This window comes from Trachurus japonicus, chromosome 11 (assembly GCF_045865225.1).
Source record: "Trachurus japonicus isolate A0001 chromosome 11, Traja_1.0".
Lineage (NCBI taxonomy): Eukaryota > Metazoa > Chordata > Actinopteri > Carangiformes > Carangidae > Trachurus > Trachurus japonicus.
The window spans coordinates 27633670-27922027 of NC_140917.1; the positions used below are offsets into that span (position 1 = coordinate 27633670).

A 288358-nucleotide genomic window follows, 5' to 3' on the forward strand; every position below is an offset into this window, starting at 1 on the left:
TGTTATGTGCAATAAAAGAATAAAAAATCAGACAAACAGAAGCTGCCACTCAAGTGCGTAAAACGCGGGTGCAGATGTTTCATTTCCAGCCTATACATGTGTAATGTTCATGTAAAGTGTAAAAGGCGTGCTGCGGCTCATCTGCTTCTTTTGATAGCTTATATCAAAAACTGCCACGCAGCCAGTCTCAGCGCAAAGTTCACTGAAATAATAATAACAATAATCAGATCATTTCAATTTACACGTGCCCTTGTAAAACTGCCAAACTAAATGAGCTAGAGGTCCAAAATTAATTGTGATAGCCTACTGATATAGGTTCTTCAGTTTTATAATAGAATGACATATTTTAGGTTTTGTGCTGAGGCCCTAATGGTACAGGAAAAACCACTAATTTAAAAAAAAAAAAAAAAAAGAGAAAAATCACGGAAGGAGCGAACAACGGTGAAGTCGAAGGAAACAGTTCAAAAAAGCAACACTGAAAGACTCATGAAACGATATGAGGAGGGTGCGTCATCTCTGTTGAATTAAATGGAAGTAAATTGAATGTTTTTGACTGTTATTGAAAGTCATGTTATTAAAAGGAATGTGTCGCACTCAAGTCAAATAAAATAAAGTGTTTTTTAAAATAATTTTAATCATATACAATGTTTGACTAAATAATTATTTACAAAATAAACAAATACTGTTGTTTTTTAGCAACAGTCATGAAACTCGGGGCTATATTGTTCATTACTGTCACTTACTGAGAGAAGGAAACGATAACAATGCGAAAAGCCAGGATGAGAAAACGAAGTAGATCCTTGTTCGTCGTGTTGGGCTCATAATGAGTCCTTCTGCATTTGAATTACGCGGCCATACTCCTTCAGGGTCTCTATTTATCTAAGGCACATGATTTTTCATTCACCACACACTGGTTTACACTTGATCAGATCAACTGAGATTATAATTTATGCAAAATTCTTCAGAAAACGCAGTCGAGTTTCCGTTTTCACATCTTTATAGGGCAGAATCTATGAACTAAATGCAAAAAAGACTCCTGACAGAGAGGCTATGCAAAGTAGTTTGGATTTGACCTTATCACACAAGAGGTTAAGTAATTAAATCATTGGGTAACAACATGCAGCAACAACCATGAGTCATGGAGGAACTGTACAAGGCCTAGCCTGTTGAGCATCGCCCTGTGGCTATTTCTTCGATGTAGACATAAAGTATTGGAATAGGCTTAAATACCACCGCAGTTAATCAATAACCGCCCCACGTGTTGCAGCTGTCATGTTGTTCACAGATTTTACATCCGCAGTATTTTCATCACATCAGCACTTTATTTTGAATACGCTGCTGCTGCTGCAAGGTGTTTCTACCTAAGTCTTTGTCTAAGTACTGCAGTCAAAACAACAATGAGTCTAAGACAAGGTGGCCGCCGGCGTGCACATGTGGTCATTCCAGACAAGAGACATCCCAAAGTACAATGAACACACACACACACACACACACACACACACGCTACAGGAGGGGCGCACAAATTGTCCCGCCAAATAGACGCACATTCCCCCATCCATTGTACACTCACTGAAACACACTGTGTGAACAAACTCGTTGAAAACACTCACTTTACTTGATCAGTGGATTCTTATTATACCATCCATGATATAAAACTAAAGGAAATAGCAGTGATCAGGCGGAAGCATGATTTGAATACTGGGCCTACTTAAAGGAGCCTGTGTCCCCATGGAAATCACCAGGCAATCCTGAAATTATTCCTGATTTTCATATGTACCTCCCTTGATCCATCTGAGGGATCAGTGGAAGTTGCAGGGCTCCACTTTGAGACTTGGCAGCATGGCCTGGAGGCTTTTCTCTAAGGTCATTATCAAGGTTCAACCCCCCTGTTTGTATTGGCATCCAAATTACGCAGCCAGAGAAAGAAAGAGCACTTTATCCCGCGGCCTCAGCGCCTGAAGCCCGGGTAAAGTCAGGGAAGGTCTATATAAAGTTTTGCTCAGCTATAAATTTCTATCGTTAATAGGATAAAATGTGTTATTAAACCGACTGCTAAGACGAAGAACACGCAGTCAAATTTCATCCGTGTTGATGACACGTGTTTAAAGTGTATGGCTGTCAAAAAGTTGTCAAAACATAACAGCCAATATGTCTTTGTGGTCAGGGCAGTGAACCACAGGGCGGTCACACACTTGACTTTTCCATATTTTCTGGACGCAGGCCCGCGGTGTGATTATGAAGGACTGCATTAAAAAACAACAACTGTGCCACTTCATTTTCGGATACACACTAGAAACCACCTAAAGGTCTACATTTAACTGCAAGGCTTCGCTCCCAGCGTGTTTCCTCTGTGTGCTTTTGTTTGACTGACACGTTTGCTGCAAATTTTCGGTCTGTTTCAGTTTCTCCAGCAGAAGTCTTAAATGTTGCGTTAACAGCCTGCTAAAGCCATAGCCTGTAAGCTGCACGTGAAATCATTTACTGGCATAGAGGAATCTCAGTAAATATAAAGGTCTGCAGTTTGTTTCACTGAATGTTCCGCCGGTATTCAGTTCCACATATGTTGTATTTTGGCTTGTAGCAGCTGGGAGGTAGCAGTAATGGAGTAATGGAGCATCTCCTTATGATGGTGCATATAGGCTACGTTTTCAATGTCTCCAGTCACTGGCATGCCTGCAAAAGACTTTTGTGTTCACATCAACACTAAAACGTCATCTAAGCACATTCCCCCCATTTATTATCTGTAGAAAGTGGTTACATTTGCCTAATTATCACATCATAATAATTAATATCACAGTTATTGTCGCCTGTTTTATCGCCTGGTTTGTTTTACAGTTTTTTGTTTTGATAATTGCCCTTATCGCCAGTGCACAAAGGGCTTCTTGCAGGCACTTTTATTATAACAAGGCCGAAATGAAATAATATTTCTGAGCTTTATCAGTCGCGTGCTTCATGATCATAAGCTACAAATGAACTGCAATTGATTTCATCACTTTATGCATTAAAAAGCCAGAGAAAACAGACGCTTTGTGGCATTACAGATATTTTGTCGTTTCAATAGTTTGGAAAAAAAGGTGCGGATATAGTAAGGTGATGATGCGGCGCGCAATTCGATATAAATATTATAATTAGTTCTGTTTAGGCGTCTTATAGGCCAATGAAGGAATTTTCTAAAAACAAAACGAAAATAGCCGCAAAAGTTAATCAGCGTGTCTAACAATTAAAGATCAACCAATAATCAAATATGCACAGAAGGGGGAAAAAAACTGCTGATTAGTCGAAACACCTCAATTGGAAACATTTATTTTGCAGATGGATGTTGAAATGAAATAATGGAAGAATTAAGTAAATGACTATTTTTGCGTGTTTGATTCAGTTTAAAAAAAAATCAAACTAAACACCTTTGAATATGGATTCATACGTTTTTCTCAATTAAATGCATTTATGAATTTTTAATTTTTGCGATTCATAATTTTAATCTAAAATGAGTTTACTATGTTATAACTGTACATTAATTCATTTATAATGTAACGAATGCGCATACAGTGATGCGTTCAAGACTCAAAACCTTGAAGGATTCACAGGAAAGAAAAACTACTAAATCAAAATTAGTGCGCACGCAAAGAAAAGATCCGACTATTCGCTTATTTCACAGAAAAATTACACAATAACACATTTTCACAGCAGTTCTCTCCATTTCCCGCGGGCTGCGGTGTTTATAAAAGTCGGGTGAGGTGTGTAAAATGCTGCAACTTGTAGCTCTATGGATATGAAATGCCAAACGGCTATGATTCAGAAACACTAAGGCCCGTTCACTGTCGGGGCTTATCTGTAACACACCTTCAATCACAAGCAAATCAGCTGGAAGCCATCTGAATGCTGCCGTGCACCCACTCAACATCCGCACCCGAGCTGCACTCATGGCGAAACCCCCTTAAATTACAGGATAGTTCTAGAAATCCGTTATTAGCAGCTGAAAATTACTAGACAACATATAGAAAACAGTAAATGCATGGGGACGCGTACTTCCAGGGGAACTGATGACAACAACACTCTCTAAAAATAAAAACCCATTTGCAAGCAGGCAGACTTGTAAATATCACCTTCCCCAGAGATGCCAGGGACGCACAGACCAGTCTAAAGAATTGCATGCACTCTTGTGAAACGTCAGGGCTTTGCACCTGGTGTGTTGCCTTGCTACTGCTGAATTGGTGGTAAGCCATACCCCATGATGTGTTCCCCCCCTCTTAATGGGGTAATACAGGCCTGATCTCAGTGGCATGGTAAGCCCTTCGTGTAATAGCACAGGAGTTTCCAGAATGGAGCAGGGAAGAGCGATAAAAGCGGGTCTTACAGCACTTACAGCTGTATAGTCATCAGGACATGTTTCGCTCCCAAGGTCAGCGAGTTAACTCTCTGGTAGCTGCGTCATCCTGTTTCAAGGCCAAGTTGAAGCAACGGAGACGGGAGGGGCCACGGTAATGAAGGAGAGGCTGGATTTTAATTTTCTTCCAGGTTCTGACTCCCTCTGTGAAAAGCGGTGCGCTGCAGCCAGCGGCGGACTCTACATCCACCAGAACCCCATTCATGCGCCATTCTATCACACACTGAAACACTTTTTGTGTTAAAAGCAACTATTCTGGCAGGTCTGCTCTGCCAGGGCCATGGATTGGATTACATGCGTACTGCGCAGGCTCCATGGTCAAGTTCAAGTTGGGCTGGCTAGTAAAACTGAGGGGCGCATTCTGCAGTGTCTGCCGAGGGGGGCGCTCCCCCTCTTTGATCTCCCCTCGCAAAACTAGACACTGGAGCAGAGCCGTGACTGCAAGTCCACTTCTCTGTTCTTCTGCCTCCAAGAATGTGCAGGTTTTACACGTCTAAAAGATGAACCGTGCACGGTCAGTTCTCCGTGCGCACAAAGGAAAAACTGCTCCACAGTCAACAAACCCTCCAAACCCATCCGCTGGCCTTCGCTATCTAAAACACACACACAATATAAGTGACACTACTGTAAACCGGCAAGGTCACTCATCTGTTGCGCAAAAGTGTTATCTCTTGATGATCACAAGATCACATCTGCCCTGGCCACGACCCATTGCATAACTCCGTTTAAGTAGCAAAACAATGGGATCTTTGCAACCTTTGGGCGTTCCTCTAAAATACTGCATGGTAACCCATCCTTATGATTTGGAAAGTAGAAGTAGGCTAAACCAACCCCGTCCTTAAAACCAGGGGAAATTTTCACCCTGCCCATGCAGCTTTGTATGTGGTCAGATTAACACTAAGAGAATCCTCGAGCACTTTTTAACACAGATGCTAACTAGACTACGTGTTCAAGAAAATGTAAAAAATTTTAAAAAATTAAAAATGCAATAAATAATGTTTTGGAGGTTATAGCCTACATTATCTTGTGTCTGGATCACACAGAGCGAAATGAAACTCATCAAAGTTGCCTCTTCCTTCTGACTCAACAAGTTATTTATGGATCTGGTACATTTCCATTAATAACTCACTGAAACACATCAGCAGATAGGACTTTAATATGTCATAGAGAGAATAGATAATGTCAAAAGCAGGAACAAATAGAGGGGTGAGGGAGAGAGAGAAAGAGAGGGAGGGAGAGACAGAGAGAGGTTTACTTTTTTCCCTGGCAGGCCAGATGAAAGAGTCGGGGGAGAAAGCCAAAGGAATTTCCCTCACTCCTCAGCTGCCGGGCGGAGGGGGAGGGGGAGGCCGCCGCTCGGGGCCTTTTCCCTCTTTCAGACAGGCGAGGGCGCACAAGGACAGCGGAGGCTGCTGCAGCTCCGCAGTCTGCTGCTGCCTCCTCTCCTCTCAGTCAGACCACATGACTCCACCTCTCAACACCATATCAACGCAGTATCAAGTCTGTAGCGCCATGCCACCATGCCCTGCAGCGGCACACATCACACATTTGATATAAAAAAATGTTTTTTTTAAAACGGCTCGGGTCTTTCTGTCAGAATCAGGTGAGGCCACAGTCTTGCACCGCCATTTTCAGCAGACCATCAAACCATGATAACCCTGAATACATGTCTAAAGACTTGACATATTGCATCGGTGTAATCAGATCAGACCTTCAAATCGTATGAAGTGCAATGAAATATCTTAACTCCCAAACGCTACTCTAATATCTAGTCCTGATTATAATAATAGTGCATAGAATCTACAGTCACCTGGAGAGTGAACACCTGTCACAGTAAGCTGAGTAAGCATCCCCCAGTCCCAACCCCAACCCCACCTTCCCCAACACCACCACCTACTTTTGATATAGGTTGCTGCAGGTTAGAATAAAGACATTGGCATGATAACACATAAGAGTTGTAAGACTCAAAAAACATATAGTGCACAGTGTAAACTGCATCAGTCAATGAAGTATATGTGAAACTAAACTCTGTTAAATCCACACTGTTCCCTGGACGCAAATTAAATTCAAATGTGGTAATAATTTCATCATCCGTGCTCTTTTTCTTAAGGCAAAATACAAGCTCTTTATAGCCTGTATAGGCCTTCCTTTATCAGTCTTCATTGACTTTATACTTAAAAAGCTGCATAAAACTGCATCAAAGAACTAAAAAAAAAAAAAAGAAGCAGCCACCACCCGAAGCCACTGCAAAGCAGCACCAATCACTGCTTTCCCTGAAGCATTGTCACAGCATCAAACCATGTTTTAATTATTTTACTTTAAAATGTGAAAAACTGCATCATATTTGTTTATTGAAAATCAAATATTAAGTAAAAAATAAACCTCATAGACATCCATTATATAAATATCATAGCCTATACAATAACAGGCTTCATAATTTCTTTCAGGGCAGAGATAACAAATCTCTGCCTGGCTGCTCCTCAGGCCCATGGTCTGTTAACTTTTAAGACCTCACGTCAAATGGCTTTTTATCTCAACTCTGACCACTGGGCTTGACCTTTGAGGGCTAAACTTGATTCCACTTAGAGTGAGAATGAGAGGAGATGAGGGGGGAGAGGGAAGGAGAAGATCGCTAGATCTCTATGCACTTCATCACTATCATTATTATTAATTATAAAATTATTGTCAAAATTTACCATATCCCATTAAAAACACAGTAGTTATAAAAAAGTGTATTTAAAAATATGATATGGAAAATCGAGAATAGGATATTAGTCTATTGTTAATCATTTTTCCGCTCAGTTTCTGGTCCAATTTGTTTTCTTAAAAAAGATAATTGAATGTACTGATGCTGAACGCACATAGATAGATGATAGACAGATAGATGCTGGCTGTTGTACCCTCTGATACATCCCCCCTCCCCGACGCAATGCTCCCTCTGTTTACCCATATATCCAATCAATTCGTGTCGTCATCAGGGGGGGACCATCATGACGACTGGCCTATTAAGAATGACAGCTCTGGAGAAAGAAAGAGAGAGAGGGTAAATGGTGATCCCTCCCAGAGCTCCCTCTCCGCACTCTGGAGCGCTCTTCTCTCAGGGTCAGACCGGATTGCATCCCCTCTTTTCCAGAAGCCTCTCCTTCTCCTTGGGACTCAACCCCCCCACCCCCTACTCCCACTCCCACCACAACACACACATACACACACCCCTCCAACCTGAAAATCATCGCCTTGGTTTTGACGGCTTGCACTCTCCTGCGGAGCCGAGGTTTCTAAGTCGTGCTTGTGATGGAAAGCAGAGAGGAGATGGTGATGCTGACGGAGGGAGGTCAGCTTGGCAAGAGCGGCTCTAATTTGTCGGAAGCCGTCGGGAACCCCGTGCGAGAACCGCAGGGGAAGCCGAGTCACAGGAGCTGTCTGAGCCCCGGCGCTGCGCCTTATTCGCGGGACAGGACCGAGCTGGTGGTGGAGGAGAGCGCACGGAGGAATATGTGTGCCGACATGAGGCCAGTTGGCACATCCGCCTCCGGCGAGAGACACCGGACTGATCATCACCACAAAGACGGCAGCAGCTCAGACACCGAGTCGGACTTCTACGAGGAAATTGATGTCAGCTGCACGCCTGAAAGCATGGACTACCCAACAGCTAAAGGTAGGTGTATGGGCTATGCCTGGGGCTGCACGACACTGCAGGATTTCTGCGAATGCATGGTGGCGCTTAATGAAGTTGATTGAATGCCAACGTCTGAATTATGCCACGTGCAGCCTGGACCACGACAAAAAAATTGCATCTATCATGTATGAAAATGTACAGTGGAGTCGAAAATGTGAATGTGTGCTGAATGAAATGCAGTGTAGCCTCAGTGACAGACAGTATAACTGCAGTCAGTGCTGCGCAGCTGTTCTGTCAAGTGACCAATGTGGCTGGAAACACGCTGAGGTGACACCCACAGTCTAACCAGGCATTTTCCCCTCTGAGTTTGGCGAAGAGTCACCCATACAGCAAAATGTGCCTATACGTGTATTTAGTGCGCGGGGAAGAATGCAGGATTTTATGTAAACCACGAGCTAAAACGTTAAGAGAAAGGCCACTCACATGGGAATATTCTGGGATGTATTTCTGGCGTCTTCTAAGATGAGGAACTCGTCAGACTGTTTGCAGCAGATCTGTCACATCCTGGAAAGAAATCACATGGAAAAAAACATATTTAAGTTTTAATTGTATTTTTGTTGGTCTTGAAACAAAAGAATGGGAAAAGACTAACGATTTAAAACTATTTTAGTGAACAGAATTATGGTACATCATATGAATAGCCTAGATTTTAAAAAAAAAATTATAATAGAAACAAAATATTGGGTTACTGAAACTAAAAAAGACACGTTCCTTTTGAGCTAAATGTCACCTTTATATTTTCAGTATTTTTTGTAATAATTAAATGATCTATCTCGTTCTCTCATGCAAGATCTCAGGAAAATAGCTCATTGAATATGAAAAGTCTCAGTGTGTGTTTGCACTGTCTGATTCTGCTGCATGGTCAGTCCCTCTAACGAATTATTCTGCACACTGATTCAGGCAGAAATGGAGACTCTCCGGGTCATCCGAGTGATTCTGGTGCTGACCCGGGTAAGACTGTCCAAGGCCAGAGCTCTCTATCTTATTCAGCCGACCAGATTCGCCGGTACCGGACAGCGTTCACCCGGGAGCAGATCGCACGGCTGGAGAAGGAGTTTTACCGGGAGAACTATGTGTCCAGGCCGCGGAGATGCGAACTGGCGGCCGCCTTAAATCTACCTGAGACAACCATCAAGGTAAGACAAGATGCAACCAAGATGATGTCCAACGAGCAGAGCTGCATCAGGCCTCTGTGCCATGAAATACAAGCTCATAATATTATGCAAGCTTGTATTTATATACACATATATTTTTTAAAACGTGTTATGTGCTCCAATAAATGATTCTGAATGCTAATTTTACACAGAAAATGAAGGGGGAAGGAATGAAACATTGAATGAGTCAGGGTCTAAGAATAACCTAAAACCAAATGTTGAAAAGAGACTCTAACATCCAGGCTGACATTTACTAGGAGTCTCTTTTTTCTCATTTCTTCAATAAAAAATACAAATTGTTACTGCTTTAATTTTTTTGTCATGAGAATTTAGGAATTATTTATTGTAGCTAATGTGCAAAATATCATTGGAAGCCGAAACCAATGTGTGCGTAAAAGCGGAACTGGATCATGTGTGTATGTTTTTTTGTTTTTACTGTGGTCTGTCTGTCTATAAATTGGGTTTGTGGTTAATATTTGACCCGGTGTGTCTCTGTACCAGGTGTGGTTTCAGAACCGCAGGATGAAAGACAAGCGCCAGCGTCTGGCCATGACGTGGCCTCACCCAGCCGACCCGGCCTTCTACACCTACATGATGAGCCACGCGGCGGCCACGGGGAACCTGCCCTACCCCTTCCCATCCCACCTGCCTCTACCTTACTACTCCCACCTGGGGGTCGGGGCTGGCTCGGCTCCGGCCGCCACACCTTTCTCCAACCCCCTGCGCTCTCTCGACAGTTTCCGGATGCTGTCTCATCCCTACCAGAGGCCGGAGCTCCTGTGCGCCTTCAGACACCCCTCCCTCTACCCGGGTCCGACCCACGGCCTCGGTCCCGGAGGAAGCCCCTGCTCCTGTCTGGCCTGTCACTCCAGTCAATCCAACGGTATCTCAACCAGGCCCTCCGGCTCGGACTTCGCTTGCTCCCCAACTAGCAGGACTGACGCTTTTGTCACTTTCACGCCTTCGGTGCTCAGCAAATCCTCATCTGTGACATTAGACCAGAGGGAAGAAGTGCCTCTGACCAGATAAAACCAAAACAAACAACTCTTGTTCTATATAAAAGCCTTTCCCATAAGCTTTTTAACCTAACATATTATATGATCAGGACTGAACAGCATGAAGAGGTAGCATATAAGCAGAGAAAGCCAGCTTAAACTTGGGACACGATAATTAGCCAGATCTCCAGCTATGTGACGCACAACAGATCTTCCATTACTGAAAAATAATAATCCCCATTGCAGAGTCAGAACAGTGGGCTGAAACGTGACGCCATGGACACAAAACCATATTTGATTTCTAGAAGATTAATTTGATATGTGTGTGAGAGGAGGGGATCCAGTGAAACGTTTAAATCTCCGTGATGGATGGTGTTAATGTTTTTTTTTATCATTACTTGTCTGTTTACGCGTCCAAATCGACCTACATGTATTGTTAGTTACGCGAGAATGATGCTTTCCATCTCTCTTTTTAACAAGGGGATTTGTTAACATGCTGCGGCCGTCTCATTATAAGCAGCTCTCCACACCGGGGCCCTCCACGGCGGCCCGGGCCCAAATGTGCAGATGCTAGTAAAATTAGTAAGTGATGTATATGTACGACCGGGTGAATTTTGAGTGTTGAATTAATGACAATAGCAGGAAGGAAGGGATCGTTGCTGCCAAAAGGTAACAAGGCGCCAGGGGAACGGATTACTACAGCCCGCACGGTTTGAAGAGGGAGGGAGGAGGGAGGGAGGAAAGGATGGAGGGGGAGGATGGACCCAGAAGAGGATGGAGAGAGCCAGAGAGAGGACAATCAAAATGAAAAAAAATAAAAAAAAAATGTAAGGCCATCGACGACATGCTCCTGCAGCTTCTTCCCTAAATGACACAAGAGCCAGTTTTTTTTTTAAAAATCGGATGAAAATGTGATTAATTTCTGCCTATAGGCCTCTTTACATATTCCTCTCGCTTCTCACTGCTCCAGTGGCACCAGTTTAGAGGCATTTCGTGGAGAAAGCGGACTAACAAGTGACTGATTATGTTTCACTTCATTTTATTCTATTTTATTTTATTTTTATTTTATTTTATGGTCCTTTTTTGTCTGGGTTGTCCTCTACGTCTAATTTGCAATAAACACTGTCAAAGAATCAACAGAGCATTTGGAGTGTCTGTCTTCTAAACACCTTCAGGATTTGTTATTGTTTTTTTTTTAAATCGATACGGACTTATTTATTAATTGAATGGAAATGTGACTTTAATCCGACAAATAAAATAAAATAAAGAATCAGACTCAAACAAGGTCTGTTCCACTCTGATCATCTTATTTCGTTTCATTTCGTTCAGCACAAGCATGTTAAGGATTTTCTATATTGGACTGCATGATCTCAGACTCCACCACCACCATCCAATCATAACACTAATTTTGTTCTCAAGTGGCTGGTGTCAAAACAGCAGTGTGCGCCCCCATCCCTCCTCATGGGATCACTAGATTGACCGTGACAGTTAAGTGGTCCCCGGGCTCCGTTAACGCCACTCATATTTTTCTCTCCGACCACTTAATAGACACGGCGGAATTAGTTGTCTGGAGATATTAGAAATGCAAAGAGATCGATGATTCAGAGGGCTCCGCCAACCAATAAACGGTGATCTTAATTGGCCGCATTTGACCGCTGCGGAGCAAATTACAAGAGTTTTCCTGAGCGTAATAGGATAAAGGCGAGGCGCCGTGGCCCGCAGAGAGACGCACAAATCAACATGGGGTCGTAGATGGGGACAAATCAGAAGTTGTTGCTGTGACGTGCGGCGAACTGGCTGACATTTAGCATTTAACGCTGCCCCCCCCAAGTCTATAGTTGTGTAATTGTAGCTATAATCTAACGAGCCAGTCTGCAAAAATTAAAACAGCCCATTTTATCTAAAAATTCGAACGAATAATTTCGGGGGAAATGCAAATAAAAACATTAAAGCTCGCATCTCGCGCTCTGTGTCCAAAATGGAAAACCAGCAGACACCAAAAAAATGTCTCAGAAAGTCAGTAGATTTTCATTCTCCTCTGATACTCTGAGGTAAAAGATTCATCCTAATCAGACAGCGTTGCACCCAACCATGCACACACACACTCTCACAAACACACACACCAACCTCCCACCCCCTCCCGCACAGGAGTTTGATTGATGGCCTTATTAACTGGAGTTCTTGTAAGTGTGACCGAGCTGATTAAAATGCATATGTTTGGAATAATACACCGTTTAAGCCGCCCGGGTCGGGGCGAAACCACAAGGCAGATTTATGTAAACTATCAGGCGGTGTCTTTAAGCCTGATAGGGACACGGGTCATGCAGGAAAGTGGCTTTGGTTTGTGCATAATAAAACGGTGCCATAAAATAAAGATGAACGGATCAACGGGTAAGAGCTGAATAGGCCATTCAAAAGGCGCAGCCTCTCCAAAACTCAGTTTTCATAGCGGGTTATTTTTAAACAGGCTGGGAAAGGCTTGGAGTCGATTCTCATCTGGTTACACGGGAGCAGCAGCTCTGTACCATCATCTTCTAAACCAGCGCCACACTGTGCCAGAATGACACATTTAAGTGAGGCAAATTACAGCCACATTTACCCAGCCACGCATATGGATCTCCATCTCCCCTCAATCCTCAGAGGCCTAATCCAGCATCAACATCCCTTTTAACCGCTACAAGACTGCGTATGAGTGAGCTTTAAGATATGATGGGCTCATAGACAGCGCACATAACAGCAATTACATCAGCCTTGTACGATCCTATTAGTGCGAATTGGCTCAGGGCTCTCCAGCTCCCACATCTAGCACAAAGCGTTTTGATATGGGCGGTGCAGTGCAGCTGTCCACCGACAGCAAATTCAAAAAAACACACCAAATGGGTCTGTGGCTGCTGCTACCGCTGTTTAAATTGGATTACATCCTAATTTACAGGCCCTTGTCGTAACGCAAGGGGCTGGCGGAGGCGTGGACGGACCAATCACACAGTAATGATGATGAATGGGAGATTAATGCGCATACAAGAAAGACAATTTAAGCCTTCATCTGTTTAAATAGGCTTCCAATATCATTTGGAAACGGAGGTCACGTTAAATCAATCGGGGGACGCGTGAAAGTCGTTTTCGGCTGCGTCTTTATCAACATTATTTACGGTGCACCGGAGACAGCTCTATGCAGCAGGAAAATGGACCGGCTGCTTCGTGCGTATGTGACATACAAGTGCAACAAAAACACAGCAAGATGGGTTCAGGGGGGGGATACTCCCCCCAGAAATTCTCTCGTTTAGGCCTGGCTGTTCAAATCAAGCACAGCCGAACATGTTTCCACAAGTTTCTGTGCACAACCACGTTAGAAATTATCCATAAGGATTTGAAATGAGTGTGTTGAATTCAAATAAACTCACAATGTTGTGTTTTTTGTCATGAGATTCCGTTGAAGGAGGGGCAGGGTTTGAAAATGAAACACTGACACACACAAAAATACTTTTAGGCCTAGACTACATTGAGAATATAATGTATATGGTGCATATGTTTAAGGGGGTTTATTAAGGCTACTCACCAGACTTCATTCAGAGCAGATAGACTACAGTAGCCGAGCTTGTTACACCAGGTTCGCTGTAGGTTCAGGTAGGCCCACAACCGAAACCTCACCGGAGCCAAAACACTCCTTTTTTTTGGCGGCAACATGAAACAAACGCCACCTCCGGTAGAAAAGTAGCCCCCTTTTTCATTTCACCGTCGTCTCTCCGTGTAAGTTCAAAAGGAAAAGATCGTACTTTGCTTTGCTTACATGGATAAAGTTTGTTGGGTTGACCTCGGGTGGCAGCAGCTTCGCACGAACCTTCACTGACACAGTTTGTTTGCGACATGAATAACGACGTATGACACCTAAACATAATTAGAGTGATGCCTCTTTATAGGCCTACTTCCTGGTTGCAGGTAAGGACCCCGGAAATACTACTACGCATTCAGGTGTAATGAAAGATGCATAAAGAATGAATTACGAACACAGGTACCTACAAATTATTACATTTCGCATGGAAATAAACACAGCTGTAAACAACAACCCATACAAGTGTGCACCGTAACATATAGGCTACGCACACAAATCGATGTTATCTTGTCCAAGTAGCCCCTTTGTAATTAACATGGTCTGACCCTGAAGCTTTTAAGCACGTGTGAGCACCTGCGGAAGTCATTTGCAACGGTGGCTTGCACGTGAACAGGTGACCGTAGTATTTTTGTGGGCAACGCATATAGGCTAATTGTCTAAGGCGTTCACTGTTTTTCGCTAGTTGGCAGTTTTACATTCAGTTCTCACAATGAAAAATGGCTAAAACCTCGAACCTCAGGCAGTCAAAGGTCAATAGACCCACGTTGAATTTGGTGATTAAAAAATCAATAGCCTATCTTGCAATTAATCCATATATTGCTCACTCTAGCTCCTTGTTTGTTCTGTTGAATTAAGTGTTAATAGCCAAAGTCTTTTTAATATCTGCTTTTTCTCTTTGAGCTAATGTGTCAAATAATTACATATGCTAATTTTACATTCATTTTCAATGTGTAAATATTTGTGGTTTACTGTTGTCTGATTATCTTGTGTTATGAACATTATCATCCGACAGTTGAGGGAAATGGTCAGAAATACCTTGTGCATACCAGCCTGTTATTGTTGACACACTACTACTTGTCCTCACTGACATGAGACAAGATCATTTTGTTTCTTTCTGAACCATTTGCCTGGTGTCTGGTCAAAATATTTAGTCTTCATAACAGCTCTGGCTGAAATGTGTTTCTTCTCAGACTATGGTATGGTTTAGATTTTTGTGAAATGCTCTACCTTGGCTCAACATAGCAGCCCTTTATGGTTTTTCATTGCTGAGCTTCTCAATCTCACTTTACTTCCCCTCTGTATTTAAACAGAACCAGATCGTCATTGTGTCCAGTGGATGGATCACTGAGGTGATGTGCAATGAGATTTCTAATGTAAGTACAGAAAAATATCCCTCAAGTATCAAGCACAATTACAAGGCCTTGCACAGACAACTAAACCAGACAATTAATATGTTAGAGAAAGCAGTTTAATTATCTGTTGATTATACTGAAATTAAATGTTAAAGGTGTGGACAGGGCTGGTTAGAGTGTCACCTCTTGTTTAACAGCTGTTGGGGTGATGGCTGGTGAACCGGAACAGTCTCCTGGGGAACCTAATTTGAGCCGCAGTGTTTATACCACCTCAATTTTATCCTCTTTGCCATCATCACAGTTCTTGGACCTCAAGCTATTTCAGGCCAAGGGAAAGCCTTTGTTGCTTTAAAACAAGGTACAGAGTTGGAGATCCTATAGTACAAGGTTGTGATTTCAAAGGATTGAAATTGTGCTCATCCATCATGTGAGGCACAGCACTGCTCCTTTGTATGTCGGCTCATCCTGAATGCAAATGAGAGATAATGTGATTGTGTGTTGAGAATGATGCTGTGATGCTGCAACTGTTTTCAAGTTTAGTATTTGTGAGAGTAGAGTTTAGACCTTTCCTGTCATGGTATTTGTTTGCAAAATGCAGCCTCATTACATTACTTAAAGCCATTTAGTTTTCATTAGTAAACTAATTAGTGGCATATTTCTTCTGATCCTTCATACTTAAATCCACAAATGAGAAACTTGAATCATGCAAATTCCTAGTTTTCAGTTGTGGTAATGGAATAATAAAAAAAAGTCACTACTTGTGGCGACCAATGAGAAAGGTTCAATTTTTAAATTGCTATGTTGAGAAGTCAACGGACCAGAAACAAAAGTTTCACAGCAGGATTTAAATCTAGGATACCAGAATTAAATGACATGTGCTTCAGTCAGCTTAACCACCAACTTGTCTAACACAATTTTACTTTTGAAATTATCATGGAGGAGCGTACACTTTTTGGAATAATGAGCCTCGTACATCTTCCTTTAAATATACAATATATCCAACCACCCTATCTCCTCTGGGTTTTGTGTGCCTCATACTTCTGAAGTTTCCTTTTGTAGTAATCAAGTGAAACTAAAAAAGTGCATGTTAATGAGCAGCTAACGGAAATATTCACTTTATAGCAACTTAATTTAGTGTGATGGTTGAATTATTTATTTGAAAAAATAATTTATTCTTTATTCAGGTATAGTAAAGCGCTATATAAATACAGACCATTTACCATTTTACCATTTGTTTTTTGATGAAGGTGCAGAGTTGTTAATATGCAATACAGATATGCAAGAAATATTTTCATAGTGACCAGAGTAAAAGAGCATGAGTAAGCTGCACATGTTTCCTTTCACACAATTTAATGTGTGTTGTCCCATCATGAGCTAATTGCATGTGGTGGCCTGTAGCCGACTGTGCTGCTTTTCTGACAGCTCATATTGTCTTTTCCTGAACTGCACCACTCTACGTCCTCTCACTGCTGCTACCAGCGCTCAACAACTCCTGGAGAGTGACAATACTCGAGAGGTCTCACTCCTTTATCATCCCTCCATCGCACTGATAGTGGCAGAAATCAGTTCACTGCAGATCAATGCTGCCAGAGTTTTAGTTTACAAAAGGTGTGAAAGAATGACTGTAGATAGTAGTGGATACATTAGGACAGGGGTGTCAAACATGCAACTTGCTGGGCCAAAACTGGCCCGCCAGAGGGTCCAATCCGGCCCACAGGATGAATTTACCAAGTGTGAACATTGTATAGAAGACAGAAGTGGCATAATGTTGTTGAAATTGCATGACATTTCAGGTTGTTGATAATAAGGATAGTTCATTTACTGTAAACATCTTGATAATGTAGCCTACTTGTACTTCTTTGCGCTAAAACGAAGGGAAAAACGTAGAGTTCTCGTTATTATGCTATTCTTTTACTGGTCTGGCACAATTGAGATCAAATTGCGCTGTGCGTTGCCCCCTGAAGAGAAAAAGATTTTGACACCCCTGCATTAGGACGTGTGTGTTTGTGTCCATGTCCCATAGGGCAGCAGAAAAGTCTATCACATTAAATTGAACCTTCAGCTCAGTATTGCATTGCCTGTTTTGTACACAGAAATTGTATAAAACACCAGTCAGTTAAGAAATAGGCTGTAGTACTATATTGTCACTTAAAGCCCAAGTAATCACTTTGATAGTGGGGTAGGAGCTAAGCCTCCAAAGTCTCCCAAAAGTCTTACTCAGTGTGATGATGATCAACTTATTAAATGTCATTTGATTGTTCAGCTGCTTTCCCCATGAGATCTTCTCTGTTTTGGGGAACCGTTCACAGAGCAGGCCACATTGTGCTATATTGTTTAAAATGATTTAATAAGCACTTTGCTTTACGATGCAGCGTTATTATTTTATGACCCTCCCGGCAGCCAATGGCTTTGCAGATCAGTCCAATTCTCTCCACACCTCATTTTATTTTACTGCACGTTGGCCGCTTTACTGCTCGGCGATGGCGGTGGCTGACGGCGACAGGAAAAAAGTTGTGCCCTGTCTTTCCCCAGAGAATCAAACAGACTCTAGAGCAAAGTGTAAGAAAAAAGCCAGTTCCCACAGTCTCACTGGACTTGCATCACTCAAAATGCTGCATGTTGTCTTTTACAGTGGGAACAAGCTGCAGCCGAAGTTCATGTGACGTGTTCTTCCATTATTAGAGCAGAGGTTTGATGGTGGAGTGACGTCTGTGTGGGGGCGACTGGTGATATGACTACACTGTAGGAGTGTGTCTGCATGTGTATGACCGCCTGTTGGTGTGTATGTGTGTGTCTGTGATAGAGCATCTCATTGCTGCAGTGATGTATCCTCATTATGTCCCCATCCCATGACCGTCACACCCAGCCTACTGGTCCTCTCTTGGGGGACTGGGGCTTCCCCTTGTATCTCCCAACCCCCGGTCCATCTGACTCCAACCTCCTCCATCCCCCAACCTGCACTTGAGGTGAAGTGCTGAGTCGTCCTGCTGACCTCTGACTGTTACTGCTGACCAATAGCTGTGGTTTGGGGATGTTAAAGCAGAAGTAAGTGATCCGGTCATTGTGGCTAACTTTTTGTCAGCCGTTGGAGTTAGCAGTCCCCGTCCTCGTCATGGATCTATTGGTCCTCGTCCCTACGTCACCACATTCAGGCGCATCCCTTGGCTGCACACACAGCCCTTCATGCCGTTCTCTCTCCTCATTGGATAAAGGTTGTAGGATACAAGGAAGTATACAAGATGTTTTCTCCTCGACTTACAGCAGAGCAGAGTGACTGACAGACCCGTGTTTCAGACCAAACACTTTATGTAAGTGATTGCTGTCGGAAGATATAACGATTTAAGACTTATATTAACACAAACATTCCGCTTACTTCTGCTTTAAAGGACAATTCCGGGCAAATTCAACTCGGGGCTGTATTTTCCTAACATTTTAGGTCTAAAAGAAGGAATCTCCGTCCCCGCATCGCCACGGCAGCGATGAATGGGAGCGGATTGAAGTTCCGCTGCTTAGGCTGTTTACATCCCTCAAAGCCGCAATTTTTTTCCACAGACAGCATCAGATGGCTACTCAAACATGCACCGAGAAGTTTATTTACTTCAAGCAAGTCGACGTGTTTGTAAAACTAGATCTAATTCAAAGTCATTCAGAGTATCACACAAGACCCAAGTTGACGTGCTCGGTGTGTTCACATGCAGTCGGAAGCTCCCGTTTGTGTCATAAACACAGGAATATCAACTCTTGACTTGCTTGAAGTAAACTAACTTCTCGGTGCATGTTTGAGTAGCCACCTGACGCTGTCTATGGGAAAAAACGTTTACTTCAAGCAAGTCAAGAGTTGATATTCCTGTGTTTATGACACAAACGGGAGTTTCCGACTGCACGTGAACACACCGGGCGCATCAATTTGTGTCTCGCGCGAGACTTTGAATTATAGTTTTACAAACATGTTGGCTGGCTTGAAGTAAATAAACTTCTCGGTGCATGTTTGAGTAGCCATCTGACGCTGTCTGTGGAAAAAAAATGCGGCTTTGAGGGATGTAAACAGCCTAAGCAGTGGAACTTACATGCACTCCCATTCATCGCTGCCGTGGCGATGCGGGGACAGACGCAACTACCGCAAAACAGGAGCAGTTAAACTGAAAATCTTCAGATTCCTTCTTTTAGACCTAAAATGTTAGGAAAATACAGCCCGAGTTGAATTTTTCCAGAATTGTCCTTTAACATAAAAAGCCTAAATATCCGAAGCACTGTGGGTTGTATTGAAGGGCAGGAAGTGACTTCACAATAAAATTGCGGAACAAGAAGGAAGTCAGATGACACAAAGGTTTCAACTGACTGCTCATTAAACTCCGTCTCTGCAATACACAATTTATTTTACTGTAGTTCACCAATTGTATTTTGTAGGACCTGTTAACTTCAGCCCCAGTCTTTATACTCAGTGTAATGCATGTATGTATATAACTGATTTTTTCCTAAAACAAATGGAGACATTTAAAAGTTGCCAAACTAACTAGTAAACGCCTGTGTTTGTTCAATAGAGATGAGAGACCCAGCTAAAAATGGAGACAGCTCCTTTTATCATTGTCAACAACATCATACAAGAACAGGAAATGTAGTGGCAACAGTAACTCAGGGATCAGGGCTTACTAAATGGTCAATCCGCAATGAAGCAGCTCATACTAAAGACGTGTGTTGTGATACAAGTATCTACCGTTCAAGAATGCAGGATCAGTGTGTACGAGAGTGTGTGTGTGTGTGTGTCATGAGGCAGGATAAGTTTGGGAGGTAAGGTTACACCATGGGAAAGAGAGCAGAGGAGATGGTGGTACCAGATAGTGAGGGCATCAGAAGAAGCTAAGAGCCTGTGCTTAGTGCTTTAATGGATGATTTGAAAGAACACTCACACTGTTTGGCCGGGAGCAGGCCTCCACAAAACTATAAAAACTCTGGTGATTGAAAAGGTAAAGGTCAGTGGTGTGTGTGTGTGTTCGTAGTGCTCCACGTCTCCACAAAAGGTTTGCCAGGATTTTTTTTTTTTTTCACAGAAGTCAATTCCATGGAAATGAAACATTATCTGTATGGATAAAGTTAGGTTGATAGATGCCTGATGATGTGATGTATTATCATCACATTATATTGTATTGTATTGTATTGTATTTTATACAATACAATATAATATAATGTATATAATATAATTATGATCACATTATAATTGTATAAAATACAATACAATATAATGTGATCATAATACATCACATCATCACATTATACTGTCTGCTTTATGTCAGAATCTCGTACACAGTCCAGTGAGGGACTTCAACTAATAAAGTATTTTTTAAATGTTATATTCATATAAACTTTGGAAGAGTTAGACTGCCGCTGGATGATGTCATCTTGTAAACTAACCCAGAAGTAAGCACTGACTAACAAATGAACACCACTTCTATGATTTTTAAGTTTAAATACAATCCACTGGAATAAAAAGGTTTGGCTATTCTTTCTTTTAATCACCAATTTTTGGGATGTCGGCTAGATTTTAATAGCAACAGTAAAGATAGATTTAATTAGGAGTGAGAAAGGGAACGACATGCACTCTGCACAAATCTGGACTGCTGTAGCGTAGCGGGAACTCGGCCTCAGCACATGGTACATGCTCTACCAGGTGAGCTACCACGGCAACAAAAGCTTTCTCTTTCTTTCTTTCTTTCTTTCTTCTTACAAAGTATTTAAGTATTTTATTTGACAATAAAATGAGAATATCTAACAAAAACTCACCTTCTAAGCTTTCTGGACTAACTAACTAACTAACTAACTAACTAACTAACTAACTAACTAACTAACTAACTAACTAACTAACTAACTAATTTCCATGTTTTATTTCTGTTCTATTGGTCATTAAGGCTGTTCATATTTCCTACGGAGCAATCCCTTAATGCAATTCTCATGTAAGAGATGGGGCACAAAATGCACTGCTTTGTGAAGTTCAGCTGAAGCTAGGTGGCTCCATCAGTCTTGAAATACTCAAATCAGTATCTCCAAACATATGACATCCCATCTTCTTGACTTTAGACTTAAATTGTGAAATATTACATAATTTATAACATAATTTGAACAGCATTTAATTAGTAGTAATAATTGAATTAATTACATTTTAAGTCAAAGCCTGCAGCATCCTGATGTAACCATATGTTCATATTACTTTTGCCTATAACTGACTGATATAACACAATAATGTTGCAGCTCTTCAGAAAAACATCCACCTATCAAACGTCATTCTGCAAAAAAAGCCAGTGTTCCCCCGGTGGACAGGAAGTGGTGTGTTTTGTTTCAGGCAGAAGCCACAGTGGTTTGCTGGGAATCAATCAAAAAAGAGCTGCTTTGTCAGCATATTGCAACAACAGAGAGAAAGATACAGTGAACCCTGGGAAAGGCACAGATGAGTTTATTATCAGAGAAAAAACAATGCAATCTCAGATTACCAACATTAAATCTATGAAATCTCCTTAGTGGGTGTGTTTGTCTACACTGATTTTGCAGCTAATTAATCAAATTGTATCTTTTCAAACTGAGCACAAACGCTGCAAATGATTCTCTGTTAAGAGACTGGTTTAGGTTTCTCTTTAGATCCGCCCGAAAGCCGTTAGTGAAAAGACACGGATGAGTGACGAGCCAGTTTAATAAGACAGACAGACTGACGCTGGCAGATAGACCTGTGGCGTCTTCAGGTTGTGACTCACACACCAGGAACCCGGATTAAGGGGGGAGAGTGCGTAACGAGGGAGTCCTGTTTTGGTCAGCCAATGAGGGGGGGTTTAGAGAAAGAGAGGGAAAGAGAGAGTGTGTAAAAGGTTGAGGAGAAGAGGCAATTGGGAATCCTCGTTTTATAGATTCCTGTTTGTAATGTCGGCGCTGCAGAAGGAACACAAATACACGGTACTGAAAACGAGGAAAGGGAAGAAGAAAGGAAGACACGTGAACGATGAGGAAGAGCAAGGCAAAGAGACTGTGGGAGCGAAGGCTGTGGAGATCAAGAAGAAGGAGGAGAGGGTTTATGGTGATGCTCTGTTTGTGACGGCTGTCTGCTGGATGAAAACAGGGCCTCTTTAACTCCTCGCGGGTTAATGGAACTTTTATGAGTTTGTCCTGCAATCATGTAACCCCTGGCGTCTCCTTTCCTCTGTTTCTCTCTCTCTGTCCTTCTCTCCCGCTCTCTTCAAGTCTTTCCCCCCTCCTATCACAGGGCAGATCAGAGGTGAGCCGCTCCTGTGTTTTTGTAAACACTGCTCTCTCTCTCTCTGTGCATTGGGTTTTATTAGGAGAGGACCAGTTGTGAGGAGGTCTAAGACGGCGGCTGAGTCACTTGTCTGACTTGGTTTACATTGGGTAAAGACTTGTTTAGGTAGTGGTTAGTACAGGCAGGTGGAGAACATGGACAGCAGCAGGATAATGGCTTAATGGCTGTGGCGTTAACCAGGCGTGCAGGCTGCTCAGAGGTCTCTTTTGTCCATAGTCGTCCTGCTAGTGTGGGGAATAATTGGTCCCACTTTCCAGAGAGCGCTTCATTAAAAATAAAAAAAGTAGTAGCTCATTTGTTTTATTGCAATAACCACATTTGCAACCCCAGACACCAAGACTTCTTTGACACCACTTACCCAAACCCCACAACTACAAACTTTCCCACTGCTTGGTTAAAAGTGGTCAGATGTCTGACAACACAAGGTGCATTACAGAGGGAGAGGTGGGGGTGGATTGATGGAGATTGGCGCAGAAAGGCGATGAGAACCCGACTAGGTCTCCCATCATAAAGCACGGCTGAGCGATGAGCGGCTGCGGGCCAGACGCAACTTTTAAAGCCCGACCATGACTCACGCTGACTGTCAGTAATGAGTTTTATTCACTTCCATCATTTGAGTGTCGATTGCGATCATGGGGCTATCTGAGAGGCATGATTGACGGGATGGAGACAGAGGTGTGGGGCGAGAGAGTGGGATGAAGGAGGACAGGAGGGAGCTGGACACTGATACTGATATGTTATGTACCTTCCTTTGGAGTCGGCAGCGGCCAGCTTTCACTGTTCACAGATATGTGCAGGGAAAATATGTAAATGCAGTAATTGTGGATGAATTTGTCATTGGACGAACTAGACAACTGATGTAGAGGATAGAATATCAGGCCCTTTCCAACACCCTCCTGTTGTCCTTCTGGGTCAAATTGACCTAATCTGTTCCCTTCCTCCATCCATCCTTCTTTCCTTCCTTCCTTCCTTTCGTCCTTTTGTCCTCACTTCTTCTTCCTTCCTCTTTTGATCCAATTGACCTGATCTGTTTCCTCCCTACATCTTTCTTTCCTTCCCTTTTCCCTTCCTTCTTCCGTCCCTTCTTCCCTCCTTCAACGAATCTGCTCCCTCCCTCCCTCCTTCTTTCTTTCCACAATCCTTTTCCCCTTCCTTCCTTCTTTCCCTCCTTCCTTCCTTCTTCTTCCTTCCTTGAACGAATCTGTTTCCTCCCTCCATCTTTCTTTCATTCCTTTTTCCCTTCCTTCCTTCCTTCATTCCTTCTTTCCCTTCGTCCTTACTTCTTCCTTACTTTTTGACCCAATCTGTTCCCTCTCTCCTTCTATCTTTCCTTCCTTTTTCCCTTCCTTCTTTCTTCCCATCCTTCCCTTTGTCCTTCCTGCCTTCCTTCCTTCTTTCCCTTCGTCCTTCCTTCCTTGTCTCATTGGAATCACAAATGCCTCAAATGAAAAGCCACTCACAACTCACTGCAGCCTGTTTATGGTTTCTTCATATCCTCAAACCTCCATTCTTCCAACAACACCATCGGGGTGCATGAACTCCTGGAGTACATGGTCAAAGACAGGCAGTTTAGAGATGATAATCAATATTGATCCCAGTTACAGAGTAAGTGTGGGGGTATGGGGGGAAGGAGAGGTCGGGGGTGGGGGGAGGCGGGCCTTACTCCATCTGGATGTTGATGGGATCAATGAGCTTTAGAGGATCAAGAATGGATGGTTCCTTGTGTGTAGGCTCTGTTAGCAGTGACACGGCCAGAGAGATTACACAACCTAGGCTCCACATCTCCCCCATCATCTCTCTATTTCTACTCGTCTTTTTATCGTTGCCGGTGACTTGAGATGAAACATCAGCCCGATTTTTCACCCGCTCGAGGGTATTGATTTTGGAGGCAATAAGGTGGTAATCTGCTGGGCAGTTGCATTAGGAAGACATGACAGACACATACTTTATTGTTTTTTATGGACCAATCATTAGTAGTAGATTAAAAATGGGAAACATCACATACATTGATTTGATTGAGATTCTTTTGTAAATAAACTACTGTGATTTTTTTTAAAGTATATTTTTGGGCTTTTAATGCCTTTAAAGAGATAGTTCACCCAAAATTGAAATTTCACTCATTATCTACTCACCTTCATGTGGACTAAGGGCTGGGAGAAGTTTCAGAGTTATCCGTGGCTTCTCTGAGTTACAGGGGGTCTCGGCGTAGCAGTGCATGTCCATATAACGGTTGCAAATGGATACCAACTGTCTTCGTAACAAAAAGACACACCAAAAAACATCCAAATACCTCCATGCTGCTCGTATGTAATGTCTGTCTTGTATTGAAGCCCCGAAATGCGAAATTGTGCCGAAAAAATGTAATAAGTCTATATTTCAAGCTTGTTTGTAGCGGAAGCTCCTCTTCCCGGTTCGTCAAATTTGGACGAACCGGGAAGAGGACAGACCCTGGTTCGTCCCTATTTCCTGTCTTACATTATTGGACAAACTGATGAATCCAGGTGTGTCTGACTCTGACTTCAGTAGTCACAACAATGGTCAGACACACCTGGATTAATCAGTTTGTCCAATAATGTAAGGAAATAAAGGAGCTTGTTTAAGTTCAGGAAGTAGTGGAGCTGTGCATAAAGCCTATTGTGTTTAGATCTTTACAGATCTTTAGATTCTTCAGACTGAAGTTCAGAAGAAGATCTGTAAAGATCAAAACGTTGATCCTCCACTCTCATAAAATTTTGGGGAGTGTGCGAGTACTTTTTTCTTTTTGCATAAACTGAGAAGAACCACATCCACATGGTTTGTTAATAGTAGCAAAAAGAGGTGTGAAGGTTTCTCGGAATAGCCGAGGACGACTGCTGGACTTGGCATGGAGGTGAGGATCCATCCCAATCGGTCATGCTTACCTCTGACAGTAACAGAGCTTTTCTATTTTCTATTCTAATAAAGCCTGTCCTCGCTATATTTACCTGCTTAGCACAGTCCAGTGCTCTGGGGCCACTGTGACCTGCCTGCCCCGGTGTGTGTGTGTGCACGCGTGTGTGTCGGAGGGAGAAATAATGGTGACTTAGCACCTGGACACGTCAACAATATGTAGATTTAGCGATGTTGATACAGCATCAGAATTGGCAGTGAATGCAAATGTATTTGTGGCCCAGAGTGTGGGGAGATAGAGGGAGGAAGTTCACCTACTCTGTGTGTGTGTGTGTGTGAGTGTGTGTGTGTGAGTGTGTGCGTAGTGCACAGCATGAGAGAAAGGGATGAAGATTCAGCTGTGTGGGTGAGTGTGTTGGATTAGAGATGACAGCCAAGACCGAGGAATCCCATCATTCCACGTCCAGGGAGCGCTCCATTCAGTCGGTGACACAGGCCTCTGGGGTGGGGCAAGAGAGGGTGGTGGGGGGGGGGGGTGCCAGTTATGACCTGATGGATGTGGTGCTACGGGATGCAGGGAACACCCTGAATATCGCCTCTCTCTCTCACACACACACACACACACACACACACACACACTGTCATCCAAGAACAGAGTTGTGCTCACAGACATCAGTGCTGCAGGATGCTCAGGTCTTATTGCTCTCTCATTTTCACAGTCGTATCGCTTTGCTTTATATTCCTGCACATAACCCAACTGCACAAATGAGTACACACACACACACACACATCAGATCCCACTTGACAACGCTGCTGTACAGTCCTCCACGACTATCATTGAACTGAAAAGCCCCAAAGTTGCATCTTCTTTTATTAGAATGGCATAATAACTATCCATCAACTCAGCCAGCCAACCGTGTCTCTCCCTCCTGACGCCCACAGCCAATCGGCTACCTCCATATTTGAGAGCTAATTTGTCACAGTCAGCAGCGTCCCTCCCATTTCTTCCTCTCCCTGAAGTCAGTGTTATTGTCATCCCAAGTCTCTGAGGATGGTTTTATCATTCCTGCTTAGTACAGCACTGGGATATACGAGACAAACGCATCACACACACACACACATACACACACATGTTTGTATGGCTATCTTTGTGAGGACACACATTGACATAATGTATTTCCTAGCCCCTTACCCTAACCTTAACCATCCAAAACAAATGTCTAACCTTAACCATTACTCTTAACCTAACTTAAACCTAATTATAGTCATTATAAAGTCTTAACTCTCAAACAGCCCTTGGAAGGGGTCTGAGAAAGTGAGAACCAGCCAAAATGTCCTCACAGTCCCAAAATGTCCCCACTCTGATGGTTTAAAACTCAAACTGGTCCTCACATGTATAGCTGTACAAGTACATACTCACATGCAAACACAGACACACTCACAGGCATCTTTCCACCCACACCAACCACTCTGCAAGCTTGTGATACTTTTATGAGAATTTAATTTTGCTCCTCTTTTCTCTGTGTGTGTGTACTTCGCACACACAGACAATGACTCCCATGTTTGTGTGCGTGCGTGTGTGCGTGCTGTTTCCCTCCACTCTGTTCTAAACGAACCAATTATGGGTGTTTATGTAGCTTTAATGCGTGTAAGCGTCGGGAGAGAAACATTGCACCACTCACCACCTAATCAATGAGGCCTTGCATGCTACACCACCCCTCGCTTCTCTCCTCACTCTTGTCCTCTATCACATCACTCCTTCCTCCTCGGCCCCCCTTCATTTGCTTTCTCTCTCTCTCTCTCCCTCCCTCCCTCCCTCTCTCTCGTTCCCTCTCTGTTCAATTAGCAAGAGACAAGCGTGAGGTATCAGGTCAATTGGCCATGAAGAGAGCTTTAAACAGAGCAAGATGAGGCCATCACTGTGTTGCTATGCTCAGGGAAACTACTGTAAGTCTTACACACTGAAGTTTGGTACATTACAGACAGAACAGACCTAAATGGTGTTGCATTAATACCCCCATGCTCCCAAAGTGATTACACAGACTGTTAATTAGCTGCTCTCTAAACCCTGATTTTAAGAAGTCTTGTAGTACACTATCATTTTCAACAAATCCCATGAAAAAACCAAAGCCAACTATGAGCTGATGCTAACAAATAAACCTTGTACAGCCTATTCCCCCTGTGCCATCAGCCAGAACAATGAGCCACCATGAACATTGGTTCATTGGGCACTGTATTTAATTTCAATCCGACAGGCACTATTCTGGTGCCGCACATAAAATTCTCACTCACGCACCAAATCTGCAGCTAAAAACAGTCCCCTTATGCAAAATGTTCCTGTGTTTGAGTAATGTCTTCTGAAAACTACAGTGTCCTGATGCTTTAGTGTTTAACCTTTTTAAAAACTGATTGCGTGAGTCTTATTCATGATCTATGTTTAAGATTTAAAGTAAGAACAAATGCACTTGGATCGGAGAGCCACTGGAAAGCAGGAAAGTATTCGTAGACGCAATTGCGGTGTCGATGTTTTCATGAGGGTCAGTGGCAATAACAGAAAATAAATTCACCCGTGTGGTAGTAATCTGTAACCACACAGTGTTGATGTCAAAGATTTCACCCCTTTAGTTCAAAAAGATTTGTATTCAGTCTTTCCAGTAATTTAATTTCATCCAATTTCATTGTTTAGACTAGTTTCTATATAAAGAAGTGACAAAATAGCTGAGCATCCATCAAGACTCTGGTTTGACCTTAAATTCATTTTGTTTTTCTCCTCTTTACAGACGACACAATAACTGCTGAGTAAGTACAAGCCATCAAATGTCTGCCTACGTCCATAAATGCTTCAGTTCCAGTGTGAGTGCTTGGAGTCGGTTCAACAGCTCCAAAATGAGCCATTGTTTGACTCATCCAGTTACTTCATCCACATCATTATAACAGCCTGTACTTCAGCTGTATCATTTACATTTATTCAGTCATGGTCAGCTCCTGTTTAGTGCCACAGCAGTCCATGGCCTCATGTTACCTTGTGTAAATGGTTCTCATAAGCCGAGGCCAATGCACAGATTTATTTTTGACCCCTAAACGCGACTAAAATTGATGTAGGCAAACCGGAGTTACACCATGGCTAGACGGCGCTAGGGATAGCAACAACGCTAACCTATGGGGGCAATTTTTTCAACCACAACAAACACTCAAAAAACAATCAAATATCTATGGTACATGACTGGAATCCTTACGAGACACCACTGAACTCTTATAGTGTGCAGTATAAACAGTATAAACTTTGTGTTTTTGCATGTCCTCAGACAGCCGAACTCTGAAACGTCCTGGAAAGACATTACTATCCGATCACAGAGCGCCTGCTCTCCCCGCCACAGAAACAAACACTTTTTCCATGTTGTGATGATTTCTTTACAAAAATAGATATTTTGGACTTTACCAATGCACTGCTCAGTTTGACTGCATACATTTTAGTCGCGTTTTTTGCTCCCCCCAACACTGGGTGACCATCAGGACAACGATTTAGGGGTCAAAAATGACCGGAATTCTCCTTTAATGTTTCTGAATATGTATAATGAGAAAAAATTGAAAAGAAAGGAGGAAAAAAGTGGTTCATCCTCAGTTTTTCAGGTGTCCTGACTGTATTTTCTTAGCACCTGAGCTTCAAGATGACGGGTGTGAACTCCACCCTGTTGCCTCCCTCATGGTGCTGTATTAGTTTGTTACAGTTTCTAAACATTAACTGGGGCTTCAGATCTTGTTTTTTCATCGGTGGCTCATGAAGACTGATTCATAGTTCCTCATATCATATGCCACACAGGCGGTGTTATCACGTCCCTTCTGACTGAGAATGTATACCTTCATGCTGCTCTCACCCACTCCAGGTCTGAACCAGCAGCAGCAGCAGGCCTTTACAGCTACTGCTTCCCCCCGGCCGATGGCAGAGATGAATGTGGCTCAGCGGGAGCTGCACCCCTCCTGGATATTTAGGGCCCACCCTGGTGGGTCCGATGGGAATGGTGGGACCGGTGCCCTGTTACAGACACCGGTGATTATTTACCGGGCCTTGGTCTCTGTGGGAACCGGGTGGTGATGGATTCTGACGGGGGCTGATGATCACTCTTCCAATGAGAGTAATTAATATAATGAAGAGCTACTGAGCATGTGCAGCAGCTTGTGATGAATAGAGTGCGCGTGTTGTTGTTACTCACAGGTGACAGAGGGTGTGTGGGAGGTAGGCTACTGTGGGACAGAGGTGTACTGCAGAAGAGGAGTTGAGGGAGAGCTAGAGTAGGGAAGGAAGGTATGAATGAATCGATATATACTGTAGGAGGACAGAGGAGTGTGAACGCCTAAGAAGTCAGGTGGAAAATTGATTAAACTATTTACATCCTCTTGAACACCACGTCCTGCTGGGAGCAAGTAACACACGAGAAAAGAAAGGGCAGGAAATGTACAAGAAAAAGTGAGTGAAATCCAGACAAGCAGGGACAGAGTTTATGAGCTTCGTTTCCATTCATATTGTTGTGATGCACCCTTTAACCAGGTGGCGGGCCCATGTTTCACAACAACTCACCACACCCCCATAGATATTCTAATGAGGACTTCATAGTTATAATTAGCTGCTGTTCTGTGCCTTGCTGTCATTGTGACATGTTTCGTGCTGACCCGCTGTCTGCAGTGGAATTATCTTCACTAATGAACCTAAGCGGAGTCAGTGACTCAGGATGGGAGAATGTTGTCTACAAAACAGGAAGAAGCCTTGTGTGGGTGTTGCGCTGATGTGCAGACGCCATGGGTGTGGATGCGAGCTCTATGGCTAAACAAGCCCGACTATTATTGGTGGGTTCATGCAAAAGATATCAAGGCCACGTTACTACACGGTGAGACAGTGGCTCGTTACGCGCTGCCGAGCGAGCTATTATACCTGCTAGATTCCAGCCACTAATTTAGCCACATGCCACTTAGCGTGCGTTTGATATGAATCACAGGGTGCTTAGAGGAGCCTCGCTCCCCCCCACCCCCTCCTCCCGTCCCTGTGGTGTGACCCCACCGCTCTCACTTCCTTAAAGAGCGGGTCGTTAAAACAGGCGAGAGGATCCACCAGCAGTTATAATGGAGGAATAATGAACGCTGTTGCCTCAGGTATTTATCACAGCAGCAGCTCTCGGAGCCGAGGCCGTTTTATTCTCAAAATGGCAGAGAAAGGAGGGGTGGGGGTCAGTTAACTTCAAAGCCTATGAGCACACCAGCAGAGAAAGCCTTAATCATCTTGCGTATGATGCACTCATTTCATTTCAAGTCAGTTTGGTTGAGCTTCATGTAGGTGTTGTTGCACACCCACGATCAGAGGAAGGGATGCACATTGTTCAAAAAGGTTATGATGTCATGTGTCTTTCAGCTCAGTATGGACTGACTAAGACTGGACTTTTCTTCAAATCCCACAAGACAAACACAAGTCAGGCATCAAACAGTGAACTCCTGCTGACACATCAGCCTGGTGTTGTGTCCTGGTGTGGACACAGTCAGTGTGGTGTGTCTGGTGTCCCGCCGCTGGCTGCCTGGCTGAGAGGGTGAGGCCCTCCGGCTCAGACCGGCTGGCTCGGGACTCGGTCGGTCCCTCTGTCGTTCACGTCCCCTTCAGACGTCAGCACAGGCCGGTCTCACCACGGCTCCTTTACGGGCTGCTTTCATGTGTCCTTTAATGAGGAAACCGCCGGCTCAGCAGCCTGCTATAAAACACAGGCAAATTAAAACACCCAAATATGAATCAGCTACGTAGCCTAATTCAGCAGACCAGGCAAAAGGCGTAGCTACTTTTAAGGGAGACCTCAGGAAGACCAGAGTCTATTGTCTGCAATTGTCCACGATGGCATTGCAGGCTAAAATATGTCAAATCCTGCTATAAAAAAGTCTATTACATGGGAAGACATAGTGCATATGGGAACAATGGCTTCTTATTAAGATGTCTGATCAGATACTGGACCTATAAGTACTTCCCCTCTGTTATAATCAGATGAAGATAATCTTCAAAGCACACGACTGAGGCAAGTGCATAACTTCCTAAAGAACAATAATAGAGTGAGTCACAAGCCCACGACACAACCCCTGCCACCAATGGCTCGCCACAGTCTGCTACAACTGCGGCTGCCACTTAGACGACAGCAGCTCTATAAAATGTTACGAAGAAACACCAGGCCTCAGGAAAAAAGAGCGTAAAATAAAACAAAACCGCATTTGTTTTTTTCCTCTCATTTCATTGTAATGATGGAAATAAGGGCATCATTCTGAGATTAGTGCTGCTATTTCTCCCCGACTGACGTTAAATGTTACGAGTGCCTGCTGAAGAGCTTTGGAGAAACAATGGAACAACCACCCACTGAAGAGCAGGATGGTGGGATCATTGTTTGCACACTTCAAGCTGCTGTGACAGTCTCTGAAACATGGAACTAGCAGACCATGAAGACATGAGATATTGAGATAGCTGAACAGTAAATGACACTGTCTCACCCCCAACCTTTAATGAATTTTTCACCTCGTAGTTTCTCTCATATATTTATGTCCAACGACCAAGACACGAAACTCTTCCAATCTCCACACTGCCTTCTTTAGAACTGCTCTTGGGCAATTTCAATACGTTATCAAGGTCCACACCTCTGGAATCAGCTACCTGACTATCTGGAAAAAATATTCATTTAACATAATTTAAAAAGGCTCTCAAGAAGTACCTCATCAGTCAAACCATGTACTGTACTATCAAACATGATAAGTCATTTATTGTCATGTTTTTTCCCCTCTTTTTCTCATTATTACATAACATTCATTATTATTGTTTTGCATTATTCATTCATGTATGTATTTTTCCTTACTTCCCTATATTTACTGTATAATCACTTGTTTTAATTATTCCCTATCTTCTTGTTTTTACTTGTAACAAATTTGGTTTTTGAATATGTGGGTGAGGTTTTCATATAAGCCCTTTTGGGTTTCATACCTTCCCTTTGCACATCCCAGTCATGATGATTGTTCATGTTTTAAATGATATGGTCTTGCAAAATAAATAAATAAATAAATAAATAAATAAATAATACAAAAAAAAACCCTTCAGGTTAGTTCGGGACACACCTCGCGTATAAAACAAAAGAAAGAAATAGGAGAAACTTAAGACTAAATAATGAGGTGAAAGTTATGAAAGGAGTAGATAACAAATGCTGACTTTTCTGCAAAAACAAGTCCTGTTCATGGCTGTTGTGATTGCAAAAAATAAGAAATGGAGGCAAGTGTATGCGCAATGTATTGGCTAATCTATTAGATTTATCCCATAAAATTTCTGCAGTACTTGAGTTTATGATCATCAAATACCTGCAAAAGGTTTGATGTTCCAATCAGCCATGGCCAGACTGTGTAAACTAAGATGATGAAGGTGATAATCACTACTAGATATCAGCATGTTAGTGTGCTGTTAGTCTGAGAAGGAAGTGAACATGGTGGGTGCATCAATGGGTTTTGTCATCTGACTTCCAGCTATAATGTGCACCTTTGTAAATAAAACACAGAAGTAACTTGATGAGCTACCTTCATCTCTTTAAAAAATGACAAACACCGCATACACATAACATCTTTTATTTTAGGCTACAGCGTGACTGAGGATCTGTTTCACAGAGCAAAGACAAACTGTAGACACTATTCATGAATTTTACTAAAAAAAAAACACACACAGAGGAGTTTTTTAAGATCCCTCTTCAATTCTACACAACCATTATGAAATATACATTATGTACATTTGCTCATAGCAGGAGGAACTGTTCCTCACTGACACTTTACACAGGCATCATACAAGCTAGGGTGAGCTGACATGGTCAAGGATAGACTTGAAAGTAAAAATGGCCAAGAAAAAGTGCTAAACAAAGAGAACAATATTTTGTAGTGAACAGTATAAAATTTAAACAGTGTTGGTCACAAAATAATACTCCGATGGCTCAATAAGCAGATGTAGACAGCAGAGAAGAGAGGTAAGTTCAAGGAGATTCTGTAATTGTATCAAAATAGCCCGGTACATCGCACCGCAATGCACACAGTGCAAAAATAACCAGATATTTATCTCAAAGTATAGCAGAACAGAACTGGTTGATCCAGTGAGACTTGTACGTAGTACCACAGACCTGAAACTACTGTAACTAGTGTGTATCACATGCTCAACATAATAAGTGATTGAAATGAACAATGAATGAACAAGTGTGTGCACTGGCAGGAAGTCTACAGAGGCACTGACACCACCTTCCTGCCACAAACATGTAATGTAACAAAAAAGTAAACGTTGAGCCTATAGTCTTGCCAGTTTTGATTCCCTTACATATAATACTCAGAATGTTTTTTTTTTCCAGCATTGAAAGTATAACCCAAAGCCTTGCACTGCCTCTTCAAAAAAAAAAAAATCCATCACTGTGTGAGTCCTCACTGTATCCTATTTCTGGATTTGTTTTGTTTTTTTTGTCCTCTGTGATTTAATATCCACAGGTCCACATCATTTGGGTAATAGGCAAAAAGCACAAATCTGACAATAACATACCACTTTGAACATTTAGGCGATTATTACTCATTTATCATCCTGAAAAACGTAGCCACATGCAGAATTACATGTAAACCTGCAGCGTCTCATCCTACATCTCATTTTCTTCACTCTGGCCGATCAGCCCAGACTGGGAAGAGAGTTGCTTTGTCTCTAGATACGGAGCTAAGGTCAGTTTTAGCATTTTCGCGCATGCAGAGGGAGAGCCAGGAATTGAAAATATGATTCAGCTTATGCAATGAGGGGACACGTGTCGACATACAGTATGTTAATTGGACCGCAGGTCTGTGCCAGAGAGCAAGGCCGTAGTCTCTCCTGAGCATAGTGGGATAAGGGGCACTGGGGTGTGTGGTTGTGGTGTGTATGTGTGTGTGTCTGTGTATGGAAAAATCACAGTCAGCTGTGCTCCCCCTACATTCACTGTCCTTCCTCCTCGCGTAGGAATTGGAAGACAGATGAGAAGTCCTTGTTAGCGTATCCGCGGGAGGACATGACGCGGAAGATCTGGTGGGCGAGGGAGCCCAGAGGGATGGGTGTCTTAGTGTTGGTGGCGGTTGTTTGGGCCAGACCGAGATCCTGCACACAGAAGGAAAAAGAGTCATAGGTCGACCAACATGATAATAATCATTTTGGTAACACTTTATTTGATGCCTATCTCTATAACGCATTATAACCATACTTGATGGAATTATGTTATCATGCAGTTATAACACTGTATAACTATAGTTATAAACACTCATGAATGATCATAATGCTTTATAACAATAATCATAACACATTATAAAGCATTTTATCATGACTTATAAGGTCAGGTATTATAATACGTTATAATTGTTAGTAACTCGCTGACAATGCCCACATCGATAATGTATTATAAATATAGTTATAATTGTCTTATAAACGTGTATAACTATCATTATAAACACTCATAAATCATCATAAGACTTTATAACAATAAGCATAGAGCATTTTATAATGGCTTGTAAGGTCAAGTATTATAATAGAGTTATAATGCTCTATAATGTGTTACGCTCATTGTTATAAAGCCTTATGATAATTTATGAGTGTTTATAATGATAGTTATACACGTTTATAAGCCAATTATAGCATAATTACAACTATATTTATAATGCATTATTGATGTGGGCATTGTCAGCAAGTTTCTAACAATTATAACGTATTATAATACCTGACCTTATAAGTCATGATAAAACGCTTTATAATGTGTTATAAGTATTGTTATGAAGCATTATGATCATTTATTAGTATTTATAACTATCGTTATACAGTGCTATAACAGCATTATAACTCATTATAAGTATGGTTATAATGCGTTATGATGTAATACAGTATGAAGTGACATACATATTAGATTTCTTACGCTTTGATAGAGCTACACAGTCTGTGTATGCACAACAGACATTGTAAGTGATTTAACAGACATCCAGATGCACTAAATAATACACAGACTAACCATTACAGAAGAGCTAATGCAGTGACAGTAAAATCAAGAGGGACACAATGAGTCACAGATGGACTGGTGAAGGGAGAGCAGATAGTACAACACTGAGACAAAAGAACAGTTGAGTGAAGTGAAACAAAGCAAACGGCACCATGGAGAGAGGGACAGAAAAACACACTGGATCAAGGAGAAAGGGAAAAGGAGTTTGAGTAGAAGCTGAAACAATCATTTAGCTTTTCCATTTAGTCAATAGGAACTGAATTTCAGTCATTTCATTCAGGAAATGGTAAATATTTGCTGGTTGCAACTTCTTAACAGATGTTATAAGAATATTATTATATTTTAAATACTTGACATGAAATCATTTTGATGCAGCCCTGTCAAAGAGTTACTGGTGATGAAAAGACAGGGAGCAGCAGGTCTGGTACCTTTGCCATTAGTGTGGTTCCAAAGCCGCCCTGGTAGTTGTTGGCAGAGGGGACGCCGTCCATCACCCCGGGAACTGGGTTGTACGTGTCGCTGGACCAGCAACGACCAGAGGACATGTTGAGGATCTTTGCCAGCAGCTTCGGATCCAAACCCAGTCTGGACCAAGAAGAGGAAGAAGACAGGGGTCAGCATCTGGTCTGGTAAATGTTCTATTCAAAGTGCCGCTAGTGAAGCTCAGACTAGTGTCTGGAGACTTGACCACAACGGAAACTTTTTCAAATATTAGCTGGTGAACCCAGAGAATATTATCTTGTATGAAATGTAGTAGAAATGTCTCTTAAACAGAAGCTTACTGTGATATTACTGATTACTGTGAAAAGGGAAATTAAAAAAAGTGAATAACTAACTGATTAACAGATCAGTATGTTTCCATTTTACTTTTTAGGCCAAGTTGAGACATGGTAGAGGCAAAAAAAACACAAAGGAGAGAAGAATTATGCATGAAATAGTGAGGAAATGGGACAGACGGAGAGGGGAGGGACAGGAACGCCGATTATAGAATTCAATTCCACAACAGGGCGAATGTAACATGGAGAAAGATAGGTGTGGGGGGCGCCTGGTGATCGTAGTGACCCCCATTGAACCTTATGCCCGGCTGCGACCATTCCTCAGTGTTAATGGCTGAAGGCTTTGTAATGCTGGCTAATGCAGTATTGATGTTTACCAGCACATCTATCCTTCATCATCGCCTCTTTCACGAAAAAAGAAAGTGGAGGAGGAGGAGGAGGAGAAGTGGTTAAGCAGCACAGGGGAGCCATAAACCTCTCTGTCACGTATGGAGGAGCGCTCTTACTTCAGCTGCCCCATATTGCAGCAACCTACTTTCATATGCAAGAGAGAGGACAAGTCTCCAGGCCGCGGTGTGAGGAAGCAAAAAAAGCAAATGAGACAAAGAGAGTGCAGACGGAGAGAGAGAGAGAGAGCGAGGAGTGAAACAAAGTGCAGAGTATTACAGTAGGGAGGGTGCAACTATCTGCCTGTGTAGTGCAGCTTTTGTATATTAACGTTTTAAGGGCCAGTGTAAAGCTGACCACATCAAGCCCTGGCTGTCTCACTTCACTGTTACTTACAGGCCTGTAACTCTATTCTGCTCTCAATATGACTATTAAACCATCATAGGTCCTTAAGGCCAGCAGCCTCCCTCCCTCCCTCGCTCTCCCCCTCCCTCCACCTGGCTCTCATTCTGCCATTACTACCACACTTTTTATTAGCTGTCTACCGACTAATTAAGAATGGGAATTGCATTTACACTCTCTCCATGTCTCCTTCCTTATTTTTTTTCCCCCCTTGTCTCTTTTGTGTCCGACTCCCTAGCTTTTTTTTTCAAATTCTTTATTGGGAATGTCGCATAAGTGACACTGCATGCATGTATGTGTGTGTGTGTAAACATGTGTTTTTGCTTGCAGTTTTTTTTAATGGCAGTCTCGCTCATGATGGCTTTTTTAGTTTATGTCTATGAGCATCCCTCGCCATCCTGCTTCTCCTCTCCTCCTCCTCCCCCTCATCTTCCCTGCTGACACCTCCCTGTCTGAGGACTCTGGGGGACATATGTTTGACATCGCACACACACACACACCCCCATCTCTCCTCTCTCACACACACACACAGAGAGAGGCAGAGCCCCTCCCTGCGTTCTGGGTCAGCAGCTGAAAAGGTTACTGGCTGAGCTACAATAAAGCGCGTCCGAGCGCACAGATCGTTTGTTATAGCGACCAGAGACGCTGACGGGGAGCTGTTGTCCTCTGTTAACGATAAATCAATGAAGTTCCCCTCCTGCTCTCCATGCACACACACACACACACACTATCTCACACACATACACACGGCCGTGGTTATTAGCTGACGCAGTGGTGTTGTTCCTCGCCTGCGGTAATTTGCGTGGAGAAGAGGACATGTCACGCTTTAACAAGATTGACATGGATAAACACACACAGACACGAACGGTAAAACAAACGTGTTGCTGCGCGATGCCACTGTTGATTAAAGAAATGTGAGAGCGATGGAGGTGGGGATGAAAATACGAGGGGAGGGTAGTTATGTGTTTATGTGCTGGGGGTGGGGAGGGGGGGTCTAGCAGGTGGAGTTCATTTGCAGCGCTGATATTAAGTGGCTTTTCATTGCGATTAGCTCCTCGTCCTGGTCTGATGCCACGAGAGAAGCAGCCCAACCCGTTCCCCATTTATTATTACATTAAAGAGCTAACGAGCACATATACACACACGAGCGTTTACTATCCCATTTATAGAGGCAACAAGCACATTTATCACCCAACTTTAATCTTCATCGGAACATATGCTCACAATTCATTTGAGCTATGAAGAGAGGAGGAGGTGTTTGTGTTCCTGTGTGTTGTGGCAAACCTATTTCTGTCTCTCAACACAAAAGATTGTGTCTTGTTACACCCTTTGATTCACCCGCCGCTCTCCCTATAAAATGAATAAAGGAGAAAATGTGTGTGCATCAGTAACTGCGCGTTTGCATGCATGAGCGAGCGCAGGTACACAGGCGTGCAGTGTGAACGGTAAAGCCGTAAAAAAGCCTCATATCCCTTCCTGAGCCAGTCGTCTCTCTCCTTTCATCTTCACGTGCATCATTAAAATCAACCACTGCCCCGCTCTAGTCTGCTACTACGCCTCTCCTCTCCTCTCCTCAGCTCAGCCCCTTCCTTCTTCCTTCACTCGCCGGATGGCTGCGTGCAGAAATTACGGTGGACACAAAAGAAGAGAGGCAGATGAAGGGATTAAAAGAAAAGGGTGAAATGATGAGGTAAAGCAAATAACGACGAGGAAGGAATGGGCTGAAAGAGAGGGAAAGAGTAGAAGAAAGAAAGACAGGTTGTGTGTGTGTGTGTGTGTGTGTGCGCGTGTGTGTGTCCACATAATTGTCATGCGTGGCCATTCCTTGCACTAAGAGAACGTCACGCTCTGTTGGAGACGGCCCGAGCTTCCATCTGAGATCAACAAATTAGCTCCATGAACAGAACTGTGGGTGTGTGTGTATGTGTGTGAGAGAGACTATGTGTGTGTTTGTGTGTCTGTCTGCATATACAGGTAAGGACACACACGGACACACACACACACACACACACACACACACTTGAAGAAAAGGGCAGCTCTATCAGGCCCAAGTCCAGCATGATAAAATGTTATTGCTGTTTTCCTATAAATTGGCTGTGAGTACTTAGTCTCCTTTGTGCCGGACTGTATCGCGTGTGTGTGTCTGTGTGTGTGTGTGTGTGTGTACGTGTGAGTGTAGCAGCTCACATAACGCCTAAGAGAGTGTCTTCTCTGCATAAGAGGCAGCAATGCAGCATGGGAGATTTAAGGGTGTGGGCTCTCTCTAAACGATGACAGTCTTTGTCAAACCCTCTAATAAAGCCCTAGAGATTGGCTAGTAAGAAGACGGGGAATCACAGAAACACACACACATACACCATGCATGTGCATACACACTATGAAGACTGAATATGGGTCAGACAGACTTGTAAAGATATAAAAAAGATATTCACATTCCAAGTGAAGGGATGCTGTAGTTATTATTCTCATTTTATTTCATAGGTATACATTATAATTATGTGCACCGTGAGTAGAAGTTGTTGCAGTTTGGTAGAAAACTGCTGCCTTCACTGTCTCTGGATGTAAATCTGTGTGTCTGAGTGTGTGTGCGTGCATCAGAGACACTGTGGCAATGTGTAAATCTGTGTCGCTCCCTTAATGCCTCCATATTTCAGAAGCCTAGTGGGGGGATTTATGTGCAACTGCTCATGCCAATTTTCCTCCTCTGTCTCGGCGCAGATAAATCAGCCGCACTAACACAGCTGCACTGTGAGAGGGGTGGCGCACGTACGCGCACGCACCCCCCACACACACATGCACAAAATGGGAGCACACGCCATTTAAGTAGCAGAGCCCATAAAACATATATAGTAAGATGGTGAACAGAGGAAACGGTCTATTATTGACAAGGGATATGTATAAACAGGGCAGAGAATAAATTCACACTCTGAGGGTGAAAAAGTAATCTGACGACCCCGGTAATTTCATTCATGTAAGGAATAACTGATGTGTGGCCCCAATGTAGAAAAGCTGGCCCCTTTCAAAAAGGGTTATTCTGTAATATAAGGTCAATGGGAAAAAAATGCATCAATTTTCTAACTGATTGTTTAGTAGCGATCACCCTGATGTAGAACAAACTTTTAAATTTCTCTCATAATTTAAAACAATGGCTACTGAATAACCAAAGTTGCCAGCACGCTTAAAAGCAAAGCACTTGTTACTCAGTTAGTCTCTTAAAAAATGTATTTTTGTACCTCTTAACGCTTTCAATCTATGGAATTATCTTAAAATTTTGTGAAGTAGGAATTGGGATTTTAACATGTTTTATCGTATTTTGTATCATGTATGACTTAGCTTTTCTTTCCACTGATCATATAGGATAGGGTACACCTTTCTCAAATGTATTGCACTTGTCCTGGTCTTTTTAGATGTGGAAACTGTGTTTCTGTATTGTCTATGTGTTGTCTACTGTCTATTTGTGTCATTCTATGTATCAGCCTTGTAGAGTAGTTTGTGGTCTGTGTTTTCTGTGTATTTTTGCACGTTATATGTTGGGACTACAGATGGAAATTAGCTGTGAGCTAAATCTGGTGCAACCATCTCTTCATTTTCTGCAAATGATTAATGTCATTGCACTCTGTCCCTTAATAAACAAGAACAAAAAAACGCTAAACGCTTTTTTCCCTTAGAATCAACTAAAATTCCCTATCAGCGCTGGTTTAACTCGGGAGACTTCATATCCCATCATCCTTAGCCGTATGGCCGATGCGGCTTTGTGCAAGGATGAGGTATTATGAATGATGGGATTTCTAGGCGGTGTTCAGTGACAGGGGTGTGACAGCATACTAGTGAGAGCTCAATCAGCAGATGTAAATCAGACTCGGTGGCTCTGCCCCCTCATCCATCTCTTTCCAGCACAGGCGGCTCTGACTCTGGGCTGGACTGACCCCTTTGCACTTCCATAAACTGCACACACACACACATGCATCTCCAAACCTGTATTGAAGTAGTAAATTACTGCCACAGTTACAGCCGTATCACTGGTGTAGTAATTGCTTTTATAGTGATGGCTATATCTGAGGGCAACTTCATAGTTGTGATGATGCGTTGTACATGTGCTGCTCATGGTACATGTCATGATAGCTATTTTATATGTGTGCCCATGTAAGTGAAGTAAATGCATCCACTAAGAACATTGTTTCAGTCTTTTTCTTTTTTCTTTTAGCAGCAGAGGTAGGGCGCGCATTAGCGTAGCAGTGGCTGACAATACCTAATGCCAAGGTTCATGGTCTCTGCGGTCCCAATCATCCCGATGGCCAGCAGCATGTTGTTGCAGATCTTTGCAGCCTGGTGAGGATTTAACACAGAGAGGGAGGAGATTTTATGTGCAAATGAAAGAGGTCTGCAGGGCAACGTGTAATAGGCTACAGACAGTACTACAAAGAGCATGAATACATTTAAAGGTATATCAGATATAGATGTAAGATAATACAGCTTTGGAATGGACTAATTAATGAGCCTAAACAAATCTTTTACAGGGACATTTTTGCACAAACATCTCACGATTAGTATCTCCATTAAGGTTCATGATGCTCAGTACAAATTGTTCTGTAAGGAAAAGCAGTCCTTTATAAAAGCCTGATGTGAAGTATGTTTTGCTGCATTATGATGATCTATAGAAACAGGCAGGTTTAATGGTCTCCCTGAAGAGCAAATGCTTTATTTTTTATGTGATTCAAATGAGACTGAAGACAAGGTCCCCACTCCCTATACCTTTTAGTAGAGTTTATTGCAGATAAAGTCTTCTGTATGGATAATTATTAAATCCATAAATCCATATACTTGTGTGTGCATAACATGATAAAAAATATAGCCCATGAAATCTGTGTGCATGTTTAAAGGGATTCAACATTTTGGCAAATTGGCCCATTACCATAATCGCTATAGTCATAGCAGTAGTTTTGTAACCTTTATTTGTCGGTGCAAGCTATTTTTAGATCGGCGGAGCAGAGCGGCGAGCTGCTCAAAGCTACGCTACGCTATGGAAGCTCATGGGATTTCTTGGTTTCCCTCATAAAACTCATCAAATACACAATCCAACAACTCCAAAACGCTCTGGTGGACAAGTTGTGACCTGCACATTCACCACGATATGAGATAATAACAGAACGTTACGAGACGGAGCCGTTTTAGAGGTAAATGCAGAGACTGCTTGCTGAAAAACTGTCCCTGAAGGCAGCGCATCAGCAATTTTGCATGTATTTACCTCTAAAACGGCTCTGTCTTGTAACGTTCCATTATTATCTCATAGTGTGGTGAATGTGCAGGTCACAACTTGTCCACCAGAGCGTTTTGGAGTTGTTGGATTGTGTATTTGATGAGTTTGATGAGGGAAACCAAGAAATCCCATTAGCCTCCGCAGCGTAGTTCTGAGCAGCTCACGGCTCTGCTCCGCCTTTCTAAAAATAGCTTGCACCGACAATTAAAGGGAACAAACCTGCTGCTATGAGTATGGCAATGGGCCAATTTGCCAAAATTTCGAACTATCCCTTTAAATGAAAAAATAAACAGACAAACAAGTTATTCTAGATTTGCATGTGGGTGAGAGTATTTAAAAGTGTAGGTTTGTACTGAAGTGTGTGACATGAGTGAAACAGAGCTTAAAGAAAGAAGGCGTCATCTGTATTTGTGTGTGTGTGTGTGTGTGTGTGTGTGTCTTTACCTGTCCAGTGCCAACCTGTCCACAGTAGACAACATTGGCTCCCATGCAGGTGAGCAGCTCCTGAGCAGCGTTGTACTCCTCCTCTACTCCACCTACCATGAAGGTCAGTTTGGCCAAGCTGGCAGCTCCGACACCTACACACACACACACACACAAGAAAAAAAACACAGGTTTGAGGTGACATAGCACACACACATCTAACAGCCTGACCTATAGGCCTGTAGACCGAAAACACACAGCATCTTTATAACTGCAGATGAGTCATACTGTAACTGAGCAGTAGGTCTGTCATAGTAACGTATATGGATTTGCCACACAAAAGAACACAATATATCAACCACTTGACTGTTTCAACATTACCAACTGCATCTGAAAGGTCAGCTGTGTACTTTTCTCTGTGTGTGTGTGTGTGTGTGTGTGTGTGTCTCAAAGTGGGACAGGCGTGTTAAGTAGCGGTGCACCAGAGGGACAGAGGTATCTTTAAAAGCCGATTGTTGCCATCATCCACTACACAACTCTCGTGGGAGCCCTTGCCTTTTGTCCTGTCACCCTGACTCTCGCTGTCTCACACACACACACACACACACACACACATGCACACACACCAACAGCTGCGCCTGAGGCCTGGCCCTCTCATGGGGGTATCAGTGACAGGCGTGAGGGGTAATTAACTTTACACTTTATCATGTTCAATTAGGTGTCCCTCCCCATGCCTGATGGCTTAAGAACCGTGCCATGTTGTAGGAGGCAACCACACACACACACACTCCCCCTCACCCCACAGGGTCTTTAAAGGGACATTGTGTAACTTCTCCTGTTATCTATTCACGAAAATCGATTATTTCGTTCAAAAGTATGTTTTTCATTAATCAGTGATCCCCCCCATCAACAAACTGAAGTGTTCCTTTCAGCTCTGAATTAGCCGTTCATATCATTCATATCTACATGGAGCGGGTAAGCTCGGTGCTGCTGCCATGTGGTGTCGCCATGTTTTTACGTTCAGTGGCAGCGTGACGGTAGGAAACCACGGAAACTCAGCGGAGACACCGGAGCTGTCGGCTCAGGTCGAGGTGGCGTCTGTGAAGTCACCGCGGTAACGCAGTGAGGAGGAATGGAGCGTTACACTGATGCTGCATTCACCTGCAGTCAGGCAGACGGCCGTCAGTAACAAACCAGATGTCATTTTAGTCACAGAAGTCGAGAGAAAGGCGGTAAAACGTGGGTCAGGTAAACAATACCACATCGCCATGACAACATATTGTCACATGTATTGTTTTGCCTCGTGCTGACGTACCACTTGTTTATGCCGTTACGTGCAGCGGCTGTTGTCCGTCTGCCGTCTGCCCAATTTCAAGTGAATGCAGCATGAAAAATACGATTGAGTTGCTTGCGATATACAACCGCAACGCTAGATGGGAGGAATTCCTACACAATGTACCTTTAATGCAGAAATAACCTCTTTTCAGAGTGGAATCTACCCAGCAGGAAATAGCAGCATCACTTGAATACTTCCATAATGAGCCAAAACATCATTATATCTTTTTTTTTTTAACTGTATTTTAAAAAGTATTAGGGACTAAAAAGTTCAGCGAGTGGCAGACCAAAGGAAAAGAGAGAGAAATAGAAGAAGGCAAAGAGGAAAGGGAGAGTTCAAATCCCTCTTTAGGGTGTCGTCTAACCCTAATGAAAGGCCTCTTAATAGTGAAAGCCTAATAATGCCAGTGTTAATAATTAAAAGGGAATTACCAGGCACAAAACAGCTGAAACCACATTATCAGACTTCACTGGGGAGGGGAGGGGAGGGGAGGGGAGGGGAGGGGAGGAGGAGAGGAGGAGAGGATAAGGGGAGCTCGAGCTACTGTATATTTTAATGACTCATAAACATAAATGTACATCTTTTCCCCTCCCCCTTCTTTAATTGGCTTTACTGTTGTCAAGTATATGATGATGCCACTACACTGTATGTGCATGTTGTGTTGCGTGTGTGTGTGTGTGTGAGTCAGTGATGAGCTGTCAGCAGGTCATTAGGGCCACATAATGAAGCCTGAGGCCCACGCTGCGGCAGCTGCCTATGGACCACGGCGAACACACGCTTAACATAAGGCTGCCACACACACCAATCATACACACATATGGTCCACAGACCATAGACATGATAGATTTTTCTCATCGTCTTTTTAGGTCTTATTTATCTGCTGTCTTTATCTATTTGAGATTTGTTAAGTTGAATATAATAAAGTTTTTATCTGACCGAGAAGACTGTTGAGATTATTTGTATTGATTATTGATCTTGTCTGCATGACCAAATCATTTTAAACATCCATACGGTGACAAAGTACAGTGGTAACTCTTAACAAAAATTTCTTTATTCTTTGATATATTTATTCAGCTGGAGTTTTGTCTAACTACAGGTAGAAGTTCAGCCAATAATATCAGTTTTCTTCTGATTCTCCCCCCTCACTTTCTCTCATAACCCCCCCCCCCTCTCTCTCTCTCCCTGACTCATTCACTCTCTCTCTCTCTCATTCACACACACACACACACAGACACAGAAAGAGCAGTGTGACAACTGTGCTGGCTCATTAGTGGAGATCACTGTTCGCAGACGGCTAAAGAGGAGATTATTGATAACACAGTCAACATGCTGATCAATACATCTCACTAAGGAGAGAAGGAAGGAGAAATAAGAACAAGAGAAAGAGAAAGAGAAAGAGAGAGAGAGAGAGAGAGAGAGAGAGAGAGAGAGGTGTAGATTTGACAGCAGAGAAGGAAAACAATCTTTCTCTCTCTACCTCCCAGCATCCCTCCCAACTCTCCCTCCCTCAAATTAACTAATCACCCATAATAAGCTCTTATGATCTGTAGTGGATTTCTATAAGCAGTGACACCAGGATGATGGAAGATCCTCTGTGCTGGAAGAATAACACGTCATTAGCATAACAATATGTGTGTGTGTGTGTGTGTGTGTGTGCGTGTGTGTGTGTGTGTGTGTTGGCGTGAGTCTTCATTGTGCATAGACTAAAGTGCACTAAAGTGTTTGCATATATGACATTTGAGTCTGTGGTAGTGTCTACACCGCTACCATGTGTGTGTTTATATGAGTGTGTGTGTGTGTGTGTGTGTGTGTGTGTGTGTGTGTGTGTGTGTGTGTGTGTGTGAGAGTGTAAGAGAGAGAGAGAGAGAGAAAGAGAAGGGACGTCCCGTTCTCGGGCCGGTCCTGTCAGAGACGGATTAAAGAAGAATCCTAATGAGGCTTCCTGAGCATCGGGTCCGCCGGCTCATCCATCCCAGCGGGAGTGACAGTCCTGGATCGTTAGCACTGCACAACTACAGGACGCCCCCTAGGGGGGCAGACACGGTGTGTGTGTGAGTATATGTGCTGCGGTGGGGGTGGAGGGGCACCTATGATAGAAGATATAGGAAGGAGAGATGGAGAGGAGGGATGGAGGTACTGAGAAAATACCCACAAGAGAAAAAGTTCTATATTCTGTATCATGCCACACCAAAACCTCCTGAATACATTCAGCAAAGTATAATTATGACAGTGCACCAGAGGGGAAGGAGTGCACTGAGAATAAAGTGTCACGTTAATGTCTTGAAAGCAATAGTCTACATCCTCTGGATATAATCCCCCTGGGAAACAGTCACGCCTCTCCTCGGTCACTTTCTCCAGGGAACAAGTTCTGGTTAGTTCAGTAGTGAGTGCCACCTCCTCACCCCCAGCGACAAATCTTCTGTGCCCATGCTGAAGCTGGCTGAACTATTAATGAATTACTCTGTGGCTTTTTCTTTCCTGAGAGCAAGGGTGAGGAGGAAGAGAGTGAGAGCGGGTCCCACAGTGCGTCCTATGACGTATGGAAAGGCGCCACGCGGTGCGTTAATATCTGTGTGCGCATGCTTGTGTAGTTGTGTGTGGTCCCTGCCTCTGTCGACTTGCAGACACACACAGACAGCTCCTTGATGTGATCTACTCTATTAAACGCCATTAGGACAGATGCTTAACAGCAGGTTTCTTACAACAGGCATTAACCGTCCGCTTAAGAGGATGAAACCGGTCGTGTGAAGGCGAAGAAAGATCAGAGCGACAACTTTGGTTTGGCCTGTTTGTAGTGAACACTAAATTCATTAGCACTTCTTTCATTACACACGAAAGAATCAACCAAGGCATTTCATGACAGCCTTATGGCCATTTAAACTCGAGCTTCTTTTTGAAGTGGCATTTGTGCGCACAAAGTAGTGGGAATGTTAGTGTACATGTGCATGCAGTATCTGTGTGTCCCTGTGTGTGTGTGTGTATATGTGTGTGTACCAGGGTCAGGTGCAGATCCCAGAGCCGTTCCGCCAATAAGACGTCAGTTGGAGCTTCTGAGGCCGCGTTCTCGGAGTTACAAGCCGTATGTGAACCAGTAGGCACTTTTTTTATTGGCGGTGGGTTTAAATTAAACTACATTTGTGAATATGAGGCTACACAAACAACACACAGAGTCACGGATACATACACACAGAAGAGGGGATGTTCCCAGAGTTTGGTAATGGATGACGCATTTGACACCGTGCCACAACCCTGCTTTTTTTTTAGTATATGGAAAAACACTCACAGCAAAACAACACCTATAATATCATTAGTGCTCCTTCAAACACCTCATTTCCTCAAATGATAATATAACTGCTCTAAGTGTGAGAATGCCAGGACAGATTTGAAGGATATGCCAGATTTCACGTCACACCTTTTGAGTCCAAATGTAGTTGGTGTAAACAAACTCTGGCCTTGGCAATACATGAGCTCATTTGCTGCTAGGTTTTTAACTATATGCACATGTAAGGTTGTAGTTTTGGCTTCAGCCGCAGTCATGTATAATTCAGACTGAAAGAGCCTTCACACAAAATAGTGCTACAGCCTTGAGTCAATGGGGGTTGACTCCTTGCAGTGTAAAGCCAGTAGGGGTAGAATGTTTACAGGCCAACAACGCAGCCTCATGTGGTCCACCATTATAATTACACCCAAGGGCAGATCTTTTTCTCAAACAAATTAAAAACCCAAACAGGCCCTGTAAAAAGCACAACGGATATCGAGTAAATAAGTGAAACAGTAAGAGAGTACGAGTTAACCAAAATCGCTCACACATAACACAAATAAAAAAAACACACACACACACAAACACACAAAATCAGCACTTTCAATAGTTCATCTGCCAACTTTGCTAATGCTACTCTGTTATGTTAAAAACAGACTCTTTATCGGCTCCAGTTAACAAGCGCAGAGCCATGAGAACTGAATCCTGCACACAAACGCTCCATGAGAACCGGGAGCACGCGGGCGACCGGAGAAAGTTTGGGCTCTGGAAGAAGGGAAGAAAGAAAAAAAAGGAGGAAAGAGTCAAGATAGTTTCTACGGCCTTAAGGGTTTCGTTTGCTATGTCTTTTCATTGACCACTGGACCAGCCTCATCATCATCATCATCATTATCATCATCGTCATCATCACTGGTAAGTGCTCTATTCCGCAGGGGAGAGCGCTGGTCAATGGTAGGTGACAGAGGATGGAGGGAGCGAGAGAGAGAGCCACAATCAATCCTTTCCCCGGCCCAATGAGACTCATCTAGGATAGAGCAAGTTAATAATGATCCCCAATTAGGCTGTGAGCGGGCAGACACACAAACATTCACAGACACACACACACACACAAATACACACACTCACATGGTTAAGGTGAAAAAAAACTGTCCTTCATAAAGACAGAATGCTAATTCCCTTTTAGAGACGTGACATCCAGTTTGACAGTTAGGCTACATTTGATGGACAGGGACTTTTTCTATGACTCATACACCAGCTGACTATTTGTCTGCAAACACACACATAGACACACACATACACAACAGATGACATAGGGGCAGAGATGTAAGAGCCAGTCCCCAGCTGCTGTGGGTCTACCTCCATCTGGAGCATAGGCTAGACCCTAACCCCCTATCACCACCGTCCCTGGTCACTCACCCTCCACCCCCTCCACCCTCCGTCAGTGAAAGGCTTGTTATGCTAATCTAGTCTTTGGACCACTGACGCTCTCTAGCGCTGGTTAGCCATCAACATGACAGACTGCGACAGCACCAACCCCCGCTGCCCATCCAACCTGATTCCTTAACTCTGTGTCACTGAACGATCACTAACCTTCACTAAACTGCCCTCAGGCTCCACCACTCATCTTGTCAATTAATCCCATTCTCAGACTGGATTAGTGTTGGCCCGAGTGCTCTCCTGCTCCTTCCTCTGACCAGAAGTACCAGAAACAGCTTCCACAAAAACATCTTGGTCTTAAAAAGTGTCCAAAATGAATCCAAATCTACAACATGTTCCACCAAATTCAGTTTCTGCCATTTAAAGAGAAACTAAGCAGGATTTCTCCCATGCTACATTTCTACCTTAATTAAAAAGCTCTGGAGTAATTGTGGTCATTAACTACATGACTTGTGACTCTCGGCTGAAAACCAACCTTGCAACATCAGTGTAGTACCTGGCCACCGCGCCGGTGTCCCAGCTCTCGTCTCTGCACACCGCGACACAAACGCGCTCCGTAACCCCAAATCTTTTGTTCATGACGGTTAAGACTACACAAACACACGCACCGTAACATCGTATATATAACGTTATCCACCGCTCCATTTATTGATTTTTCGCCAGCTTCGTTGTAAACAGATGCACATGGCTGAGAGCAGCGTAACCGAAACAGCAGAAAAGTGAGCGGACTTGCATAGTTCCCCTTTAATTTCAGTGCGAATTTGGATTGAATTCCTACAATGCAATGAAAAGTAGTATTCACAACATGTAGACTGCTTTGTAGGGGTGTGCCAAAATATCGATTCACATAGGAATCGCAATTCTCATTTAATACGATTCAGAATAAAATGTCCCAAAATCGATCAATGATCAAAAATCTAAATGTGAAAAAGAGACTTTAGTCATTCTGTCTTGCAAAGCAGACTGGAGTAGATCATGAGGATCCGTTGCACACCGATAGACTAAAGCAGAAATCATATCAAATTGTTTTGAATCGAAAATCGATTTTGAATCGAATCGTAGCCCCAAAAATCAGAATCTAATCTAATCGTGAGATAGTAAAAGATTCCCACCCCTACTGCTTTGTAAAAGAATCAAACAAACTGCAAGTTGCAAATGTTTAATTTAAGGGCTGCAAGTAATGACCATTTTCATTATCAGTTAATAAGACTAGGTTGTTTATGCCCCCCCTCTAGCTATCAGTGGACCAATGATTGAAGTGCTAAACACAAACAGTAGATGATTTACCATGCTGAGGACAGCTGATAAGTGAAGAAAGCGAAAATCTCAGACACAAACCTGCTGACAAAAAGCACAACATGGTTCATAATTTGTAATTTAGGAAGCAAAGGTGCTTTTTAGAGCACACAACAACCAGGAAATTCTGCCATTGCCACAATAACTAAATTCTCCCCATCCAACGTCTGTTTCACAGTCCTATCACTACAGTTGGTCCTTCTTCAAAAATAATTAGAAAATAGTTAGAAAGGAAATTGCATTAAAACATTTGGTAAAACAATCCTGTAATGACAAACATTTCCTGCAACATTCAACTGTAGTGCAACGACTAAATCAACAGATGGAGCATGTTCAGTTGAAATCGTACTGACAGTGATTGATGTGGAAGCTCAGAAGCTGTCCTGTTTGATTTCATAACACTTTGAGTTGTCTTGGCTTCCACAACATTTAATTATTTCCCTTTGAAATAGTTAGTAATAAATCATGTCATTATGTCATGCAGTTGAAAATTCTGCGAGTTGGGACTGTTTACCAACAGTAAAGGACCTTTTTTTAATTTTTTTTTTTTTTATCTATGTCAGTTTGGACAGTTGGAACCAGAGTGAGAGCTCAAGCCAGAGATGATCTTTGTGGAAGGAGCTGCAGGTTCTTTAGGCCTGGAGGGAAAAGCAGAGTTTAGATCAGTCAGCAGAGGAGCAGACTGGCAGCGCTGATTGACGAACGAACCGTGCCAGCCTTGGCTTGAACAAGCACATGCAGGCTGAAGGATGACGTTCAAACTGTCAGCAAATGACACACTGCAACGCTCAGCCTCAGTTGATGTGGTATGGATATGATTAGAGTGGTGTTGAGCCTCAGCCTAAATAGGTAGTTAGCTGAGGATTATAAGGCCTCGCAAACAAGCAACATTAGCCCGAGTGCCCATGGTTCCACAACGCTGAGGCTGCTTCTTGCTTTCATTTGCACCAACAGCTACTTTTCCAGCGCTGGGAAAAACACAATGAAAGGTTTTTTAGGGCCTTTTTAAAGCCATCGTCCGTTAGCAATGTGGCAGCCCACCATGGGCACACAGACACAAACACAGGCATTCTGGGTAATTACTGCTAACGACCCCGTCGCTTGTTAGCCAGACCTCCTATTTTTGCCATCGCTGTGCCAACACCCTGGGCCTGTGACATCAGAGCTTGTTTTGTTGTGGGTCAACTTTGCATGCGGACGCGTTTAATGACACCAGACAGTGGTAGGAGTGTGTGTGTGCAAGCATATGTTAGCATGCCTGAAGAGCCAGTGTCTCAAGTTAATATAACTCGGTCTATTCAGGAAAGTGTTTGCATGAAGATTACAACCCTGTGTGTGTGTGTGTGTGTGTGTGTGTGTGTGTGTGTTTGTGTGCGTGTGTGAGCCACACAGCTGGGTCATGCAGGGCTACAGCCAGGACAATGGTCAATGTGCAGGAAAGAAAGCCAGTAGGATGCCTATGAGAAGAAAGTGAAGGTTTTTTTGATAGCTCTTTTTAAGCAGGGTTATGACTCTGCAATTCAGATCCCACGGGTCGCTGCCAAACCTCTAGTGACGCACACAACATAACACAAATACAACAAATACACATTTCTGTGTAAAATGCGCCACCTCACACCACACACACACACACAGACAGACACTGACACAGACAGAGACTCACTGACACAGACACTCACGAAAGGATCCATTTTATACAAACGAAAAAATCTATATTAAAATACAAAAAAATACAGAAACCACAAAAAGAATCGTCTGCTTCTGCAGACGTTTGAGAGCACAAGAGATCACAGCAAGTCTGTGCTGCGCTTAGTGAGTTATTATGTTATTATGGGCGAGACACTACAGGCAAAAACACAGTTTTTTCATGCACTGATCAATTTTGAGATTTTGGGATATTTTTCTTCTTGAACATGTATTCTTTCAGAAAAGTCAAAAGAAATGGTAGAAAATCCACATTAAGGTGGTTATTTTACTTCATTTTGTCTCTTTTGTTGGTAAATTTCTTCTAAATCCACCAAAAGTTAACATGCTACTGTGACATACTGTGCTGTGCTTGTTATCTGACCCATGTCATGGGCTCCAAAAAAGGTCACTTCCTTTGTATCCGCAACCAATCGTAAAAGTACGATTTACATTAACAATCTATGGAATTCTACAGTACAAGTCTTTAAAGGCCGTTTTCTCAAAATGAGTTTTTCCTCAGACTCTGAATCTGAAATTTCAACATCAGCAGCACTTCAGAGACACCAAACCTTCCAGTTTTATTCCTGTCTATATTCTGAAGGTTTTTACAGAGGGGATCGTTGATGTATCATTCAAAGCCTGATTTATACAACATTTTATTCCTAAAAACATGGCGAAATTAGATTTTTTTAGGGCTTGTGACAGTATTTTCTCATTTACAGAGTGATAAAAGGAGATATCCAAAATCCCCTCTGTAAAAGCTTCTGACTCTAATATGTCAACAAAATAAAACAAGAGTTTTGAAAGTGGCTTTATTATATTATTATATCCATTGTTCAGATTTCGGTTCTGGAAATGTATGCAAAATAGTGCATATTTCATTAGATATTGCCACATTTACATATTTAAACATAAAATTTGACAAAACTTGTAATACAAAAAATATTTGTCTTAATGTCAGTGATAAACTTGGGAAGTTTCATGGTGATATCTGTTAGTTAATTTTTTTCCCCTATTCACCTGTAGTGTCTCCCCTTATTTTTCAAACTGTCTCTTTCCTTATGTAAACACAATTAAATATATCCAAAGGAATAATTAAATGACATAAAAGAAATAATATAGACACAATCACATATTACTTAAGACATGTGTGACTCAAAGTAAATGTTCAAGTATTTCCATTTTACCTTAATGCTGTATCATATTACATTATGCCAACTATTATGATCACTATTGGTCATGGAAATGAGCAATTGTACACACACACACACACACACACACACTATATGAGTATGACAGTGCGCTATTTGGGTAGGGTGCCATCTCCTGGTGTAAACACAGCATGTAACCACACATCCCACCCAGAGGTGTGTGGAGTGGGGAGGGGGAGCCAAGAAAAGTTCAAGAAACCTTATTGATTTTCCATCTACAGCAATATAAACCTGTTACATTTCAACTATAGGTGCTGGTGAATTTTTTTTGGGTCATAAATAACTTAAAATGATTATCAACATTATAACTGCATTCACAATTGCTTTTAATTAAGTGTCTGCTATTGTGCACTAAACTAGCTTCATGATCAAATGGATATTACTTATGAATGCCTAGAGGTTACACTGCATGCAGCATGTGTGCACGTGAGAGAGAGAGAGAGAGAGAGAGAGAGAGAGAGAGAGAGAGAGAGAGAGAGAGAGAGCAGAGTGTCTGCAGAGAGGCCAGCAGCAGGTAAATCATTGGTCATCTCAGGCTAGTAAAAGAGGCTTAGTTAAGAGACAGGAGAGGAAGAACCGTCACAGAGGACTGCACACATGAACTGTGCACTGTCTATAGTATGTAAACAGCGTGTGTGTTAAAGGAGAGTAACAGGCTTAAGGCTCTGATCTCACTGACTGCAGTCGGTCTGTTCTGTTGACGCCAGCTGGTAAACATGCCCGTGTGGGCCGAGTCTATGTTTGCATGGGAGAGGGAGGGAGCTACAGTGTGTATTGTACATGGATGAAAAGACGGACGGTGCGATAGAAAGCAAACAGTCTCATACGCAACAGGAGTCTCAGGATGTAGAATACCTATAACTGAATACCTGTATCAAAAGAATTGTTTGTGTGTCTGAAAGAGAGAAAGACAGAGATAGAGAGGTGGACAGTTTTACTGCAGCGTGTCTCCTTCATGTCTTATCTCCCTCCTCTCCTCTCCTGCCCTCCCTGTAAGGGCAGTTTCTCTCCTCTTTATGACTCTTTATCTGACATGAAAGGCACTAACATGGGATACCCGCCATTACGGCTCCATCAACGTGAAAAAGCTCTGACATGGGATTCTCCTCCGCGGCTCAGCCCATTAAGGACGAGCGGTGATCCTGTGCTCTGTCAAGGAGCCGTCACCAGCAGACAGCACCGACATAATGAGGACTTGAAACCTTAACCTTGCCTTTAAGACCCCTGGTCAAAAGCGGCAGTAAAAATCTCCAGAGGGCACCCACTGACTGGTCCTGCTCAGTAATTACAACCCATGTCTTAGCACTAACCCAAAAGGTTCCATAGTTTAGATATACAAAAGAGTGTAAGACAGTTCAGAAGCAAGTCTGAGGGGTCATAGGCCCAGCACCATGATTGGTATTCTCAAATGAACAACCCGTCTGATCCTGCCACTGGCACTGTCTCCTTCCTCTCTCACATCCTGATCAGCTGCAGTGCTGTCAGAGAGAGATAAGATATCCTCTGCCAGACCATTTATCAAAATGTAGCATCTCCTTTTCACACACAGCTTGCATAAACATCATCTTCCTTTTTTGTTGAGACAGGTATCATGACAAGTTGCTGATCGCCGTTTGGCAGAGATCAAAAGCCGTGGCAGTGTTGGACTGAAATGTGAAACTTTGTTGGTGTAAGACAGCTGACCAAAAAGACACATTTGTTTACTAACACTGTTTCAGTGACACATTACCTCCTGACACCGGAGCGTCCATGAACACAGCACCCATCTTCTCTGCAGCGGCCGCCATCTCTCTTGAGACTGCAGGGTCGATGGTGGAGGAGTCGATCAACAGCGTTCCCTTCTTCACTTTTCTGAAGAAGGCGAAATAAAAGAACTTAGCACTTCATGCACACTGAAAACAAAAGGTTTTTGTCGTGCCAAGTATTTCTGTTTGCACAGTAATTTTTTTTTTAATAGAGGGCAGGGCGTGGTTATGAATGTCACAGTGTTTGCGTACTTTAGAATGCCGTTTGGGCCCGTGTAGACTTCGATGACGTTGGGACTTGATGGCAGCATGGTGAGGATGCGGTCTGCTTTTTCTGCCACTTCTGCTGGGGTGTCCATCACCTGAAGAAAACGAAAATAAACAGCTTCATTACAACATCCTGGCATCTCAGAAACATGTACTTTGTTCACTTAGCAACTGAATTACAGTGTATTTATAAATTGGTTAATACTTGAGTGTACTTTCAGTCGATTTGGTGCTAAATAAGAGTTACTGCATTACCTGAGCACCCAGGTCTTGCAGCTCCTTGCAGGACTCGGGGAAAACATCAGTGGCAATAACAGGATAACCGTTTTTTAACAAGTTTCTGGCCATGGGACTGCCCATGTTTCCCAGACCAATAAACCCCACTGGTGTTTTTGAGGCCATTGATCGCGTTGACACTGAAAAAGGAAAACAACAAGAAGTGTGAGAAAAGTGGTGAAGTGTTTTGTTCATCTTAAAGACAAGAACAAGGTAAATGATGTTCAAACTCAACCATTATTTATGCTATAATATACAAAAGTTGTATATAATCACACTGTGTTGTTGCAGAAGTTATAGTTTGATCAAAAAGCCATTTACAACTGCAGTTCAACTATGAAAACCTTGGGTCCTCTTGACAAATGACTTTCAGGTTAAATGGCAGTGAGTCAACTGTAAATGTTCTCTAATTATACTGGAAATGCTGTATTTACAACCAATAATAACAGAGCAAATCTTGCTGCCGTAACATACGATGGCCAAGCTATTAAACTGCTGGCTCAGCCAAGGTCCAGCCAGGTTAACAGATACTGAACAGAGTGGAAACACTGGCGCCGGGCCAACCAGACGACAACAATGGGATGAGGCCAAACACAAAGTCCCGTCTTAGATTAAGAAACCCTCTAACATACACTCACTGTAGATAAATGCCACAATCCCGGTACTTCTTTGATGATAAACATTTAGGAGAATTCAGTATCCTAATACTGGCCTGAACTGAACAAATATACAAACACCGGTGTCTACGACTGTGTAGCTTTAAAATTCTTATACAAGTAACAAAACTGATGTGTAGCTACTCTGGGCAGACAGGTGGCCTTAGCACAGGGATCCAGACTAACTGTTTTTACTAGGAGCACAGTGGCCCCAAACTTTTTTTTTTAGGAGTGCAAGCAGAAACTTTTGGGGTGCAAACTGTATATTGACTTGCAAAGCAAATATTCACATTTTTCTCATTATTCATCTTACATTCATTATCCTCAAACATTGGCCTGCCACTTGTAATGACAGATTCCAGATTCTGTGAGTGACCCCTTCTAAGTTTTACCAGTATTAAAAGAAAAATAGCAAATTTACTGGTTGCACATGTGCAAGTAGATGAAAAATGTAGCCTACTTGCACTGTTTTCTAAATTGTGTTAAGGAGAGTCACATCATCCCTTTGATAATTACTCTGACTCTAAATGCAAAAGAGAAAAAGGAGCCTTTGTTACAGCTGGATTTAGCCAGAAAAAACTAATTCGTTGTGCTTCTGCCTGTGAACTCTTGAAACTCTTGCCTTGCCTTGATGATCTGAATCACCAAGTTAACTACTGGTTTATTTTACCGCATCAGATGTGAACAAAGTGAAACTATAAGTATAAAGCGCATTCTTGGCCAGTCCTTACATTTGAACTGCGGCTTTAGATTTTCTTTTAACTGTGCAGTGAAACACAGAGGTGAACAAACAATGCAAAGCTCTTCCAAATTATACTCATATGACATACAGAACAGACAAAAGGGAAAACTCTTGTATTTAAGAGGCTGTAACTAGGAAACATTTTGCAGTGAGTGAGTATCTAATTTGTTTTCAGCTTTCTGTCTAGTAATGACGTTGCAGTATAAGTGACTCGAGCTTGTCATTTCAATACAAAATGAAAGAAAAAAAACTAAATAGAAAGAACTGTCACTTATTTACTGGAGGTAGGGAGACATTAACTTTTTTTTTAAATCACGCGACACCCACACAAACAAAACCAAAAAAGTCAAAGCACTGAATACAACTGCATGCTGTTGCTGAATATTTGAACATTTAAAAAACAATATATTTTAGAAATAATGTCTCCACCAGTCTTTCTCGCTTGACTTTAGCATTACTTACTGCTATCATATCTCAGAGTCATTTGTATTGTGTATGTTGAGCTGAAAAAACTAAATGTAATAATTTCTCCATACACAAACAACACAAGCTGACATCATCTTACAACGACCCATTAACATTACAAGCTGTAATTTGCAAATTTCCTGATCCCAATCAAAATCAGCCTCATCAGGTTGGTACCAGACAGAGAAAGGAAACCTTAAAGCAGAAGTAAGTCTTAAATAGTTATATCTTCCAACGGTAATCACTTATATAGAGTGTTTGGTCTGAAACACGGGTCTGTCAGTCACTCTGCTCTGCTGTAAGCCGAGGAGAAAACTTTCCTTGTATCCTACAACCTTTATCCAATGAGGAGAGAGAACGGCATAAAGGGGCGGTCCTCTCTGTGTGTGCAGCCAAGGGATGCGCGTGAATATGGTGACGTAGGGACGAGGGGGGGAGCTGCTAAATCCATCGGCTGACAAGAAGTTAGCCAAAACGACCGGATCGCTTACTTCTGCTTTAAAGTCAACCTATAGAACAGATATCTACCTGAAACAGCTGAATGTAATATTACAACTGATTTCCAAAAAAAGATTGAAACCATAAAGGATTTTCATACTTTCCTAAAAAAAGTGTGAAAATATACAGTCAGAAGAATATATTAAAAGAATAAATTAAAAAGTTGGGCTTTCACCTCCAAAGCTATATTTAACAATATCTGTGGCACTAAAAGTTCACACAATGGACTACATAACCATACAGATGAGACACAACTACATCATTACTACACATAATCAAAATTTGGTTGCAAGAAAATGAGAACTAGTTGAGATATGAGTTTGGGATTTAAATACTCTGTTTTTTATTACTTATTAACTGTGAAATATTCTGACACAACATGTTCCTGTAGCTGGCGACTATCCATGTGGTTTCAGTACAAATTTCAACCCAGTCCAGTGAAAAATAAACAGCTTGTGATGTTTTTTAAGAATAAGAGGATTCAAGTTAGCTCAAAGAGTCAAACTTGAAAAGCTAATTCAACTTGAAGCACATGCTGGCATTACTTCAAAGTGGACACTAGGGTGATAATGGGGGAAGCAATGTAATGGAGGCCAGGCTGTGGGGACTTTAGAGGAGGGATCTGCACTTATAATATAAAATACAATATGTATTAGGGTTAATGACAGACAGACATAAACACTATTGTTTCAACACCAGATGGTTATGGAGATGGTTACATGCAGGGAAACAGGGGCCAGTGTAGTTATAGCATGCCAGTGGTCCTTGAGTTTCAAGTAGCATTACTGAAATCAGAATGGTCCTGATTGAGAAACATGGTTGTGTGTTGCAGTGTGGGATGGGCTGCAGGGAGGAGTGGATTGAGCAGGCTTTGTGACAGTGTTGCAATCCAAGACTAATCCATGGTTTTGTGTAGTGTACAGAGCAAAGTACACAATTGTGACTGGTAACACCTGAATCTAACTAATATAATGTGAAAGCCTGTACAGAGAAAACGCATAGCTCTCAGTAAAATTAGCTGTTGCTGCTCATTGCTGTTCACCTATGTTCATGTCCGTTTAAGAACAATGTCCTATCTAACGGCATGACTGAGCACCACGCAGCAGGAGACCACCTCAGGGACATTGTGTCCACACTGAAACACTTCACTAATGGGCAGCAAATGTTCATACTTTTCTCAGAGGGCTAGCAGGCTAGCTAACAGGCTGTAGCCGTACATGTTCCGTGTGCATCCCCCCCTCAACCTACGCTCGTAAAAACGGCGATAAACGACATGGTGAAACTGACAACATAAGCGAATACGTTACCGTAGGGAAGGTTGACATGCTTATTCCACCTTAACAATAAATTTCGTGACCCTCTAAACAACGCAGCCATGCTTCTTTCCCCTTGACCTCGGCGTACGGTGACAGCTGTCAAGCCAGGAAAGCCAAACCGAACTGTTATGACTGAGCGGGATTTGCACCAATCACAGCGCTTGGTCAGCCTCAACAGCCAATGGGAATAAAGCAAAGGCGGGACATCCTGTGCTTTTATTAGTTAATGCCCTTTAGCCGCTACTGTCCGTACAGTATTCACTTCACACTGTCGTATTGTTGCAAAATCAATAGATTAAATAATCACAAAACTAACTTTGCAATGTGTTATTTGCTTTGCAGTGGTGAAAACAGATAACTTGAAAACAATACAACTACTTTTTACACTTACTTACACTTGTGGAATTGTTTTAAGCCATATGGAGAAAAATAAATATTTGATTTTTTTCATTTTTCATTTTTTCCTATATACTGATAGAGCCCTCTTCAGTGTTAGATACCACGTCTACCCTCGTCTCCTCCTGAGCATCCTCAGCATCCTCAGCGCTGCTCAGCATCCCGGAAGTTCAGCATCATCTGCTCTTTCAGGAGGAGACGCATCATCGTCAGAGCTTTGACAACAACGGGGACAGTGGCAAAAACATCGGCCTGTCCGGCAGACAGTCACTCTTCTTTGCAGGTGAAAGGGCTACTCTTTCAATTTCACGCGAAATTAACGTCTGTCACTCCGTCTGTTGTTTCTCTAAGACAGTGTTTAGCTTAGCTAGTGACTTGACACGACATGGCCTGTTCGCAAGCTAATGTTAGCTGCCTTAGCTGCCGTAAATAAGATTATCCTCCGGCTAACTGAGTCAGGATTTTACATGTCAGAGCTGTGTGCTGTGCATTTGCTAAGTGTTTTGTGGCTGTGTCTCAGTTGTGCAGACAGTGCCATGTGGGCTGGTTTTTGCTGAATCGAGCCTCAGTTATGACTTTCACATGCGTTTATATCTGAGTCAGGAGTCCACGGTGTGGGTCACATGTGGGGAAATGTAGGGTAGCAGGATCGTTTTGTTGTTTTCTTTAGCCCTGTTGTCATCCAGGACAGTGATGCAAAGCAGGCTTCATCACTTGCTAGCGGCTAGACACATTTAGCACTGGTGTTTCCCCCCCCTCCTCTGCTCACTATCATCAAAACAAAGGCGTAGTTTAAGCAGTCTCAAGTCAGCTGTCTTGCTGTAAGGTCCTGTGTGTGTGTGATGTGGTGGTGTCTCAGTTAAAGGGCACACTGTAGCTTCCACCCAGCTTAGCTACATCAGGTTGTTATACATCTTTGATAAGAAGAATAGAAGATTTTTTTGGTGATAATTTTACCTTCATGATATTTAGTGACTTTAAGAGACAAATTCAGAATGAAGGATGAAAATGACGACACAGAGACATCTTGACTTTCCATGTATCATGCTGCAGAAAACCTTAGACTGTCGCTTCCTGTTCAAAGCCCACGTTCTTTACTCACCATGACATCACTATCACTGGACAAAGCACACAACTGTTTTCGCAGGCTCACCATGACTAGTAAATTGTTTTTGACAAGAAAAGTAATGGAATTCCCCCTGAAGTAAAAAGTCTGCTACCCACACTATAATATAATACCCTTAATTCTCAGTGTTCAGCGTTGAAAATCATTAATCCACTCATCCATTTTGCTCTCCTCCAGACAACTTGTGGGTTACAGAAGGACAGTGGAGAAGAGTGTTTTGTTCCCTTAGAAGGACAGAGCCTCTCCCATCACTTGTTGCTGTTTTAAGGCCGAGCCTTGAAGGCTGAAGTCGGGCAACAAAAGTCTTCTGTGCTCATCTGTGCTAAGTAAATGCCACAAATTAAAAGAGAGATTATTGAGTACAAGTGGCTGCAGCTTTGCTCCACTAAATGAACGTTGATATGCATCTTATTCACCATATCTGTGTAGACACACATCAGAAGACCTCTGCTTAGCTGTTGACTTCGCCTGTGCATGTTCACTGAGCTGATTCAAGAACACAAACTTTATTTGTTTTTATTAAAATGAACAGCTTCTGACTTTGTGCATGACTCGGAGGAAAAGTTATGTACCGGTATGTGTTCCTTTGTTGAGTGTCTCTTTCCTCTGCTGCTCTTCCCCCCTGCAGACAAATGAAGTGACCAATAGGATACAATGTCGTCGTTCCAGGTGGTGGACTCGTCGCCGGGCAGCAGCGTCAGCGTCATGGAAACGTCCAACTTCGCCCACGTCATCTTCCAGAATGTGGGGAAGAGTTTCCTGCCCCAGGCGCCCCTGGAGTGTCGCTACACCCTGACCCCCTACATAACACCCCACCCCAAAGACTGGGTGGGCATCTTTAAGGTACAATACAAGCACGCACACACACACACACACACACACACAAACGTTGCAGCTGCTATTACTCAGATCATCCTTCAAAGACATAGCCAGGCATAATCAATTCAGGACTTTAATCTGAATCACTGAAATTACAAAGAGACACTCAGACATTGGAGCTTTTCCCAGCCCATTACATACGTGTTTTTGACATGGATTATGTGTTAGCGTTTTATTAATTGCCCATAGGTTTGAGTTTGGCACATTAACACATACATCCGCCTTGACACTAATGCCCCAGCTCTTCACTACATGCCTAAAACCTCACCGCAAGCTTTGGTGTGGTTGCTCCGCATGCAGAAAGAGGAAGAGTGTACATGGTGGGCTGGTTACAGTAGGTCTCGCTGGGGGGCAAACATTTGGTGCTCTTTATGAACCGCTCTGATTCTTATTAGGACCCACTTCACTTGTTCGTTCCCCTCTGACTTTCCATCAGTCTTTTTCTCTGCTTCCTGCAAACCCAACCTCCCCCTCAGCTGCACTCTTTTATCAAGGCCATCAAATCTCACACGTAATTAACAGGAAATGTGAACTAGGAAACTTAATGTCTCGTAAAGGCAAAAGACAAACATTTTATCGTTGTTTAAGAACTGACTTCAAATCCACCAGCTCAATTAAAAAAGAATAAAGATGCTGGGTTTATTTGGAAAAAGTCAATTGGAAAATTTAATTGTTGTAATCCGTGCTAATGAAACCTGTTTGATGGTTAGTGCTTCATGTCAGGGAACAAGCAGACTACACTTCCTTAATCCCTTTTACGTAGATGTCTGTCTTTGTAGGGCGATATTAGATCTTATTTAATTCTGTGAAAATATTGGCAGCGTCAGTGTGTGTGTTATGAGGATAAACAAATTATACTTGCGTGTTAATTGATCCTTTTTTTAATTAGGGCAGGTAAACGGTCGAGTTATTTATGTGTGTTTTTCTAGATGACAATCATTCGCATTAATCATAACAGGAAATGAGCTGACACTGCACATCGTTTTGTGAAGGTGTCAGAATCAACAGGTTGTTGCTGTATTATTATAAATGATTGATTAGCTTTGACTTTGTCACCGAGCACCGATGATCAGCATTGATGCAAATGTTTGTCTTTGATGACTCCTTTTTGTCTCCCAGAGGCAAAAACCTGTGTGGGAGGTGAGTCAGGGAGTGAGCATTTCCCCCCCCTCACTTACCTTCACATCTATAGGCGTTACCTGAGACACAGAGACACTGAGCAATCCAGCTGACTCTGGGTGAGGATGACTCAGGCTGCTCAGACAGACACTTTTGGTTTGAGTTGTGCACAGACACCACCTAGTGGCTGATACTGTTCATAGGACAATAATAAGGATCCCAGTAAAACCAACTTGCTCCTAGCTAGCGGTGCTCTCAAACGGCATTGTACATGCATTGTATACACAGTAAACACAAAGAGTGTACACTCAAATCAAGCTTGTCAGGTTTTCTTTTGTTTTCTAGTATGGTGACACATTTTTGTCCCACATAGAATTGAACACATTGTTACACACATACACATGTGCACACACAACTCCCTAAAAAAAAGAAAAGAAAAAGCCCTCTGGAGGTTTTTTCGGTTGTGGCATGTTTGTTGGGTCGACAGGGAGAAACCCGTTGTGTGAGGGTATAATTAAAGTGTCATCGTGCTGTTCCCTCACACCTTGACTGCGTGATTGATAGCTGCTTTGCCTGTGATTATTTTATAACATCACTCCCATGTTGGAATGCTACACCATACCTAACTGACTGTCAGTCATCTTCACTCTGCAATTAGAAAAATTATTTATGTCTCCTGTGTCTTAAGCAAATACACGTGAGCACACAAGCAAACTTGGCAGCAGTCCACAGCGAGCCAAGCCTCTCACTGAGATGCTGCTGGAGGTGGAAAGAATGTTCTTGGCCTGGTTTCCACACTGACTGTTACAATTTACTTGCATAGTATTATGCACAATGTAATGGGCTGATAAGGTAAACACTGCAATTATGTTTCATGCAACTGCATTATCTAACCTGAAGTTTTGACAAATGTTTTGAGTAGCACAGTTGATTTACTGTCACTGTGTGAAGCTTCCAATTGCTTTGTCACATATTGACCTCTTTTATTTTCTCCTGGATTGAAATTCATTAGATTGTTGGTTCGATTGTTGTTGTATCTACATATCTAACTGCATGAATGAATGAATGAATGAATGAATGAATTTATATTTATTTAAGTGTCATGCACCAATAAAGGTGTCCAGCCTATAAGGGCTTACAAGACACATTTCATACTTAGACAACAAACAAAATCATCAGAGTACAGACTAAACAATTCACTTTTTCTTTGTGTCAAGGCACTTTTTATGAAAGTAGCTATAGTAAAGACTTCTTTTCTGAAGAACCATTCCAACTTTACCTCATCATCAGCCCAAAACAGTAGTAGGTTCATAAGAACCTTTATTATTACATATCATTGAATGGTTATTGAGTAAAAAAAAAGTGTCTTATGCATCTATTTATCATTTTGCCTAAACTCATCGTACATCTGTCTGAATGACAAGGTTTCTCTCTCGTGCCACCTTTCCTTTCATTTTTTTAGATGCAAAAAAAAAAAAATCCCATAGTGCCACAGGTGGTTGAGTTATCCACAGCTGTAGTGCAGTTATGTAATGTCACAAACATGTGATGTGTGACTTGAAACGAGGTGTGTGTGTGTGTGTGTGTGTGTTTGTGTGTGTGTGCGCGCGTGTTTGTGTGTATGTACACGAGCGGCCCAAACAGGGGAGAGTGTGTGGTTGTGCGTGACAGATTTACGACGCAGGACATGAGTTATGATGTTCACAACTCACTTTCATCATCTGTCACCTAACAACACATGAAATTCATGGAATTACATCTCCCTTGCCATTTTGTGTAAAATTTTCACCTTTTCTTCCCCCGTCTCCCCCTCCCTCCCCCTCCCTCAACCTCAACCCCTTCCCTCATTACCACGTAGGACGTTCTCTGCCGTCTCACGAGTCTGCGCATGTGTGCTCTTCCACACAAAGCTATGTACACCCCAGCTTTTCCCGCCCCAATCTCACACCTACACTGCCCCTCTTTTTTTTTTTTTTTGTGAGCCCAAAAGGGGCAGGAAGCGAGGGGGAGGAGGAGGTGTGTGGAAGAATGAGGGGGCAGGCTTTTAAATGTTTCCATTCTTGCCTTGAACATTGTATGTAATCCTCTAGATTCCTTTATGTCTGTGTTGTCAAAAGAATGAGACGGTAACAAAAAGATGAAATGCTATTAACCTTCTAATCATATATGTTAAGGTAATTAGTTTGATACTTGTGATTTTACAACATAATAACCCGTTGCTTTACGCTGTCCAGGCAGGAACTATTTTTTCTGGTGGATCAACATGTTCAGTTTTGTTTATGATGTCCTTTCAGGTGGGTTGGAGCACAGCCAGGGATTATTACACCTTCCTTTGGTCTCCCATGCCTGAAAACTATGAACCAGGAAGTACTGTGCACAGGACTGTTGTGTTTCAAGGTACACACACACACACACACACACACACACACACATGCACATACAGACACACTATGTAAACCACTATACAGACTCAGTGTAGTCCAAAGTAACTCCTCCATTTTACAGCACATATAAAAACCAGCACTTTTATTTAATAAGGGAACACAGCCGCAAACGGCGGCCTGGGACCCGAGCACCTCTCAAACCACACACACACACATACACATTGAGGGCCTGCAAACTGGTTTTACTGGGCCTGGAATGGTCAGATATTACACAGTGAAAATATGAGAGCATGCTGTGGTGTGTCAGTAGTCAGTAAAACCAGTTGGCTGCCTGGCGGATGTTCTGTACTTACTCCTCCGGCCCGCAGAACCAGGCCTTACACGTCAGCACTGCTCTCCACTGAGCTCTCAGCGTAGCTTTGGCTATTTGAAATGTTAGCATATATAAATGATGTGCTACCTATCAGTGTTGTCTGGTGAATAATTTCCTCCTGCAGGGCTGTATGAAAGGGACAGTGCTGGCTGCTTTTCATCCAGTGTAGTATTTTCTCTCCATTTTAAATCAGAACAGCTGTAGATACTAAATTTAATTCTGAAACAGATACAAAGTCACAAATTTAACATTAAATCAAATTACAGACAAACACACAAGTGAATTTAACGCTCTGTCATGTCTTTGCAACCCCAGGGTATTACGTACCCAAATCTGACGGAGAGTTTTACCAGTTCTGTTACGTCACACATGCTGGTGACATCAGAGGAGCCAGCACGCCATTCCAGTTCAGGTCAGCAACGCCCACGGAGGAGCTGCTGACCGTCACCGAGGACGACAGTAACTCAGACATACTGGTCGTCACCACCAAGACAGGCTTGCTAGAGGTAGGCCACACAGGACCAACACTGCTTTCTCAGTTTTCCATCTTTCTGTGGTTTGATCCCCAATAAAAGATTTTATAGCAACGTGCTTGATCCCTATCAGATTCACAGGCGCTGGTCTAGACCATGACCATGACCTCTGACCTCAGAGAGCAGGGGGAAAAGCAGAGGACACATTTCTTCTTTTGGAATTAATAAACTATTACATTATTGTCCTTCAAAGCTTCCATGAAAATGAGACACAGTGTGTCATATAAAACAAAAAAAAAGATATATTCATTTTTTAAATCATTATCTCTTGACAGGACAAGATAATTACGAAAACCAGATCACTTGCACTAAAGTCTTTAATATGTAGGTACAATACTCATCAACTTCTCTCCTGCGTTGTAGCGAGTGGAGGAGGCGCAGCAGGAGCGCAGGGAGCTGCTGAAGGCCATGCGGCTCCTGCAGGAGGAGAAGCAGCAGCTGCAGGAGGAGCAGAAACGACTGGCCAGGGAGCGCGAGCAGGAGAGGGAGACATGCTGCCTGCTGCGGACACACAACCAGGTCAGAGGGAGGGAACCACATGACGAGAGGGAAGATAGGGATGCATGAGGAGAGACGGCATGCACACACACAGTCTTCAACACATAGGGTTACAAATTTCCAGAAACTTTCCATGGGAAGTTAAGTTGGGGAATTTTGGAAATATTCCAAATTAGAAACCTTCCATGGGAATTATGGGAATTTATGGGAATTAACTGGAAATTGGGGGTAATTTAAACAAACTGTATCATATCCAAACACAAATGTAAATATTTTTTTTTGTCATAAGCAGACATCAATGCAAAATAATACAATTAAAAAACTTGAGTAGAACTTTATCAAGTTTTAATTCTTGTATGAACAATCAATTATTTTACTGAACAACAAAAACATGAATGTTGAGTAAAATATTACTCCACTGCGTGCATGTGATTGAGGAATAGCATATAGATATTCAAGTGTACTTGCATTAAATCTGGTTGTTTTAGCCAAGATTATGCTACAATATATTTTCCCCAACTATATTTAAGTTCCCTGTTAAGGGCCAATCTTCAATTTTGTAAATTTCAGATTTATTCCCATTTATTCCCGTTTATTCCCATATATTCACGTTATTTCCTAGGGAAGTTTCTAACTTTGAAAATTCCTGGAATTTTGCAACCCCAGCAACACATAATCAGTGGTAACACAAGGAGCCAGGGTGGCTTGATTTAGTTAACATGCATCTAAAAAAAAAAAAAAGTTTTTGTTATCAGAAACAGTTTGCGCAACATTGAAATGAAAGGTGAGGTAGTTTGTGTGCGTGTGCAGGGTGAGGGTGTGCAGCGACGGTTAGCCTATTTACACATGTGTGGAGCCGGTTCCTCACCAGTGATCACAGGTCTGAAAACTTCAAAAGCCAGAATTTATGAATAATCTGTGTCCCTGTTTTTAGAGACGCACAAAGAGCCACAGCGAGTGTGTACGTGTGTGTGTATGTGTGTGTGTGTGTGTGTATGTGCATGCCAGTCTTTCTCTCCTTCTTTAACGACCTGACTCAGTGGGCCAGAACGGAATTGGGACGCAGTTTTCTCGGGCATCTGGCGTCAGGGACGGTGCCATCGCGACCACAGAGTGAACAAACATGACGTCAAACACACAAACACACACGCGCGCGCGCACACGCTCATACACATGCACAAACTGCCCCCACCACCTCCCCTCTCCCCCCCCCACCTCCTTCATTCTCACACTCAACTCTCACATTCGGGCTCCACACCACAGGGCCCCTCTAATGTGCATTCACACATGCACAAGCTCGCGCGCACACACACACACTCACACACACAAACACGCTCATTATGCCACCCGCTTGCAAACCCTTTTAGTCTGTGTGTGGAATGAGAGGAGGGTAGTCCGCAAAACCGCCTGCCTGAAAAAAAAAAAAGAGCCCTGCCCAGCCTCAGGGACAAACACCACTCAGTCACGCGATTCAGTGGCCACTGCTTTCTCACTGTCTGTCGTCTCCCCGTCCGTCTCTCCGTCCCCGTCTCGCTCTCTCTCAATGTTCACTGGTTTTGGTTCAGGGTTAGTTTATAGGCATGACGCGTGAATAATTTATTTTGTTCGAGCGAGGTGGATAAAATGATATTTAACAACCTCTGTCAAGATTCAATAAGGAGATTGAGTAATGCTCCATATTGATTTAATCTTCTTTTTCTCTCACCCGGTTCACTGGGATGAGTCAGATTTCAGATTTTAGTGTTTTACGAGTTGCTCATTTGATAAGCAGTAGCTTGGCACACACGCCTTAAACCCAATGAAAGCAGAGAAGTGTGTGTGTGTGTGTGTGGGGGGGGTGGCCGAGGAAGGGGAGAGGTGAACCACTGAAACTTGCCAAGAGTTGTGGGAGTTAGAATCCAGTCTCTTATCGCCCCCTAGTGCAGCTCTCAGGTCCGAGCTCAGAGCGACAGCAGGCTGCTTTGAGTTAGTCCTCTGCTGCTCTCTCTCTCTTTTTTTTTTTACGAAGGACAAAATCGCCATAAATTACGTGGCAATACACACACACACTGTTATTACCGTGCTGCTTTTCATTCAACAGGCATGTCCATCTGCAGATATACGACTTCAGTGAGTAGGTGTGTGTGTCTTTTGTAGAGCATTTATAGTAGGTGCGTTCGCTCATGCCACGCTGATGAAAATATCCTTTGAGTTTAACATGAAAACATAAGTACATATTTTGTGGCTGCTAATTTTACGACTACACTTTTTATAAGGTCTTTATGCACTGCTAAAGTGCTTCCCAAACGCCAGCCGTAAAAATCATACAGTAATCTACGCAGAGCCAAGCCCAGAGGGAGACAGGCCTGAGAATGCGTTGGTGTGTGCATGTGCACTTTTCTATCTGTTGCGGATTGATGGCTGCACTATGTGCTACCTGTCTGTCTCCATATGTCCTTGACTGTATGGCTACGTGTCCGCCCTCCTGAGTGTGCGGCAGCGAGTGCATGTGTGCGTGTGTAAGCTACAAATAGAGAGGACGATGTGTGCAGAGGTATGTTGTTCTGACACAACCAATATTAGTCGTGAGTGATTGAATGTCCTACTCTGCTGATTTGCATCAGGTTCAAACAACAAGGCATTTCCTAAGAAGACACACCTCGTTGGAGAAAACAGACCTCAGGATCTGTTGTGGGACAACAGGAATTTGTGTGGTTTTTTTTTTAACCCTCTATGGTACCATGTTGCCCTCAGGCAACATACCAATTTTTGGCCTGTCACATCTCCACAATTGATCCCTTTTAATGCAGTTATACTTTTAAAAGTTCCATGCAATTTATTTATGTGACTTTATTATGTGACTTTATTTTACAGGATAGCCCCTTGAGATGTGCCATCTCATTTTCGAGGGGGTCCATGTTATCAACGGAAATACAAACATACATAGTACATTGTAACATACAAAGAAAGTAAGCAGAACAAACAAACAGACAAAAAAACTAAAACAATGAACAAACAAACAAACAAAAAAAGAACAGACACATGATACAATATAAAGACACAGATGCCCATTCACACACACTCATACACTACAATGCTCTATCGATCCTGATTTGCTTATTAAATAATGGAAACTTGTTAAAATGCACCTGTTGCCTGAAGTGAACCATTATGGAATCAACACTGCAGCATGGGATTATGGTTGTGTGTGTTTAGGTGTAAATATAATGTTCAAAAACATATCATTCATCATAATTTTGTTTTGATCCTTACAATAAATTAGATTTTGGTTGCAGTAATGTAAACTTCAGGTTATCATGATGATGAGGAGGAAGTTTAGAGTGAGAATTGAGATGAGGATGAGGCCAGTGGAGGTGAAAGTTTACAGAGACTGGTATTTCTAGAACAGTATAAGATAGAATTTACTGTAAAATACAATTATAATTAATTATTCTTCAAAGAAATACGCTTAGACTCTTTGAGTCATTCATTTCAATGGGTTGTTTCACAATGGTACACGTTCACTTATGCACCTTTATGGTACAATGTTGCCTACAGGCAACAAATCCCCAAAACCTCCAAAAAATAATAATTTCTAAAAAGTTTCTTTAGATTATGTTTATTTAGTCTATTTTGAGACATAAAAACACTCCAAACATTTTCCCCCCAATGGCATCATAATGCGTACAGGGTTAAGAGTTGACTACTCGGCAGGCTGTTCCCACACGCATTCACCCTGCAGTGCAGCTGTGTGTTCGTCCAAGACCGCTTGACATTATACAGCAAATACAGACTGTGCATTTGGAAGCCATCAAAAGGTTCACAGATCATAATTTGAAATTGGTGATTTGTGATTGATGCGAAAAGACTTCCAAGATCCCCAGAGGGGAAACGGACAATTGATACCTAGTTAACTAGAAATACGCAGTACAGAAAAGGTGCAACTGAAAATGAAGTAAGAAAAAGTCAAGAAGACATTATGAATGAATTTTAGGAGCTGTAAATAATAAGCGCTTTATGCATTCATGACTGTTTATTATAATTTATAATTTAGTAGACTACAACAGAATATGGCTTCACCTAATAAAGTGGCGATTGTGTATATAGGTATCAATGGTCAATATGTTACACATGAAACATAAAAACATACTATGTTAGTGCAACATAAAGTATGTAAGTGTGGATGTGCAAGTTCTCATGCACATGTCATGCATCATATGAAATATTACCATCAGTGATGATGAATCATGACTCTTGCATAAGCTCCTGTTTACCTCCTCTGTCATCTTTGGGCATGCTTCAGCTCGCTCTGCAGTTGAGCTGCCGCCAACGGCTGCAGCAGCGGTCAGTGTGTGATCCACAGCTGTCTCCCCCCGTCCCGCAGGAGCTGCTGCGCTCGTCGCAGGGCCTGTCAGAAGAGAGGGAGGAGGTGAGGAGAAGGCTGACGGAGGCCACGGACCGGGTTCGCCAGCTGGAGGAGGACCTGCTGGGAGTCACCCAGAGAGGCCTGCAAAAGGAGACGGAGCTGGATTGGTGAGCGGAGAGCGCTCGGCCATCAATCATCCATCTCTGTGCGGACAGGGCTGTTTACATAACTGCTTTTGGAGAGGATTTCTCGCCGGCCTTCCGCTTCCTCCACATCTTCATCCTTCTACTTTTGTACATGCAGCAGGCTAAATAATAGAAAGCTCAAACCAGAGCCTCAAAAATAGCCATGGCACGGAATCAGCATCAGTCACACACTGGTTTCAGGAAAGAGTTTCACATGATAAAATATGTTATTTAAGCATTAAATTATAACAGCTTTCTCTTCACCCCCTCTGCTAATATTCTCATGTGCACACACAACCACACACGTACAAAATGTTGCCAAAGCACTTGCCCACTGGGGAACATTACATCTGGCATGGAGAAACAGATGTTACTGTCATTTTAGGTGGACATTCCTTGACATTCCATCTGTGGCTTGAAATCAAACTGTGATGATCCACAGGGAAAAGATTCTTAAAATTGTGTTTTCATTATTTCCCTCGCAGCCTGCGTGATCGTCTGAAGAAGCTGACAGCAGAGAGGGACAGTCTGGAGAGTCAGCTGAAGAACGAGAAGGATGAGAGAGATCTCTACAAGGTTTGGAGACAGCTCTTGATATAATATCTGAGAGGCTGGATGAATGGAGAAGATCATTTTTTGACCAACGAAGCCCTTTTCTTTTTGTCTCTTTTCCCCTTTTGCTGTCACGTGTTCAGGCTCACCTGCGCAGCACCGAGCTGGAGAACACTAAGCTGAGTGCCGAGCTGCAGATGTTGAAAGCAGTGGAGCTGAACAGGGAAGTGACCATTGCCCAGTTCCAGGAGGAGCTGGACCGGCTCAGAGCCTGTGTTGCCCAGCGGGACAGCCTGGAGAAAGAGCTGCTGGCGCATAAGGCCGACAAGGTAACGGTGGTTGTTGTGTGCATCACATACGTAGACTACCAAAGTACAAACACTAATAGCCTAATAAATCATTTCCCTATGTTACTGTGTGCACATCTACATTTATTTGTATGTATATAGTTGTAAAAATAAAAGTTGATATGATATAAAAAAAATGTTATTAAGACCTAGGAATTTACTAGGATGATGAGTAGATGGCTGGTCTTAGAAACTTAGATACTGTATTGTCATAATAACACAGTTATGAATAACAACGAGATATCATTTAGAGCAGCTTAATACTGACGCAAAACTAGTGCAAAAGTGCATATTACATTACATTAATGTCCAGAGGGGCCCAGCAGGGAAAGAAAAAAAGAAAGTGCATTTTGTGCATAATACAATACTGTCCCACACATATACACAATCATTACAGCAGCAGAAAAGACATTCGATCTGAAACAAAGTGCAGTGGTGCTGTCTTCATCTGCCATCCTCAGTATGAAACAGAACATGGAGGCAGTAGACAGTCTGGCAATGGTCTGCAGCCATTATTTTAATTAATTTTATTCTATTTTTTTCTTCTCCTTTTTTGCTTTGATACACATATTATCTAATTTGTGAAAGGATTTCTTGAAAAAAGCGTTAGACAACAAAAGTTGGCTTATTTCTGCCCCCTTTCATTCCGGAGTTGCATTGTTATTATTTTTTTGTATTGAACTGTTTTAAAATTCTTTTTTTCAGTAAATGAAACTAAGTTGCACCTATATCAATGCACCCTTTCAGCAAAATCAGTTCATCTTTACATACATTTGACTTTTTTTTACATGCCTTTAGGCAGAGCTGGCCCGTGTGCGTGAGCAGCTCCGTCAGGCCGAGGAGCAGCTGCAGGCGTCCCGGCAGCAGGCCTCCCTGCTGGCTTCAGAGCTCCGTGACTCAGCCAGCGCCCGTGACCACACCATGACTGAGCTGTACCGCGCCCGACTGGAGGCTGACAAGCTCCGCGCCAGTCTAGCCGACGCGCAGGCCGAGTGCCAACGCATGGAGAGCCAGTTAGACCGCATGAGGAGCACTGCACAGAAGGAAGTGGTCAGTGTCCAGACCCCTAACCTCGTTAGCTGAAGAACTTTTACTTTTTCAATTGTTATTCAAGGAGCAGTGAGAACGAAGGAGAGACAGCCAGAGAGCACCTCTTTTTAAATTTGGTGTTTAACTTTATAAAGAAGTGTAGAAGAGGAGGAATCCTATTGCATTTCATCAATTCATGCATCTTGTCACACTTCCTTCTCTATTTCAGGGTGTTGGGACCAGTGGGGAGGTGACACCCAGCATGATGGTGGTGTCCGAGGCGGAGGCTGAGCTGCAGAGGGAGGTGGAGGAGCTGAAGCTGCGTCTTCACATGGCGGCCGAGCACTACAAGGAGAAGTACCGTGAGTGTCAGCGCCTCCGCAGGCAGGTTGCTAAGCTCAACACAACTGAATCACAGGGGGTGAGTAATAGTGAGTTGATTAACACCTCAACGACTGGAAATTCTATTATGTTGATGTGTTGTCGTTGCTGCGTGTCTGTGTGCAGGAGCCAAAGAGAAATGCATCCACTGAGACCACACAGGAGCCACTGACCCCCAGCCCAGAGTCACCCACAGCAGGTATGTATGTATACAACAGGCTCCAATACTGTAGTAGCACCTCCACCCCCAGTTGATCATAATGCTTTGCAGTTACAAGACATAATTTCACTGTAAGGGATATGGCTCACTTTGACATGACTGAACAAAACTCTGGGCCATCGCTGTTGCTCCTTTCACCTCAACAAAAAAAAACTCACTCTACATACTGCACTGTTCCCTCATACTTCCTTACCTAACATTGTGTTGAGGTATGGGGAAACACATACTGTATACAACAATTACCAATCCTATCTTCATACTGCAAAAGAAAGCCATTTGAATTATACACCATAAGTATTACCTACCAACCAATCCACTCTTCATCAGTACCAATACATTGAAATTTGAAGAAGTGGTCAATTTAAACACTGCGGTAATAACTTATAAGGCATTAAACAACCTACTTCCACCCTGCATACAGGAGCTGTTCTCAACTAGAGAGTCCCAGTATGACCAAAAAACAAAACAAACCAAAAGCAAGGACAAATACTAAAGGCAAATGCATATCTGTTATTGGAGTAAATCTATGGAATAGCCATGACAATGAATTAAAATCATGTTCAACTAGTACCCAATTTAAAAGGATGTTTAAAATCAATGTATTGAATAAATATTTAAAACTAGAATAAAGTAAGTTAATTATTATTATTAAAACGATGGTTCTGCTTGTTTTATTTTGATACTATTTTACTTTACTTACTCTACTTTTCGGGTGTAATCTTCTCACAGGGTTGTTTTGTTTTTGTAATCTTTCTTCCTGTAAACAGGGTAGGCATTAATAAGCTTTGCTTCTGCCTACGCCCTTTCGCTCATATTGATCATGAATTATTGATTTGTTTGTGTATATGTTTTATGTTTTGTCAAATGGACGAATTAATCAATCAATCAAACATATCAACATGCACATCTTAAAACAAGCTGCTGCAGATTCTTGGAAATAGGGAATAAATTAAAGCAGAGAGTGGATGAGTGACGTCAATGGCCTAATGTAACATCCAAAAAGTTAATGCCAAAGCTTTGATGAGATAACTGTGCTTTCCCACTGTTTCCAACGCTAAGATGATTATACTGAAATATCCATAATTAGGACTTTTTAGAGAATATTATTACTGTAATCAAAGCAGGGGATATCATTTGATTGTGTGTTTCTGCTGTGTTTCTCTTCAGGGAACATAGTGGCTGCAGTCCTACAAGAAGCAGCTGAGATGACAATCACCCCAGATCTCCAAAACAGGGAGTCAATGTACATTGACACACACATCAGCACAGACACTGAGGACATGCAGAGACAGACCATGCAGGAGGAGAGGGTCGAGGCAGAGGGCGAGGCAGAGGCCAACCAGAAGGACGAGGATGAAGATGAAGAGAAAGAAAAAGAGGAGAAGAAGGAGAGCCTGCCGGAGGAGAGCCTGAGGATGACCAGCTGGGTGGAGGTGGAGAACGAGAGGCCGAGCGCGGAGAGCGAGGAGAGTGAGGAGAGCGAGGACAGCGAGGAGATCACCGAGGCGGAAAGTGAACCCAAGGCGGAGGAGGAGAGGGATGATCTAGAAGAGAGGGATGATCTGGAGGAGGAGAGGGATGATCTGGAGGAGCAGGTGCTGCTGGAGGCGGCGGCGAGGAACATGGGGGAGGCGGAGAAGGAACAGACACGCTCGGTGGAGGAAGAGCTGGCGATGATGGAGGAGAAGTGGAGGGAGCAGTGCGCCATCAACGAAACGCTCAAACAGCGGCTGGCCAATGAGGAGGAGCGGTTCAGAGTGAGGCACACACCTACACACAGACACATACAGTACACAATATACCTCAAAAGCCCAGAGAGATGTGACTGTGTTGATGTTGGCTGAACTCCCGTAAGAGTTGTTGGCCAGAAATATGAGGTAACACTCTCTCAGTGATCAGCAGGTGGGTGTGAGCCCAGGAGCAAGCCAGCTACTGCCCCCCCCCCCCCCCCACCCTGCACACACTCAGCAAATAATTTCCTGTGTAAATATAGGTTAAAGCAACACACATGCTCCAGTGTGGGTATAGGTGTTTATGAGCACCGTGCTGTAATTGGGCAAAGTTAGGGCCTTAACTTATTATCACTTTCACTATTGATTAGCCTGAATGGTTGATTTGTAGCTATGTTCTGATTTGTTCCTTGATTGGCAGCTGCATTTTGATTGGTTGGTTTTTAAGCTTGTATCCTGACTGGTCGGTTTGTAGCTGTGTTCTGGTTGATACATAATTGCTATAAAATGAGGAACTTTAACTTTGACTGGAGGATGAATTAGTTTGATTTAGATCATCAGAGGTCAAAGGTCAAGATCAACGTTTTTCAGGCCAAGGACCCCCAAATTGTTGTAGAGATGAAGCAGGGACCCCCAAATATTTATAAAATTGTGTATTATATTAAACTAGGCCTAGTAGCCTACCATGTACAAACATACCCTGGATTCAATACTCAGCTATTCAATTAATACACAGGTTTGTATATTCATGGTTGTGCCACCATGTCTTTCATGTCTTTCAATTGAATGATAATCATGCATACAAGCTATTCAAATTGACATTGTTTGTTTGTTTTTTTGTTTCCACATTTATGCTTAGAATAAAAAACAAAATTGTATAATCAACCAAAGGTTTCATGACCCCTCTGCAGCACCTCTGCAGACCCCCGAGGGGTCACGGACCCCCTGTTGAAGACCTCTGGTCAAGATTATTATGATGGAACATTTTCACCTATAACTCACACAGGAATTATGACAACATTTTAAACATCGTTAATATTTCATATGACAAGGATGTAACCTGGAACTGGGAGTGGAGGCAGACAACCATGGGGTGGCAATTTTAGTTTTTGGATGAATTTTGCTTCAGTGGAGTCATTTTCTACTTCATATAGGGCACCTCAAGCTACAAATGTGTTTTACTATTCATGGAGAGTATATGAGTAGCCACTAGCAACGTAACCCACAATAACACTTGGCCTAAGACTGTCAAATATCCATAACAGTTTACCTTAGGGTGCATTTAACCAGAAGAACCAGGTCACTGCATGCATGAACACATAGCTGCTGTGTCAATGCCACACATGAGTCACTGTGTGTGGTATGTGTGTGTGTGTGTGTGTGATGCAATACAAGCACTTGCGCTGCTGCTTGCGTTTTGCGTGCGAACGTCGGCCAAAGTACCTACCAGCGTTTAATCTCCACCAGTGAGTGTGTGTTTATCAGAGCTGTAAATAAGCCTCTCCCCCCTGTCTTTGATAGAGTCTCCTGTCTGAGGCGAGTGGCCCGGGCCCCGAGCCGCTCTTAATGGCCCCGGAGACTGACAAGAGAGGCATCCGCAGAGCGCCATGCTTTACGGCTGTTTACATCACCCGCGCAGTGGATGGAGCGAGGGAGAGGAGAATAAGACGAGGAGAGAGAGAGCAAGCGGGGAGGGGGGCAGCACAGAAATTCACTGTTGCCGACTCCCTTCACCTGAACTTAACCCTCTAATGCTGCGCCGTAAATTTATGAAAGAGGGGGAGAGCGAGAGAGGACAAAGGAGATGAAAGAGAATGGTGGGGGGGCGGGCGAAAGAAGCTAACAGAATTTAAGAGTGAAAAAAGAGGGATAGACAGACAGACATGAAGCAGAAAGAGAAGCCGCGGGAGAGGAGGGAGTCGGGACCCTTTGTAATGAGATGAAATAAGAGACCAGCAGGCAACTAGTCATGTAAACTATCCCACAGGGTCAGTCCTGTTAGAGAGAAAGAGATTTACTACGATCCCCTGGTCTGCTCCGGTCTGCCCTGCACACAGTCCGTGGTTCTGTCTGTGTTTCTGTGGCTTGGGCTGTGTGTTTTACAGTAAACACCACACATTTGACACAGCTCCAGCAGCTTAAATAAAACCCAATGACACCCATTAATTCATTCACTTACTTGCCTGTGCGTATGTTTGGCGACATTCATCTTCATCAGGTGACACCAGCGGAGTGGAAACACAAACCTGGGAGCAAGAAAAAAGGGAAAGAGGCTCGTATCAGCGCCAGGAAAGATAAAATGTTTCCTGAATGAATCTGCCACTAATTATTTTAGTTCCCCAAATTAATCACTACTTTGATTATTGATTCAGTGTTACATTTACAGATTGGCAAACATTCCCCAGTAACAGCTTTTCAGTGAGGAGAATTTTTCCTGATATTTGATCGAATAAACAACTTTAATCAATAATGAAAATAATTCAGTAATTCAATCATTTCAAGTCCACATATTTTATTATTCACACTCTGCATTTTGCCTTGCTAATAATGTGGAGCACTGGGACGTTAAAAGGATTTCCTATGCACTTTCCTGTAATATGCACATCAAACAGCTTGAGCTAATATCTTATTACATCACAGTCCTCTTGAGATTGTCTTTCATTATCACTAATCAGTCAGCAAGCAATTTAGTTTGTTTTTTTTTCCTTTTGCATTTTTTATGTCTTTATTAGACGTCTGACTGAGCAGTGATGAGAGATAATGAGGGGGAAAGAGATGTGAAATGACATCCAACAAACCAGATCCTCAGCCTCCGCCACCAGACCCCCAGGGCGCCGCAGTTTAGCACTTTTAATGTTCAAGCATTTGTTGCTCAATAAATATACCAGACATCACAGAGGGGGAAAGAAAAACTCACTGTGTCCTGATAGACTGATGGTAAAAGTACAAGGAAATGTCACAACACTAAGAAACTTAATGGACTGATGTTAAGAGAAAAGCTTACTGATTGGTTATTGAAATAGATACAATAACTTGATTGCACATTCAATGATGTTTGTGTTTTATTTCCATTGTGTTGTGTGTGTTTTTTTAGGTGCAGATGGCGGAGCGAGCCAGTGAGGTGACGGAGCTGAAACGCAACCTTGCCCAGGCTCTGAGAGACAAGGAGCAGCTACAGGAGGTAAAGCACGAGACGCGTTCCTACCACAACATGATGGCAGCAGATATTAGCTGTGTATAAATAAGTTAGCACTGGATCGTGTCTTCAGAGTTCAAACAGTGCATTTTTGTGTTTTTTTTAAATAATAAATTAAGGTTAGTTTGACTTTTAAAAAGCTCCAAATTAAAAAATGTCCTTCTGTGACTGTAGAAATCACACACCGTATGTGGATAATGTCGGCCCAATTGAATTCCACAAAAAATATCATCACATTTCAGTGCAGTGTCTGAGCGCTCTCCTTCTCCAGACTCCCCACTACCCACTAATTAAAACATCTATACTTGCTTCTTTCGCCCAGCGGTACAGTGCCATTAGACAGTGCAAATGCCACGCGATGTGTCTGTTTCACCTTCCCAACCCTGGTTTAAATGTTAAACCTGATAGCAGCGCACTAATGAAGTCATCAAGAGAGGGGGCCAGGGGGGAATAGTGAAGAGGGAGGTAAGAGAGGGAGAGGGAGGGAGGGGGGGGGTCCCTCTATCAGCAACACCAGAGCGGAGGGAGCCAGAGTCTGACACCCATTACAGTAATGAGTAGGGTACTAATGCTCTTGCTTCAGATATAATCACAAAGGGCAGTAACAGTGTAGAGGGAAACTTAACTCTGAGTTTAAAGTACTCGCTCCCTGTGTGGTCCAAACAATGAAAATGTGCCATGGAAACTGAATTTCTTTCACACAGCTCCTCTCTTCAATCCCTCACTCTTCAGACAGATAATCATGGTGAAATACCCAAGGAAATGAAACAAAAGCAAATTTTCAATTTAAACATAACTGGAAAAGAAAAACACCGAAAACAGTGGGTCAGATGAGAAAAAAAAAGCCATGAAGAAATGAATGAAAACTTAGGAGGGACATCCCAGGACAGTTTCAAAACCGTGGACAATATGCAGTGTACACTCCATCCACCATTCAGCCATCCATGCACTTCATATTTTCATAGGTTTCTTTTTAAAGGTACATTGTGTAGGAATTACTCCCATCTAGCGTTGTGGTTGTATATCGCAAGCAACTCAGTCGTATTTTTCATGCTGCATTCACGTGAAATTGGGCAGACGGCAGACGGACGACAGCCGCTGCACGTAACGGCATAAACAAGCCTCTATGTAAACAAGTGGTCCGTCAGCACGAGGCAAAACAATACACGTGACAATATGTTGTCATGGCGATGTGGTATTGTTTACCTGACCCACGTTTTACCGGCTTTCTCTCGACTTCTGTGACTAAAATGACATCTGGTTTGTTACCGACGGCCGTCTGCCCGACTGCAGGTGAATGCAGCATCAGTGTAACGCTCCATTCCTCCTCACTGCGTTACCGCGGTGACTTTTCACAGACGCCACCTCGACCTGAGCCGACAGCTCCGGTGTCTCCGCTGAGTTTCCGTGGTTTCCTACCGTCACGCTGCCACTGAACGTAAAAACATGGCGACACCACATGGCAGCCAGCACCGAGCTTACCCGCTCCATGGAGATATGAATGATATGAACGGCTAATTCAGAGCTGAAAGGAACACTTCAGTTTGTTGATGGGGGGAATTACTGATTGATGAAAAACAGACTTTTGAACCAAATAATCGATTTTCGTGAATAGATAACAGGAGAAGTTACACAATGTCCCTTTAAAGACTTGATATTTGGTTCAGCCTGTGGAGGTCCCATGATGCTCAGGGATGGTGCTCTCTCCTCCAGGAGCTGCAGCGCTACGTGTGCAGGCAGAGGGAGCAGGAGGCCGGTGTTCAGGGTGCGGAGGTCAGGCAGCCGATGGTGCTCCGCTACCCTCTGCCCTACCCCCAGGACCCCTCCCCTCCGCCTCTGGTGCCCCAGAGGCCCGCTGAGCTGCAGTACGGCAATCCCTACTCCACCGACACCACAAGAGGTAGGAGAGGATTTCTAAGCTTGACCTCTCTCTCTCTGAGTAACATTTTGCTGTTTGCTCAGGATAATACCAGTCACTGTTTTTCTAGACCGGGTGGACGTTGCTCTGTCTCCTGAGCATATGACCCGTCCGCCGCCCGAGGCGCCACCCTGCGCCCCTCCGTGCGCACCCCCGATCTCACCTCATAGCCCTGAAGCCGGGGCACCGGGCTGGGACCAGGAGGTGGTCTGCATCCAGCCCACTCGCAGCACGAGCCCCCCGGAGAGCCTGGAGCACCCACCAGAGGAGCCACGGAGTGTATGTGCAGATAAACACACACACACACTAAAACACAGGGTGGTAGCTGGCAGGTATTCTTAATTGGAGTATTTGTATTAATATGGGTTTTACACATGCTGATAATACTGTTTCGTTTTCATGTTTCCTGTATGTCTTCTTGAAAGGATTTCTTCAATAAGTTGCAAGACCATAATTGATCTCAGCCCTAACCCTATCTCAGTACAGCAATACATCTGGATTTTTTTTTAAAGCGGCATAAATTTTGATCACAGCTTTTCTCTCCTAACCTTCCTTCTGTTTTGCAGCCAATGAATCCTGTCATGGTAATCCCCCTGCTTATTTCGCCTCTGTCTCTGGAGTGCTCCTCCTCAATGAGTAAAGGGAAATGCAGCTTGCCCTTAAAAGATGGAGCTTTGAACTCATTTGCATAAAGCTCTAATTAACGTCACTCCTTCAGAGCTCAAGAGAGGCGAAGATAACAAGGGCCAGGAGAGAGTAATTAGGGGAGATTTTGCATAGGGACAGACCTAAGATCAGTTAGTGGCGGATTATATCTTTGGTTGTTTGGGAGTAAACCTAACAGGGACTGGTGTGGTAATCTTTAAATAGAAACCCAGCTGCACATGCATACACACACACACTAATCTTCACTGGCTCACATCATTCTGTCAGCACGTCTCCTTTTTTGTTTTGCTGGCGTACGTACATAACACAGCTCTGGAGATAATGACCTTCCTTCTCACAATGTGCTTGCTGTGCATCGTAGGTTGCGGATGGAGCTCAGCCGTCCTGTGATCATCAGTCCAGCAGGCGCGGCGAAGCCAGGGGCAGCTTTTGCTTCGACTCCAGGTAGCATGCCCTCTCACTGACATAAAAAATAATGTTAGAATAACTTCACTTTTACAATCGGGACATTTAAAGAAGGGAAGAAATTACACACAAGCATTGATTAAAAACAGACGGCGGTATGGTGGGGGTGGGATTCCTTCCATGCATCTTGTGTGCTGGTGGTGAGCCAAACCAGGCTGATCTGAAAAGACCTGCAGAGCCGCTAAGTGACTCCAGAGAGCGGGTAGTTGTCTATTTATATAACTGTAATGCTGCAGCTAATGATTATGTACATTATTGATTGGTGTGGCAATGACTTAATTGATTAATCTGTTAATAATTTAGTCTGTAAATCAATCAATCAACCTCTTTAAAACCTCTTTTCTAAGAGTGACCTGGCCAAGACGGATGGTTACACCAAACACGCAAGACACAAATAAAATACGATCACACACTACAGGAAAAGAAGAGTGGGAAACATGATTACACAGTGCAATCACAAGATCCAACTGAGCTTATTTCTTTGTCTTTTATAATTGCCTTGAATTCCCCCAGAGTTACAAGATGTGTCAATTTCAAGTCCTTCTGCACACGTTCCAGGTACAAATTGAAAAGCCTTTTTGCCCAGTTCAGTTCTGACTTTCTGATGCCCTGAGATCGGCTGAGGTCCGTCACATGTGTAAATACAAATCTGTAGGCAGAAGTCCAAGAATAGATTTATAAATAAAAGTCAGCCAGTGAGAGAGTCTACGGACATACAATGATGGACTATGTGCGACAGCATATAGGAACAGTGATGTACGCGATAGCTGCAACCAGTAATAAAACGCAAAGCGCAGTGGTATACAGTATCCAATTTCTTTAAAAACTATCAGGAGCGTTCATAAAAAGCAGGTCTCCATAGTCCAACAAGGGTTAAAAATGTTCTGGTGATCAAATGTTTTCTGACTTGCAATGAAAAACATGATTTATTTCTTTAAAAAAAGAAACCCAGTTTCAATTTCAGCTTAGAAACGAGTTTATCGATGTGCAGTTTAAAGGACAGGTTCTCATCAATAAAACCAAAACAATACATCATATAGTGGTAATGCAACATTTCTGGGTATCACACAATAAGCTTATTATGAATAAATGTATGAACAGTTTAACAAGAGAGCATGTGTGTAAACACACCGGCATATTTCAATGAAAATAATTATGTAGAAATGATTGTGTGCTTCATGTTACATCATCAATCAATTCAGTTTATTGTCACTTCCATGAAAACCTTGTTATACATGAGAGACAACAATTATAAAATGGACAGCGGTAATTTTGATACGGAAATAAAAAATAAGTAAAAATGAATAGATAAAGAACATTAAAGCAGATATCAGTGGCACGGCCGTTTCGGCTAATGCTGTGTTCAAGGCAGGCTTTTGAAACTGTAAGTTACAGCTTCAAGTCACAACTACGACTTGGTAGCGTTCCAGGTAACCCGTAGCTCGTGTTTTTACCGTCCTGTTGTCTGTGAAAGTTCCCTATAACGGCCACTCGTAACTTCCGACCCGTGAACTCGTACCAGATCGAACTGGTATGACTTCACAGGAAGGACAAACACAAAGTACGAGTTTCCTTGAACGCACCATGAGTTAGCAGCCCCCGCCCTTGTCAGGCATCAATTGGTCCTCGTGCTACGTCACCACATTCACGCGCATCCCTTGGCTGCACACACAGCCCTTCATGCCGTTCTCTCCCCTCATTGGATAACACTTGTATCCCACAAGGAAAATTTTCTCCTCGGGTTACAGCAGAGCAGAGTGACGGAGAGACTCGTGTTTAGGCTGAAATACTTCATGTAAGTGATTGCTGACGGAAAATAGGACTATTTAGGACTTATATTAACAAAAACATTCCACTGATATCTGCTTTAAAAATAAAGTGCGCCAGTTGCTTCTTGCAGATAGTTGGGGAAAGTGCATAATGTGTGTGAACAGTCAGTGTGTCATCATCCCATGGTGTTGTTTAAGACTGAGATGGAAACACAGAGAACAATGGACCACGATGAATGAACTTAAATTTGAATTTGAAATTTGAAATTTGAATGGACCACAGGAACCTTTTAGTTTATGAGCAAACGTACCTGGAATTAAAAGTTCCTGAACTGCATCATCACGTGGAGGTAACACTCATTGTCATAATAACCTCACTGTGGACAGTGGAGGAAGCCAAAAACACCACATTGTTGTCTGAAACCAAATTTGGGTCAGCCAATCACAGCCTGTCAGTATTGTATTGAATACTGACAGCTGGTTTAACAGTTAGGTATATCTGCATGGGTTTTTGCTGTGGCAGCCTCAATACATCAATACATCTGCTGTATGAGGGTCCACGTACGTTATCACTACACCTCATATCATGCACTGGATCTCTTCATCTCTTTTCATTCTGCCTCACCCTTGTCTTACTTCCTGTTCCCAGTAACGACGTTCACAAGCGCTGCCCACTGTGCGAGGTGATCTTCCCGCCCCACTTCGAGCAGCGCAGCTTCGAGCAGCACGTGGAGAGCCACTGGAAGGTCTGCCCCGTCTGCTCCGAGCAGTTCCCCCTCAACTGCCAGCAGCAGCTCTTCGAGAGGCACGTCCTCACGCACTTTGACGGCCACGTGCTCAACTTCGAGCAGATCGAGTGAAGGGTTTTTGTTGTTTTTTTTTGTTTTTTTTCCCCCCTCCCCGAGGGCAAAAACCTAGAATTCTGTCACACTGTATGGGTAAATGTGTCGTCAGCTATTAGTTCATTTTAACTGGGGTTCGGTTAAGTTGTCTTGTTAATATACAATCACTAGCACTTTTCGGGCAATCTTAAAGGTTAGAAAGAATGTAGTTCTTCTCTGGAAGGAAGAAGAGTCTGTGCTACTCCACTGAGGTGTTTATTTAGTAGAGTAGCTTTCACTTTAAATGCACAGTGGGTCAAAGGATCATTAACACTTTGGAACAGTCTCAAGCTCCTTTACTTTTCTGTCATGCTCATCTTTCTGCTAAAGCACCCTTGAAAGTGCATGCATTTATTCTGTGATCAAAACAACAACTACAAAACAACACACTACACAATTACAGTCGATAAAGCGAAAAGAGTGAAGAGTAGCAGGAGGGATTGGAAGAAAGAAGCATTTTACTGTCTTAATGTCCCTGTTCTTTCACCCTGAATATTTCTCTCACGGTGAGGCAGCCAAGAAAGTACTTCATCTTTTAATTCTGATTCAAATGGTGGGAGGACAGAGAAAAGATACGAAACATTTTTTTAATTGTAACTGCGATGAGAGCTCTGAATATGCGTGTGTGGGTGTATAATCGAAGAAGGATGTGGAGATTTTTTTCTTTTTTTTTTTCAACTTGGGAAGTGATCTTTGATTTCTCCCAAGCTGCTGAACGTATGATGGTGATTAACCAACACAAGACGTCAGATGGTTTCAACAACTACAACAACAAAAAAACAAACAGCACTATGTTTCCATGTATCTGCACTAAATAAGGCTTTATTCTGAATGTATTGTACATATGAAAATAAGTATAAGTTTGTGGAGAGATCTGTGAATTGCTGTCGTGACCCTGCTCCTCACTGTTACCTCCCTCATGTTTTAGTGATGAAAGGAATAATGGACCAATGATGATTTACTTCCTGGCGTGCACTTTTATTCGGTTCTTCGATGGCTCGGTTTAAGAAAAAAAAAAAAAGGGACACCGGCACCACGTTCGAAGGCAAACAGACTGCAGGACACTCGGGTTTCAGACACTTTTATTGTTCCGTACTTCCACGTTTTAAAAGTTAGAACTGTGAAACGTCATGGCTTCGTGCTCAGCCCTCATGAGTGAATGTCATTCCTACGTGTCCTCCCCCCACAGGGCTTCATACCACTACTTGTCTATTTTTCTGTCATCACAGAGTAACCCCCCCCCCGACAGTGTTGTGTTCAGGCTTTAAAAATTGCACATGCCCAGCAATCACAAGGCAAAATGTATGTGTGTGTGTGTATGTCCGACGCAGCCCTTTTCATGTGAGAATGTCTGGACGACGGTTTTAAGTGTGTACTGCAAAAATCTTTATGAATAAAGTAAGCTTGTCTAAATGCATTTAAGTAACTGTTGTGCTTCATTTTTGGAGAAGAAAGAAAAGAAAGAAGTCCACCATCAGTCTGAGCTACAGAGCTTTTTACTTTATTTTGCTGGTTTTTTTGTTGGTTTATTGTTTTTTTTTATTGTCATTTCATGTTTACACTTAAGCAGCTTCTCTTTTATATAGAAAGACAGTTTGACATCATTTACAAGTCACTCTGCTCACAACCTGTTGTTCCCCCGTACAAAAAGGAAACATTGGTCTCCACATTACATACGAAAATATAATTTAAAAGCACTTGACAACAGACACACGTTACAATACATTCACTGTACACGGTATATTGAAATCCCTCCCTCGCCCCACATCCCCCCCCTGCCTGCACACAGCCTCCCCTCCTCCTTTCCTGTTATGTGTAATACTGCAATTGGCCCACCGTGTGAAGATCTAACTATTGCCATGGTGACGGGGGTGTCCGTGAAGCAGGGATGGTTTTTACGAGTGTTTGACAGAGCTCAGATGGGGAGACTCTCGGCCTCCGTCCATCTTGACCTGGCTCTGCTCTGATCCTGGCCACAGACACACTAAACCCCCCTTAACACTGACAGGCAGGAATGAAGCTTTTCTATCGCACACAGCGTTATCTCAGACTTACTTTCAGGGGAGTAAGCTCTCAGATAGCAACATTTTCTTTCTTTTCTTTTCTTTTTTTTTTTAAACAGATCTTGGTTCACTGGTTGGTGCTTCAGTCAGACGTCTCTCAGGCAACATTTGTGCTTTTCAGTCGAGCAGCACACTACGTCAAGGCATTGCAAGCACAGATGTAACGGTGATTATTGTAAATGAATGGGGCTAAAAATCATTTAATGGACCAACTGTTTCTTTAATGACATTTTGTGGTACCTGCTGACAAGGTGAAAAATGAAGCATTTCAAAAAAAGAGAACAAAAAAAAACAAGAAGGTCCATTTTGCCATTTTAACCCAGGTGGTTTCCATGGCAACAGCAGCTTGGAGAACAGGGAAGGGGTGTGTGTGCGTGTCAAGAGGTCACGGTACCCATCGCAATGAAAAGAAGAGAAGAGAAGAGAGGAGGCTCGTGCTCTGAGCTCACAACTTTGTGCACAGAAGAGGGATATGATGTCATGTGTCTTGGCACGCGGCGGTGCGGCGCGGCACTGCACCACTCTTGTTTTTCTAGAGGCAATGAATGATGAAATCCCAGTCAGGGGGGCAAAAAACACCACATAACGCAACGCAACGCTACCAGCCGGCCAGCCAGCGAGCCAACCGTCCCGCTCCACAGGAGTCCAACCAGCGGCCTGGCACTGAAACACACTGAAAACACAGTAACTAACAGGAACTACGGGCTGATGACTTGGATACTGCTGAGAAAACACACATACATACACACATACAGCCGTTCGTACACACATCACACACATCCATGCATACAATGAACTGGAATGTTGTCGTCTACAACACACACAAATGACAGGTTGTAGGTGGTAATCTCTTTCAAATACAAATCCACCCTTTGCCTTCCACGCGCCGTTCTCTCGCGTTACAACACAACAAAGCATGCGGAGACATTCTGCTGACGTACATCCACCCATCCGCACTTTTTTTTTTTTTTTTGGAGGCTAAAACCCATTGCCACACGGTTTGGCGACCTCCTGGTTGAAACTGTTACAACTCCCTCCCGAAATCCCCCCTCCCCTCCCCACCCTCCCACCTCCCCCCCTCATCAGGCACATGGTATGGTCAATGTTTGGCAGTGGAGAGCTGTTGGCAACGATCATGGAAAAACCAAAAAAAAAAAAAAAACCCAACAACAAAGATATTGGCAACTTGAATACATTATGATGCTTAACCTGCTTTTTGGCGGCTAAGCCTCTGGATCACAGCTCTGGCACTCTGAACGAAGAAACACTGGAGATATGACGGACATGGATGGCTCTGTGTGGGGGTGGGGGTGAAATATTTAAGGTGTGGATCATTATTATTATTATTATTATTGGCCTGGCCCTTGTATGAATACGCTCTCTTCCTGATCAACAGTGAAACATCGCATTCAGAGTGTGTCATACTGAAAGGCATATTAGCTCCTAATCTCTAGGATGTGTGAGAGGAAACGTGAAGTCAGCCAGCTGTTTGACCTTTGACCCTCTGAGGTGACAAAACTGGCCATCGCAGCAAATAAGGAATGAAAGGAACACTTACTGATACATAGAAATAAAAAAAAAACACTATCTAAAACACTGACAAATATAAAATAAAGCTTGAAAATAAAGTGTAACTATTTATGTATATGCTCATGAATACTTATATATTTTTTATATACACATACATATCTGTCTATTGTTTATATATCAATATATCTATTTAAAGTATAACTTAACTCTCGCACTTGGACCCCCAGAAGTTGCTGCGAAGGCACGGGTCTGAGCTCAGCAAACTCTGCGTCTCACGGAGAGGGAGTGTAGGAACGACTGAGCCCAGATCAGCGCCAAAATCAACCTCATCCCACACAACGATGAGCTGGGACAGAAAGGGGGGGGGGGGGCAGGGCTTGGTTGCACTTCCTGGTTAACTTTCTCCTTTCTTTTTTCGTTTGTTTTTTTGTCTTTTCTTTCTGTTGTTTTTTACAGTTAGCACCTTATGTAAGTCAAACAATAGAAAAAGAATAACGTGATAGCATATACGAATGTGCAAATGTACAATAAAAATACTACAAAGATACATTTCTTTTCCAAAAATACAAGTGATATAACGTGGATAGAAAAAATAATGTAATGCAAACAAACAAAAAAAAAGATGAAAAAAAAAAAAAGTAATAAAAACAACTTAAAGCATGCACTTGATCCTTTAGTGTATGGGATGGGTATAAAAGGGTGGGGTGAGGAAAGTCAGGATAGAACAGGGCTATGTTTGGGGTCGTTGACTGGTGTGATGACGACAGGCTCTAGCCTTGGATCTTGCGCAGGATCTCGGTGGAGACGGGCGGGTGGAAGTTGATGGTGTGGTGTCTCAGGCCCTGCGAGGTTTTGTAGCTCTTGCCACAGCGACACTTGAACGGTTTCCTCACACGGATCTGTGTGCGGTGGCCGTTCTTGGCGTGGTACTTGATGCCATTCACATTCTGTTGAGAGGAGGCAGAGGAGAGACGGCGTTACAAAGGCTTAGATACCACTTTCTATTTAAATGTCAAACCCTCTATTTAACATGCAGTATTCAGGGTTCCCACTCTTTTCTTGTAATCATTTTCCAAGACTTTTCCAGGACATTTTCAGCTGCTACAGTCTGACAGACATGCTATTAGGCCTTACACATCGCCCCGTCCCATTCATGCTTTGGAGAAGTGGTAGTTTGACAGTTGTACTTTATTTTGTACATTCAACCACTTTGTTTCTATGTATTTAATTTCTCTCACCCCCAGAAGTTTGATTTAAAGATGTGCAGTCTATGGCTCTAACTTATCTATGAAATAATATCTTACATGCTCAGAAATTAAGACAAATTTATCATAGAACAACGCAAAAACATGTTGTTTTTGTTTTTAAACCACACCTAAAACAGCTCTCTTTTCTCGCTGGGCACATCTTTGGAAAAAAAAAATCCTTAGTGGGGTCTGAAGAAGTCAAATAGAGCTCTGGTAGCTGATGTCACCATGTGATAAATCATTTTCCAGGACAACTCAAGCTTTTCCAGGACATTTTACCCTTTTTCTCAATTTCCATGTGTTTTCCATGACTGGATAATTGCTCAACTATTTTCCAGGTTTTCCAGGACATGTGGGAACCCTGACTTTCTATTTAAATGTCAAACCCTCTATTTAACATGCAGTACTGAACATGGACGCAGCCTGGTGATGGTTGCAGCACCATACAAGTCGTATAGAACTGTTTGACAGTGAGGTTTCTTTACTTGGCTAACAAATTAATATAATAAATGATACTTGCAGAATCCAAACAAGATCAACCCATGATTTAATTTTGAGAGTGGCGTCATCCAGTCCTTCATTATGCCCATTAGGTCAGACCATTAACCTCGTGCAAAATCCACAGTTTGTTCTTAGATACGGCTCTGTTGCTCCTAGAGACCGACTCGCATTCTGTTCCATCATGTCAAAGCCCACGGCGCTGTCTCCAAGTGGTTTAATGGTTTAATGCAGATACAAAAAGTGGGACAGACACGAAATCCCAGTCCTGCAATTAAGTTCGGGATATTCCCACTCGCATATTTTCTTAACAAGAGCTCCCCACTTCATGAATGCATAAGAGAAATTATCGCTGCGGTGTGGAGAACTTTCTGTTGACTTTAGTTTTTTTTTTAAACAATAAATTACAAGAGTACGGTATAATTTTTTTGTTTGTTTTTGTATAGACATTGCATTTATAAGCATTCTGTCTGAGTTAACACAAAAACCTCTCTCATCCTTTTTTTTTTTTTTTTAGAATGTAGTTAATTCCACCACTTCAATCCAGAGTGAAATATCTCAAAATATCAAAATCTAATCTATTAATTGCCACAAAATATTCCACATTGTGTGTTGTTCCAGGACACTGTGTCCCACTGACGTCCTCCCGATAGCCTGACTTTTCCTCTGGCGCCACCATGAGGTTGGCATTTATGATCTGTGCCTAAAGTACGGGGTCCCGAAGCTGCTGCTGCCATCAGAGACTCTTGTTGTTGTGTCAAAGTTTTTACAACCTCAGTCCCTGAGAGAGAGACACGGTGGTGGAGGCAGGTTAGGGGACATATGAGGACCCGTTCAGATCAACCAACGTCACCGTCATTAGTTTTGGAAAGAGCATTAAGGGGTTACATTCCCACACTGTCCATTAGTTAAAGAGCAGGAATGACAAGCTGAAAGAGGTTTTTGTGAGCCGCTGTAAATAAATCCAACCAAAACAAATCTGCTGTGATATATTTATCACTGCTTCCAATCATCATTCTGGATTTATAATGCTTTTCCAAGCATTATGTCGGGACATGTGATACTTGGACAAAAGCTCCAGTGTGTCCTGTGGCTGTGGCTGTGTCTGTGGCTGCCCCCCCCGCCCCCTCTGTCCTCTGGTGGAGCCCTTACCTTGTATCTCTTCTTACAGCCGGGCACGGGGCAGGCGAAAGGCTTCTCCTCTCCCCCGTTCATGCACATGGAGCTGAGGATCGACTCGGAGCTGATGGCGCTTTCTGTGGTCCACGACTCGTCGCTGTCCGACTCCTCGTAGTCTACCTCCTCCTCATCATACTCACTGCCTGGAGACACAATGGAGGAAGCGGAACAAAACTATCTAGTCATCCCCCAGATGATATATGGATCAACTATTTACCCACAAGGGACTAATGCCCCTGGGACTTAAACCAAAACGGAAATGATATGTGACTGTTTATTAATACATTTCCCTGTATCCTGCTCCTACTTTGATGGATTAGCAGCCGGCATGCAAATGAAAGCACAGCTCAAACAAAACAGCAGTGGTTTGCATGTGTGTTTATCTGCTTCTGTGTGTGTGTGTGTGTGTGTGTGCCTGTGAGTCAAAACACTGGGATTGGCACTGAGAAAGAGATCATTAAGTGGGAGTGATCCCCATTGCTTAGCCTGGAAAAAGTGCTTTGCTAAGTGCAGAACATTTTCCACTCACATGCACACACACACACACACACATGACACATCACTGAAATGTTCAAACACACACACACAAATACACACATGCACACAAACACACATAAAGGCCTACTGACCCCCCACCATCTCACAGGAAATGCTGCACCTCAGCATGAGGAAATGGATGGCACCCTGGCACATGTTGAAAGCGGGTGTGTATGTGTGTGTGTGTGTGTGTGTGTGTGTGTGTGTGTGTGTGTGTGTGTGTAGCCATCCTGGTGTATAAGCCCAGACCTAACACTACGTTTGGAACCATTTGGGCTGGAATTGGACATCTGCTTCTGGGCTGTGCAACACACGGCCCCATGCGAACACACAGCGTGACAGCTGCTATGTAATTAGCAGAGTGTTGACTGGCCTGCTCACTGCAGGAGCCACCTAATCTAACACACAAAACAACACAACACACACACACACACACCCATTGAGCAGGAGACAGTTGGGAAGTTTCAGCCTCTTCCTCTCTTTCCACTCTGGAAGAAGAAGATTTTTCCTCATGATTTCATAAATGTGTGGAAACTCTGGCACGAGACGTTTCCAGCCGTTTACAAAACCTCTTTTTTATGGTTAAAAGTGAATAATTTGTGGTTTTCTATTTACAGGTTGCGGAATAAAAAGGTGAGCTGGCTCGTGCTCTCTTGGCAAATACGCTGAAGTTATGTAAAAAGAAAAAAGAAAAAAAAAGAAAAAAGGGAGCTGGCTGAAGCCAAAAAGGCAAAAGAAACAAACAATTTCTTTTGTATTTAAATATTAGAACTATTTCATAACAACACCTCCCAAATTCATGATTTTTCATTTTTAAAACACCATAGGTTTTTGTTATGTAAAGGTTTTCTGTCATGTAATGTGTAAATTTTATCATATTTTTCACTATTGTCCTTTTTCTTCTTTTTCTTTTTTGGTTTGTTTGCCATGTTGTGCGGTGTCTTGTGATCACATGATCACATGATCACGTGGGACTCTTTAAATAGGGACACCTGCGCTTCATTATTCTGAAGAAGACAATGTAAGTGTCGAAACGCGTTGGTCCATCCCTGTCAAATAAAGGATTTTTATTACGTTACATTCGGTGCCTCAGCCTTTTTGGCTTCAGCCAGCTCCTTTTTTAGTCTTGATGAGCACCTGATTTTTTACAAGCACCAGATTGCAGCACTACCTATTGCTTCGACACTGAAGTTATGTTTTGAATTTTCCAGCTCAGTGACCAGGTATGAAATCAGCTGCATTCCATTCAGGTGACAAACTCCTTCGATTGTTCATCGGCTACTGTCGGAGGAGAGTGATGGATAACCGTAAGCGTGACTCTAAGCTGTTTCTGTTACTGCCAGCAGGGTTCATTTGTATTAGTTTCAACACTGTCATCTCACTCAGCACCTACAGGTAATCCATCTTTCATCCTCTCGAACGCACATGTCGGCACACACACACGCACGCGCGCACACACACCTGTCGTACCTGTGGGTGTGCTGCTGCGGAAGGAGGAGGAAGGGGTGATGGGGGGCGTGACGGGAGGCGTCAGGTTACCGCTGGTGTGGCGAGGAGGCGTGGCCGTGCTGTTCCTGGACACGCCGCCCGTGATGGACAGGGACAGTTTGGGCGTGGCCTTCTTCTTCATGGTCTCCTGCTCCCGGCGCGCCGCATCCGTCATGAACCTGACGACACACAGGTGTGGTAGTGTTACACAGTTTATCTATCAATCAACTTGAGTCTACGTATTTATTTTCCAGTTTTGTCCATCCTTTCGATCAAACACTGTACTGTTTTTATTATTTATTACCTTGAATTTCTTTTATTCTTAATTATCCTTCTCTTCTCTATGCACTAATTTTATGAACTGATCTTTATTTATCTATCTGTCTATTTTTCTATCTATCTTGTACTGACAGTAATTGTTGAGAAGCTTGAACAATATCATTACAGATGCAGATTGCACAGCTATGGGAAGTACAGGACCCAAAACTGAATCCAAAAGTCATGAAACTGTTTGGGTAATAATATATTCTAGGGCTGCATGATATACGTATATATAAATATAATAATAATAATAATAATATATAAATAAAAATAAGAAATCATGCTGCCATTATATTAACTAATTTTGTGATTTGCCATATGTAATACATACGTTTTATATATATAAATATGTTGATGGGATTTCTCTGGCCATCTCTTGGGCATCCCATTGCTTGTGGTGCTATCAATGCACATTTACCATTATCAAATAAAAAAGGCAGCTCCTGCAATTTGGATATTACACATAGCCGATCTGTAATTCCAATTATAGTACAATTAACTGCGCAGCCCTAATCTATTCAACTACCTGTGTTTTCATTTCTAAATAGACTCTTAAACCTGTCCTTTCCTGCCCTGCCTAATCTCTTTTTAAGATGAAGTCAGCCATTACTTAGTGAGTAAAACAGTATAATGACCCAAGTTGTGATTAAGTATGATTATACCTTAATAAAGCCCAACTTTTTTTTTTCTCTTCACACTGCTTTTGCCAGCGTTTTCCTACTTTCTGCAGTGTCATTTGTTGCTATAATGGGAGCCTTTGCCTGTGTGTAATTATGGCTGCATATGTTGATTTGAGGGGGAGGTCTGAGCTTTACCAAAACATAACTGAGCTGCTGAACCAACTGTCCCCTGCCATATAACTCATCACAACTCTGTACAGTAAACAGACGACATTTACAACCGCCACTTCAACAATTACCACAGAAAACAAACCTCACTCTCTCTTTCTCTCTTGATGTTTTTTCCTGTTATCTTTCCCAGTGTTGCATCTTGGAGTGATTTAATGGGACATTAAGTGGGACGTGACGACACCACCACCACCACCACACAACAAAACACACACACACACACACACACACACACACACACACACACACAGGCTGTAATCCTGAAACGCTGCCTCTGGCTGAGCCGTTGTGCAGCGCGGGGAGTCAGGAGGAGCCACTGTCTTGTGTGGTTTTTGTGCGCCGGCCTGTTGATGACTCACTGCTCTGTCTATGGGAAGTAACATCAGGAACTGGGAGCTGTTCCCCGCAAGCCACATGGACATTCACATGCTCACACACACTCACGGGTGTTTCAGCAGTGGAGCAATGCTGCCCTCTATGGACGGACCTGTTTTTGATGAAGTGTGTGTGTGTGTGTGTGGGTGAATGTGTGTACCTGTTTATGTAGCTTAGGGCCAGATAAGTGGGCTGTTGTTGTTCCTGCTTCTCCAGAACTCGCGGATCTGTGTCTGACAGAGAGAGAGAGGGGGGAGAGGGGGAGAGGGAGAGGGAGACTCAGATTAATCACTGCTCTCTGTGAAGGGAAAAAGTTGTGTGAATACTCTTAGTATGTATCTGACTCATACATCTATTCTTCCTGCCAGACTGGCTGATAGATTACTGGATGTTTCCCACACTGCGTTCTCTGTATTAGTCCGTACCACACGGCAGCCTTCAGATGCATTTTAAATACTTTTAATTTAATTTATTGGTTTATTTGACAGGGGCAGTGCAACACTGATCAACAGAATAAAAAAAAACTGCAAGTGAGCCAGAGTTAGCTAGTAAGGCTAATTTTCATCCGTTGTACCTGGCCAGATGTTACAGGCAACATAAGAACCAAAAAAACAAGCAAGCAATGCATTAAAATACAGCTAGTACATATCAATTTACCTAAAAGCTGATTACATATAGTACAGATAATATGTATAGCTATGACATAAGCACAAACAGTAACAGACATTAAAAAGCAGGACATGCAATGACAAACATAGGGAAACAGGACATGGACATATAAGACAGTGACAGACATGACAAAGCATAATGTGGTTCACATGATTAGTGGGTATATGATTGATTATTGATTAACCACTGCCATAAGAAGAATAAGAAGCGCATTATTTGCACCGATGTCTTTCCCCTAAAGTGACCTGAGTCTGTTTAATCGAGGTCTGACTGCGGTGGAGAGGAAATTCGTCTGAGGCTGAAAAAAAAGAGCGACTTGATGATGAATGTACGCGGTTGTATTAGTTGAAACGCACGCGCGCGCTCGCTCGCTCACTCACGCTTTTTCCAGTTGACTTGCAAAGTCAGTAACACTACAGTAGGCCACTTCCACTGCCTGAGGGGAGCAGCGTTAACTTCAAAGCCCCACCTCTGGAAAACAGGAGCAAGTGTGCATGAAAACACAGCAGCTGGACACATCTGTGAAGTAGCGGTGCCATCAAGTGTTGGACGGGGGGAACCAACGTGCAGCAGGATACTAACCAATACAACCAGTCGTTTTTGTGCCATGGCCATGCACGTCCATGTCTGTGTGTGTGTGTATGTAGGCAGATGTAATGGCAAGCAGATGTTTTACAAACTCATCTCCACTTTTCTCTCTACTCTCTCTCTTCTTCTTTCTTTTCTCTTTCCCTCATCATAGAGCAGCACTTTAACTTTCTTTTCTTCCCCATCTCACATCCATCTATCTCTCTTTGCTCATGCTCTGTCTTGTTTACTACCTTCCACCATAACATCAATGCATATCCATATGTACAGCACTGTTTGCACATGTCCACGCATTTTTTTTTGTCTTCTCTAACCCTTCAATAAGTTGTTTTTTTGTTTTGTTTTGTTTTGTCTTTGTATGTTTTTCTTGTTCTCCACTTGTCTTGTATTGGCATCACTTAATAAAAAATAAAAAAAAGGAAAAAATATTTGGATAAATCAAAAAAAATGTAAATTCCTAAAAAAAAGAAAAAAAAAATTCAGATCCAAGAACTGGATCATCTCTGTGCAACAATTAACAACACTCCTCTGGACGCTCCTTCCAACTAATCCCCACTGTGTGTGTGTTTGCGTGCTGGCCTTCTCAGCCCTTTGGTTTTCAGGCTTTCACACCTCATAATTAAAAAAGAATGCAGACTTCCCACAGTGCAGAGGAACACCACGGAGAGCAGCAAACAAGAAAACAACCCGGGACAAAAATGCACAAGTACCACCACCACCACCACCGCTGCTGCTGCTGCTGCTGCTGCTGCTGCTGCTGCTGCTGCTGCTCCACGCCACAGTCCTGTGCATCTGAGTTTAGGTTTAAAAACTGCTAGGTAAGGAAGTGAGACAGCGGGGGCATGCACCCATCAACACACGCTGACACACACATACACACACATCTGAGGTGGTCCACAGAGGTGGTCTTTGACAGTCTTTTATAGCTGAGCCTTAATAATCCTACCTGCTGCTCAGATGTAGAGACCAGAGCTCTCTCTGCATACGCATGCACGTGTGCACACACACCTCGACCTACAGCATTGACAAGACAAAGTCACAGAACATGACAGTGTCCTGAAAAACACTTTTCGTAGCAGTTTTATTATTATTATCTGTTAAATTAGCGTTAAATATGAATGTACAGCCAAGAACATCACAGAGAGGCAGAATGATTAGTTAGGTAATAAGGAAAATGTTTTTCATTGGACAAAAGTTTTATGGTGTTACCTTCTCAAATGTGAGAATTTTCTGCTTTTCCTCATTTCACCAAATTAAAATTAAACTCAAATGTATCTTTTGGTTTTGAGCTGGTAAACGACTGATTAATCAACCACCAGAAATAAAAATGTAGAAATAGATCTGGCATGTTCTATGGAAAGGAGCAACAGCGTATAGGTAAATGTGAAAATAAACTCAGTCAGCGGTCAGTTAATGCGTTGTTTAGACTTCAATGAATAGATGAATTGTGTTGAGTTTTGTCTGACTGAACATACACATCCCAAAGATTTTCAGTTGTGTGTGTGTGTGTGTGTGTGTGTGTGTGTGTGTGTGTGTGTGTGTGTGTGTGTGTGTGTGTGTGTGTGTGTGTGTGTGTGTGTGTGTGTGTGTACAGAGGAAGGGGGGCAGGGTGTTGTGGAAATGGGGTAAGCCAGGTGCACAGAGAGAGCTGCAGTTAATGTTCACTGGTTTTATGACTTCCGCTCACCTAGCAGGACAGGAAGCTAACACACTGCTGATGTTGCACACACACACACACACACACACACGCACAAGTGCACAGAGACATAGAAAACCACATGGATTTGGACCTTTGCTGATTTCATGTGAAGGCTTTATATCATACTACTTCCTGCTTGTGTGTTATTTATCATTCAGCATGTTGGCTCGTTTCAGTGCATGTGTGCTGCAGGTCTGAGGTCTATAAATATCTCCCTAATTAGCATCCGTGCCATTAAAAGCAAGCACCAATCAACAGCCTCTCCCTGCATTTCAACACACACATCCATCTCTCACCAGCGGCACACTGCTGCCCCCTGCTGAACACACTGGGCCTACAAGTGTCCCTATGTACTGTATGTGAGCATGTGTATGGCTCTGTGTGTGTGTGTGTGTGTGTGTGTGTGTCTGTATGTGTGTGTATGTGTTGAAACCAGGCCAAGAATGCATGGCTTGTTTTTCAGGCTGCTAATTAAGCCACAGAGAGAATTTTAAAGTGTTTCTAGAGCAGCAGGCAACCGGATGGAGGGAGAGGAGATGAGGGGGTGGAGGGGCAGGGAGGAAGAGGAGGAGGAGGAGGAGAGGAGGGGAGGGGTATGGGTGGAGGAAAAGGCAAAACCTCTCTGTAATTACACTTCCCAGGGCTTGGTTGGTTGGCCGCTCGGGCCCTGTGACTTCCGAAAGGTGATCTGTGTGACTGTGACTGCGTGTTAGTGTGTGTGTGTGTGTGTGTGTGTGTGTGTGTGTGTGTGTGTGTAGTGTGAAAATAGAAGGGCTGCAGTTTCCAGTTTAGGATGCCAGTCCACTAATTGCTCCGCTACACCCTGACAGGTCATTTAGTAAAATATGGTGAACACACTCAGTCTCTCACACGCACAAACACACACGCCCCTTCCCCTGTCACACCTCTACGCAGCAGGATGAGAAGCCAGCTGACATCTGGAGCATTCACTGTTATGAAGCTGTAATCAGTATCATGATGACAAGCATTTGTTTATGTGTGTGTTTTACACTGTAGATCTGATTATATGAAAAAATGTAATGACATCATATTGGACTTAACCCTCCTGTTGACCTCCTGGGTCAAGGAAGGAAGGACGAAAGGAAGGAAGGAAGGAAGGAAGGAAGGAAGGAAGGAAGGAAGGAAGGATGGAGGGATAGAAGGAAGGAAGGAAGGAAGGAAGGAAGGAAGGAAGGAAGGAAGGAAGGAAGGAAGGAAGGAAGGAAGGAGGGACAAAGGGAAAGAAGGAAGGAGGGACAAAGGGAAAGAAGGAAGGCAGGCAGGACCATGGGAAAGATGGAAAGAAGGAAGGAAAGAAGGACGGAAGGAAGGAAGGATGAAGGGAAGGAAGGAAGGACAAAGGGAAAAATAGGAGGAAAGGAGGAAGGGAAAAAGGAAGGAAAGATAGATGGAGGGAGGGAACAGATTAGGTCAATTGGGTCAAAAAGTAAGGAAGAAGTAAGGAAGAAGGGAAGGGAGGGAGGAAGGGAGGGAGGGAGGGAGGGGAAAAGGATTATGGAAAGAAGGAAAGAAAGATGGAGGGAGGGAACAGACCAGGTGAATTGGATCAAAAGAGGAGGGAAGAAGAAGTAAGGACGAAGGGAAGGAAGGAAGGAAAGAAGGAAGGGAAAAAGGATTGTGCGAAGAAGGAAGGGAGAAAGGAAGGAAAGAAGGATGGAGGGAGGGAGGGAACAGATTGGGTCATTTTGACCCAGAAGGACAACAGGAGGGTTAAGGTAATAATGATAGATATTTAATAGATAAAATAACTAAAATTAAATCAAAACTTAATACTTATTTTCCATTATCTATAATCAATTCATGACATATTCCCATGATTCAAGGTGAAGTCTCCTAATGCCTTACTGTGTGACCAACTCAAAAGCACCAAGAGATGCTGAAACATGATATGATAAAACTTCTTTTTTTAATGAAGTCATCCATTATTAAAACTGTTGCCAAATGAGTTTTCTGTCTGCCAACTAAGTCACTGATTCATTGTTTGATCTCTGAACATCATATTGTCACAATATGATGAATTTGTGCTCTACTGGCCTCATCAAGGAGACTAATCTCACACAAAGACCATTTCTTGTAATTCACCTAATACCTCCTTAGTAATGCATTTATATCCTCATTAAAAAATCTAATAGCAGCTGGAGAGGGGTTTTCCACCCTGTTAATGTCAGATACTTAACACCTTCCTCACCATATTGTGTTTGAATTTGCCTTTTCTTTGAGCCAGAGCTGATAAAATGCTGCAGCCAAACCAACCCTGTGGGCTGAATGATTACGCCTTTAAAAAATTACTGCAGGTTCATTATCAGCATGCTGAGGCAGACCCTGTATTGTTACACATTATTACGACACAATACTGGCTCGACTCAAGTCACAGCTCAGATTCCAGCTGCAAAATCGAATCCAGATGAAAAAAAAAAACAAAAAACAAAAAAACTGCAAATTCTGGCCAAGCAAATCTGAGAAGTTTGGGAATTCCCTTTTCTCGCCCCCATAGTTTTCCCCCTTTCTCAAACTTCTCTTTCAAACCTATTCTCCACTTCACTTGTAATCTCCATCTACCCCCCCCCCTCCCTCCCCCGCCCTCCATGCACCACTTTGTTGAGGTAAGAGGCAGGTATGTGCTTGCGCAGGTGAGAACACAACACACGGCTGTGGCGCACGCAGGCAAACAAGGCTGACATCATCGCATTCCTCAGACCTTACCTAGAGTCACACACGGCACAAAGCCTTCGACAACAACCAAAACACCGTTCACCTAACCCACTTCCTTTTTTGCCTTCAGCGGTGACCTAACCAGTGCGGGATGGGTGTGTTATCTGGGGCAGTTGCTATCCTTCCGTCTGGGATGATGTCAGCACCGAGGACCTACACAGACATTACCCCCGTTTTCCCATGGAAAGTACAACGACGGGATAATCTTGTCCAATCGCTGCAGGGAATGGGTTCAAATAAGTACCAAGGTGAGATAAGTGAGACACGACCCCTAAAGTCTGAGCCAAAATCTGGCTCTTTTTTTTTTTTTCTCCCCACTCTTCGGCACATTGGATGTCCTGCCAGAAGAGGGCAGCACAGTCTATGGTATTGACCAAGTGTTTCCAGCACAGACCCACACTGATATCTACACCCTGACCTCAGACCCACTGACTCACTTTTTACTGCTATTTATGTCTGCCATCAGAAAGCCTGTTATCACCTCCAGATTATCTGATTTATGGTCATCTGTTCGCTTCCTGCAGGACGAGGCCACAAATCAAGAAGACGTGTTATCATCGAATCCTCAAGCATCTTATCAGACACCTCATGTGAAGGTGCTGGGAGGATTAGCTTATCTTTTGATTGATTATTGATCACACCTCATCGCACCACTTTAAAAACCAAAGAGGAGACTCCGAGCTAAACGCCGCTACCCCTCTCTCTCCCCGACTCTCCACACTACCACCTCAATCCCCTCCATCTGTCACACTTATCCCCGTGGTAACTGATCTGCGAGCGGTATTGATTAGGCCGTGTGTGATCTTGACACCGACGACGACCAGACGCAGTATAAAGCTATAGCAGGAGGGGCAACTCATTAATTCGAGCGCTGCGACGGGTAAACCGCCACACTGCTGAACCGACGGTTGGGGTCAAAGGTCAAGCTAAGAGCCAGATGGGAGCATATATCAGCGGATGTGCTGTTGGGGTTGTGTGGCTGTGAAAACAATGTGTATCCTCGCCTCTCTCTCGGTTTACATCCTTTAAAATGAGTTTACTGGTGAGTTATGGAAACAAACTGGGGTCTATAGGTGTTTATCAGTGTTTGTAGGATAAAGAATGAACTAATAACTAAATAAAATGGCAGACTCTCCTTCTTTAAAGAGGAACTATGCAAGATTTTTAGGTTAACTATGCTACATTTGTACCTTAACTAAACAGCTTTGGAGTAATTGTGATGGTTGAGCTCTGCCTTCCACCATGGTCGAAAACCAACGTCTCTGTGGCACTGCGACACAAAAAGGCCCTGCAAACTATTGTTTATAATGGATAAGACTACACAAATATACACATTGTAACACATGTATGATAAATAACATTATCTACTGCTCCATTGATTGTTTTCTCTCCAGCTTAGTTGAAAACAAATGCACATGGCCGTGAGGAGGGTTAGCAAAACAGCGGAGAAGCGAACGGACTTGCATAGTTCCCCTTTAAAGTAATGTGGAAGAGATCCCTGGAGCATATGGTAGCATGAAGCAGCACGGTCCACAACACCACCCACCCAGCTCCACTTTCCCCTACAAACACAGTATCACAAAACTTCTCTTCTCTTTAAAAAAAAAAAACATCAGCACATCAGTCCCGTCCCACATGTGATGTGACATCACACGCTGGGTGTCCTCACCACAGCTGGCTCGCTGCTCTTTGTTAGTGAGACAGCAGGTGTGCAATCGCTCAGCCAATATACTGCCCCCAACCCCTTCAGAGACTGCCAGTTGCCATGGAGACGGGCTCAATGAAGCATCCATTTTACCCCCCCTTCCTCGCCCCGCTGCTTCACCCCCTTTAAACAGCCCCCTGATGATGGATACACACCACAAATAATGATTAGCCCAGATCAACTTTGTTACAGATTTTTGAGTAATCTGGCGGTTTTCAACTCATAATCAGATAGTTAACCTTTCTACTATTGACTTTTACATGTTTGTGGGTATTTCAGCTGAGTGCTATATTATATTCAACAACATAGGTTACTAATTAGACTCTGTGAATGGTTTTATAATGGCATATTGAAGCAATATACAGGATCACTCCCTCATTAATAACTTAATGTTAATGAGGGAGGCATACACACTAGTAATAATTTTTCTAAGTATATCATATGTATAATCATATTTACTAATCCCTTTTCTAAGCAGCTATATTTGCTGACTATAACATTATTACAAGTTACTTTTTTCTTGATATGCCACATTATACGTCACATTCAGTGATGCTTGTAAATGAGCAGTTAATAGTCTACTAATTAAACTATCAACAGCAATGGATAGATAAATAAGAAGCTTGTAAAGCTTGTAAAGCTGTATTGATGGTATGCAATAAATCATTTGCATTAAGTTCATGTCCCCAACTACTGTGTTGATGATCTTGCAGTGTCAAATGGTGGACAGTGACTGCACCAGGTGATCACAGGGTTTCCTCATAGATACAAATCTAATAAGCAACAAGTTGAAGCTCGTGCATGTGGAAGAAAATCAAATCACCTAATGCTCTGCATGTCTGCTGCAGCCTGGTTTAATCTGACACAGTGTCAATGGTAATTGAATGACACCAACATAATCGGAAAGCATTGACAAAAAAGAGTGATGCCTCGACACATTGACAACACCTGAGGTGACAAACGCGACAGACTTTTTGAGGGGAGGGGGCAGCTCAATACACAAGCCCGTCCGGCTGCACCGCATCAGGCCCGGGGACGTCAACACAGTCCTGCGCCTCTGCAGCTGCTAGCTGGTAAACCGCTGCCTGCCTGGTCGGGATGCTAGTTACACCTATGAGACCTCCGCGGCCCTCGTAGTCGAGTTACCGCTGCAGAGGTAATTAACACCGCCACCGTGAGATAAAGCTAAAAGGGCGACCACTTTCCCCCCCCACAGAAACGCAGTGTTTTTCAGGAGAAATAAAGTCCCGCGGGGCTCGGTGCCTCCCACGCCGACGACGGGGCAGCGAGCAGCGGCAGCGGCAGCAGGAATAGCGGAATGTAACAGCCCAACCCGAGCCGCTCTGCGCCGGGCTAACTAGCTACACGCGAGCTAACAGCGGCTAGCCGCCTAGCTCCGTCTCCCCCTCTGGCCCGACTCACCGATGTGATTGTCCTCGATGTGGACGATGAGCTCGGCGAGGGACTCAAACTGGAGACCGCAGCCCCCGAACCTGCAGGAATTGGAGAAAAATGAAGCTGCGGCGATGCCCGTCATGTTTTCGGCGCTGGTGCATTCACCGGGTGGAGAGGGCAGGAGCAGGGAGAGGGGGGGTCCGGGGAGCCGGGGCGGTGAACGAGGAGGCAGAGGCTTCAGGTCCGGGGTGGGAGCGGGGCAGAGCGCCGAGCGGCGGAGCAGACACCGGGCGGACAGACAGACAGGACAGCGGCGGACCCAGCTGGGAGGCAGGCGGGACGGTGGGGGTGGAGATGGGGTGGGGGAGGGCTGGCTAGTGGCGGCCTACGTCACGACCTGCCTACCTGTTGGGATCTGACCTGACTGATGACATCAAACACCGACAAATCAAAGTTAAATCTTAATAGACACCAAAGAAACATCAAGCGGCATATTATGCAAATCACGGAGTGCTGCAGACTTTCATGTTTATCATTACGTTCACATGTTGTTTCCCTGCTCTTATCCATTGAACAGAGTTAAGGCAGTCCCTAATAAAGCTATACACAGTAGTTATTGCATTTATTTGGTTATAGCCTATTTGAAGCAATATGATACTAAATTAACTTTAAATTTTTCAATTAGCCTATCTATATGTAAGAAATAGATTTTAGTGAATTCAAAATTGTATGGTTATGGAAAATGTATGTGGTATGGTATTGTTGATATCAGGTAGGCTAATATAAAACAGTATGTAGGATATTGTTTTAGCATATAGCCTACCATTTGAAATGAAACATTTTTTAATATCAGACTTTGTAGTTAGGCCTGGAAATATAGAAAATTTTGGATGGTTGGTTGAACACTCACTGCAAAAATAAGCTGCCAAAAATTGTATAGAAAATTACTAACTCAATTAGCTATTGTGAAAGAGTCTGATACAATCAATTGCAGATGTACAAATGGACAATGCATTTGTTCTACAGATGTTGTTTAACTTGTGCACCAGCCTGTCATCAAAAGACTGCCAGCAAAAAAAACAAGAGACCCACTATGATTTAAGAGGCTTACCAATTACTCGGCCTGCGCAGTCATTGTCTGTGTCATCTATGTGAATAGAAATCTGGAGGAGGAACCAGGCTCTCGGTGACCGCACTCTCGGGAGTAGCAGCATCATAGTCCCAGAATAACAACTGGTTGTGAACATGACAGATGCTGACAATCTACATTCTTCTATTAATATTCATCGTGGTAAATAGCTGCTGGTTTACCTATTTTTTTCCCCTAATATAAATTTTTAGTAATGTGCTTAGCATAAATGTCTTCTGCTGTATTTCTTTGTTAATGTCTTTTTAGCCTTTGAATTGCCCATGTGTATGAAATGAATTATATAAATACATGCTTCGCTTTGGTTTTTTGGACCTTCTTGGACTGGAGTTGTTTATAAAACATGTCATGCAACGTCTTTAAAGGAGACCAATGTGAAATTATGAAAATATGAAAAACATTTGTTGTTTATTTTCCATCAGAGTTAACTCAGGATTGAAAATTAGGGAATGTTGTGTTACAACTCTACATGTATCTGTGCTGTGTGTATCGATAAATAAATGATAAGCTTTGCACAACTTATTGGCAACAGAAACTATTACATCCATAAAGTTTACTGATTAATGCTACCCTATAATGGCTCAGTGGGTGAGTGGAGAACTTTGTGGTGTGTGTGGCTCCCAGAGAGCGGAGAATGTCCTTAAATCACTGGGGTTGGCTAACCAGGGCCGGCTGGCCTGTGTTGGACCTGTTAATCGAGCGTTAAAATGGCCTGTCATAAACCACTGGCCAGGGACTTCAGCAAACAACCTCAAGACCTGAGAGCACATTCACTCTCTTTCTGACTGCTCTCTGTTTATCCAACCATATAAAACACTGCATCACACACACAGATTCACTGCTAAGTTGGAAACTTTCCATGGGAATTAACAGGAATATATGGGAATAAATCCGAAATTTACAAAATTGAAGGTTGGCCCTTAACAGGGAACTTAGTTGGGGAAAATATATTGTAGCATAATCTTGGCTAAAACACACTGCTTACTGAAGGGCTATTGAGACCATGCCCCCTATATGCACTGTGCATGGATGTCTACTTATGACAAAACAAAATATTTACATTTAGGTTTGGATATGATACAGTTTGTTTAAATTACCCCCAATTTCCAGTTAATTCCCATAAATTCCCAATAATTCCCATAAATTCCCATTATTCCCATGGAAAGTTTCCAATTTGGAATATTTCCCAAATTCCCCAGCTTAACTTCCCATGGAAAGTTTCTAGAAATTTACCAGAAATTTACTGGAAATTTACCACCGCTTTGCAACCCTAACTGCTAACAATAAGTATCACACACACTCACACAAGCAGCATGACATCACCAGCGTCTACCGTCTCTCACACATGTACAGTATAGAAATCCAGTGACTTCATCCACCTAAGACAGATGTTCTCTCTTACACACAAACATGGAGACACACACTCAACATAAACACGCTCATTACACACACATGGTGTATCAGACCTGTGACAGTGACGCAGTTACCAACACCATTACGTAAATGAGAAGTGCTAGCATGTGTTGTGAAATGCAAGAGAGAAAGGGAGAGACACAGAGAGAGTTTATGGTGCATGACATCATCTGATCTGAGGTCCGTGGGTGGCGCACAATACAGCAGTTTGGGATAGATTTCAGCCTAGCATGGATTTTCTGATTATCAAGCTCTTTTTCGCTGAAGCTAAACCGGCCAACCAAAACATAACTCCAATTTACACATGCTGTATGGTGTGCACCAAACACACCAGTGGGTCTGCATGTGAGGGCAGAGCTGGATGTAAATTTAACTCTAACTATTACATAATCTGATGACTGTAACTCGTATACTTGGATGCTGTTTAAAGTATCTGTTTCCATTTACTTTATAAGTCACACATTACTCTGCAATTCAAGGATAGAAATAGCAAGAAACCACAATACACTGTGTCAACAGCTGAGCCAGATAAATGATGTAGCCACAGTGAGCATAATGCTACATGGATGTTAAGGTCACTAGGTTTGTTTGACCTTTGACCTGAGGCACCGTATTTTTACAGACAAGGTGACATCAAGCTCCGAGCAGGCAGCTTTCTAAAAGCTCCCAGTCTGACTGTTAAAAGCCATGCTGAGGTGAAGATGCCAGATGGTAATGGCTGGTATTGCCACTGAGTTATGGAGGTAGTTGTAATCTCAGTGGCATTGTCTGCTCCAGGGCAGCAGCAGGAGACTTCCTGGCTGCCGTCATACACTTTTCAGTGTGACTGTGCACTGTTTAGAGACACACACACATACACACGCGCGTGCTGTAAAACATCCCCTATCTGCACTGAAAACAAAACTCAGTGATTCACATCCACATGGGGAAGAGCTCAAAACACAGAGTGACATCATCACAACTTCCTGTTTCTCCACGTTGCCATGGCTACCAGAATTTGCATACTTTCTGCGATTGGCTGATGATGAGTCAGAAGGGTTCGGTCCCATGTTGCACTTCAACCACAACAAAACCATATCCCTCTGTTCAGCCCCAGCCCAGCTGGTGCAACGGAAACCCTGACCAAACATGGCAGAGATATTACTCCATGGGTTAGCTCATTTAGAAGTGAATGACCGAGGACCTGGTGTTTTGAATTGCCAATGGGATTTCAGACATAACTGAAGAAATCCCCAAACAGCAGGCATTTGTATGCTCAAAGATGAAATCAGTGCAATTTCACAAAAAAACACTAAAGAGCATGTTAGAGACAGAATACTTCATATCTCTATCTGGCAAACTATATATCGTAGAATAAGAGCTCTTCTTTTAATATAAAACACAATGATGAACAACTATTTGAACTCTAGGAGTTTTCCTGTGAACAGTCTGTGTCCTCTACACAAACTTAGGGCTCTTTGCCCTGATCATGACTTATGACATCATAATAAACACACAATGGCCACCAGTGTGTGACTGTGGATCTACTGATGGTAACAATAAAGCCAGTCTATCACAGTGTGTTGCACTTTATCAATCAGCATTCAGTCCTCAGAGACTTTAAAGCTGTTAAATCCCTAATGTGTTTTATGATCACTGCAATATAGTAGATGAGCATAAATTGTAGGCTAAGTCTGTCTGATTGTTTGAGGTGTGGGTTCTTTCACATAGCCTGTGATATCTTATTAGTATTTTCATTGCATGGTTGTCTGATGAGTTTGAGCTAAAGAGTTGTGAGAGGCAGTAGACTACAATTATTTTAGGTCAATAGATAAAACAAAGGGTCAGTGAACAATTTATCACAGTGATGATGATGATTACTGTTATCATAATAATAGCTGTTTTTGTTGTCATGCTAACATTAGTAATCTTTTATTGGTGTTGGCATTAGGCTACTGTCTACCAGTCCTTTAATTACAGTTTCATAATGTCTTGCTGTCTTTTGTCGAGATAATTTCGAGACAAAGTTCGACCTAATTAGTCTTCAAACCCTGTCTGTGTTTGATAATAATTATTATATTTCGAGATAAATAAAGCGCCATCCATCAGGAAAGTTTCAAAACTCCTGGGGCTCGAGCTCATTTCGACGCATGAACTCGATACAGTCGCTGGGACGTCCCGTTCGCACAGACACCGAGAGTGAGGAGGGGGGAGAAAAAAAACTGGGTCTCGTCCACCCACCCGGTCTGCCCCGTGTCCCGTCACGTTGTCGCTGGTGTGTCTCATTTGGTTTTTGTGTCGGTCCAGGTCCAGCACCACGCTGCCTGTCCCCGTCCAGTCCCGTCCCGTCCCCCTACCGGCCGGCGTCGTAACCCCGCCCCCCCTCCTCAATCCCTCTCTCCGTACGGGACCGCAATGATTTAGAAGTTCAGGAATCCCACGTGACGTCACCGGGAGGGTGATGTAATGCTTCTGTAAATAGAACGTATTGTAATCTCGCTCCAGTCCAACGTGGTTCCTCTCTGGAGCGCCGCTTGTCCCGCTCTACTTGTAGGTAAGCCTCATCTACTTTCATTCACAAAACTTTAAACTCGCCAGCCGCCGCTCTCCTGACGCTAAACATCACTCTGCTGGAATTGCTTTTACACCTTAAAAACACATTTTTTCAACGGTGCCGGAGTTAAGTTAACGGGGCAAGTTCTTTTTGTTTTTTTGGCTAGCTGTCCCGGTGAAGTCTCATCACCAGGCGGACGTCGGGCTGAGCGCGAGCGTCTATTTGGGGGGTGTGACAGCACTCTGAATACAGCTGTGCCTGGCTTGTTTATGAGTTGAACAGGTTGTTTTAGCTTGAAGCAGCGGGGGAAGGAAACACACCGGGTCATGTTCTGGAGACATACACACCGGTACTGACCAACCGGCCGCCTGCCGGAGGGACCTGCTGGTCAGAACCGCTGCTTACTTTGAGCTGAATGGGTTCCAACCAAGCCGGTTCGATGTTAACACTCATCCACCAAACATGGCAACTTTAGAGAAGTAGTAAGTAGCCTAACTGAAGTTGGCTGATTTTTTTCTCTTTTTTCTTTTTTCTTTTTTTTCCAAAAAGCTGTGCGTTATGACTCATACAAGCACAGGGTGATTTTAAGAGTTGTGTGTGTGTTATGTCATTCAGCATCATTGCAGTGATGATCATATAGGGCAAAGACACGAGGAAGAGGCGGGAAAAAAGCCTTATAATTTCGTTGCCCCCAAAGACTTTTTTTTTTTTTCCAACGCAGACATTAATCCGTCTTAAATTGGCAACATGTTGTCTGGTCAGTTGTTGGATTTATGTATTAAGGATGACGTCATTGTGATTGATGTAACCACTCTGACAGAAGGTTTTGCTGGAAATGTGCTGAGTCTGCTCATCTTGTACAATCGCTGCTGAAAGGAGGAGGGGAGAGGTAATAGTGCCATAGTGAATGATAGTGAATGATGAATCACTTCAAGTTTATCAGTTTTCATGTATCTGTGAATGATGACGTGATATCACTGCAAAGAAGGACATGTGATAAACTGTAGTAAATGAAGAAACACCTTTTTCAACAGAGTTTATAAGTTATTTAAAGAAATTGTGGTGTTGTGAGCACTTAATCATTCTGTCTTGTAGCTGACACAAACATTGGCTCCACACGCGCACACACACACATACACACGCTTATGAAGTCACCTTGCCTGGGGTTGGAAAATGGGGGCTGAGGCAGGTTCAAACCTGTCAGGAGTAGTCCTCCCTCTACCGCCTCCCACTCTCATTCCTTCTCTCTTCCATTCATTGTGTCCTCCTCCTCCTTCTCTCCCGCTCTCTCTCTCTCTCTCTCTCTCTCACTGCCACTTGCCCTTTCCATTCCCCTCTCCATCACCCTAATGTCACCCCCCCCCTCTCTCTCACACACACACACACACTTTCCATTTCTTATGGAAGCATGTACTTTTGCCCCCTCTCTCCTCTCTTTAGCTCTCACTCTTTCCCATAACATCAGGACCCACTTTGCTGTCTTCTCAGCCTTCTCTCCCGCTCACGCAAACCTTGAAGTTTTTCAGAGCACGTGTTGTACCTATGAATATGTATCCAACACTTTTTCGCATAGCCATCACCTCCGCCCAAGCAGTCAGACACCTTTTCTTCCACCTCCTCCACACTGGAGCTAAGAGGATGAGAGGTGGAGGATGACCTAATGACCCTCTCTGTCCTACTACAAGTGTGTGAATCTTCGTTGATGACATGCAGCTTGGAGGAATGCCTGAGGTCAGGGAGTTGGAGGCTTCTTCCTTTGCACTCAGTGGAAAGTGAAGGGCCAGCAGCAGTAGCACTTCAAATAAGTCCTGATTACCCACCCATCACTGGCCTAATATGCCCACAGAAGAGCTGACTGGGTCAAGCCTGGGTTAGTGTGCTGTGAGCGGGTTCACTGATGTGCTGTGTTGTGCGTTTGCGCTGATATTTTTATCCTGTGGTGACTTGATTTTTATGTTATGCGGGGCGAGCATGCAGCCTTTCATCACACTGGTATCATTAACTGATGCCCCGATGAAAGCCTAATTGTAGGCTGAAACAATCGCACTGCACATAGCACTTTAGAGATCATGATGCTGTAAGACTTTGATGCCATTTGGTGCGTATATGTTATTAGTATTGAGTAATGAATAGTTAGCGAAAACACAAACACATTCTATGTATTACTTGTCCTAATAAAAAATGACTACCTTCAGTGTACAGCTGGCACCAAGGGGATAATTGTTCTTGAGATAAAGTTGAGTCTCAGGGTGAAACATCCATCATCTGTGGCATCTACCTCATTACACGTTGCCTCAAAACGTGATAATAGGAGGATTGCACAGGCTTATTGTGTGATTTATCTCTGTGTATAAAACGGAGAACTACAGACTGACAACTAAATGAAATCATCATACGATTACTGTACCGCAACAGTTCATGTTGTTCTTCTTCATCTTCTGTTTTCCAGGCTTGTGGATGACATGAATGACAAACAGGACAGGCCTTATGTGTGTGGTGCCCCGGGCTGCTCTCAGGTCAGTTGGATACAGTTTACCTATTCCTTTAGGAAAATATATAATAGGCTTTATGCAGAGCTCCACTACTTCCTGAACTTAAACAAGCTCCTTTATTTCCTGTCTTACATTATTGGACAAACTGATTAATCCAGTCTGTCCAATAATGTAAGACAGGAAATAAAGGAGCTTGTTTAAGTTCAGGAAGTAGTGGAGCTCTGCATAAAGCCTATTACTATTTTTTGTCACATGGCTGTTTAATATGTGCATTAAAATGTACATTGATATACTGTTGAGGCTTTGCTAAAATAAAATCCACAGAAGGATAAATCATTACAATTATCATGATAAGAGTAAAGATAAGAATTAGAAAAAGTAAATTAAGAAAAATTATGTGGTATAGATGAGATAGAGTCACCTGCTGATTTAACTGAGCACCTCCCATGTGTCGTGTCGTACAGCTGCACCCATCTCTTCATGTCTTTCTCACTCTGTCGGTGTGCTGCAGCGCTTCCAGTTAGAGGAGCACCTGATCATCCACAGACACAAGCATGAGATGACTCTCAAGTTCCCCGCCATCAAAACGGACACAGCTTTCACAGGTGAGACCAGCACTGAACTGTTCCTCCAGCACCCACCACTTTGTTCAACATCAAACAGGTGTTTAGTTCACGCACTGTGTGTGTGGTTTCTCTGATCCTCTGGGGATATTTAGCTTTTAATTAGCAGTTTTCCCCCTCATCTTTCCCCTTAACCACCAATTCTGTAAGCTTTCCCTTTTTTTCACCACTCACACTTGCTATATGTCACTCTGTTCAGCTGTTGTCTGGCTGCATGTGTGTGTGGTGCTGACCTCTGTTCAGGATCAGTGCTCGATGAAAAAATGATGATGCTACGTTATACAATATGAAATCAGATAAGCTTGATACAAGCCTCATTCCCTCAGATAGTCTGCGCTGTGAAACAGAGCTGCTCATGTTGCAACATGTATAGAATACTCCATCAGATTAGACCAAACTGATAAGGCCATCAGCCGAGACCCCCCTTTGATTTTAAAGAAGAGGTGGGGAGTGGTTGTACATGTGTCAGCACAAACCAAAATATCCTCATCCTAAATATCTCACTCTTTGTTTGAACGTCGTGGAAAAATAAGGGAAACAGGAGATAACGGAGGGACTACACGGATGTAACCATTTCTAAACAGGAAGACTTTACTAACTAGCTCTAAATCCTGGTTTTATTGTGGTGTACACCAGACAAAAACATTATACTGCTGATCGACAGAGCAAATATTTACCTGTATTAGATTGTATCAGTGTCAGTTATTATGACAGCAGCGGTTACATACTGTAAATACATGACAGTAAGTTTTGTGACAAATTATTACTTCTAATACGTATTAATTTGCTCAGTATTTATAGGAGATTATTTGAGCAGAGATCAGATAAAAATGTTGTATAAATGTCAGAAGATATGGGGGAAAAAAGCATTTTCAATTAACTATCATATACAGTACAACACAGTAATACTGTTGTTGCTATTTTTGCTTGAAAACCTACTGATAGAATTACATTTAGTTGATCAATTACTGATTGAATCTATACGATAGTTACATTAAGAAAAAAAAACTACTTTAAGAGATTTGTACATTTTTCATATTCGTCCTCTACTTTGAAGGCCTCATTTTTTCCAACTGAATAGAGGTGACATCTTGTTTAAAACAATGAGAATTAATTTTTTTTTAAATTAATTTAAGGGAGAGATCTTGTGTCCTGCTGTGACCATCTAAAATTTTCTTTAAATGCTTCTTATGACTGAAAAAAATATTTCTTTCAAAAACTCAAAAAACCACAGTTGGTACTAAATGTAACAATTAATTATGAATAATGCTGTGGTTGGTTCTCCACTGAGACATTAAATAAAACAGATTTGCAGTTATTTAAAGGCTAAATGGATAATCTTGTAGCCAGTAATTTGAGACATGTTTTTGCTTCAATACTCCAGAGGTACGTCACAGCTCTAAGGTCATAAATGTAAAAGCAATCTGTGCAATAGGTTCACATTGAGTAGCCTCACCATCCCAGTATTTCTGCGTCACCATGATCGTCTCGCTGCAGAGTCTCATGGTCAGAACACTGTCTGTAACCATGGAAACAGCTGTCTGTCTGGACATAAACATCAGCATGACATCTAACCCCTGCAGACTCTCCCTCTGCGTCCTTTTTTCTCTGTGTCTCTGTCCTGCAGCCTGTCACACCTCCTGCAGGAAGTCTTATGTCAAAACAAAGAGCCCAGCCGACCTTTGACCGCTGCATGTTTAGACGGCCCAGAGAGACAGACTGATGTTATCACAGACAGAGACAGAGAGAGAGAGAGAGCATGGCTGGAAGCTGGCTTGTTTCTCCACTTGGCATCATAATCTGGGAGATAGTTGATTTAGGAAGCAGAATAAGCAAAAACAACCACATCAATGTCTGCGCATTTTTAAAAAAAAAACCTGTCTCTCCTTTTTGTGTGTTTGTGTATTTGTGTATGATGCTTCCAGACCAGACGCCGACGCCAACCAGATTTTTACAGAACTGTGAAGCGGTTGGTCTGTTCAAGGAGATAGAGGAGGAGTTTCTTCAAGCACAAGAAGAAGAAAAGAGCAAACAGGTACATTTTCAAGAAAATATAAAGCCAAATTAAGCAGAATTCATAGTCTTTGGCTGTGGTTAGACACACACAGACCTGTCCCTCATTACCACTAGGTGTTAGTCACGTCTGTCAGGTTTGTGTTTTGAGTGACACTTGAGCGTGAGCGAGATAAAAGAAGTCAGACTCAATTAGGTGACTGCAGATATCTGACCTGCTGCGAGGAAAGACACACCAGGCGATCACATTCTCCTCTGCAAAAGAAACAGCTAGACATCAAACACACAAGCACACGCAGACACACACCTAAACAAATGTATGCACGCCACGCATCACTGTCACAAAACACACACAGATTGAAAAGCAGAGAGTGCCCTCAATGTTCAAAAATGGTCCCAGCTGTATGTTGCTTCCGCCTCTCCCCACAGACGCTTACCCATAATGGGCCGCCCTGTATGAACCAGCACCAGCTCAAACCCCAGCTTCAGCTCCAGCACCCACCCCAGTCTCAGCACCCACATCCCCAGCCACCCCTGCATCATCCCCAGACCCATCCGCTGCAGCATCCCCAGTCCCATGGCCCCTTGGTGGGCCCCAGCTGCAGCCTGGCTGCTCAGCAAGCCCTGACATCCTCCCAGTCTGGATCAGTCATCAACCAGTCTCCTTCCACACTCTCGCACTCAGGGTGAGTATGAGTACGGCCCGGGTGCATGCATACACACCTTCACGCATGCAATCATCCAAAGACACATATACACACACAGAGATATTACTTCAACTGTCCATTCATGCAGCAACACATCCCATACACACATATTCCCTTTTAATGTTGCCTTTTCTCACTCTTTCTTCCCCTCTTTCGCCCTGTCTCGCCCATCCTGTTTTGGAAGTATTATAACTCATTCTGTCTGGCACAGACTGGCATTTCCCCCCTGCATAATTTATCACTGCACTAATGAACTGAGAGAAAGAGGGGGGAAAAAAATCAAACATCAATTTACTGAGAGAACAAAGTAATAGCATGAGATGGAGAGCCGCTGCGTAACACCCACTCAAACCCACTGACACTATACCACCCGACTACTGCCTCTGTTTTGTCTTTTAAGACTCAGAGTCTCTCTCTCTCTCGGCGTCTGGGCAGCTTCCAGGCTCCCTGGTTATCACCCAGTTCAAGAGACAGATTAGAGGAGTTCCTGTCTTTCATCTGACCAGCTCCCAGCAGCTGCTCCCACTCTTCCTGACAGTTCAATTTTGTGGATTTGTGAACTACACAAGACACTCAGTCATATTAGAATATAAAGACATATACTATGGGTTTAGTGCAAATTTTCACAGCAATTTTAATCACAGCCTGCTCTTTAATCAGAAAAGTGTTTTGTTAGACACTGCCCATGTCAAATTTAAATTTGTTCAATCAAAAAAAAAAATCTAATTCAGAATGCCTTTAGGCAATGAGAACAGGTGGGATCATCATAATTGAAAATACACGATACACTTTAATCATAGTGTAAAATGAAGTGCACTGATTTAATAAAGATTGAATATAGAGCATTAATATATTTCACAATCTTAATCGGGCAGATTTGTAAATTACATAAATTATATTATATCTCTCTATATTTATGAATTTTGGACTACCAATGACAACATGTGTATTACTGAATTTTTCCAATTTTTAAGCATATATAAACGTAAATGACCATTTTCATAAAATTACACTTCAAAATTTAATAAAACAAAGAAAAAAAAGATTTGTTTTCACCTCATAATATTTTCTCAAATTTAGTTCTTCCCAAAGTGAAGTGAATGAAGCATCTTATGTATGTCTAGTGTCACTGCTATTTAACGTCTTTTGCAAATTGTTTTTCAACTGTTACTTCAACTTCTTTTGAATTTCAAACAATTTCAAATCAAACAAATGCAAAAAACTGTAGCATTTAAATTCAAATTTTCCTCAGTTAAATTGTTCTTAAAGTTTTTGTATAGTTGAGTCATCAGCAAATATGTTAAATAATGCTGTTTCATATTTCCTTTTTTGGCGTTGTTTATTTTTGTTTTTTTTTTCTCTCATCTTTTGGACCTTGTCCGTTTTTTCTCTTAAATGGAAAATATACTGTAGTGACAGACAGGAAGTGATGGGAGGATGTCATGCAACAAAGGTCCGCAGCCGGATTTAAACTGGGGGCGGTTACACGGTCAACACTCTAAATCCCCCCAGGATGATTCTCATTTATGAGACTGTTTTTAATACTTAAAAGACTAAAGAGGAATTTTGAACTTTCCCCAAATCTCAGTGTTACAAAAATAAAAGCCTTCTTATCTCCCACCAACAAGTCTACAACTGATTTCAGTTTGAAACACATACCGCAGATAAACCAAGCTTCTATCACAGCTCTGCAGTTGACGTGATGAGTCAAGGTATCACAAGTAAGTCAGTGAATAATACGGCCCAAACATCTGTCCGGGACGTGACGGGACAGTGAGAGATCTGACAGTCGATCATGCTGCAGTAAATCAGTGCCAGCTGTATTCAGACAGACATGTTAGTCAGTGAAACCAGCTAAGTGTTACTAACTGAACCATGGAGCGGCTGTCTGACTGTTTCCCCTTGTGTTTACCACCGGTTTCCATGGCAACCTGGTCTCTGAGTGTCTGGCTGTAGGCCCGGTAGAACTGTTGTGGTTACGTTAGGAAATGTTGTTTTGGTTTGTCTGCACTGTGTTGTATGTTAAACGGGCCGCATACCCCAGATTCAGTGATGACATCATTACCGATGACCTCAACGCGGCCACGGAGGCCCACGCCGTCCGATTGGCCGCGAGCCAGAGCGGTTAGGTCAGCACATGGCACCCTGGGTCTCTGCATCCCCCGCTGTGATCCCTTAGCTTCTCTCCTCCCTCTCAAGCTGTCACTTTTTTTTCCTTCTCTCTGTTTTCTTTCACTATGTTCACCTCATCATAGTTTCCATTGTCAGTGCTTCACTTCAAACCTCTGTTTACCCCTTTTTACTCACATACAATAACATTTACATTTTGTTCTCATTTTTCGACAAAAAGTTTTGGTTCATCCAGATTACAAAGCCACATATTTTCGCACTTACCTCTAGTGGTTTGCAGCTATGTGTTTTCAATTTTTGTGCCCGCATTTTTGAGATATTTACTTTACCTCACCGGATTTGACTGTACTGACATTGCACAGCTCATTCAGTGCCTTAAATATCTCCAGTTGTTATAAAAGGCGACCAATATTTGATCTTCAATTAGGAGACCTAGACAACAGTGTGTTATTCTGGATATTTCACAGAGCATGGATTTCTTCAAGACAGTTTTTACGCTATTTCCAGTCACCACCACATCCAGGGAAAACACAAGATAAACACATAATTATTTTAAATGTGCTTCTTCTTTATATATCTTCTCTCTCTCATACAATGAACAGAATAACATTCACATTGTGTCAGGCAAAAAAATTAAAAACCTCTTGAGGTAAGTGTGCAGTTACATTTTTAAAATAATGTTGGTAAACCAACCCTTTAAAAAAACAGTTAGCTCCAGTGAATATAACTAAATCCTTCCACTATTACTCCCCTGATTAATCCATCACCACATTGACTTTTTTTCATATCCATCTATCTCAGTCTCATCTGTCATTAACGCCGGGTTATAAATGTTTCAATTTGCACCTCTCCCTCAACCTGGATTAATGAAACCTAATCTGCGGCTAGCTCCCTGGCCTGACCTGTCCCTCTCTCTGTCTCGTTCTGTGGCTGACCACAGCCCAGTTCCAGGGCCACTGTCCTCCCTCCTCCACATGCGGAACAGACACAGACAACCGCTGCCAGCCTCCTTACCTGGCACGCTGCCAGACCCCGCCATGCAAGGGGCATCTGCTCAGCACATGACTGTAAGTATGAGACACCGGTTACTCACACACATGCAGTTGCATTCAGACACGTATACGTGGTGACTTTTTCATCATCGACAAAATAAAAATAGAAACAAACAGACATTAGGACATAAACAATAACAAACAAAACAAAAAAGGAAAAGAAAAATCATCATAGTGTGGATTATTTTGTTATATTGGGTTGTCATATGAAGGTTGACAAACTGACAGCCGCCTAGTTGATGTGGTTATACCCAGTTGGTGTTATTATGAGGAAAGTTTGGAGATTGGGATTGAAGTGTGAGGAAGACCAACACTGACAAAGTGTAATGCAGAGTCAGAGGATTAATGATGTACAGGACTTTGTACTGAGTTTAATGTTTGTTTTTCTTATTTGTATTACATGGAAAATGTATTGTTGTGTATTGTTGAGTTGATTTCTTCTAGTCTGATGTCTGTTTGTCTGCTGGTATTGAAACAACCATGTTATGGTGAAGAAGAATTTTCTGAACTGAAGATGAACTTTTTAGTAGGAGGAGTGGGTTTATAGAAGTTATAGATATCATTTCTATGGTTTATTTCAGCTGTACATACTGGTAGTGACAGAGGTGGAGTAAGTCATGTCAGTTTGAGAAGGTCAAAGGTCAAAAGCAGCTGGTTACTCTTCTTAGTTTCCATGCAGGGACGTGTTCTGTGTAGATTTAAAAAATTAGGAGTGCGAGCCGAGGAGACTTGCATAGATATAGATGTTGGCTTTTCGTCATTGAGAGTGATACTTACAGTGTTCCCTTTGAAGTCACTCATTCATGAATCAGTCTTAACTGTCTGATCTATGAATACAACCTGCATGAGGAGATTGTTGCTCATTCAGTGTTGAATATACTGAAGTTGGTGGGAGAGGAAGTTCTGGTTTAAAACAAATTTGAAACATGTCAGCCTTTTGCCTTTCCAGTAAAATGTACTGACTTTAAATTAAGAGACGATTAGCAGCAGCCATGGCAAATAGATCATTTATTTTTGGGACGATTTTAATTTTAACGCTATAAAGCCAACGAGACAGTTTCTTTGTTCCACCTATCCATTTCCTATTTTGATGCTGTGTAGTTATGCGGTAAAATGGAGTTTAAATATATTATTTGTGTTTGTGTTGAGGTATTCAATGGATTGAGTTGTGTTGTTATAGGGTGAATATGCATAATGATTTATAGATGCAGGGATAGTGGCCAAAGTGGTCAAGATGCCCGAGTTAGAAATATTCATGGCTGACAGAAAAACTCACTTCGCTCTTCTGGATGAATTAATCAAAAGTGTCAAACTCCAGATGGATGTGACCTCGTGGGGAGCTCTTTATGTAGGTGCTGATGCTTTTTCTTGTGATGGTTGAAAGGTTATTTTTATGACAATTTTTTTCCCTCCTTCAGATAGAGAAGCAGATGTCTTGTCTAATGGCTATACCAGGTCCTGGACACAACCCCTCCTGTTCCTCGCCTCAGGTAGCTACTGACCAGCTCAGATATTTTCCTCCTGTCTCTGTGGATTGTTCCTTTCTTCTCGGGTAATGACATAATACAGAGTCTGTATGAGCACATCATAAATTACCAGCAACTTATGGTGATCCAATATCAGGTCTTTGTTTTGTATGAAAGCTGATTTTCAAATGTTGCAGTATTAAAGAAACAATTCAGTATTCTGGGAAATGCATATTTGCTTTTGTGAGTTCAACGAGAAGAGGAAAATGGGGACACAGCTAGCTTATCTCAGTCCACTGCTAGCATCACCAGTGTTCATGCACCTCTAAAGCTTCTAACCTTTACTAGTTTAGTTACATGCTATTGGTTAAATTTGTACAAAAACCAAAACCAAAATATAACTTTTTGCCATTTTGGATAAGGCCCTGACCAACCTTTTATAAAACTGTGAATTGTGGTTTATACCTTATTGGTTATTTACAGATTAAACCAATGAAAGATAACATGTTAATGGGCAAACTAAGATAACTGGCTGTTAGCTGTAGCCTCAGGAATGAGAGTGGTATTGATTTCTCATCAACTCTGTCAGAAAGCAAATAAGTGCATTGATAACTACAGAAATGGCTAACCACTCCTTTAAGTTTTTATGATTTCACTTTCCTCATCGTGACTCAAAAATCAAAGCCAAAGTTGACCACACCTGTATTATATCACATGTGCTAGCAAAAAGGCAAAGAGCACACTGATGAAATGCTCCTAGCAAAAGGTTTCTTGTGCTGAAAATACACCTCATGTTTGGTGAATACTGAAAAATCAAAGCTATTCAATGATTTCTGTAGCATTTTACACTTGATAGAGTGGGAAAAACATTAAACAGCTCACGCATGCCCAACTGTTATAAACAGACAGAATTTAAAGAATCTTTTCAGACCCTAAATGATAAAAATCTACAATATTAGAAGCTATTAGGTGTCAAACCACTTTATCAAGTGTATGAAGTTCAACACTGCCTTTGGTTTATTCCTTCCTGGTGGGGATGGACACTTAACACACTCACACACCACAGGAAGTCGCCATCTACATGCTCTCTCTGACTTTCTTGGTTGTTTTATTTACCTTGTGTCAACATGCCCTCTATCTCTTCCTCTGTGAATTTTACATTTCCTCTTTCTAGGTGCATGTAGTATGAATTGTTAAATATATGTGTGCTATCAAAAGCAACTTCAAAGGGAAAACTGTGAAATCTCCCTGCACCCACACAAGCACTCTCTCCCTTTCTCTCTCTCTCTCTCTCTCTCTCACACACACACACACACACACACACACACACACACACACACACACACACACACACACACACACACACACACTCACACATATACATATACATAAACAAGCTCTTACAGGTTATGACTCCATGTGTAGAGCTTGTATATAGAGTGGCAGATGAAAAGTGGTTTCGGGTTTCAGAGCCTCTCAGGTCGCGGGTTCAAATCTGAACCTCTCTTCATGTCTTGTTCATACACACGCATGCATACACGTCAACTTTATTCTGTTTTAAAGTCATTTTTCTCATCAGTTGAAATGTTTTGTATCTTCGAATGTGAAACATGACTTTGCTTCTGTAAAACCACGGTGGATATATTACCCTCTGCTGTACAGTAACTCCACACTCGGCTCAAGTCGAAAAGTAAACATTTGACAAGTGGATCAGTGTATCACGTACAGTTCCATGTCTTCATTCACTGATCCCTCATGACAGAAATATCAGTGTGGTGTGTCATCCAGGCCGTTGCGATCCATGATGTAATCGCCAGCCCCAGTGTCAGGGTGTTTCTATGTAGTAAACAGAGAAGAAATACTTGTGCCCCGTCCTGTTCAGTGTGTGTGCGTGTGTGTGTGTGTGTTTGACTGGCGGCCTGGCTGGCTGGCTGGCTGGCTTGTAAAGCTGGCACAGACAGCTCAGTGACCTCATCCTTGGCAGCCGCTAAATGTGCTCCCTTTTTTTTCGTCGCTCAATGGTTGAGAGAGAGAGAAAGACAGAGAGAGAAAGAGAGACAGACAGAGAGGGAGAGAGAGAGAGAGAGAGAGAGAGAGAGAGAGAGAGAGAGAGAAACTCAGCAGCTTCTTCTCTTAAAGAAATATTGTGTAACAGGGAGCAGATACCAATATTGCCAGAGAGGGGGGGTGATGTCATGCTCCAAACATGACCTCTCCCTCTCTCTCGCTCTCCTCTGCTGAGTGGAGGAGAAAGGTGAGATGAGGTTTAATTTAGCTCTTACAGTCTGTTTAGTCAGATGATACATGGGAATGATAAAGTGTGAAGGTATCAAGCTGCAGACGGCTGCATTTGCTGGAACACATTATCCATCTCATCTACAGTGGGCTGTGTTGTGGGCGATTAGGAGAAATGGAGATGGTGGACCAAGTTGGAGATTTTTTTCATTTTGAGACTATTTTCTATGATACTGTGAGGATCTATATCTAAAGATTGGCTATTTGGGCGTCTTTGACCTAAAGCGGCTTTTATGTTGGGGGGCTTATCTTCTGTGACCAATTTAGCTGGTTCCTGGGGGGTCACAGACACCCCACCCACAATGGAGACATGGAGATGGAAAATGTTTCCGTTGAATCACATGCTCTTTGTATATGAGTTTAGTTTACATTTATCAAAATATAACTTCTGGAAACTGTGTTAGGAAATGTTCTAGATCAAGTTCAGGTTACATATTGAGTTACATATGTTACATATTAAGATGCTCAGTTATACAAAACATAGCAAAGTGGTCTTACATTAATAAAACCTATGATGCTTTATGTAATGTTTGGAATCCAAACTTGTCTTGCCATAAATAATATTCTAGAAATGATTTGCAACGGCCAGCTTCATCGTTACCGGAAGCATGGCTCTAATTATCCCAGCATGGGCAATTTGGGAATCGAGTACATTTTTATGTATACACCCAGAAAACACAACACACACATATTCTTCAAAGGATAAGGAAGCCCTGTCCTACTGTTTAAAAAAATATAGAGGCGTCAAGAAAGGCATATGAACAGAAATATCATACATTTACACTGAGGGGAAATGTAATACTAATATTAAGAAAGAAAAGTAAAAGCATATACAGTATAAATAAAGTATTAGAGGAGACTTTAAGTGACTTGGAGTGCAAAATCTGTCTTTCTATGTTCATCTATCCGCTGATCATGGGGTCTCCTCATACGGTTCACAGGTTTCTTATATATCTCAGAGTGGAATCTGGTTGCATTCCCGAGGCCATAATAAATTCAGAGAGGAATGTGCCGTTTAAATGAGATGATATGGAAATATAGAAGTCATAAAGAGAATGTCAATCACTGGAGCTCCAGTCACCTCTGTGCTTATCTTTCTTGGGGGAAATGACATATGGACAACTCTTTGTCTCGGTGAGTTTAGAACTGGCTCTTGGCCTAATGAAAATGCCAAAATGATGATTTTTCTTTTGCAGAAAACTCCCAGAAGAGAAATTGTTATATTATACATAAGTTCAAATGGTCATTTCCTGATGACTGCATGTGTATTCAAAGCGGACCTGCTTTTTTTTTATCTCATCATCTCCACTCAGAGATCCAAACAGACACTGGCCCATCATTTCCAACAGCATCATCCAGGAATGGTTGCCATCAACAACCCAGTTTCATCCATGGGTCACATGATGGAGATGATGCCACAGCGCCACCAGGCACCTCCACTACAACACCACCACCATCATCCTCATCACCATCCTCATCATCCCCAGGTTCCAGCTCCACCCCTCTCCTATCAACGATGCCACGCCCCTCCTCCACAGCACCTGGGAAGCTCGCACAGCCACCAGCTTCACCAGTCAGGGAATGGACCGCACACTCAGGCTCACCAATCACCGCCTTCACACATGCACCAGGCTTCACCTCCTGCACCTCTGTCTGTTCCAGCACAGGTACGCAGCTTTACCTTTACTAATATATCAATAATCATCATAGACTGTATATAAAGATGGATTGTGGAGCACCACCTAAATCCCAGCTGATACAAAAATGAAGGCCAACTCGAGGCTAATTAATTTGCTGGCTAATTAAAGCAGAAGTAAGCGATCCGGTCATTTTGGCTAACTTCTTGTCAGCCGATGGAGTTAGCAGCCCCCGCCCTCGTCATGGATCTATTGGTCCTCGTCCCTACGTCACCACATTCACGCGCATGCCTTGGCTGCACACACAGCCCTTCATGTCGTTGAAGGGTTCTCTCTCCTCATTGGATAAAGCTTGTAGGATACAAGGAAAGTTTTCTCCTCGGCTTACAGCAGAGCAGAGTGACTGACAGACCCGTGTTTCAGACCAAACACTCTACATAAGTGATTGCTGTCGGGAGATATAACTATTTAAGACTTATATTAACACAAAAATTCCGCTTACTTCTGCTTTAACCATCAAAGCTAACAAACTAGGTGTGGTGAACATCTAACACAATCAATCAATAGCAGCTAACAACTAGACTCTCGAAACAGCCATAGCCTCATTTATGCATTACTCTCATGTGTTATTCAAGGAATATCAGCTTCTGCCATCAAACAGAAGGTTTAGAGTTCCACAAGCTCGACTGAACAGGCTGAGGAACTCTTTTGTCCCTCAGTCTGTCAAACTGCTAAATCAGAGTTTGGTCTCTAAATAGACCCTAAGGTTCATGTACAGACTGAGCACTGGGTGTTGCATCAAAGACACTTTGTAATGTTGGATTTATGTTGTGAGGAGTTAGGAGGTAGTTTGTGTTTTTCTTTAAATGTGACTTTTGAGGGTAACATTTATGCTTTCTGTAAATGTATGTTTTTTGTATTTTGTTATTATTTATGTGAAACTTTGGACGTCATGGGACGCAAGACAAATTTCAGAGTGATCTGATAATAAAGTATAATCTTAATCTTAATCTTAATCTTAACTATGCTTTCACTTTTCAACTTTAAACATTTTATAGAAATCATCACCCATGCAGAAATGGGCAATCCGAAAAAGTGTTTTGTATATGTATCCAATCCAATCCATTTATTTCTAAAGCACAATTAAAAAAACACAAAGGTTTCCAAAGTGCTGTACAGTAAAATAAAAACCACAAAACAAACTAAAAAGGCAAAAATCCTAAAGATAACACAATAAAACATAATAAATACCGTAAATAAATAAATAGACTATCCACCCCAGATAAAATATCCGTGCACATAAAATCAACAATCTATGTACACTGTAGCGTGGTTGTAAACATGTTTATTTCTGCTGTAGCCTAGTACAGTCGGCATCTTAAGTGTTAGTGTATGGGACTGACTTGTTTTTGGAGCCAGCCTCAGGGAGCCATTCAAGCTACAGAAGTTTTACTTTGTACTGTGTTGGCTTCATTTGTCAGCCCTGAAGCTTGGTAATACAGTACATGAATCACCTGACTTCATATTTCTGTATTTAGGCACAGTGGCTAATGTGAAAATGTTCTCTTTTTTATTTACAGTTATCACCAGCTGCACAGCAGATGCTACCCTCACCTTCTCATTCCCAGCATGCAATGCAGGTAGGTGTTAGCTGCAGTGTTGGCAGCCGGGCAGAAGGAGGAGGACCAGGCAACCGTCGCAGAAGGACATCGGAGCAGGACCCTGACGAGCGCAGGCAGAAGTTCCTGGAACGTAATCGGGCTGCGGCAACCCGCTGCCGACAGAAGAGAAAGCTGTGGGTGTCGTCGCTGGAGAAGAAAGCCGAGGAGCTGACGCACACGAACCTGCAGCTGCAGGTGAGGCATGCTTCTTTTGTGCACAGACAAGTACTTACACACACAAACACAATCCACGCTTCAAGGATACTTAGCGTTTTTCTCTCTGTGTTCCCAGAATGAGGTGACGTCACTGAGGTCGGAGGTGGGTCAGCTGAAGCAGATTCTGCTCACTCACAAGGACTGTCCTGTCACCGCCCGGCAGAGAGAGGCACAGGGGTACCCCAGTGAGTAAAACCCACATACCCTGTACCCCTCGCTAGAAATATCACCAGCTTTTCCAGACGCCTGACACCAATCATCTCCATCCACCAGTGAGGGTATAATTCAGATACATTATACCTTATTTGTGCACATAAGGGAATACCCCATGGTTACTGTTGTCTTGTTATAACAGCCCCCTCTCTACACATAGAGGGGCTTTAAACCCTATCTTACCACATGCAACTAAACAGCACTTAAGAGTCAAAACTCTGCTTTTACCCCCACAGTCTATTAGTACATGCACTTTTATTCCTGTGGAGAACCAATCAGGGGGATGCACTGCACTCTTAACTCTCCATTCAAAAGGAATATATTTTTCATTTTCATTCTCATTTAATGAACCAGACGTTGGTGGTGTTTGAAAGTGCAGTGCAGTGCTGTTCTTGCACTTGGCTGTTTTGCCTTGCATGAAGCTAGCATGGAACAAAATGCAGACCATGCCCATCTTGCACTCGAGTCAGGCTGAGGTTGATGTTTGACAATAACTGAACCTGTAACTAAATGAAAATAAAAGATACTGAAAACATACTGCACCTTGTGGCTTAAATGGAGAGCAGCCATTGTGTTTTAAGTGTTGAGCTTTGGAGAACAAAAAACGGATGCAATATTGGCATGTGTTATATTCATATATTTCTATTGTTGTCTTTTTACCTGTATGTACAGTATTAATTTGTTAAAATAAAAGAGATATTTTCCTTTAATCTCAGCTGTAATGGGTTTTCATTCATGTGTTGCTCACATTACAACCACATGCACACAAACCTGCACTAGAACGGACAATCCACACAGGATCAGTGACTTTGATTGATAGCTGTCTCTGTGTCCAGCTGCAGGGGTGAGCCCAGGAGGAAGTCCCACCCCTGTGGGTTCTGGGTCTCATCTTCAGGCCATCCAACACAACAGCATCTCCACCTCCTCGACAGCTGCAAGCGACACAAGCCACGACCCCCAGCCTGGACGCTAGCACTCATCATAAAGACGAGGGAGGGGCTGAATCCAACCAGACTGAAATACCTTTGTGTCATAACAACACTAAAGTCTCACCGAACTGTGGATCCATGTCTCTTTAGATTGTAGATGAAATACTTAACTGGATAGACAACTTTATAAATCCATGCAAACGCTGTGGTATTCTCATCTTTTCTGGTTGCAGAGGATATTCATGGTGTCATTTCCATAACAGGTGCAAAAATATCCTTTTCCGAAAGCCTTGTTAAAAACTGTGACGTCACACGGCAACTGGATTCTGTATTTGTTCAGAAAATGTCTGTTTCTGTTCACAGTAATCTGAGCATTGCCTGCTACCCACTGACTATGCACACTGACCGTCATCACTCACCATTTCACTCCTCTCTTGCTCTTTTATCTTGCACTAATTAAAATGAAAAACAAAGCCTATATATTTGTTTATATTTCTAACTGAGCAGCTGCAGGTGCACACTTTATGCCTTCTCTTTGAAGCAGAGGCAGCTTGCCAAAACTGGGTATTTTTCTACACATACAGACAGAAAAATGTTTATTAAAGTATATTAAGATTTGAAGTCAACCCCTGTCAAAGTCCTCTATCTTGGAAAGCCATTTAAATCTGATGATTGCACATGTTTTCCTTTTTTTTCTATTTTATTTTTAACACGACTGTCCTGAAAGTTTAAATAACGATAAAGTGCACCTCATGTCTGAATCCCTGTCAGATTAATTTAATTTACACTTTTTGTACTGTAAAAAACTGTCGACAATCGCTGTAAATCTAATGCTAAAATAAAAACACTTATTCTGGTATTTTCATGTGAAATCTATGCAACACAAAATGTCTCAGGAATTGTGTGGAGACAGTACAGCAGCAATGAGATTATCAGTGGGATTGTGTACATACAGTATGGTCTAGTCTGCCATCTAGTGACTGGTTTTGTTAGTAGTGGCCAACAACAACAGCTGGAGTGGTCAGCAAAGCAGATCACATCCTGTTTGATGCTTGGCTGATACCAACACTTCTAAACATACAAATAACCTGAAATTGACTTTTCCTGGTTTCTTTAAAGGTTTAATTTGACTGTAGCCTATTCATCATGAGGAAAAGAAAGTGTGCCTAACTTCAGAGTGTCATTTCCATATATAACGAGCTCTGTGGTGCAGAATATTATATTTGATATTTGATGTTACTCTTCCTGTTCGAGAACTCTTTGATGATATGGAAATATTTTTTGCATGTTGCATGCGTGCGAACACACATGGTTGTGTGAGTGTGTATTGTAATTTTAACTAAGTCTGGGAAGGCACTCCACCCTGTCTACCCAAACAAAGAGACTGCTTAACTATTACCAGATCTCATCCTGACACGCATTCAAAAGTATTTATGCACACACACACACACACACACACACACACACACACACACACACTTTCTTTCCACATATTATTGCTTTTATCTTCCTCTTTCTCACACTGTTAAGGTCTCACTCTAAATATAAACTAATAGGCTGCTATATCCAGTATTAATATCCTGGAAATATGAACAGCTTATGTGCTTGACTGAGGCATAACAGCAAAAATATTAGGAACGAAAAAACCTGGGGTTCAATAGATTCATGCAAATAATCCTTGTATGTATATGTATTTATATATATATATAGTATATATTAATCTATATATCCCCCTATTTCTAGAAACATAATCCTCTGGTGCTTTCCATAATCAGTGGATTACATAAAAAAGCCACATACATACTGTATATAGAAACTCAAATGACACATCAATCACATTGTTGGGGATTTTACTTCTTCCTGTAATGTAAAATGATACAAGGTTCCATATAAAAGTATAAAACACGATAGATGTGATACAAAACAAGTGATCTTTGTTTTCCTGCCAACCAGCAGCCATCATTACATTACTGTACAAATGTGAGACATTATGATGTCTGTGAACTCAATATTAGCACCATAGCTGAAATCAGTGGTCCGTCATTCATGCGTACACACTTCTGCTCACAACAAATCACACATTTAGAAACACACACAGCACAGGTGCAAGGAAATGAAGGAAGGAAAGGCACCAAGCAAGAGGAAGAGGAAGTCAGAGGGATTGGACTTCCTCTGGTGTCTGAAAAGGCCCCAATGAGCTCAGCTGTTCTGTTGTCACTTTAACAGTTTTCTAGTGGTTGAAATGAAAAACCAAAACTCATGTTGACGTGGTTTGTTCCTGGGCCACAAACACACTGAAGGTTTTCAATGCGGTAGCCTACTGCAGCATGTCAACTGAGAGGACGTCCTGAGCTCTAAAGTCCAGACTAAAGATCGCAGCACAAACATTCACATACTAGATTTTAGTTTTTTTGTCCTAGTCAGAGAATCTCTGCATGTCACTGTCTCTGCGAGCGCTGCTGCTGTCCAGAAAGCGATCACAAGGGAACTCGATGAGATCCCCCTCCTCTAGCGGTGCGAGTCGCGCCGGACGGCTGCTCTGGTAGCTGGCGAAGTCGGCGGACACGGAGGCGGTCGCCACGGCGGGACGGAACGGCCTCCTGGTGGAGTACATGTGGCGCACGTGCACGGCCGACTTCCTCCTCTGCAACCTCCTCTTCAAGCTCCGCCCCAGCCAGACCCCTCCGATGACCAGCAGCAGCACGGCGTTCCCGGCGAGCGTGGCCACCGTCACCAGCTGGAGGTCGGAGGTCAGCGTGCCCCCGCGGCCGTAGGCCTCGGGCAGAGTGACCAGCCCGGCGCAGTGGTCGCGAGGCGCCACCTGGCAGACGGACCCTCCCACTACTCCCTCCACGCAGACGATGTAGGTTAAATCCGAGCTGAGTTCTCGGAGGGTGACGGAGCGAGCCGTGCCGCGGGCGTAAACGTATCGTGGGAAGCGCTCCGGAGCCCCGAAGCGGTCGAACAGAATCCGATAGTGAACTTCGTCCAGGCCCGGCCCGGCTCCCGGTGTGTAGCGGCGATGGTCCCTCGTGGTCCAGTACACGGTGACGGTATTGGACGTCACCTGATCCACAGAAACATTAGTGATGAAACGGCGGTTGAACGCGCACGGATCCGTGATTACAGGCAGATCCTCCTCCTGGTCTGACCTCAGAAGGTCAAACTTTTCTCCCGCCTGCACAGGAGAAGTTGTGTTGAGTTGTGTGTTTAAATCAGTGGAGTTCTCATGACTTGGTGTGGAAACGGCCGGTGGATCCGTTCTGGAAACTACATTTGACCTTCGTTTCCCTTTGGCGCGTTTCCCAGCTGCCTCGGCGGCAGGTCGTGACCTTGGACTGAGTGACTCCTTCTTTGGTTTCTTTCTTTCCAGTGAGGAAGATGGTTCTCCCTCCTCCGGACCCCCCTGGTCTCCCTGGATCCCCACCTCTTCCTCTCCCTCTCTTTTCCGTTTCTCTGCCCCTTTACTCACTGTGACGTCATCCGTGTTTCCCACACCTTGTGTCTCCTCCACCTGGCCTTCTCCACCTCTCTCCTCCAGCTTCATTGCATCCGTTATCTCTTTGGCCTCCACTTTTACCAGCACACCCCCCCCTCGACTCTCCTCTGGCCCAGCTTGGCTCCTACACAAGTGGGTCCAGTTCCCGAGGGGCTGCAGCTGGGAGCTGTTCACATAGTCCAGATATTTCCCCCTCAGAGTAGCAGGGTGATGACATTGAACAAAAACAGTCAACAACTTGCCCTGAGAATGTGCAGCAGTCATCCATCTCTTCAGCTCCTCCAGGCGACAGTCGCACGTCCAGTTGTTGCCATGGAGATCCAGGTCGTAAAGCACATTGTTGAGGGCAAATATGTCACCGGACAGACTGGTGAGGAAATTGTTTTTCAGCCTCAGCACCTTTAGTTGTTTAAGTTGGGAAAAAGCCAACGAGTCCACGTTGGAAATCCGGTTTCGGCTGAAGTCGAGCTCCTCGATGCGCTCCAGAGGGTCCAGGAGACCAGCGGGGATTTCCTCCAGTCCGTTGCCGTCAATCAGGAGCTCCCTGAGGCTCGACAGCCCCTTCAGAGCCTCGCTGTCGATACGGGAGATTCTGTTGTTGCTCAGGGACAGTTTGGACAGCTTTTTCAGATCTTGGAAGACGTGGTTCCCGATGTGTCGGATCTCGTTTTCAGACAGCAGCAAAGTTGTCAGAGCTCTGAGTTGGGAAAAAGTGAGGACATTGCGCACGGCTGACTGCTTGTTGTGCGCCAGGTTTAGAAAGCGCAGGTTGGCCAGTTTGGAGAAAGCGTTTCTGTGGATGTGCTGCAGTTTGTTGGACTCCAGATGGAGATAATGTAAACCGGTCAGACTTTTAAAAACAGAGTCCTGCAGAACTTCTATTGAGTTGCCATCTAGGCGCAGTTTAACGAGATTGTCCAAGTTGGCAAAGAGCTCTGGTGTAATCTTCTTAACGTTATTATTATTTCCGTAGAGAATAGTTAATTTCTTCAGCGGCTGTAAAGTCCCGGGAGGTACATTTGATAAAAGATTATGTCCCAAGTAAAGCTCTTCTAACTTGGACAGCTTCTCGAATGCCTTGGGGTGGATAGTTTGTATCTGATTGTACTGTAGATTTAACCTGACGAGGTCACTGTACCGTGTGAAGTCGAAGGCAGAGATGTTAGTGATGAAGTTCCCCCCGAGGCTGAAGATCAGCAGCTCCTCGGGCACCCGCACGGCGGGTTTGGGCACGGTGCGCAAGCCGCGGTTGGTGCACATGAGGTGCTGCGGCTGCTGACAGTCGCAGCGGTCGGGACAAAAGCCTGTCGCCGGTGAGCAGGAGATGAACCCATTGAGAGACAACAGGAAAATATAAACTCCTGCCAGGAAATTGCAGGGATCCATTCCCACAGCACAGCCGGAGACTGAAGCCGCATTCGCTTTGTGTTGCTCAGGTGCAGTCGCCCCTCTCCTCTCTCACGCTGGAGACCATAGTCCACTTGTTGCTCTGAAAGGTGGAGGGGAAAACGCTGTATTGATCAGGCACGCGGCTCCGTCACTGAGCAGCATCATGTAGATGGCACATTAATTTGTGCAGTGCGCTCTGATGCTGTGTGAGGAAACGCTCACCTCCCTAGTAAAAAAAACCCTCCATCCCCCCAAGTGGTCATCTGCTGCGAATTACAGAGTTCCGCAAAAAAAAAAAAAAAGTGGAGTTCAGGCGCAGAGCTCACACACACACACACACACACACACACACACACACACACACACACACTGGAGTATAGTCCCTCCTCCGCAACTCTGCGACCCTGCCAAAACCAGATGTGCACAAGTCTTGACGCACGAGATCCAGAGTTTTGCGCGTCCCCGCAGGTAATCAAACACACACACATACACACACACTCACGAGTCTGCAGTCAGAGAGGGAGGGAGGGTAGGAGAGAGAGAGAGAGAGAGAGAGATTGAGAAACCCTTTGACCGAGTTTTCTGCGCGCCCCCGCAGCCACCGGGGGTCTGAGATCTGGATCGGATCCCTGGTATGGACAAAGCAGACAGGAAGATTTCCTTCCCACGGAATCCCAAGAGAAGCCCAGAGTGTTGGATTCCCTGGCAGGAGGGTGCAGGCAGAGCGAACCAGTCACCCATAAAACAAGCTGGACAAAACATTCACACTCACAGTCTCTTGTCAACGGCTTTGATGCAAAGATTCATTAAAACTAAAACTAAAACAAAGAGAGAGAGGGCTGCGGTGAACAGGCGCGACCCTGGTGGACATCCAGACAGGGCATACACAAAGAGAGTTGAGCAAAGCAACAATTAACACATCAACATGTAGCCTGTACAGTAGGAACGCAGTCATTACGCAGCTTAACTGTAATTCACTATTCTCTCATTAACGCGCCCTGTGTCGCCAGGGCCGTCAGGAGCACAGATGGTTCACATTTGGGGATGAGGAATTCGGGTCGTCGTGTGTGTGTGTGTGTGTGTGTGTGTGTGTGTGTGTGTGTGTGTGTGTGTGTGTGTGTGTGTGTGTGTGTGTGTGTGTGTGTGTGTGTGTGTGTTAAGACTGAGCAGGAGAGGTGCCAAAATCTGAGTAAAAGATCTCCAAGTTAAAAGAGGGGAAATAAAGGCAGGGTGCAGTGGAGCATGTGCAGGGCTTGTGCATGCAGACTCTGCAGCCAGTGTACATGAGGGCTCCTGTTCCAATGCAAGTCTGAAAAAGCATGCAAAGTTATACTGCCAAGACATCTGCACATTTACAGCACATGAGGTAGAGCGCTTACCCACTGACACACACACACACACACACTGAATCAGCGACTCCTTAACCTTTTGTGTCTCATGTACCTCCACAGTCTTCACCATCATGTTCCACATCATTCTGAACCGCACAAGTAGATACTGTTAGAATCATAAAACCCGTCTCCATTGCAACAGGTGATGTAGATGTCTATGAATGGGGATTTGTTAACCATGGGAAGAGTGTGCACTGCAGTCATGATTCACTCCAGCACACAAACGTGCTTTCTCAACCGCCCTTGGGGATCCGAGGAGCGATACAATGGTTTCCAGAGTGTAGCTCATTGCATTTCCAGCACGTAGTGAAAAAGAAGCACTCCCTGATTGGCCCCATTCTCATGCATATCTACTGGTAGACATCATAGTCGGCCATTATGGCTCTGGTGATGGTGTGTGAGCGGGTGAGAAAGACAGACAGAGAGGAATAACAACCCTCGGGGAAGCCCCCTCTCTCTGGGAGGTCATTTCCTGTCTGGCCATTTCTCTATAGTATTTCTGAATCTGTCCCCCCCCCTCTCTTGTCTTTCCAGTCTCTCTCTGAGGAACACACACACTGAGAAAACACTCACAGATCTGGCCTCAGACACAGTGGGACCAATCCGATTGTTTTATGGCAGTCGCCTGGTCTGTGTCAGAGTTGGAATACACAAAAGATTTCATCAGCATGGATTCGCTTTCAGTGTAGCATCACAAATAACTCCAGATTAACTTAATGGGCTAACATTTTGATGATAAGGGTGAATGAGTTGTTCTCATGAGAGCCCGCAGTGTGTAAATGAGATGGATAGATAGAGTGAGACGTGGAGAACGGGTAAGACAAGAGAATGGAGAGCCAGGGATCAGGGGAGCTGAGGTGAGGGTGTGCAATGTTAAACTGATGTTGACAGAGATTGTTGTGCAGGAAAAGTGATCTGGACTTGACCCAGATTCGTAAAGACACCGGCACAATAGGCAGCATTGAGGAGCCCGCAAAGAGCTGTCTGCCACCGTGCCTGCACACAACAAAGGCTGCAGGCTGGTTTCACCGCACCGTCCTTTCATCGGCTCTCTCTCCTCTCAGCGGGCCTCTCACTGTCCAATCAGCCGGCCATATGACATTTCAGTCTCTCAGTAGACGGGGAGAGTGTGTATGCGGGAAACGTAATTCCATCAGGGGAAAAGAGGGAGGGAGAGAGAGAGATGACTTGTATATCTGTCCTCACCTGAGTGTGTCTGTTTCTTGGGACTGACAAATGTCTCTGTGTGTGCTTATAAATATGTCTGCATGAAGTAAAGAATATCCAGGTGTGTGTGTGTGTGTGTGTGTCAGTCAATGAGCTGATGCTGCAGTGTACACAGGTTGTCTTGGAGTGGACGCCTTCAGGTGTTTAAACAGCTTGAGTGAGGATAAGCGTGTGTGGTGGTGAGGCCATAGTGTAGATTTTCAATTAGAGCTATCACACAATCTAAGTAACTACATTTACTTAAAGGGACACTGTGTAACTTCTCCTGTTATCTATTCACGAAAATCGATTATTTGGTTCAAAAGTCAGTTTTTCATTAATCAGTAATCACCCCATCAACAAACTGAAGTGTTCCTTTCAGCTCTGAATTAGCCGTTCATATCATTCATATCTACATGGAGCGGGTAAGCTTGGTGCTGGCTGCCATGTCGTGTCGCCATGTTTTTACGTTCAGTGGCAGCGTGACGGTAGGAAACCACGGAAACTCAGCGGAGACACCGGAGCTGTCGGCTCAGGTCGAGGTGGCGTCTGTGAAAAGTCACCATGGTAACGCAGTGAGGAGGAATGGAGCGTTACACTGATGCTGCATTCACCTGCAGTCGGGCAGACGGCCGTCGGTAACAAACCAGATGTCATTTTAGTCACAGAAGAAAGCCAGTAAAACGTGGGTCAGGTAAACAATACGACATCGCCATGACAACATATTGTCACGTGTATTGTTTTGCCTTGTGCTGACGGACCACTTGTTTACATAGAGGCTTGTTTATGCCGTTACCTGCAGTGGCTGTCGTCCGTCTGCCGTCTGCCCAATTTCACGTGAATGCAGCATGAAAAATATGATCGAGTTGCTTGAGATACACATTCACAACCGCAACGCTAGATGGGAGTAATTCCTACATAATGTACCTATAGTTTTATATATTTGCTTCGCTATAATTCAAAAGAAGATCATGTGTGTCTTACTTTTTTTTCCATGTATTCTCATGTATAAAACAAGAAACAAGTCATTTCATTCACATCACATGGCAAGTGACAAACTTCACCTGCTGATGATGACTTATCAAGTCAATGAGTGGGACATGGATAAAGATGAATGAAAATCTGTTCTGGTTTGATGGTTTAAACCTACAGATTAAGAGCTGTAACTGTCGCACTGATGCAGCATGGAACAGTTTAATGCATTAATGTATCAATGATATTCTGTGAATGAACGAAGAACACTCTTTGACACTGAGCATTTCATTCGTGATACTTTTGGAATGAAAGACTAAAACCTTGAATTGAGAGATTCTGAAATGATTTTGCTTTTTGGGATATATGGCCTATACTTATCCATGGGGTACAGCAAACCCTGCTGATAAGCCGGCAGCCAACTGAGCTAAGAAATGCACTGGCACACAACCACACCATCATCGAACCACAACATCTCGTAACATATTTTGTACAGATGAAGTAAACAAGATGTAACATTATTTATGGGGCTTTTGGGCATTGTATTGACTTTGTTCCCTCTGCATACAGTCTGTCTACATATTTGCCAGTATTTAAGCTAAGCTAAGCTGCTTGTGGTCGATTCATATTTACTGTATAGATATGGTGTAGCGTTAGCTCTTCTCAGTGATTTCACATCAACATGTCAAAGTATTCCTTTAATGGATGTCAGTACTTTCCCACATCTGCTATTCGGTTAAATACTGTTTAATCCTGATCTGAACAGACATATCTACATACAGCCAAGGCTGAAATGCTGCAGTCTAGCATGCAATGACACATAATGCACATTAACATTTAGTTTAGCACATAATACACCAACATGCACACAGTTACATATAAAACTCCAAAAAAGCACAGAAGACTCGGGGGGTGAAGCGATCATTCATCATATATACCACATAACAGACACACAAAAATGCAGCAATAAAGAAACAAAAGCAGAACTCACAGCACAGGGACTAATGAGCCACACACACACAAAGTCACTAACTCGCAGGAAGTTGTGCTGGTGGAAACATGTGCATCTTATTGTACAGCTCAATGCAGAGATCTCTGCGGCTCACTTATTCCCCGCGGGCCCAACATGGATCGCAGAGACGAGACGTATGGGACGTGTCCTGGTAACGCAGCACTGCATGAGACTAGCACATATCAGGGGCTTATCATAGTAATCAGTGTAATGGAGGGGGCTGCAATGAATGAAGATGAACAGCAGCTTTTTTTCAGATTAGCCCTCCGACTGTGCACTAATCAATAGGAAATAGTTCAAACACATAACAGATTGTCCCTGTGTGTGTGGCCAGGTCAGGTCAAGGCCTGTGTGGGTCCATTTGTGCATAGATGCACTTTGACATGTTTATGATCATGATGTGAACCAGCCCAGCCCTGTAGATGTGTAGATGTATTCTTTAGAGCTTTTAATTAATCAGTGTGCAAAGGCCGGGAAGGCGAAGCAAAAGGCAGGAAAGAGGAGGTGGGATTGTGTGTGAGTGAGTGTGTGTTTAAGGATCTTTGTGTGTTTGTGTGGGGAGAGTTTACATGAGCAACAGCTGCTGGGATCATTAAGTGCTTTAGCTTGAGTTGGGAATCATGGCTCTACTCCATGCTCACAGACATTAATGGTGTGTGTGTGTGTGTGTGTGTGTGTGTGTGTGTGTGTGTGTGTGTGTGTGTGTGTGTGCCTGTATGTTTGTGAGCGGATGAGTGAGTGTGTTTATGCACTTAGAGGGAGATGGTGAAAGAGACTCCATCCCCTCTGTGCAACACGTGTCTCACAAACTGCAGTGACACGCCGCTGTGAACGCAGACTGAGGACTCTCTTGTTAAACAGAGGATGGTTTAGGGTGAATCTAGATGTATATGGATGAGGAAGAGAGAGTGGAGGGAACACCTGGGCCCCATGCCTGTAACCCTCCACATTCCCACCGCTCCCACTGCTCAACTCCCCCCCCCCCAGCTGGTTCCCATCTCAGGAGGGAGAGAAAAGGAGGGCAAGATGGAGGGAAAGAGCGGAGGAGACAGAGTCGATATGGTTACAGCGGCTGACAGACACAGTTCTCTACAAATCATCACCACCAGGCTCAGAAAAAATAATAACAACCACATCAGAATCAGAGAAAGAGAGCATGTCAGAAACAGCTGGCACTCTGGAACCACAAACCGGCTGATAGCGGCGGTCCAATCATGCAATGTGGGAAATGCATTTGGACAACATTCCTTTCTCTGCTTTGGGAGAGCTGCAGCCTCTCTCGCCTGACCTCCAGGGGTCACGTTTTGTCTCTGAGACCAATATGTTGAACGAGCCGGGGGTTGAGTGGGGGGGGGCGAAGGAGGAGAGGAGAAGTTTTGGGCTTTCAGTCGACCCTGTGAGAGTTGAGAATGGAGGGAATAGAGCGAAGGAAAAGAGGAAGGGAGGTACTCGACATCTGGAAAAAATTAGAGAGCATGCTATTGCCCTGTTGAAAGGGTGGAGAGACTGGAGGGGGAGATAGAGGAATAAGGAGCGTAGTGTAAAGGATAGTGTGTGTGTGTGTGTGTGTGTGTGTGTGTGTACTGGGAGGGCAACCTTTTGATCTAGCCAGTCTGATAGAAACTGTCTGCATGCACATAATCAGCCTCAATCACATAATGACACTGAGAGAACATAATGCTTATGATCACTGCACAGAAGATAACACTCATTCCCGGGAACGCAAACACCCTGAAAAGTGTGATAGGCTGCACGAGCGCACGCACACATAGAAACATGAAAGCAAGCACAAATGCGCACATGAACTCTGGATTAGGATCTCTTGGTCCGACGCGATGCAACACGAGTCAGAAACAAGAGTACAAAGAATGTGGGCTTTATGAGTCATTAAGACAAAGTCGTCACTCAGTCATTCTGAGACATCTGATCTGCAGCTGTCAACTCAGGTCCCCACACTGCTTCGCTTTTGTGCAACGTCGCCCTCTGCAGACAAGGAACGTTATAGCATATGGGAGCAACAGCACAGTAATATTGTAACTAACTTGCAATTAGTTTTAAAGCCCCAGTGTGTAACTTATTTGGCTTTTTATTAGCAAAAATCAAATATTGCTTTCATAAATACGTATTTCACTGAAGTCGAATCACACCCGCATACAAATGAAAGTTTTCTCGTACCTTAGAATGAGTTGTTACAAGTCGTTATAAATACATAAGTGGGCGACGCACCGAACCGAGGCGGCCATGTTGCATCGCCATTTGTTACGTTCAGTGGCAGCGTGACCGTAGGTAACCATAGAAACTCAGCGGAGCTGTCGGCTCGGCCTGTTAAAACTGTCACCACTGTGTAGTGTGAGGAAGGACGGAGGCACTGATGTTGCATTCAGGTGCAGTCAGGCAGACGGCCGTCGGCAAACCAACCGGATGTCATTTTACTGGACCAGAGAAAGACGGTAAAACGTGGGTCAGGTAAACAATACGACATCACCATGACAACATATTGTCACGCCTGTATTGTTTTGCCTCGTGCTGGCGGACCACTTGTTTACATAGACGCTTGTTTATCCTGTTACATGCAGCGTCTGTTGTCTGTCTGACGTCTGCCCGATTTCACGTGAATGCAACATCAAGAATACGTTCCGATATGCAACCGCACCGCTAGATGGGGGGAATACTACATATTATACCTTTAAGTTAAAAAAAAATTTGACTGCAAATTTTATGAATGGCCATTCCAGTCAGTCAAACTATGACTTTCTTTGCCCCATCCTGAAATATCTCAGGTAGCCTATCTTAAAAGCAAATCTTGTACAGATATTGTTGACCACTGATTGCTTTGGGAGGGGAGTGATTAGAGCACGCCCCACATGGGCCCACTGATCACTGGTTTGACTTCCAGCCTTGTCAATAATTTACTGCATGTTATTTCCTCACTCTCTTCTCTCATTTCCTGTCAATCTTCACAAAAACAAAGGCATGAAATAGCCCCTGAAAATACTTTTTAAAAAGACATTCATGACTTTTCTTGGCAGATTTAGCAGTAAAATGCATCAAAAGTTAACTTTTCCTGAGCACATGGCATGGCGAAAAAAAAGTTTGGAAACATTATTACAGTCAATAATTTCTTCCCTTTAATAATACCAATTGGTGTTGTATTTTATATTCTTGGAAAGCCTGATTAGTCACCTTAACAACGAGGTAGGATCATGCATTCGTGGAATGAGCAACACAGCTAAACGTGTGGGGTAGCACCCCCCAAAAATATTAGGTAGCCTATAGGTATTTGTTTTGAGTTGCTTGGTGGATTGGATGATGACAACAAGTCCACATCACCCTGACAACCAGCATCAGCAAGGCTCTTTCAGTTTCCAATGTGAATAAAAGCTGTTCAGTGTGCAGTAGCCGTATCTAACCTATAGATGACACTGTCTCACACAATCTGCCTCTGTATCAGTATGTGTACTGAGTGACACAGAGGTGATAAGTGACGTAAATAGCTACACTTGCATACAGTAGGCTATATGTGATACATATACTTTCCAGTCTGACTATGCCTCTACTGTCATTCATTTCTTTTCACAATAATGTTATCTTGTGCTATTAGTTGAAATTCATGCCAGACAAAGGCATCAGCCTGTCTGCCACCTCAGAGTATCTGTATCTGCATGTTTTAGTGTGTGTATCAGTTGTCAGGTGCACAAGGGTGTGTGTCATTTTGGCTTCAGGGTTGCGCTGTTTAGGTAAGTACAGGGGAATCCAGTGGAAAGATCTATGATAGAAACACCGATAACAATATCTATGAATCTCTCTGTTCTACCTCCAACATCTCACTACCTCATACCAACACACAGCTTCTCTCAGTCAGTCCCGACGCCTACATTCCTGTAAAGTCCAAACACTGCCATTACTTTTGTCGGCTCTAAGTTTCTGGACACACCCAGTTCTGACTCTCCCTTTCAAAGACATTTTTGTCTCCCTTTTTATGTTTTCCCTTCCCTCTGTTGCCATAGAAATAAGCCCAGACAGGAAGTGACAACGTCGTGCCCATGCAAAGGAAGAAATTTGTTTTGTTGGGTAAACAAATCCTCGGCATGAAGGTGGTTAAGAGAGCACCACCAGGACAATAGAGGTGGACAGACTGAGCGGGGCTTTCTCCCAAGAAAAACATCAGGCGAAAGATGGGCATTAAGTAGAAACACACAAACACATGCTCATAATTCACCCACACGCTCGCTCTGCCTGGGTGCAATCACACAACTTCTCTCACTTACTCATCGTTTCAGAAAACAGTCAGCACTTGTGGCTGAAGCCATCTTTTGCAACCAGAATGTCTGTGGAAACGCACCAAACAATCTGTCACTGCTTTGTGCATCATGTTATTAAGCAATCAGACCAGACAGATTAAGACTGTATCCCCACACCTACAGAATATATGAACAAAGTCCTGCTGCTGCCGTTCAGCTGAATGAACAAATGAATGAATTGATCAACATTTGAAATAGTTAAGGGCTATTCTTTTTTTTTTACAATCAGTTTGTTTTTATACATTTCTCTCATGCAGCCAGAGTACCAAAGTTTTGACTAGCCTACAACTTAGCTGCTTTTCCTTGATAATAAACTCCATGTTTAAGTTTTGTTTGATGACACCCATTGAGCTTCATTGACATGGGCCATTTTACCTCTAAAAAAAGATGAATCAATAAAATAAGTAACAGATATGTCAGTAATGAAAATAGGTGAGCTAGTTAGGCTACATTCCTAAGTTGTTGAAGGTGCTTTATACTATAACATTGATGATTAATTACCTTTGGAGGTGACTAATTTGTTCTCTAAAAGCTACATGCTAGGAAGTAGGCCTGTGGCCTACCGGTAAGTGTATTTAGGTAGGCTACAGTAGTTTGGGCGACAAGGCAGGGCAGACGTAAACGAAAATACATCATTCATGAACTTCAGTGCCATATTTTTACATACAATGTCACAATAGCAAAGGCTGAATGTGTATTCAGTGACTTTACGTCAGCTGGAACTTACCTGACGCTCTATTGTTTGACGCTAACTCTCACCTTGTTTTTTTTTGTCTAACATTTTTGTGTACGTCACCCTATGGTTCGTTCAAATACGGGGCCGCCCTGCATTTTTGTTCCCGCCCCCTTTGCTGTAACCTCGTTTGTGATTGGCCATGAGGAACGCCGGTCACTTCTCCCCACGAGGCCCCTCCCCTTCCACCGCTCTCGGGCAGCGAAGCGAGGAGCTGACTCCTGAAGCCAGGGTCCGGTGTCCTCCTCACCACTTGGATAGGATGCTGTAGCTTTCACCACAGAACCGTAAGCATGTTTTATATCAATGCTCATAACTCGTGTATATTAATATCTGTGCTGTTGCTGCGAGTGTCTCGTTTCCGTTTGAACTGAGCGGCAGAGTTGACAGCGGTGCTGTCGTGTCCGTTTCAGCACTGAAGTGAGATACAGCTTCGATAGAATTACTAATGGGCTTCCTCCTGACCTTTAGTGCTAAATTAGTGCTCGGGGCTCCGTGTACTACAGGTTTCATGTGGTGTTGTATTGCTTTTATCGAAGCGGTGTGAGCTCAGAGTTTACGACCACATGGTTTTTATTGGACATTTTGTCTGCGCAGACAAGTTTTGATGCTGTGTTGGCAACAGGAACTGAGCAGGGTTGTACACATGAACGGAACACCTGTGTTTTCACGTCTTCAAGTTTGTCCCCATTCATAATGATTTAGTTTTGCCAGGCGGCAAACCTGCTTCCTGTGCCTGCAACTGAAAACTATCATTCTTCCCTCTATTCAGTGTGTGCTCATTACATGGCATAGTGTTGACATTTGCTTGGCTGGAAACATTTTTATACATATTTAATACACTAGAAAGTCAGTACATAAATTAAGAAAACAATTGGCAGATCTAAAATAATTATGAAAGTAAAAATGAAAGAAATTTTGTTTGCAGATGTCATTAATTGATGGTATGTGACAAGCAAATCAGTGGTTTCATTGGCCTTACTTTTATGGATCTTTAGATTTTGTTTTTATTTGGCCTATTCTGGAAATCAATACTTGGCCTCAACTCCTCTTAGTGGAGTTTGGTTCATGCATGAGTGGCAGTGCCAGCACTATCACTGTGCCATTCACACTCACATGATTGCCCGTGGGCACACATTAACAGCCCAGAACCCAGGCTAGTCACTAGTGTAAACAAAACTGTAACCCTGACTTAACGTAACTTTTTTTGTGTGTGAACAGAGTGAAACTAGTTCATAAAGCTGTAATGAGGTTAAAGAATGTGTAGATGTTTGTTCAAGAGTATAAAGATTCAAAATGGTTTCAAATACAAGTCCTGTACTCTCCAAATAACCTATGATCCACTGACAGTGGCAGAGATAATGACGGATCAATTTCCTATTAGTTTATCTAATGAAAGAGAAACTTAATCTACGAATCTCAATATGCAAAACACAATGAATTCTTTGCTTACTCTCATACCTAAGCAAATATGCCAGTAGTACTATTACAAAGATATGTGGCTTTGTGTTTTTACGATATTTACGATATTATATTGTGTTGCTTTATAGGATAGTATTAAACAGAATATTATTGGGTTTGGATTGTTGTTGTCAGATAAGAACAGACTAAGATGTTACCTTGTGCTCCAGAAATGTTGGATATTTCTGACTTTTCCTAGACCACTTCACCTGGGAAAAGAAATACCAGATCATCTGATAATGAAAACAAGATTTAGGTGCTAAAATAGGAAGCGCAGTTATAAGAAAAAACTGTGTGGGGTCAAACCCATGTGTTGACATTCTTCTACACAGTCAAAGTGCCCCTGAGCAAGATATTAAGACAAGACAGTAAAAGCTCCAGGGGGCACTGTTTGAATCTGCTTCCCTTCTACTCTATTGAGCCAAAGCAAAAGAGGATTGTGCTGGAGGCATCACCTTTCAAGACTATCAACCAGCTGATCACTGGTTTCTTCCTGCTGCAACATTTCTAGGCATAAACATCCAGCGTGGCCGACATGACTCACTGAATTATCTATCTCTATGTCACTCTCCTTTACACAACACCCACTTAAAAGCTGGTAAATACCGAGCAGCACTCCTGCCTCGACTAATACTCCGAGTGGCCACTCTGAGAACGGCGTGCCTGTGATCTCCTCTGGTTTTGTAGGGGTTATGGGATGTTGTGCCCTACTTCCAGGCAAGCTTGCTGGTCCAGCACACTGAGACTCATGATGTGAAATCGTGTTTCTCCTGGTAACAGAGCAGAGTCTATAAATAGCCCCATGTTTAATGCCCTTAGAGTTTCCATAAAGAATAAACAAAGTGAATATATTCTTGCCTGTGTGTGTGTATGTGTGTGTGTGAATGTTTTTTTTCTTTCTTTCTTTTTTGTATCCATAGCAACCCATGATTGAGCGCTATTACAAAGTGTCCCTTGTCTCAGCATAAGAGACAGAAAGACAGCTTTTGTCTTTTTTGATGCAGCTTTTGAAAAATGCATCGGTAAGGAGTCGGTGGACCGATTCTCAGGCCTCGTGCTCTTTCTGTCTCTTTGAGTGTTTGTGAAAATAACTGATGTCTGAGTGGCACATTGGGGCTGCTTTTCATCACTTGCTCACATCCACATTAGCTTTTCCTCTGCCTGCATACAGTACAGGAAACACTGACAGACAGCGTGTTGTTTCTTTCACATGAAATTAAAAAAAAAAAAGTTAAAAATATCCTCAATCAAGCCGCCACCACTCTCATCTTGTACACTCTGTCAGAGATGATGTCAGAGGTCAGATAAGCAGAGTGCTACTGATGCTAACCAATCTAAAAACCATATGCTGCCACACTGTTCTGTTATGAAAGTTTCAGTGTTGAAGTATGAAGTAGCCAGATAATATTGCCGGATGTGAGTCTATTTAAAGTAGCTTATGCCTGCTCTCGCTTTGATAATCAGTGGATCATGCACAGCTTTAACAGCTATATCTGTCAAGGAGCTTTACCGGAAGACTTTATTGGTGGTAGAGCCACAGATGGGCCATCTGTGTGTGGACCTTTTTTGCCATCCCGGCCGGGCAGCCAGTAATGAGGAGGATATACACACAATCAGGTTGATGGCTGTCTGGCTGGTGCTAGAAAGAATGTGTATAGGCTGAAAGCAGATGGACCAGCATGCTAAGTCAGTGTCCGTGTGTTTATCATGCCAGGACTGGAAACTCCAGACCGACTATTCCTCAGGCCGTTCCTTGTTGCGTTGAGTTCTTGTCATGGAAAACAACAGACGTTATGTAAGCCATAGGGCTCACTGTAAATATGAACAGTATGTGTTGCCTGTAGTCATGCTCAAAACAGGAAAAAAAAGCCTGTAAAGGTGGAGTAAATAACTTGTGAGCATTGTTTCAGTTTGAGTCAACTTCTGTCTTTTGAAAGCAGCATTCCTGAGCAGTGCAGTGTATTTGCAGTGTGTCTGTGCACAGCTTGTCGCAGCAAAAGCTTTGGGAGAGCGGAGCACAAGTGGTTGGTGTGGCAGGCCTTTTCAGGAGGCTTGGCACTTGACTGGTTGCTAGGAATGGGCGAGTGCGAGAACAAGTCTGTTTCCCCGTCTCTGCAGCGCAGTGAAAGAGAAAATGTTCTAGGGGGAAAGAAAGGAAAGCATACCGATGTCAGTATTGTTTACTTTGCATTGGTTGGTAGATTGCCAAGTTAGCCAAAATGTTAGCTTCCGGTCTCACACCAAAGACCCGCTGATGTCACATTGTCATACATGCTCTCCTGTTTACATCTGGTTTATCTCGTTCTTCCTCGCATCAGCTGATTTCATGCATGCAGACCCATTAAAAGACCAAACAAGAACACAAAAGTCCTATTTCCACAACCTTTTACACTTTTTATTCCCTCAATTAGCCCTTGTGACTGAGCGACATTGGCACTTGCCAGGGAGAATGACTCCTTTCCATCCTAACAGATCATTTACAAAGGTGTTGAGCCATTAATGATTGACTCCTGTTACGTAAGGCCGAAGGCAAAACCCCAGCTCTTCTAGTCTTACAGCGCAGGAGTCTCTCAGTGGTGTACAATACTACAGTAATCACTCACTGGAGGTAAGTAGGGCACTCAGTGGGATGTTGGGGGACTCACATATCCCAGTTTCATTTACAGTTTTCACAATGCATCTGCAGCAGAGAGAGTTCGAGACTAAAAAATACAGCACAACAACACACAAGCCTGTGACACTTCAAACAAAAAATGTTTTGCAAATGGGTTCAGATTATTTTTGAGGTTTCGCTCTAAAGGAAGTACGCTGTTGCAAACTTTGCTGCTGAGGGAAAACAGGCTGATGAATAGAAGGCAGGGCTGAACGTTGTTATCTAAGGCTGATGCCCTCACTTACTCACCACTTATTGTGTCTGTTTAATAATGATTGTTTTCTTAAAAATTAGCCACTGACACTCTGATCTCCTACAACATGCCAATACATAATGTTTTATGGCTGGTTACACCTTTTCTTGTTTGTAAGTCCTCACTACATACAGATGTATTTAAAGTGACATAAACTATTCAGAAGTTATGTGTGATGAATTCCACGAAGCTTCAGCTGCAGCTGAAGACATGTTGCAGCCTGAAAAGTGCAAACAAAGAAAAGAAAAAAGAAGCAGCTCAACAGCATGATGAGCTAATTCAAGCTCCCAGAGTTCATCATCATCAGAAGCCCACTCAAAAACGTTGTCTGTCCTTTTTAGTCTGCGCTGCTCCAGAGCCGTGAAGTATGTGAGCCGTCCATGTGTTTCAGTCTGCTTTTAGCCCAGTGTTGACTGTAGCTAGCTGTGTGTGTGTGTGTTGTGTCGGGGGTATCGAAGCACAGAGCACATTCTTTCCTGTTGATGACTCACGTCCTGGGCATGGTACTGACTGTAAGCAAGGCCTTGGGGATCTTCAGCACACACACACACACACACACACACACACTCAAACCACCAGACTGTCTTCAGGGGATGTACTTATCAGCATACTTAAAAGCCAGAAGTTTACACAAATTTGCATGCGTGTGAGCACACACACAAACACCACAGGCATTGTCTCTGTGTATTTAGTCCAGGAGATGGGGATGTATGTGTCCTGCTCATATGTGTAGCATACACCCAACAAACCACAACTTGAATCCAGTCTCACACACATAGGGAGTGGCCCTTTAACACACACGCATAGGGGAAAAACATACACATGTACAGCCAGGTTTGGTATGCCATTTGTGGACACAAGTGCACCTCTGTACTTATGCAGGGGTGTAAGACGAACTCAAGAAAGAATCAGTTAGATTTACATTCACATCTGAGATGCTGATCCAGCAGGGTTCCCACTTGTCCTGGAAAACCTGAAAAACCTGGAAAATAGTTGACCAATTATCCAGTCATGGAAAACACATGGAAATTGAGAAAAAGGGTCAAATGTCCTGGAAAAGCTTGAGTTGTCCTGGAAAATGATTTATCACATGGTGGTGACATCAGCTACCAGAGCTCTATTTGACTTCTTCAGACCCCACTAAGGATTTCTTTTCCAAAGATGTGCCCAGCGAGAAAAGACAGCTGCTTTAGGTGTGGTTTAAAAACAAAAACAACATGTTTTTGCGTTGTTCTATGATAAATTTGTCTTAATTCCTGAGCACCTAAGATATTATTTCATAAATAAGTTAGAGCCATAGGTTGTGCATCTTTAAATAAAACTTCTGGGGGTGAGAGAAATGAAATAAATATAGAAACAAACTGGTTGAATGTACAAAATAAAGTACAACTGTCCAACTACAACTTCTCCAAAGCATGAATGGGATGGCGATGTGTAAGGCCTAATAGCATGTCTGTCAGACTGTAGCAGCTGAAAATGTCCTGGAAAATGATTACAAGAAATGAGTGGGAACCCTGCCCAGGAGGAGGAGGAGGACAGGAAGGTGGAAGATGTTCGAAGACAGTCATGTGTTTAGTTGTTAGTTTGGTCGTACATACAGTAGATGGAGTGAGGGCTAAATGTGATCTATTAGTGTCGGAAATAAGTTTTGAACACGTATGACTGGGTTATATAAAGACCTTGTGGCTGTTTTAGTTTTAGTTTCACACACACACACTTAGTGCCTGCATCCAACTACCACTAACAGAGAAAGCCACTGGAGTCAAAAGTTTAGAGTGTTATTTTTTTTTTACTGATAGTGTTGTTCTGTATGACACCCTTCCTTGTTTACAAGTAGACCTTTGATCATAAAACTTGTATGACACTGCCATGGTCATAAATACCGACTCTGAAACATTTATGAAGTTTGTCAGTGTGCGCGTGTGTGTGTGTGTGTGTGTGTGTGAGAGAGAGCTCTTGATAAATGTAGTTTTGTCTGGGATATTTGTGTCTTGCTTCCGTAAAACAAAGCTGCTTTGGACTTTGGGAATTTCATTTCTACAATTAGGCTGCTCACAGTTAGTCAGACGCGGTGACTAAGTCATTCCTCCCTGTTTTTATCTCTCTGCTCCTGCGCGCTGCCACTGTTCTCTCCACACGGAGCCCTAACCTTTGTGCTGCTCGGACATCAGCTTTTTTTTTTCAACCTTTCTCCGCAGTGCTGCTGCTGCTGACTGTTGCGGTGTGGCCTTCAAAGGTCAGAGTGATGCGCCTGGCGGCTCCGCTGTGATCTGTGTTGCTGCGGTTTCCACAGAAACAGGACGGCGGTGGGCAGAAAGCAGTCAAGTCGCAAAAAGATGACGTCGCCGTCGCCCACTCACAGTGACAGCAGCGGCTCCTCCAAACATGACAGCAACCAGGTGTGTGTGTCGCTGCGTATCTGTGTGTGTGTGTGTGTGTGTGTGTAAAAAGATTGCTTGCAGCCACTGTTAACATTTCAGTGTTTGTTTTTACTCTCAGTAGATATCATCTGACCTCAGATTTGCTTAATTTAATGCATCATGTAACACAGTGTCCCAAAGCCATGAAGCCTGGCAAATATTATTATGTGTTTTTGTTGTCTAATATGTCAAATAATTATAATTTCATTCAATAATTAAGGGTTGCTGTCTGTGTCTAAGTGTTCTTAGGAATTCACTAAAAAAAACATGTTTTTACAACAATGGGCAACACATTGCACCTTTCTGTGGTGATGGTGATATGTGTACTACAGGGTTGGAAGACAGAGTGTCTGTCTGTGTTATTTGACAGTAAGGAGTATCACTTTTCTGTCTAACTCATACACTTTTGCTCCCGTGTCTCTTTCCAGGACAGCTGGGAAATAGTGGAGGGGCTTCGAGGGGTTCCTGCTTCCATGCAGGAGCCCGAGAGGCAGGAGGGATTCCTGCTCAAGAGGAGGAAGTGGCCCATGAAAGGGTGGCACAAGGTAATCATCAGAGAGGTCACACTTGTTATTGCAGTCTCTGTCTCTTATTGAATGACAAAACAGCTATTTTTCACTCCCAAAGTCAAACTAAATACTTTTAGTCCTGTCTAACCAGAATTCAGACCTGCTGTTCCTCCTCTTCACCATTTATAGCCCTCTGTATTTCCCTCCTTCATTGCATTCATTTTTATTCCCTGCTGATTACACTGTAACCCTGACTCATCTTCCTCTCCCACTTCTGTCTGTGAGTGTGCTCATATATACCTGGAAACTTCTGCCTTGCAACATGAAGGGATTTCCTGAGAGGACATTTTAGATCACAAGGACCATTCAAAGTGCCTTGACATTGGATTTGTTTTTTTATTGTGAAACTAAAGTGTGCGTAAAAGCTGTGTTTATGTCATTGCATGGTCATTATGCACACGTATTTCACTGCTGCTCTTGTAAAAATCTGAATGCCAAGGTCAAAGGAAAGTGGTGTTATTGGTGCAAAACTGCACAATGTGTGAAAACCCTTTTTATTGGTGTTTTTTAATGGTTGTAGCAGCAAAAGGGCAACACAGCTGTGACTCATAGGTGGCAGGAACTGAAAACCGTCATTCCTGTGATAAAATGCTGATTGTGCTTGATTTTCTTTCCCTCCCAGAGATACTTTCTTTTGGAGAAAGGAATCTTGAAGTATGCAAAGCGTGGGACTGATGTAGGTATCACCTAAAGAGCACCACCTGTCTGTCACTCTTGCACAGACACATGCTAACACAGTGTTTTTGCACAGCTGAAGAAGGGAAAGCTTCACGGCTGCATAGACGTGGGTCTCTCCGTCATGTCAATCAAGAAGAAAGCCATGTGCATTGATCTGGACACAGAGGATAACATATATCACCTGAAGGTAATCCTTGACACCCATACGCCATGTGAGCCATGTCATATCTTGCAAATGTCTCGCACCTACAGCCCCCTCCTCCTCCTCCTCCTTTCATTTCCTGTGTCTGTGTCATGCACAGACTGTCACGGCAGCTTTCTCCTAATTTGACCTTCTGTCACCCAGGTGAAGTCTCCGGAGCTGTTTGAGGAGTGGGTGTCGAAGCTGCGTCACCACCGCGTCTTTCGACAGAACGAGATCGCCATGTATCCCCACGAGAGGCACCTTTTCAACCCCCACGCCGCGTCCTCCCCCTCCCTCAGTGACTCTCTGAGAAAAGTAAGTTGTTCCAGTGCTCGCATGGTAGGAAACGCTCTGAGAATAACATTGATGCAGTAGCGATGTTATTGCGATATCACGCTTCCTCAGCTGTATATGCCTCTCTCAAAACAGAGGAGTACCCTCACCAAACAGGCGTCAGTCCACCAGGCCAAGGTCAGTTCTTGGCTCCACTCCTCAGAGGACATGGAGAGGTGCTGCAAAGGTTGGTCGCTTCGTCCTATTTTGTCTATGTCCCCCTTCTTTTCTTACTCCACTAACTGCCTCACTGCATTGAATCTCTCATGTTATGTTGTATATCTCATCAGTTCCCCTGCATGCAACCAAACTTTCATCTGATAATGATGATAATAATAATCATCCATCTCTCACTCACAGACTTGGAGGAGTGTGAATCATACCTGCTGGAACTCAACTTGCTGTTGAAGAGTATGGAGGTCCTCCACCGCACATACTCGGCTCCAGCCATCACTGCACTACAAGTAAACAAAAGCATACAGATTAAATTGGCCGTGGTGTAAAAATATTGATTTGATCTTTGTGTTCATTGAAGCTGTTTCTAATGGAAATCAAGTCATTTTGTAGCTTTTCTAGCTTGTAATAATACATCTTATGTGGTACCATAGGCATCTACTTATGATCTCCCCAAAAAGGAGAAGAGGCCAAGGAGGTGGCGATCCAAAAACAGTGGCAAAGACGTCAAGGCCACACTACAGGTGCAAAAACATGCTGCCAATGATTAGTGACTGTTAGTATCCAGAGGTGTGAATGAATGAAGGGGAAATAATGCGTCTGTTTCATCCTTCTCTGTTTATACCACAGGTCCCGAGCTGCATCTCCTCCAAGTCCCCTCGTCTCCACGCCTCCAACCCCAACCTGTCCACCACCGAGTCCAACCCCCAGGAGGTCTGTCCTGACTCCCCAGACTCGCCTACAGATGTGAACCGTCTTCAGGAGGACTTCTGCAGGCTGGCCAACAACAGTGAGCGCTTCTTTTAAAGTCCGACCGAAGATTGGTCAGGAGATCTGTTTAGTTTAGATTAAGAAAATATGCTTCTTTCATGTTTCTGTGTGTGGTGCGGTGGTTTCCATGACAACTCAGTTGTTGCCCTCTTTGTTTTCCGTCTCTTTTCCTTCCAGTCCATTCCTCACTGAAATCAGCCTTTAGTTCTCTGGCAGCAGAAAGAGACAAACTGAGGCACACCATCGACAAGCAGGCGCCCCAGCCGGTGCAGGTCATGGGCTTAAAAACAGCGTATGCCTCTGTAAGTGAATCTGTGATTTAGAAGTAATTAGGCATGATTTGACCATAATGACGTTATAGCACATATCCTTCTTATCATCTCAACAGGAATGTTCAGCCGGCTCCCACTCCTTGGTCCACCAGGTTTCTAATGAGAGCAGAGCATCCATCCCAGAGTCGATATCAGAGTTCTTTGATGCTCAGGAATACCTTCTCTCTTCTTCCTCCTCGGAGAACGAGGTCAGACACGCTCTACTACCTCATTATATTCTGCTTCTTCATGTTTAAAGGTAAATGATGTGATATTTTTGTAAAATGTGAGATATGGGGAAAAAACTGGACTCACATTCACCAGGTGACACTAAATCCTAATTTCATCTCTATCTCTAGTTAAGAATTATGATCATATTAACACATGCCAAGCTTTTCATAGTAAATGTTTGTCATTTTTCTGTTTTAAATGTCTTTAATGTTTAATTTTAATTAACCATTTGTTACAAGCCACAAATAAATCACTGCAGGTAATGTACAGTAGGTGGGTTAGTAGGTGTGTTTGTATTCTGATGACTGATAACATGTCACTTTTTGTCTTTTGATTCTATCTTTGGACACCAACTGACCTTTCACCATTGATTTTTTTTTTGTCTCCAGGTGTCCGACGATGACTCGTACATCAGTGATGTCAGTGACACTGTCTCCATGGATACCTGCAGCAACGACGGAGCCAGTGAGAGGCACAACTCTGGTGCGTGATACAGTAACAAGTCGGGTGTCTGTGGATGTGTGCATGAGACGTTATAAAGAGACCTCATTCTGACAAAGAGAGGCAGTAGACCTCTTCATCTGCACCAAATAAATTATAAATGTCTGAAAACAGAAAAATTACTCACTTGCTCAGAATATGTGCTGAACGTGACCAACACCAAACATGTTTACAAACCCAGTGCAATTGATCATCTAGTATGCGTCAAAGCATCTGTGAAACAGGCATCATAAAGGCGCTGCTGCAGATGGTGTTTGTTGAAAATTTTAAATGCATAAACTCAGTGTTTAGGTCGAACAAAAAGAAAGATACAGGGAGTTCATTCTTTTGGTTGAAAAATGGATGGAAACATTTGGTATAGATTATACAATTTCAACAAATATATAGCATGGGCCTTATTTTTCTTAGCCGTTTTGTTGCAGAATAGTTTCCTATCTGCAAATACTGTGCACTGTTAGATTCCATATAACAGGGTTTTTGAATGTGTGTTCCACCTTAATGAGGATTTCTGGACTGAAGCTAATAAAAAGCCAACATTTGTGTCAATATATTGTTTTCTATATTTAAATTTGACCATTTCCTTCCAAAAAAAAATCTAAAAAACAGTAAAACAGTTTCTCACAGAAATCCCTCATTTGCTTTCATGAGAAGCCTCTCAAAGAGCATTTAGACCATGATGGGCCAGAATCCTCCACTTAAACAGCAACAGCAGTGACACAGACAGCTCGTTTACACTAAGTGATACAGAAAAAGAGCCACCTGAAGCTTCAAGCCCTCACTCTGCTCCGCCTCTCTGTTCTTAAAAATACCCCTTTTCCCGTCCTTTCTCACCGCTGCTCTCTCTACATTCCTCTCCTCCAGTCAGCAGCGTGTTGACCCTCACTCATCGTCGGCGCTCCACGCTGCCGTCTCCCTCTCCCACCAGCAGCGTCAGCCTGTGGAACATCCTGAGGAACAACATCGGAAAGGACCTGTCCAAGGTGGCCATGCCAGTGCAGCTCAATGAGCCTCTCAACACCCTGCAGAGGCTGTGTGAGGAGCTGGAGTACAGCGAGCTGCTGGACACTGCCAACCAGACCCAAGACCCTTACCAACGCATGGTGAGAGGAGAGAGAGAGCACACACAATAATGATGCTTGAATGAATATGGAGAAGTGAAATGCAGCCTTATCAGCAAGCACTACGTTTACCTAAAACATAAATACATCTACACACATGCGTAAACGTGTCATTTTTGAATTCTGACTCATACCCTGAAGATCTCAGTTTGCAGAAAGCACAATTCTTTATTAACTCCTCTGATGTAAACATGAACAAAAGCACACAGGAAGAAAAATACCACAGAAGCTGCAGCCGATTATAGATAGATGTCATCACTTTTTTTTCAGACAGCTATACATTTGTTCATTTAAACAATGAGTATCTGAAGCAAATTTGGCCTACACATATGATTGTCTCTACAATCTTAGTTGCACATGTTTAAAGTCACATACATAAAAACACTAGTCACTAGAATGGCATGCAGTCAAGGTCATACCTCCAAACAGTCCTACAGGTCTGTTGTTCTCCTGTACAGCCTTATGTATTTATTGTCTATAATCAGTATGTGAGATCGCCATAAGGTTTATTAACTCTTGTGTGAAATAACTTCAGTGTCATTCATACACCTATTGTGTCACAGCTATGTTGCAACCGCCAATACTGTTGTGTAATTTCATTAGTTGTATGTTGACGTTATGCTGATTCTTCATTATTGCTGGTGCCTTGTTACTTACTGTTCATAAATGCTGTTCTGTGTGTGATGGAGAAACAACATTATCTTCCACCTAATGTGGATTGTTATGTGGATTTACATCAACACTTTTTAAAAAAATTATATTTTCATCATTGCATTAAAAAACAAAAACAAGGATTGTGAAAACAAGCAGGCAGGTACTGTAGGTAGGCGACTACCTACCTAATAACAAAATACAAGTATATGGAGGGCCATTATTAAAGGCAAAGTGTAAGGCCTTGATGCAATGCAGCCATATCAAGCATATCTTTACATGGTTTGGCTGTTTCCTTGACACATGCCTTCACCAAAACTGTACCATTGTTCATTAGTCAGATCATTTTGACGCTTCATTCTCCCCAACATTGTCTCACATTTTTTACATCAACATTTCTTGTGAAAACTGGCAGATGTGGATGTAAAAAATCCTGCAATCCTTGGCAGGTAAACACCGGGCAGACATTCATCTGTCCTTTCTGATTTTCTACACAGGTGTATGTTGCTACGTTTGCAATAACTGCCTATGCGTCCACCTACCATCGAGCAGCAAGCAAACCCTTCAACCCCGTCCTTGGAGAAACATATGAGTGTGACAGATCTGATAAGGGCTACAGGTTTATAGCTGAACAGGTAAAGGTCACACAGTTTCCAGCACATACACATGACTTCACACGTGGGAATAGTACACAGTCCACACAGCATGCTGAAATATACATTTTGAATTTAATATGCAAAGTGACTGAGATAAGACTGATATTCCAGCCATTTAAAGCTGCTATAATGGCTACCGTTAAAGTTGCTACATTTTGTAATTTTGTAATGGTTAGGTTGTCTGATGGCAGAGCTTTCCATGAGGACATTGTGCACAGTATGAACAGCGCCCTCTTCCTGTCGTTTGCAAAATAAAGACTTCTTTAAAAGTTGCACGTCAACCCATCAGTCTTGTCTTTGGTGGTGGTGGTGATGGTTTGTTTCCAGTAATTATGCTAAGCTTTCAAAATATTTGTAGTCTGCATCCCCTATATAGTCTATAGCAAGCAACCTTTCCCTCCTATTGTGTTTAACTGCTACAATCTATAGTTGTTGTTGTTGTTTTTTATCTAATCTCCTATCTCTTCTCCCCATTTCCCAGGTGAGTCATCACCCACCTGTATCAGCATGCCACTCTGATTCAAAGAACTTCAGCTTTTGGCAAGGTGAGCAGGAGAGGGCATGTCTGAAGTAAACATGCAGTTCCCCTCTGTTTGACTGGGCTTACTTGGTTTTGCTGCCACACCTTTTGTTTCTGAGAGTTTGCAACATGTTGGGGTTAAATTTGAGGTCAAAGCTGCTGTTGTGCAAGATGAAGCAGCCTTATTGAACCTAATCTGGCCTCAGTGATCTCTCAGTCATTTTCCATTGTAGAGTGATTATGTATTTGTATTATGTATTTACGCATTATCAGAAATGAGTGTGTAGCTTATACTGATGTGGCCTCATTTGTTATCTCTGCCCCTTTAAACTCCGTTATCTTGTTCAGAAGCAGCTGAGCAGCCAGTGGTAGTCGGAGAGTGTTGCCTTGTTTGCATTTCTCTCCGTGCACATGAATAAAGAAGTTGATTTATAAAAACAAATCCATTGTTCTTAGGGGAGACCAGAAAAAGAAGCTTAAGATCTAAATTAAGATATTTCCATTGTCACAAGCACACACCTGTTATTTTGTCATCCATTCTCTTTTAGATGTCCGATGGAAAAACAAATTCTGGGGCAAATCCATGGAAATTGTTCCCATGGGAACCACGCATGTCACACTACCTGCGTAAGTCCCTCACTGGCTGTGTGTGGGTGTCTGTTTGCATGTGCACACGTACTTGTATTCTTCTGTGTTTAGGGTTCATATCACTATGGCATGCACTGCATAGGCTGAGAGTTTATGGTGAATGAGCATGAATCTTTTTTTTGACCTATTAAATACAGTATGTGTGTGATTCCTCCAGCTTTGGGGACCACTACGAATGGAACAAAGTGACGTCCTGCATCCATAACATCTTGAGTGGCCAGCGCTGGATTGAACACTACGGAGAGATGTCCATCAAAAATATCAACAGCAACGCCTGCCAGTGTAAAATCACATTTGTCAAGGTCAGGAAACAGATATTTAAATCCTTGTCTTTGCATCTATAAAAGAAGAAAATAAAAGATAAATCAACTGAAAGAGCCATGACATGGTTCAGATATGGAAACGTTTCTTTACATCACTATGCTTTGAAACAAACTGCACATAATTGTACAACAGGGCTTAGTATGTTTCACTTTCACCGACATCAGCCACCTGACATTTAGTAGTTCATCATCATCATCATCATCTGCTGAGCTGAAGGAGCAGACAGAGCAGAAATAACTGTATTTCTTACTCAGGGCTGTCATTTCAATACAGGCTTATGTTTCAAACAGAGCAACTCCTTGTACAGCTATATGATCAATACTATAATGTACACAGCACCCTCTTCTGGACAAAAGGAAGAACTGAAATTACAAAAAAAAAATCAAGACATGAGAAAATAAAATAGGACAAACTTCTACACAGGCCAAACAAACATGGACATGTCATTTGTTCTCGGGTGTAGCTTTATTTATTTATTGTCTTTAATCCCAAAGAAAGATGTGTAGTAATAAGTGAAATTAAGCTATAGAAGAACTGTATAAATGTGTCACTTATTGTGTCATTTTACAGATTTTTAAGGAGGACAGCTGATCTTAGCCTCAGTGAAGCCTCAGTGAAGCCGCATAACAAAGCGATATGGACTTGCTTCGTTGTACAGACTTGTGTTCTGGTCTGTGTTTGTTTACGGATCCCTGTCTTGTTTAAGGGTGATCATGTACTTTGTGTTTGTTGTTGCTGTGGAGCTTCGGCATCGAGCAGCGACAGTCTCACAGGCTGCTCAGTAGTTAGTTTTTATGCTGCTGTTGCTAGTGCGGTGGTAAGAATAAAGACTCCCACAGTACTGATGCCAATGGGCAAAGCTTTTCAGCAGCCGTTTCACCACAGCTACAGTACGCAGTTCTGCAAATCTGCAACTCTCTCCCAGAGGGTTGTCACGGCAATGAGGCACATATTCACCTCTCTTACTGATGGTTTATTCTCCTGCAGAGAACGAATTACTGCCTCCAGATTTACAGTAGCAATTCTTTTGTTCTCTTATTAGTCTATATATTATCGGTTGAATTAATATTTTACCCGTGTCTTTTACTATTTCAGGCAAAATCATGGAGCTCTACAGTGAACGAGATAGAGGGCGTGGTTACAGATTCAAATGGTAAAGTTGTACAGTCCATTTTTGGAAAATGGCACGAGTCCGTGTTTCAAGGAGACCCGCCTTCTGCCACGTGCATCTGGAGAGCAAGTGAGTGATGGTCCCTGGAAATGTCAAACAGCTTTTACACTACAGCGGCTCTGTCTAAAATAATCCAAATGATCTCATCTGTGTGTGTCTATGTAGACTCCATGCCAGTGGACCAGGAGCAGTACTATGGCTTCACCCAGTTTGCAGTGGAGTTGAATGAGCTGGACTCCACCCTGAGACCTCTGCTGCCCCCAACAGACACACGCTTCAGGCCGGACCAGAGGTTGGCAGTGGCACTCTTTATCCATCTCTAATGTTGATTGCTGTTAGTCTTGCCACAAACACCATCCCTAACCTAACACGTAATACCTTATCATTACCTTATAGACCTAATATAATACTTTATTACAATTGTCACCTTTTAAACATATATTTGTCTTTATTCTAATTGCCTGTACAGATGAATATATAGCTTAAAATTATGTAAAGATACTAAAAGTGACAATTTAGCCCCAAACAGGTTTTGATTTTTTTTCCCTTTCAGAAGTCTATGTGGTGTGAATTACAACACAGAAATATGACTGGTAACCATGGCAGCAGGAGTTTAAGTCCATGAGGATTAAGTCAAGCAATTGCCAACATCCACTCATGGAAAGAGATCATATTACAGTATATACATAAAGGACAAATCATGTCCTCATAAATATTTTAGGATGGGCAAATAACACTCTAACTCTAACACTGTATGAAAAAATATGTTTAATACCAACAAGCCTCAATTTGTCAACACAAGTAGCCTACTACTAAAGCGTCATAAAATTCTTCAACATTTTTCTTGTTACTATGCCTTTAATCGATAGCACAGTTGAGAGAGACAGGAAATGAGGAGGTGGAGAGAGGGGGAATGATATGCAGCAAAGGACCCCATCCCCACCCACCTGTGGCCCTTTTGAAACGGGGCCGGCTGCAGCGAATGAAGTCAAGAATGAACATTTTTCAGTGTCATTGAAAATTGGGTTGGATGATTTAGGAGCTATAGTAGGACAGAGACATGAAGTCAGCAGCATCCACCACAGCTGCTGTTATCCACAGGGAGGAAAAGCCAAAGTTTTGTCCTGTTTACAATGGAGAACAGGTCAGATAAATAGTGGTGATGATGAGATGGAGATGGTCCAATGTACATCCAGACTCAATGACTGTCTCTGTCTTGTTTGTGCAGGCTGTTGGAGGAGGGGAACCCAGAGGCAGCGGAGGAGCAGAAGCAGAGGATAGAGCAGCTCCAGAGGGAGAGGAGGAAAGTGCTGCAGGACAACAACATGACACATCAGCCACGCTTCTTCAAGTATGCTCCTTTATTTGTTTGTGCGCTCTCTGCATATGAGTCTTTGTTTGCAATTAGACGCAGTGTTTGCACATGTTTTTCCATGTAATTGTCCTGCCCCAAACGCTCAGTTTCCTGCTCATTATCACACAAAAAACATCACTATTATCCATTTATGTAATTTTCCATTACATCACATCCATATCAGAACTAAAATTACGTACTTTACTCATAACTGTGTGTTACACCCAAGATTCTTATCAAGGTGATCCAAGAGGATATTATGAACATTTCATTTGATAATATTATTTATATGTATATACAGTATATATAGAGAGATTTGAACAAAATAATTTCTGAATAGGTAATATTCTGGAAACTCAAGGTGTTTCATTGATTAAAAACAAGTTTCACTCTTGTTTTGTCGAACAGGAAGTCTAAGGATGACACGTGGGTGAGCAACGACACTTACTGGGAGCTGCGTAGAGAGCCCGGCTTCAGCAAAATGGACTTCCCCGTTTTGTGGTGACCTTGGATTTAACCTAACCTCTCCACTACAATTCATAAAGATCACAGACAGGGAAGTATAAAACAGAACTGAGACCAACCGCCAAGTGTCCTGACTTGGTTAACGTGAATGACTTCATGTCATGGTAACCCAAACCAATATGGACGCCCTGCTCCCACTTTAGGGGCAAAGCAGAGCCTGTAGAACTTCTATTGTATTTTTTGTTGTTTATTAAGTTCCTCCTAAAGGGTACACGTTCTCCTCTCATTACTATTACTGTTATTCACACAGTGTCTGAGTAGAGTAAATATTCATATCATTATGTTATGTTGCATCTCAGCATTTACCAAAGTGCCTTTTATTGCAGTGCCGCACTCAATCAACTGCTTGAGCAGTTATGCAAAAACACTTTTAGTAAGAGAATTTAAAAACTCCTCGTTTGAAGATGTCAATAATATGTGGACTTTACTGGAGGAAATGGGATCAGGGTTGGAAGTGGACTTGTTAAAAAGGTCAAAAGTTGGTTGAGTGTTCCTCCATCCAGTCAGTATCATGACTCCAGGATTCTCCGATTGATTCATCCACTGGCTGATCGTAGCTTTTCATTTTAAAAGAGGGACTTATTTCAGTGTGCTGCCTTGTTGTACTGAGTCATGACTGTCATAGGACTGTAGATACAGTTTTTTACTGAGGGAAAAAAGCAATAATACTCCATGTTGAAAGAAGACAATAAACTGTACAATGGATGGACAAGTTAGTCTCAAGTCTTTATTGTCATATGCACCGGAGACAGCGTCACACAACTACAATGAAATGTTTATTCTGTGATACCTCCGGCAACATATCATTTAAAAAGCAAGTCATTTGTTATGCAGTGTCACATGTTGTGTGTGTTTCAGTGAGTAAAGCATGAGTCACACTTTAGGTTACATGATTTTCCCACAGCTAAAAATGAGTTAATACCTCCCAAAAATAATGATCATTACTAAGAGGCACTCGTTTTCACTATTAGTAGTCTATATTAATACTTTTAAACAAAATACATCCTTACATAATTTCTACTCATCCACCCATTCATGCATTATCTATACGTACAGGCAGTCATTCACATATAAACAGATTCAAGTCTCCGTTGAACTTAACCTGTATTTTGTCTGGACTGAGGAAACCCACAGTGGCACCAGCTGGTCAGCAGGTTTTTACCAAAACCTGCTTCCTGTCTGCAACACTGCTAATCACTGCACAACCTCTTCCAGATGTCCTTATGTTTCCATCACCCTGTTTTCCACTGCCTTAAAAAGGCCTGGGATTTGAGACTACAAGGTTAGGAGAATGAACAACGTTGTTGTTGTTGTTGTTGTTGTTTTTTACAGGAGCCATGAATAGGGATCATACAAGCTTTCCATTACTGTATCTATTAGCCTGTTTAGGCCATTTAGCTTTCTTAATGTGAAAACAGCCTGGACTGGTTGTTGAAGTCACTCAATTTACTGTTAGTTAGTCACATGGCTGTGAACAAACATGAGATAATTTTACCTTTAAGGTATTTGAGGCAATTGGCATTTATTACATCACTAATTATATTAGATCATAGCATGTTCTAATCCAGTAAATATGATGTATTCAATTACTTCACCATATAATATCATCCTATAGCACATACACTATGTTGTACACTAGTAAATCCACTGCACACTGTGTGACATAGTAACATAAGGACTGCACTACTGGTTAAAACTTGATGGGGAAAAAAACGTTTTTTGCTCAAAGACCAACACATATAAAATATATATTACTTTACAAAGTTTAGTGATGTTCTAATAAAAACGTTTCAGTCATGAAAGCCTGGAAATCTACTAATCTTGATATAAATAAAAACTGTATTTATGAACAGGAAGTTGATAGAGTTATATTCTTACCTTATAGATATCACTGTTACAGGAAAGTGTTAATGTCTTAACATTTTCCACGAGTATAAAAAAAAAAACTAAATAAAACATGATTTATCACATCAGCATTTATGAAATACCTGTGTTTACCATCCACAAATATCAGACACAAGCCACACACTTTACTCAAGAGACATTACAGGGCAGGTCAATTTTTATTTAGCCACCAGAGAATGTGAAAAGAGGCACTAAACAGCTTTTTGTGAACAACATACATATAGCGCCTTTCAATAATGATTATTTCAAAGGAGGAAGTTCAGTATTTTTTGGCAGTGTGCATGCGTTTTACACAACATCCTATTATTTCTTTGAGAGAAAAAAAAGTTGTTGATATGGCAGTACTACATTTTTGGGTCCACAACCTATTAATCTTTTTAATGTACTATGTAAGAATAATGAAGAACACAAATTCACAGTTGGGATTAAATACTGTCTGATACAGTCCCAGATTAAATATTGTCTTGTTAAATGATTGAAAAGTGTTTTACATCTCATATTTCCCACTTCCCATTACTGTGGAATATGACAGTTCTTGGATAGGCAGATCAGATTGAAAGTGATCTGTCTGAAATACTGTAGAATGTGATTACATTTTTCCATTACCACTTTGGTTGCCACATGATGCTCTTATGCTTGTTTTTTCATTCTCTATTTCTCTATTGGTTGTTGTTTTTCCATTTAACAGCGCCCCTGAAGCTGTACATGTTCATCACACAGGTTAAATTCTGATATTTATTCCTTTATTTTGTGAGATGTGAATTAGAGAACCAGCTAAAGTCACTAAACATAAATGGGCTAAACAACCCGGTTAAGAGAGGCAAGGTATTTTTGAAAATGAAGAAAGTTAAAGCACAAATTATCTTCCTCCAGGAAACCCACTTATCCAAGGAGGAGCATGAAAAGCTTGAAAGAAATCAATGATGAGGAAGGGCGATATGTTATTGTTAAAGGGAAACTAGAAAACAAAATGATCACATTAGTTAATGTCTATGCCCCACTAGAAAGTGACAAGCATTTTTTTTAAAGCTTTATTTACCGCCATATCATCTGAGACAGAAGGAAGGTATTATGATGTATGCAGGGGATTTTAATGTCATTCTGGATCATAAGATAGATACAACAAGCAAAAAAAAAGAAAAAGATCCATCTAACTAAATTCATGAATATGTCAGTGAAGGAACTGGGTATGAAAGATGTGTGGAGGGAATTTCACCCAACGGAGAAGGATTATACACACTACTCCAACACACACAAGACTCACTCCAGAATAGACTATGTATTTATGAATAGCTGGGACTTGCAAAGGGTGAAAGAGTGTAAAATTGGGGTGGCGGATGTTTCTGATCATAACGTGGTTCACTTAACTGTACTTATGGATAGTAAACATAAAAACACAACATGAAGACTGAACATGGGAATTTTTTCATTTTCATTTTATTTATTTAAAAAATAATAATGAACAGTAAGGTAATAACTGAACAAATTTAAAAAGAAATAAAGAGATGATAATGATACAGAAGAAATTAAACCAACTATCCTATGTGACACTCTAAAGGCAGTAATTAGAGCAAAATTAATAGGCTAGCTATAACATCACAGCAAAAGAAGCTAAAACAAGCTGCCTATCATAACTTGACCGATAAATTAAAAAATCTAGAAACAAAATATCGAAACACGAAGAAAACTCAACTTCTACAAGAAGTGAAGACTATTAAAGAGGAAGTAGACAAACTTCTGAAAGATGAGATAGAGAAGAAACTCATATTTGTGAAACAGCAATACTATGAAACTGGCCCTAAAGCTAGGGTGAAGTCAGGTAATATGGGACACTTTTTGGTAGAATGACCAAACCACCATCAAAAAAGGTGGTTACTCACTCCATTGATGTTTGTATCATGTATCACAGATCTCTTCAATATTTCTGTGGTGAAATTATGTTGTAAAGTGTGATTGTTTAGAAACTACAGACCTATAAACTCACTGAGACCCCCTCTCTCCCCCTTCTGCAAGTTTCAGGTAATATGGGACAGCTGTTATGGTAATATGGGACATTCACTTTCAGCCAAATTTTATTTTCTTTATTTGAACATGTATGTGCTGATTTTAGTTTTTAAACATAGAAGATAATAATCATTGATAATATAGTGCAAACAATCAATGACCAATCCTCTCAAAAGTTGATTTTGGCACATTCCTGGCAATGAACCTCAGCCTAGGTTTCTGACCTGCTGCAAATACCCTATACGCATTGTTAGCCTTGGCTAGCCTATAGCGTAGAGATTATTGTAACTGTGTGAGGCAAAAATGTGTAGCAGGGTTAAAAAAAAGTATACAAAAATACCAACAACAGCACTAACAATGGGATTGTTCACCATAACTGCTTAAATCATGATTGTATTGCAACTTCTAACAGTTTATAAAGTGTCCCAATATAGCTGAATTTTTTGTCTAGAACCATTATTATGCAAAAATGAAATTCCGCATGCCACTGCACTTTTCGCTTGAACTTCCCTCCTGAGTCTCCTTCAAAGTTGCATTAACAACTTTCTGGTTACCAACAACTGATCAATTGATCGATTGATTGATTGTTTCCTGTCAAGAGGTGTTATGGCAACAATTCAAAATCGTTTTTTGTGATTGGCTGGTAATATTTTAATTGCAAAAGGCCTCAGACCTTATATGCCCCATATTACCTGATGTCCCATATTACCTGACTTCACCCTACTAGAATTCTTGCAAGGCGTAGGCTATTAGGAAACAACAGGTCCAAAGTACAATAGCCTACCCCAAATCAGAGACCCACAATCAGGCAAATTAGAATATGAGGTAGCGGAAATAGAAAACATAGCCTATTCAAAAATTACTACAAAAAACTATATTCACAACCACCTTCGTCTAGTGAGGAGGCGAAAAGGCAGTTTCTCAACTCACTCGATTTACCAGCTATTGGGGAATTACAGAATAACAAACTCACAGCTCCTATAACACCTGATGAAATATCCAAGGCCATATACGAACTTAAAGCTAACAAAAGCCCTGGAGGAGATGGTTTCCCATCGGAGTGGTATAGAGTCTTTAAGCAGGAACTGATACCTCTCTTTACAGCTTCCTTCAACTGGACCATCAAGGGAGAGAACCAGCTAAAGCGTATAGGGTACTAAAACTTGTGGTGAAGCTTCAAGAACCGTTGCTATGGTTACCTACAAATATATACGGACACATGATCCATCTCAAACAGCAAACCAACACATGATATGTGTCCAATATTGACTAATTATAGTCTACTTGCCAGACCATAGGGCCCCATTGTGAACCCGGAAATGTTGAGTACCCCAAAGTTTTATGTTAGAAATATATAGTATGGGTCCCCAGTATTCAGAAACTGCCGGATGCTAACATATATATATTGGGCAATTAGCATAACATACATAATTAGCATAAATTAGCATAATTGCCTATATGGGCAATATTTCAACAAAATTGACTTGGCTGATCTGGGCAATATAGGAGTGGTTTTAGGGGTTATTGATGATGCTGAATCCATTTCTGACATGACTGTCTAAACCGGAAGTGACCAGATTTTAAACGCCAGTGGGCCGATTTTTATGGATTTCAAAATCTGGTCACTTCCGGTTTAGACAGCCATTTTGAATTTAGAAAATGTCAGAAATGGATTCAGCATCATCAATAACCCCTAAAACCACTCCAATATTGCCCAGATCAGCCAAGTCAATTTTGTTGAAATATTGCCAATAGCTATAGGCAATTATGCTAATTTATGCTAATTATGCTAATTGTCCTATAAGTTAGCATCCGGCAGTTTCTAAATACTGGGGACCCATACTATCTATTTCTAACATAAAACTTTGGGGTACTCAACATTTCCGGGTACTCATTGTTGGCAACTTTAGACTATTATGAAAAGGCACACTGTACTTTTTACTCCACAGCTGCAGTTAAACTAAATGTTCAGACACAACAACGAAGACGAAGACAACACACAGGGCCCTATTTTAGTGGCGCAACTCAGGGGGGCGCAGCGAGGCGAGCCCTGACGCAGCTGGCGAAGTGGTATTATCGTCCAGTGCAACAAGGTGCGCAGCGGATTCGGTAAATTGGTAGACTGCTGTGCGCTGAGATGGGAGTGGTCGCGCAGCAGGGGGAGGTGTCGACAGATTCACCGTGGCGCAGTGACAATTTGTTGCAGATAGACCGCGCGGAGAGTGCGCCGAAAGCTCGCCAGCTCCAACCTGGTCTAATCTCAGCGCAAGGCGAAGCGCAGCCAGCGCAGTGGCAATTTGACTGCCCAGCACGCAGTGCAGACACGTCACCAAGACCTCACAGGCAGATTTCCACACTTCCAGGCACATTTAAATGCAATTAATAATAATCATAATAATAATAATAATCACAATAACCCCTATTTATTGTATCTGAATCAGCACATACACCTATATCTATATAGATTGTCCCGTCACACTGATGGCAGATCAAAGGCTTGCTAATGGAAACTCAGCCTGACTGAATTAACACAGATGAAACCAGGGAGGGACTGAGACAGCCGTGGATGTCCCAAGAGCAGGTGTTGACACTATACACTGTGCCGTTGCAGATTATCAGCTATTTATTTATTTATTTACTTATTGATTTATTAGGCGCCAGCGCCGCATCGTCACACGACCATAACAAATAAAACTGAAATGCCTCCGTTACGCACAGCTGTTTGTTTATGTTGTGATCTGTGCACACGTGTTTAAATATAGGTTAGATAGATAGATAGATAGATAGATAGATAGATAGATAGATAGATAGATAGATAGATAGATAGATAGATAGATAGATAGATAGATAGATAGATAGATAGATAGATAGATAGATAGATAGATAGATAGATAGATAGATAGACCTGGATAACATCATAACCTCCTCCCTCCCAGACTACTTTTGCATCATCAGCCCGTGAGGTCTGTTCGCGCGACCGGACACTGCCAGCTTGGACCGGACCAGAACATCAGTTTCCTCCCGTCTCACTTGCTCTGACAGATTGAGAGCTGTTGCCCAGTAAAAAAAAACAAAAAACAAAACACACACACCCCTTTTCCATGAATAAAGACACTCATATTTAGTAACCTATATTTAAATACGTGTGCACAGATCACACATAAACAAACAGCTGTGCGTAACGGATGCATGGCGGAGCGTCACTCTTTTTCTTTTTTCTTTAGAATTTACCTGAGATGGAGATGTGAATATCTGCTCACTATGATGCCAGGCTGATTGTGGTTTGCTGTGAGAGATGATAGTTTATTTGTTTTCAGTTTTATTTGTTATGGTCGCGTGACGATGCGGCTCAATAAATCAATAAGTAAATACATAAATATAGCAGATAATCCTGTAGTGTCAACACAGCAGTAATCCATCCTCATCTTTCATCTGTGCAGCCTTTGATCTGTCATCAGTGTGACGGGACAATCGATATAGATGTGCTGAATGTCTATGCTGTAATCTGTAGGTGCTGATTCAAATCTTCTCTTCCACGGTGAAATCAAACGTCCGCCTTGCGCGCGCGGCGGATTTAAAGGCGAGGAGAGGAGCACATTTGATTGGTGAAGATCTGACTCGGCTGTGTCAAACCCACTCCACGCCTTCTCTCCTCCCTCTATGCCATTTGCGCCGGTGGGAGGGAAGTAGGCGGGATGCGCTCCGCTGCGTTTCGAAGGAAAATCGCAATCTGCTCCTGACCACTCCCCGTTGGCGAAGCGAAGGCGAGGCGCAGGCCTGATCCGCTCCGCCTGCACCTAGTTCACGAAAGTAGAGCCCCTTATTTCATGCTGACAGGAAGACAGGGACAGTGTGTTACGCCTACAGACAAGATCAACGAAAACTAGATCCAAGGTGTGACAAAGGGATTTTTGTTGGGTATGACAAAAATAGCCCAGCCTATTTAGTATAGGCTACTATCCCAGCAGTGGTGAAGTGCAGAAACACAGGCTAGATAAGTGTGTGACCCCAACCACCGCAGAGCAAGAGACACAGACAGAAATGCCTGCTGATGATGATTTTGAGGTACTGAGGCGGGTTGACAGGACCAGACGAACTCTCCCTCTCTTACCGACAGGACAGACACAGGAGCAGAAGCCGGCCCCGACAGTTGGGCCTCAGGAGAGCCAGGCACAAGCACAACCAATCAAACAGGAGACCAGACGTTAACCCTCTAGAATGAGGAAGAGACCAGCCTACTTTGGTGATTATGTAAGTGTGGCAAGTGATGACCAAGTACAGATGACCATAGATTACTGTTACAGGTTGGTGTCTCACATTAGTGAAGCTGTGACCTCACCTCACTCAAGAGAATGGTCTAGTGCAATGGATGAGGAAACAGAATCACTTAATGACAACAACACATTTACCTTGACCACACTCCCAGAGGATAGGAAAGCAGTGGGGGTACATGGGTATATGCCCTAAAAACCAATGCAGATAGGTCCAACAAATTCAAGGCATGTTATGTAGCCAAAGGATACAGTCAGAAGCAGGGTGTAGATCATGATGAGACTTTTTCGCCCACTGCTAACCTGAAAAACATACGAGTGTTAATGCAAAAAGCGGCACAAGAGAACCTGATTTTACATCAGATGGATGTCAAAACCGCTTATCTACATGCTCCAATAGGTTTTGAGATCTATATGACACAACCAGAAGGTTATGAAGTCACATCTGACAAAGGTGAAATGTTGGTGTGTAAACTGGAAAAGTCACTGTATGGTTTAAAACAATCAGGTAGAAACTCGAACAGAATGTTGCATGAGTGAGAATCTATATTTACTCAGAATCCTGCTGATCACTGTGTGTACACCAGAGAAACAGAAGTTCAAAAAGTGCTGATTATGGGTTGATGACCTGGTTATTGCAGCCAGTGATGACAACGTGATGATGAATGTCAAAGAAATGCTCATTGCTAAGTTTAATTTTGATTTTCAGCAAAGTGATCACTGTGTAAAAATGTCACAGGAGAGGTATGTTGAGAAAAGACGTAACAGGTTTGACATGCAAGATTGCAAGCCACGAGCAATGTGAGCCAAAGCTTGACAATGCAGAGGTAATGAGTGATGTCAGGAAGTACAGGGAGGCTGTGGGCAGCTTGATCTACTTATCAACATGTACCAGACCAGATCTGAGTTATGTAGTGAGTAAACTTTCACAGTACCTTTCTGAGCCAGCTGGACAGCAATGGCCGACTGTAAAACATGTACTTACCTAAATGGCACAAAGGAAAAGCTGTTGTGTTACAGAAAGAGTGACAATGGGGTACTTGGATTGGAAGCATTCAGTGATGCAAATTGGGAACATGAGACTGACAGACGTAGTACAACGGGTTATTGTATCATAAAATGTATAATAAACATGTTGCCATAAAATATCATTTTGTAAGGTAAGCTGTTAATGATGGCAATGTAGTAATGCTAGACTATTGTCCAACAGAACAAATGGGGGCAGATGTTGTGACAAAACCACCAACAAAGTCTAAGTTGAAAAATTTAGTGGCATTTATTTTTGGAGAATAATATACAAAAATGGTTGTGTGAAGACATTTTTGTTAGCAATATGCAAAGAGATGTTTATGTTTGTGGAATACTGTAATATGCAAAGAGACCTTTGAGGGGATCATTGTATTTTTGTTTATTTTAATAAACAAAAATATGCCAATGTGGCAAAAAAATATATATGTATATTTAGGCAATATAGGCCAAAAGAAAAAAAAAAAAGTCAGGGGGAAAAAAACTGCAGAGGCTTGAGGATGTGGTGTGGTAAGTGTGACAAACCACTTCAGCAGTGTGCAGCAAAAATGAATCAAAAATTCCTCATTTGCAAACATGTGTAGGTTGTATTTTAGTGAGATAAAAAAGAAAACCATAGAGGCAAGTCTGCTCTTGTCCTGAAACACACTCGCGCGCACACGCAAAGACAAGAGTTCTGATCATAATTAAGTCTGCAGTGAGAGTGGGAGGGTCATGTGGAGAACCGTACAGTCCCACCACTGAGCCACAGCAGCTCTGACCCCACACTGTCAGTATCACTGCTATATCCTCTGCTGCCGTCACTGCTCTGCCTCACTGTTAACCATCAACACCGTGAAAGACACTTCTGCCCCGCGTCTGGACATCTTGGTCTACTTTTACGCATGGGAACCTGAAGTGACGATCCAGGAGTGAGAACTGGACCAACAGGATCTCAGATCGTACACGACTTGAAGTCATCTTCATAGAGTTGTTTGTAAGCCTTTTGGAGGTAAGAGACATCTTTAAATACTATAGGAGACAATAAACAACTCAAATATACAAGTGTGGGTTCACTCGAGCCAAACAACATGGTCGGTTTGTTGTGTTTTTCGGGGGAAAACATGATGTTCTCCACTTTTTTGCCCTATTTTTAAAATTGAATTTTCATAATCAGAATCACGCGTTCTTCTTAAAGCTTGTGCGCAGTTGAGGTCACTGTGCAGGCACGCGCAGAGCGGACTGGTATGTTGGAATAAGTGGGCTGCCGGGAAGTGCCGCTCTCTGGCACGTGTGTGTGTGTGTGTGTCTTGTGGGGGGCTTGACCACTGTAATTTTCCATCTGTTTATTAGTTCACTTCGGCTCAGTGGATCACTGATGTGTATTGCTATGTATCAGGCTGTTCAATACTTTTCTGTAAGGTATTTACTTTATGGTATAAACAACCACTGTATTAGTCTTGACTGGACAAACACAGGCTTCCACACTTTGGTCACACATAAACCCTATAGATGCCAGCTAGACCACATGTACTGGTCAAAAAGGTTCCTTACAATCACCCCCCCTTTAGTTTCCTAACAAAAGAAGTATAAAATATTTAGAAGCTGCATAGCCTATTTGAGCTGTGGGAGTTTGAGTTTGAGGGTTTAAACAAAACCCCATCGATGTTACGGTAATGCTTTAGTTATTTAAACCAAATGACTCAACAGACTGAAACTACGGCAAGAAGAGGGGAGTTTGTGATGTTGTTTGGAGTGGGTGGAGGCGTTCTTGATTTTGTTCAGAGATCTCCTCCTGTTTTACATTTATTTTTCTCTGGTGCTTGGCTTCTTTCTCAGTCCCTCAGCCAACATCACATTTTTTCAATTTGAACTTGAGCACAACTCAAACCAGCACGGACACAGCTCAGACTTTCTTCTGGTCTCCCTCTGTCCATTCCCTCACAGCAGCACAAATCCTTTTTACGCCTGATTACTTTAAATATTTAAGCTATGAAAACTGAGCCAGTAAGAATTAGGGCACTGAGGTGTGTGTGTCTGTGTGTGTCTGTGTGTGTGTACAGGTTTGCATGTGCCTTTTTGGTTAAACAAAATATGTTTACTATGGGGAACTTCCTTTACTCCTTGTGAGTCACTGCCTACAGGTGGTTGGCGGACACAGAGAGGTTTGGGGTTACATAGTGCTCACCCACACACCCTTCCTGGAGCTGTTGGCCTTACTGGTACTTGTCAAACTTACATAAACTTGATCGAGAGGGGGAAATCTAGGGAGAATACCAACGGGGAAATCACCCTAAGTCTTTTAGTGAGATCACTTCAGAGCTCTTCTCTTTGCTCTCAGTGCTTCCAGTGTAGAATATAAACTCAAATTGAAGCCTTTAATGTCTCTCTCTCCCTCTTCCAGCTGTCTGCAGCCCTCATCCACTGAAGCCATGTTTTCCAAGGCCACTGCCAACTTTGTCCATCAGATTGACCCGGAGGGAAGCCTCATCCACGTGTCACGAGTAAATGACTCCAAAAAGCTGGTTTCCATGGCACTTGTTGTCAAACGCAACCGCTTCTGGTTCTGGCAAAGGCCCAAGTACCAACCAACAGATTTCACCCTCAGCGACTTGTTGCTGGGCGACAAAGACCTCAGCCCTGGTACGTAGCTGTGCATCCACAAATAAAGCCACATAAATGTTTATTATCCCCATGCAATACCCTCTTGTACATCTGACACAATACAGTATGTCTCATCAGGACTGATAGAGACAGACTTCCTGACCTACAAGGGGACGTTTGGGGACGAACTCTCCGGGAAACTAGGCACCGTGGCTGGCTCTGTCAGTGTGGGACTTGAGGGGTTGGGTACTTCCAAGCTCCAGTCGTGTTTTGGCAAGCTGAAAAAAGAGGAGCTGGATGTGAAGAAGCTGTTACATGACTCCAGAAACAGGTGATAAATAATTCCCTTTCATAGTGATTGCTCATGGAAGTTCCTCAGAAGTAGGTGACAGGATAATGACTTAATTATTGATGAGGCGAACGGTTTAAAGATGTAGTTGGACATCAGACATTTGATTCCTCAGATCGGTGTGTCATGGGAAGACTTAACCACAGCTACAGAGGTCAGTCATTTTATAAGTCTTGAATACACCGCACTCAGTCTTTACCTGATCCGTCCCTTCCACACATGCAGGCAGCTGTGTAGATGAAGTCATGCTTGTGTTTTCTCTAGGCTGGTGGACATGCAGCACCAGCTGGTGCGGCAGCTGGAGAAGCGGGCTGATGTACTCGGAATAGTGAAGGAGAGGATCATCACCACCAACTCCTGCTCCATCACCCAGACGAAGAAGGAGCAGTGCATCTTCAAGGGAGTGCTTGGGCTGCTGGACATCCTGGGGAGCTCTCTTCAGGTCAGCAGGGGCGGAGTAGAGTATTTTCTGGTGGGGGGCACAGGGGGTAACAACAGTGAATCTGGGGGGGGGGGGCACCCAAAAGTGAAAAAATGAAGATTGATTGCTCACTTGAATATTTATATTGTACAGCTACACATTATTTACAGAATGTCTTCATCTTGCTTTTTTTGGCCACATTGTAAGGAAGATGCCTATGACCTTTTCATTTTTCACTTGTCAATCTTAAAATTATAGTCAATTGATAACCAACTCTATTTTGTAGATAAGAAGTCTTAGCAGAATAAGTAACACAATAAATTCTTAAAGTGAACATCAATATCTTATACTCTTAGAGCTCGGCTCTGTACAAACATCTCAGTATTTTGTGTCACAATCAGTCAACGTATGCAGAAAAACCAGAACAAGCATCACTCAAATGGTGAAATTAAGAACAATAACAATCTTACACCATTTTATTTCCTACAAATGGGATGTTTGCTGTACACAGCTGAGCCTTAGTCAGAAGTTATTGCTTATAGCTCTTTACAGTGACATAACATAACAGTGGTAAATTGTTTTACACAATGACTTACATTATCAAAAGTCATGACCGGGTGGGGGTGGGGGTGGGGGGTTACAGGGGGGCAGGTGCCACCATGGAAGACCAGCCCCTGCAGGTCACTGGGGAAACACTGGGTATTAACATGTGTTTGTTGTTGTAAATGTAATAGGGTATATTTATATGTGTATATTTGTTTATATGTGCATCCTCAGGTGTTTATGAAGGACACTAACAAAATTGAGATGGACAGTGATGTTTCTTTGGAGATCCCCTCTGATACCGTCATTGCGTACAGCATCCTGGAACTAGAGATTAAAAAGAATGGAGACTATGGTGAGTTCAAGGGCGTGTGAGTGATTAATCACAAGCTCATTTCTCTATTATGGTTGTATGTTGTACATCAGGTCAGTGTGCGTTTGTGCCTGCCATTTCACATGTTTCTCTTTTCTCTGCGTTTACCTTTCATGTTGTGTGTATTTTTAGACATATGCCTACAATCTGGAGCAAAAGGAGGATTTGAGTCCGACTCTCCGTCCATTGATTCCTCCTGTGTTGTGGATGGCAAGTTCAATGGGGATAACAGTCCAGCATTGCAAAACGGTTTGTGATAATTCACGCCAACATTTCGCTAGGACACTGTTGATGACCAATACCAGTTATTCAAATATCGTCAACACCCCACATTTTTTGAGGAAGTGAAATGAGAGAACGTATTGTAGGTTCCTTTTCTCCCATAGACAAATAACATTGTGGATTCTATGAAATGAACTGTTGAAATGATGATTTGTGATTTGGTCTGAAATGTAAGCAAAAACCTGGATCAAAACTACACACAACCATGGACTTTGGAAATCAATTTCTTTCAGTTTACAAACATACATTGAATATAATGTGCATCATATTTGGAGTTAATATTTTGATTTTTTAAGTTAATCAGATATTATGTCAGTGTAGCTTCAGCTTCAAATCTCATGTGCTATCCTTCCCCCACTGACAGGATCAGAGGAGATGGACTTGTCTCCACTGGCAGAGCTCGACCAGGCCACTAGACATGCCTTGTTCAAGAGACTACAGGAGACAATGAGGGACAGAACTGCTGTCTCGTACCTGCAGTGTGAGGTGAGTGACACAATGTAATTACCCTATAGCTTTTAAGACACCACACCAGGATGTGGGCTCATCTCTCCTGGACAAGTAAACTAACTCAAAAGGACAGACTCTCCCAGAACCACTGTTTATTCCATCCTAGACAGTTACATTGAAGCTAAAAACCTATGACAGGTCTTTGGTAATAACTGCTCCGTTTACTCTGTTTTCCTGCTGTCAGCTGGAGAAGTTGTGCAGAGCTGACTCACTCGTCATGGCAGAAATGGACCAACTCAGCATAGACGGTCGTAGCGAGTGCAGGCAGTTTGCTGGCACTGCTAAGCTGAACGCAACTCATCTGTTGGTCAGTGCCATGGAAGGTGAGAGGAAACACAACACAGTGCTCTGAGCAGCACACAGCAGTAGGTGCTACTCCATAGATTCCTCTCTACATTTTCATCTCATTGTGTGTTTTGCTCCTGTAGAGCTGCCTGATGAAACCCTGCGCCTCCTGAGTGAGAGCCCTGCTGATTTCCTGCTGGCTTTCAACACACTGGTCAGTTAGCTTTGTTTCACTCTTCGTCCATCTTGAAATTGATCACTGTTGAGAATTTTGCTTTGTTTTAAAGGAAATGTTGAATGTTTTAGGAATATGTTAGCTTTCTTGCTGAGAGTTAGGTTAGATTGATATGAATCCCAGATCTGTGCAGTAAACATGAAGATACAGCAGCCTGTTAGCGTAGCAGCTTAGCATACAGGAGAAAACATCAAGCCTGGTTTTTTGCAGCAACTCTTAAGTTCTCACTGTCAGTGCTCTCATTTGTTTTAATTTATACAAACGGTTTTTGGTGATTGCCTGGAGTTGTCAGCTCCACCCAGGCAAACTGTTTCAACTGTTTCCAACCTTATGCAAAGCTATGCTAACTAAGAATATGAATTACTGTATTAATCCCCAAAGGGATTAATAACGCTCCTAGCTGTAGCTTCATATTAAATGCTCAAACATGAGGTAGCCTACAGATCACATTGTGTAAAGCAAATAAGTGTATTCCCCCAAAATGTTGAGCCATTCCATCAGGAAGCTTTAGATATAAACTTTAAAACGATGACAATAAGGAGCTGTTATCCATCTGTCTATTTATCTTCCTCACCAGATGTGCAGGTTAAAGGAGAGCAGTGGCCATCTCTCCATCCAGCAGCTTCCTGTCCCGCTGCAGGACAACCAAACTTTCCAACAGGCAGAGCAGCTGCTCAGCTCCACCAGTGTTACGCTGAAGAGAGACACTAACAGGCTGTGGATGGAGACAGGAGGTGAAGCAGGAGCTCTGCCTCTGGTCCTCTGCCTCAGCACACGGGGCCTGTCTTTGCTGTGCAATGGGCTGAAGTAGTGGGAGTGTATGCATGCACACTTTCTCACGGACGATATTTTGTCGATTTCTTTCTTTACTTTAAAGTATACCATATATATGCTGCTTGATATTTTTTTATATACAAAGAATTTAGTTTCTTTATATTTTCCTTTATATTTTTTATCAAGCTTTATGTTTTTATATATTAAAAAAAACTCTATATATTTTATGCAACAACTTATTGTTTAGTATAAATCCAGTTATATTTTTATTTATTAAGTTTAGCCTCACCATGAAAATGTGTCTTGTCCTTTAATAAGTTCAGAAAAAAGCTGAAAACTGATCGTATTTCTTTTTTCATTCTATGACATTCATGTGTCATAGATTGCATGTTTTTCACAGCAACAGCAAAATGTGGAATTTGACCCACAGACAAAATGCACAAGTGTTGCTTGCCTCTTATTGCCAGATAATGATTCTAAGTGAAGCTAATAGTCAGTCTATTGCCTTAAATACTATTGTTAATTACGTCAAAATGAAGAACTAAAGTTTATAATGAAGATTATTTGTGTTAATATATGAACAATACTTTTATGAAGCTGTCTTTGCAAAGGCCACTTTTCTATTTGTCAGATGAGATTGTAATTTATTGCTATTTGAAAAAAAGCTTTACTTTATCATATATGAATACAAATCTTTGTGTTTAAAGCTTTGTCTGTGTCATACCTTTATCAGCGCTTTTAACTTTGTCTTATGGAAATTGCAAATATTAAGTCCACTGGAAAGTGTTTACTTTTGGAGTTAAGTTCTGCATTTTGTCTTGAATATGATAAACAATTTCAAGATTCATAAGACCAGCTGTTGAATAAAGTTGATGAATAATTAATCATCAATCTTTTTTTTTCATAGTTCCTCATACGTTTTAAATGCATATATGTCTGGTATGTATTGTATTGTGCTCACCTCTGTAGAGTTACATGTCTATGTCATACAGCACATGCAAACAGGTGTTTCCACTCATGGCTGGTTAGAGCTTCTGACATTATAGTGTGTGCATGTGTTCACAGAGCATAAATGATTAAACCCTCTGGAACTATTTGCTGCATCTGTCACTGCTTATTATTATTGGTTCATGCTCCTGGGTGCCACCTTATTAGGTGCAAATACAAATGCAAAAATGCAAAAAATGTTAGAAGACTGGATAACAACAGGCCCTGGGGCCTGAGAAGTCAGTGGGCCCTCTGGATTAAGTAATATGTAATATTGCTTGATCAAAATGAAAAGACCTCAGACAAATTACAGTCAAATCTGGATCTACCCTGTTATAATAAAGGTTAAATAAAATTAAAAAAAAGAAACCCAGGCTTTTATTTGTTTCACATGCCGAACTAACCCATCTTATATTTGAGTCAGGGAACAAATCTTATGCTCAGCAAAGATTGAAAATAAAATGACAGCAAAGAGACACAAAACACCTCACAGAAATGAATAAAAATAAGAAGAGATAAGAGAAATAAGAGAATAAGTCCAGTTGCCTTTTACTACAACTCAACAAGAAGAACAAAAATAACCAATCCTCAAAGAACACAGTTTGCCACCGATGATATCTTCAATGGTGTAGACATGACACATAATGAAACTCTGGCCCCTGCTCCTGGAAACACGGTGGAGGGAACAACTGATGAATGGATTTTCTTCTTTCACTCACCTCAACACCTCGGGTCACTGCAGGCTCACTGCACTGCCACGCGGGGTCGCTGTTGCCGCTGGTTACCAACTCCGCTGCGTTCAACTCTGACGTCAATCTGCTGCGACCGGAGCGTGCGCCGCCGTCGCCGCAGCGTCGTTGTGAGTCGCAGGAAAACATTGCGCAGAGCGGGAGGGAGAGAAACACTTCACACAACCAGCAGCGAGTGAAACATGCCGGTGTGCAACTTTTTCCTACAGGGCCGTTGTCGTTACGGCGATAAATGTTGGAATGAGCACCCGAGGGGAGGAAACCGAGGAGGTGGAGGTGGTGGAGGAGGAGGAGGAGGAGGAGGAGGAGGAGGAGGAGGAGGAGGTGGAGGAGGATACAACAACAACTACAGCCGCTCCGGCGGTCAGCAGCAGCCCAGAGGAGGAGGTGGTGGAGGAGGAGGTAAATAATATGGTCTAAACTTTGATAAAAGCTCAAGTTTTTATCAAAGTGTAGTTTTTCGGTAGCGGGTCCGTCCGTGGAAACAGAGCTCAGACGAGGTGGAAGTTCAATTTTGTTTGTCCTTCACTCTTGTTTTATTGGTTTGTGAACTTTAGGTTATGGGTCACTGCTTTGTAGCTAGCAGGTCCACTGAAGTATTTTACTTGAACAAAAAGTTTCAACAAATAATTACGTCAGAGTGCATAATTACCCACTGTACAGCTATTTCATAGTAAAGTTACCCAGGCAGTTTTACGACACTATATTAGATCATAGGTTTAGAAAAACCTCGGTGGGAAAACAAATACTTCATTTTATAATTATCAGCTCAGAAAAAACGTCCAGTTGTTGTGTGTGATATATAGGCTACACACTGATGAAACGTTGTATCCTGGTTGTTTTGTGTGTGAAAGGCACCATTAGTAAACAAACACATACATAGCTGGCTAAATGTAACAGTTAGTTAGTAAAATCATTTTGCTGTTAATTTTATTTATGAATCATAAGAATATCTCATAGTGATTTTCCCTCTGTCGAAGGCATTCACTATCTTCAGACACCCAGTTCTGATAAAGAAACACTGAACATAAAACATGGACAGCCATGCTTTAGAGTAGACAGAAGTTGAACTGGTGGCGTTACAATAGGTAAAAGGAATGACCGTAACCGTGCTTCATAAACTCCCTTTTTCTCTTGACATTGACTCGGATTGTTTTGCATGTGCATTTTAGGGTTTGGGAACAGAGTTTGGGTGAATCCGAACCAGCAGAAAGGAGGCTATATCCAGCCTTCATCCTTCTCGTCTCATGGAAGTGATGACTGGGGCTCCAGAGGAGGCGGAGGTGGAGGTGGAGGAGCTGACTGGGGTAGAGGAGGAGGTGGAGGTGGAGGAGCTGACTGGGGTAGAGGAGGAGGTGGAGGTGGAGGGGGAGGAGCTGACTGGGGTAGAGGAGGAGGAGGAGGTGGAGGAGCTGACTGGGGTAGAGGAGGAGGTGGAGGTGGAGGTGGAGGAGCTGACTGGGGTAGAGGAGGAGGAGGAAGAGGAGGTGGAGGAGGAGGGAATGACTGGGGCCAAGGAGGAGGTGGAGGGAGAAGAGACAACGTGAGGAGCTCAGACTTCAGCTTTAATAGATTTTCAGCGCTGAACTCTCCCAGCAATTTTGACAGGGGGGGAAGAGGAGGAGGACCAGCTGGTGACGAAGATGACGGTGACAAAAAACTGTGAGTTTCATTGTTTGTTTGTTTTTGTGTTTTTTTAAACCATGAATGTTTGATTGTGATGAGAAGTTAATTAATATGCGATGACTGTCTCTTGATCACCCAGGGAGATCATTCAGGCTGACATGGAGATTTGGGAGAGTTCACGGCAGTGGTGCTTCTCGTGTTATTCAAATGCCAAGACACTGTTGACAGGTCAGCTTCAAAAATATATTTATTTCATGATTTTCAAGTCATTTGTTGCTGTGAATTATAACTTTTTTTCTTTTTTATAAATCACCAATAAATCTTTTTTTTTTTTTTTTTAGGTTTCCCTGATCTCTCTCCAGAGGAGCTGAGGCTGGAGTATTACTCCGCAAGAGTTTCAGGAGATCTGCAGGGCTACGTGAGTGTTGCTTTAAGTTGTTCTTTACATGTGTCTTCAGAGGTCAAGAGGTCACGGGGGTACTACAGTAGTTGCTGTGAATCGGAATTTCTTCTTTCCCCTGCATCAAAAGTATTATATAAGTAAATTGAATATATACCACTGTGTTTGTCACATGATCTTGAATTTATCGAGTGCTGGTTCACATGTTAAGTAAAAAACTGCAGGGATTTTAATGTGTAAAAGTCTAAGAAAAATCTCTCTTATGTGTTTAGATTAATGGTGTCACTCAGTTGATCAACCAGTGGAGAAGCAGAGTCCAGGAACTGAAGATCATGAATCCAGCCACACGTGCAACTTTGGTAAGTTGCACAAATGCACACACACTGCAACAGTGTTCTCATCTCATGTTTTAAAATACAGTGAACATTCCTCATATTTATTTTCCTTCATTTCCTCACAGCTGGCAGAGTTGAAGAACCCAGCACCTCAGACATCCTCAAGTGGCTTTGGTTCTGGATTTGGATCCTCCACAGCTGACTTTGGAAACAAAGGTGAGGATAAAGTGTTGCTTGATTGTAACGGTATAAAAGTAGTCATTCAACATTTTCGGAAATATTCTGATTCACAAAATAATGACGGAAGAGACCAGAAATACCTAGTGTGACCATAAATGAAAAATAGAATAGAAGCTTTATTGTCATTGTAAAAGAAAATACAACGAAATTGCCAGTGGCCTCTGTGACGACAAATGCAAACAAATATATATACACAAAAAACACATACACAACCATTCTGGCCAGCAGGCAGACAAACAATAATAGTAATTGCAAAAAGAGATGAAACCTGTTAATTACCGTAGTAAGCATTAGATGTGCTGGTTGGCAGATTATATAACCTTTTATCCCAGGTTGCCCAGGTATTTGCTGGAGCTTTATATTCCATAGCCTAGTATGAGGATTGTGTATAATATTAAATCATTTAACTTTCTGCAAGAAAGTTGCTTTAAATTTCCCTAATCTCTGATGAAAACAATGCTTGAGCTGATTATTGGACTACATGTAGCACATGTTTGTGAGTCCAGTTGAGTGTCCAAATTTGAGTTCACAGAAAATTGAACAACATGCATACAAGTAGCTTTTTTAAGTCCTGTCTAAATATTCTACTGCACAATCAAATCAATAATCACTCCTCCTCCTGTGTTATCTCTAATGTCTGTCTGAACATGCAGGCTTTGGGGCTCCAGCACCAGAACCAGCGCAGGCCAGCAGTTTCAGCTTTGCTGCTCCAAGTGGTGGTGGTGGATTCGGTTCCTCAGCTGCACCATCGTCTTCAATAGGCTTCGGTAGTGCCATAGCAGCTCCTTCTCAGCCTCCCTCTGGGTTTGGTTCCCCTGCAGCTCCTTCAGCTTCAGGTTTCTCCTTTGCTGCCCCGACCACCAACAAGCCAGCCGCCGCTTCAGGATTCGGCTCTGCCTCAGGCTTTAGCTTCTCCTCCACAGCGAACAGTGGGGGAGGATTTGGAAGTGGTTTTGGGGCTGAAACACCAGCAGGAAGCAGCAGCCTGTTTGCACAGACGAGTGGAGGGTTTGGAACAAATGCTGCTGCACCTGCAGCAGGAGGCGGGTCTGCCAGTGGGGCAGCGGACAGTCTGTTTTCACCTGAGAGTGCACTGACTCCAGAGGAACTGAATCAGTTCAAGGCTAAAAGGTTCACTCTCGGTCAGATTCCTTTAAAACCTCCACCAGCTGACATGCTGATGGTATGATTTGTGGGGGAAATTTATAAAACCTTTCAAATTAAAAGTTATAATTTATACAATTTTTTTTCCTGCACAGAGCTTTTGTTAAATCCAAATTCAATAATTTGTTGTTTTTCAGACAGTCGATATTGAAATACTTTAGTCAGATCATTACTTGAAATATGATCAGTTTCAGCAGGGGAAACGTGCTTTGGTTCCGTTTGATACTTTTCTGTATGTACCAATGACACATTATGTACAGCCACAGTATATATTTTTAGATCGTGTCTTGTCATAAAATACCATTTTAGGGTTTTTGAATGCCTTAAAACACAGTTTGATGCTCAGAGGCAGGATATGAGCAGTTGATGAGAAACATTTTAAGTCCACAAGTTTGCAAGTATAGATATGTAATATATATTCTTAACTATGATAAGGTCATGACTGTAAAACGTTAAACACACGCCATGAAGTTAGAGGTAAAGGTCTATTGGCACAAAGTGTTTATTTGCAGCAAGTAATACATAATGTTCTCTTAGAAAATGTATTTCATTGAGTGCTTCATAAGAGAATAAAACACCTTTACAGACACTGTAGTCTCACATTAACTGGGTTCCTCCTGTGATTGCACAATTCAGCCAGGAGAGGGTGTCACAAGCCCTTAAATACCTCTGGCTTTTTAATGATTGAGCGATGCACAAAGATACTGGGGAAGTGCAAATGACTGTACCTTAGGACTAAATTGAGAACTATAGGTAGTTTCCTAAGGTATATAATTCTCCCTCGGTTTATGTTCTTACTTAGAGTGTAAAGAGACACCATATTGAAACAACTGAACCAAAGTCTGTCCACCATCCACTAAAACCATCCATCCACATCAGCTTGTGGGCCGGCATCCAGTAAAAGAAGCGCGGTAGAGCGCGGATGACAATGAGTGAGTAAGCTATTCAATACGTATTCATTAGGTGTTGAGAACCCAGAGGGACCGCAAGGAAGAGGAATACAGTGACAAAGAGACACCAATAAGCTTTTCTGCTGCTATAGGGCTAAGGCTCTGCTGACTGGAGCATATTTTCAGCTGACAGGGAGTTTGTGATATCAGCAAGAGGTGCAGCTGAGCGGTGTGTGTGTCCTAGTGTGTTTTCGTGTGTCAAATCATCCTAAATCCACATCTCACGGCCTGGTCAGAAGCATTGAGTGCACAGGAAATACAATTTTATACCTACCTATAAATGGTAACACAGCATTAACTAAAAGGAACAGTGACAACAGTAATTTTCTCTGATACTTCTCAGTCTGGCAGCGGTAACCTCCCACCCACCCCCTGCCAGCAGATAATACATGAATAATTCAACAGATTAATGAACGATTAAAATAGAGACTCTTCACCAAAAGGCACTTGCATGCTCGTTTTAGTGAAACTTGTTGTAAATTACCACCCGTTGACTTGTGAATGCATCTTACTGAGAAATATGGGCATTTCCAATATATACAATATATTCTGTTATTATACAACAGTAAATAAGCAGATCTAATCACTTGAGTGCTGCAGCATCACATTGTGAGTCTCTAACTCTGTGTTTATGTAATGTGGAGTGGATCAGAGCAATATTAAAGATGAGGGATGAGACCTTAGATGTTTGTGCACACAGCCAAACACAGAATGTTTTAATGGGAGCATTTAATCACTCTGGTGCACATTATGACCTGTGTAAAGTTGTGCTGTGAAATTATACAGTATAAAAGAAATGATTAAATATCACTTATCTGGCCTGTTATGTTTAACAGAGCATTTGTGAATGCAGTCACTTCCTCCTCTTTCCCTCCTGGGGATTGTTCAGTATGCCCAGGAGGGAGGCTGGATTTAGAGACATGACATTTGAGTTGAAACACACGCACGCACATATACACACCTGTCATGTCCTGTACACACTCCCACTTTAATCCCCAACCTGCCCCACCCTCCTGTGAAATCATAGCTTACACAAACCCGGTCACATGAGCACTGTAATTCAGTTAACTCTGACCTGACTGTATAGCAACATGGAACAGGCATATGGTGTATAGTGTATCCTGCACTGATGCATTTAACACACTTTTCCATAGGGGAAAAAGGGGCAGTCCATCTTGTTAATTCTCGATTTAAACCATGTATTGCGGCTGTGTATGTATGTCGAGTGCTGAACCGATCAATTCTTTGATTTATAACTTCTGCCTGCAGCTATTGAAATTCCGCCTCCCTCGCTGGTTTCTCTGGATCGTTTTTTTTATTATTTTTTTATGATATAGGCTACAGTACTTAAACACACATTGTCTTCATCGCTATTACACGCTCACTCTGGTCACTACATCAGCTGATGACAGCAACAGTTTCTCCTACCACTGCTTGAATCCCCTCTCTCTACAGAATGCCAATGAGCTGATTGGGATTCAGCGCTGCTATTAATGTTTGGTGGGGGCTGATTCCGGTCGACCCTCCTTACTGTTGCAGCAGTGAACGAGGCTTAGTAATTGGAACAATGAATCCCTGGATAGAATTGATTGTGTTGTGCCACAGCGGTTTGCCTATGGGAAACAGGACATTGATCCAAGGCCTCTGATTTATGCCGGTTTGAGTGGCTTCCTGCATGGGTGACTGAGTGGCACATATTTCACCTGCAAGGATCTGGACCTCGGTGTCTGTGCTGCACATGTTTATGGCTTCATATTAGGATTAGGGCAGCAAGTTCTCCCAACACACTGACAGTAATAACACACTGTGGTGAGTCAACGCTATCAGAAAATATATGCACTTGAGACCAGATAGAGCGAGGCCTGGATCATTTGAACTAAAGTGGCACTGTGAGACTGGGCAGAAAATTAAGTTACATTACATTCAGTATATTAATTTGTATCTGTGTATGCAGACCATGTTGTGTGCTCTGCTCCCTGAGCAAAAAGGAAAGCAATGAAGCACTGTGTCTGTGTATGCATCTGTGAACTGCATCAGACTGCAAAAGACTGTGCTTTGTATGTTTTAGTGTATTAAACTTTTTTTATTTTTTCAAAACTACATTATTTTGTTGTGACGTAACTTTGACAGTAATAATGTGTGGGCTAACGTTTCACCAGCAGAAACTAGCGGTATTATATAAAACATAGAAATATGAAACTAGCACATCCTGTCGATAAAGCTGTGAACTTTAAAACTGGAGCCTTGATTGCTTTGCTGCTATCTAGGTTAGAACAAGCAAACTTCTCACTCTTGCACTGGGCTATAACTAACACACATTTCCACTCTCACTCTTTCCGTTCTTTAAAATCCCATTTGGTGTAGTAGGCTAATGTGTTTTTTTCTGAATCATTCTCAGTTGCATAAGAGAAGCAGCTGTTTTCTCTACACTGCGCTGTAAAATAACACTTGTAATTTTCAAAACTTGACAATGATGAGATGATTGGATGAGATGGCTTTAGGGCTGCTGAAGAAATGTTACACTTAGAACATTATTGTACACTGACAATCAGCAGGCACTACAAGTAGGCTGTTACATTTTCATCATGTAGCTATTCTTCACCTCTGTAAATATGGATTGCCACAGACCCTCTTGTTGTTAGTTTTTAGTTTGCTTTTGCTAGAATAACTTGACATTTTTGGAAAATAGGCCTATTCCATGAGATGATTCATTTATTTGTATAACTGATATTAGGCCTACTCTAACCCAGGGCTCCAGATTGTTCCTAAATAGGCACATTTTGACTCTAAAATTTGAGACAGTCCAAGTAAACTTTTCACTTACTTGCGCAAGTGCAACCAGTGATTTTGACGTTGGTTAGGCACATAAACATACTTTATCCCTGGTAACTCTAGTGTAGGCCTACCAGAGGCAAACCCTGATTTAGATGATCATGGATCATCAAAGTATTTATAGTAGCCTAACAATGTGAAATCTGAATATTTGCTTTGCAAGTCGAGTTTAAGTGTGCACACCTACATTTTCTGCTTGCACTCCTAACATTTTAAGTTAGGGGCCACTGCTCCGAGTAAAAAAGAAAAGAAAAAAAAGAAGCTATGTTTCGCAATTGCTGTTAGCTTGCCAGAGCTTTGGCCATTTGCATTTATAAAAAGTAATTAAAAGCTCCAAATGGGCAGCACTAACTCCTCAGGATAGACTGGATGTATCATGGAGAGTTTGGATGGATTTGGTGAGCTGAGCCAAAGACGGTTTATAAAGCTAGCTGGTAAAAAAAAATAATAATAATAATATGGAGTGCTTTGTGACTGAAGGTGAGTAATTTTATGATGAACTTGTGACGTTTCTTATAGACTGTTAAGTAAACAGCTGGTAAAACTCAAACTACAGTTTATTACATTCCAAAACTTTCTTGTAACAGAAAACATTTGAAGCTACATCCTGCAAGTAGTTAAGTTAGCTTAAAGCTAACAGTAAATAAACAGTCAAAGGTGATAATCATCCATCTAATTAGCCTAGCTACAGCAAGGTTTATAAATAAAGCCTTAAATGTTGTCTTATTTGTTGGATTTAATATAACTAAAGTGAAAGATTAACGATTATGTTATTTCTTGGTGTTATGAGAATATTTATTGACCAAATGTGGACTTTTGGTTCATGTGCTTCTAAGCTAACTTAATTAGCGTCTTTTTTTTTAAATGGCTAGCTAGCTCTTACAGGCAAATAAGCCTACTTTTAAAAGACATTTCATGCCATCTTTTGCCTAACGTTAGCCTACATGGTGAAGAATTTCACTATACTTGCTGTACATGTGACAAATAAAGTACCTTTACTACTTTTTTTTCTTTTGCCTTGTGGCTACACAGCAGATTGATGGTGGCCACGTAACTTACACACCTGTGCCTTAATCACCTCGATAGCCTTGCTCACAGGTGCCATAATGAGGCCCGCAGTAGCAATTATTGTCCGGTTTACCAGAGGTTATCGTGCATGCATAGGTAATTGCTGCGGACCAATTGAGAGAGAGACTCATGAATCTGGGTCCATCCATCTTTTTCCTCCACACACAAAAGAGATGTGTATTTATTTACTCATTGCAGACCTCACACGGCCACACGTTGTCGCTGTGTGCCACACCGCTGTTAAACACCGAGACCCTGTAGTAATCGCATCTCTGCTCCCCCTCTCCTCTCCTCTCCCATCCCTCCCTCCTCTCTCCCCCCTCCTCTCCACAGCAGCCAGCGCGCCTCGGATGCAGTGTGACCAGCAGCGCCGAGCGGAGAAGCCGTCCAGCGAGCCGCCGTCCGCACACCAGCACACCAGCACAGCAACAATTAAACCCAAACGATGACATTCTTACAGATACGACACAAGCAAGCAATTATTTGACAACTTCCGACTCCCCCTCCCCACACCTTGCCTTCGCCGCTCCTTGCTATAAGTGGTAAGTGCTCTGATTTCCTTTCTAATAGCAGGGATCGAAGTGCTCAATTTCCCCGCACAGGGGTAATGATAGCGCCACTGACTGGACCGATTTGGTGAATAATGCAATTAAAAGCAGAGCCGATTATCAGTGTTGAGAGGTGCATTGGCTGATCTGGGTGCAGCCATTTGAATTCGCCTTTAATGTTAAAACGTATAGGCCAGTCTCGGGGGGTAATGGTCCCCCCAATAGATTATTGCTATTATATTATCAGCTGGGAAGACTTGGTCTCCTCTTTATACTTTCTCCTTTGCAACAGTAGAAACTTGGCACTGCTAAAATGGCTCACAGCTTACAGGTTTAAATCTTCTCCCACAATCCCATTATCAGTTTAAAGGGATTGATATGGCTATATGACAAGATAAAAGATAATGCACATTATGGCTTGTATGGAGTGATTGTAATATGACCTGAATACTTAGAGATATTGTATATATCCCATCTGTTTGCTTTTATTTTTCCAGTTTGGGCATTAAAATGTGGTCCAACTGGGATTTTACCTTTTTGTTGGTAGAAATAGTTAATTGTCTCGATTGATGTAGCTAAAGTAAGGATAAAGTTGTCATGTCAGAGGTCAACTGGTTATCTGTGAGAGGCTTGTATGGGGGGTCTAAAGGCATAAATAAAAGATGCCTCAGGATAAGTCGGCTATGCGCTGCTGGCCCTTTTTTATGATGTTTGTTTGTGTGAGTGTATGTGAGCAAGGGTGACAGTAAAAGGGAGGGGGAGGAAGTGAGGGACTGTAGGGGAGAAAATAAGCATATTTTTGAAATGCCTGTCCTCTGCCAGCACTCAGGTCAAGCCAAGTGCATGCTGAGGTGTGAGATTGTATCAGATGGTCGCACGCACATGTATGCACACATACACTCGCATAGCCACACAACAATGTCCGGTTCTCAGCTCAAACTGCGTTCCCCACCTGTGGATGGGGAACAGAAACCAGTGACACGGCTCCAGAGCCTTGGCATCTTCAGGCTCTTGTCATTTCTCTGAATCTCACTGAGAGACTCTTAAAGCTGTTTGATATTTCTGACATGTGTAATTGTTGGTGTCAAGCAGTCTGAAATAGAGTTACTACATTAACTGGCACTTAAGGAGTGGGCTCTCTATGGCTCTTTTTAAAGGAGAAATAGAGTAATTATCCATGTGCTCAACTCTTGAAATCCCTGCCTGACTCACACTTGATCCTTTGAATAATCCATTGAGACAGTAAAACCTGCAATAGAGACTCAACACTGTGCCTCGAAAGGCCGTGTCTCTAATTCTCCATGTTACACATAACTCCAGTATTTAAATGTAGAAGTCATTTTCCACATCCACTGCATAATATGAATATAGAAAAGACGGAGAAGAAAAATTGTCATCCCATTTTACGTTCTCCAACAGCTCACACAGTTCAGTCACATCTCTTGCATTTGTGTCACAGTTTGGCTCCACGTTGGTATGGGTGTGGCTGCCGAGCAGCTTTGTGTCGTGAGGCACCTGAGTTCAGAGGGCAAACAGGTCCTTGCTCTTTTGAAATATTCACCAGGTTGAAATATTTGTGCGTGTGTCCGCGAGTTAGATGCGTTTGAGTCTGAGTGGTAGAGAGAGATGCGTCAGATGGTATCAGATAAGCTGGCTACTCCAAAGGCCAGCCTGACTGCCGGTATGAACTGTATCATCTCCCATCAAAGAGCCTCAGTTCACATGCGTACACACACACACGCACGCAAATTGATAGCTGGAAAGGGCAACAGCAAAGTCCAGTGCAGCACACACACAGAGAGACATACTCACATATGCACTGACACATCTGACGACACTTCAGATCTAAAGATGGTCCTGATCGCCTTTGAAATAAAAATGAAGTGAAAGCAACCAAGCCACAGAGCAGGCACTTATCACAGTGATGAGCAGCCTTCAGCGTGTGTGTGTGCGTCTGGCCGCATCTCTATGAATGTGTGTTGTTGTTGTTGCACCTTACGTGGCTGTGTGCACTTGTGGACAAGCATCTGTTATGCACTATTCACTGCTCAACTGGTATGCATCATCACAGAGAGAGGCTGTGAGTGGTTGTAAGTGAAGAGCTGCTTTGTATTGCGCTGCACGTCCCACTTCAAACTGGACTTGCTAATGAGACACTACAGTCTTTTGTAAGATTATTTTCCACACTCATGCTCAGACTGAATTGTATCCAGACGATAAGTTTTGACCTATATTTCTGAAGTTTGTATTTTTCATTACAAATCATTAGGTGATCATCCAGTTAGATGACAGTATATTTTGTCCAAGCCATATTAGTGCCTGCTACACCAGTCCTCAGAAAATCGATTCTACTCAACACCTGATATGTGTTTGAGAGTGCTGCAGCACAGAGCAAAGGTGACCTCCATTATATGCATGTGGGTCACCTAATACCTTCCAGGGAGACATGTCTGCTATGCTTCCTGATAAAAGAAACGTTGAATTATAAAAAAGAACGTGTCTCTAGTTCTTCAAAAGCTTTTCGTTAGTTCACTGAAAATGTTTGATTTATCCACTATTTATGCAATCTACAAAATAACACTCCAACTTCAAAAAATAATAGTGTTAACTATGCTTTTACTCTGATCTAGTACAGTTTTTGTAAAGCCTATCATTGGCCATTGTTTGCTGCCTGACAGTATGGCCTTAAATTTGACCATGAAACAAGATGAAGATAAGTCATTCGTTCCAAGAAAATGACACATGATAAGATAAGACAAGATCATTTCCTTGAAGGGAAAATGGCTTTGAGTCCTCATGCTTTAAAATCCATTGTTGACACAAATTGTTATATACACAGTGCATAAATATGTATCATATAGTTACACATACAGTACATGTTGACTGTCTTATGAAACAGCATTTAACAGATAAATGGACATTATAAAAAGAAAACAGTAAGTCACAAAACCATGAAATCAAATTTACAGAACATAAAACTATGCAAGTCCTGAGTGAGGGTTGAGTAGTTTCAAAGAAGTTTAGGAGGGAAGAAAGCTTGAAAAGGTTTTGCATTTGCTGGCTTTGTAGTGTGTCTCCCTGAAGGGAGTAATTCATGTTCAAAGTGTAGAATGTGTGATGGGTCTTTTAGGATTTTGTGTGCATGGCTTATAACTATAACCTATAAAAGGACTTGATACACATTTGTATAATGTATATCATCAAACATTCACATCATGGAGGTTAAAACCATCCATAAATGGCACAATCAACTTGCATCTACTGGCATTGAAATTCTGTCAAGGAGAAGAGACATGATAAAAATTGGAAGACCTGACACTATTGTTACATCAAAATATCTGTGGTAATTGTAGTCACTTAGTCTCGTTCATATTTATCACAGTTGACTGTTATAATTGCAACAACATATTCTGAGGAAATCGGGCTTAGTCATTACTTTGTATTTTAATTTAGACAACATAATAGCATATTATGACTCGCATATTATAATATTATATTATAATATATGCATTGGCAAACCGTTCAGACTGATGAATGTCGTATTTTACCAATGAACCACTTATCAGGCTGACAGATCTTCCAAACACTCCAGCAAGCAAACAGAAAAATGAGGTCACTTATGAAAGACTATGATAGAAGTCCTAAAAACACAAGTGGGCACGTGGATAAATATATAGCTCTTATCTTATCCTCCCACAGGATTTGACCATATTCCAATGCACACAACCCTTCTAGAGGTTTGGAAGTAAATAAGACAAAAAGGCGTGCTTTGTTTGACCCTGGCCAAGTCCTTACAGGCCTGACGTAGCCTCCACTTCCCTTAGCGCAACACTGCCCGACGTGCCCGTGCTGTCTAAGCTGGGACTATGTGATCCGGACATGGTAAGTAGGATGAGATCCCGAGCGCTACTCCGCCTCGGGCCGGCTACCAGCATCCCAGGTGGGATGGAGAGATGGGAGGGGGAGGCTGAGGGGTAGTGAGAGAGATGTCACTGACCACATTAGTCACCAGAGAAAGCAGGCCATGAGTCAGGAAAGCTTCCAGTCTCATCTATCACGCCCCTCTTAACCCACTTTCCCTCTAGCCAAGCCACTCCGCTTTTTTATTTTTCTATTTTCTGCTAGCTCTATAGACCCCTGCTGCTGACAGAGTAACTTCGCCATCCTTCTTTTGGTGATGATGAAAAGGAGAAGAGGGTGCAAAAAGACTGGTTCAGATCTGTACAGTCTGGTTAGATATGAGAGCGAGATGACATTTAGGGTCACCCTTACAATGGGAATGGGCTCAAACAACTTTAGCATTTGAAGAAAATAACTACAATTATTAAACAGTATGTTTAGTTTGTGTCACTGCAGGGACAAAAAGGAGACAACATAGTGACAGTGGCATTGTTTCATTTTCACACCAGATTTCCCATGGTGGGGTGTAGAAAAACCCTGTGAGCTGCCGAGACTGCTGAGGGGTGATAAGTGATGATAAGGGAGAGGTTTCACTTCTGGAAAAGGCAGCTGGCTCAAATCCTGGGCAAAGGTATTTGATTCACTGCTGAGAAGAAAAAATTGTGATGCTAGCTCAGCTGTGGGGGGATTAGCGTGGAATATAAGGGAAGCTGGGGATGAGTGAATGAACGTTTGAAATGATACTCCAGTCCACAGGGTAGTGAGTTGAGCTGTGTGACTACTCAATAAACTATTTTCATGTATTTGCTATTAACAGCTAAGCCCTCACAAAGGCAGTTGTATATTATAGACAGCAGATCTATTTTGAACACAGTACGCATGCAGTTCGCATCAATTCACATGGATTAGATCGCCCCAAACAGGAAGTCAAACCCACAGAGTAACCAGTAAATTTCAAAATATTACTCAGTAGACAACTCCATTGTTTGACCATGATCACAACATTAGTTACACCTGCTAGCACAGGCCACAAGTCATCAGTCAGTCAGAGGTAACAGGACGTCATGGATGAAGAAAAAATAATTGGTGAGGTGGAAAACCACAACATTTTATGATACTGTAGCACACCTGTTCTTCAAGGACACCAACAGAAAGGAGAAGTAGTGTTAAAGTTAACTGCATATCAACCTCAGAAAGGTGAAGTAATCTGTTGTTTATGTGTTAATCTCACTCTATACATGCTGTTATCACGTTAGCTTGTAGTTCTTCCATGATCTTGGGTCTCCAGCTGCCCCCGGCTCCGAGACAGAGCAGAGACCCAACGCACCCAGCGGGTGAAGGTGTGCGCCCTTAGGTTGGAGCTAAACCACAACACAGACTGAGCGGAGTGGAGCAGGGATTGAGCATGTGGACAGTGGGGGTTACTCAACTCAACTTTATCCTAGCAAATGTTGCCACATGCCCAGATCACATTTTCATAGCTGCTACAAACGACTTACCCCATATGAAAATAATAGAACATATTTATCCTGAAATGGTAATTGTTAGCATGATGACTAGCATTAGCATCTTAACATTTTTATGTTTGTAAAAAAAAACAATCTTATATTTTGCTCAGATTCCAAATATTACAACAATATAATAATAATAATAATATTATTATAACAGTCAGCACATGAATATTGGGGGAATATTTTTGTAAGATGCATTTATTTTCGTAGTGCACTTGCTAACATGTTTAAGTACCATAAAATATTTCAATTGAGAAAAAGGTGGGCTTGGTTTCATTAAAAAACATACAAACAAAAAAGTATTATTGGAACACTATTGTAATACCAACATTTAACAGAGATATCATGCCACAGTAGAAGCCATGTTCAGTGTTTTGCATTAAAAGACAGTAAACTGAACATACCGGTAGTTGTTTTCAATGAATGAACATGAATGTGATGTAGGCAGAACAGAAAGAGCTGTTTCCCAGCGGTCACACAAAACACAGTAGAAGTGTTTGATAATAACACCTGAGAATTTACAGCATGCTACTGAGTCTTAAAACATATAGGCCTACTTATAATTTTGGGGACTGGATGAATAAGCTGTATAATTAGTTGCTTTTGTTGGGTTGTTTTGGTGACAAATGGCCTATAACAGGAATACAGATACTTCTCTGTCAGGCTGTTCAACAGCTGTTGTTATGATGAGAAGATATGATGCATATTTATTTACTGAAAAATCACTGGTCACAGTTGTGTGTGCATGCTTTTTAATTGAGTATTTCAGTGTCATGTCATATTGCATTTAAACAAGCTCAGACAGAATAATTTGAGGCTTTTAATTGTAGCTCTGAAAGAGAAAATCTAAACCTTTGTTTCCCCAACATGGCTCATTCAACGTGATGCATGCAGTTTGTGTGAAAACATGGTGTGACGGATCGGATTTATGTCTGCTGTCACAAGGTGATGTAGAGGGAGTGACTCAATGACTCACCTCATTAAAGATTTTATTGGATAAAAATGGGATTGGGCCAATGGGAGAGGCAAAGCGAAAGCTCCTTATAAACTCCGTTTTCTGTTCATTTCACGCCTGTTAGGGTTTGACTCAGATGTGTGTGTGTGTGTTTTGTCCACGCATAATATTGCTCTGCAAAGTGTGAAATAGGAAATTTGTGAATATTTAATGGTGCTGTGACCGTATCTGGTCAGTTTGTTTCTGATACGCTGAACTCTCCCTCTCAGCCAGTCTGATATCTAATCACAGTCTAATCTAATCTGTGTCAGAGCCGAGTGTTTTACACAAGATCTGGATGTAAATTCAAGTCCATCAGCCAAGACATCACTGTCAAGGCTCTCTGTCATTCAATACTCTGGCTCCTTCTCTTGTCACACTCTGGCACGTACATTCAGCACAGCATATGTGTGTTTGCACTATGCTGTGTTTCTCTGTGTGTGATTTTGTGTGTGATCCATTTGGCTCTCAGTCATCCCACAGCCTGGCACTCTTACTGTGTGTGTGTGTGTGTGTGTGTGTGTGTGTGTGAGAGAGACGGCAAAAAAAACCATCCTTCTGTTTTCTCGCCTTAAGAGACCCCTTATGATCAGAGATGCATGAGCCACAGACACACACATACACACACACACACAACAGCAGGCCAACCACAATGGCAGCAGGCATCGGGAAGACACATACAGTATCATAACCAGGGAAGTTTCCATGGTAGCACCAGCAGGAAGTGCATTACAGCTCCTGCTTGACCTTGCTCTCTGCCGGTGTTTATAAAACCTACAAACATAATGTGTCATTACATTACAGCTTCATTTTTTTTCAATCATACTTATTTTGCATGTACTGTATTCTGTAATTTAGATTTTGACATTTTCAATAACAGACTTGGCTTGTTCGGAAAATAACAAGTCCTTAACTTACTTAAAATGTGCTGTCATTTCTGTGGCAGGATGACCTGACCTTTATCAATTATAAATGCACAACATTCAGGTAAGCACACATGTCAATTCAACAGATATCATTCAACGAGACAAAAATGTTTATTGTAAGTGTTGTGATAACAAATAACTAGTGACAACCGAGAGAAAAAATCTAAACCTCAGTTTTTTGTTTTGTTTTTTAATCTATTTTCTCGTTTCAGTTAATTTAGCTGTGATTCAGCTCATTTCACCCTTCACTGTCCCACATGGGACATTTGGCTCCCATCAGACAAAAACATTGGCAAACACACATCAAAACAGACTCATCCAAGAACAAACAATGTGATCAATTGAAGGCAATAGTAAGCACTAGATATATTCAGTCAGTGGCCCTGAGAGATCCATGAACTGCATTTTGAACCATTGAGGCATCATCCTATCACCACAGTAGTTCCAGTCAAACCCGTTTCCTTTCACACCATATCATCCTCTCCCTCTCCCCGTCTCGCTCTCTTTCTCACTCGCAACGGCAAAAAATAACTTAAAAAAGAAAATAGTGATGAACCTGCTGGGATACACTTGTTATTCAATGCTTTTAACTTCAAAGGCCACGGTTGTGCATTGAACCACAAATCCCAACCAGGTTCCCCACTTTTTGGTGTCCCCTGGAAACACTTGTGTTATGTGAATTTGTAAAGCATGTGTTGTCAAATTGATGATGATGATACTGAATTAACAGCACATTTGTGTATTTGCATGTTTGCTCAAGTTGCAGTGTGTTGAGCACTCAGAGCCACTGCAGTAAAAATGTATTTTAAAAAAAGTTGAAAGAATGAAAACAAGTTAGAACTGAGAGTAACCCTGATTTGACTGTTTATGGAAATTTGTTCAGATTTTTTTTTTTTTACTACAGTATGACTCACGTTGGATTCATGTTGTTTGTTTCCTGACAAGACACTAACACGTACAGTATCTCTTTACCATCTACTTTGCAGCTAAATTGTAGGTTAATTAAGAGAGCAGCAGTGGCAGTGCGGCCTGCATACCAGAGAGCAAGTTTAAAGAGACCATTAATGGACCGCTCAGCCATATCTAATTACAAGGTTGTGGCATTTGTGTTTATGGGAGAAACTGAAAGAGGAGATCATGTTTTCACTCCGGTGCTATTCTGCATCAGGTTACAAATAAATTACACTGACTGCAGAGAGTCGAGCTCTGCTGCCTGAAACACACTGAAGTTCATGCTTTTTGGTCCTGCTGTGTGCCAAGTGTTTTCTGCTAGAGAGTTTTGAATCAAAGCACACTCCAACCACTCAGGGTATTTGTCAGTGCCTGTTTAGCTTTCCCAGTTTTATCCGTGAAATATTAATATCAAACTATGTCCGTCTCTGCAGCCCCACTGAACGTTACATTTTTCCCTCAACCTCAGATCTGGATTTTTCTTGCTCTCAAACACTCAAAGAAATTAAGAGGCCAGATCTTACATAGCGGGGGTCGGCATTGGGAATGGGATGCTGTCAAGGTGCAGAGGAGGAGCTGGTGGTCACCAGGCTGCGTAGGGGGTGGGGTTTCAGTGGGGGTAGTTTGCTGACGGGAGGAGAAATAAATGAGCTCTGAGATGAGAAGTTAGAGAGCACAGAGACATATGGCAGGGGAGCTGTCTGGCACAGAGATGAAGATAGATGAGCTGCAGGTCTTCCTTCAGGTCCAGTAAAGCACTGTGTCGGGACTCGGGACAGGTGCACGGTGGCATCCTCAACAATGACACTACAATTTTTAGAGATTGAAAGACTTGTAAATACAGTTATGAGTTTATAGATTGTTTAAATCCAAACACTATTCATGTCAAGTACATAGAAATGCACTTACTGTAAGAAAAAGTAAGTGTGCTCTTTGGAATAATTTTCATGAGTTTGTCCTTAAACATGGTCTGATTTTTAATTTTTCTTAGCAAAATTACCATTATAAAAATATTTAAACTGGGAGCAAAGCCAGCTAAAGGTGTTAAGATGTTGAGTCCTCAGTCAAAAAAACCTGAAAATGATGTTTCAGTTGTTATTGAGGGGAAAATTCATTCCACCAAGGTATCTGTCCAGCTCATGATGCTCAGTAGAGTCTGGGTGATGCAGCAGGAAAACAACTCTACACATCAAAGTAAGCGTAACGCAGATTGACCTCAGAGAGCTGCTCACCCCAGACATCCTGAATACGTCTGAGCTGAAGCAGCTCTGTGAGAAGACTGGCCCGAGACTCCTCCTTTAACATTGTGCAGGTCTGATCAGCAGCTACTGCAAAAGCTCGTTTGAGATTATCTCTGCCAGAGGAGGCTTGACGAATCATTAAATCCAAGACTTCATTCACTTTTTCCACCAGCACTTTGAATATTTACTGGATATATTCAGTAAAGACACATAAATGATCATGTTTGTGTGAAAACCACTGACAAGGCAGCATCATTCCCCATGTCAAATATAATATTAAGACTTGATTTATAAGCTATGGAGTACAACACATGAGATAAGAAACTCTTGAAAAACTGAGAAATGTTCTCTTCAAAGGGAAATGCAAAAACTGCAGTAACCTAAAATTGTAATTTCAATCTTTTTCTTCACAGAGTCTTGTGCTTAAGAACAAGTAGGCTACTTTCTGATTAAAATATAAATATCAAAAGATGTAACATACTAAAACCAGTGTCCTCATATACCTTAACAGGAAAATAGGTCATCTCTCAACTTCTCTGAACTTAACCAAAAATGTGTTTTTTTTTTACAGTATATTCTGAGTTAGACACTTTCATATGTATGCAGTAATTTAAAAAATCTTTCTGGCAGCTCTACTAAAATTGGCCCATGTGTTTTTATAGTAGGCTCTAGCCTATGGAAACTGTACTGTGTAAAAAAAAACAGCTCGGGGTTTTATAGGAGGGGTTATGTGCGGGACAATTTCTTAAGGTCCTCTCCCATCACAGTGAGGTTACTAGGCAACCAGCTGAGACTTCTGAAGGGGCTGGTAGGCGGATTTTGTTAGTTATGGACAGAGCCAGCTTAGTTATTCCCCCCTGCTCCCAGTCTTTATCCTATGTGACGCTCAGCTAACTGTCTCTGTTTGGCTGTATGGCTTCATAGCACAAGGAAAGAAAACTCACACAATCTTGAACTGTTCCTTTAACTGGATGAATCTCTTTATGTCAAACTCGCAACTAAGCAAAAAAATCTTCAGCTTGGCAGATATGAAACCAGAACACTTATCAATGTCACTTGACAGTGTAGCTCTCCTCCGGGTGAAACACATATATAGAGTAGACTACACTTCAGTTCCTCCACACCCACAGTTGAGTTCACACACAAACGCACACACACAGGATCTCATCATTAAGAGGAGAAGAGAAATGGATGCATGTCTCAGTTGTTGACACTATCAGTGTCATATTCTTTTCCTCCTCTTGCTTCCACTCCGTTATTTCTCACAGATCGGGCCCCAGCTTCCTGCAGTATTTTTCTCTGTGTCCATTCATTATGAAGCATCCCCTCCACCCACGTCTCTCCCCCCGTCCTCTTTCTTCCCTCACTCGTTCCTCTCTACGTCCTCATTGCTCACTTGTTCTCCTCTGTCTTTGTGCCTCTCTGTTCATCTCCCTTCTCTCACAGCCCCCTCTATCCCTCCCCTATCCTCATTTTCTCTTGCTCTGCTTGCTGTGCGTTCAAAGTACAGAGGCCCCCCCCCAGAGACCCGGAGAGGACTGCACATAGGCTGGAATAGAAATCAGAGGGAGAGCAGGGAAGAGAGGAAAGGGGAATAAGAGAAGGGAAGAAAACCAGGGCATATACACTCACCTGAATTTTAAGGCCCTACCTCCCCCATCTCATTTTTCTTTTGCGCTCAGTCCCCTTTACCAGTCATAACAAATATCCCTACAGCAGCAAAGCATGCAATCATCCACTTTCTTCTCCTTCCAATTATTAGAGTTTGGTTTCATTACAAAATTACAAAATGAAAAACATTTTGCTACATCAGTTTATAGCTCTTTAATAACAGCTATTGTGGTAAGACTAAATGCATTGCTTCAAGAAGTGCCGGTCAGCAGTTTTCAGTTTTGCAAGCATAAAGGCTTCATGATTGTGTAAGTGTGACAAAACAGGGCGATGATGCTGATTTACTGAGACATCAGAAGCATGGGGCATTTACATTAGAGTCTTAACTTCTAAACATGTAAATTCACTGTACTTGATGTTTTATTTATGCTTCCCAGCTATGGCAGTAAGTGTTTTAGTAGCATAAAGAATTTGTACATCCTTCCCTGTGATCTCTGGTGGAGTGCAGTATGTAAAATTAATGTATTTCAGCGGGATGCTGCTGGCTGGTTGGTCATTTGGTTTGCACTTTGATCCCAGACTATAATGTATTTTTGGTGGACTACTAAAACTATTTATTGTGATTCATGGTCCCCAGATGTTGAATCCTACAAATTTGGTCTTTCCCTGATCATTAGTCATCAGTTTGCCCCAAATTTTGGCTAATGACCAAATACTTGTGTAATGCCTCCAGCCTTGGCTGTATTAATGTCAATTAGTAGTTACTTACATGGTTACTTGCTAAGGTCAGGATGCTGGCAAACATGATTGTGAGCGTGGCTAGCATTAGCATGTAGCTGAACCCCCACTATACAATCTCTCAGGTTGGAGAAGCTTCGTCCAGTTGAAATTATCATGCATGCTGTTTTCAGGGTGATGAAACTTGTTTACCACCTGAACTGAACTTGGCATCAAGAAAATATATGAAGTAGATTCTGAGACATCAAAATACTGCATTGCTGTACTTTCTGCGTAAAGGAAAAAAGCAAGTAGAAAAAACAACAACAAAAAAAAAGGATAGCAGGGGCCGTAATGATAAACCAAGAGGGAAAGCAGGTGGAAAGGTAAGCTGTATGGAAGAGGAGCAGTGGATAAAGGGAATATTAAAAAGGAGCATGGAAGCATGATGTTGGACACAGTGCCTCTACATATTTCATGTGCCCTTGGGCTGTCGGTTTAGCCTCAGTATAATCATTCTGATGTTAAGAGTGAGAGAAGTAAAGGTGAGAAGGAAAGGAGTGAAGGGGAGAAGACCGAAAGAAAGACAGAGATGCTGAATAATAATAGCCAATCTTTTTACTGAAGACATCCTCACATTATTGACAGTGGGAAAAGCTCTGTGTAAACACTTGGAATTAAAAATTGCCGAACTCTGTTTAGCAGCTTCAGTTTCAGGCTGCCGGTTTTGTTCATGCCGGCTCTCTGTCATGCTGTCATGGCTCACTGGGACTCCCTGAATAGAACAGTTGTTGTTGTTGTTTTTAGTTTTTAGCAACACCTGTGCGTTTCCCTCTATGATAATTCAAAATGCTCGCTACGAGAGGCCTATAGTGAGCGTGTGAACCTCTGCAAGCGAAGGCTGCTGCTCCATCCATTAGTTGGGCATTACAAAGTTTATCAAAGTTCAGCGAGTGTACGCGCACACTCGGGTATCCTCTGAGGATACGGCCAGCCAGTGGTGATTTGAGCTGCAGAGTTTATCATCTGTCGCTGTTTAAGGTCAGACACAAAATAAGATTCTGAAAAAAAGAACACACGAGACAAATACCAGCTGACAGGGTCACCCCTCAACAGCAGGCCAGCCCTGACATTTGTATGTGTTTGTGTATGTGTTTGTGCGTGCGTGTGCGAATGGAGATATTTCTTAACTCGCTCGAACACTCTGCTGCCATCTGCACCGTCCTCGCCGGCTGACCTTTGTGTTCTTTGTTTTCTCACTTCGCGGAACCATTGGAGATCAGAGCGACTTTTCGGGGCTTTTCACTTTTTATTTGGCTTCCGTAGGGGAGAAAGTCATTTCTGCTGCCGCTGCAATAAGTGGAGAATTTAATTGAAAACTTAACTGTGAACGTTGAAATTTAAACTGTGTCCTTCAGCCCTGGAGAGCTCCTGCAGCTGTAAGACACGCTGTTATACTGAATTTCATCAGACACACTGCACATCAAGGCGTCCTTTTCATTTGAGCTGCTCTACTCCACTTCTGCCCTCACCTTATCGTCTTTTCTTGTCCTCTCTCCTTCTTTTTACCTCAGCCCCCGGTCCAACTGTCCGGCCCTCCCCTCCCAGCCCATCGGCGCCTCCAGTCCAGCGGGACCATGATGCTCAGCAGCTCTGTGGAGGTACCCAGCCCGGGCGGGCTGAGCGGCCTCAGCGGGCTGAGTGCGGCCGCCCGGAACGTGGTGCGCTCCTCCAGCATCTCGGGGGCCATGTACAGCCTGGAGAAGAGTCCCGGCAGCGGGGGCCCGGACACCGGATCTTTGGCTGGCAACAAGAAGCGGCGCTCCAGTCTGGGTGCCAAGATGGTGGCCATTGTGGGGTTGTCGCAGTGGAGCAAGAGCACACAACAGCTCAACCAGCAAGGTCAGTTTACAGTTTGGCACAGTTGTGTTGGGTGTAAACTCTGAAATAGACTTTTCCCCACTCTTCTACATTTCTTGATTTCATTTCTGCCTTTTCATTACTTCTGTATGCAAATGTTCTTACATCCAATTCTCTTTATCCCAAGATATTTGTCCTTTTTCTCCCTTTTCCCTATTGTCACACATTCAGCTAGGTCAATAAGACTTCAAACTCTCTTTGTTCCTTCTCCTTCTCTTTCTCCCCCTCTCCCGTTCTCCTCAGCTTCCACAGAGTCACTCTCCCATGTCCTCTTCTCTCTCCTTGGCCTCACTTTGCTTTTGTCTCCTTAAGCCTTGTTACTGAAGTTTGTGGATATCAATCATCTCTTTGGAACTGGGTTTAGATTTCAAGCTGCAAATCATATTTTATTTCCAAATGTAGACTGAATCTTTAACGGGTCAGATATTTTCCAGTAGTCACCTTTATCCTCCCACCTTGGTTTAACATTAGAAAATGTTCCATGTACCTTTTTTTTTTTTTTTTGAATTATTAAATGCTTTCCCATTGCAGTTGAATTGTTAGTCAGATTAATACTGATCTGACACAACAGTGATTGCTTTAGTCTTTGCACAATAACATTAGCATAATCCAGTCCAAAGGGTTTTTGGTAGTGCACTGCCTCAGTTTTAATACCTATAATATCTTATTCAACAACCTCTCAGTGGCTTTACCTTTTGTGGCATTATCATTGTAATGAGTCCTTTTTAAAAGGTTGCAACACCGTTGTGAGCGTCATTGTGTGCTGAACTCTGAAGTGGGTTTTCTGCAGTAGCAGCTAGTCTGCTCATTGGCTGTATGGCAATGATAGTGGCATTATGTTCTAATAAGTCTCCTGTAGGGCATAATTACAGATACTGTGCAGCAGCAACAGAAGTCTTTCCCACTTTGCCCCTCAGCGGCAAACACAAACCCACTCACTCCTAGCGGGAAATAGGAAAAACATGTCACACACTGAGGCTTGGTAAAGGCCAGGGGGCAGGGCCAGGAGGGGCAGGGGAAGCCACTCATTTCAATGCAGTGAATATTTTCTCCATTCTTCTGTCTGCCGATAACAAACATGTTGTTCATCCCTCTACATCCGTCTGAGCACATTCTGTTTCTCCTTCCAGAACACTGAACTGTAACCTTTACAGAACAGCGTGTCCATGACTGCACATGTATTTCTGCTTCCCTGCGCATGTTGTGTGTCTTAATTCTGTAAAAACGTTGAGCCGTATTGCTAAAGGTCTATTGCAAGGCTTTCTTCTTCATGTTTAGTGAGCTGGATACCATTGAAAATGTATCAACACTAGTACCGTCAGACTACCTTTTTGTACCGATACCAGAATTATACTTTTCTGTTTATTAAGTATTAGTCGTATGCAAATATTATTTTATTTGAAAACTTGATTATTGGTTTTAACTATGTACGTTTTATCTTTGTTTTGGTTATTTTAGGTTTTAAACACCTGATTTAAAACTATTGGCAGATAATTAAGAACAAAAAGGACTGGTAACTACAGCATAAAATGACACTACCGAAGAGTCAAAGGTGACACAGTCAAGTGTAAGGGCCACTATCAAACAAAGCATCACAATTAAAGGGATAATTCAACATTTTGTCAAATTGGCCCATTGCCATAATCCCTATAGTCATAGCAGTAAGTTTGTTACCTTTATTTGTCGGTGCAAGCTATTTTTAGAACGGCGGAGCAGAGCCGCGAGCTGCTCAGAGCTACGCTATGGAGGCTAATGGGATTTCTTGGTTTCCCTCATCAAACTCATCAAATACACAATCCAACAACTCCAAAACGCTCTTGCAGACAAGTTGTGACCTGCACATTCACCACTTTATGAGATAACAGAATGTTACCAGACAGAATTGTTTCAGAGGTAAATTCATGCAGAACCGCTGATGTGCGTTGCCTTCAGCGACAGTTTTTCAGCAAGCAGTCTCTGTATTTACCTCGAAAACAACTCTGTCTGGTAACGTTCTGTTATTATCTCATAGTGTGGTGAATGTGCAGGTCACAACTTGTCCACGAGAGCATTTTGGAGTTGTTAGATTGTGTATTTGATGAGTTTGATCAGGGAAACCAAGAAATCCCATTAGCCTCCATAGCTTAGCTCTGAGTGGCCTGCTGCTCCGCTCCGCCATTCTAAAAATAGCTTACACCGACAATTAAAGGTAACGAACCTACTGCTATGACTATAGTGATTATGGCAATGGGCCAATTTGCCAAAATGTTGAACTATCCCTTTAACATGAAACTGTGACTGAAACTACATGCATAATGTTATGTCTTGATACTGAAGGACAATGAGATTGCAATCTTAAAAAATAGATGACAAAAAAATCATTCAAACTATAAATGATTGGTTCAGTTTACACTGACTACACGTACCAGTAACTCATATTTTGATATTCGTTGTTGAATTAACAAATGAACTAGCCTAGAAATCTAGACGCACCCTAGCGGCAGCAAAAATATTTGCTCCGTAGGTGGGTCTAGAAACGAGCCATAGGAATTTTTTGAGTCTCGAACACCGATTGTGTTCACCAATCACAGCGCTCTATCTGTTTAGAGAGTCGTTGGGCGGGCTTGACGCGATGGCGACATACATTTTAATTGGCTTGTCAGGCTAACGACATCCTGCTCTTTGCTCTGATTTGTCGTAGCGCTACCCTATTGCGTGCAGAGGCAGTTTGAAAGACAGTCTTCATCCCGCCCCCTGGATTGAGCTGAGGTCTACCGGTCGTTTCCAGACTATACATTTTAGTGATATAGTCTGGCTTGTCAGGCTACAAATGAACAGTATTTGGTGGTATCTCATCACGATCTACAGCACAAGGACTTTGTCTGAATAAAACTGTTCAGAAATATAAAAGTCATGATTTTAATAAGAAAAATGTTTTAACAAAGAATACCAAGGATTTCACAAAGCACTGGGCTCCAACAATAGCCCAGCGAGGGAAAGAGTCCTTGTTCTAGGAATTCAGCATGTTCATCTTCCGAATACATCCCATCCTCATCTTTTCTGGCCTCAAGACAACACACAAAGCAACTCTGTCCTCATCTCACCGAGATGAATCTTCAATATAATTTCAATCCCATTGGTTCTTTATCCGACTGTGACAGAGGCAGATGTAACACGAGCAGACAGGCTTGTTCTAGTCTCTCGCCCTCACATCTGTGAATTGAGGTCATCAAAGATAAGTGAGAGGGAACATTTGGGAGGACCATTGATGAAAACATCACAAAAAAATCTAAAATGATAATGAAAGTGTGAGTTTACTCCAAACATGCTCCCATGCTCTAACATGGTCACCTTATTGCTAATAGAGAGGTCGATACACACTCCTTCACATGCACACATAGTCACCTAAATTATCTAGTATCATTACCTGTTTTTGGCATCACACACACACATATACACACAGATGCATATTATGCACACAAAGAGCTCAGCACGCTCAGGCACAGCTGACACTTGTCTGACACAGGCTGAGCTGTCGATATTTTCACCACAGGGGCTTTCATGTCTCTGTGTATGTGGTGATGAGGAGAGCACAATGGAGGAGAAAGTGTGGATGAGGAGGCTAGGAGGGGCTGAGGATGTGGAGAAGAGGAAGGGGAGACGAGGGGTGTGTCTAAATTTAGATGTTCAGCTGCCAGAGGAACACGTCGCGCCTGGAACAAAATCACAGTATCATGCACTGCTTCCTCTTCTTCCATCCACACCGTATCTCTCCTTACGATAGCAGCACCGTCCTCAGCTCACCCTAACCCACCTGCCCCATCGTTTCCTCTTGCACAACAGGTAATGTGACGCAGAACTAAGATACACTGCCCGTCCAAATAAAAAAATCACACACTAATAATATTTTGTTGGACCGCCTTTAGCTTTGATTACGGCACGCATTCGCTGTGGCATCGTTTCAATAAGCTTCTGCAATGTCACATAATATTTCCATCCATAGTTGCATACATTTTTCAAAGATTCTCAGTGGAGTTGAGGTCTGGACTCTGTGGTCACATTGGACCACATTTCTTCCTTGAAGATGATGGTTCCCCACTTTCCTTCCAGTTTTTAATAATGTGTTGGACAGTTCTTGACCCAATTTTAGTAGTCTCAGAAATCTCCTTAGATGTTTTATTTGCTTGATGCCAATAATTGGACCCTTCTGAAACAGATTAACATCTTTTCCACCACCACAGGATGTGTCTTCTGACATGGTTGTTTATGAAATGAGACTGTATCAGTTAGGGTTAAATAAGTTATTGCCAGCTGAACCATAATCATCCATGCAGTGATTATCCAATGGGAGGCTCTTACCTGTTAGTGTAGTTAAATCCAAGTGGTGACTTTTTTTTTGGATGGCCAGTGTATAACTTAACAGCAGCAGCCACGATCCTGCACTCATCAGCAAAACGTGACCAATCCAACATTTACTATTCTACTCCATATAGTTAATGCATTCAGGTAGTTATGATATACAGTAGTGAGACACTGCTGCGATTTCTTTAAAAATTAAAATGCGAGGGCAGTGGTAGTCAGCAGCACCTGAATGAAAATCTTTCTAGAAGTACATTTTACAGTGTTTTTTAACAAAGTATGGACACAGCACATATTTAAAGGAGCTGTTTGTGGCCAGCATTGGCTTTAGCAGCTCTATGCTGACCAGTCCAGAAGAAACATGATGAGTTCAGCATCAAACCTCAGTCTCTTACTTGCCAACAACTGTCTCCAGCAGTGGACAGCAATGCTAATGTTAACGTCTCCAACGCTAACATACTAATCAGCTTACCCTGATTTTTGAAACTATTTTTAAAAATTTGAAATAAAAAAGAATGACTAATAAAATAAAGACTAGTGAAGGACTGCGGGTGGGTGAATGAATGAATGAATGTTTTATCAAATCAATAGATATTGATCAACATCCCAGCATCTGATCTGATTTTATTTTACAAATGTCAAGCTTGTGTTATTTATGTAATTTCTCCACATAAAATTCATCCAGTATAAAAATGATAATATCACCATATTGGGAATTGGCCTTAACAGCTTCACTAAGTTAAGCTCAGATAAGCTCAGGGAAAAATAATGTTGTTTGCTCAGTGACCCAGTGAGACCAAAGTGGGCTACACTAATCTTTTTTCTCTACCTCATAATTTACACCAGCTAGAGGTGAAAAGTGGATTGCATATAATTAGGCAGGTGAGTCAGGCTGACAGACTGACTGACAGACGGGTACACAACACACACAGACGAACAGACAAGTGACACACAAACATTCCTCCCTGCTTGGTCAGGTTCGATTAGGCTCCTCTGCAGCCTCCTTCCTGGCGTTCATTAATGGCCCAATCTGGCCAGCTGTCAGTGCTCCATGTTCCCAGTGACAAATGCATTGATTGGCTGACGGAGTAGGCCAGCCCAGGTGCTGACCCCCTGCTCCACTTGGTTGGTCACCTAATAGCCAACAAGCCATTGGTTGAATTGGTCCTCAGAGAAGAGGGGACGTATGGGGGAAGTGATGTAGGATTTTAGATGGGAAGTAGGACAAAAAAAAATAAAAAATGGAAACAAATTAACAAAACCATTGCAAACTGATCATCTGATTGTCTTTTGATTGACTTTGATTGACCTTACATCATTTTAAAGGCTTCAGTAATCCACCGTCTAGTGAATAAAATTAAAAGTGGTTCGTTTTTTCTGATTAATAAAACACACATGAAAGGACAAAAGAAAATGAAAGGGGGATATAGATTGATTGGGACACAAAGATGTAAAAGAAAAAAAAAGAGATAAAGTGAAGGGAGACAGGAGAAGGATATGTCAGTGTGTCACCATTAAAGTGCTATTAGGAGGTAATGTGTTTATGGTGTTGTTATTGTGTCAGAGTTTCTGCAGGGTATGTTCCAGCCAGTGCTCCATTTTGTGAATTGGATCTAGTCAGTTTCTTTCTACGTAGTTAACAATCAGCTGAATGGGTCCTGGTAAGATCTTATGCAAGCAACGTAATGTTTTTTGTAGACGTGGCCGAGCAAGAATTGGTTGTGATTTTTATAATGACATCATTTCCAAACCAAAAACAACCAGTGATCAGTGTTTCCTGGAAAGTAGGTGTGTTAAAGTTCTTATAAAGCCTTTCTCATTCAACAGTCTTAGTGGGCTTGCCTCTTTGGGAACTTTGATTACTGTTCAGTAATCTTGCCAACTGCAGTCGTCATCATTAGCAGTACAACAGCACAATCTGCTCACAACTTCAGTATGATCAGTTCCACAGGGTTCATGTTTTCATACATAAATGAAACTATCACTCACTTCATCTTTTTTGTGCCCTGTTGAGGAAAGACTAAACTTTGGAGAACATGGTCCAGGTGGTACGTCCTCATCTCACTGACATGGTTTTTCATTAGGTGGATTCTTGGTGCACCCCTGTCTTCCATCAGTCTTTCACCACAGGTGGTCGAACAAACACTTGAGACCCCTCCTACATGACAACAATCTACTGATGGCAGTTCTTGGTACTGTCTAAAACAGAAACATCATTATAAGGTGGTGGTGTTAGTGCCACACCCATCTAACTTGTGTCTCTCAGACAGACAAACTTGAAACAAACTATAACTGTCTATAATTGGTTTGAGGGCAGAATGTGAAGAGAATAGAGAAGATGTGTCAACTGAGTGATGGATTCTTTGTCTGAAATAGGACAAGGACATTTTGAAAGACGGTAACCTTGTCAACATTATCATGCAGCAGCTGAGACCTCGGACAGTTTTAAGTGTTAATGGGTGCCATTTAATTGTGCCTTCTGGTGTTTCCAAACAGAGGTTTGTAACTTTAAGAGGTCAGTGCTTTGCTCTTCACATTTATTTAACATGAACAATTCATTTTACAGCTCCAATCCATTTTTTCTAGCATTCCTCTGTGCCACAAAACACCCCAACATCTCTAGGCCAGATGAATAGCCACCTGACCAACCTCTGTGCTTACCTGCCAAAGATAACCTTGTGAATTTAGGCATTCATGGCTTTGCACAATAGAGATGTGTAACACCAATTAAGATGCAGACAGCAGAGAGGACAAGTTTAGGTGGTAGCTACGTGCTACGCAACAGTGATGTATAGGGTGTTTGTCCATATTTAGATCCCACTAGATCTTTGATTCAGGCTATTTGCATGCACTCCTAGATATAATGCATGTTTTTCTTCCATAATGCATCTCGATTTTTCCATTCATAGCCCTGACTCCCACTGTCATTGTCTCATTATTCGTGGTTTTGTAACAGGCGAGTGTTGGGGATGGCATTTTGGTTCTGTCTGTGTGCTATTTATTACCTGCTATTATTAGTACCAGTGAGGAGAACACATGCGCACACACATACACACATACACATACACACAAACACAAACGGTTTCCCAGGTTTAATGGGTGAGTCACTCTTCTGCTGAACACGGTCTTAGCTCCTGAGCAGGTTTATCCATGACTGTGAAAACAGAGCTAGTAGAGCAGCTCCCAGTACACTGTCAGTCTGCATGGAGGGACGTGGCATGTACAGAAACAAGCGCCACTGATGAGATGCAGTGCACCAGGAGACTTAGATTAAAGGAAACCAGGCATGGATGTGTGTCTGTTTTTTGTGTGTTCTTGGTGAGCGTCCCAGTCTAAGGATTCAGCTCCAAGCCACCTCCCCCAGCTTATATATACAGTATATCCGTGTGTGGCTGTGGCTGTGTGTGTGTGTGTGCGCGTGCATGTTTAGTGTGTTTGGCTATAGTGCACATTCACACTCAATCACCTCACTCTTTTCTGCTCCATTTAGCTCTCTCAGCCCACTCAACACCCATCCTCTTCTTTTCTCAACCTTGCTTTTCAGTTTCTTTAAATATTCTCTATTTAAATCTTTTTTTCTCTCTGCGTGTTTATTTCTGTGATGCTGGAGCTACTGTTGGAAGTACACCAGAGACACAGAAAAGAAACAGAGACAGAGCAGCAAGAATGTGTGTCTGACACAGGAAGAGAATGCGCTTCAGTTTGCTTAATAAATTGATTCCAACTTTGTTCTGAGACCAAGAGCAGCCACATTTCTGTGTTGCACACTTGTACACAAATTACTCGGAGCTGGCTGACAACAACTCTCACTCTAACCTAGGGAGGGAATCTTCGTGAAGGAGCTTTTGCCATTGTCAGTAATGTTAAACCAATTTTCCGCTCCTCTGTTTTATTTTGTCTTTCAATAAATGAACCCAGGTGTTTCTGTTTTCATTTTACTTGCCTATATAAATCTATTTAAAAAACTGTGAATCTGTGGCACCAACTACAGTAAGTTTTGTTTCTCTTTGTAGAGTTATCATAATTGGCATTAATCTCCCTGTTCTCTCATCATTGTCAATGGAGGACAGTGGGTGTAGCCAATAGACTGTATAAAGAATGAACGTAGCCCCCGTGACGTCACCCATTGGTTTGGGGGAGTCTGTTTTGTGCTCCTACTATGGCATTTGAACTGCGCCATCTTGGATTTTAGTGGGAGTCTACTTCCATATTTGGAGAGGTGCGGCGGTTTGCCGGCCGAGAACCCGCCCACTGAACTCGAAGCAATTAGCGGTCGGTAACTGTCTGTGAACCTGTCACTACGTAACGACGCCCTCATTTATGTACGAATTTGAAGCCTAAACAACACTAAAACGGTTGTGGTACAAAAAAATTCACCCCCCCCCGCCCCCACAGTGTTCACGGAGGTGGAAACTATCGGTAGACACCAAAAAAATAAAATGTACCAGGCTGTAAATATGTTTTTTTAAGCTGTAAAGTCTGCTGTTTTAACATGGGGGTCAATGGGGAGTTGCTCACTTTCGGTCTCAGCCCCCAGTGGCCGCCGGAGAACTGCAGCTTTTTGAACGCGGAAGTGGTCTTCACTTGTAGAACCCACAACTCCCCCCTTGGTGTAGCCTAGTGTGGTGCTATTGTGTTTGTGCTTGTTTAGTTCATTGGCTCGTGTTTTTGGTATAATCTTCATAGCTAGCAGTCCTTGTTGGCCTAAAGCAAACTAAATGCAATATAAACACGCTGCTATTGAATAGTTGTTTTTCTCTACCAGGGCCTGCCTTTTGGGGGAGCAAGCATTAACATATGTGACTGTTGCATTTCTTTGGCCAACATTAAAGGGACAACGAGGAGTTTTGGAAAAGCAAAGCGTTTTCACACTACATCTATGAGCCTCCGCGCACACCGTAGAATTCTTCGACCGGCGCAAGACGGACTCATGTTTTCATTCATCAAGAATTAAAGTCAGAGGTTCAAAGAGGTTCAGTTACCGTCGTAGTCCCGACCATAAACTGCAATACGGCGGCGTTATTCTCATGAGCGTCCACGAAACCGAAGTTTCCACCATTAATTAAAATAACAAAATAACGATAGAGACAAAACGATATATTTATCGAAAATGGGCCCATTAACAAGTGTGGGTAACGTAGATTCATCCACATTAACGTGAGACTTTTTTAGAACCAAATCATAACTCCTCGTTGTCCCTTTAAAGCACAGTTCCTGTAACCACTAATGCAAAGGAGCATTGCTGACACTGTATATCTGTGACTGTTGACAGCATTACTTCAATCAGTTTATCTGTAGTATACGTTAAAAGTCCTGAATACTTGCAATGGGGACGTTTGCCTCCCCACTCTGAGATAACTCTGCAGGACAGGCTGATGTGATGCAGAGCGGAGATAGCTACAGTATGAATAACATTACTTAGTGTCTGTTTCTATCCCAAAATAAGTTTTTTTAAAAATTGCTGGGTTATCTGTTTTAGACAGTCTGCCACCAACCCAGGCACAGTTCTCCAAAATAATTCTACTTGATGATACACTGAACGTACTGTATGATTTTGTGGGATATTAAAGTAATTGTTTTGGCAGGAGGAAGAAACCCAACACAAAAAAGTCCACTGACTAGTATGTCCACTGTTTAAAACTGCCAGCCTATGCATGTGTTTAGACTGTCTTACAGTGGACCAGAGAATAGTCCTCGCATTTTAGTACTCGGGGTGTTTTTGGGGTGACTCACTCATGCCCTACTTCTAGCTCCATTTCTGAGTCACAGCTAGGAAACACACTTAAGGAATTTTGGCAGAGACATTTTGGAAAGCTTACGGTGATCGGATCCTTCGAGGGAAAACTCACCCCTCAAGAGAAATTCTTACACATCAAGACAACTCAGAAAAAAGGCCTGTGAACAAAAAATGAGCAACAGTGGATAAAAAAAGCTAAGAATTGCTAGAATAGTAAGAGTGGGAGCTGTTGAATCTCTGCAGCATCTGAACTATATGGTACAGTTGAACTGTCCTGTCATAATAATAGCTATTCCACTAGATGACTACACATGATGGCTATTCATATCCACTGTGACTAATCAAAAAAAAAAAAATCCTCCTTGTGTCCTCCGAGCTGCTATTTCAGGTGAGACTGCCGCTCTGTTTTCTCCCTCACCTCACCTCCCTGCTCCACCACCTCATCCTTCTTTTGAAGCGTATTGAGTCACTGGCTCTCCTGACACATACAAACTGAAACCCTACTCATGTCTCTAAAAGCTTTCTCTTCCCCCACCGGTGCTTTTAGAGGCGACCAAACACCAGCTAAGCTGACCGGCGATCACTTTCTCTCCCTCTCTGTTTCTTATCTCTCCGCTTGCCATACTGCCTCATCGCACTCTTTGTGTCTCTCCCCGCTCACTGACATCTTAATTTTCTCTCTCCTTTATCTCTCCTCCCTTCATCTCCATTCCATTTGCTCTCACTTTCACTCAGGGCTTCTATCATGTTTTCTCAATCTCACCCCACAGTCTTCTCCATCCTCTGTGCTCTATTTTTAGCCAGACAGAATGGTGAACCATTCGACTGAGAATCTGTCTCTCTCTCTGCCTGTACATACCTACTGCCGGTATGCATGTTTATGTTTGTGTGTAGCTTCTACATATCAAACAACACCTCTCCACCAGGTGTTAACGTATCTGAGTTTCAAAGCACTGCTCATAAAATCTGTTGCAACCTTTATATTCAAAGGAATTGCTCGACATTTTGGGAAATTCACTTGTTTTTCTGTCTTGCCGAGAGTTGGGCGAGAAGATCAATACCACTCTTGTGTCTCTATGATAAATATGATGCTCCAGCCAGACTGGAAGCAGGGAGAAACATGAAGCCTGGCTCTGTTCAAAGGCAACAAAATCCACCAGCCAGAACCAGTGATTTTGAACACACTTAAACAGAAAGTACACAGACCTGCATAGCAGCAACACAACACATGCACCCAACAGTACCTTCTCATACAAAGTTTCTAAATCAGTTTTAAGGCACAGGGAAGCTGCTGCATTAGTTTACTTCAGTTCTTGTTTACCTTTTACACCAGTTAATTTCTCGTCTTGTAAATCAGAGAGAGCACATATCAGTTGTTGAGATCATTTATTTTCTCCTCATTGTTCGACAATTTGTCTGGGGAATTTTCTTGACCTCAGTGTAATTTTCTTCACACAAAGGAGAATTGTTGGAACAGTTAAATTAGATCAGCAGAATTTCGATTTAATTCGTGTTGAGAGATCTTGTTAAGGCGAACCTTTATTTTGTAACGTACGTCTTGCTGGGTAAGTTAGTGGAAAATTATGTTTGGTACTTTATGCAATTGAATGTTTTTGTGAGCTACATAAACATTTTGTTAGTTTCATCTGTTCTTCTCATCTGTTTCTTCCCTATAAATCGTTTGGCTGCAGAGTTGAGTAATAAAGAGGAAATTACATCTGAATTAGATTACTCTTTTCCTCATTGTAATTAATTGTCATGAGACAGAAGCCTGTGTGGCATATTAACTCTCTGACAGACATCCTGCCATACATGAAGATTTTAGATTTCAACAAATCATTTCCCATGCAACGTGATGCTGTGACAGGCTAATCGCCTCAAACTGACCACTCCCTGGCTTAGGCCTGAGCTGTTAATGTGATTCTCTCACACACGCATTCACACAACACAGGAGATTACTTCAGTTTGACTCACATGCATTATCATTGAACACAGAAGAACACTTGGCATACCAGGCAACACTTAGCTCTGCGCCACATTTATTTGCTTTTGTTCACTGTTATTGTTGAGTAAGTGTCTGAAAAGTTGACTGTTGGCAGAGTCTGGTTAAACGGTTGAATTATAATGAAAATGGTTTGAGGAAGAACACAAATACACACTCATCCAGACATAAACACAACTAAATCTTCACACACTGTCATTTAGAAACCATGTTCATTAACCAGTCTATGGTTTATTGCAACAGTGGTTCCCCTCACACTGATTATGTCCTAAAAGTAACAGTTTGATATTTTGAAAAATATGCACATTCATTTTCTCACTAACAGATAGACAATAATATAAAACTCTCACTCTATAAAGCTAGAACCAGTCTGGGTTAGCCTGGCTTAGCATAAAGACTGGAAACAGGAGGAAACAGCTAGCCTGGCTCTTTTTAATGGCATACATACCTGCACCGCTTAAGCATAAATGTTGCAGTTATTAAAGTGCTACTTAGTTTAGTTGGGTTTATTATTACAGGACAGTGTACAATACCATTAATCAATTGTAGATCAACGAAGAGATGGTTGTACCAGATTTAGCCTCTAGGGCTAACTTCCATCTGCAGTCCCAACATAAAACTCACAATACAAATCACAACAAAATACAGATCGCAAGAAAATACAGATCACAGTAAAATACAGGAGGCATCTGATCTGTTCATGTGAACCTTGGCAAGAAAACAAGTGATTTCCAAAATCAACTTCAACTGTTACTTTAACACATCAGTTTAAATGTGTGAGTGTGTGGTGGCAACCATCCGATCCACAAACTGTCGTCAGATTCAAATTCTGCCATTGAGTGACATCACTTCTAACCCAGTTAAGCCACGCCCACTTCGAAGTAGTGAAAAAGTAGGGGAGAAAAAACCCCAAACCATTCATGTAGAAGACCATCACACATTAAGATGCCACCTGAGAGTATTTTTCAACGTCCTCTTACCCTTTCTACCCTTCTAGCTGAAATATGACTTTGTACTGTGGTGGTGTGTGTCTCCCATGGGTTGATGGACCCTCTAGCAAAGAACAATGAGCTGACTTTTCAAACATAGTTAATGTGTTTACAGGGGTATATTATGTTTTAACCAAGGATGTCCTGGGGGGTAAAACCATTAAACTTCATCTACATAAGTTTTTAATTAGAGGAGTAGGGTTTTAAATTATTGCTGTTGTTTGAAATTTCAAGTGTCTGCCATAAACAGTCACGTTAAACAGCGAACAGTCAAGGTTGTAGGCTCTGCATGATAATCATAGTCTAGTATCTGTATACTATATATACACTGACTCAATCTTGCGTAACTGTGTGATACATGATTACAGCTATGAATCACAGTTTTATATAAGTTCCTGTCTTAAGCTTCTACCTTGAATCTTCCTTTTGTCCAAATTTAGCAGGGGTCCGACATACCACAACAGATCTTTCATGTCCAACACCCATGCTTGGTTACTGTTGCTATGCATGGTAGATCGTTGCCGTCACCGGTGCATCCAATAGGCATGTCGGCGCAGCCAGGGAGTCTAAAAACAGCATTGTGTATTACAGCATATAATGAGAAAGGCTTCATCAGTGTTCTCTCCAAATGTCAGAGCAGCTTTAATGATCTACTGAGCACACACACACACACACACACAGAGAGACGCACAGAAGCTATACTCTATGTGTGAGTGTGCGTGCAGTCACAGTGTGTGGCTCTTTTCTGCATTGTTGGCGTTTTCTGTAATCCCACCTTTCTTTATTTCCCTCTCTGCTATTAATTCTCTCTGCTGAAGCTATTAATTCTTTCCAACCCCACCACTTCACTCCCTCTTCCATCCTAATCTTCCACCCTGTAACTCGATCTTGCCTTATCATGATTATAAAACATGTGGCTTGCATAAGTAGCTCCATTGGTTTTTACACGCAATAAGAAAGTTTTGAGTGTGCGATTGCTTCCCCCGGCCGCGCATTTCTGTGAGATTTGTTACTTCAGGGACGAAGTATTACTCATCACAGTGAAGCCAACAGGAGACACTTTAACAGGAAGCCCTCTCCTGTAGCACAGTGAAGCACAACAGCTTATATAATGTTGTTATTTTAGCTGCTAAAATGGCATATGTCAGGCTACCTCTAATTACGTCTTCCAGGATGTGTGTATGTTTGATGTTGCCGCTGTATAATAAAAGTTCATTCATCAGAGAGACAGAGGAGAAAATTAACTAAATATTTTAGATGGGATGGACCTGGAAAAGAGATGGGAGCTGTGAGATAAAGATGGACACGGGCCAAAAACTAGAGGACTACCACAGAGGATGAAATGAAAGTGACGGTGATTTGGAAAGGCAGTCAAATCAAACAGAAAAAAAAGGAATCGGTGCTGAGGGGAGAGTGTGTGTATAGAAGAAGGGGGGAGAAGAGATAAGAAAAAGATCGCGAGCAAACAAAGAGCTGGAGATGAAGAGCAGCAATAAAGAAGAAAGAGGAGTGTAGGGAGATCAGATTTAAAGACAGCGCTGGCTGATTAAGGAACGAGACCAGTGGAGAGGACAATATGAGCGAAGAAAGACCCAGTTAGAGGGGAAAAGCTTATGAGCGAACATGCCGGCCGGGGCTCTTGGTGCAATGCAGACGGCATTGCCATGGAAACGAATGGAGGGAAAGCGCAGACGAGGAGGAGGGGATTAGATAGGAAGGAAGAGATGACTGCTTTGCACTGTGGGGAGAGGTGGGAGGGGGCTGTTTTGACGAGAGGGGAGGGGCCGGCTGACAAATGAGCAACAAGTGTGGATATGAAGTTAAATGAATAGCTGCTTGATAGTTGAAGGATTGGCTTATCTGGAGATGTCCCGCTCAGTTTCACCTTCAGCCCAGACACATTCCAACACCACGAGATGTAGGTCACACACTGATATTTGAATAATGATTTCAAACTGTCATATTGTTGAACCTCCGGCCCGCGGGGTCCCGTTACTGTCGGCTACTTTAGTCTGCTCGGCTTTCAGAGTAATGTTGCCACCATAAATTCTTCTTTTTTCTTTTTTTTTTTTGTAAAGTGATGGTGGGGATGAGCCTGTCGCCATGGCGCCAGTTGTCTCAGGTGGCATTGTCTGGGTCCAGATCCGAGGGCGGGGGTTGTCATGGCAGCAAGAGTTTGTCTGGGTGTGACGCTGCACACAGAGACACACACGTCGTCTTCGCGGCACACACAAACACACTCGTCTGTTGGAAATAGTCTTGGCTACAGGATTAAAAATAGAAGGCAGCAGGAGGCAGCGCCCTCTCCTCGTCTCCAGCGCCCCTGGGACCCCATCATCCTCATCTTCCTCTTCACTCCCGTCTCCTCAACGCTGACATCTACTTGACATCTTCCTTTCTCTGAGACACTCGGTCCCCCCCGTTAGATCTGCTCCTTACAGGCCCCGCCCCTCAAAGTCTCATCAAGTGGCTTTGTTTGCTCTCTGTTTATCTCCATAGTGATATGGTGATGTGGGGTGTCTGCGGTTGTCATGGTGACAAGAGGGGCACGGCGAGGATGCTTAATGAGCTTGGAGTCGCTCAGGCTAATGAAGTGGGACGGCTGTACCTGGGTGTGCGCTCAACTAGCAACAATGAGAGAGACTGCTTGTTAAAAGTCTCCTCTGGTGACTTCACCGCACCGTTTCCACTATCTGGGCTCCCATACAGGAGTGATGTATGGGTTTCTACAGCAACCATGGCTGCAGTCATAATGAGCTGTGCAGATGCAGCACTAAAACAGGAAGTTCACCAGTTTCCTTGACTAGTGGTTTACTCTCAAATTAACAAGTTCAACAAAAGGGAAATCTGACTTTTTTTTTAAAGAATCAGGTTTAAAATCTATGCTTGCCCAGAAAGCGCCAATCAAAGGGGAGACCCACAAATTGGGTCTTTTATAAAGCAAGCCTTACTGACACAACCGGCGCACACACAGCCTCTCTCATCCTCCCATCTGCCTGAGCCGTCACCCTATAGCCCAGACTGCTTCCATGCACACACTGTGTGAAAGTGTAAATGTTGCTCGAAGGTGTGAAAGTACAAACAAACACCAGTGCTGTCTAATGTCAGCATGACATGTCTCTACAGATTATTCTTTTAGCTTGGCTTTGAGATTTTCAAATGTTATTGTTTACAGTCGTGGACAGTAGAGAGAAAAAAAGTGTTTCTTTCCCTTCTATTAAATATTTCCTTCAATGTAAACCTCAGCAAGCATCCTCCTGTAGTGTACTCAATCAGTGTAATGTAGTGTAAATGTGATTAATGACTCCTGTGTGCACTGATAATAGGCCTGGAACTAATGATTATTTTTCACTCATTTCGTTCATTAATATGTGGATTTTTTTTCTTGATTAATCTGTTAATTATTTTGTCTATGAAATGAAATGTGGAAAAAATTCCTAGAGCCCAAGGCCTGCACTGACATGATGCCTTTTTACACTCTGAGAACGGATAACCTTGCAAAAATGAGCGCTAGGCGGGATAAGGGAGTCACTGGTAAAACTGCGTGAGCGCTCAACCTCAGATGTCACATCCTGAACCCAAATCACCTACGACTTTGAACTCGGCACGTCAAGCTACAGTGTGTCATTACAAGGGATGATGCCCTGAAAGCTTCTTCTGGGGTTAGCAGCTCTCCAGCTCACTCTGTTCTCCTTGTGTCAGCAGAGTTGTAAAGCCTAAATACCTCGCCCGCCCCCCCCCCCATTGCGCAGCTCAGCCCTCCTGACTTTCTATCCACCCGTCCCCGAACACTCACGGCAATCCTCCAGCCGCCAGTTTGTGTGTGTTTCTACCTCATAAGTCAGGCTCTGAAGTCCCCCCTAAAAGCCCACTGGGCCCTGCCTGCAACAGCCGCTGTAGTGTTTAAAATGCGATGTAGTAATAACCTGTGAAGTGGAGAGATTTTCCAATAGTGCAGGGACATCCCTGTGGATATTAGGTGAGATTGCCTTCTCGCCTGAGTGGGCTTGCTTCAAAACAAAGAGTGGAGAGATGGGTGTTCTCAACCTAAATCCCTCCTCATTTCTAGCTTCAAGTTTTTAAGTGAAGAAACACACACTCACACTGGATAGTTGTGTATCCCACCTGACAAAAAAGGTTCAGAAACATCCACCCACTGTCACTCTCAGATTATTCTTCTGAATCTAAATACAGTTTACCTGAGAAAATATATATCATTATATAAATATCTGCAGAGGAAGGTGTGATGGGGTTCAGATCTGTGCCTACTTGTCCAGGCAGCAGGTGCTGGTTGTGTATTAATACCTGACTTCCTTATCAGACAGCTCAATGACCTCCTACAGTGTGGATTATCCTGCAGAAACGTAGGACACTTAAACCAAGAGCTGTGACCTTTGTGTTTTTTTCCAGACGGTGGGACAAAGAAACTTCGCAGCACCATCCGACGGAGCACCGAGACTGGCATCGCCGTGGAGATGAGGAACCGGGTGACACGGCAGGGCAGCAAGGACTCAACCGACGGCAGCACCAACTCAAACAGCTCTGACGGAACGTGGGTATCCGCCGTCCGTCCATCCGTCCAATCATCCATCCACACGTGGTATCCATCAATCTAACGTTAGCTCTGCTCTGACCCTCTCAGGTTCGTCTTCCCTACCACGCGCCTGGGGCCCGAGAGCCAGTTCAGTGACTTTCTGGACGGACTAGGCCCTGCTCAGATTGTAGGCCGGCAAACACTAGCTACACCCCCCATGGGTAAGCCAAGAGTGACGCACACAAAGCGACTCTCTCTGTCAGTCAGCTCGATTCTGCTACTTAAAATGTGCTTCACATTCTCTTTGTTCTCCTGCATTTGATTGGGTTTGTCCTCATGTGGGAGCAAAAGATGAAACGGCATGTTGCTGCATGACCAGTCTTTCGTCATCATTGTAAATAAATCTGTAGTGCACGGACAAAATAAGGCAAATAAATACAGGCACATACATGCTGCTTGATGCACAGCGGTGTCTAAAAATACGACACAATACCGGAGTTTTCACTCAGCACGAATGAAGTTATTCTTGCATGAGGTATGAATCTTTCATGCAAAGGTCATTTCATGTGGAAAACAAGAGAGGAGAACAGCGGGAGCCACCATTCCTGCTTGGGAAAACAGACCTGCAGCTCTGTGTCGCCCTCTGCTGTTAGATATTTGCAACTGCAGCTTTACTGAAGGCCACAAGTGCAAACAAAGTTTAGATCTGTTTTTATTGTGATTATTACAGGGTTTTCAGTGATGTGATGTGTGCATGCTCTCTCTACAGGGGATGTTCATGTAGGCATGGTAGACAGAGGAGGGCAGCTGGAGGTTGAGGTCAACCAGGCCAGAGGGTTGATCCCCAAACCAGGCTCCAAGAACATACCAGGTACCAACATCAGCCTTCATTTGTTTGTCAAATTCCACTGACTTCGGCGCCCGTGTAGGAGATTGACTGCTTGCTGCGCTTAATCTTGTGCCGGCGTGTGTGTGTGTTGTATCTACAGCGACCTACGTAAAGGTGTATGTCCTGGAGAATGGAGTGTGTTTGTCCAAGAAGAAAACCAAAGTAGTGAAGAAGAATCTGGACCCCACCTACCAGCAGGCTCTGTTGTTTGATGAGAGTCCTCAGGGCAAAGTCCTACAGGTAAGTGAGGCACTGCCTTTTTCTACGACCCACAACAATAATAAATGTTAGATAAATTGCGACTCCTCAGTTCTTAAGTTGTTTTTAAAATGTTTTCTCTCTCATGTCAGAATATGTCCTCACAGCAGTGGAGAGAGAATTTAATTTCCTGTAAAAACAACATTGAAAAGTTGTCCATCTAGTAACATTTATCTAACTACTGCACTAAACAGCTCACTCAGTATTCTGCAACAGCACATTAATAACAGCACGTTGTGGAGCCTGTCTGTGTGGAGGAATACTGAGTTGGTTAATTCCAGATAAACCACTTTTTCTGACCAGTTGATGAACTGAAAAAAATGTTAATAGGAGTATAACGTCCTACACTTCAACAGGTATATTATTTTATGATGGGACTTCTTGAGTCAAGTAATGGCATAATGGCGCATTTTATTGTCATAACGGCATTGTAACGGGGGAAACAGTAACTTTTCTGATTACTTGTTATTGAAAATAGTAATGACGTTATTCCCATCACTGGTGATTTTACACATTTCTGCATTCAAGATGATTCTGACCTGTGTTTTATTTCTATTGTTTTTGTTTTGTTTTTATTTTGTTGTTTTATTTTTTGACAGTAATCCAAGTTATCATTTATTAGAAAAAAACACATTGATAGGGGTGCTCAGTGGTCACATGGTTAGAGCACATCTCATCTTGGCATAGCGCTAAGCAGTGACCATCATTACTGCATGATACTCCCCCAGTCTCTCTCCCTGCTTTCCTGTCTCTCCTATCAAATAAAGGGAAAATGCCCCAAAAACATAAACATTCACTAATTGTATCTTAATCAGTGTATGTTTACGTTGCAGTATTAACATTTAGCATGAGACACACGGTCCCATTCTTGTGGTATCTTTAAGAACATGTATCATAATAGATAACAGTATTTCTTGATGCCTCATCTTCTCTGTAGGTAATAGTGTGGGGGGATTACGGGCGTATGGACCACAAGTGCTTCATGGGAATGGCCCAGATCCTTCTGGAGGACTTGGACCTGTCTGCCACAGTCAGCGGCTGGTACAAGCTGTTCCCTACCTCCTCTCTGGCAGACCCCAGCATCGGACCCCTCACCAGACGCCTCTCCCAGTCCTCTCTGGAGAGCGCCACCAGCCCCTCATGCACCTAGACACCCCAGTAGACAGCCACATGCACGGACACAGGCAGGAGTCATGCAGACACGGACACACGTACTGTAAATACACAGCGACTGTATTTGAAGCGCAAGACAGGTAGGCATACAGACACATATATATACCCATGTGCATCTGTGCAGGACGACACATGTGACACATTATATTTGGTCCCATCCACCTGCCTTCACACACTGACGGGCCGCCATATCCATTACTGAACATTACACTCCACTCTCGGTTCATATTCTCACCCACTGATGAGTGTTTTTAGTCAAGTAAGCAGTGAGAAAATCCAACTTGATGTAGGCATAATTTATGAGAACATGTAGCATTTTTCACCCTCTCATTTCAACATCTCCTGCCATGACACAACAGTCCACCAGGTGCCATATTCTGCAATTCATAGTATCAGATCTCCGTGGCACGCCTCATCCCAGGGCCATCCCGATGCCAGTTTCTAAACTCTCTATGCCAAACTAAGAAAAAAAACTTTATTTTTTAAAACCAAAGCAATTGTTATTGTTGTTATTATTACTATAAGTAGTAGGTGAACTAGTATACAATATAAAGTATGGATATGTAGCAGAGTCTATGACTTAGATGTAATGCAAAAAAAGAATATACATTGTACACATGTGAGCTGAGAACGGTAGGCCAAACACATACCTGGGCAACAGGCTTGGATGTTCACATAATGGCTATTATGTGAGGTAGCAACACTGCTATTCTATAATTTTCACAGGGCAGAGTTTATATATAGATATACATATGTATATATATGTATATATATGCATATATATACATATATATCAATAGATAGATAGATAGTTAAATACTTATTTGTGTTAACGTATGTATCGGCTGCATTCTGCATGTTTGCTTGCAACCCTTGTAGAGACATTTTTAAAGTGCTTAAATCTTTTCATTTAGCTTGCCTTGACCAATGTAACAGGAGGATAGTGCCACTTTATTTTGCGACCCGTCCCGAGAAAAGAGCCCTGCAATGAAGTTGGGGTGGGGGGGGTGGGGGGGGTCGGGCTTGGTGACAGGGAGAGCGCTATCGTTGCCGTCTGCAGAAGAAGAGAACAAATTAGTCAGCCAGCTACACATTCGCTGAGGAACAAATTTCTGATCCTGCCTTCATCTTTAGAGTAAAGGACTGTTGTACCACTTGGCACTCAGCACAAAACCTCCGGTGTGGGGTTCTTGTGTTCCGCATCCAGGGGGTGCTGCTGTCTCTCCCTCTCTCTGTATACCAGCACCTAGACTTTGTTTGGACTTGCTGTTTGATTTCCCTGTTTTGATGTCATCTGTTTTATCGCACTCTTCCTAATAGATGAAGGAGGCAGGGAGTCTGTCTCTTCTCGTTACGTCTGGTCAGATCACAGCCAGACGTCCAACCACAGGCAAACACGCACACACCCCATGCCAACTACAACCTTTAACCCTCCTCCTTTCCCCCTTGGTCACTCCTCTCTGTCACACTGACTATAATTAAACCTTTTGTAAAAGTGTAAACATGTATTTTAATCAAGATGTGTTTTTTTTTCCCTTTTTGATATCTTGACTATTTACACCAGTTTTACTTTGCTAGCAGGGTGATTGTTAACCTGCCATATACGGTAGTTTAATTGTTTCAGGTGCAATATGTCAAATCTAACCCATCTTTTCTGTCAGAGTGTGTGCGCGTGTGTCTGTGTCTGTGTGTCTGTATATGTGTGTGTATAAGACAGCACTTTACTGTAAAATATGTGTTATGTTTGAATTCTGAACCGGCAGTTGTTGACCACCTGTTAATTTATTTCTTTATTTTATTTGGTCACACTGCTCTGAGCATCTCTGAATCTTTTAAATGAATGCCAGCATGCAAAATGTATCCTGAGCGTATGATGAATTGCAGTGTAAGGGCCCATTATGACAGCTGAGACAAGTCAGGTCACCTATAGCATTTAAATGTAAATCTGAGCACTCATAGGGGTCATTTATTTGAAAAGAAAATACATGAGAGAAATCTACATTCATTCTGGGAAGGAAAAGTCTTAATATGTTTTTCTGAGGAGTCAAAAATGAAAAAAAAAAAATGCAGGTTTTGTAATCAACCAAGACTTTTTCTTTTACATTTGTGTTTGATTAATTTAAAAAAATGATTCAGCTGACAAATGTCTTGCCCACAAAAGTAAGACTGACCTGTTGGCTTTTTTAGTTAGTTAGTTGTGCAGTGGTTGAGTCTCTATTGACAGCAGCAGAGTAGCAGGATAAACTGAGCTACTTTACCGTTTCCTTTAAGATGAAGATTTATACCAGTATTTAGAATATGTCTGTGCAGAGACCAACACCTATCCATGTGTTCAGATAAAGACACTTAGCACAGTCATATTTTCAGTAGTGTTACAAGAGCTGACAGTCTCTATAGCCTATTAAAAGCTTGTGTGTTTATGAGCTCACATTTGGTTTCATCACCATGTTATGTCATCTGCTAAGAACTGTCATTCTTCTTTTCATGTTTCTGAAAAAGGGGGAATATTCAAAGTATTTTGTCTTCCCAGCACCTCAGACCAACAGAATTAACATTTTAATGCTCTCTGAACTTTGCATAAAGGGATCTCTGGCATTCTTCAATTTTTGAGAGGAGGGTTTTGGTTGTTTTTGACCCTCCAATTATGTATACAACCCCTTTTTTTAAAAAAGAAAAATAACCATGAAGGTTTTGGTTCCAATTACCTTTTACAGTTTGGAGCTACTCCTTGCTGGATCTTTACTTCTATGGTCATGTAAATTAAGTAATTTTATGTACCTTAATTATTTGTATCTATTTTTGTGGACAGCTGGCATGATGTAAAAAAAAAAAAAAAAAAGGACTTATACTCTTGGTATTTGCACACCTTCTCTTCAGTGCGCGCGTTTTGTGAAGACAAAAAAAAGGTTAGCTGACGAGAGAGAAAGAAGTGGAAAGAACATAAAGTTTTTAAAAAAAAATCAAAAAGAAACCTAAAAGGAATTTCTTACCCTGTATACAGTAACTCCCCTGCTGAATGTTTAGTCCTTGGTAAAACTCTATGAAAATACCACTGATATTTTTCCACATGATTTCAAGAATACTGGAGCTAGTGTGACTGTCTGTGTCCCTTTGCTGTAGTGAGAGACACCCAAAACTATAACAGTTCTGACAATAGGAAATTGAAAAAGAGACGATGCAAAGATGCAAATATCCTATAAGACATGTATTCATGGCGAGCAGAGAGCATTTGCCAAATTTGTCCAAAATCCTTTGATCCCTGCAACCAAAAGAAAAGTATTGCCTTTCTTCAAAGTGTAGTGTGGCTGTGTGTCTGTTATTGTACTGTTCTGATGCATAACAAGTGGCAAGGCAGCAGTGAGTGAGTGAGTGAGTGAGTGAGTGAGTGAGTGAGTGAGTGAGTGAGTGAGTGAGTGAGTGAGTGAGTGAGTGAGTGAGTGAGTGAGTGAGTGAGTGAGTGAGTGAGTGAGTGAGTGAGTGAGTGAGTGAGTGAGTGAGTGAGTGAGTGAGTGAGTGAGTGAGTGAGTGAGTGAAGATATTTATTTAATGAGAAAAAAGTCACTTGGAAACCCAAGTTGACGGTGGACCACGGTGAGGAGAATTTAAGGATCAGGGTTTTCAGATATGAGCATTAACACCTTTTTCTGTCGTCCTGGTGTTTTACCATAGATTAGATTAGAAAAAATGTACCTTAGTGTCACAGTATTAACATAGATTGTCTCACAACATGATCATTTTATTTAGACACATACTCTGATGTTTTAAGTCAGTTTAAGAATATTATTGTAAAGCTATGAAAGAGGGCTTTAAGAGAGTTTGAAGGCTCAGAGGGAGCAGAGTTACAGCAGGTTGAGTTGAGTTTTTATGGTCTTATTGAGCTGAAGGAAGTTGATGCTTTTTTGTAAAAATGTGAGTGAGCAGGTTGCGTAGTTGTTGGATTCATCAACGTGTTGATCGTAGACACTTGAGAGCATTTTATTTCCAACAGCACGGAGCACGTAGAGTTTGGTAAACCGTGTCTCAGACAGGTTAAGATAGTTTTAGCTTGACAGTGTTTCAACGCGACTCAACGGAGATTTGAATGTAAAGTCTGGATGATGCTTGGAATGTAAACCCATACACTTGCTTGTTTCCCTGTGAAATCCACATTGAGCATTCTATAACCCAATTTTATTGCGTGTGAAACTTTTATAATGTAACTTTAATCAACCTAAATCGTTTCTTGAGTGCTATGTTGAAAATGTATTTTATTTTTGTAAGGAGAGAGAGAGGTATTATTCAGAGAAGGAGGAGAGAGAGTCAGAGAGGCGGTGTCGGCAAAACCTGCCTTTTCGATTTCTCGCGAAAATGAGGGCTTGTTCAGTTTACAATGGCCTTATTTTGTGTAGGAGACATTGCTTCATTATTGTAGCACACAACTGAAAGTTTTGACAAATGTATTTTGCTTGAAATATTGTACTGAAGTTATATATGTGTATATGTATAGTTTTATGAATGTATTTCTTAATCCTTACACCAGAACTGAGTGTAATCTTTTTTGTCATCTTGTTTGCTATACCGTCTCTTTGAAGACTTTCCAGGGAACCACGCCTGCATTGGTTCAGGTGGCCCCTACTTTTACTGTATTGTATGTCTTAGTCTCTATGTATTCATTTAAAAAGAACAGCTCTGTGGTTGAAACAAGCATGAATTCTGTCCGGCGAAATGCTTTTTTTCCCTCAATTGCCACAATGGGTTTCGAGCAAAAGGATTGCTACTCCCCTCTCCAATTAACTTGTAGATGAATCTATCAAACCGATGGAAGTGTTATGATTTATTTTGTACTTTGCACTAGAAAATGTTTGCCGCATGGTTACTTTTCTTGTATTTAATCTTTCTGATGGTATGATAATGATGATAGTAATAATGATAATAACAAGTGATGATGATGACGATGAAGTCAGCTAGACCCAGTACCACAAGTGATGGGAATTCAATGAGATGCAATCGAATTGTCAATTATGCTGTATCTTAAAGTAGCGTGGACTTAGCCTTCCATTTTCTGAAATACTTTTCCTCTGGCAATAACCATTGGCTGTAACCCCATTACTGTTGCTGTCGCTCACTTTAGGCTTCAGCCTCTTTCTCATCCCTATGTTTCTTGAGGATATGGGGTCGGTACTAGCTGATCCACCACGATTACAATTATGATATAAATTCTAATCACACTTGCAAGCACTAGAAGCAATGTAGACTCAACAGAGCATGCGGTCCATTGTGAATAACTTCGATTTCTTCGATAGTCCCCACGAGCAACTGCTATTAATTTTGTTTTTATTCTTATTCTCATTTTCTAACGAAGCATGCATTCCATGGGTCTGTTTGCCAATGTAGCAGGTGTCACCAAGAGCGAAACAGACATCACTGATGAGTTGATAGGCAAATTGGAGTGTTTGCTGCTGAGTAATCCAGTTTGTCTTCATCCACTTCGTCGATAAATGTTGGTAAATCACAGCACAAGTTCCCTGAGTAGCCATTCAATCCTTTTTAGATGTCTGTCAGACTATATGAAGGCCACTGTAGCTCCCCTCCCAACTGTCAAGACAACCTTTATCTTATCAAGCCCAGCAAAGCACAACATGAAAGCCCAAAATAAAGTAAATCCCTGAAGGACTTTGACAATATTTAGATGATATTTCCAAGCACACATAGTAGATCGATGCCTTGGAGTCAAATGCAGAGATGGATGGGAGCACCAAAATGTTTGGCCCAGTTAAATTGGATTGCTGGTGTTGGTAGATGAGCGGTTGTCTTGTCTTAACTGGCCTTAACCTTTCCACCGAGGAGTGTTCACAGAGTACTTTTTAAAGGGCAAAGCATAGCAGACCGTCTGATGAAAGGATGCAGTATGGCAAAGAAGAAAAAGGGAGCTGTAATTTTATACCTGTGCTTTGTAAATGTTTTCTATGTGCAGTATTTGATAATGTAAAACTGGTATTTTTGTGGTTTGTACGCTGCAGAATTGATTACTTAAGGTGCACGTAGTTTTGTAAGAAAATAGAACCAAACTGAGGAAAAAAAAAAAGAACAATTTCAGATTCAGAAGCCTGTATTTGCATGCCCTTTGACATCTGGACGCAAAGTCAATAAAGTTTATTTGAATCACAAACATTTCTCAAGTGAGTATTTGAACACCTTCACCTTTACTGGAGCCGATCCATGCAGACACAGGGCGGGGGGGGGGGTCACCAGTCTATCACAGGGCTGACATATTAACTGGGTTACAAAATGTTCAATATGATACATCAATACTGAACATTTGTGAGATTTTTGAGGTTTTTGGTGTCACTGACAGATAAATAAGGGCTACTTTCAGTTTGTTAAACTATGTCACTAATCTTTCTGACTTCATAACTAATTCATGATGTTGTCGACTACTTAGAAAGCACTCTACAGCCTGAGTCCTTGGGGGAAATATCATCTTTATGAGTGTGAAATAAACCAGTGCAGCAGAATATGTGCTATAGTTGGGCTTAAAGTCTTCACCTACTGTACATATGTAGTTGGAAAAACTTCAAGTCATTACAACATGTAGAATATAATCAAAACAATATTTATTTTTGTATGTTTCCACAGGGACAAGTATCATGTGTTACATATCCTCAAGTTTAACTGACTGATGTGTGAACATGAAATCAAAAATGCCATTTGAAGCATATGGAAAAAGAAATGCAGAACTAATATACAGTACATGTTCATCAGCATCATGTTTGAGAAATAATATATTCTGATAAAGAATAAAATACACAATATCTTGATTGACAAGTACATAAAAAGATACATTCCTTTATTTGCTTTTATTTCACAGAAAATATACCAGACAAAAAAGGAAGTGATTACAAGCAACCTAAAGTTTAATCACAAATGAGAAAGCTCAGGTGAAGCCTCGGTGCCCACAGAGACGGATTTGGACTCTTTTTTTTCCAGAAATGTCTCATAGTTATCTGACAGAGCTGCTGTTCCAGCGCAGGCGACACATCCTCTCGTGGTAATATCAGTCTCATCAGAGAAGGCGACTGTTGCTGTCAAAGTATTGCCTCAGCTGCCCTCAGACTAAATCAGTTTGAAAAAAAATGCCTGTGAGGAATAGGTGACGAGTTGCTGAGATGTCAAAGCTCTACTGCTTGTTTTTGGCAGCAGTTGATAAGAACATTATTATGTCAGAGTGTGTTCATTTGTTTCTTCATTTACATTCTTACTCCCTCAAATTAAAAACGACAACTTAACACTAAAGTGAACTCCTCGAAAAACAAAACAAGACTGAGATTATTTACAGAATGGCTTCATGCAGATACTATAAGAATGAACATATTTAGAAAGAAATTAGGACTGAGCTTGTGTGGGAGAGATGTGACAGATCATGGTCGTACAATTGCTTTTTGCTTCACAATGTAGTTTGGCCAAATTGTAAACGCCTTAATTACGTCACAGTTTGCCCCTGACTTGATGATAAGACTTTTCATAGCAAATTTAACAATTCACCAAAAATCGGACGGGACGCTGTTGACCACAGGACATTCAAAAGACGACGTACGTTGTAAGAGTACGTTGCTCGACAGAGTCAAAGAAAATCAGAAACAAAGAAATTCAAAACGAGTCCAGTACAGTCGTGAAAACACATTCAAGACGCACATTCATCGAGATTTTTTTGTTGGTCTTTTTCAGAGACTGGTGGACATGTAGTAGTAGAGAGACACATTCAGAGATACACATTCCAGACTGAGACACATTCGGATATCATAATTAACATACAGTACATTCAGAGCTAGATAAACATTCTCCTCATGCAGTTCAGTAGAAGCATCTGTAACATGACTCATTTGTACCTTTTAAAGATTTTTCTTGTCTCTGTCCCAACTTCTCTCTTAATTTCTCTCTTATATACAGACATTCAACATTATTTGAGGCCTCTATTGTACAAGGTAGACCTTAACTTGAGGTGCGTGAGAGCTTACATGATTACATTTTGCATGCAAGTGACTTGTTTAAGTGTCCCACCACTGCTCAGGAAATAGCACAGTGAATTGTTGGAGCAGGTATGACCAAACATACTGCTAAAGGACTGCTGAAATGATTTTTCTACTGATCACTAGTTAAGTGGCCATACAGTTAAGTATACTGCAACACTGTACAACCATTAAAGCTAGTGTTGATCTTTGGTCTCCTAAAATCCAGTTTAGGACTTTTGACGAGATTATATACTTTTTCTAAAAGAAGCTCTCTGTAGATTGAGTAGAAGACATCATCATTAAGGTCTGTTTAGGTAGGTTTCTGCAGCTCAGACAGTAAGGATATAGAAACGTGTTATCGCTTAAAGGGATTTCTTAACTTTTAATATTGTTGGATGTGTAGAATAACTTCAGTGCTTGAAAAAGGTATGTAATGTTTTCTGTGATTTTACTGATTTTCTTACTTTCAGAGCCAAATCCAATGGTTGTGTTTAAATTAACAGACTGACCGTTCCTTGTATACAATTTTAGGACTTTCTGACAACGTCTGACATTAAGCCCAATATTGTTAATCATATACAGCTATCAACTGCATACTCAATGAGCTGCTTCAGAGCTGAGATTTTAAAATGGGTCAGCTCATAAAAAATAAATCCTGCTTTGCCCTGAAAAAGTAGATATAGATAAAAGTACATATTTCTTAATCTACTATTCAAGCACATGAACCAGTGAAGCTAAGCTAGGCTAACTTCATAGTGCAGCATACTGTACCTTCAAACTACCTTTGTGACTTTGATCAGGTAAGAAAAAGAGTAAAGTTCACAAAGAAAAAAAACTGTTCCTTTAAATCGAGCAGTTAGTTGACACCTACATAGAGCAGATGTGTGCGCACACGCACTCTCACATACAGGCTAGGTACAAAAAAAGATGTTTAGTCTTAACCAGTGGCCTCTGAACCCTGTTGTCTTGGCTTTAATACCTAAATGTTCTGAAGGCAAGCATGGAAATCTGCAAAAACATGGCCATGGATGAGACAAAAAGAGGAAGCATGGGCAGAGAGGAGAGAGAAAGAGAGGTAGTAGTGGTTTGCCAGACCATCCTTCTTCACACCTGTCTCCTCCTCCTCCTCCTTTGCATTAGAAAATGTCTTACGGAGGGTCAAATCCACACATTCCTACGACTTCCCCTCTCCTTTGTGGGTTATTGGCGTTACATTATTTCTCGGATAGATGAGTTCATTTCCAGATGTGTGCTGTCATATGTGCCGAACTTGGAGTTGTGGAACTGCCCATGTGTTGACTGCTGTATCCCATCATGCCGTTGGTGTTGTAGACATTCATGCCGGCCACGTGCTGAGACATCTGAAAACCACAAAACACACATTTCTTGAAGCACATCTGGGTAGCGTATGTAGGGATGTCACAATTACTTGTTTTCACAATTAATCGCGGTATTAAACACCACAATTAATTGATCGCAAAGATTCCTAAATACTGTCACTTTCCAAAAAAAGATTATGTATGAACCGTGTCGGCAGATGTGCGCCAAAGTAAAGGTAAATGCACAGATACTGGTCCATTTACCTAACGTAGCATTGAATTGGTAGGAATTTAAATGCTAGAGTGTCATTTGTAATTTAAAAAAAGATTAAAATTAACTTAAGCATTTTGTATCGATGACAATTAATGACTTGAATATTTCAAACACTTCCCCTGGCGGATTAATAATTGGTCATATTTTAATAGATATTTAAAATATTTTATAATTAGTAATGTATATCTTAACTATATTTGATTTTACACATTAATAGTGTTGTGAAATTACTTTATGCATAATAATCGTGATAATCATAATACCGTGATTATTTCTCTGACAATAATCGTAACAAAAAAAATTTATTATGGTGACATCCCTAAGCGTGTGCAATGTAGCTACATAATAACACACCTGGGCGATGTTCCACTGAAGCTGCTGGGTTTGCTGCACCCCATAAACCTGTTGCTGCTGTCCCATCATCCCACTTTGCTGCTGCACCATCATGCCGCTCTGAGGCTGACCCATAATGCCATTCTGATGTTGTACCATCATTCCACTTTGCTGTGGTCCCATCATGCTCTGGGTCATCCCGGTCATATAGGGCGCCGCCGCAGCACCACTAGGCTGAGCCATGACACCCTGAGCACCCATGACGCCGTTCTGCTGTCCCATCATGCTGCTCTGTTGTACTCCAATCATGCTGCTTTGTTGAACCGACATCATGCCACTCTGTTGCTGTCCCATCATGGCCATCTGTGATGTCATCATGGCGCCTCCCATTCCACCTGCCTGGGCTAAGGAATGGTACGAACCGTACGGGTGTGTTGGGTAGCCCATTTGGTTCATGTACAAGCCTGCTGAAAACAATCCCAGACAGAAAGAAGACGTTTCTGCACCTGACCACCAACAGTCTGCTGCTGCAGGGATGATGTCATTTTTGTAGGTCAACCAGGGAGTTCGCACCGTCCTAGTTCCCTCAATAAAAACACACTGGCATGTTTCTGTTGACTTTGAGTTATTGCAGAGAAACAAAGAGATGTTTATGATACTTGCATGTTTTCTTCAGCTGGATAATCTTCACAAATCAACACCACTTTAATCAGTTCTGAAGTCAAGTTTTATTTTCCTCTCAGAAAGTTTGTAAAAGTTTTAAAAAGCGCCAGTGTAAACACAATGACAAATGGAGAGTAGACAAGTGTTTTGTGTTCAGCATGCTGAAATCCCATTCAAAAAACTCTTAGGGCTGAGACAACCAGAGGAGCACTGTATTGATAATACTTGTTATGGTTTGACCCTTGTTCCCCATTTATGTCCTGTTTTATTTTGTCTTGTCTTCCTGTGATTACCTCACCTGGGTTTGATTGCTCCACCTGTGTCTCATTTCTCCCTCCTGTTTTTTTTATTTACCTCAGTGTTTTCCTCTGGTTCTTTTTCCAGTGTTGCCTGTGTGTTCCTGCCGGTGTGTTTTGTGTGTCCCAGTAAGTAAATAAATCTTTTCTTAATTCCACCATACATGTTTCCTGAGTCTGTATGTGTTTTAGGTCCTTTTGAGGACCCCCACCTTAACATAAACTTAAAACTGAATGGAATATTTTTTCTCACCACTAGGGAGCACTGTCTCATACCTTGTAAAATGTCTTAGCAAACACTGGCCTCTTTACAGGCCCAGGAGCAATAGGCTATTATCACTCATTTACAGCCGTGTGTCTGTAAGTTTAATATTCACTTTTCTTTTAGCCCTGGTTAGTCTCCATCAACTCCTTAGGGACACATTTGGCTCTGTACTTGCAAAATGCTTCTCTATGTCCACAAGCTAGTCAATGCTGGGTATATAAGATACAGTGGAATTGGCAGACAATTAGCAATAAGAATCAAAGAGTCCATGGAGTTCAGGAAAGCTACGTTTGGTAGTAATTATCTAATACTCTCCTTTTAATTAAGAGAAACATCTTCCAATTTACACATAGGGATTTGATCCAGTATTGACACAATATGTGTTTGTTTTGTGCAGCAGTAAATATGATGGACAGAAATGAATGTACATGTCGGTCTCACCATGAGCAGCCATACTGCTGGCGTGCACTGAGGGGGTGGAAGCATACAGGGAGAGAATGGAGTCCTTGGACAGCTTCTTGACAGTGCCCTCCTCTGCTTTTGGTGCCGGATCCAGGAACAGACTGAGGTTTTCAGGCACAGAGGCAGTCACTCTGCTCTGATGCATAGAGCTGGGTACAGGCTGGGTGAAGACATGTCATGGGGTGTGGATAGGAAGACACAAGAGGAAGGTCAGTGGTGACAGGATGCAAGCAAAGGTGACAAAAGAGATAAATGAGAACACAGGTTTAAGGACAGATCTAGGAATACATACAGTATACAGTACAGTATATACAGTGTTTTATCTCCTACCATAGTTTTAGAGGAAACAGAGGAGGGTGTGGGCAGGGAGCTGAAGAGATCCAGGGCAGAGTGTGCCAGAGGTGGATTAGACACCGCTGGGCTCTCGTTACTGGCTGGAGCACATCCTCCACCATTAGACACCACAACACTTGGAGCAGGGGCGTCTAATAGAGGATAAATGGAAATACTCTTGATAATGATTGTGTCAAGTCATCATTTTCCACATCAATTTCTGTGATCAAATATTCATTTTAACTCAGCATGTGTTTTATGATACAGACAGGCAAGCAAATCAGTAAGATAGTGATGACAACATGAGGGTCCAGGCGGCTGCTCTTATATTTACTTTTCTATTCTTTTGTTATGCTTATTAACCCTCAGATCCTGTTGGCACATTTTATGGACCATCTGATTTTTAATCTGGCTGTCATTTTAGCTGTGATCATGCTATAATGTTCATAGGTTGCAGAGAGGCGGCTTTTGCAAGGTACATCATCCTCCTAAAAAATCTCCTGTCTGCACCTTATAATTCTGTTTATCACTTTGGGACCTCTTCTCCTGATAGGGACAGAAAATGTACCCATAGACATCCAAAAACCACACGTTTTCACCTGGGGGTTATTTTGTCCCAGAAAAATATTTTTTATATTTTCAAGGTTTAATTCACATCAGGGGAAGTTTTTGAAATATCACTTCATATTGTATTATGATGTCATGTTTTTACACAGAAAGTCACGTGACCATGCCTTTTTAGCCGACATGTCACAAAAAACTGTACGGTACATGGCCATATAAAATGAAAAAAATGTTCCATCAAACTTTAAGCAAACAAATCAATGTCGGCCCTGTTCAAAGGCAGACATATGCCTGTTCTCATAATAGTTGGAGGAAATACAATTATTTCTAAAATTATTATTTTATTGCAGTTTTTCACCATTTTTTATGAGCAGTCCCTCACTAAAACAGGCCATGAAAGGGTTAAATTATAAAAAATATTGATGAAATTACACATCATTCATTAGAAGACACCTAACCCTAAGCAACAAAAAAAATAATTGTAATATCTATTTTTACTGTATCATGGTGTGTGTTTGAAAACAGGGTACAAAAAATGTCCCTAACAGGAGGACGTTAGTCATTGTAACAGGATCTGAGGGTTAAGGAAGTGTAGCAAGTTAATGTGTGTGAGCATGTGCATCAAGTAGAGTACCTAATCCAAGCAGGTCTGTGACACACTGGGAATCTGTCTTCGGGCTGATGTCTTTTTTCTGTTGCAACAGACAAAGTGGACACGATTTAGGAAACAACACCTTCGTCCACATATGAACCTGAGACTTTTGTCTCCGTTTAGAACAACAAAGTCACTACCAGTTTAATTCAACTCATCATCATTGTGATACAAGTAAAAAGGTCATACAAAGTTGTGCTCACCAATTTCATCTTCTCAAACACAACTGGCTCCTTGGGTATATTGTCGCAGCTCTTTTCTTTCTGCACAGAGAAAATACGTGGCTATTCACCCTTTCATAATTTGTGTGTGTGAGTGGTTTGTGTGTGTGCTGACTCACTCTGAGCATCTGGATGTCAATGACTTTATCCATGTACTTCTTCTTGTCATACTTGTCCCTGATGAAGATCTCTGCAGACTGGTCGGTCTCCGGCCGCTGGAAGCACTCGGGTAAGAAGGCCTCGTAGAGACGCTTGGCCTTGGCATTTCCCATCTCCTGAACACACTGGGGACACCGACGCACAACAAACCAAATTTAAATTGTTACGCAATCTAATAAAGGAAAAAATACAATATTCAAGGCGCTACTCCCATTATGGTTTCAGTGATATAAAAAGAAAAAGGACTGCTTATGAAACTGTGCAAATTCTTTTGGTCTATGTCGGGAATAGAGAGATAGAAAGATGCTGACTCTAGGATATTATCACACAGGGAGGCATAATGCCGGCTGCATATCAGACCCAGGCAAGATGAGCAGCATACTAATAAGAAAGCAGCTTCTTGATCTGCTGTCTGCGAACGAACAAATATTAAGATTCCATCCTGGTCCTCTTTCCCTGCTCAACCATGTCATGTCTTTGAAAGACAGAGTTGCAACAGATATCTGAAACTGAAATAGGAGCATTGATCCAACACCTTCTCATTTCTCATGTCAGGTCATTTGTTATAAATTCTGTGGGTGCAAGATTTAAAAAAAAAAAGATAATGGAAAATGCTGTTACTTGTCTGTGGACACACTTAAGTAGGGATCAGGTTGCTTGTGATAAACATTTTACTGTCTACATCTATTATGTGTGAACCCAGTCATCCCTTTGGTATCTGTTTGGTAGAGAATCATACTGTATGTTAAATGGGCTGGCCCCTCCCTCAGCACCAGATCTTCCTCCAGAGGGGACTGTGAGGTGCCGTTCACACGTAGCCACATAGGCCAAAACTCCCCAACTGTTAAGGGCAGCACTGTTTTCTTATTTCTTATCTTTTACTGATATAAATACTGCTAGTACTCTATCTTCTCTTATATTTATGCAGGTCGCTATCTGTTTTCTTATTGTTGTCACTGCTGATAATACTATGTTTTTTTCATACTTACGCGGTAGCTTCCTACTGTTATATTTTTGTATGGTATGTCTGTCCGTCTTTAAATGTGAGGACTACGGATGGAAATTAGCTTTGAGCTAAATCCGGAATATTTACATGTCGTGATGTGCAAGTCACAAATTGTTCATTGATGTACACTGTCCTTGTCAAATAAACAATAAATGAAAATGAAAGAAAACATTAACGTCTACTAAATGCCCCAATCTAGATATCTGTATGTGACCTCTGACCTGGACCTGCTCCTGTGTCCACTGATCCAGGTTGACAGACTTGACCTTGGAGATGTGAACCCCCAGGTTTCGATGGATACCGGCGCAGCGGATACAGATAAAGATGCCCAAGTTCCACGATGCCCATCTCGGCCCTAAGTGAATGAAAAGAGACAGATAAAGGTGAGTTAATATTTAGAGTAGAAAGTCCTTAGGGGACGCCGATAAAACAACTTGGCAATTAGACTAGAATGAGAAAAAAAAGAGAGGAAAAGTGAATCTTAGAGTAATAGACTGGTAGAGTGAGGGTGGGGTGAAGAGGCTGAGGAATGATGAGCAAAACTCTGATTAATTTCAGTCCAATTATAAAGAGACAAGCCTGAAACCTCAATTATGAGTCTGAATTCAACTGGGAACACATCTAATCCCATGAAAGTCATGCGGTGTCCTGACACATAATGGGATCCAATAGGAGAGTTAGCCTACATAACTGAGACTGAGAGGAGAGAGGGGGAGTAGGAATTCAAACAAACACACATACACATGCGCACACACACACTCTCAGAGCCTGGATACCTGCAGGGATGATTACTCATTTGGTCATGAGCCTGTGTGTGTGGGTGCAATGTTATCTGAGTGGGCCATTTTGTCTGTCTTCCTGCCATATGCCTTATCTTAATGGATACATCGGAGTGTTGTGTGCCCTATATTCACCCCTTTGCTGTATGTGTTTAAGCTTAATATAGCATTGTGTGTTTGCATCAGTGTGTCTTCGCTCTGTCTGCAGAGTCGTCAGGCTCCTCGTCTGAACAGGCAACTCTGAGAGGGGAAATAAAAACAACATCGTCGGGCTATTTTTCTGCTCAAATTATGCAACCGTCCTCGTCAGAGAGTACAGTCAGCTTCAAAGAGAATACTGGTGCTTCTCTCCGCATCTCTCCCTACATCCCTCTCCCTTCCCACCCCTCCTTCCTCTCCCTCTTTTTCCTCCATCCATTTCCTGCCGCCCCTCCTCCCCTCACTCCAGTTGGCTGCCTCTGTCTGCACCTCTCCACTCATCTCCATCACGAGTCCTTGTTTGCAACCTTGCTACAAGTTGATGCGCTGCAGCCTTTACACCACTAGGTGGAAGAGCAGCTTTTAATTTGGAAAGACTCTCTCCCCTGTCTGCTGAAGTCATTGTGCCGTGTTTAAGAAAGGCCATTCTATGCAAATGAAAGAGGAAACTTGAGTTTCAGACGAGAAAAACATGCAAAACCTTCCTCTATGCGCCTCCAGCGGAAACACTGCAGCGTCTGGGTGCAGAGTCAAAGAATAGCTGCGTGCATTGGTTGCATCCTGAACAATGAATGCTAAAAGTAACATTATTCTATTTGCATTATTAACAGGAAATCATTGGACTGGGAATGATTTATCATGTGTGTCCTGTTTGCTCAACTTGTGGGCTTCATTTTAGAATTGAAAAAGCGACAGACACAGCAAGGCAATAATGCAAAAATCAGCACAGAGAGCAAGGCAGCAACAGAGGGTCACCAGACAGACGGCGTATGTCCATCATCCTGACCGTCTGGCTGCAGCATTAGCTGTCATGCTGGCTAATAATAGTAGAATTACTCCTGCAAAGCCAGCTTAACTGCTGTAAACATTGGCACCGACACAGGGAAAGCGAGAGATTGTCAATTGTGTCGAACTCCCCATACACTGGAATCATTTTGTCCTGCTCATCTCTATTCTTATGCTCCCCCAGTGTCCCGACTGCCTTTTCTTATCTCTTTCATTCACCATCGCCGCTCCCCCTCTCCTCCCCTGTCCATTCCTATCTCTCTCACACAGCTCTAATTCTCTGTTTCTATTATATTCTCCACCCCTACTTTCTGGGGATTCACCCAAATTCTGCATGTTTTTGTGGATATTGTTCCAACTTTTTTTCACCATGCTAGCTGCATGGCTGCAGAGAGGGCAGTTTCAGACAGTTGGTCAGTTGATCAGAAAACTGATGTTTTCACTTACCCAGTGAAGCACCATAACGTGTTAGTTGGTGTACGATGAATACAGTGATCTCTTGGTTTGTGATGTCACACATTGGTCCATTTTCCCATCTCCTTTGTTTTTATTATGCACTAATGCTTTGACCACTGTATCTTCATATTACTTTTTACTGATGATACTTGTTGTTTCTATGAGATGAACATTTTTCAACATTTATTTCTGACGCAAATTCTGAATTAGATCTACATTTCAAATCGATTCAAATTGAACAAACTCTCTTAAAATGTTTAAATGATAAGGAATTAAATTTCATGTTTAAAGCAGAAGTAAGCGATCTGGTAGTTTTGGCTAACTTCCTGTCAGCAGATGGAGTTAGCAGTCCCCGCCCTCATCCCTACGTCACCACATTCACGCTCATCCCTTGGCTGCACACACAGAGAGGACCGCCCCTTTATGCTGTTCTCTCTCCTCATTGGATAAAGGTTGTAGGATACAAGGAAAGTTTTCTCCTCGGCTTACAGCAGAGCAGAGTGACTGACAGACCTGTGTTTCAGACCAAACACTCTATATAAGTGATTGCTGTCGGAAGATATAACTTTTTAAGACTTATATTAACACAAACATTCCGCTTACTTCTGCTTTAATACTAAAAACAAAAGAATAATTATTTTCTTTTCGTTGGGAATAATTCTATCTCTGAAATCTCATCATCAAAATTTCTTGGTGTTCTTTTTGGTGACAAATTGAAGTGAAAAACGCATTTATATATATTTGAATGAATGCAAATGTTGAGCTCTTTGTTAAGTTTTGTTTTGCTAAGTCCATTATTAAATTTACAGTACCTTAACTGCCCATGTTTGTGTATGGTTTGGCCTGCTACTTACCAACCTCTCTATGATTCTTTATGAACACAAGAGAACACCACTTTTTCTACAAATACTATAAATCTACAAATGCATGTGTCTGCGTCATTTGGTTTTTCAATAATTTAATGGATTTTTTTCAGTCAAATTAAGTAATCCTCAAACATAATATCAGACTTATACATCATTTACAGCTTCCAAAAATGAGAGGATCTCACTCTCAATACTCAGTTTAATGTGGAAGGAGGACAGATTAGGAGCTTAGGCATTTGAAGAGAATCACACCTGAATACTGCATCACTTTGGTTCCAATCAATTCAGTGCTTGAGTAAGGAGCCATATATAGTGCGTCTGTCCAGCAACAGCACACACCTCCAGCTACTTTGAACAGAGTTGGTAGAAAGAGAGTAGGAGGAATAGATATCCAAAAAAAAAGAAAGGACGCATTGGACAACCAGTATTCCTGTGTTACAGGATCTGACATTGCAGTGCACATTTCTCCACTGTCTTCCATCTGTGCTTTTTGTAATAAAAAAAACAAACAAACAACTGTCAACACCTTCTTTGAAGTATATTTAAATACTACTAAAGCTGTGCTACAGTTTTTATAGCGCAAACCACTCTAAAGTTAAGTGCCTGCAAAGGCGATTGATGAATCACCCTAGGGAAAAAGTGGATGTGGTTGTAGTGGTGCATGCAGTTTGAGGCACATCAGGGGAGCAGAAGTCAGGGACAGGACGAGAGCCAAAAACAGACAAACAAGAGCAGATTTTTATAGTCATCATGGACTTTAGCTGTTTGCTGACCTGCTGGGATGCACAGAGGGTATGAGTAACTAGAAGTGTAAACAGAGCTCTATTATGAACCCCTCTGCCACTCACACACACACACACACACACACATTTGTGAGGACTTTTACGTACTACATGATCCTCTAAACACAACTGTAGTGCACTAGTGGAGCGAAGCTTGCGACCTAGCTCAGGCAGCCAACTCGAGCTGCGCTGCGTCACTCTCATGACATCATACACACCCTCTCAATTTGGCAGTCTATTTAAGATGGGTGACTTACCCAGCGTCCTGTTTGCTCGTCTATGACACAGCAGCATCTCAGTGCTACCACCCCAGCATCCACCTGTAGGCTCCGGGTTAAGATAGTCGCTCATCACTCCCATATACTTTCATGAAATCCTATTCTCAGGGAGTGATGAAGTCGGAGCCTTGATGCCAAACTCAAATGTATAATGAAGCTGCAATAAACATTTTTAATCGTGAGTTGTCTGACTGAAATGATTTGAATTCATTTCTCAAATAATCTGTAAAATTATCATACAAATGAACTTTGATCCATTTGAGGTTATTTACTTATCCTAAATATGGAAATACAACAATACACACCAGTGTGATGCACAAGAAAACATACGAGTATTATCCTAGATGGTCACATTTCCTCTGCCAAACCCATTAGTCTGTGAGAAAGTAGTCTGAGGTGGAGAGAGCGTAGCAATAAAATCTCCAGAGAGAGAGACCAGCAGACCAACAGGTTTTTGGCTAGAAAAACTGATTCAGTTCATAAAGGAAGACAAAGACTGTGGGCCAAGTCCTCTGCTTTGAGCTGCTCTGACTCTTCATTCTCTGTTTGTGGTTTAAAGGTCTGTGACAACAGGTCTAACTGCTGTGTGCTAGTTGCTGTGTTGTGCAAAAATATTCATAATAGAGCTACTGTTGCACACTGGTGCTTCCCAGGTTTCAACACCAACATATTTTGGTATTTAGTTTTCCTTTTTTCTTTTCCAAGAGAAGTTGTTTCTCATACCTTGTTAACAAAACTGTTAACAAGGTGTTCTTCCGTGGAAGAACACACCAAAACTGTTAACAAGATATGAGAAACAACTTCTTGTCTTGGAAAAGAAAAAAGGAAAACTAAATACTACATTCAGACATATAGTAATGGACTTCCACAATATAACATATTTTGCTCCTGTGTTTTTGGAACTACAGTGCCTTCTTGCAGATTTAAAAAATAAAATAATAAAAAGAAGAGGGTTACATGATGGTTTATCAACGAATGTCACCATCATGTCTAGTTACCATTAGTTTTTTGGTGATATTATTAATGATGACAGAGATTATTATGTGGGTTTGTGTGATTGTACGAAGTGTCCTACAATCACAGACAAGTTTTCTTTAGTTTGAATTCTCAAAATGGAAAACAAAGGAGCTTAAAAAACAGAATCAAATCTTAATGTCCTTTATTTTATCATATACCAGTCCATGAGAAGCTTTTTCTGATACACACATTTGGTGACACACATGAATGCACCATGTCATACAAAAACTTTTGTTAATATACACCCACTGACTTGCACGTACACGTGCTCAAGCAGGTGCATATGGCTCATTAGCCTACATCCCACAAGGATAAACGGCTCTCTGCGTGCTCCCAGTTAATCCCACAGAGTCTCAGTCATCAGTGGATTCTACGCCCTCCTACACCACCACACCAACACACGCTCGTGTCACCACTGTTGTCCCATCTTCAAGCCACTCGGCATCTAAAGCAGCCCAGAAACCCTGAGGCCACTCAGTGACCCAGTCCCTGTCTGAGCTAAACAGATGGACCCCTATTGATAATTTACTAATACACACCCACCATCTGTGTTACAGTGTGCAATGCATGTCATGACTGATCCTGCAGGTGAGTCATTGAGGTTGGATGGATATTACATCAAAAGATGAATAACACACTCCATCACCGTGGGCTTTAGATTCTTCTCGAGACTCACTTCAATGCTTAATTTTGTCTTGTTAGGGATGCTGTTTGTACTCGCCGCAGTTAATATCATTACTACTCTTCTCTAATGTTCAGGTTAGTGTGTTAATTTTTGTATTTGTGTGGCTGTAGAAACACTTAAAGGAGAATTCCTTAAATCGTTGTCCTGATGGTCACCCAGTGTTGGGGGGAGCAAAAAACATGACTAAAATTGATACAGGCAAACCGGAGTTACACCATGGCTACCCGGCGCTAGGGATAGCGACAACGCTAACCTATGGGGGCAATTTTTTCAACCACAACAAACACTCAAAAACAATCAAATATCTATGGTAGGCTACATGACTGGAATCCTTACAAGACACCACTGAACTCATATAGTGTAGAGTATAAACACTATAAACTTGTGTTTTTGCATGTAATCACTCACCTCAGACAGCCCAACTCTGAAACGTCCTGGATCCTGATCACAAAGCGCCTGCTCTCACAGAAACAAACATGATTTCTTTACAAAAATAAACGGTCGGAGATATTGATATGGACATTACCACTGCACTGCTCGACCGTTTATTTTTGTAAAGAAATCATCACAACAAGTGTTTGTTTGTGGCGGGGAGAGCAGGCACTCTGCGATTGGACTTGTTCACTCACAAGTCACCAGTATTGCCCAGCAAGTGCAGTAGCCTATGCATTATACTGGTATTGGTGTCAAAATCTAAATTTCCAAGGATGATCTGCACTAGCGATGTCACGATTAGTTATTTTCACAATTAATCGTGGTATTAAATGCCACAATTAATTTATCGTAAAGATTCATAAATACCGTCACTTTCCAAAAAAGATTATGTCGGAACCATATCGGCAGATGTGTGCCAAAATAAAGGCAAATGCACAGATACTGCTCCATTTAAATGTTAGCGTGTCATTTGTATTTTAAAAAAACAACAAAACAAAACAAAACAAAAAACGACTTAAATAAGCGTAAACATTTGGCATATATGACAATTTATAACCTAAATAAAATATTTGAAACACTTCCATGGGGGATTAATAATTAGCCATATATTAATAGATACTTTACATATTTTGTTTAAAGCAGATATCAGTGGCAGGGCCGTTTCGGCTAATGCTGTGTTCAAGGCAGGCTTTTGAAACCGTAAGTTACAGCTTCAAGTCACAACTACGACTTGGTAGCGTTCCAGGTAACCCGTAGCTCGTGTTTTTACCGTCCTGTTGTCTGTGAAAGTTCCCTATAACGGCCACTCGTAACTTCCGACCCGTGAACTCGTACCAGATCGAACTGGTATGACTTCACAGGAAGGAAAAACACAAAGTACGAGTTTCCTTGAACGCACCATGAGTTAGCAGCCCCCGCCCTTGTCAGGCATCGATTGGTCCTCGTGCTACGTCACCACATTCACGCGCATCCCTTGGCTGCACACACAGCCCTTCATGCCGTTCTCTCTCCTCATTGGATAACACTTGTATCCCACAAGGAAAATTTTCTCCTCGGGTTACAGCAGAGCAGAGTGACGGAGAGACTCGTGTTTAGGCTGAAATACTTCATGTAAGTGATTGCTGACGGAAAATAGGACTATTTAGGACTTATATTAACAAAAACATTCCACTGATATCTGCTTTAAACAATGAGTAATGTCATTATATTTTTGACTATATTTGATTTTACACATTCATAGTGTTGATTCATAGAAATTAATTAATGCATAATAATGGAATAATCGTAACACCATGATTATTTATCTGACAATAATCGTACCAAGAAAATGTATAATCATGACATCCCTAATCTGCACACATAGTAGGAGAGACAGGCTTTAAAAGGCCTTATATTGCCCATGGGACCCCGAGCAGGTTTAACCAGCCATGGCAGTTTATTAGAAGAGTGTAAACACAGAGTAAAATACAGTGTACTCTACCACTGTGCCACCCAATCCCTGGTACTGTGGGACTCTGAGCTCTGCATCAGCCAGGAGACACAACCAGCCAATCAGCTCCTTGTTTAAAAGGAGATCCCTGCTGCCTTTTCATTAGATGAGATTAAGGGGTTGGAGGAGAGTGTGGTGGTGGTGACAGTGGTGAAAGAGGGATAAGGCATGACATCGCCAGATATCTCCACGGCAACCCGGGCCCAGTATGTACGTAAACATAAGTACAATGGAGACAATAAAGGAGGCAGGCTTTTATGCAAGCACACACACACACACACACACTCACCCGCTCTCTCTCTCTCACACACACACACACGCAGACCCTTGAGACTAAAGCCAGAGGTGAAGTGTTGACTACATTATGCACCTGCCCCCTCCCCCTCCTCTTTATTTCCTGGTAGTATTGAGGGTTTACTGTACAAGAGTCAGGATGTGAGGAAGTGATAGAAAATACAAATAACACAGAGCGCCATGTGGTACAGACGAAAAGAGACAGACGGGAAGTTGGGCAGCACAAATATAGTTTCATTGTTGCGGTTCCAGCAGAGTAAGCATAGAAAGGGATTGCCTTTTAGCAACATTAATGAGTTTTTATGTGGCTTTTTTTTTTTTTACCACTGGCTGTTGTAAGCTTACTCTTTGCTTCATGCATCTCGTCACTTCCTCTTTCAGTCACTCAGAGGGAGCAAGGTGATAAACGCACATGTAATCTCTGTCAGAGCAAACAAGATTAGACCAAACCTCCTCACGAGCCATATGGCCAAAGACCCAACTTGAGAGAAGGGACGAAGAGCGGACAAAAGGCGGTTTAAGTGAGCTCGTGTGTGTGTGTGTGCATGTGCGTGGTTTTGCAGGAGTGTGTGTGCTCGTCATGGAATGCACAGAGTGGAGTAACACTAGCCAGGTGGGAGGTAAAATATCTGCCTGCAAACAGCCTCCATCAGAGAGTCAGTTTGTTCATTAGTACAGTTACATGGAAGAAGAGGAGAGGTGAGAACGATGTGTGCCCTGTCGGAAAACACGCTTTAGGTTAATGAAGTTAATAAAAGAAATCTATCGATTTTATAGCATGACACAAGAAAAATGTCACTTTCCTGAGCTTTAGCATTAAAGCTTTAGCATCTTGGTGCGTCAGTGGTGGCTATTTTCTCCCATGACCCCTAATTTCCTCTGCAGTGCAATTAGACCTAGTCTGTTGCACAGTGAAGACGCAGCAATCACAAAAAGAAAGCACAGGCGAGCTTGATGACAGCATTTGTTTTGAGTGAGTCAGAAAAAGAGTGAGAGATGATGAGCGGGGCACAAGACACAACAGGTATCAAATTAGAGTGAACTCATTTAGCAATCAAACCTGTGTGAATGGTTTTAATGTTCTTTCCCTCCATGTCTCCTTGTCTGAGACTTCTTTTGATAAATACTCTTATAGGGCATCGTGCAACACAACCACCTATGCACTTTTGCACTTTAGCACTTGTCACTTTAAAGCCCCTGTATGGCGCTTTTAACTGGATACGCAAAAGTCTCTTGTTTCTGCTGATGTGTCTCTGTTACCAACAGCAAATGAGCCCATCAGTGTGAAGATACGCTATTTCTAAGTAGTCGAATTCTATACCTCTGGAAGGCATGGTCGGGTCGGACCACTGACGAAACGATACGAATAGATACATTACGCTGCTAAAAAAAAAGCAAGTCCCGTCTTCTTTCCGACATTTCAAAAACAAATCTACACGTGCCGGCCAGACAAACGTCTTCATGACAGTGGGAAATGCAGTCTTCATTCCGGCAAAACACCACCACACCACCACTTTTGTCTGTACAGGGGCTTTAACCCAGCACTCATGCACTTTATCTCCCAGAACGAAACTCATATGGTCCCCGTACCTGTGGGATGTGTTTCTCAATATGTTTTTCATTGTTATAGTTGCCTTTTGTGTTGTCTACTTTTTCTTCTTTTTTTTTCTTTTGTATTATGTGTAATATGTACTGCTGTTGATCTTGCTATAATCCGGCATATTTACACGTTATGTCCATTAATGTGCACTGTCCCATTCAAATAAACAAATAAAGTAACATAAAGAGTCCAAGTCTGTAGGTTCGCTGCAAGAGACCAGTCACACTGCTTCTTTAAAACCCACTCCTGAGCAGTCACAAGTGTGTTTTCCAGAAATCTAACAACCTTTGCAGTTCTGTTCATGTCTCATTAAAAGCCCATCCAACGGGCACATCCACACAAACAAAACCTTCTATTGTCAAACTAAGCATTCACAGAGTTCTGATGACGTCTCCAGCATGAATCCAGCTGAGACCTTGACGTCACGTCTCCTCAACAAAGAAGTGTACAACCTTGCCACTGTGCAATTGTGTTCAAGAAACGATTTAATGATACTTTTATGGTACATTTTCTTTTAACAATCACAAACTAGGTTTAAAGATTAAACTTGACTGAACAGAATTTGTATAGCCTACATCAATACTTTCTTTTTTAACAGCCACTTGACCTGACCTGCTTATTGTCTCATTAAATATTTGTGATGCTGCATCAGCACGGATCATTTTTTCTTGCAATTGGCAGCTAAAGAAGCTGAAAGGGATACAGAAATGCAGACAGCGTTACAGAACAACAGAGACACAAAGGCAGATAGACAGTGAGCAATATAAAAAGAGATGCTGAAAGGACACCCAGATGTTGACATTCATACAAACGAACTGAGTGGGAGAACTGAGACTGAGGTTAACTCAATTTCTGAGGTCAAAAAAACGTCTGTCTGTCCGTGTGCACCACCTCTCCTGTCTGCACCTGTTTGCACTAGAAATGTTTTCTGTTGTCATGACACAGCCTGGTATGTAAAACCCAGAGGAGAGTTATTGATTTCAAATCTTTTATCTACTTTAGTCACGAATCAGACAGCAGACATGTAATTAAAGGGGGATTTTCAAGCCATAAAGAGATACAACCGTGCTAGTATTTCCCTGACGCTGTGTTTTTTTCTGCCAATTTGTCTGTCTGCTTGTCAATCTGTTTGTCAGAAACAAAGAAACAAACACAGCTCTAATCCTTGAAGCAGCATCCACCACAGAACACAGCTTACTCCCTGTTATATATGGAAAGCTGCTCACTCCTATCATTCATAAAGTTTTTATGAGGAATCCCAAGCGTGTCCCCTGCATGACAGCATTCAGGGATTTACGTACATTCAGGGCCTGCACTTGAGAATTTATGACTGAGGTGGGAGCAGAGCTGCTGATGTGGAAGCACACACTGAGTGACATGCGGCTGCACTGTTGAGTCATTTCTTGGACCACGGATGGCGTCATAGGGCCAGACTCATCTATCTCAACACCAAGTTACATCAGAGCGAGCGTATACCCTTGAAAGCTGAGCCTCTCCACAAAACAGGTCGACCAAATATGCATCAAGATGTGGGAAATACACAAGTTTCCTTCCAGCCCTCACATATCTTGCATAAAGGAGGGTTATTTTCTAACACCTGAGTTTTGTCTCTGGTTACCAACTCTGGCTGGGAAGTGGTTTTGACGCATGACAATGTGTTTACAGCTTTTTAGACTGAAAGCTAATGTCAACTTGTAGACTGTTGATCCTGACCAAAAATGAAGACAAAACACTGGATAATCAGTTTGTTGAATCAGTCCCCAACTCAGTGTGTTTGTGAGCAAAATAGTAATGTTTACCCACCAGTATAGCAAAACAGGTTCAGCAAACAGATGATGACATTCAGTAGTTCAAGGCCTGACTGATGCTACAAACAGACTAGAGGATCAGTAGGCATGTGTAAGCATGTTACAATTGGAAGTGTGTTTTTGATGATTCTTGTCCTCAGTGCGTAAATTTTAGAAGCAGCTGCAAAAGCACAGATATACACCAACATCCAAGTAGCCTAATTGAAAGGGTTAAAAAAAAAACACAAGGGGACGGTATGACGTCATTACAATCAACTCACGATAAGTCATTACTGGACCATTAGACTACATTAGCCCCAATTAATGCCATTATGACATCAAAGTATTGCAGTGGCTTTTTTTTGTAAAGAGTTGGGACTCTCTGTGTCCCAGCCTGCAGGAACAGTCTGTTCAGGGTGACTCAAAGTCAGCACAGGTGTCTCTGGGTGCTACTCTGTTTTCAAACAGGTATCCCAATAGTTACTTATTGATTGTGATTAAGAAAACCCATCTTATTTGAGTGGCATTCCTACCTGGGGATAAAGGCTAAACTATTACTATGACTTGGAGGGTGCAGAGCGGCATGATGGAGCAGCGTGCCATGCTCCAGCCTTGTGAGGATGTGGCCCCGTGTGTTGCACCATAGTACACTGTAATTGGCCGAGGGAAGATGAATTGCATCGCCGCATTTCCCGGCGTAGTAACTGAAACAAGGGGGGTCGATTCACACACTGGCGACCTGCAGGCAGCAGGCTGTTCATACACGTTCATGCACGGACACTAGGAGCAAAAAATCACCCACCTTTAGATTCGCAGTCAGCGCAGAATTTATTCTCCTCCAGCGCCAGTAGAGAGTTGAGCACAGCCTGGTACCTGTCCACGTCTTTCACTGATTTGCCCGTCATCATTGCGCTGTAGTAGTCCACCTCCTCCACAGCCCCCACAGTCCGTGCCGGCTATTTGATAAAAAACCTCTTAATTCACTAAATGAAAGCAGTGAGTGTGTGTGTGTTTGTGTGTGGACAGAGGCGATGCGCTCAGTCGCTCTTCCTCCTCCTCCTCCTCCTCGATGTGGAGCACGGCGTGTTTGTTTCACCACGATGGGATGACTGCCTTTCAGCCAACCAGCATGCGGGTTAGTTAAGGTGCAAATACCCTCTAGTCGAGACGTGAGGTGGAGAAAGAGACCATGTGATTGCTAAGATGCGATGAGATGGAGAGTTTGAAGCGCATCTGTAACCTGGTACTGAGTCTCCCTGCTGGTCTCTCTCTCTCTCTCTCTCTCTCTCTCTCACACACACACACACACACACACACACACACACACACACACACACACACACACACACATGAATTCAAACATGTCAAAACATGTCAAAAATACCAAAGTGTCTTGTAGGCCTATCTATTTCGAATAAAAAAATATTTTAAATCAGTATTTTCTTGCTTTGCCTTTGTAAAGAAATGTAGGCTAAATATGGAGGGTTTATCTCACTGTCAATATGTTACCTATGCTGCCATCCTGTGGGCAATCGTGACAAGTTCATGACAAGTCTCAGCTTCTGTTCTCCTCCAAAACGCAAGAGGGCAATGACACATCCTGCTCACGAATAAAACAGCTGACGAGAGGTTGGCGATCAGCTGACTGAGGAAATGCATTAAGCTAGCAATGACGTACCGAATCTATGCCGGAAATGAGATGATGTTGCCTTCAAAATAAATTATTTTTGTATTTTAAAAAAGGAATACTTACGCAATAAAATAGGATAAAAATTGCGATTTTAAAATCGATAATGTTTTTCTAATTTTTTCTCAACCTCCGTGCTTTTTCTTTCTCGCAAATTTTCTTAAATAATTATTTTGCTCTTGAGCGAGACAGGAATCATAAAATCTAATTTTGCTAACTTGACAGTTGTGGAAGTGAATGACTAGACTGGTGATTACGGAAATAACTGCTCAGCCAGAATCAAATAAATAAAGGATTAATATCGAGTCACCACCTGTGTAATCCTGTAACACTGTCCACAATGTCCAGGCAATCCAACCGAACAACAGACAGCAAGAAGATGGTAGGCGACTCCCGCAGGATTACATCAACCCAATCCAGCCCAGCTGGACTAGCTAGCAACATGCTAACCGTAGCTACATTACGTTAGCTCATTTACCAGCGGTCTGTGTTACAGCTAAAATAAATTCATTGTCAGCTGTGTATTTTTGTTCGACAAGCAATATATTAAAAGCATTTGAAACAGTCGAAGAAACGTTTCAAACAATTGTTGAACATTGTCGACTGTGATAGTTGTGAAGCTGTAGCACAGATGCTAACTAGCTTCCACTTGTAGTTGTATTATGAATATCCTCGTGGTAACGTTACATTCACTTCAAGATAACAAAACAATTTAAATGCATTGTAAATGGTTATCATTTCATTGTTGAACTGCATTTTATCAGGGTAAACACATGACTCAATTCAACTACTGAACCGAAAACACTCCATACAGTTAGCTATATTTAGTTAGTTTATTAAATAGTCACTAAAAGAAACCTGTAAGTTACACAGTTGTCATGACAAGAATCAGTTACTGGGGAAAATAGTACCGTAAAGTGCTCATGCATATTGTTTTTATCATGTGTTAGAACATTTTTTTAAACCAATGTAATTAGATGTTATTTCAGCACCAGGAGTTGTCCATATCATGACCTGTTCAACCTCCTGGTGCAGGGAGTATCACTATGTCTGCTTGCATGTCTCTCTCTACACACCGAGGAAGTTGATTATTAAATGCCAAAGGGTCTTTTTTTTAATCAGTGTATTATAAACTTAAAGCTGCGATTGTAAGTGATAACACAACTTTTACAAGGGTGAACCTTGCAGTTATTTAAACCCTACATCATTTGGAGTAGCTAACCTGCCACTATTGTAACATTTGTTTTATTTATTTTTCTATGGATGCTTTCTGCTTTGTTCACAATATCCTTGAAATTGGCTTGATGCAAGAAGAAACCAACTATATATAGCAGTCTTAAGACTTCATCCAGATTCAATTACTCAATTTGGGGCAGCGCAAATAAAATGTAAATTTTGTTATTTATGTTTGTAGAACTCTGAGCTGTTCACACTGACTTATGGGGCCCTGGTCACCCAGCTTTGCAAAGACTACGAGAATGATGAGGAAGTCAATAAACAACTGGACAAGATGTAAGTATCCCTGTCTACTTTCATGAGTTATCTTCACACCAAGGGTGTGGGTGCTGAGCAAGTGTTCATGTGCATAACTATGCAACAAGTTTTTTTCTATAGGCTAGTGGTACATTAATGACACATCTTCATTAAAAAATAATACATAAACTAAACAACATCTTAACCAGTGTTGTGTGAACACAATAGTACATCCGTACAGCCATAATTTCATAATTTCATTTGCCAAAATTATTTAATGTAAAACTACTTATAGTCCAGTCTTATGGCAGTCATTAATGTAACTCACTTTAACAGCTAAACTGCCAAGCTGTTATATTGTCTATAACAACATTGTTATTGTTCATTCTTATTGAGTATAATATACTCAAACTTGAAAATTGAGCTTGTTTAATCAAGGGAAGATGGGATTGTTCAACTTCTTGGGTGTCTCCCTTTAACTTGTAGCTTCCCACCACTCCAACACATTCTGCTGCCCTCTTCTCAAAATAAACTTTGACACAAATTGAAATGGAGAGATAATACAATGAGTTTTTCTTCTTTACACCTCTGCGTCAGAGGTTCCCTGTACTCTTTGTTATTTCAGTATTTTTGGGAGCCTTTGAAGAGGAGAGCGGTGATATTTGTTTTAAAGACAGAAAAAAAAAATCTCTGGAACACTGTACTGGACATAATGCTCCCACAAAATAAGATTAAGAACAAAGGATTGGTTTGTAACTCAAAAATGCAAAACATCCTGTCATGCTGACAGGACTTTGGACTGGATGTACTTTGCTTTTCTGGTTGTGCGGCAACCTTAAGCTCTGTGAGATGAGGCTTGTCTTACCTGGCCTTAGAAGGCAGTAAGTCTGCACTGCCCACTCTGCTGTTTGCCAGCTGAGTGGTCAGAGACAGACCGTGTTAGGATTGGGATGCATCAGTTGGCTTCAGTCTCTGCAGTTTGGATAAATTGACTTGACCTTCTGATCATAATTATCATCATTTTCCAATTGTATGAACCCCAAAAAGACTTTGAGCATTCATCACTGTCTTCTATCTCTAACCTATGAAGACAGAGGCAGAATGACTTTATCTCTCTTTCTCCTGGCTCTCCCTCCGCCTTTTTCTCTTTCTTAGGGGTTATAACATCGGAGTGCGTCTCATTGAGGACTTCCTGGCACGCTCCAGCATCGGCAGGTGTCAGGATTTCCGAGAAACAGCCGATGTCATTGCTAAGGTAATTGGAAGGTTCCAGGCCAATCAGAGCGTGACCGTGGATTTCTCCCAAGATTGAGGGGAGGGAGAGAGGACAGATTAGAGAAAGTGAACTTGATGAAACACCCTAAAAGATGATGAGGGAAAGCAGAGAAGCATTGTCGGCGGACGAAGAGGGGAAAATGATGCTTGTGACCTGGTAGATGAGAAGAGTCCCAGAGATTGTTGCTCTGCATTTTCCTAAATTTGAGGCCAAGATCACATTCCTCTTTGCTTTGTTTTGATAGTTACCTTGATACTCGGAAGGTGAGGATTCACTTACACGTGGAATGCAGTGTAATCTCACCCCTCAGAGGGAAGCTGTATATCCACTGATACCCCTTCTCTTCTTCACTGTCCACACTCATGTCCTCTCAGTTAACTTTTCAAACAACTACAGCGTATTTAAATGTGTCCATCTTGAAATGAGTCAGCAGTCCTGTCATTTCCTGATCATCCTACTGTTGTGATATGTTGTACTTCACTCTTCCTCGCCCATATTTTATATTTTGGCCTGGAGCGACAGATGGACTCAAGAAGGTTGATTGTATGTTGAGCACTCCAGCTGTTTTCAAGGTGTTGCTGCTGCTTGCTAAGGAAGTCCTACCACAGATGTAACCCCACACTAGCTCAGGGAACTGGCTCGTGGTCATGAAATGAAGATGAGGACCACTATGGGACAGCGGCTTGGAAGCCACAATGTCAGCTTCGCCTCAGGTTATAATGTGACCTGTAGCCAAACTCTGAAATCACCTCAATCATTCCTCCGTTAAATGTATCCAGAAGAGGCCTGCTATGTGGTTAGGAGTAGACTTTCTGCAGCTTTGGATTCTGAATAGTTTCATTATTGCTCTGTTTTCGTTGTTTTTAAAAGATATGGAGATTAAATGACTTATTATTGTAATTGATTGGACTAGAGCAGTTGGAATTTTGCTTGCTCTATCGAATTTTAATTCGTCAGTGGTGCAGAAGAACAGGAGCAGCAGGCAGCGTTTACCAGACAGCAGGTGTGTACTGTTAGCGTTCCAGTAATACAAATTTAAAGCAGAACCTTCCAGCAAAGAGAACTGAGAACAACCTTGACTGAAGAAACTGCAGGAAGGGGCCGAGCGATAGTCGGTAGATCTGGTTAGCGGATCAGCCAACCTGCTTTGGCAGGGATGTGCAGGCTCAGTTGACGTTAATTGAGAAGCCCAGATAATAAAACCTTTGAAAATTTAGACAGGACAGAGCAGAACACTGGGCCGATGTAACCTCTCCGACCTGTGTCTCCAGAGCTCAAAAATAACACTGGACTCAGAGGACAGATAATAATCTCTTTGTTCAATTTAGCATGTGTCTTGAGTAATCAAGTAATGTAATATGATAGACAAATCTGGCAGCGTTCATTTCGGCACTGCAGCAAGTTCCTTTTGGTGCAAAGACATTTTTATTGGAGCTATAAAGATGAAATACAAAGATTAAAAAAAAGGAAAAACTTTAGTTTTATTTTCCACAAAATGAAACACTTCATAGAAACTAATTTACAGTGGAACATCCTGGTTTTTCATTGAGTAAACCTGTACTGTGTTTTTAATCCACTTACTGTATGGTTGCTGTTGTTAGGTCGCATTTAAGATGTACCTGGGAATCACCCCCAGTGTGACCAACTGGAGCCCGGCAGGAGATGAGTTCTCCCTCATCTTAGAGAATAATCCGTTGGTAGACTTTGTGGAGCTGCCGGATAACCACAGCACACTGATCTACTCCAACCTGCTGTGTGGGGTCCTCAGAGGAGCCCTGGAGATGGTAAATTCAACACTTGAAAAATGTTACACGCTGGTTTTTATGGAGAAAAGAAACATACAACTTACAAAAATTATAAAAACTGCTACAACCACATTTACAGTGCAGTCTTTTGTGCATGTGTGTTTTTTTGTGCGCAAAAAAAAGAAACTGACTATGAATCTGTTTTAGGTCCAGATGGCGGTGGATGTGAGATTTGTCCAGGACACTCTGAGAGGGGACAACGTTACAGAAATTCGCATGAAGTTCATCAAGAGGATTGAAGAAAATCTCCCAGCAGGAGATGACTAATGCAAGTAAAGGAGAAGTTACATGTGGCAAGGAACACCCTCACTTACAGACTGAAAGAATGAGTAAACCACACTCTAAACAGCAAGCCGAGTGGTACATCTCAGTAGCATGTTTCCTTTCCTTGAATATTGCCACTGAAGTGAAAGACTATTAACATCACAGCCTGGATCTGAAACATTATGTTGATCTCATAAAAACACTCTCTACTTTAGAATCTTCATGTCCTGTTTTTTTTTCCATCTGTGTCGTCGGGAGAAGAATACTAGGAGTTAGCTAGGGGAGACTACTGAGATTCACCCTGAAGAAAAGAAACACCAACACATCCAACACAAGATCATTACATGGCTCTGCAACCTTGAATATTTTATGGGTGACAGAAAAAAAAACAGACTTAAAGCGATCTGCTGTGCAGCTTGAGAGTTTCTTCTTAAGACAGCTTTCAGCAAAAGAAGTAAAACAAAGGCCTGGACCATTTATCAGTCACCTTTTCTTCATTTGACCTTAAAATCTCTGTCCTGTTTCTCAAAAGAATAAGTTTTGATTTTGCCATGTGTCAGTAGTTGTCTTTTTTTTCTTTGCTGCAAGGCCAGAAAGCCCAACATTGTAACGTTTATGATGTTTTAATGTTTGTCTCGTTACTTTCTTTCTTTCTTTTTTCTTTTTTTTTTTTTTAATGAAATCACATTCTATATTCCTGCCAATTGTCTGGCAATATAATTTATGGAGAATAAATGCAACAAATTTGATATGATGGTTTCCACTTGTGTTTATTAAAGGTTAAAGAGGTGACACTTCATAACGTACCTGTAGGGGGATCTGGAACAGTTTTAATAACTCTCTCTCTCTCTCGCATACACATACACACACACATACATACATATATACACCGTGTCCTCTGCTCCATTCTGTTAGTTTTGCTTCAGTATACTGAAGGAGTGTTATTCCCTGTAAGTGCCACAGTCACTCTGCAAAGGCAAACAAAAACAGACCTAATTTCTCTCATGTTTGTTCAGGGTACATGGAAGTAATCTGCGTGTGTGCGTGCAGAGGAGGAATGGCTGCCTAACTTAGAGTCACCAGGGTTCTGGTTGTGCTTGTCACACCTGTGAATGGCTTTAGCCAGAGGTAACAAACACAACTTCTCATTTAGCTCCACTGCACACCTCGTCAATAACTAAAAGCACAGGCGTCTATTCACACATGCACGCACACACACAAACAAATCATCCCTGCTCCAGCTTTAAAAGAAAAAATATGTTTTGAATACTATGAGATCATTAGCCATGTTTTTCTTATTCTTTTCTCTTTTTTTGTTTCACTGTGTACCAACACTAACATTTGTATGGAAACTCATGAGTCTGCTGAAAGCACTTAGAGGATGAGCTTGTCAGACAGGGATTTCCTTTTGGGGAAATCTGTCAGTTATTAGCTGCTGGAACCGGCTCTAAACAATCTACTATATACGATGCAGTTTTATTATAGCTGCGATTACATGAACCCATTTCTGGTTTTACAGTTGTTATGTTCAGACACTTGAGGATATTCTCCCAGCAGCCACCAGAGGTTGCTGTGTACGTTACGTTCCTAAGCTGCAGGCTGCATTGTTCTTCAGTGTGTGGCTCAAGTTCTGTACATTTAGCATTTTTCTGCCAAAGATGGATACTGTGGGAGAAATGCATTCCCTTTTTTGTGGGAATGGAAGCCATAGCTGCCAGTAAACATAAATAAAAGGTTCATTTTCAGATTATGACCATGGAAAATGCAGACAATTCACAATGGCTGAGGAGAATGACCGATGCCAGTTTGTGGACCCTAGCTTTGATTTGGCTCCATATTAGAGAGACGATGACAACATGCAGTCTTTGTACTTTGTAATCCTTGGGAAGATGTATTAGGGTGGGATTTCTCAGTATTATTTACTGTCTTAAGCCTCTGCCCACTTCTGTCTGGGCTAGTGCTCACTTGAAAGGATAAAGAGTGGAAAGTGGAAGCACCATGAGGACCATCAACATGCAAGAAGCCCAGTGGGCCATTAGGCAAGCTCTCAACACATTACGTGCACATATCTATGCACCCTGTAGGCTTGTGATGTGGATATTGGACTGAAAAAAGGGGCAGGAATTTTTTTTGTGTGTGTGTGTGTGTGTGTGTGTGTGTGTGTGTGTGTGTGTGTGTGTGTGTGCAGAAGCCCAGTGTAAATGACTTGGCAGAATTAGAGCTGTGTACCAGGGGGGATGAATGGACAGCTGGGTTTGTGTATTTGTGAAAACCTGTATCACTCTGCCATATGTTCACAAGAATCTAACTTGACAAATGCACACACACGTATATGCGCATATACTATACACGGAGGCCGGAGTGAAGACGAATTTATTACCACCACTGTACTCACAAATAGGTGTTAATACACACTAGAAGGACCTTGTCCAAACACACAGACAGGCCATTTTCTGTTCCCTGGACCCTTAAAGTTCTACCAGTATGTCCAGAGAGAGTTTTGTGTTGATTGTTTCCACAGTTTCATCCATTAGACAAGAAAGTATGATGACTACAAACTAAGTAAAGGTCTAAAGTTATGACTTCACTCCTCATAACCTGTGCATCTGTGATTCCTATTCTACTTGCAAGGTTGCAGATGTTGTCACAGACTGAAAACACAAGGAGACAGAAAAAAGGGTTGTTGGGGCACTTAAGACTCTCCCTGAGCCATGAGGAATTGCTTTGAAGATGCTATTTTGGTCTGTTGTTTTTTCCTCTTTCTTATTTCTCTTTCATAGTTGTGTAAACCCCAGACATGAACATGCACTCTGGGAGATAAACATTACTCATATCTCACACACAGGTTGTCTGCTGTCTCCCACTGGCAAATACTCTCCATTTATTGTATATTTTATTTTATGTTAGTGTTATTAATATTATTTATTGCATCTGATTTCATTTTTTAGAAAACTTTATTAGGACAGTCCTGGAGAACAAGTAGCAAATGTTACGGGCCTGAGACAACGTGCGCCGATCTGCTTTAAGCCAGATAAACGTTTCCATGTGGCCTTTATGGGAAACAAATGGTGAAAGGCACGCTGTGACAGTAAAGCCCAGTGCACAGCCCAGTATTGACCTGCACTTATTGAATACTACATCCCTTTCTTCTACCTCCACTTCATCCGTTTCCACCAACTGCCGTTCTTGGTTTTCTCGTTTTATTTTCTCCATCTTTTTTCATTGTTGCAGTCACTCCATGTTTTTCCATTTTCTTAGTAATGTCTTGCTGATGTGCTCAAGGTAAGCCAGCGGTCTCTAAATAAAAGAAAGGATATGCGATAGTCAACATTTTTTGGGAATGTCCTCTGTCTGGTGGGAAATGTGTTGTCTCTCAGGTGAGGTAAGGGCTGACTGGAGACGCAGCCAGTCACCCAGGATTTCCAGAGGTTTCCGGATTGTGTGTTTTGTGTCTGGTCAGTGGAAAGAGTGGAGATGACAGCAAGATGGACAGCACTCTTCAAGAAGAGAATGCAATGAGTCAGCAATGAGTCAGTGCTCGCGGTAGAAAACAAAAGCTCCAGACAGCCTGAGCAATGTTTCCAGGCGGTGAGGATGTGGGAAGAGGTTTGGTGATTTAATGAGCCTGTCTTGGTGTACACCTGAAAAGATGCTGTCATGAACACCAGACATTGTTGTATTATTCACGAGCTCTACACTTGTCAACTAAAACCCTGTGAAAGTGTTATGTTGGTGGTTCCTGTGGATGTATCTGTGGGATTTATGTGCATAAACAGCTCAGTAAATGGACGTGGATGTGGTTTTGAGAGGTAATTATACGTTGATTTGGTATTCAGTCACAGTGTGTACCAACTGAAATGTGCTGCAGCATCTGCAAGCCATTTGGAATATGAATCATCACCCACTTCCAGACAAACTGTTGAGCACTTCCTATAAATCTAATAACTCATGCTTTGTTCAGCTTTTGAGCATGGCCCCTACATCCAGAAAGTGAGAAGTTTTACTCCTGGGTCATCAGGAGTGTTGGCAGGACGGGTGCGAGGAGAAACAAAACTGGTAAACACACCTCTCAAAGCTCAAAAATAAAAGCATGGATGTGATCCAACTAACTTGTACAATAAAATCGTGGATCACCAGTGTCACAAGGGATTTGTGTTAACAAAGAAAACATATTTTCAGCAGCAAGACATGTCAGGTTAAAGTCTTCTCCAAGCAGGGTCTCTCAGTGACCTGGCTGGTTGCAGGAGGGTTTCAGTCAGAGCCCTGGACCACGCCGAGCCATTTAATGCCTTGTTTTTAGTTTTTCCTCCTTCCCTTTCTTCTAGGCTTTTTGGATGGGAGCTGCTAAGCTGCCTTCACTCTGCTTCCAATTTCCTCCTGCTCTTTTTTGTTCTTCCTCCTTTCTCCAGGATCTGATGAAGAGGAGTTTTTAGACGTTCCTGATGATACAGATTTTACCCGTTCCAGATCCTCTTTATCTTTGTGCCTCATTTTCCCACAATACACTCAACTTTTGTCTTGTTTTTCTCCCTCATTCCCTTTTTCCTGACCCCGCAGCCGCTCGAGCTGGAGTTTATGTAACAGCGGCAGAACTTTCCAGCTTGGAACGGCCTCACTTGAAGATGGAGTGAGGAGAATGAGAGGGAGAGAAAGAAAAAAAAGTGTCATGTATAATTTTACACTGGCTTGCCCTGAGGGCAAACGGCACCTAACCTTAGCCTTCATTATTCCTGGGCCTTTTCCTCCAAACGCACATATGTAAGCATATATTTATATCAGTCTCCCAGGCAGTAACAAATACGTTAATTCCAATTGAAAAGCAGGAATGTGAAAGTCCTGGTTTGCCCTGGACTAAAATCAAACCAGGCTTCCCTCCCAGAGCACAGGGCTGCCTAGAGGCTGCACACCAGCTGCACTGGACGGGATATCTCCGCTCACCACTGCCAAGCATGAACCGACCCTGTGTGTGTGTCACATTAAAATCTTGGAGTGACAAAACACACACCACACACTGATTGGAGAGAAGTAGACTTTTGATGATGCATGTCTCCCAAACAGGCCATCTATCTAACTTTTAAGGCATGATATCTGAGATAATATCACAGCATAAATCTAGACACCAGCTCCAAGGCTTTATGTCTTCAGCAAGTCGTTTATTATCCGCCCACTACAAGCACCTCTCACACCAGTCAGTGTGATTGTAAAGGGTCTGGATGTCCTATTATGGAGGCTAGACATTTCAGGTCTGTGAGTATGACTTTCCATATAAAACACCTCAAGCTGTCACACTGGAAAATGAGACTGGAATTTGAAGGGTGGACTGGGATTTATGGCAAATCCCCAATGTGAGAGACGCATGAAGGGGCATTAATATATTTCCATCCAACTGTTTCTCACTCTTTCATTGTGCAATCTTTTAAGTGTGAAAATAAATGTAAAATGCAAAATATGTGTGTTTACAAGAGAAAAATCAGCATTTTTTGTTAAGTTTTAGCTCCAACATGGAAAGTTAACTTTTTTAAATACAGTCTATGGTTATTGTCCATCATCACTGTTGGCAAATATTAGTGATATTAGCATGTTAGTAATAGGTTGGGAGCCATGGGCACGCAGCCGGGCGACCCCGTACCTTCACTACGCAAGTTACGCAGCGTCCTGCAAATTGTCACATGTCAACACAGGTGTAATGTTATCGACTAATTAGCGGACGAGGCGGACTGGACGCGGATAGAGAAAGCACACCATGAAAATGAACCGCGGGAGCAGAGTCAGGTAAATGTGTCCTCTTCTCGCCAAGACTGACGTTGCATTTAGCCTACTGTCTACTCTGTTCGTCCTAACGCAGCTGGGTGTCACTTGAGCTGCTCTGAAACTTTGTGCCTGACATTCGTTTGAGTGAAATACAACCATTAGTTTGGCTACGTTTCATTAACGCAGCTGGTTTGCGCTGTCTTGCACCTTTATCTTCATATGCATGCGATTAACGAGGATCAATTGGAGGGCAAGTCTGGTGCCAGCAGCTGTGGTAATTCCAGCTCCAATAGCGTATATTAACTATGCATTTACCGACCATGAAAAGCCATGGACTGGTTGACTATTGATTTGTTAGCTTAGCTATTGTATTACAGTAACTGACAGTGACCAATACTCTCTCACCTGAGGACTGGACTTAGGCCTACTGCCAGTGCCAGCCCACTACCAAAGCTTTGTTACACTTGATACTTTTGACAAAAAACAAACAAACATTATTTGCTAATTATCTTTAGTTACAATAGAAAATGTTCCATTTCATAAATATTACTTGTTTATAACTTATTTTTTCTGTGCTGTGTAGGTCTATTTATCCTTGAGCCAACAGATGTAGCGAGCAGCATTTAAAGGAGGTGGGACTGCGGTGGGAGCACCAGAGTATCAGATGTGACTGTATGGCAAAGGTAAATGGTTTACATGGCTCATTGGTCAGGTGTGAGGGCCTCTTAGCAGAGTTTTGCTTACGGCTCTTGGGAGGTCAGGACCAACTCTGCGTGTGTGGAAGTGCAAATTTAATCAGATCCAACCATTCAACTGTGATTTTGTGGCATAAGTCAAATAAGGGAGTAGGAGGTGAAATTACAGACATGTTTGCATCCAGGTCTGACTGTTTTGGATTTAATGTCAAGGGGTATTAAAAATGCCTTAAATCTGATTTGCTAGCTGCGGGAAACCTGTTATGCCAGACCAATAGCCTAGCTGCTGAGAGTGCTGGGACCTCTACATCCACACCACTAGTGTTGGGTAAGGAGTTGTCCTATAAACTGTCCATAAACTTGGCTACCGAAGGCATAATTTACGCATCTTTGCTCCTTTAACCTGTTGCTATGAATTACCAGACTTTGTTCACTTTGTTGCTCAGAAAATGATTTTCAGTAAGTATAGTGTTTCTTCACCCCAGTAATGCTGGAGTCTGTGGTGATAAGTTTGCCCAACTGTGAAGTCTACAAAGTCTTTCTGTTGTTGCCAGGTTCAAGACCTCTTGTTCACCTGCTGTGGGCACAGACACAAAGGCCTAAGCAGGGGTGATGAGAGATTTATGTAATGGGCCGTATTTATCGGACAGGCTAATATGCACAGAACGTGCCTCTTCACTGATCCATGATGGAAATCAAAGGTCAGACGCAGTCGATAATAAAATAGCTTATGATGGTTGTGGTGCTCACACGTCCAGAGTGAAGTGATTTTCTCTGTCTGCCATCTTATTGCAGGAAAGTCAATAAAATAGCATAAAGGCCCTGTGCTTCTTTGTTTAAGATGTTACAAAATGTATGGTTTTGGGAAACGGTAGGCAGCTATAACAAGATGTAACAACAGTATAATTTATGTTAACAGTGTGGGTTTTGAGCACCCCATTAGCACAAGAGAGAGCATGTTTTAATACAGGAAAAGAGTTAGTACTCCAGTTTCCTTGTGTCCGAGAGAGAACATGGGGGCACGTATACCTGCATGTATTTATTCATCATATATTTAGGATGCATAATGTGAGCCTATTCTCAAATGGCAATGTTCGTGCCAAACATATGTAGCTTTATGCTCAACTTTTGCTTTCCCCATTTCCTTGTTCATGTCATTCAGCAATGTGAGCACTGTGCCAAAACTTCTTAATTTTTATGGCCTTTAAAATGCGATGCCTGTGTCTGCGTGCGTACATGCTGCACTGCAGAGAATTTATCCCCACACACGTGTGCATGTGTGCATCTGCTTCACCTGTGTGCCTCCCCGTGAGATTTCGTTGCTCATTCAGTGCGGAGGTGCTGAAAGCGCTCTCCGCAGGCCTCATAACGTACAAATCTTTTTCCAATTAGTCAGCCAGGTTGGGCTCAGTGGTGCTTAGATCTACTGTAAATCTGGCCCAGACAAAACACCCACTGGGTCCTGCTCCAAAGGGACAGATAGAGAGAGAGGAAGAGGGAGGAAGCTGTCAAAATCTGTGTAGCGTTTTGTTGGATTGTTTCCGGGCCTCTCATGCTGCAGGTCAGTGTCTGGCCCTCTGTCTGTCAGCATCCACATCAGTCAGCCAGTTAAAGGACTGTCATATGGTTCGGTTTCATGCAGGAAAAAAATTAAGAAGCTAAGAATCAGGTTTTGATCTCTCTGGCCAAGTTACAACCACACACATGGCCACAAACAGATCTACACGCAAATATTAAACTGCCTGGACCACAAGTATGTCTCATGTCAGCAGAGGGGTCACTTGTTTTCAGTAAACAGTGAGTATCTGATTGTCACCAAGCGAGATTCTGTTTGTGTTTGTTAGTGTTTCCCGCCACTGTCATCTGAGCATACTGTGGTTTATGTTTCACGGTAACCATGGACCAAATTTGTTGTTGATATGTTGTGAGACCATGTAATTATTTCCTGTTTCCTCTTCTTTAATTCTATGAAAGCGTTTCTTAGATTTAGAAATTCAGCCTTCAGTTCAACCAAAATTGTATTGCAAAGAAACAAAGCAAAGTGAAACATAATCACCAAAAACTATCTGTTTTCAGAAAACCACATTTGGTTTCCTTTGCACTTGGTATGCAGCAAACACTATGACATTTGAGACATTTTCAGTGGACATAAAAGCCAGTGGAGCTGAGTGAATGAAACCTGGATGTCCTCTGAGATGTGCTTTGGAAGACAAAAGCATGACTCGAACTGTGAGGGAGCATCCAACATTCACATTTTTCTCTCTTTACTTTTATCTTTCCTTTGTCCTCTGTTTTATCTACTTCTTGGCAGGTGTGAACGAGTGCAAATAGATGATGCTGTGAGAAAAATGAGGACATGCTTTTGCCAAGACGAAAGCGATGACACTTTCTTTTCAGAAGTATGTTCATCTGGCACAAGTAACCAGTTCATGACTTTGTCAACACACCAGTGATTCCAAATCTTTTCTTCAACATCTAATAGTCTTACCACAAACAAAACATTTAACACATGTTACCCTCCTGAAAAGTGTGTCTATAGAGGCTTTTTATTATTGTTCTTCCTATACCCTGAGAATTGGTCAATGTTTATGTAAAGGTAGCAAATAGTGGTATGAAATATTACTAATGTAAAAAAATTAGATCATAAAAAATAACAATAGCAGCAGAGTTCTTACAACTCACAAAAATTTGTTTAGCTGTTGTTGCTTGAGGGATGGAAATGTTGGCCCTTGAGTCGGTCCACCACTTGAACCAGACTGAAAAACTATGGGATGAATTGCCATGAAATTTTGTACAGACATTTATGGTCCCCAGAGGATGAATCCTACTGTATTTAATGGTTCCCTAGCTTTTGCTAAAGCACTAGCATGAGGCTGACAATTGTGGTTTTGTATGAGCCATCTCCACAGCTATTTGATGGATTTCCATGACGAATCACATGTTTTTTGTGTTGCTAAAGCCTTGAACACAACATTGCAACACATTTGACATGCTAAACACCAGTTAGCATTGTCACTGTAAGCCTGTTAAGCTGGTGTCAACTTTTCACTCAAAACTCTGCTCGGAGTCTGAGTAAATAATATTACAGGTCTCTTAACACCAGACAGAACAAAAAGTGATCCACATATTTTACAGTAGAACTCAACTGCAGTTCTTCTGACAAAATAATATGATTGGATTGGATTTTGCCATTTAGGTGTCACATAGAAGTTCTCATCTCTGGCTGAGGTACAAAATGAAATCATAAACTAGCTTGCTGATGCCTCTGTAGTTTATAGTTATGTGCTGCAGTGAGAATTTGAAACACTAAATCTATCCTAACACCTGAGGCCAGAGGCACCAACCATCCCAGCGGCGACACCTCCACCATGAATGCTCGATCTACCAGGGTGGACCTGGTTACGGAAAACTCAAAGAGTGGACTGTTCAGAGACATAACCCCCCATTCACACCCAGCTCCGGTGCTGCATGGTCTGGTTCAACTTTACAACATGAAGGGGGGTCTTAAAAACATGCCCTGTCACTATTCAACCTCCAAAAAATGCCACTGATTTGCACGTACGCACACACACTCACATACACACCCCTGCTTATGGCTCACCAGTCTTTGGCACATGCTGGGTAGGTGGGGCCATAGTGTTAGTAGGTTTAGGGTTATATTCGTGAAATCATGACATCATGAGGCCAGGTAATGGAGTGCTGTGTCATGCTTTGTTTGGTTTTCCAGCACTAACCGTATTAGCAATAACACCAGCTTTGGGAAAACATGTCAGTGGGGGATAAAACGGAGATTGGCGCACAAGTGTGAGGAGAGGGAAAAAAACATGAAATAATAACCCAATGGGTGCATGTGTTTGGAAGAAATCTGGCGTTAAATGTGAGTGTGTAATTATAACAAGGTGCCGTCAATCATGGTCTCTGCTCCCTCAACAAGTGCCCCTCTCTCCCTTCGCACTTCAGTGTCATCTCCCCCCACCCTACAGTAATAACGTTAGTCTCCTTGTGACACAAAGCTCCTCTCAACACCTTCATGTCTGGCATACAGTGTGATGGTCACATTACATTTACATTTAATATACAGTCAACTGCATTACATGTAAATCTGCAGATGCATTTGCTCTAGACTAGAGGACAATGCCAGTGGTTGACAATGTTTAAATATAATGAAACATAAATCACATAAACTGTAATTCTCCAAAGCCTTTCCAAGCTTTGAACAATCATGAGTTTCTGTTCTTTTGTAACCTCTTGTTCTTTAGCAATTAATATAAATCAACATGGTAGAAATTTGATGTTATGAGTAATTGATGACGTCTGTAACATTCAAAACCACCAATTGTCTTGATAAGTTCATGACCAGCAGGACAGGACAAATGAGTACAGTGATATTACCAAGTCTTTTTATAGCCTACAACCCTGACCACATGCTGCCTAGAGGGGAGAGATGTAATGCTTCTTGTAGTAAAGGGCTAAAACACACCCGTAAGCACTTATATAGGCAGTTTAAATCCATAGTCAGGGCTCTCAGGTCAATGGATGGATGAATGTATTCCTGTATTCTTTTTTCTTTTCTTTTTTACCATGATATCATCACGTCACTCCACAGTGAAAACAAAACAGAAACTGAGACAGTGAACATAAACACAAATATTTCTGGTTATGATGAAAACAGCAGAGTGACTGTAGACGGTGGCCAGCGGTGCAAGGTGTGGACACTTGAATCAGCAAGGAAAGACGTAGGGGATGGTTCCATGAAATGTGAGTCATTCATTAGCACCTTTTTATAGACTTGTGTACCTAATTTTCAAAAGGTACACTGTGTCTAAAAATGGAAGCAAGTGACATGCTTGGAAAACACCATCTGATATTTCCATTTTCACATTTTGGGCACCTGCGTAAGCCATGTGACGTGGTTACAGCTGAAATGATCATTCATTCATCATTCATGTAGTCCCACCCTCGCTCCTGGTGGTCCAAAGGCCTACTAAGCCTCTTACACTAACCAGAACCTCCAAGGAAATGTTGTTATTTCCAATTTCCCAAATTACCCATACTGTATATTTTCTCTTTTTGTGCATGTGGTGTGTCTGTATTTAACAGTAATGTGGAGTTATTTAAGATCAAGTATATCTGCAGCATGTAGTGTACATGAAAGCTATCAAGTATCAATTCACTTTCTACACGAACAGACACATGTTTGAAGGACAGCAGGATGGTAACAGTGCTTCCTGTCTGATGTTTCCTTTTCATCCAGAGGCTGTGCTGGGTGGAGTGACGACGTCTGACACAGCTGACGGATGAGGCTGCTGTAGGAAAAGGAAGAGGGATGTGCTTCTATGACATGTCAAGTGGGCGTAGGAAATGTGAATTGTCATCTGGAGCTAAGTCAGGCCAGGTCAGTTTGTTTATGTCATTCACACTTACAGTAGTTCCCTGATAAGAGTTGATGCATTTATATTCCAGTGAGAAACTGAGATGTTGCACAGGGCCAATATTTCCTGGAGTTGTACTCATTTGTACATTAGAGGTAACATGAGAAGAATTAAAGCAGAGAACTTTAGAGAGAAAAGTTAAAATGCAGAGTTTGAAGGGTATTGTAAACCTCATCCAACCAAAAGCCAATAATGGGCTACTTAATTATGCTAATGATAAATGGGGTTCCTGAATGGTTTCCCTTGACAAGCTGCTGTCTCCCCACCAAAAGTAATTATGAGATCAATGGTGCGAGATAAGCAAGATAATTGGCTTCTATTATCCTTGTCTGGATGAGTGAGGACAAACAAAGCTGTCCTGCAGGAGGGAGATACAGTTGTCATCCATCTGCCTGTCTAATCTGAGGTGAAACTGGAGACAACATCCCATGCTGTGGAAGAATTTAGGACACCTGTGATTTCGTGGTTAAAACATGAAAGAAGAGATTACAAGTGACATTAATAAAGGTGTCATGCAACGGTTGGAGTATGTGGGATTTAAATAGATGAGGTTTGGCTTGAATTTGTGTTTGCAAACACCTACGTGTATATATATTAAGTAATTGCAGGCCTTGAACCATCTCCTACTCACTCAACTTCTCAGCATCATTTTCTCTTCATGGTCGTATGGTTTCAAAGTGATAATTCCAGTTTACCTTCACAACATAAATCTCTTTCACTGGTCTCCAGCATGAACTTACCACCGTGTAGCGAGGCCCAGCCCAAACGCACTTTCCTTCATAAACCTCTCGGTCCCATTTCCCAGATTATTATGCTTGCATATTTCAATCGGCATGGAGCGCAAGTGAGGGGTGGAGGAGGAAAGGGTAAGAGGGAGGTGGGAGAGGGGAGGAATGAAAAACACAAGGAGGTCAGCGAGAGAGACATTTCTTTCTTTCACACCATGTGTTACTGTAAGATATTCATTTCCTCTGCGATCCCTCTCCCTCCCTCCAGCCCTTTGTTTTTCTTCTCCATCACTGTCAGTGTGCACTGGCTGAGGTAGTCCAGGTCGCATCAAGTCCACTGGATCCCGTCTCTATGTTGGATCCATCCCTCCGAATCGGTTTCCCAAATTGTAAACCGTGCAGAGTGCAGCTGTGGTAACCCGAGAGCTTTCTGTTGTAGTTCTGAGCCGCCAAAGTCCATTAAAAATGAACATGTTTGACTTCTGAGCCTGGCTTTGTGATTGAACTAAAGGGACAATCTTATTTATCAAATCAAATCTAGATGGAGATCTGTGGACTTCATGTGAGATTTCTTGTCAGGCTTGGATTGAGTGGAAAACAGCAGCAACAAGACCTGGTAACAGGGCTTGGATTTGCAAACCAGGGAAATGTTACTGATTTATGTCATACATTAATTAATAGATTATTTAACAATCAAGGCAAAAGGAGAAAGGGATTCCCCTCCCATCATTTCTCTCTTATTCATCTTCTTTTTCTCTATGTCCATTTTAACCCTTGGCCTGTACTGTGTCGGCAGTAAACCACAAGTTATTATTCAGTTTAATTTAAGTGCAGAATGGCTCTGAGTTCAGACGTTCTCATCATAAGATCATAAAAACACGACTGTGGTTGTACTTCAATATGCAACGCATGCTGGCTCTCAGAGAGCGAATATAAGTCATTCCATGTGGAGGGGAGGGTTGCTGAGGATGGAAGTGTCACATGCAGCTCTTTGGTTCTCATGCACAGTAGCCAAGGATCCTCATTAAATGTTGCATTTTCATTTTGGTGTCAGTGCGCTGTCTCCGTGCTGTTGTCAGTCATCATCCGAACCCATTAAAAAAAAAAGGAAAAGGATGTCTTTGACATGCAGCCTGATCCAAATGTGATCCATCTTTGTACCAGATGTTATAAGCAAATCAGAGGTTGTATAGACGCAGGTGTTCACAAACATTGGCTCATTGATTCGGTATGCTGACAGGAAGCTGAACTGTTACTCAGAGTAACCGTAACGTACCATACATGACTTTCCTTTGCCTTTGGGCTTTTTGTATAGCTGACATGGCACGGGTCATGTCAACTCCAAACGAACCCACCAGAGTCCTGCAGTTGTCCAAAAAATCTCTATTGTTCAGGCTCCACCAGTTGCTCTGTTAAACTACTCATTTTCTAAATCCCATTTTAGAAACATTCAGAAAATGTAGTTTGAGGTTCAGTTTTCAGCCCTTGATGTGTTGTTTTTTATACTCAGTCCAACATGGGCAATTGTTTCAACAATCCCCTCTCTGTAACAGTGTTTGTCCAATGTGAACTTAGCAGCTATAAGTAGGTATGTCAGTTTTAGCATTTAACTTTCCTAAATTAAATTAAAGGTGAAATCATGAGAGAGTAAAAACAACAGTAACATGATGAAGTTAAGTTTATAAGTCAATCAGCAGCTGCAGCAGAGAAGAAGCTGTGGTGAGACTCTCTGCAGTGATATTCAGACAGGTGTGCAAAACAACTTGACTGATATAATTTACTGTAAAGTGGAGACTTTATTTTTATATGACTACATTTTTCTTAGGTAACAATATTTTTATTTGATTAGTGTGCAGTACTCTTTAAGTTTTACACTTAAAAATGACAGGTGGAAACAGAGTTTTTAACCGTCTTATTGAGCAATCTTAGATTTATTAGCTAGCTAGCTGCGGCTGAGGGAAATGAGGGTTACAGGCTAGCAATGAGAATTGGTAAATCTATTACCGTCATCATTGTAAACTGAGTACATGTTGCAGTTTGAAGGCGCGCAATAGTGAGTAGCTCATCATTAATCACAACAGAGAATTTGTCGTCAGACTCTGTGAATACAGTCGTGTTTTCTGAGGACATCACCAAAGCATTGCTGAGATAATATTTAGCCAGGTGCTGAATGTGGATCGGGGGACGTTTATAGAGCTGAGTGCTTTATGGAATCCATACCCCTCCTCAGTGGGCCCTCAGTGGGATCAGAGCAGTAATATGGAGGTCTGCCTGCACAGTGTCCCCCAGAGAGAGACAGAAAGGGAGAGGAGGGAAGATGGAGTGAAGAGGAAAAGAGCAGGACACAATGATGGAGAGAGCGGAAAGCAAGAGAATACCAGATACAGACGGAGACAAATACCACTGAGTCTGACAGTGACAGTTAAATCCAATACCCTGCAATTCTGCAAACCAGCCCCCGTGCTCTCGCTGTTCTCAAATAATTTGTAAGGGAGATAATCACATTTTGGATCGAAAGAGCTTCATGCTGCAGTGAAGTAGAACTAAAGAGCTCTGCTAAATTCCTGCCTTTGGAATTTCGATTCCTGTGTATGGAGACATATGCTTTATATACGAGCCTGGATGGGGCCCGCGCACTGCTTTATTTTCTTAACCAGACACCCACTGGCATGTAACGTAACTGTGGTCAAAAACAGGGAGAGGCTTTAGTAATGTCCAGACCCCACCCCGCCAACCGACGTCCATGCACGGTGCCTCACCCCACGTGTTCAGCTCGCTCATATGCGTATCCGTGAAAGTGCGAAGGGCTGAGAAATTCAGGAAGGAGAATAGTAGGATTTGGACTGTACCAGAGGGCCACCTCGGCGGCTAGGGTTTCCTCCACTCATTCTTCTCTCCCCTCTTCCCTCCTTTTTTCCACATGAACAGGAAAACCCTGGCTCTCCCTCCTCTCTGAGTAGTGGTGTGTAACTCTATGTGTCTATGAGAGAGAGGTTGGCCAGGCTGGATCTGCTTGGCCTTGGGAAAACCACATAGAGTGTGCCCAGCCTCCAACACACTTCCCACTGAGAAATGCACATCAGGGACGTCCACAGCCCCCTCATAAAATCCGCGCCCCTCTTTCATCTCCTCCATGTCTTTCTTTGTTTCTTTGTGTCTTTCTCCCCTTCTTTCTTGTTTTTCTTAGGTTTCACCAAGTTTAGCATTCTTTCTTTCCTTCCCTCTTTTTCAAACATGCAAACATGTCAGTGGTAATTCATGTTGATAGCGGCCTTTTGTCCAAATATTTCCACTGTAACTTTAACCAAGAAATCAATGGTAAATCCTTTTAATCGAGCTGTTTGCTGAGGTGGCCACAAAGTCCTGCTTTCCTTGGCTAGTTGGCAATGACCTGTTTAAACATACGCCGCTCCTCTGTTTAGAGTGGAGTTTTGGATTTAACCCCTCAGCTCACCAGTCATCACACCTGATGGGAACAGATAGGCCGAATCTGCTTAAGCTGTCAGTCAGAGTTGGTCTTGGCTGCAAGTGCAGCATGTGTGTGTGTCTGTGTGTTTGTACTGTGCATATGAATAGGCAGGCAGGGTGTCATCTGGATGTACAGTGATTTTTAGATATGTGCTGTGTGTGTAAATTGAGTCTGCAGGTTTCTTTTATGAGGGTTTTTAGACTTCTTGTGAAGTCCATGTCTGCACAGTGTGTTTGCACAGTGTGTGAAGTCTGGGTCTGACTGATACTCAGACATACATGTGCTCTGTAGTTTCATCCTCACACCATTAAAGTGTGCTGCTCCTTCACTGGTCAAGATGGCACAAACAGTGATGGTGGATGGGGCACAAGGCATGATCTGTAATTTCTCAGCCTCCAGCTGCTCTTCAGATTTTTTTTCTTTCTATGTCGAGACAAAATTTTGATCATAACAGAGGATTTTTTTTACATAGTTTCTGTTTATCTGACACAAATTGCAGTGTTCTCCGCTGTCAAAGCTGTTGGACAGTTTTCCAATCCAAACTGCAATTCATCTTCCTCTGTATGAGTGTGTCTGACACCACAGCATTATTATGTGACTCTCACAGTTGTGTATGACAAGTTACTGTTATTACTCATACGACCTCAAGAGGTCACTTGTCAAGAAACCATAAATGCAGGTTGTTCTCAGCATTTGAAACCTCTCCTGTTGGCACTCGCTGCCTGCTGCTGAGGATTTTTGCTGGGTGCTCTGATTTCCTCCTACAGTCCAAGGTGGTGCAAGTTTAGTTAATTAGCAAGTCTAAATTTCCTGTGAATGTGACTTTGAAATTCATGATTCAAAACATATAAGTTAAAGCAGAGCAGAGTGACTGACAGACCCGTGTTTCGGTCCAAACACTCTATGTAAGTGATTGCTGTCTGAAGATATAACTATTTAAGACTTATATTAACACAAATATATCGCTTACTTCTGCTTTAAAGGTCCCATATTATGCTGCTTTTCAACCATTTTACATGGCGTCATAGAAAGGCCACAGGAACACATATAATCGCTACAAGACCAGTATAAAGTGGATTTATGATAATATTGGCCCTTTAAAAAGTTAAATTATTCTAAAATACACTTAAATGCAATAGTCATAATGTCATCTGTGTCATATAAATGAATGAGGAGGCATTTTAGGTTCATACCACCTTAAATGGAACATTTGGGAATAAATAATCATAACAATTTATTCAAGCTTGCATCAAAGTGACTGCCTAACTGTGTACTGTGTGCTGTTGTACAATGAACTAGTCTGTATTTTATGTGCTTTATTTTATTGCTGGCACTTAAAACTAAAAGCTATGCAGTTAAGTGTGCATACAAAAACCAGAACTCTTAAAAACAACAGGTTGCTAATGTTTCTCACAGATATGAACCATTATTCTGCCAGAACTGAATTAATCTCTTAACTGTGTCATTTGTTCTTTGACAGTACTGCTGATGCAGTGATGGTGATGATGGAGTAATTATGACATCATAGGGACATACCCCTCCCTTTTTTTGCTCTCTTCACACATATGATCCCAATTATAGAATTATATTCCCCAAGCAGGCTTACTTTCCCTAGTGACTGATGACTGTGGGATTTTAGGGAGTCAAAACTGTACCACTACATGGCACACAGGCACGCACACAGACACAGACACACACACACACACACAGAAACAGCGATACACACTAATGCAGTAATACTAGTAATTAGGTGTCCACGGAAGGACTTATACATGTTATACATACGCAAACTTAAATGCTGTTTGACATAAATCATAACGTACCCACCTATTCATTCAACCACACACAACCACAATCTCTCTTTCACACACAAGCACACACACAGTCTCACACATACACAGTGCAATCTGTTCTCATCTGCAGCCTGTCCCAGCCCACAGATGTTCCCTCTCAGGGTGATCTCCAGGATTTGGGGAGTGTTTTGAAGCGTTGGGCCAAAGACGCGCTGCAAAGCCCTGGAGATTTTAGTGGCGGGCCCTAAAAGAGTTTTTTCCCCTACCTGCTGAACTCCTCAGAGATGCTGATCTGGTGCTGACCATGGTATCTGGGGGGACCCAAATGAGTGTGTGTGTGTGTGTGTGTGTGTGTGTGTGTGTGTGTGTGTGTGTGTGTGTGTGTGTGTGTGTGTGTGTGTGTGTGTGTGTGTGGTGTGTGTGTGTGTGTGTGTGTGTGTGTGTGTGTGTGTGTGTGTTTGTTTGTGTGTTTGTGTATGAGTAGAGAGGTACAACATTTCAACATTACTTCTTGGAAATAAGTGTTAAAGCACAGTCCTGTGAGCTTTCATTTTAAAGTATGCAGATCTTAGCTGTGTTCGAAATCATCCACTCATTCACTCACTCCCTATCCCCTACATCGTGTATATGATATAGTGCACTACATCATGTACACGATGTAACGACGGGAGGAGAATTCGGACACTACACGGTCATTTTCTGAACGTGGTTGCGTCAGCAGATGCGCCAGGTATTGCTGTAACGTATTGCAAACGCACAGAGAATCACGTAAACAAACCGGACACATAAAAATATAATAAGAACAACTGGACACTTGTGAGAACATTTGAGGATGTGATTCTGCGTGGTTGTGTTTCTCGGGCACAACTACTGTTACTACTGCCCCGAGTCCCGACCGTGAGCGGTAACAGCTCGCGTGTGAACTGTGGCTATTATCTTAGCTCGTAAGATCGTATTTACTATTCTACTACAGTTTCTTTACTAGATTGATTTAATGCTGCCTGTTATTGTTGGGATGCTGCTGCCCAACCCCTGCTCCTCAGGCGAGGCAAACGGAGCGAAGGCAAATACGTCTGAGGAGTTTATTGTTAAATGACCTAAAGATATCGTAGCTAACATGCTAATGAGCTTGCTCTTCTTCTCTGGCAAAACACGACCGGATTGCATTGTGGGATATGGGAGTAGAAAGTAGTGTACATCGCTTGTTCACTCAATTTTGCGGTGCATTGTAGGTGTTTTGTTGTCCACTAGTGGATGAAATCAGCCACAGAGAATTAGAACAACACTACAAAATGGCGAACACACTATAGCCTATAGTGCACTACATCCGTGATAGGGGGCGATTTCGAACACAGCTCTTGTATGTTCTCCTGTAGGCTACATTATGTTGTTGCTGACTGAGTGATCAAGTTGCACGATAAGTCAACAAAATATTGCATGTCTGAGTGATGAAGAAACACCTTTGGTCACAAGTCTGAGTGTTGGAGTTCACCCAGTGGTTGTCTTTCAAAAATACTTCAGCATGAACAAGCAATGTTGACAACATAAAGGGATAGTTTGGGTTATTTGATGTGGGTTGTGTGAGGTAGTCATGCATAGTCAGTGTATTACTTGTTGTATGTTTGGATCAGTACACTGCTTTTTAACTGCTGGAACCAAACATAATACCTAATACCATTCAACAAAGCACCTAGATACCAATCTACAGACTTTTTGGACAAACCCTAGCTACTTTCTGCACAAGAGAGTCGCCACTGCCAGTATTACTACATAACCGTGAGGTCGTATTTCCCCTCTGCCAACACACCTCTCTTTACTCGTAAGAGCTTCTAACTTTCTCTGTGACACTTTTACTTCAAGTTAAGTACACACAGCTGCTGTTTTTCAATCATGTATGTTGATCGTTGGTTATAAAATCAGGATAGAGCAGCAGCAGCTTTAAAATGGCTTGGAAATGTAACTGCTAGTTGACATGAAGTCTTAATGGGCCATTTTCAGTCATTATTTCATACTTATTCTGGTGTCTGACAACAGAAAGAAAAAAAGCTGTCTTTGGAATTCAGCTATATTAAAATTATGTATGTGAGCAGAGAGAGTAGGAGAGAAGCCAACAGAGAAGGGGCTGAAACTAACACAAAGTAGAATGCAAATAGGCCACAGTCCAGTCATATACTAGGCTTTGACCTAGACTTGTTTATGTACAGATTACATGCTGGCAGCCGAGCTCTCATACACATGTTTTCTATTCTCTAATTAGAAAGACTCTATATTGACCCTATTTACATCTTTTTCACCCTAATAGCAGATATATTTTGTAGATTCGGCCTCTTGAACATGAGGGGAATGTTCCCAATAAAAACCTGAAAAACCATTTGTATAAAAATCTCTCAAATGTTTGTTTTGGTCTGCTGCACACTTTGAACTTTTTTTCCTTATTTAAATGGTTTTTATGATAGTTTCCTGACCAGTGAGCATGACATAGGGCATGCTTATCCTTTATTATACACTAGAATAGCAACAGGCAGTTTTACTGTTATTTGTCATGCTTGCCTCGAGGATGGTGCATGAAAACATTTAACCAGGCAAAATTTGCACCGTATTACCATCTCTTTTTTCTGACATCATGTCTACACAACCAAATAGTTTTGCTTTGATACATGCCACAAATAAGAACAATAGAATGATAAGAAAGAACACAAAATAAGTCCAGACTCAGCATGTCATAAACATCAAACTAAATTGGATTCTGAAGGGCAATCTGTGAATGATTTTACAATTTGGTCCAACACAGATTTTTATCAATTCTTGGTTTCTATAAAGTATTTTATAATCATTGCACAACAGGAGATATGTCACAATCCTTGTTGACAAAGAGTCTCTAGCCACGCTAGCAGCTGTGTAGCGGGGGCCTGAGGCGCAGCAGTGCTTTGAACTGAATGTTAAATCATGCTAATTTAGTACAGCTAAACATGCTCACATGTAGCAGGTATGATTTAGTTTAAGCGTGTTTGCACGCTAACATCAGCTAATTAGCAATGAACACAGTTACACAAGTAGAGCAGATGTTTGATGGGGAATATCATTACTTTTGGAGAATTTAAAGTGTTCATATAATGATGACGCCACAGAGGAAAAGTATCCCAGAAATTTGTGTTATTCAGCTTTAGTCAAACAAGAATGTCTGTACCAAAGTTCATGGCCATCCATCCAAGTCTTGTTGAAAGATTTCACCACAAATGTTAAGCTCAACGGATCCCAAAGGTTAAGGGCTTTCTACTCTGGGAATTGTGAATGTACCAATCCATTTGTAGATATTGAGATTACACTGGATAAGTGAAAACTTTGACCCACTGGTAGCACTAGAAGAAAAGCTAGTTTGTGTTATTCTCTGAGGATTTTCAGTCTGTTGTAGTATTTATGTTTGGACCAAAGTGGTGGAACAAACAAAATAACATTGCCATCCGTAGAGCCACATAACTATCATAGCTAAAAATGTAAAAATAAGAATATCCCTGGCTCTTAGACAGTGCCATCAAATGTGTTTCTCTTGTACCCATCTCCTTGATTTACCATTGACGCCCTGGTGAATGCAACACGGACCTGTGATGGATGGTGACATAAAAAAGAGACATGTTTGATGTCATTGTGATACTGCTGTATAGTAAAATCATTACTGCTCTGGCTAAATGCTTTGATTTTATGCAGATGCAGAACAGAATATGCTTGTCTGCAGTCCTACTTTTGGACCGTCTGTGGTCAATTTGGCCTCCTTCCCTTTTGAATTCACTGGTGAAAATAGCGGACATTAATAATTTGATCATTCCCACCATTACCATGGGAAGGCAACACAATGTTTTCAATGTCCGACTGTGGGTGTGGGTTCACAGAGCCAAACTGGCGGTGCAGGGCCCATTCCAGACCTTGATTATACACTGCTCACTCTCTAAAAGGAGCAAAATATCAAGCCAGATAATAGTGCTTAAACACCATCAGTCTGAGACTGCTTTCCCCCTTATTATATGTAAGGGTTATCTCACAGCTGAAAGAAATAGAATATCTTTAGGTGGACTCAAAGCAAGGCCGTCACACAACTGAGACGACCAGGGGCATTTTGTTGCCCTGAGTCTCAAAGTTTCGCAACTTTTGTTATGTAACTCTTTCTGATTCAGCAGTGCTCACAGCCGATGAAGAATGTACACAACTAAAAGAGAGCTGGATATGTACCGAGCTTTCAATATGTTTCCATTTTGATCCTCAGAACCCACACTGGAAACACACGGCTCCAGCCAAGACCATTTTTGAAACAAGCGCATATGAGTGAATGTTACAACTTACAAACACGTTTTCCTTTTTGTAACATACAGAATGGAAAAGGGAAGACCAGAGCACTGTAGGACTTACTACTAATGACTGTCTTTAAATAGATCAACTCATAGGAGGGTCAGGACTTGCTTTCGTGAAAGCAACACTGCTGGCTGTCAGACTGCTGGACTATTTTCTCTGTTTTTCTTTTCTCTTTTGTTATGATCTGCACAAAACTACTTTCTGGGGTTCATCTATAATATTGACATAACAACATAAAGGGTGCATTTTGCTTAAAGTGGACTGAATCTAACACCTCATATTGGCACTGAATTTTATTATAACACTGTATTTATTCATCTAAAACAAGATAATCAGTTTGAGACATACACATTTTTCAAACATTTCCCTCAACACTTCATGATCAGGAAATATGAGTCAATGATTTAGTGAGCAACAGTAACAAGATATCAAGTACATCCTCCCTGAATGTGCCTCTAGCTAGTGTTTAAATACAGCCGTGGTATATTTAAAGTTTCTGAAACGTCAACATCAATAACGACTGCTCAAGGACCAATCACTTGATATATATGTATATATGAGTTCTATTCTTCCGATTCTACCAAATGCCTTTGTTTCTGTGGTTCTGAAATTTTCCACTGAGTCGACATAGAGTGTAACCATCTCTCCAGGCCATGGTGTGTGCGCCTGTGCGCTTTTAAGGGATGAGGATGGGATTCATTGAGGTTTGAAATGGGAAACAGACTAGCAGAGACTCTTCCAGGGGTGATTATATCTGTGGGATAGTGGGGTCCATCCAAATGTGTGTGGCGTCTTTGTCTCTGCCTGGCTCTCTAATGCCCCTCACGGGTGCAGAGCAGCTCGGGGCTGAAGGGTCCTGTTTTATACCTGCGTCTCTTCAGACTTGGCCATCAGCATCCTCTGTGTAACTTTTCTGCAGAAGGACTGGTATTCCGGCTTCTCCATGACCAGATCCATTATTTACAAGAACAGATTGTATGTATTTTATTATGCCAAGGAAAACAGATAAAATACCAAAGAGCACTCCAACAGATCTCATGAAATCCTGACTTAGGGTAGGGGTTATCTTCGCAAAATATAAGAAGAGATGATAAGCATGTTGTCAGGGAATGTGACACTGAACGTTGTGTTATGTTGTCATAATTTTGTTACTATGGGCGTGATTTTCTCAGCATGTCCTTTACTCTGACACACACCAGTCATAACTTCCTCCCTGTTTGTCCACATGATGCTCGTGGTGCTCTCGGATGCTGGTCCCTCCTTTTTTGCTTTGAGTTGGAGCTTGGAGTTGGAATTTTTTGTTTTGTTTTCTTGCAGATCAGAAACAGGCCCCGTAATAGTGCGCGTACACTCTGGCCTCTATTAGGAACAAATTCAGAGACTACTTTGCTTTGATTGCTTCAAGATGAGAATTTGTGCCTAGTCTCTGTTACCTGTTTATCAGTGGTGCATTAAGACCGCAGAAACAAAAACATGGAGCGTTTGTGCAGGAAGAGGTGTGCCTAAGCCGTTACCCCTTTTGAAGTTACAAAAGCCATGAAAGCAACCTTTCCGTTGCCTAATTGGCATGAATTGATTACACATGATTAGCCATTGAAACAATGAATAATTTCATGTTATTTTCTGTACACTGTTTGCAAAGGACAGCTGCATTTTCCAAACAGTTTATCTAAAGTCAGATGTATGGGAAATGAAAGGCCTATGGGGGAGAAAACTGTTTTTGTTTGAGTGTGTAAATGTTGTTGGTGCAAGATGGTCCGGCACAGGAAACAAATAAAAGAACCTGTGCACTGTTTGCACACTGTTGTACCATGCCGCCAGTGTTGCAGAAAACTTAGGCCCCCTCAAATACCTCCAGCTACATATTGCCAATTTTCTTGGATCAACACACAAGCTTCTTCCCTTGGGATGTTCATGGCGTCGAGTCATAATCTGAACTGCATGTTGACATCTTGGTCCCACTCGCTACCATCCTCATTCTTTCTCTCATTCATTCCAACTTCCTCTCACTCTCTCTCTTCCTGACCCTGCAGCTGTTTGGGGGAATATTTCCTTTCTTTCTTTTGTTCTCTGTTTGATCAGCGTCTTAACATATAGTACCTGGTTGAAGAGGGTATGTGATGCTTATCTCTCTCTCTCTGAACCTCTACCTTGTCTGAAACCACCCTGTTCATCTCCACTGGCAAGCAGAGGTGTGTAGTATGTGAATATGTGCACGTGTGTATGTTGTGTACTTCATCCATCCACTCTATTCAGCACATCTGCGCTGCAGCTGAGCGCTCCTTCGGGCAACGTCTGCACTGTTTGGTTTTCAACATCTTGTATTGTGTGTGTCTGTGTGTGTGTGTGTGTGTGTGTGAGTGAGAGAGGATGTGTATGAATGTATGCTCTATAAGATAAGATGACGGCGAATAGGGAAAAGGGATGGATGGATGTCTTTTATGTCTCAGCGTGTGTGGACTAGTGCTTTAATCTTAATCACAGTGTGTGTCACATCTTGCTTGCATATACAGTATGTAGAGTACAGGTGCATGTCACTCCTTTATGAACCCAGTTACCCCTTCTTCTATACAACTTCTATACCGTTCCAGGGCCCTGTAGAGATAATTTTATTAGGTAACTGAACACAGCCAATGTGGGGGAACGGCACATTGCAGACATTGCTTTCTCTTTTATTTTTAGCTTGAGAATCAGACCAAAGTCTACAGACAGTGGTGATGGCTTTTAGAGAACGACTCATACACGCTCCAGCCTCAAGACTCTCATGCAAGCTTTGAGTCTTTGGCAGGCATCGGTGCCTGTGTGTGCTGAGCCAGGTGATTGTCTTTTTGCCTGTGTATTTTCTTTGTATTTAGGTATAAATATTTATTATACGGAGAAACAGAACAGAAGAGGCTGTTTGTGTTCACTGTCTCGACCCCCAGATGATTTGCTTTATTCATGTGTTATGGATTTTACATGATAATTCAGATTTGTTAACATAACTTTAAAATAGTAGTAACAGTAGGAACATAAGGGTTTTGCTTTGTGTTTGTCACATATGAAATTGTGAAAAACATGGGAACTCGGGGGCTGATTTGGGATTCAGTTTCTAAAATCTGGCCAGCTCACACAAACACACAGATGGCTCATTCGTTGTTGTCTTTGTGGATACTCAGACGTCCTGGCTGAACTTGTGAAGTGTTTTGCACATCGACCACCAATGCGTGATATGCTGTGATTTGTCTCAATTTTCACACTTGTGTTGCCCTGTGAGCAGACCCTGGCATCGTTTCACAGCTTACTGTACAAAGTGGGTGAACAGAACAAAGCTGGAGCAAGTACATTTGTGACAGGTTTGCCTTCACCCAGACACTAACAGCTTTTTGTGTGTGTGTAATATAATGTAGTTGTTTTTGTGTGTATTTCAAATCATTATTAGAGTTTAGTCTTTAATCATTTTTTTCTTCATTAAAGGTACATTGTGTAGGAATTACTCCCATCTAGCGTTGCGATTGTGTATCGCAAGGACCTCAGTCGTATTTTTCATGCTGCATTCACGTGAAATTGGGCAGACGGCAGACGGACGACAGCCGCTGCACGTAACGGCATAAACAAGCCTCTATGTAAACAAGTGGTCCGTCAGCACGAGGCAAAACAATACACGTGACAATATGTTGTCATGGCGATGTGGTATTGTTTACCTGACCCACGTTTTACCAGCTTTCTCTCGACTTCTGTGACTAAAATGACATCTGGTTTGTTAGCGACGGCCGTCTGCCCGACTGCAGGTGAATGCAGCATCAGTGTAACGCTCCATTCCTCCTCACTGCGTTACCGCGGTGACTTTTCACAGACGCCACCTCGACCTGAGCCGACAGCTCCGGTGTCTCCGCTGAGTTTCCGTCACGCGGCCACTAAACGTAAAAACATGGCGACACGACATGGCAGCCAGCACCGAGCTTACCCGCTCCATGTAGATATGAATGATATGAACGGCTAATTCAGAGCTGAAAGGAACACTTCAGTTTGTTGATGGGGGGATTACTGTTAATGAAAAACATACTTTTGAACAAAATAATCGATTTTCGTGAGATTTTAGTGTTGCTGCCCATTATCTAGCAGAGGTGATGTGCCGCTACTGTAGACTGTAAGATGGACAATGGTGGATGGAGTCATTCTCTTGGGCGGATAAAAGAAAATGGGTCGCAAAATATACTTGTCGGCTGTTAATGTACTGAGGTGTGCCCAAGAGAAGTCTATGAGAAGGAAACACAGCAGTAGGGCTTACCACTATCTCACTAGGTTATGTCTGCATGTCTGCATGTCTGCTAACCCATTATTTTGTCAGGGCTCTATTAACCAACTCTTATGTTTTTGATTCCAGCTCCACTGTCAGCAGAAATAGAGTTTGATAAGTGCAAACTCTGTGTGCACTGAGGCAGACAGTTAACCGACAATACTAATAGTTACTGTTTAGCCCCATCCCTGATATCAGGACTCATTATTATGGTACCCAACAACAACTCTGTACTCTGCTTCAAATCATGGAGTAACGTGGTGCTGTAGCTATTGATAGGACTTTATGTTGCTGAGTTTTGATAATGAAGTCCCAGCAATAACCATGGAAGGTGGACTGTCGGCCGGGGAGCATACATCAGTCCGACTGCCCAAAAGTCCGACGGCTCATTTCTCCGAATACCCATTCTACAGTGTTAAGGTTAGGTTTAGGGTAAGGTTAAGGGTTAGGGCTACTTAAGTCGGAGAAATGGGAGGTCGGACTAATGGACGCAAAAATAAAGAAATGTATGGTCGGAGAAATGGGTAGTCGGACAGACGTCATGCGCCCCTGTCGGCCAATGTCAGCCAGACCCCAGTCTCCCTCTTTAAAACATCGGCGAGACACACACAGACTATAAGGGCGGCTCAAAGCAACATGAAAGGCAAGGGGAATTTTGCTAACGTTAGCAAGTTTTGCTAACTAGGCTAGTTTGCTGATTTCAACTTTGCAAGTGGGGCAGAAATGTAATGATTTAAAAATGTTCAAGACATTTTAAATTGCTAACATTACATAACCAACACCATGTCTGCTTGTTGAAAAAGCGAAAGCAACATCTTGTATCAATACTTTTAATCTATAGCCTGCAAAATTGCATGCTCCACTCAGTCACGCCCTACATCAGTTAACAGCACATCTCTTAGTAACGGCCACGCTGCCAACCCAAGATTAGACACTGTTTCCACAAATATGTCCAAAAACACTTTTATCCTGTTTTGTAGAATTGAAAAATAAGCACAGTGGCTGAATGATCATTATATTCCTTTAGAAAATAGTTAAAGAGTTCAAATTCCACTTTGACTTCATCAAATAAACTTCTACAAGTTAGTGTGAATTCATTAACAACAGTAGAGCAAAGATTGTGCCACAGAGTGACATGCCAATCTGAGTTAGAGTGAGGCTTAAAGCTCAGTGCAGGGTTTTGTTCATTGTGTAGCCTACCAAGTACACACTGGGCACATGTTTTCGATCTGCAGTGTTGTGTGACTTGTCTTGTTTCTAACATGTCACACAGACTGTTATTCCTCAAGCATTTCTTGCTCCTGTGGCAAAACAAACTGTAAAGTGACGGATATGAATAAAACGTAGATAGAGCAACAAGAGACAGAGCTGAGGAGAGCGGGGGAAAAAACATGTGGCGAATTTCCTGAAATGATCCCTTACACTTTCTGCACATGATTCCAGTGATTAATGGGCAGGGTGCACAGTGATTTGGTGTAATCGAGGTGGCAGGGATTGGTGCTTTATACATCCAAATTGAGATTAATGGCGAGGACTGTATGTGCTTTGCTAAAAAGGTGCCCTGCACTACCTCATAGGGTGGGCGAGCTGCTTGCCAAGATTATGTATAAAATTAACTCATGTAAGTGTGTGTAAATGCAGAAATAGTGTGAGGCCCACCATAGAATTCACCAGTGAATGCTTTTCACAGCTGAATTATTTGCATCGAATCCTTTCATTTTCACATTTGTTGTAATATATTTTGTTTAAACTATGTGTTATAGTTCTAAATGGCTTTTTACATTTTCTTGAGTAGTTTAGAATTATTCTGACTCCCACTTTGGCTCATTAAAAAAAAAAATTTCCTCGGCTCTGTAACCCAAACATGTGCAGAATTTCTTAATGGTCCATTTCACAGATGGATTTCTCTTCATTTTTTTTCTTTTCAAATGTTCAAACGTGTATTTGTTTAATCTTTTAAGGAGTGTGGGAAGCTGAGGATTGCTGATTGAAATTATGGACCTCTAAGGCATACTGCAGTTTGCTCTTATCACTATCTATATTTGTGATGATAACATGGTGCTGGGGTCAAGAAATACACCACTGAACAGTAAATTATGACACAGCGGGCTTACTCTTGTCATATCAGTCAGTCCCAGGTGTCAGACATTCATGAGTGTCACAGTATCGCGCACACACAAAACTTTCAACAGCATGTGGTCATAGCACAAGAATGCAAATCCAACTGTAAAGAGGAATTCTGGGAATAAAGGGGAAAACAAGCCAACAAAGCAGTAAACTGTAAATCAGGATTGTGTTTTGACCACTGGATGATGGATGCTGGCTGCAGTGTTTGTGTTTACTGGGGTATCGAATGCTGTTTATGAGCACAGGCGTTACCATGGGAGCAGACAGACCATCCGGGGGTCGTGTGACAGAGGCCTCGGGCACTCCGTCATCACCGAGTGGAGCTCTCTGCTTTGATTTCCTTTATTAGCTCCCTCATGTTTGCCTCCATGTGTGTTTGTGTGGATGTGTGTGTGAGAGAGAAAGAGACAGGGTCGATTCACTTAACGGGTGCTTGCGTCCCTGTTGATTAATTTAACAGTGGAATGTTACCCATAAACGCTGAGTGACATGTCAGAGGGTTGTTACGTTTTTTAGTCACAGCTCTCTGGTTTTCTTGTACAGGCTATCTGCCTTTGATCACACATATAGTGAGTGACAGAGCAGGCCACTCGTGACACATACTGCAGAAACACAGTAAACTGCTTGCTGTGGTTAGTGTAGTATGCAGGCCAAAGTCTAAAACAGGCTCCTTACTGCTGTTTTGTAGTTAGCGCCTCTGTGTTGCCTGGTGCAGGCTAAAGGCAGAAATTAAAACAATTGGCTGATATCATTTCATTTTAGTGGCGTCGCCACCAAACGTTGCATGATATTCTGTAGGTTTAAACTGTGCAAATTTGCACTGATGGCCAATTTTAAGCCCTTTCTGGAATCCTGACCATTAAAGGTATAATGTGTAGGAATTACCCCCATCTAGCGGTGTTGATGTTGCATTCACGTGAAATCGGGCAGACGTCAGACAGATAACAAACGCTGCATGTAACAGGATAAACAAGCGTCTATGTAAACAAGTGGTCCGCCAGCACGAGGCAAAACAATACAGGCATGACAATGTTGTCATGGTGATGTCATATAGTTTACCTGACCCACGTTTTACCGTCTTTCTCTCGTCCAGTAAAATGACATCCGGTTGGTTTGCCGACGGCCGTCTGCCTGACTGCACCTGAATGCAACATCAGTACCTCCGTCCTTCCTCACACTACACAGTGGTGACAGTTTTAACAGGCGCTACCTGGAAAACCTTCTCCCCGAGCCGACAGCTCCGGTCAGTTTCTGTGGTTACCTACGGTTACGCTGCCACTAGTCTCGCTCGCGAGACCCTCCTCCAGAGAAGAAGGAGAGTCTGGCTGGTCCGCCTATGATTCTGCGATCAGAGAAAAAAACGCTCCGGCCGTTTGGAATATTTTCAACCAGTCACAATCGTTGTGGTCGGCGCCGTAGCAACGCTGTAGCAACGCCGTAGCAACGGTGCGCTTGCAAAATATTGCCGGTTGAAAACTGGATTTCGGTCCACGGTGTAACGGCGGTTGGCAACCGTTGACGGATATGTATTCTTCTGTTCAGTTCATGACACGGATGTATAATAGATCCACGGTTCGGTTCCTGTTGTTGTTTGTTGATGTTTCCCTTTACCGGGTGGACTGTGAAAGCTGCAGCACGGAGGCGGGACTTCCGCCGGGTGGCTCGTTCCGACCAATCAGAGGTTAATCGCAGCAATGCACTTCCGTCAGGCCAGACTACGCTGCCACTGAACTTAAAAAATGGCGATGCAACATGGCAGCCTCAGTTCGGTGCGTTGCCCACTTATGTATTTGTAACGACTTGTAACAACCAAGGGGGCAGTTGTCGGTCTGAGAAATGAAGCTCACTTCCGTGTTCAAAAAACTGCAATCCCCTCGGATTCCTCTGGGGGCTGGTGTCAGAAGGGAGCATTCTCCATAGACCCCCGTGTTAAAATCACCGACTTTACATCCTCAGTAAACATGTTAAAAGCCTGGTGTCAGAACGTTTTTTCGTCTCAATCGATAGTTTCTACCCCCGCACACACTCTGAGGGGGGTGAATTTTTTTTTAACTCTACCGTTTTACTGTTATTAGGTTAAAATTCTGGCCAATCAGGGCGCGGAAACGTTGAGTGACAGGTCCGAGCAGCTCCGTGGACAGCTGCTTCGAGGCCAGTGGGCGGGTTCTCGGCCGGCCAATCCAACATGGCGCTGTTCAGGCCGCCATATTTGAGTCACAAAAACGACTCCCCAAAACCAATGGGTGACGTCACGGACGCTACGTCCATTCTTTTTACAGTCTATGGTAACAACTCATTCTAAGGTACGAGAAAGCTTTCATTTGTATGCGGGTGTGATTCGACTTCAGTGAAATTTATGAAAGCAACATTTGATTTTTGCTAATAAAAAGCCAAATAAGTTACATACTAGGGCTTTAAGGGAAAGGGAAAGCCCCCCCCCCCCCAAAAAAAGGATGTTATTGTATCAGATGTATTGCCCCTTCCAGTTTTATGTAAACCAACAAGACACAATTCCAGCATCTACCTTGTTTTCACAACTCACACAAAAAAAGGTGACTTTTGGCGCTAGTGGAAAAGCGCCAGAATTCAGAAATGATGCCAAAAGAGTGAGTGAAGACTTTCTACATGTATATTAACATGGATTAACAAAACCAAGATATCATCAAAGTTTTAAAAGACATTGCAGCTCACTAGCAAAGCTGCAGAAACCCTCCTGAAAAGATTTAAACACTACGCCAACAAGACCCTTAGCTTCCAAATGTTGTTACAGTCAACAATCATGGTCTTCACCATGAACTACGTCAATTACATCATTCAAATATGCACATTCCTCTGTCATTGGTTGAGGCCTCGGCTATCTGCCAAATGGGAGGACAACGAAAAATAAAAAGTGATTTATCGTCACACTAATATGAGGAACATGGCCACAGAGTAATTTTGATTCAGACATTAAGTCAGTGTATCTGTCTACTGTATCTGTCAATCACTTGGCAATGCCAGAAGAATTTGGGGAAATGGAAAACTGAAGCTCGCTGAACATGAGAGCTGGCAAAGATGTAAGCAAATATCAAGAAGTCTACACATTTTTCAAGTTACTGTGATGGAAGAAATTAAACTTTGGTACCACAGTTATATAGTTTACTTAATGAGTAGAGGAGAGGCTAGCCACACTATTTTCCCTAAATTATGAATTATGGTAATGAATGAAAACAGATCATCCCTCACATATATTTACTGTCTTTTTTTCTATATTTTCGTCCCAGGTTAATATTTCTTCTTTTCTGCCTCACTGATAAGCAAATTTGCACAGAAAAACAACCGTTTGACTCTTTAAGTTAGCAATAAGATCAGGTTTACCTCCAGAGCAACTCTGACTCTGAGGTGTTTGTGTAACTAAATGTTCAGTCTGAATGCAGACAGGATGTTATGATAGTGCAGTTTGCAGTATTTTGATTATGATTTGTTTAGATCTCAGCAAAATCCCCCACCCCCAACAGTATTGTATGCAAATATGTTATTTATTTTGTTAGGTGGCTTGCTGCTGGAAGTGATGAAACATGGATGCCTGATCCATTTAATGCAGTGAAAGCTTTTTTTTTTTTTTTTCCTAGTTCCTTATCAGGTGATGTTTGGGTTTTTCGAGGTGATACTGAATGAGGGAAGTTCATTGTTTTGCCTTGTCAGTCAGGCCAACAAGAATGAAAATGAACACTCTTGGCTGTGGTTTTATTTTGTTAAAAAAGTTCATATCGGAACGTTAGCTGTGAAAACAACCATTGAAAAGGATTTGCTACAATCTCACTCCCTCTATCTTTGCACCTTGTTTGTTGAATTTTATGTAGTACTTGGATTAATGCCATAGCACTCATGCATTTTGTGCATGTCCACGTTTGTGTTTATGCTGTGCTTTGCACCATTGCAGTAAAATTGATTTCCTCAGATTGTCCCATCACGCAGTGAGAGCAGGAAGCAGGAAGTGTTTGTTGCCATGGCACAGCGTGAATGTTATGCTCTGACAAACACTGCTCAGTGACACTTGGCAAGGAGCACGGTTACCGTCTGCAAATGTGCAGACGCGTGTGCGTGTGTCCACGTCCGTGCGAGTTTTCCTGCCTCCTTAATGCGTCGCTTCCTCCGTCTATTTGTCTTCTCACAGACAGGCGGCTGACTTTGCACCGGGGGCTCATGGGAGATAAGCCCAGAGGTCAGGGAGTGCTCAAAGTACTCCCCTCATTGACCAGCTCGTTGTTTACAGAATCTCTCGACCTCTACATCAATGAATATTACTCCAGCTCGCAAGAAAAATTAAATGAATACTGGACAAATGGAAAGAATAAATACCACCTGTCACATTTCTGGCTCTTGCAAGTATAATCACTGATGCTAAATCTGTACGATCTCAACTTGAAGACCATCAAGAGAGGTCAAGAGATATCTATGATTCACAACATTACTCAACCGGAGCGTGGGGGTGAGGGGTTGTTACAGGCGCCCCAGAGAAGATGGATTAAGTGCGGGCCCCGACCTCTGCCTCTCTCTCTCTCCCAGGAACCCTCTGCTCTTTATCCCTGGAAGTCACCCCTGACAGAGGCCTTGTTTGTCCAATTCACATTTGCTCTTTGTCAAAGACAAAAAAGGAATGATAGGATGGAGGACAGGACAGAGTGTGTGTACTGTGACAGCGCTTTGATAGCTACACCCAAAAGCCTAACGCAAAGTGGTGGGCACGCTAAAGAACACATGCAGTGGACTGTCAAAAAGTGCCTTTGATTGCACCAAGGCTGGCTAGTGTCATGTACCCCACTGTGGGTATATGTGAGGTCGACAGTCTAACTACCCACTGGGGAGCAGAGACTTTATAACCGACCTATAATCACCTGTCACCCCACAATCCTCTAACTACCTCTGAGGTCACGCGAGCATGTGTGTGGTTTCTAGTCTGAGAAAAGAGGCAGACAGACACATGGGAAGAAAGAAATACTTAAACCCATTTATCATCTTAGTTACAAGACAAATGCATGGAGAGAATTAGTATTAGCTTGTAATTTCTTTCTAGACATTAGAGTGCAAAGTAAGTGAGAGTCTCTAAAAGCTTTTGGAATGTACAACAAATGTTTCGGGCGCCGTTTTTCAGTGTTTTTACATTCCAGACATACAGTGATGAGGGTCATTTATCTTATGTGGTCATTTGTGTGAGTGCCTGTGTGCGTGCGTGCATGTGTGTGCAAATGTGTGCGGGCGGAGCACATAGAATGGGAAACAAAGTGATTTTGGCCAAGGGATTAGGTATAAATGGGTGTACTGCGAAATACAGGAAAAACAAAGTGAAGATAGATAAAGTGAGAGGGTGGAGTGAGGCGGAGAAAATTAAAGGAAAATAAATGGGAGGGTAGAGAGGCAAAAGAAGCAGAGGAACGGAATAGGGTGGAAAATAGTGGAAAAAAATAAGGAGGGCAGGAGGGAGGGCTGAGGGCCTGAGGGAGTGGCAGCGAGGGTCGTTTGAGTTGGAGCGAGAGGAGAAGGGGCTTTGGGAGGGGAGAGCGAGAGAGGGACACTGTGAAATGTTGAAAAACCTCACAATTGATGGTGTTTGATTTCCACAGTAATTACCATTCCTCTGGCTCCGTGCATTCCCAATCTGGGCCTATCTTATATCCACGCCACATTCCGCAAATGATTAGCTGGCCCACTGCTTCTCCCTGCTGCCCACGGACCGAGCCTGCGAGAATAGACGAGGAGAGTTGGGGTTTAGATGCTCCTCAGTGCAGCAGAAGAGGGGAGAAAATTGCACAAGCACCTTAAAAAACTCAGCAGTCATCATACTAAAAAAAACCAAAAAACATTCCCATTCCCAACAGCATTCAGCCATAGGGATACAAAAATGACTTGCATAATACATACTGTACAATACATAATGAACAGGAGAGCTGCTGTGCCAAACTGGCTCCAGTCATTTAGAAAACGTCCACTTCACTTTTCGCTGTTGATAATTTTTCACCAGAGCAGAGCGGGAGCATGTGAGGCCAAACTACACACAGCTCGTCAGAGCTGACTGCCTCTGGATGATCAGTTTTGTGTACATGTGATATTTGTTTGTGTATATATACAAGCTCTTTTGGCATAGATCTTCTCATGTCCATGTTGTGATGTTGGTGTACGACTGTATAATGACTCGGTGTGAGAGAGATTTAATGGTGCCACATTCAGAGGAGCTGACTGTAGAGCAGCCCAGCAACACCTGGAGGTCTACGGCCCCAGCCACTATCCCATCAACCCTGTCATCAATCACTGTCCAGTGAAAAGAGGAGGGGGGGGGGGTTCCACTGCATGTCCCTGAAGCCTGCAGAGCAATAAAGTGGCCCTCATGGTTTCCAATATTGCACAGGTCAGCATGAGAACGAGCCCATACAGTACTCTGAGCAGAGTGAAACTATAAAACAGACGTACACATTCACATGCAGACCTGCATCTCACACGGATATATCAACCAGGCGCAAACAGGATGACCTTCTCAGATAGCAATGTTCTGCACCCAGGGGTGATTCTGCACCACTGCAGTCTAGACAGACACCCCCGAGGTACCCTGCTCTGTTACTTATTTTCTCTTCCGTTCTCACTGCCGCTCTCTCGGGGACCGTGGACTGAACTGTTATCTAACAGAACCACCACAGCGTTGTTGATGGGTGTTTGTTTATTTACTTATTTATTGTCTTCTCCTGGGTCTTGGACTATGGATCCATTCTCAGTGGGAGTGGGGAGCATGTGGGGGCCAACTGTGCTAACGTTACTGTGAAACTTTATAAATGCCTGGAACAATGCTTCTGTTTTGAAGCACTGTTTCCTGCTGCAGTGTGAGTAACAGTGTCACAACATACAACCTGTCTGTACCCATACTGTCCTCATAGTATTCCCCTGTTCTTCTTATCAGAGCAGCCACAGTTTAATTAAGCATTCCTGGTTTGTAACCTTTGTTGTCTTGCTGCACTCCCCCATCGCAATAGTTCTTGTTGATTTGGATTTGGCATCTTGCTTGTCCTTTTTCATTTCATCTCTTGGAAATACAATTGAAGGACTAGGCCAGTGGTTGAATCCACCTACTCAGCTGATGGAAATGAGATAAGTGTTAAATGAAATAAATTGAGGGCTTGGACTTAAAGGCACCCAGTGGAGTCTTTGACCACCAGTAGTGCTTTGGAACACTGTTCCCTTTGGTTTTATTTCGAGTCTAAGCACTCAAGTGGAATGATTTTCATCCTGCTGCTCATGTCATAATAATCTGTTGACCAGTGATGGCTGTAACATGGCAATGATAACAAGTGAAGAGGATAGGTTACAAGCAAACAATGGGGGGGGGCAGTGGCTCAGGAGGTAGAGTGGGTGGTCCAATAATCAGAGCTGTGCCCCAGTCGCTGTCGTAGTGTCTTTGGGCAAGACACCTTACCCACCTTGCCTCGTGTGAATGCATATGAATGTTTGGTGGTGGTGGTCGGAGGGGCCGTTTGGCGCACATGGGCAGCCATGTTTCTGTCAGTCTGCCCCAGAGACTACAGACATAGCTTACTATTCATACCACATGAATGACGCACTTTGGGTATTGGGTATTGTTAAAAAAAAAAGAGCTATATAAATGTACCGTGAGCCATTATTACAATGCACAAATTTGGTTTGCAAGTGTTTCCTAATGAAGGACATGTGTTCAGTATGTTTGTTGAGTATAGGATTTTGGTGAGAAACACTGAATATAAACAAAAGTTTAGTACAAACTCTTGGAGTAGTTTGTACTAAGACCTTACATGGAGTTTGACAGTCGTTTGTAGTATTCCAATTTACAATTTTACAGTGTTTTTCAGCGTCTTCCTTTGCCAAAACTAAAAAAAAATCATTGTGGTAGGAAAATATTTTGTTTGTTTGTCCTTGAAGCCATGCGAATTTCTGCATTAAATAACAATGGAAACACAATTGATATAACAATACAAATAATGACACCATTTATAGCAAAGTGTTTCCTGATGCAGCAAAGTTCTTTTTATCGGTCCTATTTTCTTTGCCAGTCAAAGCACACCTACTAACTCACATTACATTGTTTAGTTACATGTTTATGTAAGATTGCCTGTGCAGCTGGGTGGAAACATGATTATGAATTACTTCTACCCAGACTCTTTAAACATCTCTGCAGTGGCTTTTGTGTTGTTGATAATTTCTGACTGAAAAAAATGACCAAATATGTTTATTTTACTCAAAGAATCGCACAATAGAACTTTCTACAACATGTTTGAACAGGCCCAGTTAAACCCATAGCTGTGGATTCCTGTATAAATGGGAAATGACGGATGAAAGAGATGGGACTGCTGCTGTTGGAGAACTTTCGGGCAGATTATCAACATTTCTTCTCCCTGAGACGTTGAATATTTGGAGAAGTGACAGTTGTGTATTTGGGTAAGGATGAGAAAATTCGTTTAAGCCAAAATAGAGGAGGGAAAATGAAAGTGAGAAAACAAACAGTGAATTTGGTTGCACACTTCAGTTGTGCAATGATTGCAAATATGAAATACATTTTCCCTCCCTCTGTCGTTCAAGGACAAGCTTGTGCTTTCCCTCCGCCTAGAATACTCTTTCTTTTATTCCTCCTTTTGTAATTCATGCCTCCACCCCACAAAGCAACTTTTTTTCCACCTCTTCTCCGGGGAGCTAGGATAAATATTTAGTGTTTCCCTGTTCCACGCTTGTGTCCCACTATTATCGCATGCTTTCCTTTTTCGCAAGTGGTCACAGGTGTAGCTCCGCTCACAGCTTTGGAAATGTTTTTCCTCTATGAGGTTTGATCGATATATCCGGAAGAAGCTCGGAGCGATGCCACGGTCTGGGATTGCACAGGATTTTGGAATTATCCGCTGATGGGTTGCAAAGGGTCTGGTGAAACGCTCCTCAGCAACAGGCTTTGATCAGGCGTGCAGGGAGAGGACAGGAGCGACACTGACCGAATATATTTTGACTGGCCCAAGTGAAAAAAGGCTGGCAAAGAGTGTTAGAATGGGCACAGAGAAGGAGAAAGTGTAAAACTGAATTTGTCAGACTTAAAGGGCCTTTTTGGTTCCATACAGTCTGGGTCTTATTTCATTTTTTCTTTTAGATTTGGCCATCCTTCCTGTCTATATTCATAATATTAAGTTAACTGCTGGGATCTAAGAAAATAGAGACTAGGGGGGGAAAAATCATGGTAAAATTATACTAAATTCTACCCACTATAAACATAAATCACTGTATGTAAACTGAGATTTAACCTAATGAACTTGCCCACGTGTACAATGATGGGTCATAGAAAACTTTATGAATGTGCTTAGCTGTGATTTTACCTCTACATAAAGTTTAAATAATAGCTAAATAATCCATGCCCAAGTGTATTTTTACATACACTGGAAACTTGACCTCTAAGTTTAACCCCTCTGTAAGTAGAGGGGTTACACACACACCTGGACTAGTTGGCAGCTGTGGTGCAGCGCCCAGGGAGCCATTGTAGAGGTTTGTGCCTTGCTCAAGGGCACTTCGGCCTCAGATATTTAGGGAGAGGATAGCACTTCTGCTGCAGCTGCCCCTGTGCTGTAGAGTTTGTTTTTATGACCTTATGTTTCCTGCCCTGTCAGAATTCATTGTGAAAATATTCGCATTTCCAGAGGCATTTCCTTGCATGATGATGTCACTATTGACCAAAGATGGGAAGCAAAAAAAATTATATATATACATATTCACCTATTTCACCCCTAGTGGTAGCTATTGAGATAGTTTGGTTTTATGTGCCAAGGTTTTGACCAATCACAAATTGTAACTATGTGGAATGAAGCAGCAAAACACAGGACACAGAGTTTGAATTTCAAATACTTTTTTTATTCACTCA

General features: G+C 42.3%; 12 protein-coding genes across 21 annotated transcripts; 8 read left to right on the forward strand and 4 right to left on the reverse strand.

The window, feature by feature from the left end:
- The first annotated feature begins 7307 nt into the window (after positions 1 to 7307).
- evx1 (even-skipped homeobox 1) lies at positions 7308 to 11346 on the forward strand. 2 transcript variants are annotated; one of them, XM_085792159.1, is made up of 3 exons: positions 7308 to 8043; positions 8965 to 9196; positions 9716 to 11346. In XM_085792159.1, the coding sequence occupies exons 1-3, from the start codon at positions 7676 to 7678 to the stop codon at positions 10241 to 10243; spliced, it is 1128 nt and encodes a 375-aa protein (XP_085648285.1). In that variant the 5' UTR covers positions 7308 to 7675; the 3' UTR covers positions 10244 to 11346. The 2 variants fall into 2 exon arrangements, with proteins under 2 accessions (XP_085648285.1, XP_085648284.1); XM_085792158.1 differs by having other exon boundaries at positions 7308 to 8039; positions 8961 to 9196; positions 9716 to 10419.
- Positions 11347 to 32943: 21597 nt separating this feature from the next.
- On the reverse strand, positions 32944 to 58890 carry hibadha (3-hydroxyisobutyrate dehydrogenase a). The gene is made up of 8 exons (XM_085792163.1): positions 58794 to 58890; positions 55105 to 55265; positions 54835 to 54944; positions 54567 to 54688; positions 42634 to 42767; positions 41182 to 41258; positions 35796 to 35952; positions 32944 to 34481 (listed from the first exon to the last, which is right to left on the reverse strand). The coding sequence occupies exons 1-8, from the start codon at positions 58861 to 58863 to the stop codon at positions 34323 to 34325; spliced, it is 990 nt and encodes a 329-aa protein (XP_085648289.1). The 5' UTR covers positions 58864 to 58890; the 3' UTR covers positions 32944 to 34322.
- A 163-nt stretch (positions 58891 to 59053) lies between these two features.
- tax1bp1a (Tax1 (human T-cell leukemia virus type I) binding protein 1a) lies at positions 59054 to 85216 on the forward strand. 3 transcript variants are annotated; one of them, XM_085792161.1, is made up of 18 exons: positions 59054 to 59481; positions 60953 to 61167; positions 64617 to 64719; positions 65395 to 65585; positions 65976 to 66131; positions 70474 to 70622; positions 71126 to 71216; positions 71336 to 71521; positions 72338 to 72589; positions 72798 to 72989; positions 73076 to 73148; positions 74337 to 74926; positions 77994 to 78080; positions 79809 to 79995; positions 80084 to 80292; positions 81041 to 81123; positions 83563 to 83782; positions 83819 to 84003. In XM_085792161.1, exons 2-17 carry the CDS (start codon positions 60979 to 60981, stop codon positions 83771 to 83773), a joined length of 2949 nt encoding a protein of 982 aa, XP_085648287.1. In that variant the 5' UTR covers positions 59054 to 59481; positions 60953 to 60978; the 3' UTR covers positions 83774 to 83782; positions 83819 to 84003. The 3 variants fall into 3 exon arrangements, with proteins under 3 accessions (XP_085648287.1, XP_085648286.1, XP_085648288.1); XM_085792160.1 differs by having other exon boundaries at positions 83563 to 85216; XM_085792162.1 differs by lacking the exons at positions 77994 to 78080; positions 79809 to 79995; positions 80084 to 80292; ... (1 more) ...; positions 83563 to 83782; positions 83819 to 84003 and adding an exon at positions 76421 to 76862.
- Positions 85217 to 87786: 2570 nt separating this feature from the next.
- jazf1a (JAZF zinc finger 1a) lies at positions 87787 to 103025 on the reverse strand. Its single transcript, XM_085792164.1, has 5 exons — positions 102697 to 103025; positions 94041 to 94113; positions 92319 to 92515; positions 90285 to 90454; positions 87787 to 88334 (listed from the first exon to the last, which is right to left on the reverse strand). Exons 1-5 carry the CDS (start codon positions 102809 to 102811, stop codon positions 88158 to 88160), a joined length of 732 nt encoding a protein of 243 aa, XP_085648290.1. The 5' UTR covers positions 102812 to 103025; the 3' UTR covers positions 87787 to 88157.
- A 4515-nt stretch (positions 103026 to 107540) lies between these two features.
- On the forward strand, positions 107541 to 126053 carry LOC146979036 (cyclic AMP-responsive element-binding protein 5-like). 6 transcript variants are annotated; one of them, XM_085792165.1, is made up of 11 exons: positions 107549 to 107762; positions 110212 to 110278; positions 110766 to 110859; positions 112803 to 112912; positions 113320 to 113576; positions 116668 to 116794; positions 118198 to 118269; positions 121854 to 122207; positions 123758 to 124033; positions 124131 to 124239; positions 125104 to 126053. In XM_085792165.1, the coding sequence occupies exons 2-11, from the start codon at positions 110225 to 110227 to the stop codon at positions 125238 to 125240; spliced, it is 1590 nt and encodes a 529-aa protein (XP_085648291.1). In that variant the 5' UTR covers positions 107549 to 107762; positions 110212 to 110224; the 3' UTR covers positions 125241 to 126053. The 6 variants fall into 6 exon arrangements, with proteins under 6 accessions (XP_085648296.1, XP_085648291.1, XP_085648295.1 ...); XM_085792169.1 differs by having other exon boundaries at positions 125110 to 125490; XM_085792166.1 differs by having other exon boundaries at positions 107694 to 107758.
- Positions 126054 to 127029: 976 nt separating this feature from the next.
- tril (TLR4 interactor with leucine-rich repeats) lies at positions 127030 to 130362 on the reverse strand. Its single transcript, XM_085792172.1, has one exon. The coding sequence runs from the start codon at positions 130079 to 130081 to the stop codon at positions 127613 to 127615; it is 2469 nt and encodes an 822-aa protein (XP_085648298.1). The 5' UTR covers positions 130082 to 130362; the 3' UTR covers positions 127030 to 127612.
- Positions 130363 to 139935: 9573 nt separating this feature from the next.
- On the forward strand, positions 139936 to 157922 carry LOC146979038 (oxysterol-binding protein-related protein 3-like). Its single transcript, XM_085792173.1, has 22 exons — positions 139936 to 139986; positions 146360 to 146465; positions 146915 to 147031; positions 147678 to 147731; positions 147807 to 147920; positions 148080 to 148232; positions 148347 to 148437; positions 148611 to 148714; positions 148859 to 148948; positions 149055 to 149214; positions 149373 to 149497; positions 149584 to 149715; positions 150127 to 150220; positions 151100 to 151338; positions 152505 to 152642; positions 153145 to 153208; positions 153732 to 153810; positions 153989 to 154133; positions 155251 to 155395; positions 155492 to 155618; positions 156555 to 156677; positions 157089 to 157922. Exons 2-22 carry the CDS (start codon positions 146403 to 146405, stop codon positions 157183 to 157185), a joined length of 2454 nt encoding a protein of 817 aa, XP_085648299.1. The 5' UTR covers positions 139936 to 139986; positions 146360 to 146402; the 3' UTR covers positions 157186 to 157922.
- Positions 157923 to 167242: 9320 nt separating this feature from the next.
- Positions 167243 to 173012, forward strand: LOC146979039 (gasdermin-E-like). The gene is made up of 10 exons (XM_085792174.1): positions 167243 to 167402; positions 168795 to 169033; positions 169133 to 169325; positions 169608 to 169785; positions 170542 to 170662; positions 170813 to 170929; positions 171327 to 171448; positions 171657 to 171795; positions 171901 to 171971; positions 172570 to 173012. Exons 2-10 carry the CDS (start codon positions 168823 to 168825, stop codon positions 172801 to 172803), a joined length of 1386 nt encoding a protein of 461 aa, XP_085648300.1. The 5' UTR covers positions 167243 to 167402; positions 168795 to 168822; the 3' UTR covers positions 172804 to 173012.
- A 1577-nt stretch (positions 173013 to 174589) lies between these two features.
- Positions 174590 to 178345, forward strand: nup42 (nucleoporin 42). The gene is made up of 8 exons (XM_085792175.1): positions 174590 to 174892; positions 175675 to 175863; positions 175990 to 176164; positions 176268 to 176356; positions 176470 to 176546; positions 176801 to 176887; positions 176989 to 177079; positions 177757 to 178345. The coding sequence occupies exons 1-8, from the start codon at positions 174685 to 174687 to the stop codon at positions 178290 to 178292; spliced, it is 1452 nt and encodes a 483-aa protein (XP_085648301.1). The 5' UTR covers positions 174590 to 174684; the 3' UTR covers positions 178293 to 178345.
- A 5092-nt stretch (positions 178346 to 183437) lies between these two features.
- rims3 (regulating synaptic membrane exocytosis 3) lies at positions 183438 to 217829 on the forward strand. The gene is made up of 7 exons (XM_085792176.1): positions 183438 to 183646; positions 197086 to 197418; positions 214913 to 215054; positions 215145 to 215257; positions 215806 to 215907; positions 216026 to 216165; positions 217121 to 217829. Exons 2-7 carry the CDS (start codon positions 197154 to 197156, stop codon positions 217331 to 217333), a joined length of 975 nt encoding a protein of 324 aa, XP_085648302.1. The 5' UTR covers positions 183438 to 183646; positions 197086 to 197153; the 3' UTR covers positions 217334 to 217829.
- Positions 217830 to 223932: 6103 nt separating this feature from the next.
- smap2 (small ArfGAP2) lies at positions 223933 to 244605 on the reverse strand. 2 transcript variants are annotated; one of them, XM_085792178.1, is made up of 9 exons: positions 244146 to 244605; positions 232113 to 232246; positions 230846 to 231010; positions 230709 to 230768; positions 230488 to 230545; positions 229287 to 229441; positions 228936 to 229116; positions 227292 to 227734; positions 223933 to 226705 (listed from the first exon to the last, which is right to left on the reverse strand). In XM_085792178.1, exons 1-9 carry the CDS (start codon positions 244249 to 244251, stop codon positions 226580 to 226582), a joined length of 1428 nt encoding a protein of 475 aa, XP_085648304.1. In that variant the 5' UTR covers positions 244252 to 244605; the 3' UTR covers positions 223933 to 226579. The 2 variants fall into 2 exon arrangements, with proteins under 2 accessions (XP_085648304.1, XP_085648303.1); XM_085792177.1 differs by having other exon boundaries at positions 224152 to 226705; positions 227292 to 227737; positions 244146 to 244463.
- A 645-nt stretch (positions 244606 to 245250) lies between these two features.
- trappc3 (trafficking protein particle complex subunit 3) lies at positions 245251 to 250336 on the forward strand. The gene is made up of 5 exons (XM_085792179.1): positions 245251 to 245412; positions 246445 to 246542; positions 247659 to 247758; positions 249381 to 249563; positions 249732 to 250336. The coding sequence occupies exons 1-5, from the start codon at positions 245371 to 245373 to the stop codon at positions 249849 to 249851; spliced, it is 543 nt and encodes a 180-aa protein (XP_085648305.1). The 5' UTR covers positions 245251 to 245370; the 3' UTR covers positions 249852 to 250336.
- Positions 250337 to 288358: the final 38022 nt, after the last annotated feature.

Excerpts from the sequence above, each read along its gene's own strand:
- tax1bp1a (XM_085792160.1), top strand. The coding sequence starts at position 60,979 with ATGTCGTCGTTCCAGGTGGTGGACTCGTCGCCGGGCAGCAGCGTCAGC. Across the intron at positions 65,586-65,975 it reads CCAAGACAGGCTTGCTAGAG|CGAGTGGAGGAGGCGCAGCA; the intron begins GTAGGCCACACA and ends CCTGCGTTGTAG. Across the intron at positions 78,081-79,808 it reads ACAAGGAGCAGCTACAGGAG|GAGCTGCAGCGCTACGTGTG; the intron begins GTAAAGCACGAG and ends TCTCTCCTCCAG.
- LOC146979038 (XM_085792173.1), top strand. The coding sequence starts at position 146,403 with ATGACGTCGCCGTCGCCCACTCACAGTGACAGCAGCGGCTCCTCCAAA. Across the intron at positions 147,032-147,677 it reads CCATGAAAGGGTGGCACAAG|AGATACTTTCTTTTGGAGAA; the intron begins GTAATCATCAGA and ends TTTCCCTCCCAG. Across the intron at positions 149,498-149,583 it reads TAAAAACAGCGTATGCCTCT|GAATGTTCAGCCGGCTCCCA; the intron begins GTAAGTGAATCT and ends TCATCTCAACAG.
- jazf1a (XM_085792164.1), bottom strand. The coding sequence starts at position 102,811 with ATGACGGGCATCGCCGCAGCTTCATTTTTCTCCAATTCCTGCAGGTTC. Across the intron at positions 92,516-94,040 it reads GCCCTAAGCTACATAAACAG|GTTCATGACGGATGCGGCGC; the intron begins GTACACACATTC and ends GTGTGTCGTCAG. Across the intron at positions 90,455-92,318 it reads CCGCAGCAGCACACCCACAG|GCAGTGAGTATGATGAGGAG; the intron begins GTACGACAGGTG and ends TTGTGTCTCCAG.
- rims3 (XM_085792176.1), top strand. The coding sequence starts at position 197,154 with ATGATGCTCAGCAGCTCTGTGGAGGTACCCAGCCCGGGCGGGCTGAGC. Across the intron at positions 197,419-214,912 it reads ACAACAGCTCAACCAGCAAG|ACGGTGGGACAAAGAAACTT; the intron begins GTCAGTTTACAG and ends GTTTTTTTCCAG. Across the intron at positions 216,166-217,120 it reads CTCAGGGCAAAGTCCTACAG|GTAATAGTGTGGGGGGATTA; the intron begins GTAAGTGAGGCA and ends TCTTCTCTGTAG.
- trappc3 (XM_085792179.1), top strand. The coding sequence starts at position 245,371 with ATGTCCAGGCAATCCAACCGAACAACAGACAGCAAGAAGATG. Across the intron at positions 245,413-246,444 it reads CAACAGACAGCAAGAAGATG|AACTCTGAGCTGTTCACACT; the intron begins GTAGGCGACTCC and ends TTATGTTTGTAG. Across the intron at positions 249,564-249,731 it reads TCAGAGGAGCCCTGGAGATG|GTCCAGATGGCGGTGGATGT; the intron begins GTAAATTCAACA and ends AATCTGTTTTAG.
- hibadha (XM_085792163.1), bottom strand. The coding sequence starts at position 58,863 with ATGGCTGCGTTGTTTAGAGGGTCACGAAATTTATTGTTAAGGTGGAAT. Across the intron at positions 55,266-58,793 it reads GCATGTCAACCTTCCCTACG|TGTCAACGCGATCAATGGCC; the intron begins GTAACGTATTCG and ends TTCCTTTTTCAG. Across the intron at positions 54,945-55,104 it reads TGCAAGACCTGGGTGCTCAG|GTGATGGACACCCCAGCAGA; the intron begins GTAATGCAGTAA and ends CGTTTTCTTCAG.
- nup42 (XM_085792175.1), top strand. The coding sequence starts at position 174,685 with ATGCCGGTGTGCAACTTTTTCCTACAGGGCCGTTGTCGTTACGGCGAT. Across the intron at positions 176,357-176,469 it reads TGCCAAGACACTGTTGACAG|GTTTCCCTGATCTCTCTCCA; the intron begins GTCAGCTTCAAA and ends TTTTTTTTTTAG. Across the intron at positions 177,080-177,756 it reads AGCTGACTTTGGAAACAAAG|GCTTTGGGGCTCCAGCACCA; the intron begins GTGAGGATAAAG and ends CTGAACATGCAG.
- evx1 (XM_085792159.1), top strand. The coding sequence starts at position 7,676 with ATGGAAAGCAGAGAGGAGATGGTGATGCTGACGGAGGGAGGTCAGCTT. Across the intron at positions 8,044-8,964 it reads TACCCAACAGCTAAAGGTAG|AAATGGAGACTCTCCGGGTC; the intron begins GTGTATGGGCTA and ends TGATTCAGGCAG. Across the intron at positions 9,197-9,715 it reads TACCTGAGACAACCATCAAG|GTGTGGTTTCAGAACCGCAG; the intron begins GTAAGACAAGAT and ends TCTCTGTACCAG.
- smap2 (XM_085792177.1), bottom strand. The coding sequence starts at position 244,251 with ATGATGACGGGCAAATCAGTGAAAGACGTGGACAGGTACCAGGCTGTG. Across the intron at positions 231,011-232,112 it reads GGACACAGGAGCAGGTCCAG|TGTGTTCAGGAGATGGGAAA; the intron begins GTCAGAGGTCAC and ends CGGTGTCCCCAG. Across the intron at positions 229,117-229,286 it reads CTGTTTCCTCTAAAACTATG|CCTGTACCCAGCTCTATGCA; the intron begins GTAGGAGATAAA and ends GTCTTCACCCAG.
- LOC146979036 (XM_085792165.1), top strand. The coding sequence starts at position 110,225 with ATGAATGACAAACAGGACAGGCCTTATGTGTGTGGTGCCCCGGGCTGC. Across the intron at positions 110,279-110,765 it reads GTGCCCCGGGCTGCTCTCAG|CGCTTCCAGTTAGAGGAGCA; the intron begins GTCAGTTGGATA and ends GGTGTGCTGCAG. Across the intron at positions 116,795-118,197 it reads CATCTGCTCAGCACATGACT|ATAGAGAAGCAGATGTCTTG; the intron begins GTAAGTATGAGA and ends TCCCTCCTTCAG.
- tril (XM_085792172.1), bottom strand. The coding sequence starts at position 130,081 with ATGGATCCCTGCAATTTCCTGGCAGGAGTTTATATTTTCCTGTTGTCT.
- LOC146979039 (XM_085792174.1), top strand. The coding sequence starts at position 168,823 with ATGTTTTCCAAGGCCACTGCCAACTTTGTCCATCAGATTGACCCGGAG. Across the intron at positions 170,663-170,812 it reads TAAAAAGAATGGAGACTATG|ACATATGCCTACAATCTGGA; the intron begins GTGAGTTCAAGG and ends GTGTATTTTTAG. Across the intron at positions 171,972-172,569 it reads TGCTGGCTTTCAACACACTG|ATGTGCAGGTTAAAGGAGAG; the intron begins GTCAGTTAGCTT and ends CTTCCTCACCAG.